General features: G+C 42.7%; 1 protein-coding gene and 1 long non-coding RNA gene across 3 annotated transcripts; one reads left to right on the forward strand and one right to left on the reverse strand.

Moving 5' to 3' along the window:
• Positions 1-20,830: 20,830 nt before the first annotated feature.
• On the forward strand, positions 20,831-179,227 carry LOC134352591 (mitogen-activated protein kinase-binding protein 1-like). Of its 2 annotated transcripts, XR_010019413.1 has the most exons (32): positions 20,831-23,657; positions 53,439-53,530; positions 56,342-56,404; positions 65,576-65,633; positions 66,545-66,715; positions 76,162-76,299; positions 77,076-77,258; positions 77,346-77,506; positions 77,597-77,786; positions 89,962-90,111; positions 90,594-90,769; positions 94,354-94,445; positions 99,259-99,384; positions 106,337-106,407; positions 107,063-107,184; positions 108,609-108,684; positions 112,997-113,108; positions 114,419-114,482; positions 115,763-115,885; positions 122,603-122,718; positions 126,576-126,640; positions 130,849-131,091; positions 136,224-136,393; positions 137,974-138,122; positions 150,410-150,577; positions 150,672-150,792; positions 152,251-152,305; positions 157,877-158,150; positions 158,295-159,182; positions 167,086-167,171; positions 169,321-171,048; positions 179,212-179,227. XR_010019413.1 is itself a non-coding variant. In XM_063059866.1 (31 exons), exons 1-31 carry the CDS (start codon positions 23,541-23,543, stop codon positions 169,561-169,563), a joined length of 4,863 nt encoding a protein of 1,620 aa, XP_062915936.1. In that variant the 5' UTR covers positions 20,831-23,540; the 3' UTR covers positions 169,564-174,699. The 2 variants fall into 2 exon arrangements, 1 of the variants encoding a protein (XP_062915936.1); XM_063059866.1 differs by lacking the exon at positions 179,212-179,227 and having other exon boundaries at positions 169,321-174,699.
• Positions 179,228-188,473: 9,246 nt separating this feature from the next.
• LOC134352593 (uncharacterized) lies at positions 188,474-204,633 on the reverse strand. The gene is made up of 5 exons (XR_010019414.1): positions 204,619-204,633; positions 204,161-204,363; positions 193,876-193,940; positions 192,843-192,908; positions 188,474-189,160 (listed from the first exon to the last, which is right to left on the reverse strand). It is a non-coding gene; the product is annotated as an uncharacterized LOC134352593 (long non-coding RNA).
• Between the last annotated feature and the right edge of the window lie 29,545 nt (positions 204,634-234,178).

Below are 234,178 nucleotides of genomic sequence, written 5' to 3' on the forward strand. Positions count from 1 at the left end.
TACAGACCCCCAAACAGTAGAAAGGATGTGGCCTACAAATGACAGTGGGAGATAGAAAATGTGTGCCAAAAGGGCAATGTTACAATAGTCATGGGGGATTTCAATATGCAGGTAGATTGGGAAAGTCAGGTTAGTGCTGGATTCCAGGAGGGGAAATTTCTAGAGTGCCTATGAGATGGCTTTTCAAAGCAGCTCGTGCTTGAGCCCACTAAGGGATCACCTATTCTGGATTGGGTGTTACACAATGAGCCAGAATTGATTAGAGAGCTTAAGGTTTAAAAAAAAAGCCCTTTAAGGGAAAGTGATCATAATATGATCAAATTCGCCCTGAAATCTGTGAAGGAGATGCTGAAATCAGATGGATCACTATTACGGTGGAGTAAAGGGAATTATAGAGGCATGAGAGAGGAGCTGGCCAAAATTGATTGGAAAAGAACACTGGCAGGGATGACAGCAGAGCAGCAATAGCTGGAATTTCTGGAAGCAATTCGGAAGGCACAGGATATATACATCCCAAAGAGGAAGAAGTACGTATTCTAAAGATTAGCTGACACAGCTGTGGCTAATGAGAAGTCAAAGCCAACATAAAAGCCAAAGAGAGGGCATATAATAGAGCAAAAATTAATAGGAAGTTAGAGGATTGGCAAGCTTTTTAAAACCCAACAGAAGGTAACTAAAACCTTACCATATAATGTAGTACATTATGTTTGCATGTGTGGGCACGTGGCCAAGTGGTTAAGGCATTGGACCAGTGACCTGAAGGTCGTGAGTTTGAGCCCCAGCCAAGGCAACGTGTTGTGTCCTTGAGCAAGCCACTTAACCACACATTGCTCGGCGACAACACTGGTGTCGTGGAGACGGGAGACTTGCAGCATGGGCAGCTGCTGGTCTTCCATACAACCTTGCCCAGGCCTGCGCCCTGGAGAGTGAAGACTTTCCAGGCGCAGATCCGTGGTCTCGCAACGGATGTTTGCATTCATTTCAAGAGGACTAAAATATAAAAGCAAGGACCCTAATGTTCAACCCTAATCTCAACGCTAATGTTGAGATTTTATAAAGCACTGGTGAGACTTCACTTGGAATATTGTGAGCAATTTTGGCCCCTTATTGTAGAAAGGATGTGCTGAAACTGGAGAGGGTTTAAAGGAGGTTCATGAAAATGATTGCTGAATTGAATGGCTTGTTATATGAGTAGTGTTTGATGGTTCTGGGCCTGTATTTACTGGAATTCAGAAGTTTGAGGAGTGACCTCATTGAAACCTATTGAATGATGAAAGGCCTTGATAGAGTGGATGTGGAGAGGATGTTTCCTCTGGTGGGAGAGTTTATGGTGAGACAGCCTCAGAATAGAAGGGTGTCCTTTTATAATGGAGATGAGGAGGAATTTCTTTAGCCAGAAAATGGTGAATCTGTGAAATTCTTTGCTAGAGGCAGCTGTGAAGGTCAAGTCTTTATGTATATTTAAGGAAGAGGTTGATAGATTCTTGATTGGTCAGGACATGAAGGGATACGGGGGATGGTAGGAGATTGGGGCTGACAGGGAAAATTGGATCAGCTATAATGAAATGGCACATAACTTATGGTCTAAATAAATTATTCCTTCCAAACCTGGCAGAGGGCTTGTTCCTACAAGACTTAACAAAAACCAACTTTCTGGCACTGTGGAACAACAGTGGGCATCTCCCTACTGAGAAATGCTTTGTTTGACATAGTGAGTTAGGAGTCCACAGGACCTGGTTTTGAATGTAACCATGCCCACCTGGTAGCTTTTTGGGCAGGAGGGTGAATGTCAATTTAAGAGATTAAGTACTGTATATTAGTGGAGTGAGGAGCAATAATTGAAACATGTAAGGTTCTAAGGGGGCATGATCAGGTCGATGCTGTAAGGGTGTTTCCCCTTGTGGGAAGGGGTGGGGTGCACGGTCTACAACAAAGGAGCACAGCCTTGGTTTCTTTAATTTGGAAATGAAGATACTTTTCTCATGAAGGATAATTGAAACTCTCTATTTTACGACTGAGAAGCCAAGTTTGATTGTAGAGGGATTGTTATACTTCAAGAGAAACCAGAGGCATTGGGAGCAAGCAGGGAAGTGGACTGAGCCCAGTATCAGATTAGCCATGAAAATCAAACCAGTAGTTGTAGACAGCGGAGGTTGGTTCCATCCATTGCCCTCTGCCACAGAGAGTGACTACCCTTCACATCAAGGCAGCTTTTCACAGAGGGTGTTATAAAGGCACCATGGTAAAACCAAACGTGGTGGGCATCAAAGCAGGAAGCCTATTGCTGGAGTGGTATCTCACACAAGAGGTGGTGGTTGTGGTCGCCCAAGGTCAATCGTCATAGCCTTAAGAGTGTACCATCTACAAAGACCACATTGTTCACAACAAGGCTTTTCCAACAATACCTCCGAAACTAAACTGCCAAAGTACAATAGGTGCGTGGAGAGCCATCAGTAGTGACCTCCTACAAGACGCACATCATTCTTAATAGTGAAATATAAGACCGCAGGGTTTTGGGGCAGAATTAGGCCATTTGGTTCATCAAGTCTGCTCCAGCATTTCACCATGGCTGTTCTATCTTCCCTCTCAGCCCCAGTCTCCAGCCTTCTCCCCGTATCCTTTCATGCCCTAAATAATCAAGAATCTGTCAACCTCTGCCTTAAATATACCTAATGACTTGGCTTCTACAATGAATTCCATAGATTCACCACTCTCTGGCTAAAGAAATTCCTCCTCATCTCTGTTCTGAAAGATTAGTCATAGTCATACTTTATTGATCCCGGGGGAAATTGGTTTTCGTTACAGTTGCACCATAAATAATTAGTAATAAAACCATAAATAATTAAATAGTAATATGTAAATTATGCCAGGAAATAAGTCCAGGACCAGCCTATTGGCTCAGGGTGTCTGACCCTCCAGGGGTGGAGTTGTAAAGTTTGATGGCCACAGGCAGGAATGACTTCCTATGATGCTCTGTGCTGCATCTCGGTGGAATGAGTCTCTGGCTGAATATACTCCTGTGCCCAACCAGTACATTATGTAGTGGATGGGAGACATTGTCCAAGATGGCATGCAACTTGGACAGCATCCTCTTTTCAGACACCATCGTCAGAGAGTCCAGTTCCATCCCCACAACATCACTGGCCTTACAAATGAGTTTGTTGATTCTGTTGGTGTCTGCTACCCTCAGCATCGTCCGACAGATGTTAAAGGACCTCAGTCTCCTCAGAAAATAGAGATGGTTCTGACCCTTCTTGTAGACAGCCTCAGTGTTCTTTGACCAGTCCAGTTTATTGTCAATTCATATCCCCAGGTATTTGTAATCCTCCACCCTCGAATGTGAGGCTGTGTCCTCTGGTCTTGGACTCCCCGACCATAAGAAACATCCTCTCCACATACAGTCTATGTAGACCTTTCAACATTCAACAGATTTCAATTACGTCACTCCTCATTCTGAATCTCAGTGAATACAGCCCCAAAGCCAACGAATGACAAGTCTTTCAATCCTGGAATTGTTATTGTGAACCTTCTTTGAACCCTCTCTAATGTCAGCACATCCTTTCTTAGATTAGGGGCCCAAAACTGCTCACAATACTCAAAGTGAGGTCTCACCGGTGCTTTATAAAGCCTCAACATTACACCCTTGCTTTTCTATTCTAGTCCTCTTGAAATGAATACTAACATTGCTTTTGCCTTCCCCACCACAGACTCAACCTGCAAGTTAACCTCTAAGGAATCCTGCATGAGGACTCCCAAGTCTCTTTGCACCTCAGATTTTTGAATTTTCTCTCCATTTAGAAAATATTCTACTCTTTTATTTCTTCTGCCAAAGTGCATGAGACTGTATTCCGTCTGCTACTTTACCCATTCTCCTAATTTGTTTATCCTTCTGTAGCCTCCCTACTTCCTTAAAACTACCCGCTCCTCCACCTATCTTCATATCATCTGCAAACTTGGCCACAAAGCCAACAATTCCAAGTCATTGACATATAACATAAAAAGCAGTCCCAACACAGACCCCTGTGGAAAATTGCTAGTAACTGGCAGCCAACCAAAAAAAGGTCCCTTTATTGCCACCCTTTGCCTACTGCCAAACAGCCAATGCTCTATCCTGCTGGTATCTTTTCCCGTAACACCATGGTTCTTAGCTTGTTAAGCAGTCTCATGTGTGATACCTTATCAAAGGCCTTCTGAAAATCCAAGTACAGGCTATCCACTGATTCTCCTTTGTTTATCCTGCTTGTTTTTTCTTCAAAGAATTCCAACAGATCTTAAGGAAACCATGCTGACTGCGGTCCATTCTATCACGTGCCTCCGAGTACCCTGAACCAACATCCTTAGCAATCGACACCAACATCTTCCCAACCACTGAGGTCAGACTAACTGGCCTGTTGTTTCCCTTCTTCTGCCTCTCTACCTTCTTGAAAAGTGGAGGATGTTTGCAATTTTTCTTTGCTCCGGAACCATACCAGAATCTACTGATTCTTGAAATAGCATTACTAATGCCCCCACAATCTCTTCAGCAACATCTTCCAGAACCCTGGGGTACACTCCATCTGGTCTAGGTGACTCATCTATCTTCAGAACTTTCCGTTTCCTAAGAACCTTCTCCCTAGTAATGGTAACTTCACACACTTCATGATCCTGGAACTGGAGCTTCCACCATACTGCTAGAGTCTTTCACGGTGAAGACTGAGGCAAAATACTTAATTCAGTTCATCCGCCATTTCATTGTCCCCCCATTACTATCTCTCCAGCATAATTTTCCAGTGGTCCAATACCTACACTCGTCTCATTTACACTTTTTACATCTGAAGAGCATTTTGGTATTCTCTTTAATATCATTGGATAGCTTACTTTTGAATTCCATCTTTAACTTTTATGTTGGCTTTGACTTGTCAGCCGCAGTTGTGTCATTCTGCCTTTAGAATACTTCTTCCTCTTTGTGATAAGCCAGCGCCTTCTGAAGTGTTCCCAGAACTTCCAGTCATTGCTGTTTTGCCATCATCCCTGCCAGTGTTCTTTTCCAATCAATTTAACTTTGGTCAGCTCCTCTCTTATGCCTCTGTAATTCCCTTTACTCCACTGTAATACTGAAGCATCTGACTTTAACTTTATCTTCTCAAATTGCAGAGTGAATTCTGTCATATTATGATCACAGTTTCCTAAGGGTTATTTACCTTAAGCTCTCTAATCAAGCTCAATTCTTGCAACCGTGATGAGTTTAAATCCTGGAATCTGCCCCACCCCAACAGCACTATGGGAAGCATTTTAGCCAGAAGTATGGCAGTGGTTCAAAATTTTGACTCGCCTTCCCAAAGGCAATAAGTCCTGGTGATATACAGAGCACAGAAAATTATATTTTTAGTGTTGTGGGTTGGGGAAGTTCGAGGCAGAAGGTCAGGCGATAGGACTTCCAGGAATACATTCAGAGCTGGCCCTGTTACTAGCTTATCAAAATAAATAACCAATACATAACAGTTTTAAACTAAACGTCACAAATATGACAGTCCAGAAACTGGATCACTCTCACTTTGTGGTTCAGTGCTGTTTGCAAACTCATACAGTCATCTGTAAGTTCTGTTTGCCTTTCTGAATTAATCACCATACTGACAGACTTTTTGTGTTTTTATGTATTTAGAATTTGGATACAAGTCTCATCACCTGTGGAAGAGAATGAAGAACTTCTCCATTTTTGTCACTGTTTTGGATGAGCTATATTTGGAAATTGAGTTGGAATCTGATTGGAACACATTCTGGCACAATTATGTTTTTGAAACATGATTCTGTCTGTTGCTAATGTGTGTTTTTATTGCTCTGCTGATATATCTGGACTTGCCAAAAAAGTCTCTCTTCCTGGGTGGGGCATGAGAGACACTGCCCTGTGAAATGCAAAATGCAACATGTCTGTAACCTCTGGGCTAGGGATTAATATTCCTCCCACAGATTTCTTCCACACATCTCCCCTCAGGAGCCTGCAAATCACACTAAAACTGAGATTAGAAACTGAAATTGTTGTCTCTGTCATCTCCCTCCTGCTCTCTTCTTTGCCTACCAGACCAAACTTTTGACAGTTGGAGAACATCTTTCTGCTTGGAGAAGAATCTCGATTTAGTGATCAGTGTTTAACAGATACAGGGAATGGCCACGTAAGAGACAGAAAGCTTTTTTTTTCTTCTCAGAGGGACATGAGTCTTTGGCATTTTCTTCTTCAAAGGGTGGTAGATGCAGAATATTGAACTAAAAGCAGGAGGCAGATAGATACTTAATAACCTTTTACCCTTTTGTTCCCATAGGTGGGGAGCAATGTAGAGTAGAGTTCACATTCCTAACACAAACACTAATGGTCTTATTAAATGGCTGAACAGACCCGAGGGCTGAGTGGCCGACTCCTGCTCCTAATTCATACGTTTGTGTGTGCCCTCCGATCTGGGATTAAACCATCCACTCATATGTTTGTGTCCCCATGCACCTTTCTCCAGTTTCTTACTTGTCTCCGCTCCCTGCAAGCTTACTTCTCGCTCCCTCAAAGCTCAAAGTCAATTTATTATCAAGTTACGTGTGTTACCATGTATTACCTTGAGATTCATTTTCGTCCATGCATAACGTAAAGAAAACAATAGATCTTTATGTACTTGGAGATAGCGTGCAGAAAAGACCCTTCCAGCCTGTTGAGCTGCACTGCTCAGCAACTCCCCACAATCCTGATTTAACCCCAATCAAGGACAAATTATACAACCAATGAACCCATCTGGTGCATCTAGACTGTGGGAGGAAACCAGAGCACCTGGAGAAAACCCCTGCATTCCACAAGGAGGATGTACAGAGGATGCTGGGATTGGACTCTGAATGCCAACGCCCTAAACTGAATTGTGTTGCGCTAACCGTGGTGCCCAATTTTATGAAAATCTATACATGAACAGACAAATAGTAACAATCAATGTGGAAAAGAAGAGAAACTGCAAATAAATAATACTGATAACAAGTTGTAAAGAGTTTTTGAAAGTGAGTCTGTAAGTTGTAGAATCAGTTCAGAGTACTGGTGAATGAAGTTATCCACAGCAGTTCAGCAGCCTGATGGTTGAAAGTTAATAACTGTTCCTGAACCTGGTGGTGTGGTACCTACCCAATGGTAGTAGTGAGAAATGAACTGGGCCTGGATGATGGTAGTCTTTGAAGATCAATGCTGCTTTCTTGTGGCAGTGCCTCAGTGGGGAGGGCTTTGCCTGTGATGGACTGGGCTGTACCCACCCCTCTCCTTTTCTATTCCTGGGCATTGGTATTTCCATACCAGGTGGATAGGGTAGTTAAGAAAGCTTATGGGGTGTTAGCTTTCATAAGTCAAGGGATAGAGTTTAAGAGTCGCGATGTAATGATGCAGCTGTATAAAACTCTGGTTAGGCCACACTTGGAGTACTGTGTCCAGTTCTGCTCGCCTCATTATAGGAAGGATGTGGAAGCATTGGAAAGGGTACAGAGGAGATTTACCTGGTTTAGAGAGTATGCATTATGATCAGAGATTAAGGGAGCTAGGGCTTTACTCTTTGGAGAGAAGGAGGATGAGAGGAGACATGATAGAGGTGTACAAGATAGGAATAGATAGAGTGGATAGCCAGCGCCTCTTCCCCAGGGCACCACTGCTCAATACAAGAGGACATGGCTTTAAGGTAAGGGGTGGGAAGTTCAAGGGGGATATTAGAGGAAGGTTTTTTACTCAGAGAGTGGTTGGTGCGTGGAATGCACTGCCTGGGTCAGTGGTGGAGGCAGATACACTAGTGAAATTTAAGAGACTGCTAGACAGGTATATGGAGAATTTAAGGTGGAGGGTTATATGGGAGGCAGGGTTTGAAGGTTGGCACAACATTGTGGGCCGAAGGGCCTGTACTGTGCTGTACTATTCTGTTCTATACCAGGTCGTGATGCAACCAGTCAGGAGACTCTCCACTGTGCATTTATAGAAGTTTGTCAAAGTTTTTGGTGACATGCTGAATCTGTGCAAACTTTCAAGACAATATACAGCACACCCACTGACCGTTCATTTCTCACCTGATGTTGTTTAAAAAAAAATTCACCAACCACAGGGTACTTCACAATCAAATCTACCATTATTAATACTGCCAACATAACCTTCTTCCCCTGTAAACCTTCTCTGAATATGCCATGGCTATCCAAGTTGGATCCCATCTTACTCAGAACTCCTTGATGGATACTTCCAATCCCTCCTGTCACTGCCACACCATCTTTACAGCTTCCTTTAAAAGTATGGTACCCTGTATAACTGTGTCATGGGTATCCATTCATCCATTCCTCCATCCCCTTTCTGTCAAGCTCTGTAGACTTTGACATTGTGCCCATGTCACCCTTCATTGCTCAGCTGGCTGGCACTTCCCTTTCTTACCTATTTACTCGCAAATAGGATATCACCCGTCATTGTTATTCTTCCACATATGCACTGTTACCACGATTCTCCTCTGCTCCCCCTCCTGTTTCTAATCCTTAGCTATAATAGTTCTCAACAGTGACAATTTCCATGTGAATATCTTGCATCCATTCTCCCTGTCTCTCTGCACTCCTCCACTATGTAAATTGTTGGTCAGTGCTTGATATTCAGAAATGTTTTCCAACTAAAGTTTGGGCCATTTGAAGCCTTCATCTCTATCAGCTGTTATAACTACCTCTCTCAGCAACCAGCTTCACCCACTGCCTGCTAACCATCTGAAACGGATCCAGACGATTCACGGTGCTGATGCCACACACAAAATGCTGGAGAAACTCTACAGGTCAGGCAGCATCTACGGAGGGGAATAAACAGTTGATGTTAACAACAGGAATTCTGCAGATGCTGGAAATTCAAGCAACACACATCAAAGTTGCTGGTGAATGCAGCAGGCCAGGCAGCATCTCTCGGAAGAGGTACAGTCGACGTTTCAGGCCGAGACCCTTCGTCAGGACTAACGGAAGGAAGAGTCAAATCTCTTACTCACTCTTCCTTTAGTTAGTCCTGACAAAGGGTCTCGGCCTGAAACGTCGACTGTACCTCTTCCTAGAGATGCTGCCTGGCCTGCTGCGTTCACCAGCAACTTTGATGTGTGTTGCTAGAAACAGTCGATGTTTCTAACCTAGACCCTTTGTCGGGTCGTTTTGGGATGAAACTTGTCATCTGGACATTCTGATTAGCATTCTCGGTCCACAATGTTGACTGTTTATTCCCCACCGTAGCCGCTGCTTGACTTGCTGAGTTTCTCCAGTATTTTGTGAGTTGCTCTGGATTTCCAGCATTTGCAGAATCTCTTGTATTTATCACAGTGCTGGTGAGCAACCTCACCCCCAAGTCAGTTATGGTCAAGTTTGTGTTTTTTTTTCACCTCAGTAACATCGATTGACTCAGCCCTGCTTTGGCCCAGCAGCAACTGGTGTTCTTCATAATGTATGATTGCAACTCTTCAGCTAGTCCATCGCTTGTTTTCTAATAAAGTCACTCATCTCAACATACTCCAACACAAAACTTCACCATCCAGGCCATGCGGAGGTGCAGGAGCCTTGGGTCCTACGCCACCAGGTTCAGGAACAGTTATTACCCCTCGACCATCAGCCTCCTGAACCAGTGTGGATAACTTCACTCACCTCAACTCTGAACTGATTTCACAACCTATGGACTCACTTTCAAAGACTCTACAACTCATGTTCTCAGTATTATTTATTTATTTTTATATATTTGCACATTTGTCTTCTTTTGCACTTTGGTTGATTTTTGGTTTTTGCTTGTGTGCAGTTTTTCATTGATTCTATTGTATTTCTTTGTTCTACTGTGATTGCCTGCATGAAAATGAATCTCCGGGTTGTATATGGTGACATGTAAGTATTTTGATAATAAATTTACTTTGAACTCAATTGCTTGTTTCCTAATGAAGCCCCTCACCTCGACATATAAATGTTCCCACTCTAAACTCTGTAGTGTCCAGCAGGAGAAGAGATCACCTGCCAGTGACCTCCAGCTTTTCTTCCAACTTGTACTTTGCAATGTGCAGTGGTGAAATCTGAGATGGGCTGAACAATGAGCTGGGAAAAGGTAAACACGATTCCACTGATCCTTTGTCACATCATTCTTGTTTTAATAGCTACTGAAATTCCTGATGTTCCCATCAACCTTCCCCTGCATTTCTGGCAGAAACTGATGAGATCTCTCAATAGACCTTGTGTGTGGCAACTGTTGTTTCCAGGAAATTTCTGATTTCCTTCATTCAGTGACTCAGGAAAAGTAACTGGTTCATCTCTTGCTGGTAGAGCAAGCTGACCCCACACTGTACGGTATAGTAGTCACACTTTATTAATCCCGGGGGAAATTGGTTTTCGTTACAGTTCAAAAACACAGAAGTAGCAGGGATGCCAATCGGTCCCTCTTGCCCTATGCAACCATTTAGTAGGATGTAACTGTTTTTTTTTAAAACCTCTGCTCTACATTCCTGCAGCGGCCACCTTTCCCTTGGACTCGGCCCACCTTACCCCTCACCTGGTTTTACCGATCACCTGCCACCCCGCTCACTTTCTCATTCTGGCTTCTGCCCCCTTCTTTCCCGGTCTTGATCCAAGGCACCAACATAGATACTGGCAGTCCAAAGAAGAAGACACAAAATGCTGGAGGAACTGAGCAGGTCAGGTCAGGGGAATGGGAAGCTGATGTTTCAGGCTGAGGCCCTTCAGCAGGACTGGAGAGGAAAGGGGCTACTTGCACAACTACTTGCCCTGTTAATTGCTCACTGTCACCACACTTAAGTTCCAGTAATTTGAATACAACCATATTTCCATCTTTAAAACCACCTTTTAATCTCTCATCATTTAAAAGAAATACCTTGCTCTCTGTTTTTTAAATCAAAGTTGATGAACCCCTGTTTTTTTAGAAATTATATCTATCTGGTATGTGAACATTCATCAATATCCCACTGAAGGTTCTCAGCACCCTCCTTATTATTCACACTGCTGTCAAGTTGCAACCTTCATCCTATTTCAGTAGATTCTTGGTTCTGTTATTACAATTGCTGAGGTCGGTTGTGAATAGCTTGGATCCAGTGCCGACCTCTGAGCCACTCCACCAGTCATAGCTTATCAAGCCAAAAGCGGCCTGTATATTCCGAATCTCCTTACCCAACCCTCAATCTGTGTTAGATCTACTTTCATTTAATTGATTAATATGTTTCCAGTATCTACAGTTGTCTTTGTTCATTTACTGAAAGGGGATTGTTTCGGATGGGGAGAGTCTGTAATGAACGGGGATTGTTTCGGATGGTGAGAATCTGTAATGAAGGAGGAATGTCTTGGATGGTGAGAGTCTGTAATGAAGGGGGACTGTCTCCGATGTTGAGAGTCTGTAATGAAGGGGGACTGTCTCCGATGTTGAGAGTCTGTAATGAAGGGGGACTGTCTCCGATGTTGAGAGTCTGTAATGAAGGGGGATTGTCTCGGATGGGGAGAGTCTGTAATGAAGGGGGAATGTCTCAGATGGTGAGAGTCTGTAATGAAGGAGGATTGTCTCGGATGGTGAGAGTCTGTAATGAAGGAGGAATGTCTCGGATGGTGAGAGTCTGTAATGAAGGGGGATTGTCTCTGATGGTGAGAGTCTGTAATGAAGGGTGATTGTCTCAGATGGGGAGAGTCTGTAATGAAGGGGAATGTCTGGGATGGGGAGAGTCTGTGATGAAGGGGGATTGCCTCCGATGGTGAGAGTCTGTAATGAAGGGGGATTGTCTCGGATGGGGAGAGTCTGTAATGAAGGGGGAATGTCTCGGATGGTGAGAGTCTGTAATGAAGATGGTATGTCTCGGATGGTGAGACTCTGTAATGAAGGGGGACTGTCTCTGATGGTGAGAGTCTGTAATGAAGGGTGATTGTCTCAGATGGGGAGAATCTGTAATGAAGGGGAATGTCTGGGATGGGGAGAGTCTGTAATGAAGGGGAATGTCCGGGATGGGGAGAGTCTGTAATGAAGGGTGATTGTCTCGGATGGTGAGAGTCTGTAATGAAGGAGGATTGTCTCGGATGGTGAGAGTCTGTAATGAAGGAGGAATGTCTTGGATGGGGAGAGTCTGTAATGAAGGGGGCATGTCTTGGATGGGGAGAGTCTGTAATGAAGGGGGAATGTCTCGGATGGTGAGAGTCTGTAATGAAGGGGAATGTCCGGGATGGGGAGAGTCTGTAATGAAGGGTGATTGTCTCGGATGGTGAGAGTCTGTAATGAAGGAGGATTGTCTCGGATGGTGAGAGTCTGTAATGAAGGAGGAATATCTCGGATGGGGAGAGTCTGTAATGAAGGGGGCATGTCTCGGATGGTGAGAGTCTGTAATGAAGGGGGGAATGTCGCGGATGGGGTGAGTCTGTAATGCAGGTGGAATGTCTTGGATGGTGAGAGTCTGTAATGAAGGAGGAATGTCTTGGATGGTGAGAGTCTGTAATGAAGGGGGAATGTCCCGGATGGTGAGAGTCTGTAATGAAGGGAGAATGTCTCAGGTGGTCAGAGTCTGTAATGAAGGGTGATTGTCTCGGATGGTGAGAGTCTGTAATGAAGGGGGGAATGTCTCGGATGGTGAGAGTCTGTAATGAAGGGAGAATGTCTCGGGTGGTCAGAGTCTGTAATGAAGGGTGATTGTCTCGGATGGTGAGAGTCTGTAATGAAGGGGGAATGTCTCGGGTGGTCAGAGTCTGTAATGAAGGTGGAATGTCTTGGATGGGAAGAGTCTGCAATTTATGGCAAATGTTTTTGGTTGGTGACAGTCCATCATGACGTAATGTCGCTGGCATGCTTTCTTTATGATTACATCATTGTGTTGGATCCAGGACATATCTTCAAAGATGACAGCACACCGGCACTGAAGCTATTTTGCTACAATGGATTTGTGTTTAAATTAAAATTATACGAGGGGTTTGTTTGTTTTGCTTTAACTTCTGGAATTCTGGAATATCGGGTTCATCTAGTTTATACAAGTGGTTACATGTCTAGGTGATTTGATCAGTGACTAATATTTTAGCTGCATAGAGCTGTGGCTTCTAACATGTCATATCAAGGTGTTGGAGCTGGAACTGGATGAGCTCCTGATCATTCGGGAGGCTTGGGGTTGATGGACAAGACATACAGGATGGTAGTTGCACCCAAGTGCAGGACGCGAATAACGGAGTGACCGTCAGGAAGGGAAAGGGGACAGGGCAGAGTACCCCTGTGGCCATTCGCCTCAACACTAGGTATTCCGCTTTGGATACTGCTGGGGGGAGATGCCTGGCAGAGGAAAGCCACAGTGGTTAGGTCTCTGGCACCGAGTCTGTCTCTGTGGCTTGGAAGGGAGAGGAAGGGAAGAAGCGAGTGATGGCGATGGGGGATTTAACGGTTAGGGGAACAAAAAGGAGGTTTGACAGATGAAAACACAATTCCTGGATAGTTTGTTGCCTCCCAGGTACCAGGGTCAGGGACATCTTGGATCTAGTACATAGCACTCTTAAGTGGGATGGAGCTAGAAGTCGTGGTTCATGTTGGTACCAATAACGTGGGTAGGAGGGGCTGACAAGGTCCTACAAGATAAGTTCAGGGAGTTGGATTGTAACTTCAGGATTGCTACCCTTGTCACATGGTAGTGGGGCCAGAAATAGGAAGGACATTCAAAGACGTGCAGCCGCCTTTGGGGCTCCACGCTGGATTTGCTGTCCGGGTTTGCTCCCATGGCCTTCGCCTCTCCCGAGGCTGCCCATAAGGCAGTGGGGCTATTTACCATTAGCTGAGGATCTGGTTCACGAGTACCAGGGCGTGTCCACACACCGGTGGGGCTGCGTGCTACGTGTGCGGGGGCCAGACCTCCTCCCCGTCCTCTGTAGCTCAGCCCGAGTCCAAACCGAGTTCAGTTTCCGTGTGTCGCCAGCGAGCAGGCCCTACGTGAGGCTTGATGTTGTGGAGAGGCTGTGTACTGGCAGGGAGGGACTTGCACATTCAGCTCTCCTTTTCGCAAGACTGCTAGCCAGCAGTGGAAGCCGAAAGTGAGAGTGACACCACCACACAAGATGCTTCACAACAACCATTTTGACACCAATTTGTATTGTGTCCTGTTTTGGTCACCTACCTACAGGAAAGATGTAAATAATATTGAAAGAGTAGAGAGAAAATTAACGACGATGATGCCAGGACTTGAGGACCTGAGATATAGGGAAAGGTAGAACAGGTTAGGACTTTAATCCCAGAACACTGAAGACTGAGGGCTTTGCTGTTGACCGACTCAAGGCTGGAGACAACTCAGCATTTAGGAGGCTGTGTGGTGCCACGTCAACAACCTCTCACTCACTGTCAGCAAGTCCAACAAGCTGAGTATTGACTTACAAAATAAAAACAAATACAGAAAATGCCGACATTTGAACACCAAACTGAATCTGTAGGAAGAGAGACTGCGCTAGACTGTTTCAGGTTGAGGAGACTTGGTTGGAACTGGAAGATCAATGAACAACACACACGAAACGATGAAAAGCTCAGCAGGCCAGGCAGCGTCTGTAGAAATGAATGAACAGTGGATGTTTTGGGCTCAAGACTTTTTGGGTAGAGAACAAAACCTTGATAAGACAGAAGGAAGTTAAGAGAGAGGAAAGTCTCTGATGGAGTGCAGGTACCAGTTCTTATCGGGGAATCAGAGGTAGAGAGGGTCAGCAGCTTTAAATTCCTTGGTGTGCATAATTTGTTACTCAATTCACAGTAGATTGTCTTTTAACTATTTACATGAAAATTCAGCTAATTGGGACAGTTGCTTAATTGGGCCAAAATGTACTGGATGTGCCCCAATTAACTGTAATTTTACATGAGGAATCTTGCAACAACATTCTGCAAGGAGCTCATCTGCAGGACCAAGAGGAAACTGATCTGCTTACTCTGCTTTGCTCCAGAACAAGAGCACTCTGCCTCTGTCACTGAGCTACAGCACAGAGACAGTGCTTGTAAAAGCTCAGAGACCGTGTTCCAGGCCATTGTCAATCTGATCACTATTTTACATGAGGATCATCTTCCAGAGCATAAACCCCTCACCAAACACTTTCATGAAAAAAAAAAGATCCTGGATAACTTTCCACATCTCTAAACTACCTCTCAGTGTTGACAGACATTGAGGATGGAATTTGACATCACCTCCAGTGTACCAGCACAGATTTTGACTGTTTAAGGCACTGAAATGAGGAGTGTGGTAGAACAAAGGGATCTGGGAATACAGGTCCATAATTCCTTTAAAGTGGATAGAGTCATAAAGAAAGCTTTGCTTTGACACAAATCAAAATACTAAGTAGAGAGTTGGGATGCTATGTTGATGTTATATAAGATGTTGGTAAGACCTAATTTGGAGTATTATGTGCATTCTGGTCAGCTAACTACAGAAAAGCTATCAATATGATAGAAGAGTACAGAGAAAATTTACAGGAATGTTTGCAGGACTTGAGGATGTGAATAATAGGGAAAGGTTGACTAGGTTAGGACATTATTCTCTGGAGCATAGGAGAATGAGGGGAGACTGAGCTATACAAAATTATGACAGGTACAGAGAGAGTAAATGCAAGCAGGCTTTTTCCATTCAGGTTGGTGAGACTAGAACTAAAGGTCACAGGGTAAGGGTGAAAGGTGAAAAGTTTGAGGGGAACATGAGGGGGAACTTCTTCGCTCAGGGAGTGGTGAGAGTGTGGAACGAGCTGCCAGCAGAAGTGGTGGATGCAGGTTTGATTTGAACATTTAAGAGAATTTTAAATAAGTACATGCATGGGGAGAATATGGAGGGCTATGATCTGGGTGCAGGTTGATGGGATTAGGCAGAATAATCCCATTGGGGAAAGAATTCAAAGTTCTGAGATGCAACGGGACTTGGGAGTCCTCGTACAGGATACCCTTAAGATTAACCTCCAGGTTGAGTCGGTAGTGAAGAAGGCGAATGCAATGTTGGCATTCATTTCTAGAGGAGTAGAGTATAGGAGCAGGGATGTGTGTTGAGGCTCTATAAGGCGCTGGTCAGACCTCACTTGGAGTACTGTGGGCAGTTTTGGTCTCCTTATTTAAGAAAGGATGTGCTGACATTGGAGAGGGTACAGACAAAATTCACTAGAATGATTCTGGGAATGAGAGGGTTAACATATGAGGAACGTTTGTCCGCTCTTGGACTGTATTCCTTGGAGTTTAGAAGAATGAGGGGAGACCTCATAGAAACATTTCGAATGTTTAAAGGCATGGACAGAGTGGATGTGGCAAAGTTATTTCCCATGATGGGGGAGTCTAGTACAAGAGGGCATGACTTAAGGATTGAAGGGCGCCCATTCAGAACAGAAATACGAAGAAATATTTTTAGCCAGAGGGTGCTGAATCTGTGGAATTTGTTGCCATGGGCGGCAGTGGAGGCCAAGTCATTGGGTGTATTTAAGGCAGAGATTGATAAGTATCTGAGTAGCCAGGGCATCAAAGGTTATAGTGAGAAGGCGGGGGAGTGGGACTAAATGGGAGAATGGATCAGCTCATGATAAAATGGCACAGCAGACTCGATGGGCCAAATGGCCGACTTCTGCTCCTTTGTCTTATGGTTCTTATGGTAATAACAGTTGTAGCATTTGTAAGATTTGTAAATGATGGTGACATTCAAGGAATTTTTTTCTGTTGCAAAGAGCTGCCTGAAACAAGCAAAGACAAGATATATTGAATGTTTTGTCTTCATATCCGGAAACAGTTTTATCTTGGAGGAACGGTGTTGACATTTATACGGGTGGTACCCCATCCATGAGAGGTTTTGTTACTCTCGTTCAAAACAAAATCCTGATGTTGTCACAACACGCTGCTTTCTTCACAGATTGGTGCTGATATCAAAAACTCTTGGAGATGAAATGAAAAAGGTTCTGGATTATGCTACAAAAATAGTTAACTTTACTAAACAAAGGTCAGTTCACTGGAGAATTTTTTTAAAAAGCTGTGTGAAAAGGTGAACAAACAGTACACCAATCTCCTGCTACATACAGAAATTTGGTGGCTCAGCAGAGGAAGAATTCTCAACAGGGTGTTTGAGCCAAAAGGTAAGTCGCAGGAGTACTTTCAAGAAAATAGTAGGTCAGATTCTGCTGAGTGCTTTGAAGATGAAGAATGGCTGCAGAAACTAGCCTACCTGGCAGACATTTTTCATCATATGAATCAGTCGAACAAGTCTCTGCAAGGCCCTGGAGAAAATGGTTTGACTTCAAGTGAAAAGGAAATTGAACCTTTGGAAAAATCAGGACCTACGTCAGGATGCTGTTCATCGACTATAGCTCAGCATTTAATACCATCATTCCCACAATTCTGATTGAGAAGTTGCAGAACCTGGGCCTCTGTACCTCCCTCTGCAATTGGATCCTCGACTTCTAACTGGAAGACCACAATCTGTGCAGACTGGTGATAACATATCCTCCTCGCTAACGATCAACTCTGGCACACTTAGGGGTGTGTGCTTAGCCCACTGCTCTACTCTCTCTATACACATGACTGTGTGACTAGGCAGAGCTCAAATACCATCTATAAATTTGCTGATGATACAACCATTGTTGGTAGAATCTCAGATGGAAACGAGAGGTCGTACAGGAGCAGATATACCAACTAGTGGAGTGGTGTCGCAGCAACAACCTGGCACTCAACGTCAGTAAGACAAAAGAGCTGATTGTGGACTTCAGGAAGGGCAAAACGAAGGAACACATACCAATCCTCAGAGAGGGATCAGAAGTGGAGAGAGTGAGCAGTTTCAAGTTCCTGAGGATCTAACCTGGTCCCAACATATTGATATAGTTAAAAAGATGGCAAGACAGGGGCTATACTTCATTAGGAGTTTGAAGAGATCTATTATGTCAACAAATACACTGAAAAACTTCTATGGGTGTACCATGGAGAGCATTCTGACAGGCTGCATCACTGTCTGGTATGGGGGTGGGGGGAAGCTACTGCATAGGACCAAAAGAAGCTGCAAAGGGTTGTAAATCTAGTCAAAGAAGATAGAAAACCTACAACACAATACAGACCCTTCGGCCCACAAAGCTGTGCCGAACATGTCCTTACCGTAGAACTACCTAGGCTTACCCATAGCCCTCTATTCTAAGCTCCATGTACCTATCCAGGAGCCTCTTAGAACACCCTATCGTTTCTGTCTCCACCACCGCCACTGGCAGCCCTTCCACCCACTCACCACTCTCTGCGTAAAAAAAAATTACCCCAACATCTCCTTTGTACCTACTTCCAAGCACCTTAAAACTATGCCCTCTCGTGCTAGCCATTTCAACCCTGAGAAAAAGTCTCTGACTATCCACAGGATCAATGCCTCTCATTATCCTGTACACCTCTATCAGGTCACCTCTCATCCTCTATCACTCCAAGGAGAAAAGGTCGAGTTCACTCAATCTATTCTCATAAGACATGCTCCCCAATCCAGGTAACATCCTTGTAAATCTCCTCTGCACCCTTTCTATGGTTTCCACAGCCTTCCTGTAGTGAGGCGACCATAACTGAGCACAGTACTCCAGGTGGGGTCTGACCAGGGTCCTATATAGCTGCAACATTACCTCTCAGATCTTAAACTCAATCCCACGGTTGATGAAGGTCAATGCACCCTATGCCTTCTTCCTCATCCAGGTCATTTATAAAAATCACAAAGAGTAGGGGTCTCAGAACAGATCCCTGAGGCACACCATTGGTCACCGACCTCCATGCAGAATATGACCCATCTACAATCACTCTTTGCCTCTGCGGTCAAGCCAGTTCTGGATCCACAAAGCAATGTCCCCTTGGATCCCAGGCCTCCTTACTTTCTCAATAAGCCTTACATGGGGTACCTTATCAAACACCTTGCTGAAATCCATATACACTACATCTAAGACTCTACCTTCATCAGTGTGTTTAGTCACATCCTCACATTCAGTCAGCTCCATCTTGGGTACTAGCCTACAAAGTACCCAGGACAGCTTTCGGGAGCAGTGTCTCAGAAAGGCAGCATCCATTCCCTTTTCTCACTGTTACCATCAGGATGGAGGTACAGAAGCCTGAAGGCACACACTCAGCTATTCAGGAACAGCTTTTTACCCTCTACCATCCAATTCCTAAATGGACACTACCTCACTTTTTTTAATACACAGTATTTCTGTTTTTTGCACGTTTTTAAATCTATTCAATATATGTGTACTGTAATTGATTTACTTATTTATTCTTCTCTTCTATATTATGTATTGCATTGAACTGCAGCTGCTAAGTTAACAAATTTCACGTCACATGCCAGTGATAATAAATCTAATTCTGATTCTAATTCCAAAAGAAATCTTAGTGTTTCCACTGCTGCTTGAGCTTGAGAGTGGGGAAGAATATGAGAAAGTCTCAAGTCTTATTGAAAACTATCTGGAAGAAATGCAGAACAAAATTGAACAGTAATGTTCCTCCCTTTCAATACAAGTGTATGACTGGGTGAGGGATTCTTTCTCTGAATCTTCTGCTCAGCCTGAGAACTTGACTGTGAGAAATTTGTGAGTTGCAGTCTGATCATGCACTCAAGGTGAGATTTACTGACCTGCCCCAGGACAAGTTCAGGGATTTCTGTGAGAGAAGAGTATCCTGCCATTCATAGGAAAGCAATGAACATTTTGCCACAGTTTTCAACTTCTAACATGTGTGAGCAAGTTTTTTTCTTGTTTAATGAGCATCAAGAGCAACGATAGAAATACTCTCATTTCAGTTGAAGATGAAATCCGTGTGTGCTTATCTCAAATTTGACCCAGTATTGAGTAGTTGTGCAGCAAAAAACAAACACAGGTTTCACATGCTAGGCCTATATTTGAATCTGATTATGTCACTTAGTAAAAATGTTTTTCAAAGTATTGTATAAAATTGTGTCTTGGGCTATATTTTTTACTCAAATTAGATTTTGGCTTATGGTTTTTAGTGACTTTACTCTTTAACATTGTCAATAAATTTTCATGCTGTAAGTAGCATTAATTAAAATCAATTTACAACTTTTATTTAAATTAAATCCAGGAGCCTACCTATTGAAAAATTAAACCCCATGTTGGCTTAAGCCAGTTATTTAACAGAAATTTATTATGTTTTCTTTATGAATTTTTAAAATTTATGAAAGGGGAAGGAAGAGATTAATTTCAAGAAAGGCAAGCTAAGCTTAACTACCTGTTGTTTTTCAAGAAAGGTTGGCTGAAACTTAATCTTTACTCAAAAGATCATTGACAATTGTTTTTGGATTATTATATCTACAATTTACTGGTCACACTAAGTTACCGTGAGCTGAAGATATAATAATTTTTACACAGAGGTTCCTCCAGGGCAAAAAGGTTGAGAATGGCTGCCCTACAGGGTTCACTGCAGCAACTCACCAAGACTCCAGAGACAGCACCTTCCAAATCCACGACGTCAGTCAGCTGGAGAAGGAGGTGTAGCATAAGCGTGGGGAACTCCACCAACTGGGAGCTGCCCTTCGACCCACACACCATCTTGACTTGGAAATGTATGGCCATTCCTTCATAGAACTACCTGAATGGTAGGAACTCTCTCCCTAACTCCCCAGTACCCTCACCTCAAGGACTTCTGAGATTTAACCATGCAGCTAGCCACTACCACCTTCTTGATAACAACTGGGGGTGGCGAATTCTCCGGTTATCTGCTGCTGATTGAGCTTGAATTGGGTCCTGATTCGGGGATTCCACTGGAAACCAACAAATCCTCTCATAAACTCAAGAGATTCTGCAAATGTGGGAAATCTAAACGAACAAATACAAAATGCTGGAGGAACTCGGCAAGTCAGATCCTTGGAATGAAGGCGTTTGGGTTCAAAAAGTCAACTCTTTATTAAAAGCACAGATAGCGAGCAGTCAGACTGTCAGGAAGGGCAGACTGATGATAGGACAAAATTGCAGCAGCCAGGTGAGTACCAGTGCATTAGGAATGCAAATTCAAAAAGGGTAGCAAATACAGTACTCTAAGTGTTATATCTCAATGCACAGAGTATAAGAAATAAGGTGGATGATCTTGTTGCACTATTACAGATTGTCGGGTATGATGTTGTGGCCATCACTGAATTGTGGCTGAAGGATGGTTGTATTTGGGAACTGAATGTCCAAGGTTACACATTATATTGGAGGGATTGGGAGGTAGGCAGAGGGGGTGGCATGGTTCTGCTGGTAAAGAATGGCATCAAATCAGTAGAAAGGATTGGAAGATGTTGAATCTTTGTGGGTTGAATAAGAAACTGCAAGGTTAAAAGGACCCTGATGGCAGTTATATACTGGCCTCCCAGTAGTAGCTGGATTGTGGACCACAGATTACAATGGAAAAAATGGAAAAGGCACGTCAAAAGAGATTTCAACATGCAGGTCAATTGGGAAAATCAGGTTGGAAATGGATCTCAAGAGAGTGAGTTTGTTGAATGCCTACGAGATGACTTTTTAGAGCAGCTTGTCATTGAGCCTACTAGGGGATCAGCTATACTGGATTGGGTGTTATGTAATGAACCGGAGTCATGGTTAGAGCATTGGCGGATTGGTAGGAGGCAGTGAGTGGGAATAAAAGGGTCCTTTCTGGTTGGCTGTCAGTGACCAGTGGTGGTCCACAGGGGTCGGTGTTGGGACCACTTCTTTTTATGATGGATATCAATGATTTAGATGATGGAATAGCTTACTTTGTTGCCAGGTTTGCAGATGATACAAAGACTGGTGGAGGGGCAGGTAGTGTTAAGGAAACAGGTAGGCTGCAGAATGACTTGAGACAGATTAGGAGATTGGGCAAGAGAGTGGCAAATGAGATACAATGTTGGAAAATGCATGGTCATGCACTTTGGTAGTAGAAATACATGTGTGGACTATTCTAAACGGGGAGAAAATCCAAAAATCTGAGACACAAAGGGACTTGGGAGTCCTTGTACAGAACACCCTAAAGTTAACTTTGAGGTTGAGTCAGTGGTGAGGAATGCAAATGTAATGTTAGCATTCATTTCAAGAGGTCTAGAATATAAGAGCAGGGATGTGATGCTGAGGCTTTATGAGGCACTGGTGAGGCCTCACCTTGAGTATTGTGAACAGTTTTGGGCCCCTCATCTTAGAAAAGATGTGCTGGCATTGGAGGGGGTCCAGAGGAAGTTCACACGGATGATTCTGGGAACGAAAGGGTTATCACACGGGAACATTTGATAGCTCTGGGTCTTTACTTATTGGAATTTAGTAGGATGAAGGATTCTCATTGAAACCTTTCAAATGTTGAGAGGCCTAGACAGAGTAGATGTGGAAAGGATGTTTCTTATGGTGGGGGAGTCTTGGACAAAAGGGCTCAGTAAAACAGATGCTAAGGAATTTCTTTCATCAAAGGGTGGTGAATTTATGGAATTTATTACCACAGGCAGCTGTGGAAGCAGGTCACTGGGCAGATTTAAGGCAGAACTTGATTGGAGACAGCATCAAAGGTTACGGGGAGAAGGCTAGGGAGTGGGGCTGTGGAGAGTTAACAAGGATCAGCCAAATCGCCTAATTCTGCTCCTATGTCTTATGTTCTTGTAATTGTGTGTGTGTTACTAATAATTCCTCTTCCACCCCCGCCCAGATTGCTCCAGATTCCAGCAATCGCGTTAGGATCTGTCTCCTCATGAACAAACTACATGTTTCAACCCGCGAAGCCCACGTCGCTTCGAAGAATAAGAAAATCATCTGGCCACCTCATCGAGCATCAGCTGTCCTGTGTGTGACAGAGTTTACAAATCACTCACCCCGGAACTCGAGTAAAGGTGAAAACATCTGCCGAGCATCAATGCTTAATTTAAATTAAATAAAATAACGCGCGTCCTTTCTGCCGTTTGTACTTCCCCCAAACACAGAAGCAGAATTATTACTGCATTGGCACATGTTGTATGTAAAGATTCCCACACAAAGACTGACCAAGCAAGAGGGTCAAAAATATAACTGTAAGAAGATAGCCGGTTTAAAGAATGTGAAATATAAGCTGCAAAATTTCATGAGTTTTGGATGTCGGCAGCGTTGATTGGCTCAATGTTCTGCCAATCATTTTAGCTTTATCCAATGACTGGAGCAAAAAGGCTGATCCGAATAGTTCAGCGAGTCGATCCGTACTTCAGAAAGTCGGGTGAAGAAGGCAGGGTCTTAAAGTTTCTTTCTGAGGTTTATTGGTTAAGAAGGTTGCCAATCCCTATTCAATCCAATCACCAGGCGAAACCGTATCCCCGGTGAAGAGGATCTCGAGGGGATTGGGCAGGCCGCCACTCAATCACTCTCGGTGATCCAATCGCCTGCCGCCGATTGAGTTTGAATCGGGTCCACGCGCTGTGCCGCGAGCGAGGATAGCCGTTGGAGACTGGAATTTAAATCTCGGTTCGTGAGTGTGAGGCGGTCTTCCGAGTAAATAAACAGCAGACAGCGGCGAGAGTCCTCGAGCCAGTCCAGTCAGAGCGGCGCCCGGAGACGGGCAGCTTCTGAGGTGTTCGTTTTACTGTCGTTCGGAAGTTCTGCCAAGCGAGGCCTCCGGAGCCAGTGGGCTTTGCCAGATGGCGACGGCCGGGGAGAGTAGTAGTATCACCAGCCGCATCAGGAACCTGTTGCGCTCGCCGCCGGCCCTCAACCTCAGGAGGTCCCGTCCGGCCGCCAGGGATGTCTCGGAGCGGGTAAGGGGTGTAAGGCCGGACTGGGTGGTCGGGGAGTGCGCACTCCTGGTGTTGTGGCTGTGAGCTTTGGGAAACACTGGCAGTTGGGCTAAGGAGGTGGTGTTTTTGCTCGTGCCGCGCGATTTGTTCGTGCACTGCGTGTGTGCGCGCGTGTCTGCGCTACCTGCGCGTGTGCATATGCTGACTGCGTGCGCGCGCAAACAATATCGAGCTGGATAGAAGCAACACACATCAAAGTTGCTGGTGAACGCAGCAGGCCAAGCAGCATCTCTAGGAAGAGTTTCGGGCCGAGACCCTTCGTCAGGACTGGATAGAAAAAACTTTTTCAAGTACATAAAAGATGATAGAGAGATGAGAGTGGACATAGGACCGCTAGAAATAATAACGGGGGACAAGGACATGGCAGATGAACTAAATCAGTCTTCATTGTGGAAGGCACTAGCAGTGTTCCAGATGTTGAAGGGAAGAGGACTGGGTGCAGTTACTATTACAAGGGGGAAGATGCCTGAAAAGCTGAAGGAAGTAGCAGTAGTGATTGTGGAGGCATTAGTAATGATCTTTCAAAAATCACTGGACTTTGGCATTGTGCCAGAGGACTGCAAAATTGCAAATGTCAGTCCACTCTTTAAGAAAGTAGGGAAGCAGCAGAAATGAAATTATAGACCAGTTAGCCTGACCTCAGTGGTTGGGAAGATGTTGGAGTCAGTTGTTAAGGATGAGGTTGTGGAGTACTGGTGATAAAGGGCAACATAGGACAAAGTCAGTATGATTTCCTTGAGGGAAAATTGTCCCTGATGAACCTGTTCGAATTATTTGAGGAGAGTACAAGTAGGATAGATAAAGGGGATGCAGTAGATGTTGTATATTTGGATTTTGTGAAGGCCGTTGACAAGGTGAGGCGGCTTACCAAGTTATGGGCCTGTGGTGTGACAGGAAAGTTACTGGCGTGGTTAGAGCATTGGCTGATTGTGAGGAGGTAGCGAGTAGGCTGCCAGTGACTAGTGGTGTTCTGCAGGGGTCGATGTTAGGACCGTTTCTTTTTGTGCTGTATATAAATGATTTAGATGATGGCTTTGTTACCAAGTTTGCAGATTGGTGGAGGGACAGGAAGTGTTGGGGAAACAGGAAGGCTGCGGAAGGACTTAAACAGATTAGGAGAATGGGTAAGAAAGTGGCAAGTGAAATACAATGTTGGAAAATGCATGCTCATGCACTTTAGTAGAAGAAATACATGTGCAGACTATTTTCTAAACAGAATATCCAAAAATCTGAGTTCTTGTGTAGAACACTCTAAAGGTTATCTTGCAGGTTGAATTGGTGGTGAGAAAGGCAAGTGCAATGTTAGCATTCATTTCAAGAGGTCTAGAGTATAAGAACAGGGATGTGATGCTGAGGCTTTACAAGACACTGGTGGTGCCTCACCTTGAGCATTGTGAACAGTTTTGGGCACTTTTAAAAAAAAAAGTGCTGGTATTGGAGAGGGTTTAAAGAGTTTCACAAGGATGATTCTGGGAATGAAAGGGTTATTATATGAGGAACGTATGATCGCTCTGGATCTGTACTCGCTGGAATTTAGAAGGATGAGGGAGGATCTCATTGAAACCTTTCAAATGTTTGCGGATAATATGAGGGTGGTGGAAGGGCAGGTAGTGTTGAGGAAACTGAGTCTGCAGAAGAACTTAGATTTGATTGAATTAACTTTACTTACATCCATATATATGAGGAAAAATATTTAAGTCATGTCTCTATTTAAATGTGTGATGTGCAATTTGTAGTAATTTGTAATAAATAGTATGTACAACAGGACAGTCAATATAACTTAGAAATACAGTTGTGTCAGCATGAGTTAAGCAGTCTGATGGCCTGGTGGAAGAAGCTGTCCCAAAGCCTGTTGGTCCTGGCTTTAATGCTGTGGTACTGTTTCCCGGATGGTAGCAGCTGGAACAGTTTGTGGTTGGGGTGACTCGGGTCCCCAGTGATCCTTCTGGCCCTTGTTACACAGTTGTCTCTGTAAATGTCCTGAATAGTGGGAAGTTCACCTCTACAGATGTGATGGGCTGTCCGGACCACTCCCTGCGGAGTCCTGCGATTGAGGGAAGTACAGTTCCCATATCAAGCAGTGATGCAGCTGGTCAGGATGTATTCAATTGTGCCCCTGTAGAAAGTTCTTGCGATTTGGTGGGGCCACACCAAACTTCTTCAACCGTCTATGGTGAAAGAGGTGCTGTTGTGCTTTTTTTCACCACGCAGCTGGTATGTACAGACCACATGAGATCCTTGGTGATGTGTATGCCAAGGAACTTGAAGCTGTTCACCCTCTTAACCCCAGATCCATTGATGTCAATAGGGATGAGCCTGACTCCATTCCTCCTGTAGTCACAACCAGCTCCTTTGTTTTTGTGATATTGAGGGAGAGGTTGTTTTCTTGACACCACCGTGTCAGGGTGATGACTTCTTTGTAGGCTGCCTTGTTATTATTTGAGATAAGGCCAATCAATGTAGTAGCGTCAGCAAATTTATTTAGCAGATTGGAGCTGTGGGTGGTGAGACAGCTCCAACGAGGTTGAGGAGGAGAATGGACAAAGAAATGGCAGAATCCATGTGGAAAGGATGTTGCCCATGGTGGAAGTTGAGGACAAGAGTGTACAGCCTCAGGATAGATAGCCATCTGTTTGAAATAGAGATTTCTTTAGCCAGAGGATGGTGAATTTGTTACCCAGGCAGCTGTGGAGGTCAGGTCGATGGGTGTATTTAAGGCGGAGATTGATAGGTTCCTGATTGGACACAACATCAAAGGTTATGGGGAGAAGGCTGGGGAGTGGGACTGAGGAGGGGTAAAAAAGAATCGGCCATGATTGAATGGTAGAGCAGACTATATGGGCCAGATGGCCTAATTCGGCTCCTATGTTTTATGGTATTTTTAGATACTTTCCTTAATGATATTGGCCCATGGCATACTGGGGAGGCACAGTAGCATAGTGGTTAGTGCTAGTGATAACCAATGGGTGTTCGATTCCTGCCACTGTCTGTAAGGAGTTAGTGTGTTCTCCCGGTAACTGAGTGATCTTCCTCCAGGTTTACACCTTGTATTACTTATGCCAAAAATGCATGACCATACACTTCCCTATATTCCATCTGCCACTTCTTTGCCTATTCCCCTAGTCTAAGTTCTTCTGCAGACTCCCTGTTTCCTCAACACTACCTGCTCTTCCACCTATCTTCATATCATCTGCAAACTTGGCCACAAAGCCATCGATTCTGTCATCCAAATAATTGACATATTGCATGAAAAGATGTGGTTCCAATCTCGAGTACTGTGGGACACCACTAGTTACCAGAATAGACCCATTTTGTTCCCAGTCTTTGCCTCCTGCCAGTCAGCCAAACATCAATCCATGCTAGTATCTTTGCTGTAATGCCATGGGCTTTTATCTTGTTAAGCAGTGTCAAGTGCGGCACCTTGTCAAAGGCTCTATGAAAATCCACTGACTCTCTTTTCTGGCCTGCATTTCTATACCTCCTTATCCCAATGTTTAATACTCTTTTTTCTTTAATTATAACATCATTATCTACCTCTTCCAAAGACAACTACAAAGTATATATTAAGAATGTTCATACATAGAGGAACAGGACCTGACATCTTGTTTCTCTCTCCACACATGTTGCCTGACCAACCAGTTATTTCTAGCATATTATGATTTTTATTAGCTTTTTGGTCCCTGGTTGGCCTTACATTTTCCATATTCTCTTGCTCTTTATATATTCTGTCTTCTGGATATGCTTTTCATATCTGCTGTTTGCTTTCCTAATTTGCCTTTTTGATGTCACTTTAAACTTTGTTCTTCTAGTCTTTTTGGGGATATTTAATTGTTGGCATCAGACCAAACTTCCTATTCATCTTGTCAACCAGAGACTCTGACTTGTGGGAATATGATTACTTTAAACCCCTTGAATCTCTTTGAATGTTTCTGATGTAGCTTCAGGTTGTTATTTCCAGTCCGCTTCTCGTCAGGCAGTCATAGGGCATGGAAACAGCTCCTTTGGTTCATTGTTTGTGCCAACCATTGAGCACTGACTGCACTAATACCATTTTATTCTCCCCATGTTCCCATCAACTTCTGAACCAAATTTAAAGCTCTCATCCACACAGTAGGATGTGAGAGGATTTGGAACATCCAGATAAAATCAATGTAGAACATGGAAGGTTTAGTCAGAGTCCCTGAAAATGAGGCAAATAAAGTTTGGAATGAGTGTGGGCGCTTCCCCAATTTTCATCTTGATTTGCGTTTTATCTTTGCCTTTTCCCATAAATATTATTTATTCTGACCACCGCCACAGAAATGCTCTCGTGATGATCCTGTCACCCACCTAATTTCATTCTCTTGCACCAAGGAAGAGTGAGGAGGTCCCGGAGAGTGAGTATAGAGAGCTTGGTAGGAAGTTGAAAAGCAGGACCTCGAGGGTGGTAATCTCAGGATTGCTACCTGTGCTACGTGCCAGTGAGGGTAAGAATAGGATGCTCTGAAGAATGAACAAATGGCTAAGGAACTGGTGTAGGGGGCAGGGTTTCAGATTTCAGGATCATTGGGACCTCTTCTGGGGCAGGTGGGACCTGTACAAGAGAGACGGGTTACACTAGAACTACAAGGGGACCAATATTCTTTCAGGGAGGTTTGTTAGTGCTATTGGGGAGGCTTTAAACTAGATTTGCAGGGGGATGGGAACCACGGTGCCAGAGCTGACAGTGTGGCTGGGGTAAAAATAAATGATGTTAAAAGTTCAAGCAAAGCCGCAAATAGAAAGATTGTGAGTGGTGGTAAAAATCTTCTGAGGTGTATATATTTCAATGCTAGGAGTATTGCGGGGAAGGCAGACGAGTTGAGGGCGTGGACTGACACGTTGAATTATGACGATATAGCAATTAGTGAAACTTGGCTACAGGAGAGGCAGGACTGGCAGCTTAGTATTCCAGGGTTCTGATGTTTCAGATGTGATAGAGGCAGAGGAATGAAAGGTGGGGCGGGTAGCATTACTTGTCAGGGAAAATGTTACAGCAGTGCTCAGGCAGGACAGATTAGAGGGCTTGTCTACTGAGTCCTTATGGGTGGAGCTGAGAAACAGGAAAGGTATGGCCACTTTAGTGGGGTTGTATTATAGACCACTCAATAGTCAGCGAGAATTGGAGGAGCAAATCTGCAGAGAGATAGCAGGCAACTGCAGGAAACATAAAGTTGTGGCGGTAGGGGATTTTAATTTTCCACATATAGATTGGGACTTCCATACTGTTAAGGGTCTAGATGGTTTAGAGTTTGTAAAATGTGTTCAGGAAAGTTTTCTAAATCAATATATAGAGGTACCAACTAGAGGGGATGCAATTGGATCTCCCATTGGGAAACGAGTTAGGACAGGTGACGGAAGTGTGTGTAGGGGAGCACTTTGGTTCCAGTGATCATAACACCATTAGTTTCAATTTGATCATGGACAAGGATAGATCTGGTCCTAGGGTTGAGGTTCTGAACTGGAAGAAGGCCAAATTTGAAGAAATGAGAAAAGATCTAAAAAGCGCGGATTGGGACAGGTTGTTCTCTGGCAAGGATGTGATTGGTAAGTGGGAAGCCTTCAAGGGAGAAATTTTGAGAGTGCAGAGCTTGTATGTTCCTCAGACAACAGGAATTCTGCAGATGCTGGAAATTCAAGCAACATACATCAAAGTTGCTGGTGAACGCAGCAGGCCAAGCAGCATCTATAGGAAGAGGTGCAGTCGACGTTTCAGGCCGAGACCCTTTGTCAGGACTAACTGAAGGAAGAGTGAGTAAGGGCTTTGAAAGTTGGAGGGGGAGGGGGAGATCCAAAATGATAGGAGAAGACAGGAGGGGGAGGGATAGAGCCGAGAGCTGGACAGGTGATAGGCAAAAGGGGATACGAGAGGATCATGGGACAGGAGGTCCGGGAAGAAAGACAAGGAGGGAGGGGGTGACCCAGAGGATGGGCAAGAGGTATATTCAGAGGGACAGAGGGAGAAAAAGGAGAGTGAGAGAAAGAATGTGTGCATAAAAATGAGTAACAGATGGGGTACGAGGGAGAGGTGGGGCCTTAGCGGAAGTTAGAGAAGTCGATGTTCATGCCATCAGGTTGGAGGCTACCCAGACGGAATATAAAGTGTTGTTCCTCCAACCTGAGTGTGGCTTCATCTTTACAGTAGAGGAGGCCGTGGATAGACATGTCAGAATGGGAATGGGATGTGGAATTAAAATGTGTGGCCACTGGGAGATCCTGCTTTCTCTGGCGGACAGAGCGTAGATGTTCAGCAAAGCGGTCTCCCAGTCTGCGTCGGGTCTCACCAATATATAAAAGGCCACATCGGGAGCACCGGTGTCTTCTCACCCTGTCTCTTGCAAAAACGCCATCCCCTTCTTGCAATTCCTCCATCTCCGCTGCATCTGCTCTCAGGATGAGGCTTTTCATTCTAGGACGAGGGAGATGTCTTCCTTTTTTAAAGAAAGGGGCTTCCCTTCCTCCACTATCAACTCTGCTCTTAAACGCATCTCCCCCATTTCACGTACATCTGCTCTCAGTCCATCCTCCCACCACCCCACTAGGAATAGGGTTCCCCTGGTCCTCACCTACCACCCCACCAGCCTCCGGGTCCAACATATTATTCTCCGTAACTTCCGCCACCTCCAACGGGATCCCACCACTAAGCACATCTTTCCCTCCCCCCCCTCTCTGCATTCCGCAGGGATCGCTCCCTACGCGACTCCCTTGTCCATTCGTCCCCCCCCATCCCTCCCCACTGATCTCCCTCCTGGCACTTATCCGTGTAAGCGGAACAAGTGCTACACATGCCCTTACACTTCCTCCCTTACCACCATTCAGGGCCCCAAACAGTCCTTCCAGGTGAGGCATCACTTCACCTGTGAGTCGACTGGGGTGATATACTGCGTCCGGTGCTCCCGATGTGGCCTTTTATATATTGGTGAGACCCGACGCAGACTGGGAGACTGCTTTGCTGAACATCTACGCTCTGTCCGCCAGAGAAAGCAGGATCTCCCAGTGGCCACACATTTTAATTCCACATCCCATTCCCATTCTGACATGTCTATCCACGGCCTCCTCTACTGTAAAGATGAAGCCACACTCAGGTTGGAGGAACAACACCTTATATTCCGTTTGGGTAGCCTCCAACCTGATGGCATGAACATCGACTTCTCTAACTTCAGCCAAGGCCCCACCTCCCCCTCGTACCCCATCTGTTACTCATTTTTATGCACACATTCTTTCTCTCACTCTCCTTTTTCTCCCTCTGTCCCTCTGAATATACCTCTTGCCCATCCTCTGGGTCACCCCCTCCCTCCTTGTCTTTCTTCCCGGACCTCCTGTCCCATGATCCTCTCGTATCCCCTTTTGCCTATCACCTGTCCAGCTCTCGGCTCTATCCCTCCCCCTCCTGTCTTCTCCTATCATTTTGGATCTCCCCCTCCCCCTCCAACTTTCAAAGCCCTTACTCACTCTTCCTTCAGTTAGTCCTGACGAAGGGTCTCGGCCTGAAATGTCGACTGCACCTCTTCCTATAGATGCTGCTTGGCCTGCTGCGTTCACCAGCAACTTTGATGTATGTTGCTTGTATGTTCCTGTCAGGATTAATGGCAAAATGAATAGGAATAAGGAACCTTGGTTCTCAAGGGATATTTCAACTCTGATAAAGAAGTGGAGAGAGTTGAATGACATGTATGGGAAACAGGGAGTAAATAAGGTGCTTGAGGAGTATAAGAAGTGCAAGAAAATACTTAAGAAGCAAATCAGGAGTGCTGAAGGAAGACATGAGGTTGCCTTGGCAGTCAAAGTGAAGGATAATCCAAAGAGCCTTTACAGGTATATTAAGAGTAAAAGGATTGTAAGGGATAAAATTGGTCCTCTTGAAGATCAGAATGGTCGGTTACGTGCGGAACCAAAAGAAATAGGGGAGATCTTAAATGTTTTTTTTGCGTCGGTATTTATTACTAGGGAAACTGGCATGAAGTCTATGGAATTAAGGGAAACAAGTAGTGAGATCATGGAAGCCATACAGATTGAAAAGGAGGAGGTGCTTGCTATCTTGAGGCAAATTAAAGTGGATAAATCCCCAGGACCTGACAGGGTATTCCCTCGGACCTTGAAGGAGACTAGTGTTGAAATTGCAGGGGCCCTGGCAGATATATTTAAAATGTCGGTGTCTTCGGGTGAGGTGCTGGAGGATTGGAGAATGGCTCATGTTGTTCCGTTGTTTAAAAAAGGATCCAAAAGTAATCCAGTAAAATTATAGGCCGGTAAATTTGACGTCGGTAGCGGGTAAGTTATTGGAGGGAGTACTGAGAGACAGAATCTACAAGCATTTGGATAGACAAGGACTTATTAGGGAGAGCCAACATAGCTTTGTGGGTGGTAGATCATGTTTGACCAATCTATTGGAGTTTTTCGAGGAGGTTACCAGGAAAGTGGATGAAAGGAAGGCAGTGGATGGTGTCTACATGGACTTCAGTAAGGCCTTTGACAAGGTCCCACATGGGAGGTTAGTTAGGAAAATTCAGTCACTAGTTATACATGGAGAGGTGGTAAATTGGATTAGACATTGGCTCAATGGAAGAAGCCAAAGAGTGGTAGTAGAGGATTGCTTCTCAGAGTGGATGCCTGTGACTAGTGGTGTGCCACAGGGATCAGTGCTGGGTCCATTGTTATTTGTCATCTATATCAATGATCTGGATGATAATGTGGTAAATTGGATCAGCAAATTTGCTGATGATACGAAGATTGGAGGTGTAGTGGACAGTGAGAAAGGTTTTCAAAGCTTGCAGAGGGATTTGGACCAGCTTAAAAAAATGGGCTGAAAAATGGCAGATGGAGTTTAATACAGACAAGTGTGAGGTATTGCACTTTGGAAGGACATACCAAGGTAGAACGTACAGGGTACTGAGGGATCTGGGAATACAGATACAAAATTCCCTAAAAGTGGCGTCACGGGTAGATAGAGCCGTAAAGACAGCTTTTGGTACATTGGCCTTTATTAATCAGAGTATTGAGTATAAGAGTTGGAATGTTATGGTGAGGTTGCATAAGGCATTGGTGAGGCCGAATCTGGAGTATTGTGTTCAGTTTTGGTCACCAAATTACAGGAAGGATATTAATAAGGTTGAAAGAATGCAGAGAAGGTTTACAAGGATGTTGCCGGGACTTGAGAAACTGAGTTACAGAGAAAGGTTGAATAGGTTAGGACTTTATTCCCTGGAGCGTAGAAGAATGAGGTGAGATTTGATAGAGGTATATAAAATTATGATGGGTATAGATAGAGTGAATGCAAGCAGGCTTTTTCCACTGAGGCAAGGGGAGAAAAAAACCAGAGGACATGGGTTAAGGGTGAGGGGGGAAAAGTTTAAAGGGAACATTAGAGGGGGCTTCTTCACACAGAGAGTGGTGGGAGTATGGAATGAGCTGCCAGACAAGGTGATAAATGCGGGTTCTTTTTCAACATTTAAGAATAAATTGGACAGATACATGGATGGGAGGGGTATGGAGGGATATGGTCCGTGTGCAGGTCAGTGGGACTAGGCAAAAAATGGTTCGGCACAGCCAAGAAGGGCCAAAAGGCCTGTTTCTGTGCTGTAGTTTTTCTATGGTTTCTATGGTTTTCTAAATTTCCATGAATCTAAAAGTCTCCCTCCAGCACCTCCACAGCCTCACATTCATCTGCACTGTTGGGTGGTACTGGATATTATCACCATTCGGCATTGGCTTGATTTTTCTTGTCCTCAGCGGCATCGCATTCCTGTTTCTTTCTGTACTGTTGGTCTTGCAGTGAACCATGAGCCTTTAGCTGTTCACTCTCTATCCGGAATGATCAGTGGCTGCTCAATGATATTCTTTGACTTGGATGGTATTTTACTGGGAGGTAAAATACCATCATGCAATCATTTATGTGACCACAGAACCACCTATTTACTCCCTTAACTATTGAATCCTCCATCATTATATTGACCTTTCTGAGTTGGATAATCCACACCAAGGGTGTGTGAAAAGAGTTACTTTTTAATCAGGACAGCGATAGAGATTTTGAAGACAGAGTTTCGCTGCAGTTTTTCTGAATTGAGCAACCAGTCAAACACAGGGTTAGAAAGGGCCAATAAGAATAATTCAAGTGCAAGTGGAGTGGTGATTCATTTTCAGTGTGTCAGTCTTTAGAGTGGCTTTGGCTCATTGAGCTTAGACAAGATCAGCTTTTGGTGAGGTACATGGTCTTGCAAGTTACTCTGTTCCTGTCCTTGTTCATTTCTCATCTGTTAGGGCATAGTAAGTTAGTGAGAATGGCTCCAGGGGCAGTGTTCTGTACTGTGTGGGATGTGGGAAGTCTGAGAGACCTTCAGTCTCCCAGATAAACAGATCTACACCAGGCTGCAGCTCCTGAGAGAATGTATTTAGGAACTGGATCTGCAACTAGATGACCTTCGACATACAGGAGAATGTGGAGGTGATAGACAAGAGCTACAGGGAGGTAGTCACTCCTAGGTTGCAAGAGACAGGGTGACTGTCAGGAGGAGGGGAAATGCACAGCAAGTGCAGTGTACACCTGTGGCCATTCATCTCAAGTATATAACTAGATACTAATGAAGGGGATGACCTACTGGAGAAGCCACAGCGACTGGGTCTCTAGCACTGAGTGTGGTGCTAGAGGTGAAGAGAACTGCAGTTTTGATAGGAGATTCCTTAGTCAGAAGAACAGAGACGAAGTTCTGTGGACCCATAGAAACATTCAGGTGGTATGTTGCCTCCCTGGTGCCAGGATCAGGAATGTCTCAGATCAGGTGCATGGCATTCTCGAGGACAAGGCTGAGCGTCAGAAGTCTTGGTGCATATTGGAACCAATGATATAGGTAGCCAAGGTGAGGAAGTCCTGAAGAGAGATTTTAGACAGCTAGGTAGAAAGCTGAGAAATGGGACCTCCAGGGTAGAAATCTCTGGATTGCTGCCTGTGCCATGTGATAGTAAGGGTAAGAATGGAATGACTTAGCAGGTAAATGCATGGCTGAGCAACTGGTGCAGGGGATAGGGTTTCAGATTTATGGATTGTTGGGATCTCTTGTCAAGTCAAGTTTATTGTCATTTCGACCACAAGCTGCTGGTATAGTACACAGTAAAAACGAAACAACGTTCCTCCAGGACTCTGGTGTTACATGAAATGACACAAGCTATACTAGACTATGTGAGACAGCACAAGGCTACACTGGACTACGTAAAACAACATAAGAACTGCACTAGACTACAGATCTGCACAGGACTACATAAAGTGCACAAAACAATGCAAGGCACTGTTTTCTGAGGAATATATACATTCCGAGGAATGTATGACCTTTAGAAATGGGATGGGATGCACCTGAATCAGAGGAGTCCAATATCCTTGCTGGCAATGATGTGAGTTGCAACATAAAAGATGGACAAAATAGAAAAGCGTGAATACAGGTCTGAAGACAGTGGACGGAATATGTAATATAGTAGATGAACTTGTAATACAGTTGCACATTGGCATGTATGATGTTGTAGGCATCACTGAATCCTGGCTGAAAAAAGATTATAACTGGGAGCTCAGTGTCTAAGAATACACATTGAAAGGCAGAAGAGGTGGCATTGCTGTGTTGGTTTTTAAAAAAAAAATGAAATCAAATCATTAGAAACAGAGGGTGTTGAATCATTGTGGATAGAGTGAAGGAACTGCAAATGTAAAAAGACCCTGATGGGAGTTTTATACAGACCCCCAAACAGTAATAAAGATATGGTCTATAAATTACATGATGAAAAATGAATGCCAAAAAGGCAATGTAACAATAGACATGGGATTTCAATATGCAGGTAGATTGGAAAAATTAGATTGGTGGTAGATTCCAAAAAGGGGTAATTTCTAGAATGCCTAAGAGATGGCTTTTTCATGCAGCTCGTGGTTGAGCCCACAAGGGGATAAACTGTTCTGGATTGGGTGTTGTGCAATGATCTGGAAATGATTAAGGAGCTTAAGGTAAAAGAACTCTTGGGGGAAAGTGATCATAATATGATAGCATTCACCCTGAATTTTGAGAAGGAGAAGACAAAGTCAAATGAGTATTACAATGGAGTAACAGGAATCACAGTGGCATGAGAGAGGAGTTGGTCAGAATTAATTGGGAAAGAACATTGGCAGGAATGATGGCAGAGCAACAATAGCTGAAATTTCTGCAAGGCAATTCGGAAGGTGCAGGATATATACGTCCCGAAGAAGTAGTATTCGAAAGGCAAGATGACACAGCCATGGCTAACAAGATAAAGCCAACATAAAAGCCAAAGAGAGGGCATATAATAGAATAAAAATTAGAAGTTTGAGGACTGGGAAGTTTTCAAATAACAACAAAATGCAACTAAAAAGTCATTAAGAAGGTAAAGGTGGAATATGAAACTGTACAAAGTACTCCCAAGTACTAATAACTTGTATAACTGCAACATAATGTCCCTACTCCTGAACTCAGTGCTGTGACTGCAGGTCAGCATGCAAAATGCCTTTTACACCACCTTTTCTACTTGCATGGCATTTTCAGCCATCTGTGCACTTGTACTCCCAGGCCCCTCTGTTCCACAATGCTCAACACATTCCTACTATTCATCAAGTAGGTTCTACCCTGGTTTAAATGTCCAAAATAAGACATTCTTGCAGAATTTGGGCCATTTGGCCAATTGAGTCTGTTCTGTCATTCCATCACAGCTGATTAATTATCTCTCTCAACCCCATTCACCTGCTTTTACCCTGTAACCTTTGATGTCCAGACTAATCAAGAAGCTATCAAACTCCAGTTTAAGTATACCCAGTGACTTGGCCACCACAGTCACCTATGGCAATGAATACCCCAGATTCACTACCCTCTGGTTAAAGAAATTCCTCCTCATGTCCCTCTAGTCTGAGGCTGCACCCTCTGGTACTAGACTCACCCACTGTAGGAAACATTCTCTGTACATCTACTCTTTCCAGTTCTTTCAATATTTGATAGATTTCAATGAGATCCCCTCTCATTAGAGTCATAGAAAAGTAGGGCACAGAAACAGGCCCCTTGGCCCATCTTGTCCATACTGAACTATTTAAACTGCCTAGTCCATTGACCAGGACCCAGACCATAACCATCCGTACTTCTACTGTCCATATATAGGTTTCCCTCGCCATCCGAAGGTAGAGCGTTCCTATGAAATGGTTTGTAAGCCGAAATGTTGTAAAGCAAAGAAGCAATTCCCATTTATTTACATGGGAAAATTTTGTGAGCGTTCGCAAATCCAAAAATAACCTACCAAATCATGCCAAGTAACACAAAACCTAAAATAACAGTAGCATATAGTAAAAGCAGGAATGATATGATAAATACACAGCCTATATAAAGTAGAAATACTTTTCCACAATCATTGCCGGCACTGTTCTCCGTAGCGAAAATCTCACTTACAGGAATTGGGAAAACAGCTTGCCGAGCGCACTGATGACGGTGTGTTAGATTGAGTCGTCAGAGTTTGGGTGGTGCAGTGGCCCCCACCCTCCAGGCCGCCGACCGATACCGATCTGCAAAGCATGCAGGGGTACAGTGGTAGCCGGGGAGCACACAGCACATCTTTAAGAAAAAAGCTGAAATAAACATTCTAATTAATTAGGTGCCACCCAGCACGTAAATGTTAGCCCAGATCAGGGGCGACTCAATCGGCAATCGCCTCTGATCTGGGCTGACAATTACGTGCCGGGCAGCACCTAATTAATTAGCATGTTTATTTCTGCTTTTTTCTTAAAGATTTGTTGGGTGCCTCCCGGCTACCGCTGCATTCTCTGCGAATCGGTATCTTTCTGCGGCCTGGGGGTTGGGGTGGTGGGACACTGAGGTGTCATCTCATAGTCATCTGTTTCCATTAGGGCAGGCAGCTCATCTTCTCCTATGACTGCCTGCCTCGATGTCGAAGGTCGAGGTTCATCGTCTGCTGTGGCTTGCTTGACTGCTTAGCCTCGTGCATTTTTCTATCATACAGTTCTTTGTAAGCATTCAAACCATCTTGCAAATATGCCCTAAACCGACGTACCCTTTCAAAATTAAAGTCGTACTTTATCATTGCAGCGAAAATCTCATGCAGTTGCTTCGTGTTCAGTTCCTGGACGACTTCACTTTCGCTACTGAATTCAGTTTTGATTGCTATCTTTTCCTCTTCCAGTTGCGTCAGCTCTTCATCTATCAGTTCTTGGTCATGGAATGCCAAAACCTCTTCAACATCATCTTTGTCAGCTTCCATAAGCCAAACTCACTTTGTCCTTACTTCGTTCGCCACGATCGAAACGCTTAATTATGTCTAGTTTTACGCTAAGTGTTACACCCTTACGAGCTCTTTCAGGCTTTTCCGATACCTTAGAACTCATCTTGCAAACGGCTGCTCACAGGCGTGTGTTTAAGCAATGCCGGCGAGAATACCGTTCCGAATCCGGGGAGAGCAGCTGCTCGGGACGTGCGCTGCCTTTCTTCGTAACAGTGAAAACACCTTCTGTTAGTGAAAACAGGTAACTAATGTAGGTCTCTCGTAACAGTGAGGTTTTATAAAGCGTTCGAAAAGCAGGGGACACCTGTACCTATCCACACGTCCCTTAAACTTTGAAATTAAGCTCACTTGCACTGGCAGCTTGGTCCACACACACACAATTCTGAATGAAGAAGTTTTCGTGGTCCCCTTAAACTTCACCTTTCACCCTTAACCCATGACCTCTAGTAGTTCCATCCAACCTCAGTGGAAAAAAACCTGCTTGCATTTAACCTATTTCTACCCCTCATAATTTTGTATACTTCTATCAAATCTCCCCTCAATCTTCTAAGTTCCAAGAGATAAAGTCCTAACCTATTCAATCTTTCCTTTTAACTCAGGTCCTCCAGACCTGGCAACATCCTTGTAAATTTTATTTGTATTCTTTCATAAGAATATAAGAAATAGGAGTTGGCTCATTGAACCTGCTCCACCATTCAATGAGATCATGGCTGATCTGGCCATGGACTCATCTCTGCCTATCTGCTTTTTCCCCATAACCCTTAATTCCCCTACTATTTATACAAAAATCTATCCAACCTTGTCTTAAATATATTTACTGAAGTAGCCTCCACTGTTTCATTGAGCAGAGAATTCCCCAGATTCACCACCTTCTGGGAAAAGCAGTTCACCTTCAACTCCATCCTAAATCTACTTCCACAAATCTTGAGGTTATGTCCCCTAGTTCTAGTTTCACCTACCAGTGGAAACAACTTTCCTGCCTGTATCTTATGTATCCCTTTCATATTTTTATGTTTCTACAAGATCTCCTCTCATTCTTCTGAATTTCAGCGCGTTTAGTCCAAGGCGACTCAATCTCTCCTCATAGTCTAACCCCCTCATCTCTGAAATCGACCTAGTGAAACTTCTCTGCACCGCCTCCAAAGTCAGTATATTCTTCCTCACGCAAGGAGACCAGAACAAGTAGTCTGCCAGAGTGCATGATCATACATTTCCCTACACTATATTCCACCTGCCACTTCTTTGTTCATTCTTCCAATCTGTCTGTCCTTCTCCAGGCACCTTGCTTCCTCAGTACTACTTGCCCCTTCATCTTTCTTTGTGTCATCTGCAAAATTGGCCACAAACCCATCAATTTCATTATCCAAATCTTTCAAATCTAACTTGAACGGAAAGTGTTCTAAGAATGACCCATGGAACACCACTAATCACTGGCAGCAAACCAGAATAGGCCACTTTAGTTCCCACACCTTGCTTCCTGCCAGTCAGCAAATCTTCTACCCATGTTATAATACCATGTGCTCTAAATTTATTTAGCAGTCTCATGTGCAGCTTCTTGTCAAAGGCCTTCTGAAAATCAAGTGAACAACATCCACTCACTGACTCTTTATCTATCTTGCTTGCTATTTCCTCTTGAGGGAAACCTTGCCGACTTTGGTCTATTTTATCATGTGGCTCCAAGTACCCCAAACCTCATTCTTAATAATGGACTTCAACATTTTTCCATTCACTGAAGTCAGGCTGACTGGTCTTTATTTTCCGTTATTCTGCCTCCCTCCCTCCTTAAAGAGTGGAGTAACATTTGCAATTTTCCCATCCTTCAGAACCATTCCAGAATGCCCCGCCTCCTCACCTTATCACCTCCCTTTGGTTCTCCTCCCCCTTCTTTCTTCCATGGCCTCTGTCTCTTTCACCAATCAACTTCCAAGCTCTTTATTTCATCCGTTCCCCTGCAGGTTTCACCTCTCACTTTGTGTGGTTCTCTGTCCTTCTCCCCCCTTCCCCCCCACACCTTTTAGATCTACTCCTCTGCTTTTTTTCTCCAGTTCTGCTGAAAGGTCTGCTGACTGTACTCTTCCTAGATACTGCACGACCTGCTGAGTTCCTCCAGCATTTTGTGTGTGTTGCTGGGATTTCCAGCATCTGCATATTTTCTCTTGTTTATTCCAACATTGCATTTGCCTTCTTTATCATAGACTCAACCTGTAAATTGACCTTCTGGGAGTCTTGCATGAGAACTTCTAAGCCTTTTTGCACTTCCGATGTTTGAACCTTCTACCCATTTAGATAATAGTCAGCGCTATTGTTCCTTTTACGGAAATGTATTATCATATATTTCCCAACACTATTCTATTTGTCATTTTTTTTTGCCCATTCTTCCAATCTGTCCAAGTCCTGTTGTAATCGTATTGCTTCCTCAGCACTACCTACCTCTCCACCCATCTTCGGATCATCCGTGAACTTAGCCACAAAGCCTTCAATTACATTACCTAAATCATTGACAAACAATGTGAAAAGTAGCAGTCCCAATACTGACTCCTGAGGAACACCACTAGTCACCAGCAGCCAACCAGAAAAGGCCCCCTTTATTCCCACTCACTGCCTCCTGCCTGTCAGCAATTTTTCTATCTATGCCAGTATCTTTCCTGTAACTCCATAGGATTTTATCTTGTTAAGCAGCTTCGTGTGTGGTATCTTATTAAATGACTTCTGAAAATTCAAGTAAATGACATTCACTGCCTCTGCTTTGTCCACCCTGCTTGTTTCCTCAAAGAACTCTAACAGATTTGTCAGGCAAGATTTCCCTTTACAGAAACCTTGCTGACTTTGACTTACTTTATCATTAATCTCCAAGTACCCTGAAACCTGATCCTTAACAATAGACTCCAACACTTTCCTATCAATTGAGGTTAGGCTATCTGACCTGTAATTTCTTTTCTTTTGCCTTCCTTACTTAAGAGTAGAATGATATTTGCAATTTTCTATTCCTCTGGGGCCCTGCCAGAATCAAGTGATTCTTGAAAGACCATGACTAATGCATCCATTATCTCTTCAGCAATCCCTCTCAGGACTCTGGGATGTAGTGCATCTGGTCCATGTGACTTACCCACCTTAATACCTTTGAGTTTGCCTGGCACTTTTCCTTTGTAATAGCAATGACACTCCTGCTCCCTGACACTCATGGACCTCTGGCATATAGCTAGTGTCTTCCACAGTAAAGACTAAAGCAAAGTACTTTTAACTTCATCTGCCATTTCTTTGTCCCCCATTACTGCCTCAGCAGCATCATTTTCCAGTGGTCCAATATCAACCCTCACCTCCCTTTTACTCTTTATATAACTGCAAAAACTGTTTAGCATCCTGCTTTATATTATTGGCTAGTTTGCCCTCATATTTCATCTTCTCCCTTCTTGTAGCTTTTTAGTTGCCTTTTGGATTTTAAAAGCTTCCCAATCATCCAGCTTCCTGCTCACTTTTGCAACCTTATATGCCCTTTCCCTGGCTTTTATGCAGTCCTTAACTTCCTTTGTCAGCCACGGTTGCCTAACCCTGCCATTTGAGAACTACTTCTGTGTGACGTATCTATCCTGTGCCTCTGGGACTTGTGTCTATAGAGGACATGAAGATACTGGTCAAGGCCCCAGCAATCTCATCTCTTGTTTGCACATCCCCCCCCATAACCTGGGGTAAATCTCTTGGTCCTCCATGTCCTTTTCCTTGTTAAATACTAAAGCAGATGCTACCTCACTACCTTTTTTATTTCTATTTTCACGCTACTTAATTTATTCAATATATGTAATATTTTTACTGTAATTCTGTTTTCTTTCTGTTGAATCACTGCTGCAAAGACCACAAATTTCACGACATATGCTGGTGTTACTAAACCTGATTCTAATTACCTCACTCACATTCTCCACATCCAAGCAAATGCTCCCCTTTTTATTCTTGAGTAGTCCTACCCTCTCCCCAGTTATCCTCTTGTTCTACTAGACATAATGCTGTATTCTGCTGTAGATTAATTAATAACTTAATTCAGGTGTGAATTGCAATGAACTCTGTTAAAGTTTATTTGGTCTAAAATATTAAGTACTTGCTAAAATATGAAGAAAGGGAAGAGAATTGTTTCTGCAGCGGAAGAAGCTTCTTAGTAAAAATCTGAGTGCTTGTATTTCATTTTTTTTTAAAGACGTCATGTCGTAAATTTGCTTTGGATTGCATAACTTGAATAGCAACAGTAAACTTTGGCTTTAGTGATGGAAGATCTGAGATCTGACAGGGAAAAGTTAAACAGCACAGTAAAACTTGGCTTTAGTGATGGAAGATGTGAGATTTAACGTGGAAAGGTTGCATAAATAACTGATTTCAAGCCTAAAATTTTATTAGGATTTTTTAAAAATAGTTTCCAATTGCTACGGTTGTGTTAAAATTTGAAAGTGTTGTGTCACATTTGCTGAAGTGGAGCAGAGTGGTTTCTTGACCCTAAATCTGGTGACATTCAGAATTTAAAAACATTTTTTTCCCCTGCATTCTATCAAAATCTCTGTTGTTTGTATGGTCTGTTATATTTTTCACTGTTGAAAGAGTGAAAATGGAACTTATTATTTACATTAAGTTGTTTGAAACTTTCCTGAATATCTCATCACTATCAAAAACTTTCAAGGGCAGTTGCTCAACTACAGTAGCTGGGCAGATGGGAGAGGAAATCCAAGACTTTGAGGAAAGAGCAGAAAGGCGGAGCTAATTAGCAAGGGCTTTTAAAGAGCCAGCATAGACATGATACACCAGATGCCTTGCTTTCTAAACTGCAGAATTCTGATTTCAGAGGTAAAAATGAGTGCTTATTTAATGTAGTGTTGATTGAAGAAGGACCAATCCAAGATTGTAGCTCACCTGTGTATTCATCCTGGCTCATTACTCATCTGGACCCTTGTAGAACAAAGAACACCAAACAAAATGAAGCCTTGGTTTAATCTCATCATTTAAGTAAAAAAGCTCCTCTTAAAATTCACCAGATTTGTAAATACTGACTGAAAATGTTGTGGACTTATTAAAGCTTCTAGTGTTTGGCTAGAAACCACGTGATTCTAATCCTAAACCAATAAGTTATTAGCTGTGTCAGGAATACCTTAGAATTCATCTCCACTCCAGGAGCATTGCACCACAATGCACCATAATTATTTTGTCATAATTAATTTACTGCAGTTGTAACTTCACTAGAGACTAAGTTTGAACTTTTGTTTTTAATTAAATTTGTGAAAGTGGCTGATTTGTGGTTGACAACTCTGGTATAAATAACCCATTAAAACTATATTTAAACATTTTCAAATAATTTAAAAGTAAATTCATATGACATCAAGATTTATGTTGCACTCTGATATTTTGTGAAAGCAGTGAGAGCAGACGGTTGTTGATGACATTTTAAAAGGGCAGGATTTCAGTGTAATGTTTTTCACGGTTTAATGGAAAGTGCCTAAGATATCTACATCACTGAATCTCTTTTGATATGGTCTAATGTCCTTAATTGTACACAGAAAGGAAACTTTATCTTTTGTGGGCAATTTAAAAATGATTCTTGTCCAGCATTTCAAGGCCATTGTTGTACTTGGTATTTAAACCATTCTCTCACGTACACGCAAATAAAAATATATTTGTTCTCTGCATTTACAATTCTAGCTTAGTATATTATTTATTGTATTATTAATATGATTCAAGGTCAATGCTTAAATCAGCTCAGGAACACTTTAAATCTGCTAGAACATTTTGAAATTGTTCCTCTACGGTCCAGTTGGTTTTATGCTCAACTAGGGCTTCCAAGCCAAATGGCCTCTGACAACCAAGTCCAGTTCTTGGCCTTCACGTGTGGCTTAGCTAGTAAGCCTGGTGGAGCTGTTTCTACTGACAGGAGAAGGGGCAAAGGCGGGTTACTGGCACCTTAAAACTAGTTGCTTCAGGCAGATGGGACTCATCAGCCGTGGTTGGCAGCTCATCTAGGAGAAGAAAAACTCTGATCTCAAACTTCTGCTGCCTTGCGGCTATACCCATTCATGGGGAAAGCTTGAGGAGTAAACCCAAAGGGAAAAATCCGGAGCTGGAGTCCCTGACGCAGTCCTACATTGAGTTCAATGCAGACTGGCAACTCTAGCGCTGCTGGTACTAAACTGTATGGGTCTGTGCTGTTCCTTTGGGTTCATCAGATACATGGAGAGGGGAAGGTTGCTTCATGGGTAACAGCTTGCTCTCCATATCGTACTGCCCAGGCTTGTGTATCTAGACAGCTAGAACGCAATATCCATAGTCAACCCTGACTGACGGAGGCCTCAGAATCAGAGGGCTTCCAGGTCCTTCACTAACTTTTCTATGACTAACTAGCAGGGACTAAAGAGCCCCTACGGTGGTTTACTTTCAGTTCTTCAGTGGTGTACTTCAAATTCCACTTGGTTACCTGGTGTACTGGGATTTTGCCATGATTTTGCATATGTTACTTTTTTTAATGTGGGTTATTTCTGTTTTTGCAACAATGTATCGCAACATAATTAATTTGAGGATGATGCAACTAGCATAGTATCTTTGACTTTGCTTAATTTCTTTTGACTTTTTAATAGGTGGCAAAGAGTACATGATATTTTGTAGCTGTCCCTAATGGTGTAATTTCTATTTCCAGTGAGTAACCCTCATTGGATGTGTTACTTTCCTTCAAAGTTCCCTTGAGCAAACATACACAGTTCTAATCACCACCACATTATAGCAGCACCGTGGTCACTTTGCGTTGATCTTTTGTTGTAATTGTCATCTTCCTGGTAAATTTTGTAGAATTTGTGTTAATTTGTTTGTCTTGTAAGTGTTGAGTATCTGATGCTATCTGCCTGTGATGCTGTTGCAAGTATGCTTTTGTTGTACGTGCATATAAGAACATGAGAAATAGGAGCAGGAGTCGGCCATCTGACCCAACAGGCCTGCTCCGCCATTCAATAAGATAATGGCTGATCTGGCCATGGACTCATCTCCACCCACCTACCTTTTCCCCATAACCCTTAATTCCTCTACTATGCAAACATCTATCCAACCTTGTCTTAAATATATTTTCTGAGGTAGCTTCCGCTGCTTCTTTGGGCAGAGAATTCCACAGATTCATAATTCTCTGGGAAAAGCAGTTCCTCCTCAACTCCATTCTAAATCTACTCCCATGAATCTTCAGGCTATGTCCCCTAGTTCTAGTCTCACCTACCCGTGGAAACAACTTTCCTGCCTCTATCTTAACTATCCCTTTCATAATTCCATATGTTTTGGTGAGATCTTCTCTCATTCTTCTGAATTCCAGCGAGTATAGTTCCAGGACACTCAATCTCTCCTCATAGTTTAACCCCCTCATTTCTGGAATCAACCTGGTGAACCTCCTCTGCACCATTTCCAAACCCAGTATATCCTTCCTCAAGTAAGGAGACCAGAGCTGCACGCAGTCCTCCAGGTGCAGCCCCACCTGTACCCTGTACAGTTGCAGCATAACCTCCCTGCTCTTAAATTCAGTCCCTCTAGCAATGAAGGCCAACATTCCATTTGCCACCTTGATAGCCTGCTGCACCTGCAAACCAACCTTTGGTGATTCATGCACAAGCACTTCCAAGTCCCTCTGCACAACAGCATGCTGCAATTTTCTTACCATTTAAATAGATTATGAAGAGACGTAGTCCCCTTTTATTGTCATTTAGTAATGCATGCATTAAGAAATGATACATTATTTCCTCCGGTGTGATATCACAAAACGCAGGACAAACCAAGACTGAAAAAACTGACAAAACCACATAATTATACATATAGTTACAACAGTGCACAATACCATAACTTGATGAAGAAAGTCCATGAGCACAGTAAAGTTCAAAGTTTCTCAAATGTCCCACATCTCACGCAGATGGGAGAGGGAAGAAAAACTCTCCCTGCCATGCCGACCACAGTCCATAGTCAGTCATACTTTATTAATCCCTGGGGAAATTGGTTGGATCCGACTCTGAGTCATCCGAAAACTTCGAGCCCTGATCAGCTCTCTGACACCAAGTACTGAGCGGCATCTCTGCCGAAAGATTCAACCTCCTTCTCTGTCGCCAAAAGCAGGCAAGGCTGGGGATTTTGAGGCCTACCCTCCGAAAGATTCCCGACCGCACAGTAACGACAGCAGCGAACGGGCGTTTCAGAAATTTCTCTAGATGTTCCTCCGATTTCACGTCCATCCTCCATCAAATCAGAATTGTCTACGGCCCCTATTTAACAGATATGACATCATTTTTCACCGGAGAGCTGTGCACGCACGGTGCGTTGCCATCTTCTCCTCCCGCCGAAGTTCTTCCAATCTGCTCTTCCATTTTTCCTTCCAAAGTGGATGACCTTGCATTTACCAACATTGTATTCCATCTGCCAGACCCTTGCCCATTCTTTTAACCTATCTATATCTCTCTGCAGACTCTCCGTATCTTCGCACAATTTGCTTTTCCACTGAATTTAGTATTGTCAGCAAGCTTAGATACTCTACACTCGGCCCCCTCTTCCACATTGTTAATGTATATCATGAACATTTGCAGGCCTAGCACCAGCCCCTGTGACACACCACTCACCACTGATTGCCAACCAGAGAAACATTCGTGTATCCCAACTCTCTGCTTTCTATTAATTATACAATCCTCTATCCATGCTAATACATCACCCCCAGCTCTGTGCATCCTTATCATATGAATAAGTTTTTTTTATGTGACACTTTATTGAATACCTTCTGGAAATCCAAGTAAGTAACATCCATCTGTTCCCCTCCATCCACTGGGCTCGTTATATCCTCAAAGAACTCCAGTAAGTTTGTCAAACAGGACCTGCCTTTGCTGAATTTATGCTGCGTCTGCTTGACGGATCCATTTCTCTCCAGATGCCTCATGATTTCTTCTTTAATGATAGTTTCAAGCATTTTCAAAGGTTCAATGATCCAATTTAATGTCAGAGAAATGTATGCAATATACATCCTAAAATGCTTTTTCTTCGCAAGTATCCTCAAAGACAGAGAGGTGCCCCCAAAGAATGAATGACAGTTAAACATAGAACCCCGAAGTCCTCCCCGGCTCCCCTCCCTCGCGCGTGTAAGCGGCAGTGAGCAACAATCCCTCCTCCTCCCCCCCCCCCACCACCACCGGCAAAAAAAAGCAAGCATCAGCACCGCCACCGAACACTCAAATGAGTAAAGCAATAGCAAATACGCAGACTTGCAGTTACCCCAAAGACTTCGTGTTTCACCTGGCATTCGACATACGATAGGTTCTTTCTCCCTAATAAGGGAGGAGGAGGCCTCTCCATTTTTTCAGCAAGAGGGGAGACATAACAAACAACTTGCTGGTTTACAATGCTAAAAGTCCATTACGTTGCGTTCTTGGAGCTCTGTGCCTGAAGATCACAAGGATCCTGGGTCTTCGGGCACACAGCAGTAGATTTTCCGACTCCCCTGACAACACGCAAGTCTTCTACAGTGACACCAACCCCCGATCGCCCGTCTCCACAGCCCTGAGATCTTGGGCTTTCAAATCCAAGCCAGACTCTCAGGCCGAACCCTTGGTGTGCTGAACAATGGCCAGTCCTGAAACCCTGAGAACATGTCCCATTCCTGCAAAGAACTGGAGTCAGCGTTTAACTCCAGGTCAAGTTCTTCAAAAGAACCCTGAAAGAGAAAAATAAAGATATTAAAGATGGAAATAGATCTATTTCTGAGGATGCAAGCAGAGGAGTCGCAGTTCAGCGCTATCTTAACTTTGCCTCGCCTCCCTTTTTCTCAACTACAAATGTTAAACTAACTGGCCTATAGTTACCTACCTTTTGCCTGCATCCTTTTTTTGAACAGTGGCATGATATTCACTGTCTTACAATCTGCCAGGCCCTGCCCAGAGTCCAGAGAATTTTGGTAAATTATCACCAAAGCCTCTACTATAACATGCCATTTCTTTCATTATCCTGGGATACGTTCCATCAGGACCATGGGATTTGTCTACCTTCAGGCCCACAAGTTTGCTCAGCGCTACCTCTTTAGTGATAGCTATTGTATCGTGATCCTCACCTCCCATCGCTTTCATAATATTTCTCTTTGGCATGTTAGACGTGTCTTCCACCGTGAAGATCGACACAAAATAGTCATTATTTTTTATTATAGGTGTCCCCCGCTTTTCGAACATTCACTTTACGAAACCTCACTGTTACAAAAGACCTACATTCGTTGCCTGTATTCGCTAACAGAAGCTGTTTTCACTGTAACGAAAAAAGGCAGTGCGCAAAAAAAAAGGAGGTAGCGTGCGCCCTGAGCAGCCGCTCTCCCCCGGATTCAGAACTGCATTCTAGCCGGCATTGCTTAAACACATCCTGTGAGCAGCCGTTTGCAAGATGAGGTCTAAGGTATTGGAAAAGCCTAAAAGAGCTCATAAGGGTGTTACACTTAGCGTAAAACTAGACATAATTAAGCGTTTTGATTGTGGTGAATGGAGTAAGGACAAAGTGAGTTTGGCTTGTGGAAGTTGACGAAGATGATGTTGAACAGGTTTTGGCATCCCATGAGCAAGAACTGATAGATGAAGAGCTGATGCAATTGGAAGAGGAAAGGGTAACAATTGAAACCGAATGCAGTAGTAAACGGACCAAAAGTGAAGTCGTCCAGGAACTGAACGTGAAACAACTGTGTGAGATTTTCGCTGCAATGATAAAGTATGACTTTAATTTTGAAAGGGTACGTTGGTTTAGGGCATATTTGCAAGATGGTTTGAGTGCTTACAAATAACTGTATGATAGAAAAATGCACGAGGCTAAGCAGTCAAGCGTACTGTCATTTTTCAAATCAGCCACAGCAGATAATGAATCTCAACCTTCGACATCGAGGCAGGCAGACATAGAAGAAGATGACCTGGCTGTCCATGGAAACAGAGGACGATGAGATGACACCCCAGTGTCCCACCACCCCAACCCCCGGGCCGCGGACAGATACATTGCCGCGGAGAATGCAGCAGTAGCCGGGACGCACCCAACACATTTAAAGAAAAAAAGCTGAAATAAACAAACTAATTAATTAGGTGCCGCACAGCACGTAAATGTCAGCCTAGATCAGAGGCGATTGCCGATTGCGTCGCCTCTGATCTGGGCCGACATTTATGTGCCGGGGGGGCACCTAATTAATTAGCTTGTTTATTTCGGCTTTTTTCGTAAAGATGTGCTGGGTGCGTCCTGCTACAGCTGTACTCCTGCATGCTTTGGATTGGTATTGGTCGGCAGCCTGGAGGGTGGGGCCCACTGCACCTCCCAACCCCCGACAACTCAGCCTAACACACCATCCATCATCAGTGTGCTCGGCGCTGTCTTCCCGATTCCAGTAAGTGATACTACATTGTACGTCCATTATTTCTACTTTATATAGGCTGTGTATTTTTATGCGTTATTTGGTATGATTTGGCAGCTTCATAGCTTAAAGGTTACTGGAGAGTGTTTTTGCCGAGAGCGCTTGCGTGAGATTTTCGCTATGGAGAACAGTGCGGCAATGATTGTAGAGAAGTATTTCTACTTTATATAGGCTGTGCATTTATCATATCATTCCTGCTTTTACTATAGGTTACTGTTATTTTAGGTTTTATGTGTTATTTGGCATGATTTGGTAGGTTATTTTTGGGTCTGCGAACGCTCACAAATTTTTCCCATATAAATAAATGGTAATTCTTTGCTTTATGACATTCCGGTTTACGAACCGTTTCATAGGAGCGCTCTACCTTTGGATGGCGGTGAAACCTGTACTTTATTTTCGCCAAACAATTGATACTAAAGCGTACAATCATCACAGCGATATTTGATTCTGCGCTTTGCGTTTCACCTGGAGTACAAATCAATAGTAAATATAATAAAAATTTAAATTATAAATCGTAAATAGAAAATAGAAAAGGGAAAGTAAGGTAGTGGGAAAAAACTGAGAGGTCGATCCGGATATTTGGAGGCTACGGCCCAGATCTGGGTCGGGATCCGTTCAGCAAACTTATCACAGTTGAAAAGAAGCTGTTCCCAAATCTGGCCGTATGAGTCTTCAAGCTCCTGAGCCTCCTCCCGGAGGGAAGAAGGATGAAAAGTATTTTGGCTGGGTAGGTCTTGTCCTTGATTATTCTGGCAGCACTACTCCAACAACGTGCAGTGTAAAGTGAGTCCAAGGACGGAAGATTGGTTTGTGTGATGTGCTGGACTGTGTTCACGATCTTCTGCAGCTTCTTCTAGTCTTGGACAGGGCAACTTCCATACCAGGTTGTGATGCACCCTAGAAGAATGTTTTCTATGGTGCATCTATAAAAATTAGTGAGGGTTTTAGGGGACTGGCCAAATTTCTTTAGCTTTCTCAGGAAGTAAAGGCACTGATGGGCCTTGGCAATGGACTCTGCTTGGTTGGACCAAGTCAGGTCATTTGTGATATTGACCACGAGGAACTTAAAGTTTCTGACCTGTTCCACCTGCGCACCACCAATGTAGATGGGGTCGTGTGGGCCGCTACTCCTTCTGAAGTCAACAACCAATTCCTTCATCTTGCTGACATTGAGGGATAGGTTATTGTCTTTGCACCATGCCACCAGGTTCTTGATTTCCTCTCTGTACTCAAACTCATCATTACCAGAGATACGGCCTACAACTGTGGTGTCATCAGCAAACTTATATATTGAGTTCGATGGAAACTTGGCTATACAATCATGGGTGTACAATGAGTACAGCAGGAGGCTAAATACACAGCCTTGTGGGGCACCGGTGGTCAGAGTGATTGTAGAGGAGAGCTTCTCCCCTGTTTTTACAACCTGGGTCCTGTCTGTGAGGAAGTTGAAGATCCAGCTGCAGATCTGAGTGCTAAGGCCCAGGTTCCAGAGCTTAGGAATCAGTTTATTTGGAGTGATGGTATTAAAGGCAGAGCTGTAGTCAATGAAAAGGAGCCTTACATATGCCTCTTTATTCTCCAGGTGTTCTAAGGAGGAATGTAGGGCCAGAGAGATGGCATCTGTCATTGACTTGTTGCTCCGGTAGGCGAACTGCAAAGCGTCGAGGTTGACCGGTAGGCTGCGGTCGATGTGTGGCATAACCAATCGCTTGAAGCACTTCATAGCAATTGATGTCAGAGCCTCTGTCATTTCCTCATTGCCCAATATCAATTTTCCCTTAGGGGCCTGTGTTCACTTTAGCCACCCTTTTTTATTTTATGTAATTATAAAAAGTTTTTACTATTTGTCTTTATATTTTGTGTTGGTTTATTTTTATAATCTATCTGTTGCTTTTTAAAATCTTCCCAATCTTCCAGTTTCCCACTACTCTTGGTGACTTTGTACGCATGAGCTTTTAGTTTGATTTATGTAGCTTCTTCTTGTGTTCCATCCTATTTCTCCCTTTTCTTTCCCCCCACCAACAATACTTACTTCCATTAATAGCCTAAAAACTATAATTTTATAAGCAACTGTTATTTCAAATGTTAATTAAGAGTTAAATGTCCACTGGGAATGTATAAAGGTTGCTCTCCACGGGAGGCCACATTGGGCCAGAGGTTGCTCCCCACGGGAGAGCAAGTTGGGGTGGTAATAGGGAAACCATTTCTCAGCAGATGAAGATACCATGGAAGGACTGAGTTCAAGCAGTTGCTGTCTTTGATGCTGACTAAGAAATGGGATTATCAATGTGGATCGTAGTTTGTATTGATCTCCTTAAGTTTTTCTGTGTTTTCTTTCTTGTTACTGATTGGCAGGTGGGTGATATGTTACTTTTTTGGGTGAGAGAGGGTTTGGGTGTTTGATGTTATTGTTGATGTGGTTTTTTTTGTGTGTAAGGAGCTTGGGGTTAGGGGTTTGATGTTTTAACTGCTGTGTCCGTGTGGGTGATCTGTTAGTTTTTGTGCGAGGGAGAGATTGGGAGGTTTGAGGTTATGAGTATTGTTTGTTCCTTCTTGTGTGTGTGGCGGGGGGGGGGGGAGCCTCAACGACTTCCATGGTTTTTCTGTATTTTATGGCTATCTGGAAAAGACGAATTCTACATTGTATTCTACGTACATCGATAATAAAAATGAACCTTTGAAATGATTGGTTTCACTGTACACGAAGTTAAACATTTAGGAAGTCATATTGTTTGTGGGTCATTAAACTTCTTGAGTTCAGATTATCTTGCAATCTTTCTCCATTTATGTAGAGCTCTCGTGAGACTGTCTTTGTAGTCTACAAGTCTAATTTTGCTGCCTAAAATAATGTTTGGGAGAGAGGGTGTAGACAAATTTTAGCATTGGTTGCTGGAATGTTGGCTTGGTTAGATAAAGAGAAAGTAAGCAAAATGTATTTGTACTTCTGAATTTTAAAGAGCAAGAATTGAGATGTTCAAAATGCTTACCAGCTTTGAAGGGCTGTAAGGGAACAGTAGGGAAATAGAACTGAGAGGTTGATGTCCTGAGATAATCCAAAGCAAAGTAGCAATGTGGGCTCTGAGAAAGATAGAGATCATTCAGCGGGCTGAGTGGACTACAGACTGGCAGTAAACTCCTTGTATACTATCACCTAAAGTACCTATAGCAGTATCAGTACTGTCTGTTCAAATCTGACAAATTTTCTAGAAGGATAAGCAAACCAATATTGGAATCCTTGAGATACCTATTGTTGCCATTAGTTGCTTTCAGTTGACTACATTTACAGGGTGTATTATTTGCATGCTGACATCAGACTTCTGAAATAAGACACTTTCAAATTCGCTCATGGAAAGAGATTACAGGCAGACAAAGGGAATGCTTCAAGGATGTTCTCAAAGCCACAAATGTAAATCTCACTGTCTCTTGAAAATCTCTGACAAGTGACTGTTCAAAGTGCAGCTGAGCCATTCAGAATGGTATTGTGAACCTTGGTGAGACAAAGATAAGCCGGGCATCGCTTACCCACTCACTTGTCCTTTCAGTTATCCTTTTGCTCATTGCCTTATCAGACATTTTGGAATCCACAAAGTGAAGTCATCTTTAATCCATTCTCGGACTAGGGGGAGAGTACATTCAATTTGCTAAGTGACGTTGAGCCTGGTAACAGTTCCATCATGGTTACTAATGAACTCTTTCTTCCCTGTCATCTCTTCTGTATTTGCATAGTGTGTATTATAGCAACAATGCAATCAATTTTAATATTCTAAGCAAGTATATTTTGTCTCATCTATTGAATGAGGCTATTCAAATCTGTTTATTTTTCACCTTGCTACCTTCAGATTGGCAACCATTGTAATTCCAGTCCTATAACCTGGTGTGCCTTTTTTTTTAAGGAAAGAATAAATATTTAGAATTGCATCCTGGATTATAAGTATGATGCAGTGGATTTGTGTGCTTGCTTTTAACATTCAGGTTTCTCTTTGCTTTGTTGAAGTACAATTTCTGATCATGCAAAGTAATCTGGATGTGTTTTTTAAAAAAATTGTATTTTTCAGATTACACTAGACAAAGTTCTTGGGATTACAGCATCCAGCAGCAGTAGTTTAGCCTGTGATTTAACCACAGGACTAGTGGCGTATCCAGCAGGGTAAGTGGCAAAGTAGACCCACGATTTGTGGGGAAATGCACGAATGGCCATTAAGGCAGTTGATGGTTAATGAGATTAATTTTAAGATGTTTCTCAGGAATTGGACAATTCAGTCTTCATACTTGTTTATCTTTGTCTTTATTTTCTTGGTAGCATTATATTTTTATTGTATAGTTTATAGTAGGGGTCGCCAACCCGTCGATCGCGATCAACCGGTCGATCTTTGAGACTTTCCCAGTAGATCCCGAAAAAAATCAAAAATAAATACACAAATACTGTTGTAATGTGAGCATTATAAAAGTAAGTAATACTTATTAGGATAATAGTAATATAGCAATATTTTCGCTACAAAGCTGTTTGTAAAGAGAGATTGTTTCTGGGTTGCGGGGTTTTAGTTCTGTTCTTTCTGCCCAGTGCGCATGTGTGTAGTTCCCCCGCTATGCACCGTGTTTTCAGCATAGCTTGTGCTGCATCAAAGTGACCAATCAGATTAGATAAGAGTACAGGTTATCGCAAACATCAATATACGGCAGTGGTCCCCAACCACTGGGCCGCGAAGAATGCAGTGGTGCAGCGGTAGTCAGGATGCACACAGCACATTTTAAGAAAAAAACACGAAATAGACAAGATAATTAGGTGCCGCCCGGCACGTAAATGTCGGCCCAGATCACTGGCGACGCAATCGGCAATCGCTCGTGATATCCTGATAGTGTGGCGGAGGCTGCACGAAAGAAGGCGAAAACGTACAAATTCCATCCAGAATGGGAAGAAGAATTTCTACTTACCTTGGTGAAAGACAGGTTTGGTGCCACCAAACACAAGTACTGACTAAAAGAGGGAATCTGGAGTGGCACAACAACACCAACCACCAGGAATTTAAAGACGCCTACCCCCCAAAGAGCGCAATTCATGCCTGGAAAGTTGAGGAGCTGAAATCGGGGTTGAAGGCTCAGCAATCATTTTCCACAAAACATGCTGCTGAAAATAAGGCTGCTATTGAAGCATCATTTCGTGTAAGTCACCTTTTGGCTAAACACAAGAAGCCTTTTACAGATTTATTCAAAGAAGCAATGGCCATTACCGCAGAGACGGTTTTTAATGACTTTAAAAACAAAAATGGCATCACAACCGCAACACATAATATACCGCTTGGCTCTGCAACAGTGAGAAGGAGGGCAGAGTCATTCTCCGAGGGCGTGGATATTTTTTCACTACAGTTCGATGAATCCCTGGATGTAATGCAAACAGCTCAGCTTGTTGTATTTGTCAGAATGGCTTTCCAGGATTTTACAACAAAGGAGGACTTCCTCACTCTTTTGCAATTAAAGGAGAGAACGAGAGGTGAGGATATTTATAATGAGTTTAAAAAATATGTCCGTGAAAATGACATCCCCATTCATAAGCTGGTGGCAATTACTATTGATGGGGCCCCAGCAATGCGCAGTGTATGCGTTAGTTTTATAGCACTAAAAGTCAGTGCCTACTTCAGGTCAACTTATCTATGTGAAATTGCATTTTCACAGATGAAAATTATTAAATCTAAGTACAGGAGCTGACTTACTGACAGACACTAGGGTTGCCAACTTTCTCACTCCCAAATAAGGGACAAAGGTAGCAGTCAAATCCCAGGACATTTGTGTTTATCCCGAGAAAGACTACCATGCCCATGAAGCTTTGCGCGGGCACCTGTGTGCGCGTGCACGTATGTGCTGATTTTGTTTTAACCCCACGAATCAGTTTTGGCTTAATCTTCATTATTTCTACTTTATATAGGCGGTGTATTTATCATATCATTACTGCTTTTACTATATGTTAGTGCTATTTTAGGTTTTATTTGTTATTTGGTAGGTTTTTTTTGGGTCTGGGAACACTGAGAATCTTTTTCCATATAAATTAATGGTAATTGCTCCTTCGGCGTAAAGCACTTCAGCACAAAAGGTTTCATAGGAACGCTCTACCTTAGCAGGGGAAATACAGGACAGTTGGCAACCCTACACCTCACAGACTGTCTCAGACTGGCTGTAGTTATGAGCCAAATTTTAGGGAACTCGCAGAAAGTTTTCAGTCCCAGTCCACTGAGTGCAACAGTCAATTTTTATTCATTTATTTTTCGTGTTGAAATAAAATTAAATAATAAAACTTAGAATTAAAGGTGTGAAGTATTGTAATATTCTTAAAGAAAGACAGCTATGGCCTGTTTGATATGCTAATTACAGTGTTTTCTTGTTTGAATTAATTTGTAAGTTTGACAAAAGTAGTTTGTGGAATTCAAATACAATTAGCCCAAATAATTGAGTGAAAGTGATGTTTCTACAAAGTTAAAGTTGACTGGATAAAGTGAGATTTATTTGAAAATAGGTAAACAAGCAAGAATAACAAAAGCAAACACGAGGAATTCTGCAGATGCTGGAAATTCAAGCAACACACATCAAAGTTGCTGGTGAACGCAGCAGGTCAGGCAGCATCTCTAGGAAGAGGTACAGTCGACATTTCAGGCCGAGACCCTTCGTCAGGACTAACGAGACCCTTCGTCCTGACCGTTAGTCCTGACGAAGGGTCTCGGCCTGAAATGTCGACTGTACCTCTTCCTAGAGATGCTGCCTGACCTGCTGCATTCACCAGCAACTTTGAAGAATAACAAAAGGTTTGTTCATTGCACGTCATCACTATTTCATTGTAATTTTGGTGTGGAATTGTTTTTGATGAACTTAAGGATTACTTTAACATTGAAATTGTTCTCAAATAATATAACTGTAATTCAATTTGTTTTGACTGTGTAACAAAAATTGAATTCTAATTTTCTATTTCAAGGTGTGTGGTGGTCCTCTGTGACCCAAAGAAGAATAAGCAGACTCACATTCTCAATGCTTCCAGGTAAGGGGAATCCAAAAAAACAGTTAAACATCTTCAGCAAAGCAGTTGATCAGTAATATTGCTTGAGGGCTTTGACTTTTCATACCATGTATTTTGTTTTAGATCCACACTCAAATTCAACAGTTGGGGTTTTTATCCTCTACATTTCCTTTCCTGTGCAAAAGGTTCGCACAAAGTAATGAAGGGCTATTTAAATAAAAAGTAAATTTTATTTTTTCTTGCCTGATCTTAAATTCTTCCTACTATTCATGAATTAAATCATGAATCAAAATACTTATTACCCTAAACCTTGAAAGTATTACTGCCAATTATGATATTCCAGGAGTTAGTTAATTTTGCACTCATCAAAGGCTTGAAACTAGTAACCTTGAGTTCAGTCGTGCTGTAACTTATCATTAAAAGAATTTATGAAATGCAAAACTGATAATTTTTCAAATTCCAGTCCAATTTTAAAACCATTAAGTAGGCTTTAAATGTAGATAGATGCAATTATTTTTAGTTTGGTCCCAATTAGCCACCCTGTTTAGTAGTTCCTAGTTATGATTGCTTGAATAAATGGGTTAAATATCAGTAGACCAGAGTAGAAAAGATCGAGTAAAAGAATTTGTACCATCTCTTTCAATATTTTTATTAGTTTCTACATAGAAGAATACAGAGTACAAGAAAGTATATATAAAAGATCGAAAACGATAAGAAAAAACTATCAATTACATTCTATCTATTCATAATAACAATCTCATTACCCCGTATTCATAGTCAGTCATACTTCATTGATCCCGAGGGAAATTGGTTTTCGTTACAGTTGCACCATAAATAATTAAATAGTAATATGTAAATTATGCCAGGAAATAAGTCCAGGACCAGCCTATTGGCTCAGGGTGTCTGACCCTCCAAGGTAGGAGTTGTAAGGTTTGATGGCCACAGGCAGGAATGACTTCCTATGACGCTCAGTGGAATGAGTCTCTGGCTGAATGTACTCCTGTGCCCAACCAGTACATTATGTAGTGGATGTGAGACATTGTCCAAGATGGCATGCAACCTGGACAGCATCCTCTTTTAGAGGGTCCTCTGTCAGAGGGTCCAGTTCCATCCCCACAATATCACTGGCCTTACGAATGAATTTGTTGATTCTGTTGGTGTCTGCTACCCCCAGCCTGCTGCCCCAGCACACAACAGCAAACATGATAGCACTGGCCACCACTGACTCGTAGAACATCCTCAGCATCGTCCGACAGATGTTAAAGGACCTCAGTCTCCTCAGAAAATAGAGACGGCTCTGACCCTTCTTGTAGACAGCCTCAGTGTTCTTTGACCAGTCCAGTTTATTGTCAATTCGTATCCCCAGGTATTTGTAATCCTCCATCACGTCCACACTGACCCCCTGGATGGAAACAGGTGTCACCGGTGCCTTAGCCCTCCTTAGGTCTACCACCAGCTCTTTAATCTTTCTCACATTAAGCTGCAGGTAATTCTGCTCACACTATGTGACAAAGTTTCCCACCGTAGCCCTGTACTCAGCCTCATCTCCCTTGCTGATGCATCCAACTATGGCAGAGTCATCAGAAAACTTCTGAAGATGACAAGACTCTGTGCAGTAGTTGAAGTCCGAGGTGTAAATGGTGAAGAGAAAGGGAGACAAGACAGTCCCCTGTGGAGCCCCAGTGCTGCTGGTCACTCTGTCGGACACACAGTGTTGCACGCACTCGTGCTGTGGTCTGCCAGTCACGTAATCAAGAATCCATGACACCAGGAAAGCATCCACCTGCATCGCTGTCAGCTTCTCTCCCAGCAGAGAGGGCGGATGTAGGTTAGTCAATAGTTATACTGAAATATACTAATTTATTACAAAAGAAGAGTCTAACCCCTACCAAGACCGAAGCCGTTTATTAAGGAAAAAAAAGGCAAAATACCTTCTCATATAATAAAAATAATAGCCAACATCTAAATTTAAAAAACAAATTGAGGGTTTTGAAAGTTTTGAAAATAATTCAGAAAGGGGCCCCACAATGTTTGAAAGTCGTGACGAGATTCAGGAATTGAACAACAAATCTTCTCTAAGTCTAAGCATGACATAACATTGCATAACCATTGAGCATGAGTAGGAGGAAAAACATCTTTCTATTTAAGCAAAAGCGCCCTCCTAGCTATAAGAGAGCTATAGGCCAAAATGCGTAAATCAGATGTCTTCAGCTTGATATCTTGTCCTGCAACAATACCGAATAGGGCCATCAGAGGATTAGGCTTAAAATTAACTTTGAAAAGTAAAGAAAAAGTTTGAAAAACTTCCTTGCAATATTTTTCAAGACATAGACAAGTCCAAAACATATGAATTAATGAAGCTTCTCCATTATTTCATCTGTCACAGTAGGGAGATATATCCGAATAAAAGCAAGATAGCTTGTCTTTAGTCATATGGGCTCTATGTACCATCTTAACTTGTATGAGGAAATGGCGAGCATATAGCGATGAATTGTTAACCAGTTTAAAAATTTCATTCCAAGTTTCCTCAGATATTGATGTCTGTAAATCTTGTTCCCTGAGATTCTTAATTTTGTCTAAAGGAACATTCCTCATCTCCAGTAACATACCATAAATATTAGATATTGAACCTTTATGAAAAGGTGTCATATTAAAAATTACATCTAGTAAGTTCTTATCTGAGCTTATAGGAAATGTGCATAATTGAGATCTTTGTAAGTCTCTGATTGGTAGATATCTAAAAAAGTGCGTTTTGGGTAAGCTATATTTAGCTGACAATTGCTCAAATGAAAAAAGATTTCCTCCAACAAACAGATCCCAAAAACATTTAACACCCAACCTGTCCCATTCTTTAAAAACTAAATCAGTCATGGAGGGTTTAAAAAAAAAATTAGAATAAATGGGACTAGAAAGGGAAAATACCAATAAACCAAAATGTTTTTTAAATTGAATCCAGATCTTCATTTTAACTACTAAATTATCAGTTAGTTTACTTACAAATAAAGGATGTGAGGATCCAAGAAGAGAAATAATAGAAAATTTATTAACACTGTTAGCTTCTAAAGAAACCCATATTGGACGGTCTACACGATTAATATAATATAGCCAAAATGCAAGATAACGTATATTAACTGCCCAGTAATAGAACCTAAAATTAGGTAAGGCTAAATAAACCTCCAGACTTTTTAGGTTTTTGAAGATGAACTTTATTTAAACGAGGACGTTAATTTTTCCATATATAGGAGGATAAAATCGATTCAAGAGAATCAAAAAAGGATTTGGGAATAAAGATGGTTAAGGCTTGAAAAAGATATATAAATTTGGGTAGAATATTCATTTTAATAGAATTAATTCGTCCAATCAACGATATTGAGAGGTGACCAATTTAATGATACCTTTTTTATATAGTTCAATAAAGTAAGAAAGTTTTCTTTAAACAGGTGTTTGTAATTCTCAGTGACTGTTACACCCAGATAAGTAAATTGATTCCTTACAATTTTAAAAGGGAGATTAGTATTAATTGATACCAAATTATTTAAAGGAAATAATTCACTCTTATGTGGGTTCAATTTATATCCTGAAAACTGGCTAAAACGGGAGAGTAAAGAAAGTATGCAAGGTAATGAGGTCTCAACATTAGAGATAAAAAGCAATATATCATCAGCATAAAGCGAGATTTTACCACAGGGCCATAAGACAAAGGAGCAGAAGTCGGCCATTCGGCCCATCGAGTCTGCTCCGCCATTTTATCATGAGCTGATCCGTTCCCCCATTTAGTCCCACTCCCCTGCCTTTTCACCATAACCTTTGATGCCCTGGCTACTCAGATACCTATCAGTCTCTGCCTTGGCAATGACTTGGCCTCCACTGCTGCCCGTGGCAACAAATTCCATAGCTTCACCACCCTCTGGCTAAAAAAATTTCTTTGCATTTCTGTTCTGAATGGGCGCCCTTCAATTCTTAAGTCATGCCCGCTCGTACTAGAATCCCCCATCATGGGAAACAACTTTGCCACATCCACTCTGTCCATGCCTTTCAACATTCGAAATGATTCTATGAGGTCTCCCCTCATTCTTCTAAACTCCAAGGAATACAATCCAAGAGCGGACAGACGTTCCTCATATGTTAACCCTCTCATTCCCGGAATCATTCTAGTGAATCTTCTCTGTACCCTCTCCAACGCCAGCACATCCTTCCTTAAATAAGGAGACCAAAACTGCCCATAGTACTCCAAGTGAGGTCTCACCAGCGCCTTATAATGCCTCAACATCACATCCCTGCTCCTATACTCTATTCCTCTAGAAATGAATGCCAACATTGCATTTGCCTTCTTCACTACCAACTCAACCTGGAGGTTAATCTTAAGGGTATCCTGTACAAGGATTCGCAAGTCCCGTTGCATCTCAGAACTTTGAATTCTTTCCCCATTTAAATAATAGTCTGCCCGTTTATTACTTCTGCCAAAGTGCATAACCATACACTTTCCAACATTGTACTTCATTTGCCACTTCTTTGCCCATTCTTCCAATCTATCCAAGTCTCTCTGCAGACTCTCTGTTTCCTCAGCACTGCCGGCCCCTCCACCTATCTTCGTATCATCAGCAAACTTAGCCACAAAGCCATCTATTCCATAATCCAAATCGTTGATGTACAATGTAAAATGAAGCAGCCCCAACACGGACCCCTGTGGAACACCACTGATAACCGGCAGCCAACCAGAATAGGATCCCTTTATTCCCACACTCTGTTTCCTGCCAATCAGCCAATGCTCTATCCACGTATGTAACTTTCCCGTAATTCCATGGGGTCTTATCTTGATAAGTAGCCTCATGTGTGGCACCTTGTCAAAGGCCTTCTGAAAATCCAAATATACAACACCCACTGCATCTCCCTTGTCTAGCCTACTGGTAATTTCCTCAAAAAATTGTAATAGGTTTGTCAGGCAGGATTTTCCTTTAAGGAATCCATGCTGAGTTCTGCCTATCTTATCATATGCCTCCAGGTACTCTGTAACCTCATCCTTGACAATCGACTCCAACAACTTCCCAACCACTGATGTCAAGTTAACAGGTCTATAATTTCCTTTTTGCTTCCTTGCCCCCTTCTTAAATAGCGGAGTGACATTTGCAATCTTCCAGTCCTCCAGAACCATGCCAGAATCTATCGACTTTTGAAAGATCATTGCTGATGCCTCCGCAATCTCCACAGCTACTTCTTTCAACACACGCGGGTGCATTCCATCTGGTCTGGGTGACTTATTTACCTTTAGACTATTCAGCTTCCTGAGTACTTTCTCTGTCGTAATTGTGACTGCGCACACTTCTCTTCCCTGCCGCCCTTGAGTGTCCAGTATACTGCTGATGTCTTCCTCAGTGAAGACTGATGCAAAATACCCGTTCAGTTCCTCTGCCATCTCCTTATCTCCCATTACAATTTCTCCAGCATCATTTTCTATTGGTCCTATATCTACTCTCACCTGTCTTTTACTCTTTATATCCTTGAAAAAGCTTTTAGTATCCTCTTTGTGGGTGATACCGCTCCTTAAAATACCACAGATATCATTAGATTCTCAAAAAGCAATGGCAAGGGGTCCTAAAGCTAGATCAAACAGCAAAGGACTCAACGGACAACCTTATCTAGTTCTGCGGTGAAGTTTAAATGGTTTGGAATTTTGAAAATTATAGTAAGAACCCGAGCAGAAGGACATAAATAAAGTAATTTAATCCATTGAATAAAATCTGGTCCAAAATTAAATTTTTCTAAGATTTTAAATAAGTAATTCCATTCAACCCGATCGAAGGCCTTCTCAGCATTTAAGGATATCACACATTCCGATATCTCCTGAGAAGGAGAGTAAGTAACATTTAATACACGGCATATATTAAAATGGGAAAATCGGTTTTTAATAATTCCAGTCTGATCATCAGAAATAATAGAAGGTAAAATATTTTTAATCCTATGAGCCAGAACTTTAGAAAGAATTTTAGTATCAACATTGAGTAATGAAATTGGCCTATATGAAGAGCATTCAGTTGGATCCTTGTTCTTTTTTAGGATAAGCGGAATAGAAACTTCATAAAAAGATTGAGGCAAACTACCCAATTTGAAAGAATCCAAAAAGACTAAGTGTAACTACAGTATAATTAATAAAGAAAAAGCCTTATAAAATTCTCTAGAAAATCTATCTGGACCCGGAGCCTTCCCTGAGTGTAATGAACGTATAGCCTCGGCAATTTCCTCATAAGAAATAGGTTGATCCATCTGTTTGCAGTTATCTGCAGAAAGTGCAGGGATACTTAATTGATCTAGAAAATTATTCATTGCAGTATTATCTTTAGGGGAATCAGAACTATAAAGTTTAGAATAGAATTCTCTAAAGGTATCATTTATTTCAGAGTAACCAGTTGTCCAATCACCATTAGTTTTGCAAATTTCTTTAATTTGTCATTTAACTACAGAAGTTTTTAATTGATTGGCCAATACTTTGCCTGATTTATCTTCGTGAATGTAAAATTGAGCTTTATCTTTAAGAAGTTGAGTTTCAATTGGATATGTTAACAGAAGATCATATTTAGTTTTAACTTCAACACGTCTTTTATATAAAACAGGATCTGCAGCTATAGCATATTTTTGATCCAATTGTTTCAATTGATTGTCTAATTCAATTCTTTCTTTATTAGCTTTACTCTTATACTCGCAGTACAAGAAATAATTCGTCCTCTAATATGGGCCTTGAAAGTATCCCATACAATAAGATTAGAAGTCTCTTCCTTTTTATTCTCTTCAAAAAACAAAATAATATGCTTCTCTAGAAATTTTAAAAATTCCTTATCAGATAACAAAGTTGTATTAAAACACCAAAATCTGTTGGTTTGAGGAAGAGCAGAGAGTTTGAAAGATAGAAATATAGGAGCATGATCTGAAACAGCAATCTCTTTATATTCACAGGAACAAACTGATGAAATCATTTGACTATCGATTAAAAATAAATAGATAAATAAATAAATAAACAGACAATCCTAGAATATGTATGATGAACATGGAGAAAAAACAAATGTTCCCTATCTAAAGGATGTTAAAAAAATGCCAAACATCAACTGTACCACACTTCAATAGAAAGGATAGAATAAACAAAGCTGATTTATTAAGAGATGCTGGTCTAGAAGATGATCGGTCTAAAATTGGATCTAGCCAACAGTTAAAATCTTCTCCCATCACCAAAGAATAAAGATTCAGATCTGGTTTAAAAAAAAAAAGAAAAAAAAATGCTCAAAGAATCCTGGATCATCTACATTTGGGGCATACACATTGGCAAATACTATTAATTTATTATCTAGTTTTCCTAAAACTATAACAAAACGGTCATTAGTATCAGACACTACTTTATGTTGGACAAAAGAAAGTGTATTATCTCTAAGAATTGAAACTCCTCTAGATTTGGCTTGAAAAGAAGAGTGAAAACAAAGTCTGTTCCAACAGCTAAAAAAACGTAGATTATCACATTTGTGTATGTGAGTTTCTTGTATATATTTTTTAAAAAAAAGCACCTTAAATTTCTTAATATAAGCGAAAATCTTATTACGTTTAACAAGGTGATTTAACCCTTTCACGTTAAAACTAAGTAAATTAATAGTTTGGTCCATTTTTAATTTTATTTAAAGGAAGGGTTAAAATGTAAGTTAAAAACCAAGCCATAAACCTTGAGAAATGGTAACCAAGCAACAAGTTGGCTAAAAATTCGAAAACAGCTTCTGTGGGGGAAACCATATCCCCGCCCACCTCTCAAAGGAAGAAAACCCACGAATAGAAAGTCAGCATCTAAAACTACGGACAGCCTCCCAAAAAACCTGATGATTACTCCAATTAGTTTCAAGGTTATTTATATCGTAACCTAGGCTAAACAATATCCAAACAAGAAATTCAATTCTCCTATATCAAGAATTACAGTATTAAAAAATACTTGTTACTTTATACTTTTATTGTCACCAAAGAATTGATACTAGAACGTACAATCATCACAGCGATATTTGATTCTGCGCTTTCCACTCCCTGGATTACAAATATTAAAAATAGTAAAAATTAGTGAATATTAAAAATTTAAATTATAAATCATAAACAGAAAATAGAAAAATGGAAAGTAAGGTAGTGCAAAAAAAAACGAGAGGCAGATCCGGATCAGGATCCGTTCAGCAGTCTTATCACAGTTAGAAAGAAGCTGTTCCCAAATCTGGCCGTACGATACGAAAGGAATACGAAAGGAAAAAATGCGAAAGGAAATTAGTTACAAAGGTTTACCAAAAGTAAAAGATACTATGGAAAAACAGACTAAGCAGTTAGCTTTCAAATTAAAAAATCTTTGTGCTTCAACATTCAAACAAAACCATTCGAACCATCCATCTTAATGAGATTCTCAGTCAAACTGGGTAGCCAAGGGTTGGGTTAAAACCCTTATCAAAAAAAAATTCCAACAGAGCTTGTTTAAACTTAGCACATTCCTGCATAACCTCAAGCGAATAATCTTCGGGAATCTTAATATTCCACCCTGTCACCAATCATGCACCTTCGACAGGATTTGCGAATTAAAAGTTTAATCTTGTGTCTTCATGTAAGGAGAAACTAAACAGCTAGCCTTCGGATTTTAAAAACTTTTGTGCTTCAAAAGACATGCGGAACCATTCGAAAGAAACTTTTAAGTGTGATTCTGAGTTGGGCTGGGTAGCGAAGGGAAGGCTTGAAACCCTTATTAAAAAGCTCGGACATAACTTCTTTGAACTTAACGCGTTCCTGCATAACCTCAGGCGAATAATCTTCGACAGTTCTAATCTTGCGACCATTATAGTCAATCATGCCTCTTCGACAAGATTCGCAAATTAAGACAGGTTGGAAATAGTAAGATAATTAAAGTTGGAGCAACAGCAGAATGCTGTTACTCCATCAGCCACCACCAGGAAATTTACCATCTAAATTAGCCATGGATTCTTTAATTCTAGTTGGAAGTTGGGTTGGGGAGAACTCTTTTAACCTTAGTCCTTTGTCCTAGGGAAAAGGTTTTGGAGAGCTTGTGCAAATTGCACATTATGTTGAGTTCTGGTAGCTGAGAAAGTTGTAAGACTCTCTGGTGTGCAAATGGCATTTAAAATGAATAATGGTGCTTCAATTCAATTATTGACATGACGTTTTGTCCTAATTTAGAAAAGCAATCTGTTCTTTGGCATTCTCACCAGATGGAAAATACTTGGTTACTGGGGAGGTGAGTATGTTTTTAAAATGACAGGAATAGTTTGCAAGTTGTTTTGTTTTATTTACTGTCATATGTATCCAGTAGAAAAACTTAGTTTTGTAAATCATCCATACAGATCATTTCAAAATATAACATGGAATGTCATTGTTCTGTGTTATGGCAATCCTCACTTAACTATATAAGTGTAAAGAAACAAAATTTGTGTCAATTTATGAATCAGTTGTCTTTACAATGTTTTTGTTTGAACATAGTTATTTTGATAGGCTTTTAGTTTGCTCTTTATCCCACTAAATGCTCTAAATATGGTACATTGGGCATTGAAACAAACTTAACTGTCCCCTTAACTTTTTTTACTCTTCACCTAAATATATTAGAGACATTACGAGTGCAAATTGCCATGTCTTAGTGGGAATTTCTGCTAAACTGTGGATAAGGTTTGAAAATTCTTGCTGCAGCCTAATAGTAACGTAAGCTTTCATATGGTGCTTGTGACCAAGGGCTTGCACCAGTAAATCGGAGAAATTTGTTCGTTGTGCTAAAATAATAATTGGAAATGACTATAAATTGTCTTTATGATTCCTTGATCTACTTGAAGGGGAAAATAGGAACATAACATCCAGATTGGTAATAACAGGGGAGAACTCACCGGAAAATGCAGGGATACAAAAGTTAATATTTTGTGGATGGATAGATGAGTTGGAGTTTTATACTTTCTATAAAATAAATCAATAGGGGATTCAAAGTTAATGGGAGGAAGATTTTTTTAAAAAGAGTTAGGTATACTATAAATTAAGTAGATATTGCTATTGCTATAGCACAAAGAATAAATGCAAAGTATTGAAATTCAGTAATTGATACTTATTGATCCCTATTGTATGCTGTATAAATGTGCTGATGTGATTTTAATTTTTTTAATGCAGAGTGGACATATGCCTGCGGTGCGGGTCTGGGATGTGGCTGAAACGACCCAGGTGGCGGAATTACAGTGCCACAAATATGGAGTATCATGTGTATCTTTCTCTCCCAATATGAAGTATATTGTTTCAGTGGGTTACCAGCATGATAAACTTGTGAATGTCTGGGACTGGAAGGTAGGATGTCAAATAGATTAGAAAATAGTAGCATATGTATTTTTTGTTGTAGATATAATTAAAACTGAAGCAAGTGTGTTGGAAGTGCATGTGCTAAATTCATTAGAGTCTGGAAAACTGAAGAAAAGGGGGAGACAAAAGAGGGAGCCAGCCGGTCTGACTTCAGTGCTTGGCAAAATGTTGGAGTCCAGTGTTAAGGATGAAGTTTTGGGGCACTTGGAGGTACTGAATAGGCCAAAGTAATGCCTGACAAATCTGCTGGAATTCTTTGAGGAAATAATAGGAAGTTTAGACAATGGAGAGTCAGTGGATGTTGATTAATTGCATTTTCAGAAGGCCTTTGGTAAGATTCTACTGCTAAGCAAAGTAAGAGCTCATGGTATTGCAGGAAAGATACCAGCATGGGCAGAAGATGGAAGATGGGCCGACTGACTGGAGGCAAAGGGTAGGAATAAATGTTGCCTTTTCTAGTTGCCTGCCAGTGACTAGTGATGTTCCGTGAGGTCTGTGTTGGAACTGCTTTTCACCTTATATGTCAGTGATCTGGATGATGGAATTGATAGCGTTGTTGCCAAATTTGTGGATGATACAAAGATAGGTAGAGGAGCAGGTAGTTTTGAGGAAGTAGGGAGTCTGCAGAAAGACCTGGACAGATTAGGAAAATGGGTAAAGAAGTGGCAGATGGACTACAGTGTAGGGAAGTACAGTATTTGGTCATGCATTTTCATATACGGAATAATGGTATAGACTATTTTGTAAACGGGGAGCAGATTCAGAAATCAGAAGTGCAAAGGGATTTTGGAGTCCTCATGCAGGATTCCCTAAACGTTAACTTACAGGTTGAGTTGGTGGTAAGGAAGGCAAGTGTAATGTTTGTTTTCACAGGAGTCATCATACACTCCAACACAGAAACAAGCCCTTGAGCCCATCTAGACTATGCTGAACCATTGCCTAGTTGCATCGACCTGCACCTGGACTATAGCCCTCCATGCACTATCCAAACTTCTCTTAAGTGTTGAAATCAATTCCGTATCCACTACTTGCGCTGGCAGCATGTTCCACGCTCTTGCCACCCTCTGAGTGAAGAAATTCACCCTCATGTTCCCCTTAAACTTCTCACCTTTCACCATAAACCTTTGAGCTCTGGTTGTGGTCTTACCCAAACTCAGTGGAAAAAGCCTGTTTGCATTTACCTTATCTAAAAAGGTAATTTTGTATACCTCTATTAAATCTCCCCTCATTCTCCTATACTCCAGGGAATAAAGTTCAAACCTATTCAACCTTTCCCTATAACTCAGGTCCTTGAGTCCCGGAAAACTCCTTATAAATTTTCTCTGTACTATTTCAATTGTATTTACATCTTTCCTGTAGGTCGGTAAGCAAAATTGCATGCAATACTCCAAATTAGGCCTCACCATCGTTTTATAACTTCAACATAATATCCCAGCTCCTGGGTTCAGTGCATTGATTTATGAAGGCTAATGTGCCAAAAGCTTTCTTTACAATCCTACCTACCTGTGATACCACTTTCAAGGAATTATAGGTGTGTATTCCCAGATTCCTCTATTCTAGCACATTCCTCAGTGCCCTACAGTTCACTGTGTAAGACCTACCCTGGTTGGTCCTCCCAAAGTGCAACACCTCACACTTATGTGCATTAAATTCAATGTGCCAATTTTTTAGCCCAGCTTTCCAGCTGGTCCAGATCCCACTCTGAAGCTCTGACGGTCTTCCTTGCTATGCACTACATCTCCATTCTTGGTGTTCATTCACAAATTTGCTCATCCAGTTAAATATTATTATCCCGATTGTTGATATATGACAAACAACAAAGGACTCAGCACCCATCCCCGCGCCACATCGCTTGTCACAAGCCTCCTACAATCACTCTTTGGCTTCTTCCACGCAGCCGGTGTCTAATCTAATTTACTACCTGATTGAATGCCAAGCAACTGAACTTTCTTGACTGACCTCCCATGTGGGACGTTGTATATAATGTCCATTGGCTTGCCTTCATCAAATTTCCTGATAATTTCCTGAAAGCTGTCTTAAGATTGGTTAGATGCGACCAACCACACACAAAGCCAAGTTGACTATCCCTAATCGGTCCCTGTCTATCTAAATACTTGTACTGTATATCTGGTCCCATAGAATACCATCCAATATCTTGCCCACTACTGATGTCAGGCTCTGCAGCCTATAATTTCCTGGCTTATTCTTAGCACCTTTCTTTTTAAATCTTTTTATTGAATAAGTATACAAAAAGGTAAGCCATATAGGCACTAATACACTGTTAGAATATAATAAAATTACAGAAGATATTAATACAAAAAAAAATACTACAATGTAATTTAAACATAACGTACCAAGGTAACATAATAGTATACTAATTTTTATATATATATCAATAGAGAAAAGGGAAAAAAAAAACCCCAAAAAAAACCCACCGTGCAACTAACTAAAAGCAAAGCAAAGCAAAGCAATGGGCTAACTTGAAACCAAACAGAGTTAAAAAACTTAAAATCACGTCCTCAATCCCGACCTCCATTAAAAACAGTAAAAAAAAACAAGAAGGGTATATATTACATTAAATGAAAATATTGAATAAAATATCTCCAGGTCTGTTCAAATTTAAATGAGGAGTCATAAAGATTGCTTCTAATTTTCTCCAAATTCAAGCATAATATCGTCTGAGAAAACCAAAAAAAGGTAGATGGAGCATTGAGCTCTTTCCAATGTTGTAAGATACATCTTTTCGCCATTAAAGTAAGAAATGCAATCATTCTACGGGCTGAAGGGGAAAGATTACTGGAAATTTTAGGTAGTCCAAAGATAACAGTAATAGGATGAGGAGAGATATCTATATTCAATACCTTGGAAATAATAATAAAAATGTCTCTCCAAAATGTTTCCAGAGTAGGGCAAGACCAAAACATATGAGTTAAAGAGGCTATCTGCCCCGGACATCTATCACAAAAAGGATTAATATGAGAATAAAAGCGCGCTAATTTATCTTTGGACATATGTGCTCTATGAACAACTTTAAATTGAATTAGGGAATGTTTAGCACAGATAGAGGAAGTATTGACTAATTGTAAAATCTGCCCCCAGTCATCCACAGAAATGATAAACCCCAATTCCTGTTCCCAATCTACCCTAACCTTATCAAATGGAACTTTCCTAAGTTTCATAATAATATTATAAATCATAGCCGATGCACCTTCCTGACATGGATTAAGGTTAGTTATAGTACTAAAATGTATGTAGGAGGAAGCATCGGAAAGGAAGAAAGTATAGTACTTAGGAAATTTCTAACTTGTAAATATCTAAAAAAATGTATTCTTGATAAGTTATATTTATTAGATAATTGTTCAAAAGACATAAGGGAACCATCTAAAAATAAATCCAAAAACCGTGAAATACCCTTAGTCTTCCAAATTTGAAAAGCACGATCCGTAAAAGAGGGAGGAAAAAATATGTTACCTAAGATAGGAATCGCTAACCCAAATTGATTAAGATCAAAAAACTTTCTGAATTGAAACCAAATACGTAAGGTATATTTAACTATCGGGTTAGACACCTGTTTAAGGCGTTTCAAATCAAAAGGAAGAGAGGAACCTAAAATAGAGCCAAGTGTATAACCTTGAACAGATTGTAATTCCAATGCTACCCATTTAGGAATGGATAGTATATCCTGGTCAAGTAACCAGAATTTCATATGTGGAATATTAATTGCTCAATAATAAAATCTAAAATTAGGTAATGCTAAGCCTCCATCTTTCTTAGCTTTCTGTAAATGTATTTTACCCAGTCTCGGGTTTTATTTTGCCAAATAAATGTAGAAATTTTAGAGTCGACTTCGTCAAAAAAAGATTTTGGAACAAAGATTGGTAATGCTTGAAATATATATAAAAATTTTGGCAAAAAAACATCTTAACTGCATTAATACGACCAATCAAAGTTAAATATAAAGGAAACCATTTAGATGAAAGTTGAATAATATGGTCTATTAATGGTAAAAAGTTAATCTTAAATAAATCTTTGTATTTACAAGTAATTTTAATCCCAAGATATGAAAAATAATTATTAATCAATTTAAATGGAAAGTTATGATATAAGGGAAGTTGTTTATTAATCGGAAAAAGTTCACTCTTACTAAGATTTAATTTATAACCAGAAAAGAAACTAAATTGTGCTAATAACTCTAAAACAGCCAGGATGGATTTTTGGGGGTTAGAAATATATAAAAGTAAGTCATCAGCATAGAGTGATATTTTATGGGACTTTAAGCCCCGAGTTATCCCAGTAATATTTGGAGATTCTCGAATGGCAATTGCAAGAGGTTCTAATGCAATATCAAATAATAAAGGACTAAGAGGACAACCTTGTCGAGTACCTCGAAAAAGAGGGAAAAAAGGTGAACTTAAAGAGTTAGTACGGACCGAGGCCACCGGAGAATGATATAACAGTTTAATCCAGGATATAAATTTCGAACTAAAATTAAACATTTCAAGCACCTTAAATAAATAAGGCCATTCTACTCTATCAAAAGCTTTCTCAGCATCTAAAGAGATAACACACTCAGGAACATTTTGTGAGGGAGTATAAACAATATTTAACAGTGTGCGAATATTATAAAAAGAGTAACGACCTTTAATAAAACCCGTTTGGTCTTCCGAAATAATAGAAGGAAGTACTTTTTCTAACCTATTTGCTAATAACTTAGAAAAAACTTTAGAATCAACATTTAATAAAGATATTGGCCTATAAGATGCACATTGAGCAGGATCTTTATCCTTCTTTAATATTAGAGAGATTGACGCTCTATTGAAAGATTCGGGAAGTTTACCAAGTTTTAATGAAGCCTTAAAAACCCTACAGAACCAAGGGATTAATGAAGGTGCAAAACATTTATAAAATTCTACGGTAAACCCATCAGGGCCAGGAGCTTTCCCCAAATTCATAGAGAAAATAACATTCTTAATCTCATCCGTGGTAATGGGAGTATCTAACATAGAAGACATATCCTGCGAAATCTCAGGGAAATCTAGATTATCTAAAAAATCATTCATATATTTAGAATCTTGAGGAGACTCTGATTGATATAAGGAAGAATAAAAATCACAGAAGGTTTGATTAATCCCCACATGATCAAGTATCAATCGGTCATTTTGATTATAAATCTGATTAATTTGAGATTTAGCATAATTAAACTTCAGTTGATTAGCCAACAGTTTGCCAATTTTGTCACTGTGTACATAAAATTCACTTCTTGTTTTCTTTATTTGGTTTACAATCGAGGACGAAAGTAATAAACTGTGTTCCATTTGAAGTTCAGTTCTTTGTTTATATAACTCCTCAGAAGGAGCTATAACATATTTCTTATCAATTTCCTTAATCTTGTCCACAATTACCAACTCCTCCTGCTTCAACTTCTTCCTCAAAGCAGCAGAATACGAGATAATCTGACCACGAATATAAGCTTTAAAAGTATCCCAAAGAATGTTCACAGAAATATCCTCTGTATAGTTAATTGTAAAAAAAAGATCAATCTGTTCATTCATAAAGTTAACAAAGTCCGAGTCCTGAAGCAACAGCGAATTAAAACGCCATTGTCTATTATTTTGTATATTGGCCAGAATTTTAATAGAAAGCTCAAGTGGAGCATGATCCGAAATGGTTATAGAGTCATAATCACATTTAATCACTGAAGAAATAAGACGAGAATCAATAAAGAAATAATCAATTCTTGAATAGGAATGGTGAACATGTGAAAAAAAGGAAAAATCTTTTTCCTGAGGATGCAAAAAACGCCAAATGTCCGTCGACCCAGAATCAGAAAGGAATGAATTAATCAAAGTTGCAGATTTATTAGGTAAGGTCCGTAGAGGAGCCGAACGGTCCAAAGCTGGAGATAAACAGGTATTAAGATCTCCACCCCAGATCAATGAAAACTCATTCAAATTCGGGAACTGATTAAATAATGATTTATAAAATTCCGGACAGTCCATATTAGGAGCATAGACATTAACCAAAACTACCTTTTTATTAAATAATAGACCACTAACCAATAGAAATCTACCATTCGGATCAGAAATAATATCATGTTGTATAAAAGTAACTGAGCAGTCTATAAAAATAGAGACGCCTCGAATCTTAGCATTGGAGTTCGAATGAAACTGTTGTTCCTTCCAGAATTTAAAAAAACGTAGTCTGTCCCCCCTCCGCACATGGGTCTCTTGTAAAAATAAAATTTGTGCTTTAAGTCTCCGGAACACTTTAAAAACTTTTTTCCTTTTAATAGGATGATTAAGACCATTAGTATTCCAGGAGACAAAATTAATAATAGACTCCATAAACCCTAAAGTCAACCCACAACAAGGAGGATTGACGATAGGCTTGACCCACGAACCCGGAAAGGGAACAGAACATACAAGAGATACCGGGAAGAAGAATGCAACCGATACTTCAATAATGTACATAGCCCAAGAAGAAAGAAACTAAAACGTGAAGCCCCACCCCCCACCCTGTGGCCCCAAGGCTAAATCTAACACAGACCAGCCCGAAAGAAGCAAGCACTAAAACTACCCCCATGACTTCCGGTATACGCTCCCTAAAAAAAGTGTAAATATAAAAAAGATCAGCTGATTATAAAACAGTAAAAGAGTAGAAAAAAAGATAACTCAATTAAAAGCACCTTTCTTAAACAACATTAACTATTCTCCAAGCCTCTGGCACCTTACCATGGTTAAGGATGTTTTAACTATATTTACTAGGATCTAGCCTTCCACAGAGTCTGAGGGAACATGCTGTCAGGCCCTGGGGATTTATCCACCCTAATTTGCCTCGACAGCAAACTCCTCCTCCTCCTGAAATCTGAAAGGAGTCCATGACCTCGCTGCTCCATTGCCTGTCATCTATAGACAATTTCCATCAATACAGATGCAAAAAAACAATTTAAGATATTCCTCTATCTCTTTTGGCTCCTCACATAGATTACCACTCTGATCTTTCAGAGGACCATTTTTGTCCCTTGCTATCCTTTTGCTCTTAATATATCTGTAGAAGCCGTTAGGCTCCTAGAGCAACCTCATGTTTTGTTTTAGCCCTCTTGATTTCCTGAAGTGTTCTCTTGCGTTTCTTGTATTCCTCAAGTACCTCATTTGTTCCTGTCTACCTATACCTGCTATGCACCTTTCTTTTTCTTAACCAGGGCCTCAATATCTCTCGAAAACCAAGGTCTCCTAAGCCTGTTATTCTTGCCTTTTATGCAGAGAGGAACATACAAACCCTGTACTCTCAACTTCATTTTGAAGGCCTCCCATTTACCAAGTACACCTTTGCTAGAAAACAGTCTGTACCAATCCATACTTGCCAGATCCTTTCTGATAACATCAAAATTGAAATGGCCTTTCTCCAGTTTAGAACCTGAACCCAAGGAGCAGCCTTATGCTTATCCTTATCCATAATTGAAGCTAATGGCATTAAAAGTTTCCCTACACAAGCTTCTGTCACATGCCCTGCCTCATTCCATAATACGAGATCTAGTATCATACTCTGTAATTGGGACATTTTTTTCCCCCATCCTTTGACCTTTCCTACCCACCTGCTTCACCTTCTACCTTTCAGCTATCCTCCTCCTTCCACCCCTCAGCTCAACTTTTTATTCTGGTGTCTTTCCCCTTCTCAGTCCTGAAGAAGGGTCTCAGCCTGAAACGTCAACTATTTATTCATTTCTAAAGATGCTGCCTGACTTGCTGAGTTCCTCCAGCATTTTGTGTTGTCTTGTACATGCTACCTTGGAGTATGTTTCTACATCGGGTATCCCACCTTTTTTATGCAATAGAGCCTTACCATTAACCGAGAGGTCTGTGGACCCCAAGTTGGAAACCCCTGTTTTTCATGAAAGTAGTATTCTGCTCATACCTGCTGTCACATTTATCACCAGAACAGAAACCTCAAATGAGTAAAGGATACAACTATAAATCACTGTATGACTAGAAGAGTGGGAGGAGATTTGACAGAGGTATATAAAATTAGAGGGTTATAGATAGGGTAAATACAAGCAGGCTTTTCCCACTGAGGTTGAATAGGCCTACAACCAGAGGTCATGGGTTAAGAGTGACAGGTGTAAAATTTAAGGGGAACATGGTGCATGCGAGCTCTATTTCAACATTTAGGAGAAGTTTGGATAGGTACATGGATGGCAGGGGTATGGAGGGCTATGGTCTTGGTGCAGGTCAATGGAAGTAGGCAGTTTAAATGATTTCAGTATGGTCTAGATGGGCCAAAGGGCCTGTTTCTATGCTGTACTTTTCTATGGCTATATACTGATTAAGGAAATTTCCCTAAAAGCGTTTGACAAGCTCTATCCCATCTAGTCCTTTTACGATATGGGAGTCGCAGTCAATGTGTAGAAAGTTGCAATCACCTAGTATTACAACTTTGTTTATTGCAACAATCTGCAACTTCTCTACAAATTTGCTCCTCTAAATCCCACAGACTATTGGGTGGTCTGCAATATAATCCCATTAACGTGGTCATACCCTTATTCCTATGCTCTACAATGACGTAATGCTCTACAATGGTGTGTGTTTTTTTTTAAAATGTTTCAGAACCCCTGGTCTAAAGGAAGTTCAAGAGAATGATCCCAGCAATGAAAGGGTTAATGTATGAGAAGTGTTTAATGGCTGTGGGCCTGAACTTGCTGGAGTTCAGAAGAACATTAAACCCTACCAAATATTGAAAGGGCTAGATAATGGATGTGGAGAGGATGTTTCAAATGGAAGATTCTTGAACCAGAGGGTACAGCCTCAGAATACAAGTTCATCCGTTTAGAAAAGATGAGGACTTTCTTTAGCCGGAGGGTGGTGAATTCTGTGGAGGCCAAGTCATTGAGTATAGTTAATGCAGAAATTGTTGGATTCTTGACTGGTACAGGGAGAAGGCACAAGAATGAAGTTGAGAAGGATAATAAACCAGCCATGATGGAGCAGAATAAATGGCTGAATGGCCTAATTCTGCTCCTATATTTTATGGTGTTATTCTAAGGGTTAAAATCCAAGGGGAATAACATCTGGAATGAAAACCAACAGATCTTCATTCTAGTTTGAATTCCAAATGTAGTAATGCAAGTGGTACCTAGCAGCCAGTAGTAATGAAATTTAAGAAAATTCATTTGTATCTTGCTATCCCCTCATGATCTATATTGCATTATGTAACTCCTACCCAGGGAGCCAACTTCATCCAAGATCCACTTCCACTCTGCTCAAACAAAAACACCAGTCTACTTCTGAATTCCCATACTTTTTATCTTTTGAAATATTATAGGCCTTATTTTACCTTCTCCTCCAAAATGATATTGTAGTAAAAAATTATCCTAAGCTAACATGGTAAAGAGTTTAGTTTTGTACATTGGTACTTACAGAAATACTTTCGTTTGACAGAAAAACTCCATTGTAGCATCTAATAAAGTTTCCAGTAAGGTCTCAGCTGTTTCGTTCTCTGAAGACAGCAGTTACTTTGTCACAGCTGGCAACCGACATGTTAAGTTCTGGTACTTAAACGACTCCAAAACCTGCAAGGTAATTTATTCTTATTGTCTATGAGCATCTTCTAACTGTAACCTGCCTAGAAATGCTCATCACTTTAATGAAAGTTGCTTTGGACTTGACAATTATGCAGTTATGAGATAAGTAGTTTTATTTCAAGATCCTGTGTTTTTATCTTTTATAAGCATTGTTCTGCTGTAATGCGGATGAGTATTTTATGATGAGTTATAGTTCAGTTTGTGCGCTATTTTCTTTCTTGGATTTTGTTTGAAGTTACGTAAGCCATGAAATTCAATGTCTTGTGTATTTTGTTTGTAGCCACAAAAAATCTACAGATGTTTGATTCCTGCTTGATTCATGACTCGGACAGTTTTGATAGAATGTAAGACGAGGCTAACTATTAATGGCAGTCACATCATTTGACTTTTCTTTGCCCAAGGTCAGCTGTTAGAAACTGGTGTTGGGGCTAATCACTTGGAGGTTTGATTCCACATCGCAATGAAGATGTGATGCCTGCCATAGTTGTTTCCTTTATAGAACCATAACATTTAAAATGTCTACCAAACTGAAATGAATTTAAATATTATACAATTTCTAGTTTGGATCTTAAATCATTTGCATATCAATGTGATTAAGTATCCGGCATAGCCAAGAAATTTTGTTTTGTAGAATGACGTGGAGATGAAATTTTATGATAAACTAATTGTTTTTAGCCTAGATTTTGGGCAATCTGAATGGTAGTATCCTTGTGTAACTTGTCATTCTTTCACTCACTGCTAATCTGAATACTTGTATGTTTTCCTATCCAGGCAAATATTACTGTTCCCTTAATAGGGCGATCTGGATTGCTGGGTGAGCTCCACAATAATTTTTTCTCTGGAGTGGCATGTGGTAAGGGGAAGATGGCAAGAAGTACGTTTTGCATCACCAGTTCTGGTCTCCTTTGCCAGTTCAATGGGAAAAGAGTGCTTGATAAATGGTTGGATTTGAAGGTATGCTGATCTCTGCTTTCTCTAATACAAATGAATAAGTAAAATTCCCTTTTGGTAAATTAAGTACGTTTTCTTTGTACCCTTTAGACCTCTGCAGCAAACTGTATCTCCGCAACCCAGGACTTCATCTTTTGTGGTTGTTCCAATGGAACACTGAAGTTATTTAACTCTTTAAATCTCCGCTTTATTACCAATCTGCCGAAACCACACTATCTGGGAGTGAATGTGGCAGCAGGAATTGAACCAAGGTAAAAATAAATGTTACACTAAGTTTTTATTTTAAAGTCTAATACAAGATGTAAAATGCAAAGTTACTAACTTTTGGTGTGTTTCCACAGCCGTTTATTCAATAAGAAGACAGATGCCGTGTATCCTGACATCGTTGGTGTGGCTTTTGACCCTTCCAATCAATGGTTGTCATGTGTATACAGTGATCATAGTCTCTATGTGTGGGACACGAAAGACATTAAGAAAATTGGGAAGGTTTACTCTGCGTTGTATCATAGTTCCAGCATATGGAATGTAGAGGTACGATGTTACTTTGTACACAATGTCTTGTTCATTTCTCTTGAACAGGATTGCCATTGATGTGTGTTGGCATTTTTAGTAAATGTGTAAAATGATCCTGTTTTACGGTTTTAGAACATAGAACAGTTCGCACAGTACAGGCCCTTCATCTGACGGTGTACTAACCATTTAACTATTCAAAGATCAATCTAATGCTTCCCTCCTGCATAATCCTTTTTTCTTTCATCTTGTGCCTATCCAAGAGTCTCTTTTATGTCTCTAATGCACCTGCCTATTCCACCACCCTTGGCAGTTACCCCTAAACATTCCCTCCCCATACAATTTCAATCGCCTTAAAATTGTGCCTTGCATATTAGTCATTTCCAACATGGGGCTGTCCATTCTATCAATGCCTCTTAGCATTTTATACATCTCTGTCAAGTTGCATGTCATCCTCTTTCACTCCAAAGATAAGTCCTACCTCACTCAACCTTTCCTCATAAGCCATGCTCTTTAATCTAGGCTGTGTCCTAGTCAATCTCCTCTGCACCTTCTCTAAAGATTCCATGTCCTTCCTATAATGAGGCAACCAGAACTGACCACAACACTCCCAAGTATGGTGTAACCAGGGTTTTGTAGAATTGCAACATTGCCTTGAGACTCCTGATCAATGAAGGTGAACACACCAACTTGCCAACCTATCAATCCTGCCAATTAACCCTGTATTCTGCCTTCAAGTTCGACCTTCTAAAGTGTAACACTTCATACTTTTTCCAATTGTGCGCCACTGCCACTTTTCAATCTAGCTCTGCATCTAATTAATGTCCTGCTGTAACCGATGACAACATTCTACACTATCCATAACACTGCCAACTTTTGTGACATCTGCAAACTTAATAACCCACCATTCCACATCCTTAGCTAAATAATTTATAAAACTCTCCAAGGGCAGGGATCCCAAAACGGATCCCTGTGGAACACCACTGACCTCTAGGAAGAATACATTCCATCTACTGTCACCCTCTGCCTTTTGTGGGCAAGCCGATTTTAATACGACATAGCCAAGTTTTCCTGTAAGACATGTTTCCTGACATCTTGAATAAGTTTACCATGGGAAGCCTTGACAAAACCTTACTAAAATCCATATACATCACATCCACTGCTTGACGCCGGCCCCCTAGGCCTGAGTCGACATAGTAGTAGTAGCTCTACATTCATCAATTTGTTTTGCTACTTCCTTAAATTCAGTTTGGTTCCTGTGTCACAATCTGCCCCTCACAAAGCTGTGCTGACTAAACCTAATCAGGCTATGCTTCTCCAAATGCTTATAAATCTTCACCTGTCTATAATTCCCTGGATTATCCCCATTACCTTTCTTGAACAAAGGATTAAAGTTTACCATTCTCCAATCTTCTGGTACTACTATAGCCAGTGAGGATGCAAAGATCCTTGTGAACAATCTCTTCCATCACTGCATAAAGTAACCTGGGGTATATCTCATCCAGCTCCAGAGACCTATTTATTGTAATCCTTTTCAAAATCATCAACATGTTCTGGCATATTAACCTGTTCTACACTGACCTCACATTTGTCGAGGTTCCTCTCACTAGTGAATGCTGAAGCAAATTTCTATAATTACTTATTTACTTATTTTACTTAGCATTGCAATTCTTAGTGCGCCCTTTGAGCCATGCCATCCAAGCAATCCCACAACCCCAATTTTACCCTAACCTAATCATGAAGCAGCTTACGATGACCAATTAATGTAACTGGAGCACCCAAGGGAAACCCTTGCATTCCATGAGGAGGCTCCTTACAGCAGAGCGGAGGACTTTAACACTGGAACAACTCAAGCTGTAGTAGCATTGTGCCAACTGCTACTCTACCATGGTGCCCAGGACCTCTCTTCCTCTGACCCAAAGAATGTTTCCTCTTTTACCCCTGATCCTCACTCATTCTAGTCACATTGTTTCAGTGACTTAGATAATGGAATTCAAGGCTTTGTGGCAAAGTTTGCAGATGATAACAAAGATAGATGGAGGGGTAGGTAGTGCTGAGGAAGCAATACAATAGCAGCAAGACCGGGTCAAATTGGAAGAAAAGGTAAAAAAGTGACAGATGCAATACAGTGTTTGGAAATGTAAGATGATGTAGCGATGTGCTACACACAGCGCTAGAATAACCACACGGAGTCGGTGAGTTAGAGTTGCGATGAAGGAGATTTATTCAAACTTCGCGACCCGCTTTAAAGCCTTCCCGTTCCCGCCCTCCCTGGGCGGGACTACTGTGGGGAATGCATATTCCCAGACCCTTTCCGCGCGGGATTTTCCCCCTGCTGGTGAAGATGGCCTGGCGCCCTTTTTGCTGCCGGCCCTCTGCCTGTGCGCGCTGTTTCGTGAGCCGGTTCGTGGGTGCCAGAAAGTGGGTCGCCACATAACCCCCCCCCCCCCCCCCCAGAACCGGCGATACCTCCCCCAATGTCCACAGTCTGGATCGTCTCTGTTTGGGAGGTCTGCCCCTGCGCCGCGGTGCCTGAGCCTGGACCGGTTGCGCCAAGTCCACATGGGCCGGTTTGAGTCGGTCCACCGTGAAAACCTCCTCTCTCCCCCCAATGTCCAGCACAAACGTGGACCCGTTGTTCCTGATCACCTTAAACGGCCCCTCGTAGGGCCGCTGTAGCGGTGCCCGGTGTCCGCCCCGTCGTACAAAAAGAAACTTACAGTTCTGCAGGTCTTTGGGTACGCAGGTCGGGCTCTGTCCGTGCTGTGAACTGGGTATGGGGGCCAGGTTACCGAGCCTCTCCCGTAGTCTGTCCAGGACTGCTGTGGGTTCTTCCTCTTGCCCCCTTGGGGCTGGTATGAACTCTCCTGGGACGACCAGGGGCGCGCCGTACACCAACTCGGCCGACGAGGTGTGTAGATCCTCTTTGGGCGCCGTGCGGATTCCGAGCAGGACCCAGGGAAGTTCGTCCACCCAGTTAGGCCCCTCCAGTCGGGCCATGAGAGCCGATTTCCGGTGACGGTGGAAGCACTCCACTAGTCCGTTCGACTGTGGGTGGTAGGCAGTTGTGTGGTGTAGCTGTGTTCCTAAAAGTCTGGCCATAGCCGACCACAGGCTGGAGGTGAACTGGGCGCCTCTGTCGGAGGTAATGTGGGCCGGTACCCCAAAGCGTGCTACCCAGGTTGCGATCAGTGCTCGGGCGCAGGATTCGGAGGTGGTGTCGCTGAGCGGGACTGCCTCTGGCCATCTGGTGAACCGGTCTATCATAGTTAGGAGGTACCGCGCTCCTCGTGACACTGGCAGGGGCCCCACGATATCCACATGGATGTGGTCGAACCTCCGGCAGGTGGGTTCGAACCGCTGCGGTGGAGCCTTGGTGTGCCGCTGCACCTTGGCCGTTTGGCACTGCATACACGTTTTGGCCCATTCACTGACCTGTTTACGAAGTCCATGCCACACGAACCTGTTGGAGACCAGCCGGACAGTTGTCCTGATGGAGGGGTGCGCTAAGTTGTGAATGGATTCGAACACCCGCCAGCGCCAGACTGCTGGGACGACGGGGCGGGGTTGGCCAGTAGCTACGTCACATAGTAGGGTCCTCTCACCTGGGCCTACGGGGAGGTCTTGGAGCTGCAAACCGGAGACTGCAGTCCTGTAACTGGGGATCTCAGCGTCTGCCTGCTGTGCCTCTGCCAGCGCTGCATAGTCCACCCCCTGGGACAGGGCCTGTATGGTAGGTCTGGAAAGTGCGTCTGCCACGACATTGTTCTTTCCAGAGACATGCCGGATGTCCGTCGTGTACTCAGAGATGTAGGACAGATGTCGCTGCTGGCGGGACGACCAGGGGTCGGACACCTTAGTGAACGCAAAGGTAAGCGGTTTGTGGTCTGTGAACGCGGTGAAGGGCCTACCTTCTAAGAAGTACCTGAAATGCCGGATTGCCAGGTATAGTGCCAATAGCTCCCGGTCGAAAACACTGTATGTGAGTTCGGGTGGTCGTAGGTGTTTGCTGAAGAACGCCAGGGGTTGCCAGCGACCCTCGATGAGTTGTTCCAGCACTCCACCGACTGCTGTGTTGGATGCGTCCACCGTGAGGGCAGTAGGAACGTCCGTTCTGGGGTGCACTAGCATCGCGGCGTTTGCCAAGGCTTCTTTGGTTTTAACGAAAGCGGTTGCGGCCTCTTCGTTCCAGGTAATGTCCTTGCCCTTACCCGACATTAGAGTGAACAAGGGGCGCATGGTTCAGGCTGCTGAGGGGAGGAAACGGTGGTAGAAATTCACCATGCCCACGAATTCCTGCAAGCCTTTGATTGTGTTGGGTTGGGGGAAGTGGCGGACCGCGTCTACCTTGGCGGGCAGCGGGGTTGCCCCGTCTTTAGTAATCCTGTGGCCCAGGAAGTCGATGGTGTCGAGTCCGAACTGGCATTTGGCTGGATTGATTGTAAGGCCGAATTCACTCAGGCGGGAGTAGAGCTGGCGGAGGTGGGACAGATGCTCCTGCCGACTACTGCTGGCTATGAGGATGTCGTCCAAATAGATGAATGCGAAGTCCAGGTCGCGTCCCACCGCGTCCATTAGCCGCTGGAAAGTCTGTGTGGCATTCTTTAGACCAAACGGCATTCGGAGGAATTCAAAAAGTCCGAACGGGGTGATAAGTGCTGTTTTGGGGATGTCGTCCGGATGTACAGGGATTTGATGGTATCCCCGGACGAGGTCTACCTTGGAAAAGATCCTTGCGCCGTGTAGGTTTGCTGCGAAGTCTTGAATGTGCGGCACAGGGTAGCGGTCTGGCGTTGTAGCCTCGTTCAGTCTGCGGTAGTCACCGCATGGTCTCCAGCCCCCCGTTGCCTTGGGCACCATGTGAAGGGGGGAGGCCCATGGGCTGTCGGACCGTCGTATGATCCCTAATTCCTCCATCTTCTTGAACTCCTCCTTCGCCAGTCGGAGCTTGTCCGGGGGAAGCCTTTGAGCACGGGCGTGGAGGGGTGGTCCCTGGGTCGGGATGTGGTGCTGTACTCCGTGTCTGGGCATGGCTGCCGTGAACTGCGGTGTCAGTACTGATGGGAAATCCTCCAGGACCCTGGTGAATTCATCGTCGGACAGCGTGATGGAGTCCAGGTGTGGGGCTGGCAACTGTGCTTCACCCAGGGAGAATGTTTGAAAAGTCTTGGCGTGGACTAATCGCTTCCCTTGCAAGTCGACCAGCAGGCTGTGGGCTCGTAGAAAATCTGCCCCCAGCAGTGGTTGGGCCACGGCGGCCAGTGTGAAGTCCCACGTGAACCGGCTGGAGCTGAACTGTAGCCTCACCGTGCGGGTGCCGTAGGTTCGTATTGTGCTGCCATTAGTGGCCCTCAGGGTGGGGTCCCGGTTCTCTGTTGCGGGTGTCGTAACTCGTTGGAGGTAAGACGCTGATCTCCGCTCCGGTGTCGACCAAAAAGCGGTGTCCCGACTGCTTGTCCCAGACGTACAGGAGGCTGTCCTGATGGCCAGCCGCCGTAGCCATCAGCGGCGGCTGGCCCTGGCGTTTCCCGGGAATTTGCAGGGCGGTCTGCAGCGTCGGGCCTCCGTGCCCCACCGCTGGTGGTAGAAACACCATTGTTCGTTGGGCTCGCGGCTTGGTGATCTGTGCGACGGATGCCCCTCTCTCTTTCCTGGCATTCCACAGCACATCTGCTCGGGCCACCACCTCCCGGGGTTTGCTGAAATCTGCGTCGGACAGCAGCAGGCATATGTCCTCGGGCAGTTGCTCTAGGAACGCCTGCTCAAACATGAGGCAGGGTTTGTGTCCTTCAGCCAGGGCCAGCATCTCGTTCATTAATGCTGACGGCGGCCTGTCTCCCAAACCATCCAGGTGCATTAAGCGGCGTGCTCGTTCGCGCCGTGAGAGTCCGAAAGTCCTTATGAGCAGGGCTTTGAATGCTGTGTATTTGCCGTCCTCCGGGGGCGACTGTATAAACTCCTCAACTTGTGCAGCAGTCTCCTGGTTGAGGGAGCTCAGCACATAGTAGTAGCGAGTGGACTCCGAGGTTATCTGCCGAATGTGGAATTGTGCTTCTGCTTGTTCGAACCATAAATGGGGTCGCAGCGTCCAGAAGCTTGGCAGTTTTAACGAAACTGCGTGAACAGATGCAGCATCGGTCATCTCTGGTCCAAATATCGTTTGGGCCGTCGGGGTCACCAATTGTAGCGATGTGCTACACACAGCGCTAGAATAACCACACGGAGTCGGTGAGTTAGAGTTGCGATGAAAGAGATTTATTCAAACTTCGCGGCCCGCTTTAAAGCCTTCCCGTTCCCGCCCTCCCTGGGTGGGACTACTGTGGGGAATGCATATTCCCAGACCCTTTCCGCACGGGATTTTCCCCCTGCTGGTGAAGATGGCCTGGCGCCCTTTTTGCTGCCGGCCCTCTGCCTGCGCGCGCTGTTTCGTGAGCCGGTTCGTGGGTGCCAGAAAGTGGGTCGCCACAATGATGTATTTTGGTAAAAGGAGCAATAGTGTAAACTATTATCTAACTGGGGAGAAGGTTCAAACATCTGAGATGCAGAGGGAATTGGGAGTCCTCATGCAAGACTCCCAGAATGTTAATTCACAGGTTGAGTCTGTGATAAAGAAGGCAAATGCAATGTTGACATTTATTTCAAGAAGAATAGAATATAAAAGCAAGAAGATAATGCTGGCCTTTATAAGACACTTCAGGCCACACTTAGAGTATTGTCAACAGGTTTGTGCCCAATATCTCAAAGGATGTATTGTCATTGAAGAGAGTCCAGAGGAGGTTCGTGGCGATGATTCTGGGAATGAAGGGGTTAACATATGAGAAGCGATTGGCAGCCTGTACTCACTGGAGTTTAGAAGAATGTGGGGAGGCTCTCACTGAACCCTACTGATTGTTGAAAGGATTAGATGTGGTGGATGTGGAGAGAATGTTTCCTCTGATGGGGGTATCCAGAGCTAGATGGCACAGCCTCAAACTTGAGGGGTGACCTTTTAGAACAGAGGTAAGGAGGAATTTTTTTTTTAGCCAGAGTAGTAAATCTGTGCAATACTGTGCCACAGACTGTGGTGGAGGCCAAGTCCATGTTTATATTTAAGACGGAAGTTGATTATTTCCTCATCAATCAGCGCAGCAAATGATACGGCGAGAAGGCAAGTATATGGGGTTGAGTAGGATCCGGGATCAGCCTTGATGGAATGATGAGGATCCGGGATCAGCCATCATGGAATGGTGAAGCAAACTTGATGGGCTGAAGGGCCTGATTTTGCTCCTATGTCTTGTAGTCATCCTAGTCTTTTTCACATACATGTAGAACACCATGGGGGTTTTCCATAGAACCATAGAACATTACAGCCCTTGGCTGTGCCAAACCATTTTTCTGCCTAATTCCACTGACCTGCACCTAGACCATATCCCTCCATACACCTCTCATCCATGTACCTGTCCAAGTTTTTCTTAAATGTTAGAAGTGAGCCCGCATTTACCACTTCATCTGGCAGCTTATTCCACACTCCTACCACTCTCTGTGAAGAAGCTCCCCCCCCCATGTTCCTTTTAAACTTTTCCCCTTTCACCCTTAACCCATGTCCTAGAACCATAGAAACTACAGCACAGAAACAGGCCTTTTGGCTCTTCTTGGCTGTGCCGAACCATTTTCTGCCTAGTCCCACTGACCTGCACAGAGACCATATCTCTCCATACACCTCCCATCCATGTATCTGTCCAATTTATTCTTAAATGTTAAAAAAGAACCCGCATTTACCACCTCGTCTGGCAGCTCATTCCATACTCGCACCACTCTCTGTGTGAAAAAGCCCCCACTAATGTTCCCTTTAAACTTTTCCCCCCCTCACCCTTAACCCATGTCCTCTGGTTTTTTTTTCTCCCCTTGCCTCAGTGGAAAAAGCCTGCTTGCATTCACTCTATCTATACCCATCATAATTTTATATACCTCTATCAAGTCTCCCCTCATTCTTCTACGCTCCAGGGAATAAAGTCCTAACCTATTCAACCTTTCTCTGTAACTCAGTTTCTCAAGTCCCGGCAACATCCTTGTAAACTTCTCTGCACTCATTCAACCTTATTTATATCCTTCCTGTAATTTGGTGACCAAAACTGAACACAATACTCCAGATTCTGCCTCACCAATGCCTTATACAACCTCATCATAACATTCCAGCTCTTATACTCAATACTTCGATTAATAAAGGCCAATGTACCAAAAGCTCTCTTTATGACCCTATCTACCTGTGATGCCACTTTTAGGGAACTTTGTATCTGTATTCCCAGATCCCTCTGTTCCACTGCACTCCTCAGTGCCTTACCATTTACCCTGTATGTTCTACCTTGGTTTGTCCTTCCAACGTGCAATACCTCACACTTGTCTGTAGTAAACTCCATCTGCCATTTTTCAGCCCATTTTTCCAGCTGGTCCAAGTCCCTCTGCAGGCTCTGAAAACCTTACTCAGTGTCTACTACACCTCCAATCTTTGTATAATGGTCCTCTGGTTTTTTTTCTCCCCTAGCGTCAGTGGAAAAAGCCTGCTTGCATTCACTCTATCTATACCCATCATAAACCCTCACTAATTTTTTATAGATGCACCGCAGAAAGCATTCTTCTAGGGTGCATCACAACCTGGTATGGAAGTTGTCCTGTCCAAGACCGAAAGAAGCTGCAGAAGATCGTGAACATGGCGCAGCACATCACACAAACCAATCTTCCGTCTGTGGACTCACTTTACACCGCACGCTGTTGGAGCAGTGCTGCCAGGATAATCAAGGACATGACCCACTCGGCTAACACACTTTTCGTCCCTCTTCCCTCCAGGAGAAGGCTCAGGAGCTTGAAGACTCGTACGGCCATATTTGGGAACAGCTTCTTTCCAACTGTGATAAGACTGCTGAACAGATCCTGACCCGGATCTGGGCCGTATACTCCAAATATCCGGACCTGCCTCTTGGTTTTTTTGCACTACCTTACTTTCCATTTTTCTATTTTCAATTTATGACTTATAATTTTAAATTTTTAATATTTACTAATTTTTACTATTTTTAATATTTAATATTTGTAATCCAGAGAGTGGGAAGCACAGAATCAAATATCGCTGTGATGATTGTATGTTCTAGTACCAATTGTTTGGCGACTATAAAGTATAATTTTATATACCTCTATCAAACCTCCCCTCATTCTTCTACGCTTCAGGGAATAAAGTCCTAACGTATTCAACCTTTCTCTGTAACTCAGTTTCTCAAGTCCTGGCAACATCCTTGTAAACCTTCTCTGCACTCTTTCAACCTTATTAATATTCTTCCTGTAATTTGGTGACCAAAACTGCACACAATACTCCAAATTTTGCCTCACCAATGCCTTGTACAACCTCACCATAATATTCCAACTCTTGTACAGAGTACTTTGATTTATAAAGGCCAATATACCAAAAGCTCTCTTTACGACCTTATCTACCTGTGACGCCACTTTTAGGGAATTTTGTATCTGTTTTCCCAGATCCCTCTGTTCTACTGCACTCCTCAGTGCCCTACCATTTACCTTGTATGTTCTACTTTGGTTTGTCCTTCCAAAGTGCAATACCTCACACTTGTTTGTATTAAACTCCATCTGCCATTTTTCAGCCCATTTTTCCAGCTGGTTCAAATCCCTCTGCAAGCTTTGAAAGCCTTTCTCACTGTCCACTACACCTCCAGTCTTTGTATCATCAGCAAATTTGCTGATCCAATTTACCACGCTATCATCCAGATCATTGATATAGATGACAAATAACAATGGACCCAGCACTGATCCCTGTGGCACACCACTAGTCACAGGCCTCCACTCGGGGAAGCAATCCTCCATTACCACTCTCTGGCTTCTTCCATTGAGCCAATGTCTAATCCAATTTACTACCTCTCCATGTATACCTAGCGACTGAATCTTCCTAACTAACCTCCCAAGTGGGACCTTGTCAAAGGCCTTACTGAAGTCCATGTAGATAATATTCACTGCCTTCACTTCATCCACTTTCCTGGTAACCTCCTCGAAAAACTCCAATAGATTGGTCAAACATGACCTACCACGCACAAAGCTATGTTGACTCTCCCTAATAAGTCCCTGTCTATCCAAATACTTGTAGATCTTATCTCTTAGTACTCTTTCCAATAATTTACGTACTACCGACATCAAACTTACCAGCCTGAAGTTTCCCGGATTACTTTTAGAGCCTTTTTTAAACAACGGAACAACATGAGCTATCCTCCAATCCTCCGGCACCTCACCGTAGATACCGACATTTTAAATATATCTGCCAGGCCCCTGCAATTTCAACACTAGTCTCCTTCAAGGTCCGAGGGAATACCCTGTCAGGTCCTGGGGATTTATCTACTATGATTTGCCTCAAGATAGCAAGCACCTCCTCCTCTTCAATCTGTATAGGTTCCATGACCTCACTACTTGGTTGCCTTATTTCCATTGACTCCATGCCAGTTTCCTTAGTTAATACAGACGCAAAAAACCCATTTAAGATCTCCCCCATTGCTTTTGGTTCCATACATAGCGACTGCTCTGAACTTCAAGAGGACCAATTTTATCCCTTACTGTTCTTTTGCTCTTAATATACCTGTAGAAGCTCTTTAGATCATCCTTCACCTTGACTGCCAAAGCAACTTAATGTCTTTTAGCCCTCCTGATTTCTTGTGTTTTTTTTTGCACTTTATATTCTCAAGCACCTTATTTGCTCTGTTTCCTATACGTGTCATACATCTCTCTCCTTCTTTATCAGAGTTCCAATATCCCTTGAGAACTTAATCTTACTTGCCAATGCCTTCTCATGTTCTCTTCTAGCTCCGAGACCCTTCTTAAGCTCCTTCCCAGTTAACTAGTAACTCTCCACAGCCCTGTCTGACCCTTGCTTCCTAAATCTTAAATATGTTTTTTTTTCCCCCTTCCTCTTGACTAAATGTTCCATATCTCTTATCATTCATAGTTCCTTCACCCTATCCTTTCTTTGCCTCAATGGAACAAACTTATCTAGAGCCCCATGCAAGTGCTCCCTAAATAGCTTCCACACCTCTGTTGTGCATTTCCCTGAATACATCTGTTCTCAATTTATGCTCCCAAGTTCCTGCCATTAGCCTTCTAATTTGCTCTCCCCCCAATAAATTTGTTTCCAGGCTTTCTGCTTTTATTTCTGTACAAGGCTATGGTAAAGATCAGTGAGTTATGGTTACTGTCTCTAAAACGCTTACCCATTGATAGATCTGTCAACTAACAGGTTCATTGCCTAATGCTACATCCAGTGTGGTCTCTCCTCTAGTAAGTCTGTTTGCATATTGTGTAAGGAATTCTGCCTTGACACACTTAACAAATGATGTCACATCTAAACCTTTTACCATTAAGGAGTTGCCATCAATATTAGGGAAGTTGGAGTCACCCATGACAACAATCCCGTTATTTTTGCACCTTTCTTAAAATCTGCCTCTTGGTCAGTTCCTCAGTGTCTCTGTTGTCCATAGAATGTTCCCAGTAGAGTGACTGCTCCCTTCCTATTTCCACTTCCGCCCACACTGACTCAGCAGATGATCTCTCCATGATGTCCTCACTTTCTGCAGCTGTGATACTTTCCCTGATTAACAATGCCTCTCCCCCACATCTTTTCCCTCTCTCCCTACTCCTTTCTAAATTCTAGAAAATTCGGCAGCTCTGTTCCTGCACTTGTGACAACCGAGTCTATGTAATGGCTACAATGTCATTGTTCTATGTACTGACCCATGCTCTAAGTTCATCACCCTTGCTCTTGATGCTTCTTGGATTAAAACAGATAAATTTCAACCCATCCAAGTGACCTTAGTCCTCACTGTCTCTCTATACTTAAACTAATAGCTTCATCTTCTGATTCATCACTCTGGATCCCATCCCAACCAAGGTTAAACCCTCCCCAATAGTTCTAACACACCTTCCTGCAAGGATATTGGTCCTCCTTGTTTAGGTGTAACCCAACCCTTTTGTGCAGATTATACCATCCCCAGAAGAGAACCAAATGATCTACAAATCTGAAACTCTTTTGTTCGCTATCTCTCTGCAATTGCCTTTGTGATTCTCATTCTCCAGTCTGTGGATGAGAACTTGAATAATAGTGTTCACTTTAACTTTAGTCACTTCTTTATTTAAAAGCCCAGTGTATTAATTTGGTTTTTCCTTGCCTTTGCAGGTTTATCCAGAGTTGGAAAATGGTAATCTAGCTTGTCTGCCACCTGCATCTTTTCTAACTTGTTCATCAGACAATACTATACGATTGTGGAATCCTGGTGATGCTCCTGAATTTCAATTCACGTCATTCCGTAAAAATATTTATAGCACAGTGAGTTTCAACTTCCACTCTAACCTTATCGAAAACATTCAATTTTATTTTAGTTACCAGAATTAGTAATGAAAACAGCATTTTATGTCATTTTTCAATTCAGGATGTTTGATGGGTTTTAATAAGGTGTCACTGCTCAGGATGTATGTCAGAAGAGAGACTTACAATGAAGAGAATGAATTCCCTGCAGAGTGCTTAAATAAATATAGCTAATTGAAATTTAGAATCTTAGTGATGGACAAGGGAACTGCAAATTAACACTACCTCTTAAAGAGGTAATGTGGGTAATATCCTGAGAAACAAAAAAAAATCAGAATAGCGATTAAATGTGGCTATCTTGGACAGACTGAGGGTGTCATTTTAAAGAGTTTATACAGGTATTTTACACCTGTCTTTACATTAGAAAGCAAAACATGGAATTCAGTGAGCGAGAAATCTGACTCTTGTTTTTTTTTTTACCTTACCCCCCCCCCCCGCCCCAGGACTTGATCAAAATTGTGTATGTTGGTGACAATATTCAGTATCTCCACGATGCTAGTAACAATCCTGACCGAACTGAAAATGGAGGAAATTCTGAGATAAAATCAGGAATTCGGGTCATAACCATCAGCCCTGATGGGCAACACCTGGCATCTGGGGATAGGATGGGGACTCTGAGGTACAAATAATTGATAATGAAGATTTCTTCAACAGTCTAATATCAATGTTGACTTTGGGACAAAATATGTGAGGATTTATTCTTTTACTTTGCCATTTAAATGATTGTGAAAGGATCTTTGTAGAATCTAAGTGTTATTATGCAATTAAGCTAACTGTTTTACATACTGGTTCAAAAGGCAGCAAGATAATCATTGGACAGTTATAAATGGTTTTAGCACATGAAAGAGGAATTTTAAATAAAAATCATTATCTTTCTGAATTCATGTGACTCAATGGATGATTATCACTAACCTGTCCATGAAAAGCCCACAGACTCCCACAGCTATTTTGCTGGAAATCTATTCTGTTCTGAGTTCCTCAATCTCCACTTTAACTGTCTGGTCCATGAATTTTCCCATAGATGCCTCTGAAACATCTTCCTTCCTGAGCGGTGACTACATCTCTACTATAGTTGGTACAGCTCTTGACCACATTCCCTGTACCTGTACATAACCTTGCAGATAGAGTTATAACCTTTCCTGTACAGATAGAGTTCCCTTAGTTATATTTTATACCCTCCCAGCCTGTGCCTTCAGAATTTATAGTTTAGCAGTTTCTGCTGCCTTCGGTAAGATTTCATCATCGCACACATCAACCTGTCCCCTTTCAGCATGCTGAGGATGCTTTTCCATCTCTGTCAACCACTCTTTTCTTACTATACTTTCTCATATAACAGCAGGGAGTGCAGCAGTTGTCCTTTTACCTCTTCATTTCTGATCGTCCAGGCACTTGAACAGTCTTTACAAGTGAAGCAGTAATTCACTTTAACCTCAAGTATAGAATCCTGCAGTTGTTCACCCATCGCTTGACTGAGGAAAAAGCAAAAGCAAGTTTCATCCCTGCTTTGTGGGAGATGCACATTCTATTTGTGGTGTCAACCCTGGGCTTTGCTCCCCAATCAGGGTCAATTGAAGCCATGGGAGCAGGTGGCGGATGGTCATATGAGCAGCTGGTGCATATTATAAGTCCTGGTTATGCAACTACTAACACTAGGCAGACAACATCTGAAAAGTATTGATAATGGCTAGGATCACCTGTCTTGTAAGCACTGCCCAGAGGAAGGCAATGGCAAACCACTTCTGTAGAAAACTCTGCCAAGAACAATCATGGTCATGATAGATGGAAGACCATGTTTGTCTATGTCACATGACACTGCACATAATGATGATGATGATCCTAATCCACTCTGACCATCTGTGGTTTTGCACCCTGTGCTAATGGAGCCTCGTACTAGTGTCTATCATATTCAATAGTTTTGTGTATTTTAGCCTTTGTTTTCCAGAATTGGTCAGTTCTGCTGTATATTATCTATAAGTCAGTTTTTCTCTCTCCATGAACTGTGCCTGAACTGCTGGGTGTTTCCAAACCGCTTGGCCTTCATTTCACAGCCATTGTAATATACTTTTGAAAATGCTTTTTAATCATTAAGTTCTGGAAATTCTAAACCTACAGGGGTATGGATAAGTTTATTCAAGGAATAAGTTCAAGGAGTAACAGGAATTCATTGAAGAAGATTGGGGGAGCAAAATGCTGAAATCTGTCATGATCTTATCAAGTGCGTGTGACCTATTCTTTTTCCTGATCCTTATGCTTAAATAAAAGCAAAATTTCCTCAGCATCATTATTTCCACAGATGCTGCCTGGCCTCATGAACAATTTCATCTTCCTCTGTTTTAATTTAAATTTCATAATATTTATTGAACAATCAATAGTACATTGAACATTGCTTGTTTCCCTATCTCTATTTGTAGTCCTGACTGGCAAATGTTGCTTCTCCCAGTTATACTTGGAAAAATAGAGGGCTGGGGGCTGATGGGTATTTAAGTGCAACTGTGTTATGTAACACAGTTACATAAGTGGTGTTAGGTAAATTGAAGGGATTGAAGGCAGATAAATTCCCAGGGCCAGATGGTCTGCATCCTAGAGTGCTTAAGGAAGTAGCCCAAGAAATAGTGGATGCATTAGTGATAATTTTTCAAAACTCGTTAGATTCTGGACTAGTTCCTGAGGATTGGAGGGTGGCTAATGTAACCCCAATTTTTAAAAAAGGAGGGAGAGAGAAACCGGGGAATTATAGACCGGTTAGCCTAACATCGGTGGTGGGGAAACTGCTGGAGTCAGTTATCAAAGATGTGATAACAGCACATTTGGAAAGCGGAGAAATGATCGGACAAAGTCAGCATGGATTTGTGAAAGGAAAATCATGTCTGACGAATCTCATAGAATTTTTTGAGTATGTAACTAGTAGAGTGGATAGGGGAGAACCAGTGGATGTGGTATATTTGGATTTTCAAAAGGCTTTTGACAAGGTCCCACACAGGAGATTAGTGTGCAAACTTAAAGCTCACGGTATTGGGGGTAAGGTATTGGTGTGGGTGGAGAATTGGTTGGCGGACAGGGGGCAGAGAGTGGGAATAAACGGGACCTTTTCAGAATGGCAGGCGGTGACTAGTGGGGTACCGCAAGGCTCAGTGCTGGGACCCCAGTTGTTTACAATATATATTAATGACTTGGATGAGGGAATTAAATGCAGCATCTCCAAGTTTGCGGATGACACGAAGCTGGGCGGCAGTGTTAGCAGTGAGGAGGATGCTAAGAGGATGCAGGGTGACTTGGATAGGTTGGGTGAGTGGGCAAACTCATGGCAGATGCAATTTAATGTGGATAAATGTGAAGTTATCCACTTTGGTGGCAAAAATGGGAAAACAGATTATTATCTGAATGGTGGCCGATTAGGAAAAGGGGAGGTGCAACGAGACCTGGGTGTCATTATACACCAGTCATTGAAAGTGGGCATGCAGGTACAGCAGGCGGTGAAAAAGGCGAATGGTATGCTGGCATTTATAGCGAGAGGATTCGAGTACAGGAGCAGGGAGGTACTACTGCAGTTGTACAAGGCCTTGGTGAGACCACACCTGGAGTATTGTGTGCAGTTTTGGTCCCCTAATCTGAGGAAAGACATCTTTGCCATAGAGGGAGTACAAAGAAGGTTCACCAGATTGATTCCTGGGATGGCAGGACTTTCATATGAAGAAAGACTGGATGAACTGGGCTTGTACTCGTTGGAATTTAGAAGATTGAGGGGGGATCTGATTGAAACGTATAAGATCCTAAAGGGATTGGACAGGCTAGATGCAGGAAGATTGTTCCCGATGTTGGGGAAGTCCAGAACGAGGGGTCACAGTTTGAAGATAGAGGGGAAGCCTTTTAGGACTGAGATTAGGAAAAACTTCTTCACACAGAGGGTGGTGAATCTGTGGAATTCTCTGCCACAGCAAACTGTTGAGGCCAGTTCATTGGCTATGTTTAAGAGGGAGTTAGATATGGCCCTTGTGGCTACAGGGGTCAGGGGGTATGGAGGGAAGGCTGGGGCGGGGTTCTGAGTTGGATGATCAGCCATGATCATAATAAATGGCGGTGCAGGCTCGAAGGGCCGAATGGCCTACTCCTGCACCTATTTTCTATGTTTCTATGTAACCAGTAGAGTTTTATATTAAACACAATAGTCTGGAACATGGTAAAGTGTTTTTCTTTTGTTTTCAGAATTTTTGATCTGCAGTTCTTGGATGAACTAATGAAAGTTGAAGCTCATGATTCTGAGATTCTCTGTCTTGAGTACTCAAAACCTGAAACTGGTGAGTAATTGTACAATTTACTTTCAACTGCCTACTGATTATTGAGTTTGCAAATGCTTAGTCTTTTTGTTTGAAGGCAGCTGCTATTTGTTTCTCCCACTGTCTGTAGGGAAAGGGCCTAGGGACTGAAGATGAGTAGCTGTCACTCCCAAATAAGCATAATTGATTTAAAAAAAAATCCTCCAAACTCTGTATACATACCTTAAAACTCTTATGATGCATCTTGAATGTCTTAAAGCTACTGTGACGCGTCATTGTCTGAGACATCAACAAAATCATGGCAACATAATTTAAGAAATGTTTACTTATTAAATGTTTCATGGAAATGAATTTTTATGGAAGCTAAGCTGACTTTGAGCATTCCTAATTACTGCCATCTTTTACTTGTTTTGTAACAGCATGTAAACCAAGGTATTAACCAGAATGTATCTAACTAAACTAATCTTATTGAAGACTAATCACTGTGCACTTTTAGTCTTCTCTTTGCAATGTTCACCTCCTTAAAATGTCTTCATGTGTGAGCAGAACTAATCTTCAGATCCAAAAGAAGGCTATTCAACAGTTCAGCAGATGAAAGCCATTGATCAAGCTGCTCACGTATTTGATCTTGTGCATGTCCTGAGGCCAAGTTCCTTTATGTCATTAACTTGTTCAACAATGCATGTGGGAAGATGAGCCTTGAACTTGATATATGCAATGCAGAGGTCATTTGTCAGCCTACCCCATTTATGTCTCACTATCCATTGGCGGTAAATAGAGAAGCCCTGAAAATGTGGACAACTATCAATATTCTGGCATTCATCTTCAATTATGTGAAGGACAAAAGGAAGATAGGAGTGAAGGTAGGACTGATTAGAGATAAAGGTGGGAAGATGTGCCTGGAGGCTGTGGAAGTGAGCGAGGTCCTCAATGAATACTTCTCTTTGGTATTCACCAATGAGAGGGAACTTGATGATGGTGAGGACAATAAGAGTGAGGTTGATGTTCTGGAGCATATTGATATTGAGGGAGAGGAGGTGTTAGAGTTGTTAAAACACATTAGGACGGACAAGTCCCCGGGGCCTGACAGAATATTCCCCAGGCTGCTCTACGAGGCGAGGGAAAAGATTACTGAGCCTCTGGCTAGGATCTTTATGTCCTCATTGTCCACAGGAATGGTACCGGAGGATTGGAGGGAGGCGAATGTTGTCCCCTTGTTCAAAAAAGGTAGTAGGGATAGTCCGGGTAATTATAGACCAGTGAGCGTTACGTCTGTGGTGGGAAAGCTGTTAGAGATTCTTAGAGATAGGATCTGTGGGCATTTAGAGAATCATGGTCTGATCAGGGACAGTCAGCATGGCTTTGTGAAGGGCAGATCGTGTCTAACATACCTGACAGTTCTTTGAGGAGATGACCAGGCATATAGATGAGGGTAGTGCAGTGGATGTGATCTACATGGATTTTAGTAAGGCATTTGACAAGGTTCCACACAGTAGGCTTATTCAGAAAGTCAGAAGGCATGGGATCCAGGGAAGTTTGGCCAGGTGGATTCAGAATAGGCTTGCCTGCAGAAGGCAAAGGGTCGTGGTGGAAGGAGTACATTCAGATTGGAGGGTTGTGACTAGTGGTGTCCCACAAGGATCAGTTCTGGGACCTCTACTTTTCGTGATTTTTATTAATGACCTGGATATGGGGGTAGAAGGGTGATTTGGCAAGTTTGTAGATGACACAAAGGTTGGTGTGTTGTAGATAGTATAGAGGATTGTCGAAGGTTGCAGAGAGACATTGATAGGATGCAGAAGTGGGCTGAGAAGTGGCAGATGGAGTTCAACCTGGAGAATTGTGAGGTGGTACACTTTGGAAGGACAAACTCCAAGACAGAGTACAAAATAAATGGCAGGATACTTGGTAGTGTGGAGGAGCAGAGGGATCTGAGGGTACATGTCCACAGATCCCTGAAAGTTGCCTGACAGGTAGATAGGGTAGTTAAGAAAGCTTATGGGGTGTTAGCTTTCATAAGTCGAAGGATAGAGTTTAAGAGTCGCAAGGTAATGATGCAGCTGTATAAAACTCTGGTTAGGCCACACTTGGAGTACTGTGTCTAGTTCTGGTCACCTCACTATAGGAAGGATGTGGAAGCATTGGGAAGAGTACAGAGGAGATTTACCAGGATGCTGCCTGCTTTAGAGAGTATGGATTATGATCAGAGATTAAGGGAGCTAGGGCTTTACTCTTTGGAGAGAAGGACGATGAGAGGAGACATGATAGAGGTGTACAAGATAATAAGAGGAATAGATAGAGTGGACAGCCAGCACCTCTTCCCCAGGGCACGACTGTTCAATACAAGAGGACATGGCTTTAAGGTAAGGAGTGGGAAGTTCAAGGGGGATATTAGAGGAAGGTTTTTTACTCAGAGAGTGGTTGGTGCGTGGAATGCACTGCCTGAGTCAGTGGTGGAGGCAGATACACTGGTGAAGTTTAAGAGACTACTAGACAGGTATATGGAGGAATTTTAGGAGGGGGATTACATGGGAGGCAGGGTTTGAGGGTCGGCATAACATTGTGGGCCAAAGGGCCTGTACCGTGTTGTACTATTCTATGTTCTATCTCTCAGTCAAGACAGACGTTCATAAAGTTCAACAGTTTTAAGCGAGGAATGGAGTATTCAACTTCAGACCTGGCCACGAAAAGAAAATCAGTCTGCCGAGCAGCTGAGACTCTTTCCCTTCCATGTGCTTCTGAGGCATGGACCAACTACAGTCGACATCTCAAGGCACTAGAAAATACCACAAAAATCTGTTACATTGCTGGAAACATAAGCAAGCAAGCCAATACCAATGTCCTTTCCTCAGATCAACATCTCTAGCATCGAGGCCCTGGTTACTCGATCAGATGATACAGAAGAAGTTTTGCTTTTATTTAAACATAAGGATTAAGGAAAGAGTAGGCCACAAGCAGATGATAAGATCATGACAGATGTCAACAGCATTTTGATTCACCATTCTCATTGTAACATTAGCTGAACACTCAATTTCACAGGGAAGTAACAACGCAATCAATTACTGAGGAAACTGATTGTAGAAGTCTGCTGTTTTTATTCTGGGTAATTGATCCTTGAGAATGCAGGAGACCACACCTGTGGTGTGGTGTCCAAAGCCACGCTTGGCCATTCGTGTGATCCTGCTCAAATCTCTGTGATTTATACAGAAGCAGCTCTTCATAATACTTGAACAGACTTCCAAAGTGCGAAATCCAGCAATGGAAATCCAATTTTGATATGTGCTCTTGTGTTCTTGACCCAAAGTTGGTGGAAGAGAGTGATTTTTTTTTTATTTTGTCATTTTGTCAACTATTAATGAGAGGAAACCTCAAGGATAGTTTTTATTTCCCAATGGCTAATTATTTCTGCTGTTCCATGTCTAATTACTCTTTGAACAAATCACCAATTAGGTTTGTATTTAACCTTGCCTTAAATGTTGTTTTTCAACAGCCTGCTGCCATTTCTCATGTTGCATGTAGTGTAAATCAGTAACTTTTACAAATGTATTTTTCAATGTACAGAGGATTCCCCTGACATATTGGGACCAGTACATTTCCACCCAATTAAGTGGATGCCCCAATTAGCTGAAGTTTCATGGAAATAGTTAAAAAGGTATTAAAAGGACAAACTAGAGTTTAACTGAGTAACAAATTATGTAACATAGAAACATAGAAAACCTACAGCAGAATACAGGCCCTTTGGCCCACAATGCTGTGCCAAACAGGTACGTACTTTAGAACTTACCTAGGGTTACCCATGTATTTAAATGAAATAGAGAATAAATTGGAACACTACCAATACAACTGTTTGTTTTCTAGTGTATTAGACCAGGAGAGTTTTTGAAGTGGAAAAGCTATTGCATGGGGCAGTTACACTCAGCCTCGGAAGTGGTTTGTGTAGTTGTCTCAGCTGGAGTCTTCCTTGGTTGGAATGAATGACCATGTCTTCTGCATCTCATCATGCCCTTCGCTCTCCATGAGCATTGCAGATCTGCCTTCCTGGCAGTTGGATCTCACTGTAGATCTCATTTGCCCAGTCCACCAGAGTCAACTTTGCATCCTTGGACAGGCATGTCCCTTCCTCAGCAAAGTATGAGACCCACAGGCTACTCTTACCTGGTTTAGCCCCCTTGTCGAAGTGATGTACCGAGGTGTGGCCACTGTCACATACAAGCAGCTACTTGGAGCCACAGGTGAGAGCTGAGCGTCTGGTAGGGACTAAAGGAAACATTTAAGCTTATTTTCAGTACCTTCAAATTATTCATAGTTCTTAACTTGTTGAAGTGGTGAAATAATTTCATTTTCACTCTCAGCTGTTTCTGGTATCTCCAAGCCTGAATGCTTGAAACTGCAGTGAGCAAAACAATTCTGAGTTGTCTTGCTGCTTATTTCTCACCAACTATCAGCAGAAAAAAATCACTGCTTCTTGAACTTATACACACATGCAACTGACACTAAAAATGTTTTGCTGTAAATCCGGTGTAGTGTCTAATGGCCACACAAGCACACGTGTCTGACATTAGTGAGAAATTGTTTGGTAACAGCTTCATGTCCCAGTTAAGCAGCATAGTGTCTCAAATAAATGAAGAAAATCCTAGTTATTTTCACGATTAGGTTCTTGTAATTTGAGTTGTCTCAAATGGCTGTGCTGATTAACCAATGACCCAATTGACTGGAATCCACTATTTGATATTAATATTTAATACCAAATAATTTTAATGTTTTGTCATTATTTTTCCCTAATAATTTTCAATCCCTTGTTACTATTTTAACACATTTATTAAATTTTATTAAGGATTGAAGTTGTTGGCAACAGCAAGCAGAGACCGCCTAATCCATATATTAAATGTGGACAAACAGTATAGCCTGGCACAGACACTAGATGACCATTCCTCTTCAATTACTGCTGTGAAGTTTGCAGGTACTTTAAGCAATATTTCTGCTTCATTATATTGATTGAACTTAATTCCTTGTTCAGCACTTTAAAAGATGTATATGTTCATTCCTTCACTTCTGTTCTGCTGGTTTTAACCTATTAGTAAGGTGTCATAGTGACTTTTATTATTTCTTAGACCTGGGTTATTAAACCAAGTAGTGTATTGCTCGTCTGGATCTTTGCTTAAAGGAAAGAAATTAAATAGCAAGAATATGCCATAGATCCGTTAAACCTGTTGTAGATTTTAGTGAAATCATGGCTGATATTCTACATACAGTTCTTTCTAACTTCACTCAGTTTCCTTATTACAACAGAATTGCTTTATAAGTAGCTAGTTGAGCAACTATAATAGTTTGGTGGGAGAATTCAAAAAGATCCTTGCTCCTCATTAGTCCCATTTTGTGGCCATGAGCCCAGAAAACCTATTTCAAATGTGTTTTTATAATTGGCCCATGAAGCTCTATACAGAAAAGTGTAAGGTGATGCATTTTGGAAGGTAGGTCTTGAAGGTAGAGTCCAAGGTTAATGGCAGAATTCTTAGTCTTGAGAGGATTATGGATCTACACCTGAAGATTCTTCTGTTCCTCCACAAAGTTGCCACACAAGTTGATAGGATGGTTAAGAAGACACGTGGTGTGCTGGCCTTCATTAGTTGGGAGCTTGAGTTCAAGAGCTGCGGGTAATGTGGCAGCTCTAGAAAACTGGTTAGACCATATTTGGAGTATTGTGTACAGTTATGGTCACCTCATTATAGGAAGAATGTAGAAACATAGAAAACCTACAGCACAATACAGGCCCTTTGGCTCACGATGCTGTGCCAAACATGTACTTATTTTAGAAATTACCTAGGGTTACCCATAGCCCTCTTTATCTTTCTAAGCTCCATGTACCTATCCAGAAGTCTCTGAAAAGACTCTATCGTATCCACCTCCACCACCATCGCTGGTAGCCCATTCCATGCACTCACCACTCTCTACGTAAAAGACTTACCCCTGACACTTTCTCTGTACCTACTTCCAAGCACCTTAAAACTGTGCCCTCTCGTGTTGGCCATTTCAGCCCTGGGGAAAAAGCCTCTGACTATCCACACGATCAATGCCTCTCATCTTACACCTCTATCAGGTCACCTGTCATCCTCTGTCGCTCCAAGGAGAAAAGGCAGAGTTCACTCATCGTATTTTCATAAGACGTGCTCCCCAATCCAGGCAACATCCTTGTAAATCTCCTCTGTACCCTTTATAGTTTCCACATCCTTCCTGTAGTGAGGTCACTAGAACTGAGCACAGGACTCCAAGTGGAGTCTGACCAGGGTGCTATATAGCTGTGACATTACCTCTCGGCTCCTAAACTCAATCCCACAGTTGATGAAGGCCAATGCACCGTGTGCCTTCTAAGCCACAGAGTCAACCTGCTTTGAGTGTCCTATGGACTCGGACCCCAAGATCCCTCTGATCCTCCACACTGCCAAGAGTCTTACCATTAATACTACATTCTACCATCATATTTGACCTACCAAAATGAACCACTTCACACTTATCTGGGTTGAACTCCATCTGCCACTTCTCAGCCCAGTTTTGCATCCTATCAATGTCCTGCTCTAACCTCTGACAACCCTCCACACTATCTGTAACATCCTCAACCTTTTGCTCATCAGCAAACTTACTAAACCATCCCTCCACTTCCTCAGCCAGGTCATTTATAAAAATCACAAAAAGTAGGGGTCCCAGAACAGATCCCTGAGGCACACCACTGGTCATCGGCCTTCAAGCAGAATATGACCCATCCACAACCATCCCATGCCTCCTTACTTTCTCAATAAGCCTTGCATGGGGTACCTTATCAAATGCCTTACTGCAATTCATATACACTGCATCTTCTGCACTACCTTCATCAATGTGTTTAGTCACATCCTTTTTATGAAAAAAAAATGATTCAATCAGGCTCGTAAGGCACTACCTGCCTTTGACAAAGCCATGCTGACTATTCCTAATCATATTATGTCTCTCCAAATGTTCATAAATCCTGCCTCTCAGGATCTTCTCCATCAATTTACCAGCCACTGAAGGATGTGGAAGGTTTATAAAAATGCAGAGACTTGCAGGATGCTGCCTGGGTTGGAGACGTGATGTATGAGGAAAGGTTGCAACACAACTAAGGGAGTATTTTGCAATTTTACAGCATGTTGGTGAGGTCACATTATTCTCTGCATGGTCTCTGTCCAGTAAATTTAATGGAAGTCCAAAAGTCATTCACAAAGGTAATTTGTGGGCTGGGAGAGCTGTCCTCTCACTAGCGGCTAAAAAAGTGATCTGTATTCTCTGGAGCTTGGAATGAAGGGTGATCTTAATGTAGTATAAGATTCTAAGGAAGCATGACAGTGTAGGTCTTGGACTGTTTCCACTAGTGGGAAAGTCTCAAACGAGCCATTCCTACAAAGTAAGGAGATGATCATTTAACCTGGGCTGGAGGTTTTCATAGAGGGTGGTGAATGTCTGGGTTTTTGGGGCTTGGGTTTACCAAGGCACTTAGTTCTGGAGTTACCTTGCTGTAATATTTCACCTCTATTTCTTGTAACTTCCATGGTCCTAACTGACCTTTCCATGGTTTGATGTATTTTTATGTTACTGCTGTTGAATGTTGAATATTTTTATATAGGATTTTTAATGAACTTAGAGGAATTTAGAGGACTCATTACATATTGTTTTGAAATATGCTTTTATAATCTATTAAATCAGGTACTGTATTGTTCAGTTATATGAGATGTCAGTTATGGGTTCATTGTGTATTTTTGTAATCCATACTGAGAACAAAATGTATATAATATGACCTACAAAATTATGAGGTGTATAGATAGGGAAAATACATGTAGGGCTTTTCTACTGAGGTTGGGTGAGACTACAGCTGGAGGTCATGGGTTAGTGGGGGCCAAGGTGAAATTAAGGGAACCTGAAAGGGAACTACTTAACTCAGGGTGGTGAGTGTGTGGACCGAGCTGCCAGCGTAAGTGATGGATGTGGGATTGATCTCAACATTTCAAAGAAATTTGGATAGGTGGAGGGGAAAGATATAGAAGACTATGGTCCAGGTGCAGCCTGACAAGACTAGGCAGAGTAATTGTTTAGTATGGTCTAGTTGAGCTGAAGTCCCAGTCACTCCACGTATTATGAGCAACACACATCAAAGTTGCTGGTGAACGCAGCAGGCCAGGCAGCATCTATAGGAAGAGGCGCAGTCGACGTTTCAGGCCGAGACCCTTCGTCAGGACTAACTGAAGGAAGAGTGAGTAAGGGATTTGAAAGCTGGAGGGGGAGGGGGAGATGCAAAATGATAGGAGAAGACAAGAGGGGGAGGGATGGAGCCGAGAGCTGGACAGGTGATAGGCCGAAGGGGATACGAGAGGATCATGGGACAGGAGGTCTGGGAAGAAAGACGGTGGGGGGGGGGGTGACCCAGAGGATGAGCAAGAGGTATATTCAGAGGGACAGAGGGAGAAAAAGGAGAGTGAGAGAAAGAATGTGTGCATAAAAAAGAGTAACAGATGGGGTACGAGGGGGAGGTGGGGCCTAGCGGAAGTTAGAGAAGTCAATGTTCATGCCATCAGGTTGGAGGCTACCCATACGGAATATAAGGTGTTGTTCCTCCAACCTGAGTGTGGCTTCATCTTTACAGTAGAGGAGGCCGTGGATAGACATGTCAGAATGGGAATGGGATGTGGAATTAAAATGTGTGGCCACTGGGAGATCCTGCTTTCTCTGGCGGACAGAGCGTAGATGTTCAGCAAAGTGGTCTCCCAGTCTGCGTCGGGTCTCACCAATATATAAAAGGCCACATCGGGAGCACCGGACGCAGTATATCACCCCAGTCGACTCACAGGTGAAGTGATGCCTCACCTGGAAGGACTGTTTGGGGCCCTGAATGGTGGTAAGGGAGGAAGTGTAAGGGCATGTGTAGCACTTGTTCCGCTTACACGGATAAGTGCCAGGAGGGAGATCAGTGGGGTGGGTTGGGGGGGACGAATGGACAAGGGAGTTGTGTAGGGAGCGATCCCTGCGGAATGCAGAGAGAGGGGGGGAGGGAAAGATATGCTTAGTGGTGGGATCCCGTTGGAGGTGGCGGAAGTTACGGAGAATAATATGTTGCACCCAGAGGCTGGTGGGGTGGTAGGTGAGGACCAGGGGAACCCTATTCCTAGTGGGGTGGTGGGAGGATGGAGTGAGAGCAGATGTACGTGAAATGGGGGAGATGCGTTTAAGAGCAGAGTTGATAGTGGAGGAAGGGAAGCCCCTTTCTTTAAAAAATGAAGACATCTCCCTCGTCCTAGAATGAAAAGCCTCATCCTGAGAGCAGATGCGGCGGAGACGGAGGAATTGCGAGAAGGGGACGGCGTTTTTGCAAGAGACAGGGTGAGAAGAGGAATAGTCCAGATAGCTGTGAGAGTCAGTAGGCTTATAGTAGACATCAGTGGATAAGCTGTCTCCAGAGACAGAGACAGAAAGATCTCGAAAGGGGAGGGAGGTGTCGGAAATGGACCAGGTAAACTTGAGGGCAGGGTGAAAGTTGGAGGCAAAGTTAATAAAGTCAACGAGTTCTGCATGCGTGCAGGAAGCAGCGCCAATGCAGTCGTCGATGTAGCGAAGGAAAAGTGGGGGACAGATACCAGAATAGGCACGGAACATAGATTGTTCCACAAACCCAACAAAAAGGCAGGCATAGCTAGGACCCATACGGGTGCCCATAGCTACACCTTTAGTTTGGAGGAAATGGGAGGAGCAAAAGGAGAAATTATTAAGAGTAAGGACTAATTCTGCTAGACGGAGCAGAGTGGTGGTAGAGGGGAACTGATTAGGTCTGGAATCCAAAAAGAAGCGTAGAGCTTTGAGACCTTCCTGATGGGGGATGGAAGTATATAGGGACTGGACATCCATGGTGAAAATAAAGCGGTGGGGGCCAGGGAACTTAAAATCATCGAAAAGTTTAAGAGCGTGAGAAGTGTCACGAACATAGGTCGGAAGGGATTGAACAAGGGGTGATAAAACAGTGTCGAGGTATGCAGAAACGAGTTCGGTGGGGCAGGAGCAAGCTGAGACAATAGGTCGGCTAGGACAGGCAGGTTTGTGGATCTTGGGTAGGAGGTAGAAACGGGAAGTGCGGGGTGTGGGAACTATAAGGTTGGTAGCAGTGGATGGGAGATCCCCTGAGCGGATAAAGTCGTTGATAGTGTGGGAGACAATGGCCTGGTGCTCCTTAGTGGGGTCACGATCGAGGGGTAAATAAGAGGAGGTATCCGCGAGTTGTTGCTGTGCCTCGGCAAGGTAGAGGTCAGTACGCCAGACTACAACAGCACCCCCTTTATCAGTGGGTTTAATAATAATGTTAGGATTAGTGCGGAGGGAGTGGAGAGCAGAGCGTTCCGAAGGAGTGAGGTTGGAATGGGGACAAGGTGCGGTGAAGTCGAGACGGTTGATGTCCCGTCGGCAGTTGGCAATAAAGAGATCCAGAGCAGGCAGAAGACCAGAGCGGGGTGTCCATGAAGAAGAGGAGGGTTGAAGACGGGAGAAGGGGTCATCGGTGGGGGTGGAAGAGTCCTTGCCGAAGAAGTAGGCTCGGAGACGGAGACGGCGGAAGAAAAGTTCCGCATCATGGCGAACACGGAACTCGCTGAGGTGTGGGCGAAGGGGGACAAACGTGAGGCCCTTACTGAGAACAGAGCGTTCTGCCTCCGACAGTTGAAGGTCGGAGGGGATGGTAAAGACCCGGCACGGATGAGAGCTGGGATCAGAGGGGGGAGGGGGGAGGCTGGGGGTGTCAATGGAGAGGGGAGGGTTGGGGTGAGAGGAAGATGGAGCTTCTGAGGGCCCAGGAGTTGACGGTGGGATCTGAGGAAGACGGGGCTGCAGAGTGGTGGTGGGGGAAGGGGAGACGGGAGTCACAACAGCAGCACATAAAGACTCGGCCTGGAGTTCAAGGCTGGAGTCGCAGTTGGTGGTTGCGCGATCGCTTTGAATGTCTCCATGGTCGTTGCTGGAGTCTGGGTTTTGAATATGTCCTGAGGTGTTGGAGCCGCCGAGATCAATGGCAGGAGCCTCAATTGAAAGTTCATGCCTGCTAGCGTCGGGGCCAGCAGGCTCTGGAGTCCGTAGATGTAAGATCTTGCGATCTTTGCCTAACATGACAAAGTCAAAAAAATGGCGATTGCAGGCGTGGATCCGACGGAGGATGAAATAGCGGGTAGGACCATTACAGACGGCGAAGAAAGTGTCCCGAAGGTGTGGAAGGGTCTGGGATAGGGACACCAAGTACTTCCTCATGGCGGAGAGCGTCGCCTTCAGAGCTTGACGGGAGAAGCGGCGAGAGGCAGAGTCAATGAAATGTGAGTACCTGGGATCCTCAGAAGGTCCAAATTGAGAGGCTTGGAAACGAATCCTAAAGCCAACTGGAGTAAGCTGGCGACGGAGGCACGTTCCAAGAAAGGATACATGGCTGTGATAGCGAGTTTGAGTCAAAGTCTGGTCGAAAAGTTGAAGAGCCGAAGAAATCACAGATGGGGAGCAGTGAGAGATGGTTTCACTGAACTCCCGTCGAAGAGAGGATCTAAACTTCTTCGGTGTAGGCATCACCGGAAGAGGCTTCGCAGTAGTGAATTTAAACGCAAACAACAGGAATTCTGCAGATGCTGGAAATTCAAGCAACACACATCAAAGTTACTGGTGAACGCAGCAGGCCAGGCAGCATCTATAGGAAGAGGCGCAGTCGACGTTTCAGGCCGAGACCCTTCGTCAGGACTAACTGAAGGAAGAGTGAGTAAGGGATTTGAAAGCTGGAGGGGGAGGGGGAGATGCAAAATGATAGGAGAAGACAAGAGGGGGAGGGATGGAGCCGCGTATTATGATACAGATTGTTGATAACCTTATTGTGTTTTGTTTATTCTCTCCTGCAGCCAGTAACGATATTGTTAAAATGGTTAGTTGTGGAGCTGATAAAAGTATCTACTTTCGAACTGCACACAAGGTAAACCTTGTTAGTTTATTTTCTTTTCTTCATCATTTCCTCTATAGTTAATGCATGCTTTCTCTGGTGGCTTGCCATTATATTCAGTTTGGTTACAATGCTATTGGAAAGATGCCATCAAACTGGAAAGAATGCAGAGAATATTTATGAGGATGTTCCTCGGACATGAAGGACTATGTTATGGAGAGAGGTTGAACAGGTTGGGAATTTTTTTCATTGGAGCATAGGAGAATGAGGGATGATCTTATGGAAGTGTATAAATTCATGGAGATTCGATAGAATGAGGGATGATCTTATGGAGGTGTATAAATTCATGGAGATTCAATAGGAGAATGAGGGATGATCTTATGGAGGTGTATAAACTCATGGAGGTTCAATAGGAGAATGAGGGATGATCTTATGGAGGTGTATAAATTCATGGAGATTCAATAGGAGGATGAGGGATGACCTTATGGAGATGTTTAAAATAATGGACATTCAATAGGAGAATGGGAAATGATCACAGAGGTGTAAAACTCCTTATTGATCAACACATGAATTACTTGACTTTCTGGGAGACATGCCCTTTTCCTCTTTTTAATGTTTGTATCCATCAATATGTTAATGTTGTTTTGCTGAGTGTGGGTAGTATTTTCTTTAAATTTTCTTTTGACAGTCTGTGGATGGAGTTCTGTTTACAAGAACTCATCATGTTGTTGGAAAGACAACACTGTATGACATGGATGTTGATATCTCTCGGAAATATGCAACTATAGGCTGCCAGGACAGAAATATTAGGTAAGTTTCTTTCTTTCAGAGGGAATGGTCTTAATTTTTTTGTATGCTATTACATCAGGGTTCCCAATTCAGATGCTATAATTTAAATTCTCTTGAGAAGGTAAGGTTATAAAATGCATGTCATAGAAAGAGGTCATTTGTTTATTATGTCCATGTTGATCAAAAGTAGGTGCTATCCAACTTGTACCAACTGTCCAGATCTCGATCTGCAGGACATTAGGACATTCCTGTTCAAATACATCTAATATTAATGAAGGCTTCTGCCTCTGTCCCTCATCCAAGCAGTGAGTACAACACTGGCGAAAAGTATTTTCATTTCCTCGATCATTTGACAATCACTTTTAAATTTATGTTCCTTGGTTTTTGATCATTCAGCTAATTGGCATAGACCCTTCCTAATTCCCTTTTTGAGACCTCTCATTATCTTATTTGCCTCATGTTAAGTCTCCGTTTGGCTTCCATTATTGCAGACAAATACAGCTATTTTTCCTTGTAACCAGTCCAGACAACACCTTTGTAAATTTTCTGTGTACCTCTCCAGTGAAGTCACAATTCTTTTTTACCGCTGTACTCTTACTGTGACCTAACTAGCATGATAATTGTATTATCAACTCCTAGCGTTTATATTCTGGGATTGACTTACAAAAGAAAGCATCTTGTATGCTTTTATTGGCCACCTTAGTTTGCTTGTAATGCTTTTTAAGGATCTGTAGATGTATATTCCAAAGTCTGTCTGTTGCCAATATTGAATACCCTTGCCCTGTTGCACCTTCCCTGATGCATTACTCATACTTGTGTGCTAAAAATTTTATTTCCCACTTTGGCCAGCTGACCAAGTGATTTATAAGACCGTAAGACATAGGAGCCGAGTTAGGGCATTTGGCCTATCAAAACCACTGTGCTATTTAGTCATGGCTGAGTTATTTTCACTTTCAATTCCATACTCCTGCTTTCTCTGTGTAACTTTTGATACCCTGACTAATCAAGAACCTATTAACCTCCACTTTAAATATACCTAATGACTTGTCCTCCATAGCCATCTGTGGCAATGAATTCTACAGATTCACCACCTTCTGACTAAAGCAAATCCTTCTTTATTGTCAACCAAAAGATGAGCTTTGGTATCATTTGCAATCTTTATTATGCACTGTGTGCTACCTACAGGTAGGAAGGCAGAGATCTGCTGTCACATCCCAACTGAGCTTCCAGAAATCAATTCATTTTAGTATCTGAGCTGTGTACACCTTAAATTACCAGATATGTTAGTTCATTTTAACTAGGGTATTACTGTTACCAACATTCAAGCTCTCGAGCCATAGACTGTACCGGAAATACTGAGAATTAGGCTGATCTATGAGAGGAGAAAAGTAAGGAGGTACAAGAAAATTCATTTGTTTTTTTCCCTCTTCTTTTCAATTTTGCAGAATATATAACATCAGCAATGGAAAGCAAAAAAGATGCTTCAAAGGTTCACAGAGTGAAGATGGGATCCTTCTCAAAGTAATCTAAAATCATTTTCAGAATTTCTTCTATTATCAATGGGGAGCTGACTCTCCTGTGCATGGTTAATATGAGATGACAAAACCTCATACATGTCCTGACTTTGACATCTCACCAACAAAAGTTGAGACCAGGGAAAGGAGAGAACGTGGGACATGGAGCAGAGTTAGGCCTATCCCTGTACATCAAGTCTGCTGTGACATTCCATCATGGCTCATTATCCCTCTGAATCCCATTCTCCTGTTTTCTCCCTGTAACTTTTGATGCCCTGACTAATCAAGAACCTATCGAACTCCACTTTAAATATACTCAATAACTTGTCTTCCACAGCCATCTGTAGCAATGAATTCCATAGATTCATTACCCTGCGGCTAAAAAAAAATTCTCCTCATCTCTATTACAAATGGACGTCCCTGTATTCTGAGACTGTGACCTCTGGTGGTTGTAGGCTCATACACTAATGGAATCCAGACCTTTCAATATTGAATAGGTTTCAATGATTCATTTCTCTCCTCTCTCTCCTCCCCCCCCCCAAAAAAATTCTTCTAAACTCCAACAGGTACAGGCCCAGAGCCATCAAACACACCTCATGTTAACCCAGAATCATTCTCGTGAAGCTCTTCTAGACCTTTTACAATGCCAGCATACCTTTTAGATAAGGGGACCAAAACTGCTCACAATACTCCAATTATGGTCTGTGCAATGCCTTATAAACCCTCAGCATTACATACTTTCTCTTATTTTCTAATCCCCTCAAAATAAATGCTAACGTTGTATTTGCCTTCCTTACTACTGGCAGGATCATCTTTGGGAATCCTGCACAAGGACTCCCAAGTCTATTGGTTTTTAAAACTTCCTAATTTTCTACCTTCCCACTAATTTTTGCAATATTTTGCTTTTGTGCTGTCTCTGACTTCCCTTGTCGGCCACAGTTGCTTCATCCTCTCTTTAGAATTCCTTCATCTTTGGGATACATCTCTCCTGCGCCTTCCAAAGTGCTCCTAGAAACTCTAGCAGGGATGTCGTCATCCCTGCTAGTATCCCCTTCCAATCAACTTTGGCCTGCTCATCTCATGACTCTGTAATTCCCCTAACTCCATTTTAATACTAATACATCCATTTATATTAATACTAATACTTTATTGTCGCCAAACAATTGATACTAGAGTGTACAATCATCACAGCGATATTTGATTCTGTACTTCCTGCTCCCTGGATTACAAATCGATAGTAAATATTAAAAATTTAAATTATAAATCATAAATAGAAAATATGTTTATCTTCTCCCTATCAAACTGCAGGGTGAATTCTATCATATCATGATCACTGCCTCCCAAACTCCCTAATCAAATCTGATTCTTTACACCATGCCCAATCTAGACTTGCCTTTCCCCTACTGGGCTTAATGACAAGCTGGTCTAAAAAGCCACCTTGTAGGCACTTTACAAATTCCCTCTCTTAGGATGCACCACCAACCTGATTTTCTCTATTTACCTGCATAATGAAATCCCCCGTGACTATCATAACATTACCCTTTTTCTCTCTCCTGTTGTAATTTATAGCCCACTTCTTGGCTGATGTTTGGAGGCCTGTACATATCTCCCATCAGGGACTTTTTAACCCTTACAGTTTCTTAACTTTACCCACAAGGATTCTACACCTTTTGATCTTATGCCATCATTTTCTAAGGACTTGATTTGATTTTTCTTTTACCTACAGTCACCCCACCCCCTCTGCCTACCTGCCTGTCCTTTCGATACTGTCTGTATTCTTGGATTTTAGGCTTCCAGCTATGATCATCTTTTAGCAAGGTCTCAGTGATGTCCACAACGTCATGCCTATCAATCTCTAACTGCACTGCAAGATCATCTACTTGATTCCGTATACTGTGTGCATTCAAATGTATCACCTTCATTCCTGCATTCATCACCCTTTTTTGATTTTGCCCCCATGTTACATTTCAACTCATACACTGACTGCAATTTTGTCCAATCATCTGCCTGTCCTTCCTCACAAACTTACTACACTCTGCATATATTGTATACCAACTGCCCCATCCGAAGCCCCATCATTCTGTTCCCATCTCCCTGCCAAATCAGTTAAACCCTCCCCAACAGCTTTAGCAAACTTTCTTGCAAGGATATTGGTCCCCGTCAGGTTAAGGTGTAACCTGTTCTTTTTGTACAGGTCATACCACCCCAGAAGAGATCCCAATGACAAAGAAATCTGAAACCCTGCCCTTTGCACCAATCCTTCAGCCACGCATTCATCTGCCCAATTGTTCTATACCTACTGGTATGTGGTACAGACAGCAATCCAGAGTTTACTATTCTGGAGGTCCTTCTTTTCAGCTTTTTACCTAGTTCCCTAAATTCTCTCTTTAGGACCACCCCAATTTCTGTCCTATGGCGTTATACCAATATGTACCAAGACCTCAGGCTCCTCATCCTCCCCCTTACCCCCCCCCCCCAAAACAGTATCCAAAGCAGTTTACTTATTTTTGAGGGAATAACCACAGGGGTACTCTGCACCGGCTGCCTATTTCCTTTCCCTTTCCTGACACTTACACAGGTACTTGTGTCCTGCAACTTGGGGATGACTACCTCCCTGTAGTTCCTATCGAACACTTCCTCATTCTCCGATATGATCTGAAGGTCATCGAACTGCGGCTCCAGCTCCTTAACATGCTTGGTGCATTACGCACAGGTACATCATCAGGGAAAGTGGAAGTCTCCCAGACCTCCCACAAGACCCAATGCCCTGGATTTTGCATTCAGTGAAAGATGTTAATGGTTCCTTGCTTTCAGAATAAATAGAAATTAGCCTAGTTGGAAGTTGAGGGTATTGTTGAGAAGCATCAGTCACACTTAATCACAGCACCTTTGTAGATCTGCTGTCAATAAATGTGAGAGAAGATGGAAGAGCAAGGATGCTGACAGTCACGTTTGACAGATGTTCGTATTTAAAAGACCATTGCAAATACTAGAATATAAAAACAAGGATGTAAGGTTGAGGCCTCACTTGGAGTATTGTGAGCAGTTTTGGGCCCCTTATCTTAGAAAGGATGTGCTGACTCCGGGGAGGTTCTGAAGGAGGTTCACGAAAATGATTCCAGGATTGTCATATGTCTTGTTTGTCATATGAAGAGTGTTTGATGGCTCTGGGGCTGTATTCACTAGGATTCAGAAGAATGAGGAGTGACCTAATTGAAATCTAATGAATGGTGAAAAGGCCTTGATAGAGTGGATGTAGAGAAGATGTTTCCCATGCTGGGAGACTCTACGAACAGTAGACACAACCTCAAAGTAGAGGGGTATCCTTTTAGAACGGATAAGGAAGAATTTCTTTAGCCAGCGAGTGGTGAATCTGAAATTCTTTGCCACAGGCATCTGTGGAGGCCAAGGCTTTATGTATATTTAAGACCGAGGTTGATAGATTCTTGATTGGTCAGGACATGAAAGGGATACGGGGAGAAGGCAGGAGATTGAGGCTGAGAGGAAAAATGGATCCACCATGATGAAATGGTGGAGCAGACTTAATGGGCAAATTGCCTAATTATGCTTCTATCTTATGATCTTGTGGATTGTTCATTTTCTGCAGGAATGAGAGGAAAAGCCTGGGAATGTGGCTAACTAAATAATTTCCCAGAAAAACTTACGGTTTGGTGAAGGGGCACATATGCTTTCCTTTGTTTATATACATACTATCATATGATCCTTTCTCAATTATATGCGAGAAAACAACAAAGCAAAGTTTAGAAGAGCACAGATATTTTAAAGACCACCAAAGTTGTTCCTATGGTGTTTTGTGTATCCCAATGCTTTGCACTTCAATATATGATGTTGCTTGTCATCTTCAGAAATTTGCTTGTATTCCTGGGGTTCGAGATATTCCGTCATCTGGTTCCATGAACTACAGTTCTGTTCCTTGCCTCCATTCCCATCTATTTCAAAATAGAAAGTATGCTGAAGCAAGTGGACAACCCTTAAACCAAAGGGTGATATGGGCTGCCCTCTGCTGCCAGAATAATGAAAGCACTTGAATATAAGGGAATGAATAGAATGCTTATTGTTTTAGCAGCTTTAGAAAGATTTAAAATGAGCATTAAAAATAAACACGCAATTTCTTGATCAACAGCTAGGAAAATGGATTCAAGTCCCAGATTGTGCTGAATGATTGCTTCCTATGCAGTGAATTACTCATTTCTGTGATTTTTTTTTTCATACTATCTGCATTGTTACCAGTGACTCTTGAATTAATTTATTTGGTCTATGGTCTATTTTCCTAGAAGATTGTCTGTTTTCAATTTTAGGTTCAGATGGATCCTTCTGGAACATTCGTAGCAACTAGTTGTTCTGACAAGAATATTTCTATCTTTGACTTCTACACTGGAGAATGTGTAGCCAGTATGTTTGGACATTCAGGTAGTTAAGCTTATAAGCAGTTGACAACTTGTATTCTGTCGTACTAAATTTGCTTTCATTCCTTGAGCCACATATTTTGTTTTTTTCCTCTTGTGAGATATCTGGTGATCTTGTGCATTCTTGTTTGAATTGTTTGAGGTTTGAGTACACAGAGCAAGTCTAAGCTGAACTTGTCAATTGGAAATTATTTCCATTTACTCAGCTGTATCTTTTTTGTAAATATGGATTTTTTAAAAAACATATGGGATTGTATAATGTCTCAATGAAAAGAATTTATGATTTAAAAGAATAAATGTGACTAAATTTGACTGGTACAAATGTAAACAATTGCAATCAAAATTTTTAGCATGGAATTTTTACAACAAATACAAAACCACCAAAAAAAAACATGGTTATGTGGTCCCACAAGCCTACTCTGTCATTCAATATGAGCATGGCTACCCCAGTTCCTGTGTCCTCCTACAATTAGTGAAAACCCATCTCAATCTCTGTCCTGTAATCTCTCTTTCGCATCTTGTGTTTCAATAATATAAAATTACTTGTCATTGTAAATGGCAAAGAATACAGATCCATCTACTTTAACGGTCAATTAACTCAGGTTTTTCTGTCTAAGCTGCTGACTGTGTTCAGCATTCTCTTTCCAGGTTTCCAGCAACCTGTCGTGTTCTGTATCGCCAGCATTACTTTCTTTTCACTAATGTTCCCTTTTATTTCTCTCGGTTTACGTTTCTAGACAGATCAGCTGCGATTCAGCATTCCTTCACATCACCCCACCTTCATTTTGCTCAGTTGACAGTACCAAGATTCATATCATTCAGTTAGTTTCTATCTAGTCACAAAACCCTTTTGTCTTATTGATCCCTCCCCTTCTCTGCAACTTCAAACCTTCTTTTTGCTTTATCTTGGATGTGATGAAAAGTTACCAGTCTAAACTGTTGATTGTTTCATTGAACCCAGATGTTGCCTGATCCCCTGGGTATTTATTTTTCAAATTTCTAGTACCTGCATTATTTTTATTTTTTTTTTTTTTGTTCTTTGCTTTTTAGCTGCTGAAACATACCAGAATTTCAAAGCTGTGATGGAATTTAGTTTCTATCCTTATTGCATGTTCATCTGGAGAGTAGGGGAGGGGGGCATAGGTGTTTAGAGTTGACAGGTAACTAGTTTTGTGCTGAAATTCACATCAAGTATTTTGCCTTCCCTGAAAACAGTTTTATTGCCTTGAATTGTACATTCCCCAGTTACAGAATATTGCATATAGCTTGCAAATCACACAATATTTCAAATTAACTTTTATCCTTCTGTTTTAGAAATTGTAACTGGCATGAAATTTACTCATGATTGCAAATATCTGATAACAGTATCAGGAGACAGGTAAATACTTTCTGCCAAATCTGCTCATTGTGATGTAAATAGAATTATTGAAAGGCCTTATTTTGTAAGCCAGCACCATACGTGTAACTAATTGTCACTAAAAAGACTGTCATGTTGTACTTTTTTGATTATGAAACATTGCCCCATCTATTTATTGATTAAATCTGTGTATCGCATTATATTGTAAATATAAGTGGTGGTAGAGAATTGCTTCTCTGAGTGGAGGCCTGTGACTAGTGGTGTGCCACAAGGGTCAGTGCTGGGTCCATTGTTATTTGTCATCTATATCAATGATCTGGATGATAATGTGGTAAATTGGATCAGCAAGTTTGCTGATGATACAAAGACTGGAGGTGTAGTAGACAGTGAGGAAGGTTTTCAGAGCCTGCAGAGGGACTTGGACCAGCTGGAAAAATGGGCTGAAAAATGGCAGATGGAGTTTAATACTGACAAGTGTGAGGTATTGCACGTTGGAAGGACAAACCAACGTAGAACATACAGGGTTAATGGTAAGGCACTGAGGAGTGCAGTGGAACAGAGGGATCTGGGAATACAGATACAAAATTCCCTAAAAGTGTCGTCACAGGTAGATAGGGTCGTATAAAAAGAGCTTTTGGTACATTGGCCTTTATTAATCGAAGTATGGAATGTTATGATGAGGTTGTATAAGGCATTGGTGAGGCCGAATCTGGAGTATTGTGTTCAGTTTTGGTTACCAAATTACAGGAAGGATATAAATAAGGTTGAAAGAGTGCAGAGAAGGTTTACAAGGATGTTGCCGGGACTTGAGAAACTGAGTTACAGAGAAAGGTTGAATAGGTTAGGACTTTATTCCCTGGAGCGTAGAAGAATGAGGGGAGATTTGATAGAGGTATATAAAATTCTGATGGGTATAGATAGAGTGAATGCAGCAGGCTTTTTCCACTGAGGCAAGAGGAGAAAAAAAACCAGAGGACATGGGTTAAGGGTGAGGGGGGGATAAGTTTAAAGGGAACATTAGAGGGGACTTCTTCACGCAGAGAGTGGTGGGAGTATGGAATGAGCTGCCAGACGAGGTGGTAAATGCGGGTTCTTTTTTAACATTTAAGAATAAATTGGACAGATACATGGATGGCAGGTGTATGGAGAGATATGGTCCGTGTGCAGGTCAGTGGGACTAGGCAGAAAATGGTTCGGCACAGGCAAGAAGGGCCAAAGGGCCTGTTTCTGTGCTGTAGTTTCTATGGTTCTATGGTTCTAAATATATTTTCAGAATTCTAAACTTTATTTAAAATCCACAGTTGCATTTTCATATGGCACTTGGACCCTGAGTTGACAGCATGCATGAGGCGTCGTCTATTTCAAATTAAACAGATTGCTAAAAAGGACAAGACAGTTGGGACCAAGTTTCCTGCACCTATAAGGTATGTTCAAAATTAAAACTGTAAGCTTGCAAAGTGCTTCAGAAAGTCAGATGGATTTCAAGTATTTTTATTCTTGGAGATTGCAAAATTTGATCAAATACTTGTGTGTGGATGGCAATATAGTATTGTGCTAATACTATATTGAACATTAATTTAAATGCACAACATTAGGCCCCTGTAATTTGTAACTTTTAGTCTCTCGTGGTGACGTACAGGAACAGGCCCTTTGGAACACAATGTACAGAGAAAATTTACCAGGATGTTGTTGGGACTAGTGGATCAAAGTTGTAAGAGTAGGTTAGAACTTTATTCCCCAGAATGTAAAAGGTTGAGAGGACGTTTGATAAGACATCTACGAAATTGAGGGGTATAGATAAGAGTAAATGCAAGCAGGCTTTTTCCACTGTGGTTGGGTGAGACTGCAATTAGAGGTCATGGGTTTAGGGAGAAAGGTAAAATATTTAAAGGGAACATGAGAGGAAACTTCTTCGCTCAGAGTGTGGAACAAGCTACCGGCACAAGTGATGGATGCAGGGTCGATTTCAACATTTAGGTGAAGTTTGGGTAGGTACATGGATGGGAGGGTTATGGAGGGCTATGGTGCAGGTCGATGGGACAGGCAGTTTAAGTGGTTCTGTATGGACTAGATGGACCGGGAGGCCCGTTTCTGTGCTGTAGTTTTCTATGACTCTAATAATGTGCTGAACTAAGTAAATTAGTAACTAAACTAATCCCTTATGCCTACACAATATCCATATCCTTCCATTTTCCTTACTTTCTTGAAAGTACCTAATGTTTCCACCTCTACCACCACCCCAGGCATCACATTCCAGGCACCCACCACTCTGTTTTAAAAAAAAAACAACACACTTGCCCCTCACATCTCCTTTGAAATTGCCTCCTCACCTTAAATGCATCCCTCTGGTATTAGACAATTCAACCCTGGGAAAAGATACTGTCTTGTCTGCTCTACCTATGCCTCTCATAATCTTATAAACTTCTATCAGATCTCATCTCAGCCTCTGTCACTCTAGAGAAAGTAACCCAATTGTGTCCAACCTCTCATTATAGTCAATGCCTTCTAATCCATACAGCATCCTGATAAACCTCTTCTGCACCCTCTTCAAAGCCACAACATCCTTCCTCTAATGGGTGACCTGAACTGTATGCAATACTCCAAATACAGGCGAACTAGTATTTTATAAAGTTGCAACATAACTTCCTGACTTTTGAACTCAGTGCCCAGACTAATAAAGATGAACATGCCTTATGCTGCCCTAACCACCTTTCCATCTTCTGTAGCTGCTGTTAGGGAGCTATGAACTTGAACCCCAAGATCCATAAGACATCGGAGCAGAATTAGGCCATTTGGTCCATCGAGTGTGCTCCGCCATTCAGTCATGGCTAAAAATCCCTTCTCCCCCCAGCCCCAGCTCCTGGCCTTCTCCCCGTAATGTTTGATGCCATGTCCAATCAAGAACCTATCAAGAATCTCTCCCTTAAATACACCCAATGAACTGGCCTCCACAGCTGCATGTGGCAACAAGTTCCACAAACTTGCCACCCTTTGGCTATAAAGAAATTTCTCCACATCGCCCTTTCAAAACAGAGCTCCTCTATCCTGAGGCTGTGCCCCCTTGTCCTAGACTCTCCCCTTCTCTGTCTAGGCCTATCAACATTCAAAAGGTTTCAGTGAGATCCCCGCCTCATCCTTCTGACCCCTAAATGAGGAGTGATGTGTGTTCTTATGTCTTCCCCTTCCTGAAATCCACAATTAAGTTGATGGCCATGTACTGTGAAATAAAATTGGTGTTACTTATGAAACCTTTGGAGTTGTGGACCTTTCCACAAATTCCTTCAGTGATGCTAACTCTAGCTTGGGGAGATGACATAAGAAATGGGACCAGAACCAGACTATTTGGCCTATTGAATCTGCTCCACCATTTCATCATGACTGATCCATTTTTCCTCTCGGCCCCAATCCCTTGCTTCCCATCCTCTCTCTCCCCCCCCCCCCATATCCTTTCATGCCCCCAACCAATCGAGAATCTACCAACCTCTGCCTTAAATATACATAAAGACTTGGTCTCCACAACTTCCTGTGGTAACAATTTCCACAGATTTACCACTCTCTGGTTAAAGAAATTCCTCCATCTCCATTCTAAAAGGATACCCCTCTAATTTGAGGCTGTGTCCTCTGGTCATAGACTCTCCCACCATAGGAACCATCCCTTCCACATTCGCCTGTCAAGGCCTTTCATCATCCAACACACATAAAAGTTGCTGGTGAATGCAGCAGGTAAGGCAGCATCTATAGGAAGACGTTTCGGGCCGAGACCCTTCATCAGGACTAACTGAAAGAGGAGCTAGTAAGAGATTTGAAAGTGGGAGGGGGAGGGGGAGATCCAAAATGATAGAAGACAAGAGGGGGAGGGATGGAGCCAACAGCTGGACAATTGATTGGCAAAAGGGATATGAGAGGATCATGGGACAGGAGGCATAGGGAGAAAGAAAGGTAGGGGGGAGCCCAGAGGATGGGCAAGGAGTATAGTGAGAGGGACAGAGGGAGAAAAAGAAATATATAATAAATGAATAACAGATGGGGTACGAGGGGGAGGTGGGCATTAACGGAAGTTAGAGAAGTCAATGTTCATGTCATCAGGTTGGAGGCTACCCAGACAGAATATAAGGTGTTGTTCCTCCAACCTGAGTGTGGCTTCATCTTTACAGTAGAGGAAAGACTACTGTGGATAGACATATCAGAATGGGAATGGGACATGGAATTAAAATGTGTGGCCACTAGGAGATCCTGCTTTCTCTGGCAGACAGAGCATAGGCGTTCAGCAAAACGGACTCCCAGTCTGTGTCGGGTCTCGCCAATATATAGGAGGCTGCAGCAGGAGCACCAGACACAATATATCACCCCAGCGGACTCACAGGTGAAGTGTCGCCTCACCTGGAAGGACTGTCTGGGGCCCTGAATGGTGGTGAGGGAGGAAGTGTAAGGGCATGTGTCGCACCTGTTCTGCTTACAAGGGTAAGTGCCAGGAGGGAGATCAGTGGGGAGGGATGGGGGGGACGAATGGACAGGGGAGTCGCGTAGGGAGCAATCCCTGTGGAAAGCAGAGGGGGTGGGGGAGGGAAAGATGTGCTTAGTGGTGGGATCCCGTTGGAGGTGGTGGAAGTTACGGAGAATTATATGTGGGACCCAGAGGCTGGTGGGGTGGTAGGTGAGGACAAGGGGAATCCTATTCCTAGTGGGGTGGCGGGAGGATGTGTCCGGTGCTCCCAATGCGGCCCCGTATATATTAGTGAGACCCGACGCAGACTGGGAGACCATTTTGCTGAACACCTACGCTCTGTCCGCCAGAGAAAGCAAGATTTCCCAGGGGCCACACATTTTAATTCCACGTCCCATTCCCATTCTGATATGTCTATTCACGGCCTCCTCTACTATAAAGATGAAGCCACACTCAGGTTGGAGGAACAACACCTTATATTCTGTCTGGGTAGCCTCCAACCTGATGGCATGGACATCGACGACTCTAACTTCTGCTAATGCCCCACCTCCCCCTCATACCCCATCCGTTATTTATTTATTTATTTATTTATTTATTATTTTATGTAATCTTTTTCTCTCTCTCCTTTTTCTCCCTCTGTCCTTCTCACTATACTCCTGGCCCATCCTCTGGGCTTCACCTCCCCCACTTTCTTTCTCCCTAGGCCTCCCGTCCTATGATCCTCTCATGTCCCTTTGTCAAACAACTGTCCAGCTCTTGGCTCCATCCCTCCCCCTCCTGTCTTCTCCTATCATTTTGGATCTACCCCTCCCCCTCCCACTTTCAAATCTCTTACTAGCTCCTCTTTCAGTTAGTCCTGACGAAGGGTCTTGGCCTGAAACATCGACTGTACCTCTTCCTAGAGATGCTGCCTGGCCTGCTGCGTTCACCAGCAACTTTTATGTGTGTTGCTTGAAATTCCAGCATCTGCGGATTTCCTCGTGTTTGCCTTTTCATCATTCAATAGGTTTCAATTAGGTCACCCCTAATTCTTCTGAATCCTAGTGAATACAGGCCCAGGGCCATTTCATATGACAAACAGTTTGATCCTGGAGTAATTTTTGTGAACCCTCTATGGTTTCAACACATCCTTTCTAAGATGAGGGACCCAAATCTGCTCTCAACACCAGTTGAGAACTCACCAGTGCTTTATAAAGTCTCAGCATTACATACTTGCTTTTATATTCTAGTCCTCTTGAAATGAGTGATGACGTTGCATTTGCCTTCCTCATCACAGATTTGACTTGCAAATTAACCTTCAGGGAATCCTGCACAATGACTTCCAAATCCCTTTGCACCTCAGATATTTGTATTTTCTGTCCACTTAGAAAATAACCCTTTCATTTCTTCTACCAAAGTGCATGACCATACACTTTCCAACACTGTATTCCATCTGCCACTTCTTTGCCCATTCTCCTAATCTGTCCAAGACCTTCTGTACTCTATTTCCTCAAAATTACCTGCTCTTCTACCTATCTTTGTATCGTCTGCAAACTTTTCCATCATCCAAATCATTGATTGTATAATGTAAAAAGTTTTGGTCCCAACACAGACCCCTGTAGAAGACCGCTAAACACCAGCAGCCAACCAGAAAAGGCTCCCTCTACTCCCGCTCTGCCTCCTGCCAATCAGCCATATCCATGCTAGAATCTTTCCTGTAATACCATTGGCTTTAGCTTGTTAAGCAGCCTCATATGTGGTACTTTGTCAAAGGCATTCTGAAAATCCAAGTACACAACATCAACCAAATCTCCTTTATCTGTTCTGCTTGTTAATTCTTCAAAGAATTCCAACAGATCTGTCAGGCAAAATTCTCTCTTATGGAAACCATGCTGACTATGGCCTATTTTATCATGTGCTTCCAAGTACTCCAAAACCACATCCTTAGCAATTGACTCCAACATCATTCCAACTTCTAAGGTCAGTCTAACTGGCCTACAATTTACTTTCTTCTGCCTCCCTTCCTTCTTGAAGAGTAGTGACATTTACAATTTTCCAGTCTTCTGGAACCATTCCAGAATCTAGTGATTCTTGAAAGATCATTATTAATGCCCCCACAATCTCTTCAGCCACCTCTTTCAGAACTCTGGGGTGAACACCATTTGGTCTAGGTGACTTATCCACCTTCAGACCTTTCAGTTTCTCAAGAACTTTCTCTCTAGTAATGAGAGCTTCACACACTTCATGCCCCCTGACTTCTGGAACTTCCACCATGCTGCATGTGGCTTCTGCAGTGAAGACTAATGCAAAATACCTAACCAGTTTGTTCACCATTTCCTTCTCCCCTATTACTACCTCTCCAGTGGTCCAATATCCACTCTCACCTCTCTTTTATACTTTATATATCTGAAGAAACTTCAGGTATCCGGCTTAATATTATTGGCTAGCTTACTTTCATAATCCATCTTTACCACCTTAACGACCATTTAGTTGCCTTCTGTTGGTTTTTAAAAGCTTACCAATCCTCTAAATTGCCACTAATTTTTTTTGCTCTATTATATGCCCTCTCTTTGACTTTTTATGTTGGCTTTTACTTCTCTTGTTAGTCACGGTTGTGTCATCTTTCCTTTAGAATACTTCCTTCTCTTTGGGATATCCTCTGCCTTCTGAATTGCTTCCAGAAATTCCATCCATTGCTGCTCTGCCTTCATTCCTGCCAGTGTTCTTTTCCAATCAATTCTGACCAACTCCTCTCTCGTGCCTCTGTAATTTCCTTTACTCCACTAGAATACCGATACATCTGACTTTAGCTTCTCTTTCTCAAATTTCAGGGTGAATTTGAATTGAATTGACTTTATTTGTTACATCCTTCACGTACATGAGGAGTAAAAATTATTAAGTTATATCTCCGTCTGAATGTGCAAATTATTGTAATTTGTAATAGTATGTACAGTAAGATGCGCAACAGAACAGTCAATGTAGCTTAGAAACACAATTGTGTCAGCATGAATTAATCAGTTTGATGGCCTGGTGGAAGGTTTGATCATTTGCACCTAAGGGTTCTTTTACATCAATCTCTCTATAATCAGTTCTGGTTCATTGCACAACACCGTATCCAGATTAGCTGGTTCCCTAGTGAGCTCAACCACAAGCTGCTCTTAAAAGCCATCTCATAGGCATTCTAGAAATTCTCAGTCTTGGAATCCTGCACCAACCTGATTTTCCCAGTCTACCTGCATATTGACATCCCCCATGACAACTGTAACATTGCCCTTTTGGCATGCATTTTCTATCTCCCTTTGTAACTTGTAGACCACATCCTTGCCACTGTTTGGGGGTCTGTATACAACTCCCTTCAGGGACTATTTACCCTTGTAGTTCCTTAGCTCTCTCCACAACGATTCAACACCTATGTCACCACTTTCTAATAATTTAATTTCATTATTTACCAACAGAGCTATACTACCCCGCCTGCCTTCCAGCCTATCCTTTTAATGTATACTTTCGGATATTAAGCTCTCAGCTATAATCTTCTTTCAGCTACAAGTTCATTGACCTAATTCCATATTTTGTGTGCATTTAAACATAACACCTTTAAGGCTATACTCACTTTTTTCAATTTTATCCGCTTTTGCATTGCAACTTGTCTTCAATATTTGTTCAATAAGGTGAAAAAATTTCACCTTCAATATTTGTTAACTCTTCTGCATTAATTTAGAAGGGAGACCTTCATGGTACAAAAGTTAACTTCAGGTGATCAAGAGGATGATATGAGTGAGGAAGATGGAGATGACGGGTCATTCCAAACTCCTGTGAAAGACCACGTGGACAGAGGTAGGAAGAGATTTGTGTGTACTGTGAAGTGTATTAAAAATGAATACAAGGCCTCCCTGGGTAAGAGTGTTCCATTACTGAGGAATATGTGTAAATTGAACTGTTTGTAAGTCAGCACTGAACTGTGTGGGAGAGGCTGCTCAGCGGTCTCAACTCTGCTTGGTTCGATGCAGCTCTCAATTGTTGTGGCTTGGTGGGAGACAGAGAGAAGCTGTGTGGAACTGCTCCAGCAGCAGATGCCTGAAACTCTACAGCAACTGGCAAATCCATTCTACCAGTCTCCCTAAAGCTCCTTCTTATGTACAGGGTGTGCATAAATTGGGTGATTGTAACCTGAAGAGGACTTGTATGGAGATGAATTTTAAAAAAAAAATATGGTGTCTGTCTTTACTACAAAGCTTATCCAGAAATACCGTGAACCATGGGTGCAGTGCAGGTGAATGTTAACAAAGAAACTTGTATTATTGTGGGGGGGGGGGAAATACTGGAAACTATATGATATCCATGTGATATCAAGACACCAATGAAGAGAGTGAACCCTCACAAGGCAGAAGGTCCCGATGGAGTACCTGGTAAGGCTCTGAAAACCTGTGCCAACTAACTAGTGGAAGTATTCAAGGACACTTTCAACCTCTCACTGCTATGGGTGGACGTTCCCACTTGCTTCAAAAAGGCAATAGTTATACCAGTGCCTAAGAAGAAGAATAAAGTGGGCTGCCTTAATGACTATTGCCTGGTAGCACTCACATCAACAGGGATGAACTGCTTTGAGAGGTTGGTAATGACTAGTCTGAACTCCTGTCTCAGCAAGGACTTGGACCCATTGCAATTTGCCTATTGCCACAATTGGTCAATGGCAGACGCAATCACAATGGTTCTCCACACAGCTTTAGACCACCTGGACAACACAAAAACCTATGTCAGGATGCTGTTCATCGACTATAGCTCAGCATTTAATACCATCATTGCCACAATCCTGATTGAGAAGTTGCAGAACCTGGGCCTCTACCTCCCTGTGCAATTGGATCCTCAACTTCCTAACCGGAAGCCACAATCTGTGCAGATTGGTGACAAGGTATCCTTGCTGACGATCAACCCTGGTGCACCTCAGTGGTGTGTGCTTAGCCCACTGCTCTACTCTCTATATACACATGACTGTGTGGCTAGGCATAGCTCAAATACCATCTATAAATTTGCTGACAATACATCCATTATTGGTAGAATCTCAGGTGGTGATGAGAGGGCGTACAGGAGTGAGATATGCCAACTAGTGGAGTGGTGCCGCAGCAACAACCTGGCACTCACCGTCAGTAAGATGAAAGAGCTGATTGTGGACTTCAGGAAGGGTAAGACGAAGGAACACATTCCAATCCTCATAGAGGGACCAGAAGTAGAGAGTGAGCAGCTTCAAGTTCCTGGGTGTCAAGAACTCTGAAGATCCAACCTGGTCCCAAAATATTGATGTAGTTATAAAGAAGGCAAGACAGCAGCTATACTTTATTAGGAGTTTGAAGAGATTTATATGTCAACAAATACACTCAAAAACTTCTATAGTTGTACTATGGAGAGCATTCTGACAGGCTACATCACTGTCTGGTATGGAGGGGCAACTGCACAGGACCGAAAGAAGCCGCAGAAAGTTGTAAGTCTAGTCAGCTCCATGTTGGGTACTAGCCTACAAAGTGAGAGCGGTGTCTCAGAAAGACAGCGTCCATTATTAAGGACCTCTAGCATCCAGGGCATGTCCTTTTCTCACAGTTACCATCAGGTAGGAGATACAGAAGCCTGTAGGCTCACACTTAGCAATTCAGGAACAGCTTCTTCCCCTTTGCCATTGGATTCCTAAATGGACATTAAATCTTTAGACACTTCCTCACTTTTTTTAATATACAGTATTGCTATTTTTTGCACGTTTTAAATTATTCAATTTACATAATAGATTTGCTTTTTTTTTCTCTCTGCTAGATTACGTATTGAACTGCTTCTGCTGAGTTAACAAATTTCACGTCACATACCGGTGATAATAAACCTGATTCTGATTCTGACCAATTAATTCTGCTCATATTTACAAGAAGAAAAATCATGTTTAACCAATCTATTGGAGTACTTTGAGAAGGTACTTTGCTGAGAGGGAACCAGTAGATGTGATCTGTTTGGATTTTCAGAAGGCTTTCAGTGAGTTTGCATAGAGCTGATTGAATAATATTCGAGCATATACAGCACGTAACTCAGTGGCTTGAGTGGTTAGGAATAAATGGGTCCTCTTTGGTTGACATGTCTTGTGATGAGAAACTGTATTGGTTGGTTTTCTCATCCCAGCAGATATGGGAATCAAATTTAATACATTTTCAGTTCACTAATGACAAAGCAATGTGGGAAATCAAGTAGTGATGAGAATGTAGAGGCTTCAAGCAGATAAACCTAGTAAGTAGACAACCATGTTGATTGAGTACTATTTAGGAAAATTAGGTAATCTTTTTTCAGTGGAGAAATGAAAAAGCTGACTTTTTCTAAAATGGTGAAGGGGTGCGGGGATAATGTTGAAGGAGGTGTGGGAATATTTGTAAATAGGTTACTAAGAACTAATGTGTGGGTGTAGCAAGCAATTTGAGATGAAGTACAATTTTGGTTTTCTGCCCTGCACAGCAGTACGATTTGAGTACAATAGTAAAGATATTTTCCTACGATTATACAGTGCTCAGAAAAGGCTATGCCTGAGGTACTACAATCTTGGTCTATTTATAAAAATATATATATAGTTGCCAAAGGAAGGTTGAAGTTCAGATTCATTAGGCTGGTGCCTGAGGTGGTGAGTTTGTCATACAAGCAGCATATTAGTAGGTTAGTCCTTTATTATTCTCCAGAATTTAGAAGAATAATTTGTGATCTCACTAAAATATCAAAAATATGTATATAGATTTTGAATATGGGGAGGATGTAAATGTAGAAACAGCTCTGAACTGAGGAAACAAAATTCTTTGTTCCAATACGTGGCCTTTGGAATTCTCTACTCCAGAAAGCAATGAAGATTCAATCATTGGTTTCATTCGGAAGAAAGATCAAAATGTGGCACAAATAAATGATATGAGAATAGTCGTGTTGACTCATTGAATGGCAGAGTTGACTTGAAGGACTGAATGTTTTACTCTTGGACCGACCTTTTTTTGATCCTGCCAAGGTATCAAATAGGCCTTAAGTTGAGCTTACGCTTTTGTTAGTGTACTGTTGCAACACTTTTTTTTAAAGTGTGGATTTTGTTTAAGTTAAACTGTGTTATTTGCTCCTTTCATAAAATTTCCCAAAATCAACTAGCAATCTTTTTCATAAATATGGTATAAAAGAAAATGTGTTGCCAAATAAGTTTGCTTACTGACTTGCTACCCATTACACTGCTGGTGTTAGGGCAGCGATGATGGTCATCCTTCTCTGTCTGTACATGTCCACACTCGGATGTAGATGGATTCTTCATTGCTAGTTACATAACAATTTTGTTTGACCAGTTAGAGTTGTTAGCCCTGAGCTGAATCCCTGAACCTGGAGGACCAGAGGACCACACTTGGTCTGGCCTCTACCCTTTGATCTGTTTGGCATGGGTGACACTACCAAGATCCAAATCATAAAACTCTGACTCTAGCTAGAATAGCTCTCTGGATCATTGAGACACGCAAGCTTCCAAACCCCGATAAGGCTGGAGGCAGTTAAGTTTAGGAAAGATATTAACTTGAGCTTGCACAAAATGCATTTTATTCTCATTCTGTACAAAATCTTAAGGAAAGAATCCAGGAAATTATTATTTTTCATTTTGTGGAACAAACAGAACTAATCTTATCTCTCTACACAAACCTTTAATATTGCAGGTAAGGCTGAAGGTGATGTATTCCTGTTGACTAATGGGAAACTTCCAATGTGGGCAAAGAGATTGGTGAGTATTTTGGGAGGAATAGAATACTTTGTTGTGAAAACAATTTCTAAATTTAACTGTGAAATGTCATTTTATAATATCTTCATTGTTACTTTGCCCTTCTCTATAGATAGTTGTTCTGTATATAAATCTGCAGGTGGCATTCATCATGTTCAAGTTCGGGGTGAGATAATAAATGGGATTAGACATTGTCTTTGCAGGAAAAGCCAGAGATAGATGGTAGTAGATGGTTGCTTCTGTGACTGGAGGCCTGACTAGAGGAGTGCAGCAGGGACTGGTGCTGGGTCTGCTGTTGTTTATCATCCAGCTTGTTGATATAAAGTTCAAAGTACATTTATTATCAAAGTATGTATACATCATTCAGCCTTGAGATTCATCTCCTTACAGGCAACCACAAAAGAAAAAGCCCCCAAAAAAAACCCATAGAAAAGACTCAAACACCCAATGTGCAGAGAGAGAAAAAAGAAACACATTGTGCAGAGAGAAAAAAGAAACACATTGTGCAAACAATAAAAGTAAGCAAATAGCATTTAGAATGAAAGTGAGTCCTCAGACATGAAGCCTGGAGCAGGCTTACAGGCTGAACCTCATTCAGCGCAGAGCAGAGTAAGTATCACGGAGCCCGCAGTCACGATGCTTGGGGCAGGCCTCAGCATCAGTGCAGCACAGAGCAGGGTCAGTGTCATGGAGCAGTGAGCTTCTGGTCCCAACACCCTGGCTTTTCAATCCATCTAGCCCAGCATTTAAAATGTCCAAACATTGGGTTGTTCCTTATTCTAAGACCTGATCCTGATAGAGATAACAATGTGGTGAATTGGATCAGCAAGATGACACCAGGATTCAGGATGTAGTGGACAGTGAGGAAGGCTATCAAAACTTGCAGCAGGATCTGGACCAGCAGGCAAATTGGGCTGAAAAATGGCAGGTGGAATTTAATTCAGACAAGTGAGAGGTGTTGCACTTTAGGAGGACCAACCAGGGTAGGACTTGTACAGTGAGTAGTAGGGCATTGAGGAGTGAGATAGAATAGAGGGATCTGAGAATACAGATTTATAATTCCTTAAGTGGTGTCACAGGTAGATGGGATCATAAAAAGAGCTTGTGGCATATTGGCCTTCATAAATCAAAGTATTGAGTGCAGGACAAGGGATGTTATGTTGAAGTTGTACAAGATATTGATGAGACCTAATTTGGAGTATTATCTGCAGTTTTGGTCACCTACCTAGGGAAAGATATCAATAGGATTGAAAGTGCAGAGGAAATTTACAAGAAGGACCTGAGTTATACAGAAAGATTGAATAGGTTAGGACTTTATTCCTTAGAGCATAGAAGAATAAGGGGAGATTTGATACAGGTATACAGAATTTTGAGGGGTATAGATAGCAGGCGTTGTCTACGGAAGTTGGCTGAGACTAGAATTGGAGATTATGGGTAAAGGGTGAAATGTTTCAGGAGAACGAGGGGGAACTTCTTCAATCAGAAGGTGGTGAGAGTGTGTATGAAACAAGATGCCATGCAAGTGGTGGATTGCAACATTTTAGAGAAATTTGGATAGGTACATGGATGGAAGGATATGGAGGGCTATGGTCCGTATGCCGGTGGGTGGGACGAGGTAGATTAATAGTTTAGCACAGTCTAGATGGATGGAAGGGTCAGTTTCTGTTCTATAGTTTTATGACTAAATGAAGTTTATATTTTGTTAATATTTTGAGAATTTTAAATGCAAGTGTATTTAAAATGGTAAAATGTTGCCTGCCAGTATCAATTAGTTAAGTAATGCACTAGCTATATCGGACCCTGGTCAGACCCCACTTGGAGTACTGTGCTCAGTTCTGGTCGCCTCACTACAGGAAGGATGTGTAAGCCATAGAAAGGGTGCAGAGGAGATTTACAAGGATGTTGCCTGGGTGTGGGAGCATGCCTTATGAGAATAGGCTGAGTGAACTCAGCCTTTTCTTCTTGGAGTGGTGGAGGATGAGAGGTGATGTGATAGAGGTGTATAAGATAATGAGAGGTATTGATCGTGTGGATCGTCAGAGGCTTTTTCCTTGGGCTGAAATGGATAACACAAGAGGGCACAGTTTTAAGGTGCTTGGAAGTAGGTACAGAGGAGATGAGAGGGGTGAGTTTTTTTTACACAGAGTGGTGAGTGTGTGGAATGGGCTACCAGCGACAGCGGTGGAGGTGGATACGATAGGGTCTTTTAAGAGACTTCTGGATAGGTACATGGAGCTTAGAAAAATAGAGGGCTATGGGTAATCCTAGGTAATTTCTAAAATAAGTACATGTTTGGCACAGCATTGTGGGCCGTAGGGCTTGTATTATGCTGTAGGTTTTCTATGTCTCTAACTGGTTTGGAATTTTGATCTTGAATTTCAGAATATTTACAGTGGTGGTAGGAAGTTTATGAACTCTGTAGAAATTTCTTCATTTCTGCATAAATATGACCTAAAATGTGATCAGATCTTCATGCAAGTTCTAAAACTAGATAAGGAGAACTCAATTAAATAAATAACACAAAAAAATTATACTTTTTCATTTATTTATTGAGAAAAATGATCTGATATTACATATATTTGTTGGAAAAAGTATGTGAATCTTTTGTTTTCAGTAACTGGTGTGACCCCCTTGTACAGCATTAACTTCAACCAAACATTTACGATAACTGTTGATCAGTCTTGCACATAAGCTTGGAAGAATTTTAGACCATTCCTTCTTTCAAAACTGCTTCGACTCTGGGATGTTGGTGAGCTTTCTTGCATGAACTGCTTGTTTCAGGTTCTTTCGCAACATTTCTATAGGAGTTCAGTAGTCTCACGGCCTGGGGACAAAGCTGTTTCACATCTTAACAATCTTTGTCCTAATGCTACGGTACCTCCTGCCTGATGGTAGGGGGTCAACAAAGATTGAGAGATGGATGGGAGGGATCCTTGATAATGCTAAGGGCCCTGCACTACTTTTTTTTTTACATGCCCCTATTATTTGTTCTGGAGTTTTAGAAAAACACTTGGAGGAACTCAGCAGTGACATCTGTGGAGGGAGATAAACAGGTGACTTATGAGTTGTAATCTTTCATCTGGATTCCAGATGTTTCTGCACCTTAATACACAGTTGTTCCTCATTTTTCCAGCTGTGACATAGTAAAGCTGCTGCTTCCTTTACAGGTGCTACCCAACCTGAATATTTCCAACATTTTCCATTTCTGATTTCAGTTGGTCAATAAAGAGCTGAAGGAAATTGGCATGAATATATTAAAACGTATTCAAAAATTTAATAAAGCTAGATTCCAGCAAACCCCTGGAAATTAACGTGAACCCTAAGGTTTGGAAAGAGAGTGATGGCAGTTAACACTTTGCAAAATGTATAACTTTAAAGCATTCCGAAATGAAGACATCAAAGGTTTCAAAGGTATATTTAATGTCAGAGAAATGTATACAACATACATCCTGAAATGCTTTTTCTTTGCAACCATCCGCAAAAAGAGGAGTGCCCCAAAGAATGGACGACAGTTAAATGTTAGAATCCCAAAGTTCCCCCACCCCACCAGCTCCCTCCCTCCCATTTTAATGACGTTAAAAGTCTGTTACAATGCTTTTTCTTTTCAAGCTCTATGCCCAAAGATCTCGGGTCTCTGGGTACACAGCTGTATATATTCCGACTCCCCTGACGACACACAGATCTTCTGCAGTGACACCAACCTTCGATCCACCTGTCTCCTGAGCCCTGAGATTCTAGGCCTCCAAAGTCTAGTCGAACTCTTGGGCTGACCCCTTGATGTGCTGAGCAATGGCCAGTTGTGAAACCCGAGAGCAGGTCCCATTCCTGCAAAGAACTGCAGACAGCGTGTAACTCTAGGTCAGGGCCTTCAAAAGGGAAAAATAGATATATTAAAGATGGAAATAGAGCTGTTTCCAAAGATGCAAGCAAAGGAGTCGCCATTTGCTCCACTCCTCGAAGATTGAAACAATGGATAAGGTTTTGCAAAATGTCTGAAGTGGCCACATTCCAGTCATTCTAAAATGGGTGAAACTGAAGAAAGAGATATTGTTTCTCTTAGACCTAGTCAGTTAATTAGTCAGATGTGAGGGTTGTTAACTCAAATGTGCAGATAGCCATTTATATCTGAGTTAATGTGCATTGATTTTTATCACACGATAAATTCAGTACGAAGATTTTCCAGAAGAATTTGTTTTACTGTGTATTCGCAGGAGGCAGGTGATAGCAGTGTGGACGATCGAGCAGAACGTAACTCTGAGACATCTCATCCACGAGGAAGATGGGCTGAAAGGATGGACAAAGATCTTATTCACTCCATTCTAGGAAGGAGGCAGCTGGAGGAGTACTGTACAACCCCAACTCCAGGTAGAATGTCAGTAGCCCAAGGGAAGTCCAACAACTGCTTAGAACAAGACAATTTCGAACCACGCAATTTGGATAACTTCCTTAAGATGGTTAGTATGCTTCTGAGCAAGTAACTTATTTGAATTGGTAATACCCATCAATAAAGGGAAGAAGTTGTAATGCTCCATTTTTTTTCCCTTTGGTAACAGCTTTTACTGAAGAATCTAGTCATAATAGAGTCCCATACTAAAAGTTTTGCTCACAATTGATATCTGTAAGAGGCAGATTTGTTGATCGTTTTCCCTTGCGTGGAGAATGAATAGGAGGCGCAACTTGATTTAGTGACATGATCATAAAACTGAAATTCTAAACTTTTATAACCATAAGACATAGCAGCAGAATCAGGCTATTCATCCCACTGAGTGTGCTCTGCATCTGGGCAGTCACAGTTTGAAATTGCTCTTTGAAGAGATGTTCATGTGTATTGACGTTTATTCATTCTGTTGACAACCACAGCTGATCCACATTCTAACTTGTTGGATTATGTCATATCTGCAGGATATTGTCATTTTAATATCTCTTGGATTAATAAATTGGAAGATATCACATTGCAGACTTTTTAAAAATATAAACTACATGCAATGTTGATTTTTTTTTAAACATTTATTCAAAACTGCTGAAAAAAATGGGTTGTTTGTGAGAAAATAGATGGCTATAATTTAGGGTGTCTTCTGGAGTGGGGAAATAGTGCGGCATTTATGGAGCAGGCTATAAATAGTGATATTATATCCAGCTTATGAACAAGAGTGGTGCTTTTGATATGGGATTGTTAACCATTGCTTAAAGACATGACTTTAGCCAAACAACACTGTAGAAATCTGTTGTTGAGGATGAAGCTTTACTTGAAAGGGTGAATATAACAGCAATGAGAAATGAACTGAATGGCTGTGAATTTGCAGGGGCAAGGCTCAGTCATCGGTCATCACTGAGAGCAATTTATTTTATGTACAAATGTAAGACTATAACTTGCTATCAATAATTCGATGCTCAGGGTATGTTATTGACATTCTTCAGTACTTCATGAACGGATGTGCTCTTTAAATATTCAAACAATCTTTGCTGTTATAATCCTTCAATGTTATGCTTTGCTGAAGGTGCAAGTGATTTTTTTTTTACATATACTAATTCATAATTACTGTTTCCTATTGTTCAAGATTTTTATATTAAGTTCAACCTTAATCTCATTTGTAACTTATAATCATTAGAGATAGAGGGATGTGAGATAAAGGCAGGAACTGGTAATTGAAAATTGATCATTTATTATCCACCTTCATTCTGAATAGTGGGGGTGTAGCCAAAACAGCTTACTCCTGCTCCTGGCAAAGTGTCTCTGACCTGAAACACTCCCTGTCTCTCTCCGCACCATAATTGTGGCCTGGCCTGCAAACGTTTCTGTTTCACTCTTCGTTTCTATATTTTTATTGCTGTTTGAATGGGGTTTTTAAATATTTTTAAACATTATTGACAGCTTAATCTATATAATAATGAAGCTGGTGGAAGCTAAAACTTGCCTTTGTAATGACTATCTGATGCCAGCTGATATTAGGAAAGGAGAAGTTCATGCCACAGAAATAAGAACTCACCTAAGACATCAATCAATGTCAAAATCTCCAATGCATTAGGGTTAAAATTTGCACATGCACAATACTTGGGATGTTTTACTGAAAATATCTTCTTTATAATATCTGGTTTTATGATTTAAATGAAAATTTTAAAAAGTATATTTATACTGCATGGCTCCTCTTTGCAGTCATGAGATCTGTTAAAATAGACAGGAACATTTCTGCAACTTTATAATTATTCATATTGAAGCAAGTCAATACTACCTTTTGTCATGCAAGAATACAAAAAATGTATTTATTTACACCCATGTGTTTGAACAAGCTGCAAAAATAGAGGATTAGGTCAACCTGAGCAAAGTTGAAAATGGTGAGTAGGCTCGCTTGCTCACTCACCTTGGAAGTTTTCGTGTTTCATTGTTTTACAACATAGAGTCACAGTGGGTTTAATTTGGCTTTTTTTAAACACTGATCAACAGAAAAAGACTCTTTTGTGTCAAAGTGAAAGCAGATCTCTACGAAGTGATCTAAATTAATTACAAATATAAAACACAAAATCAATTGCATAAGCATTCACCACCTTCAAGTAAATATTTAGTAGAAGCACCTTTGGCAGCAAATACAGCCTTAAGTGTGTGTGCATAGGTCTCCATCAACTTTGCACATCTGGACACTGCAACTTTTCCCCATTCTTCTTTACAAAACTGCTCAAGCTCTGTCAGGTTGCATGGAGATCATGAGCGAACAGCCCTTTTCAAGTCCAGCCACAAATTCTCAATTAGATTGAGGTCTAGACTCCGACTTGGCCACTCCAGAACATAACTTTATTGTTTTTAAGCCACTCTTGTGTAACTTTGGCTTTGTGCTTGGGGTCATTATCTTGCTGGAAAACAAATCTTCTCCTGTTGCAGTTCTCTTGCAGGCTGCATCAGGTTATCCTCCAGGATTTCTCTATATTTTGCTGCATTCATTTTACCCTCTAACTTCACAAGCCTTCCAGGGCCTGCTGCAGTGAAGCATCACCAGAGCATGATGCAGCCACCACCATGCTTCATGGTAGTGATGGTGTATTACTGGTGCTGTGTGGTGTTTGGCTTATGCCAAACATAGTGTTTAGTCTGATGGCCAAAAAGTTCAATTTTGGTTTAATTGGACCACAGAACCTTCAAGCTGACTTCAGAATCTCCAACATGCCTTCTGGCAAACTTTAACCGAGATTTCATTTGAGGTTTTTTTTTAATAGCGGCCTTCTTTTTGCCACTCTCCCATAAAGCTGCGACTGGTGGAGCACTCAGACACCAGTTGCTGTATGTGCAGTCTCTCCCATCTCAGCCACTGAAGCTTTTAACTCCTCCAGAGTTGTCATAAGTCTCTTGTTGGCCTCCCTCACTTGTCCCCTTCTTGCATGGTCACTCAGTTTTTGAGCAGATTTACAGCTGTGCCATATTCTTTCCATTTCTTGATGATTGACTTAACTGTACTCCAAAGGATATTAAGTGACTTCGAAATTTTCCTATATCCATCTCCTGACTTGAGCTTTTCAATAATCTTTTTGCGGAGTTGCCTGGAGTGTTCATTTGTCTTCATGGTGTAGGTTTTGCTAGGATTTAGAATTAGAATTTATTTACATCTTACATCCATCCCACAACGTGAGGGAGTAAAAATCTTTGCGCTATGACTCCGTTGCAATGTACAGACATGAATTTGAAAGTCTAATGGCTTATAGAAAGAAGCTGTCCCTTAGCCTGTTGATCCTGGCTTTAATGCTGCGGTAGAGTTTGCCAGACAGAAGCAGCTGAAACAGTTTATGGTTGGGGTGACTGGTGTCCCTGATCATCGTTCAGGCCTTCTTTCTGCACCTGCTGCTACAAATATCCTCAATGGAGGGAAGTTCACATCCACAGATGGGCTGGGCTGTCCGTACCACTCTCTGCAGTGCCCAGCAATCAAGGTTGGTGTAGTTCCCGTACCAGGTGGTGATACAGCCATTTAGGATGCTCTCAACTGGTGTCCCTGTAGAAGGTGTTGAGGATTTGGGGGTCCTTCTGCAGTTGCCTGAGGTGGAAGAGTCGCTGTTGTGCTATTTTTTTGCCACACAGCTGGTGTGTACAGTCCAGGTGAGATCATCAGTGATGCATATACTAAGGAACTTGAAACGACTCACCCTCTCAACCTGCAGACCCATTGATGTTGATCAGGCCGAGCCTATCTCTGTTCCTTCTGCAGTCCACAATCAGCTCTTTTGGACGCTGACTCACCAGCAGTTGGACCTTTCAGGTTTTACTGCAGTCAATTGAAACACCTTGACTGCACACGGTGATCTCCATTTAACTAATTATGTGATTTCTAAAACCAATTGGATGCATCAGTGATGATTTGGTGTGTCATATTAAAGGCGGTGAATACTTATGCAATCAGTTATTGTGTTTTATATTTGTAATTAATTTAGATCACTTTGTAGAAATCTGTTTTCACTTTGACATCAAAAAGTATTTTTCTGTTGATCAGTGTCAAAAAAAGCTAAATTAAATCCACTGTGGTTCAATGTTGTAAAACAATAAGATAAGAAAACTTCCAAGGGGTGTGAATACTTTTTATCAGCACTGCATTTAAGGACTTCTCAGAAGTGTGTCTGAAGAGCTGTATTCACTCCATTGTCTTCCACTTTGAAGAAATAGTCTCAAAACCAAAATATCAGCAATCCTGACTGTCTGACGTCAGTCACTAATTGATATGTAATCTATGAATTACGATGTTGCAGACTTTGTATTCCTTACAAACTGAGTGGGATTTAGCAGTGGTATAACTGTGATTGCACTTTGTAAGCAAGCTGAAGAGAATTCTAGTGTCCCATGTCATAATGATCATTTCATTTATACCATAAAGTAGTGAAATAGGCGTATGCATGTGTTTTCATGATGGATTGCAGAACTGTATAAATGGCAAGTTATATACATGTTAATAGTTGGTTCAAGTGTCTACTTGGCCAAATGATTTCAGATCAACTTCTGTCAGAAGATACCAGTATTGTTTAGATATTGGCTTTCACTTTCAGCATTTTCTACTGAAAATTGGCTTTCTTTTGAAACTTTAGACTGTTTGATTAATTTATTTTTCAATGTGTGGAAAAAAATGTTTAATTCCAGAAGCCCTAAGAAACTTAACTAATGAAATATTTTGGAATTATGGAATCTTGATATGCTTTTATACTCCAGAAATTTTAAGTTTGATGAAATGCAAAGACTCTGCAGTTGGAAAAGGTTGCTTGCTTTTTGTTTTCTCCCTATGGTCTATGTTTTGTTTTTACATTTTCTGTAAAGATTCATTGCATCTTTGTATGTTCACAAGCTTACTAAGGTTCACACTTGACATAATTGTATATTTAAATGAATGATTGAACCAGCAGAGTGATGGTTTGAACATGAGGTAGAAATCTATGCTCTTAGTCCAAATGTCATTCCTATCTTCAATTTTTATGGGGAGCTAGAGTTTATGCATTGATGGTCAATGTGGAGAGGGGTCTTGAAGGAATTATGGTATATTATATATTCTTCATCACAGCAGATTAATTATGCTCAGTTTTATCCTACGTTACCAAAAAATAAATAAATCTTTTTTTTAAGATGGAAATTTCCCCTGGTCTTTTGTCAAGAAATTCTGTTGGAAGGCCAAGTTCTATTTGCCCAGAAGATGCAGATAATACTTTGTCCCAGAGGATGGATGTGTTGGAAACTGAAACAAGCACGCTGACGTTTTATCCTTTGAATGATAATCATTCTACCAGTACAGCAAAGTGGGTATTCTGAGCGTTGTTAAATGTTGAATTCTAAAATTACCTCATACCAATTATCCGGAATTTATCATCTGCACTGCAGGTACGTAGGTGGGTTTCTTTAGAATAGCTTGGGCAGCAAAGTGGCACAGCAGATCCAGGCACGAGGCTTCAATACTGTTGTCCTGTTCTTAGTGAGGTCTGTATGTTACATGGGTCTCTTCCCATGTCCCGAAGACACAGTGACAGGTTACTGGCTATTGTAAATTATCTCTTAATGGCAAAAAGGATTAGTGGGGATGGGGGGTGATGGGCACGTGTAAGAAATTGCAGGTATGCGAGGAAATAAGGAGATGTGGAATTAGACCAGTGAAGTTGCTGTCATGATCCAGATGGGCTGAATAAGCGACTTGGGTGGTGTGGATAGTCTGGGGGGGTTGTCAGAGGTTACAGCACAACATTGATAGGATGCGGAAATGGGCTGAGAAGAGGCAGATGGAGCCCAACCCAGATAAGTGTGAAGTGGTTCATTTTAGTAGGTCAAATTTGAAGACAAAATATAATAATGGTAAGACTCTTGGCAGTGTGGAGGATCAGTGAGATCTTGGGGTCCTCAAAGCTGCTGCACAGGTTGACAATGTTGTTAAGAAGGCGTATGGTGTGTTGGCCTTCATCAACCATGGGACTGAGTTCAAGAGCTGTGAGGTAATGTTACAGCTATACAAGACCTTAGTTAGACCCCACTTGGAGTACTGTGTTCAATTCCAGTCACCTCACTTCGGGAAGAATGTGGATACTATAGAGAGAATGCAGAGATTTACAAGGATGTTGCCTGGATGCCTTATAAGAATAAGTTGAGTGAACTTGGGCTTTTCTCCTTGGAGCAACAAAGGATGAGGGGTGACCTGATCGAGGTGTATAAGATGATGAGAGGCATTGATGGTGTGGATAGCCAGAGGCTTTTTCCCAGGCTCAAATGGCTAACACAAGGGGGCATAGTTTTAAGGTGTTTAGAAGTAGGTACAAAGGGGGATGTCAGAGGTAGGTTTTTCACACAAAGTGGTGGGTGTGTGGAATGCACTGCCGGTGATGGTGGTGGAGGTGGAGACAACAGGATCTTTTAAGAGACTCTTAGATAGCTACATTGGGCTTAGAATAGAGGGCTATGTGGTAAGGAAATTCTGGACAGTTTCTAGAGTAGGTTACATGGTTGACACAATATTGTGGGCTGAAGGGCCTGCAATGTGCTGTAGATTTCTGTGTTTCTATGACACTTTTTTGTCAACAAGAAAAAAATATTTTAAGTAGACTATCACGGCAGAAAAATTTGGAGTTTGTCAACAACTTATCAATATGGATAGCCCATTAACAAGAGAACTGAAATAGAATGCAAACTTTATTTCTTTAGCAGTAAAGTTGAGGGTGAGCAAGCATCTGATCATGAAAGGCTTTCTTTCAGTGGGATGTGAAAAGAAAATATTTACACTTACAAAATGTGTTTAATGCTCTTTAGTAAGATTTTGTATTGTGTAGTTTGAGTATTCATTAATTCTTCTGCTGTAGCTTTAGTTGTGCATTTACTATACCATCTCCCATGACAGCGATTTTCAAGTAGAAGAACAACCAAAGAAACTACAAGAAGGTGATTCTGATTGGCCAGTTGTGCATTCAGTGGAGAACAGTCCTGACAGTGCCTACTCTTTGGATTCAGGAAGCAGTCACACTACCAGTCATGAACAACAACAGGATGGTGAGTGATCCTGACAGGAAACTAGCAACAATTTTGATTTTTACTAATAGATCAAGATTTGAAATTTGTGGGGAGAAAGTTAATGCCATTGAATGTGCTGAATCCAATAGCATATCTTAAATATGCTGAGAATTGAAGAGAAAGGGTGGTAACTCATTTCGGGTTAATAATCAGACTCTTACAGCTCAAACCCACAAACTCTTACAGCTACCTGGACTATACCTCCTCCCACCCTGATACTTGCAAAAAATGTCATCCCCTTCTCTCAGGATGAGGCTTTTCATTCCAGAACGAAGGAGATGTCCCCCTTCAAAGAAAGGGGCTTCCCTTCCTCCCCCATCAACACCGCCCTCAACCACATCGCTTGCATTTCGCACATGTCTGCTCCCACCCCATCCTCCTGCCACCCCACCAAGGATAGGGTTCCTCTTGCCCTCACTACCACCCCACCAGCCTCTGAGTTCAGCACATAATTTACCGGAACTTCCACCATCTCCAATGGGATCCCACCTCCAAGCATGTCCCTCTTTCTTTTCTCCCCACCCCTCCCCCACTTTCTGCTACTCGCAGGGATTACTCCTTACGCGATTCCCTTGTCCATTCGTTCCTCCTGCACTTATCCTTACAAGTAGAACAAGTGCTGCACTGCCCCTCCCTCACTACCATTCAGGGCCCTAAACAGTCCTTCCAGGTGAGATGACACATCACCTGTGAGTCTGTTGGGATCATGTACTGTGTCTTGTGGTACCGGTGTGGCCTCCTGTATATTGGTGAGACCCGATGTGGATTGGGAGACTGCTTTGCCGAGCATTTATGCTCCATCCGCCAGAAGAAGCGGGATCTCCCAGTGGCCACCCATTTTAATTTCACTTCCCATTCCCATTTCCATATGTTAATCCATGGTCACCTCCTCTGTAATGAGGTCACACTCGGTTTGGAGGAACAACTCATTATATTCCGACTGGGTAGCTTCCAACCTGATGGCATGAACATCGATTTTTTTTCAAACTTTGGTAATGCCCCCTTCTCCTTCACCATTCCCCATTCCCTTTCCTCTCTCTCATCTTATCTCCTTGTCTGCCCATTGCTTCCCTCTGGTTCTGTTTCTGTTCTTTCTTCCATGGCCTTTCTGTCCTCTCCTACCAGACTCCCCCTTCTCCAGACTTGTATCTCTTTCACCAATCATCTTCCCAGTTCTTTACTTCACCTCTTCCCCCTCCCGGTTTCACCTATCACCTTGTTTCTCCCTCCCCTCCCTTCCCCCTACTTTAAACTTTTCTTTCTCTCTCCAGTCCTGCTGAAGGGTCTCAGCCCGAAACGTCTACTGTTCTCTTTTCTATAGGTGCTGCTTGGCCTGCTGAGTTCCTCCGGCATTTGTGTGTGTTGCTTGGATTTCCAGCATCTGCAGATTTTCTCTTGTCTTTTTTTTAATTGTCATTTAGCCATTTGCTTATGTTTTTAAAATTCTTGTGTCCATCGGAACTCGATACTTTAAAGTAATTGTAATTTAATTAATGTTGAGTATAATCTCTGGGTTATAGCCTGTACAGCAATTTTTACTGTGATCTTCTAACACAAAACTGAAGGTATTAATTTACAAAGCTGTTTTGCTTTCTCCAGAGTTGGTATGTTATTGACCTGCAGTATTGGATTTATTTACAAAGTGAAAATTTGTGTACACATGTCATGAGGCAATCTGGGGACAAGGAGTAGAGGCCCAGAGGCAGTTGGTCCTGCTGTTTGGGGTGTGAGTGAGTGTGTGGGAGGGATGGGAAAGAGGCTTGTTTTGTTCTGGTGTTGCTACCGCTGTTTGTGTTTTACAGAATATTGTGAGCATGCTCTGATGGTGCAGAGTGTGTGCTGATGCGTGCGGGTTACCCCCACCGTATCCCTGGGTGTGCTAGTTGTTAACATAAAATGTACACGTAATAAATACATCTGGTCTGGCTGTGTTCTTGAAAATGTATTGTGAATTTGCTGTTACTAAAAACGCTGTTTTGCTTAAATTCACTCACAAGGTAGTGCCTTCTACCTTGGAGACATTTCAACCTGGATTTTCAGGACTTTGCTTTGGCACACTGACCCTACAGATAGCTATAATTTAATAATGTAATAGCAATGTGGTCTTTCTGAGAAAATAAAGAAACTTTAGCTGAAAATTAATTGAAGTTGAGGAGTTTAAAGTTTATTTTTCTGCAAATCAGAAAAGCAGGAGCTGAATATTCAAGCAACACACATCAAAGTTGCTGGTGAATGCAGCAGGCCAGGCAGCATCTCTAGGAAGAGCTGCAGTCGACGTTTCAGGCCGAGACCCTTCGTTAGGACTAACTGAAGAAAGAGTGAGTAAGAGATTTGAAAGTTGGAGGGGGAGATCCAAAATGATAGGAGAAGACAGGAGGGGGAGGGATGGAGCCAAGAGCTGGACAGGTGATAGGCAAAAGGGATACGAGAAGATCATGGGACAGGAGGTCCAGGAAGAAAGATGGGGGGGGAGGGGACGACCCAGAGGATGGGCAAGGGGTATATTCAGAGGGACAGAAGGAGGAAAAGGAGAGTGAGAGAAAGAATGTGTGTATAAAAATAAGTAACAGATGGGGTACGAGGGGGAGGTGGGGCATTAGCGGAAATTAGAGAAGTCGATGTTCATGCCATCAGGTTGGAGGCTACCCAGACGGAATATAAGGTGTTGTTCCTCCAACCTGAGTGTGGCTTCATCTTTACAGTAGAGGAGGCCATGGATAGACATGTCAGAATGGGAATGTCTATTCACGGCCTCCTCTACTGTAAAGATGAAGCCACACTCAGGTTGGAGGAACAACACCTCATATTCCGTCTGGGTAGCCTCCAACCTGATGGCATGAACATCGACTTCTGTAATTTCCGCTAATGCCCCACCTCCCCCTCGTACCCCATCTGTTACTTACTTTTATACACACATTCTTTCTCTCACTCTCCTTTTTCTCCCTCTGTCCCTCTGAATATACCTCTTGCCCATCACCTGTCCAGCTCTTGGCTCCATTCCTCCCCCTCCTGTCTTCTCCTATCATTTTGGATCTCCCCCTTCCCCTCCAACTTTCAAATCCCTTACTCACTCTTCCTTCAGTTAGTCCTGACGAAGGGTCTCGGCCTGAAACGTCGACTGCACCTCTTCCTAGAGATGCTGCCTGGCCTGCTGCGTTCACCAGCAACTTTGATGTGTGTTGCTTGAATTTCCAGCATCTGCAGAATTCCTGTTGTTTAGGAGCTGAATATTGTTAGTCCTCAACTGTTAAGAAAATAGAAGGAAAAAAACAGAATTCTGAAAGTACCCTAGAGGCATAGAGAATTCAATTTTATTACTTAAGACAGATATCATAAAGTGTGAAGGGTGACCAAGAACAAACAAAATGGCACTAGAACATAGTGATTTAAAAAGAAGACAAGTGTAATAAAACAGGAAAATATACAGATGGAAATCCTAACTGAGATTCAGAAGCAATCCTTGGCAGAGATGGATTGGTATAGGCTGTTGTCAAGCAAAGAGGTGTGTGGTAGGCTTTCAGAAGGAAAACCATAAGAGTGTAGAATTTGCATATTCCATTTAGAATAAAAGGTAAAGCTAACAGTTTAGGGAAGAATATCAAAGTATGCTGAGGTCCAGGTAAAGGGAGCAGTTGCATATCAGGTATAGGCAGTTAAGGATCAAATGAGATGCTCGCTGAGTATGAGAAATGCTAGAAAACACATGAGAGAAATCAGGAGAGCTGGAAGGGACAGGATGCTGCTCTGGCAGACAAACCCAAGGGTTTCTTTCGGTATAATAAGAGCAAAAGGATAACCAGACTAAACTGGTCCACTTGAAGATCCAAGTAGTCATCTATGCATAAAACAGAAAGATATGGAAGAGAGCAACACACACAAAATGCTGGAGGAACTCGGCAGGCCGGGCAGCATCTGTGGAACAGAGTACAGTTGATATTTTGGGCCAAGACCCTGTATCACAGCTAGAGATAAAAAGATGAAGAGTCAGAGTAAGAAGGTGGGGGTGGGGGGGAAGAAACACAAGTAGGTGAAACTGGGAGGGGAGGTGTGAAATTAAAGAACAGGGAAGTTGGTGAAAGAGGTACAGGACTGGAGAAGGGGGAATCTGATAGGAGTGGACAGAAGGCCATGGAAGAAAGAAAAGGGGAAGGAGCACCAGAGGGAGGTGATGGGCAGGCAAGAAGATAAGGTGAGAGAGGGAAATGGGAATGGTAAAGAAGGTGGGGGGGGGGCAGGCGGGAAGCATTGTCGGAAGGTTTGAGAAATCTGTATTCATGTCATCAGGTTGGAGGCTACCCAGACAGAATATAAGGTTTTGCTCTTCTAACCCGGGTGTGGCCTCATTGTGACATAGAGGAGGCCATGGACTGGCATGTCAGAATGGGAATGGGAAGTGAAATTAAAATGGGTGGCCACTGGAAGATCCCTCTTTTTCTGGATGGCAGAGCACAGGTGAGATTTTCCCTTGTTTGAGATATGAAGGTAATTTTTATTTTTGGCATTTGAATTCTTCAGGAGGCAGACATAGAATTTGAGCAAAAGAGTAATGAGGTCATGGACCATATTCAGAGATTGGTGCAGGAGGGAGGGCTTCAGATTTATAAATAATTGGGCAGTTTTTCAGGGAAGGTGGGACCTTTCGCGGCGAGATGGTCTACATCTGAACTGGAGGGGGACAAATATTCTTACAGGTGGGTTTGCTAGAGAGGCTCCGGTGGATTTAAACTACATTTGTAGATACGAGGGAGATGGGGAACCAGAGTGTTTCAAATCCCTTACTCACTCTTCCTTCAGTTAGTCCTGACGAAGGGTCTCGGCCTGAAACGTCGACTGCGCCTCTTCCTATAGATGCTGCCTGGCCTGCTGCGTTCACCAGCAACTTTGATGTATGTTGCTTGAATTTCCAGCATCTGCAGAATTCCTGTTGTTTTTGTAGGAACATATGTAGGGAGGAAGGAGGAAAAAGAAAATAGTAAAGTTGTTTGCACCGTTAGTGATAAACAGAGTAGGAGGTGGAAAATTTCTTAAATGCATTTATTTTAATGCTAGGATCATTATAAGAAAGATGGATGAGCTTAAAGTATGAATTGATACCTGGAAGTATGATGTGGTAGTTATTAGTGAAACATAGTTACAGGAGGGGTGTGATTGGCAACTAAATATTCCTGGATTTAATTGCTTTAGGTGTGATAGAATCAGAGGGACAAGAGGGAGAGGTGTTGCATAGCTTGTCAGAGAAAATATTACAGCGGTGCACTGGCAAGATAGATTAGAGGGCTCGTCCAGGGAGGCTGTTTGGGTGGAATTGAGGAATGGGAAAGGTATAGTAACTCTAATGGGGGTCTATTATAGACCACCAAATGAGTGAGAATTGGAGGAGCAAATTTGTAAGGAAATAGCAGATATTTGTAGTAAGCACAAGGTTGTGATTAGAGAATAGACAATAGGTGCAGGAGTAGGCCATTCTGCCCTTCGAGCCAGCACCGCCATTCACTGTGATCATGGCTGATCATCCACAATCAGTATCCAGTTTCTGCCTTATTCCCATAACCTTTGATTCTGCTATCTTTAAGAGCGCTATCCGTCTCTTTCTTGAAAGCATCCAGAGGCTTGGCCTCCACAGCCTTCTGGGGCAGAGCATTCCATATATCCACCACTCTCTGGGTGAAAAAGTTTTTCCTCAACTCTGTTCTAAATGGCCTACCCCTTATTCTTAAACGTGGCCTCTGGTTCTGGACTTACCCATCAGCGGGAACATGCTGTGGGAGATTTTAATTTTTCACACATAGACTGCGAAGCCCATATTGTAAAAGGGCTGGATGGTTTGGAGTTTGTAAAATGTGTGCAGGATAGTGTTTTGCAGCAATACATAGAGGTACCAACGAGAGAAGGGGCAGTGTTGGATCTCCTGTAGGGGAATGAGGTAGGTCAGGTGACGGAGGTTTATGTTGAGGAGCACTTTGGGACCAGTGATCACAATGCTATTAGTTTCAATATAATTATGGAGAAGGATAAGTCTGGACCCAGAAGGCTAACTTTGAGGAGATGCGAAAGGATTTAGAAGGAGTAGATTGGGATAATTTGTTTTATGGGAAGAATGTAATAGAGAAATGGAGGTCATTTAAAGCTGAAATTTTGAGAGTACAGAATCTTTATGTTTCTGTTAGGTTGAAAAGAAAGGTTAAAAGTTTGAGAGAGCCATGGTTTTCAAGGGGTATTGGAAACTTGGTTCAGAAAAAGAGGGATATCTACAATAAATATAGGCAGCATGGAGTAAATGAGGTGCTCGAGGAATATAAAGAATGTAAAAAAAATCTTAAGAAAGAAATTAGAAAAGCTAAAAGATGTGAGGTTGCTTTGTGCAAGTAAGGTGAAAATATATCCCAAGGGTTTCTACCGTTATATTAATAGCAAAAGGATAGTGAGGGATAAAATTGGTCCCTTAGAGAATCTGAGTGGACAGCTATGTGTGGAACCAAAAGAGATGGGGGAGATTCTGAACAATTTCTTTTCTTCAGTATTCACTAAGGAGAAGGATACTGAATTGTGTAAGATAAGGGAAACAGGTAGGGAAGTTATAGAAACTATGATGATTAAAGAAGAGGAAGTACTGGAGCTTTTAAGGAATATAAAAGTGGCTAAGTCTCCAGGTCCTGACAGGATATTCCCTAGGACCTTGAGGGAAGTTAGTGTGGAAATAGCAGGAGCTCTGACAGAAATATTTCAAATGTTGTTAGAAATGGGGATGGTGCCGGAGGATTGGCGTATTGCTCATGTTGTTCCATTGTTTAAAAAGGGTTCTAAGAGTAAACCTAGCAATTATCGGCCTGTGAGTTTGACATCAGTGGTGGGTAAATTGATGGAAAGTATTCTTAAAGATGGTGTGTATATATATATATAATTAACTGGATAGACAGGGTCTGATTAGGAATAGTCAACACGGATTTGTGCATGGAAGGTCATGTTTGACAAATCTTATTGAATTTTTTGAAGAGGTTATTAAGAATGTTGATGAGGGTAAAGCAGTGGATGTTGTCTATATTGACTTCAGTAAGGCCTCTGACAAGGTCCCACACGGAAGGTTGGTGAGGAAGGTTCAATCGTTAGGTATTAATATTGAAGTCGTAAAATGGATTCAGCAGTGGCTGGATGGGAGATGCCAGAGAGTGGTGGTGGATAACTGTTTGTCAGGTTGACAAGTGACAAGTGGTGTGCCTCAGGGATCTGTACTGGGTCCAATGTTATTTGTCATGTACATTAATGATCTGGATGATGGGGTGGTAAATTGGATGAGTAAGTATGCAGATGATACCAAGATAGGTGGAGTTGTGGATAATGAAGTAGGTTTTCAAAGCTTGCAAAGAGATTTAGGCCAGTTAGAAGAATGCGCTGAAAGATGGCAGATGGAGTTTAATGCCGATAAATGTGAGGTGCTACATTTTGGTAGGACTAGTCAAAATAGGACATACATGGTAAATGGTAGGGCATTGAAGAATGCAGTAGAACAGAGGGATCTGGGAATAATAGTGCATAGTTCCTTGAAGGTGGAATCTCATGTGGATAGGGTGGTGAAGAAAGCTTTTGGTATGCTGGCCTTTATAAATCAGAGCATTGAGTATAGGAATTGGGATGTAATGTTGAAATTGTACAAGGCGTTGGTGAGGCCAAATTTGGAGTATTGTGTACAATTTTGGTCACTGAATTATAGGAAGGATGTCAACAAAATAGAGTACAAAGAAGATTTACGAGAATGTTACCTGGGTTTCATCACCTAAGTTACAGAGAAAGGTTGAACAAGTTGGGTCTTTATTCTTTGGAGTGTAGAAGGTTGAGGGGGGACTTGATAGAGGTATTTAAAATTATGAGGGGGATAAAAAGAGTTGACGTGGATAGGCTTTTTCCATTGAGAGTAGGGGAGATTCAAACAAGAGGACATGAGTTGAGAGTTAGGGGGCAAAAGTTTAGGGGTAACATGAGGGGGAACTTCTTTACTCAGAGAGTGGTAGCTGTGTGGAACGAGCTTCCAGCAGAAGTGGTAGAGGCAGGTTCGATGTTGTCATTTAAAGTTAAATTGGGTCGGTATATGGACAGGAAGGGAATGGAGAGTTATGGGCTGAGTGCAGGTCGGTGGGACTAGATGAAAGTAAGAGTTCGGCACGGACTAGAAAGGTCAAGATGGCCTGTTTCCGTGCTGTAATTGTTATATGGTTATGGTTACAGAAGAGGTGGTGCTGGCTGTCTTGAGGTGAATTGGAGTGGATAAATCCACAGGATCTGGTAAGCTGTCCCCACAGACATTGTGGGAAGCTAGTGTAGAAATTGCTCAAGCAAAGGTATTTGAATGTCCTTAGCTATGGCTGAGGTATAGGAGGATAACTAATGTTGTTCCATTGTTTGAGAAAGGCTCTGGAATAAACTAGGAAATTGTAGGCCAGGGAGCCTCTCATCAGTTGTGAATAAATATAGGATGCATCCATTAATAGGAGAGTAGATTCTGAGGATATAGCCTCAGAATAAAACAAATGAGCAATTCCTGCAGCCAGAGGGCCATGAATCTGTGGAATTTGTTGTCATTCAAGGCCAAGTCATTGTGTCTTATTAAGGCAAAGGTTGATTGGTTTGTAGGTTCTTGATTGGTTAAGGGAGTGGGAGAATGGTGTTGGAAAAAATGTGCCATGAATTTAGCACATTTAACGGGCTATATAGCCTAATTTTGCCACTAATATCTTATGATCTTAAGCTCGTTGTCTAAATTATTGAAAGGTAATCTGAGGGATGGGGTATTTAAGTATCTAGATAGACAACCTGATTAGGGATAGTCAATATGGTTTTGTGCGTGGTAGGTCATATTTAACCAATCTTGGATAGTTTCCTTAGGCATTTACCAAGAAGGTTGATGACAGAAAGGTGGTAGATATTGTCTACATGAATGTTAGCAAGGCCTTTAAGTCCCAAATGGGAGACTAGTGAAGTTGTTTGACATTCAACATGAAGTAGCTAATTGGATTCAACATTAGCTTAGTGAGAGAAGTCAGAGAATGGTACTAAATTATCATCTCTCTGACTGACGGTGGTGTATTGCAGTGATCAGTACTAAGTCCATTGTTGTTTATCATCTATGTCAACAATCTGGATAATGTTATGGTAAATTGGATCAGCAGATTTGCAGATGACACCAAGATTGGGGAGAGGTGCATTTTACAGAAAGGAAGGCTAACAAAGCCTAAAGTGGGATCTTGGAAAATGGCAGATGGAATTTATAGACAATAGACATTTGGCCCTTCGAGCCAGCACCGCCATTCACTGTGATCATGGCTGATCATCCACAATCAGTATCCAGTTCCTGCCTTATCCCCATAACCTTTGATTCCACTATCTTTAAGAGCTCTATCCATCTCTTTCTTGAAAGCATCCAGAGAGTTGGCCTCCACTGCCTGCTGGGGCAGAGCATTCCACATATCCACCACTCTCTGGGTGAAAAAGTTTTTCCTCAACTCCGTTCTAAATGGCCTACCCCTTATTCTTAAACTGTGGCCTCTGGTTCTGGACTCGCCCATCAGCGGGAACATGCTTCCTGCCTCCAGTGTGACCAATCCCTTAATAATCTTATATGTATCAATAGGATCCCCTCTCATCCTTCTAAATTCCAGTGTGTACAAGCCCAGTCGCTCCAATCTTTCAACATATGACAGTCCCGCCATCCCAGGAATTAACCTCGTGAACCTACGCTGCACTCCTCAATAGCAAGAATGTCCTTCCTCAAATTTGGAACCCAAAACTGCACACAATACTCCAGGTGTGGTCTCACCAGGGCCCTGTACAGCTGCAGAAGGACCTCTTTGCTCTTATACTCAATTCCCCTTGTTATGAAGGCCAGCATGCCATTAGCTTTCTTCACTGCCTGCTGTACCTGCATGCTTGCTTTCAGTGACTGATGTACAAGAACAGCTAGATCTTGTTGTACTTCCCCTTTTCCTAACCTGACACCATTTAGATAATAATCTACCTTCCCATTCTTACCACCAAAGTGGATAACCTCACATTTATCCACATTAAACTGCATCTGCCATGCATCTGCCGAGCCTGTCCAAGTCACCCAGCATTCTCATAACATCCTCCTCACATTTCACACTGCCACCCAGCTTTGTGTCATCTGCAAATTTGCTAATGTTACTTTTAATCCCTTCATCTAAATCATTCATGCATATTGTAAACAGCTGCATTCCCAGCACTGAACCCTGAAGTACCCCACTGGTTACCACCTGCCATTCTGAAAGGGACCGGTTAATCGTTACTCTTTGTTTCCTGTCAGCCAGCCAATTTTCAGTCCATGTCAGTACTCTGCCCCCAATACCATGTGCCCTAATTTTGCTCACTAATCTCCTATGTGGGACTTCAGTGCAGACAAACATAGAAACATAGAAAATAGGTGCAGGAGTAGGCCATTCAGCCCTTCGAGCCTGCACCGCCATTTATTATGATCATGGCTGATCATCCAACTCAGAACCCCGCCCCAGCCTTCCCTCCATACCCCCTGACCCCCGTAGCCACAAGGGTGAGGTGTTGCATTTTGGGAGGACAAACAGGGTAAGGCTTGCACAGTGATTGGTAAGAGCACTGAGGTACATGGCAGAACAAAGGACAGATCCATAATTCCTTGAAAGTGGTGTCACAGTACTGTATTTGTTAGTGTGGAGCAGAAAGAATTTATAAATCTGGCAGGAGCAAAGGATGTTGGGAATGGCAGGGGTGGAGCACAGAGGGAGCAGTGTAGTGCGTGGGGGGAGGGTTGACACGAGTGCAGACACACGCACCCCTCAGACTTCAAGCATGGTCATTTGATTCCAAACAATTAGTTTATTGATCATTATATAATGTCCCCTGTGCTTCCTGCTCTCTCCTCTTTCTCTTTCCCTTCCCCTTTTCCCAAATATGATTCCTGTCTCACTGCCCTCTTACTCCACAATTGAAGTTGCAGAAGATGTTGGTGATGCCTAGAGTATTGTTTCTGGCTCTGGTCACGTACCTACCTTGGCTTGAAAGAGTACAGAGAAAATGTACAGGATGATCTGGGACTTGAGGTCCTGAGTTATAGGCAAAATTTAAATAGTTAGGTCTTTATTTCCTGGACTGCAGGAGAATAATGGGAGATCTTGGAGTTATATGAAACTGGGGGGGTATAGATAGGGTGAATGCTTACAGGGTCCCCCCCCCCCTCAAATTGGGTGAGCCTAGAACTAGAGATGATAGGTTTAGGGTGGAAAGAGAAATTTTTGAGGAGAAGCTTCTTCACGTAAGGTGGTGCAAGTGAAGAATGAACTGCCAGAAGAAATGGTGGATGTGAGTTCAGCTGTAATATTTAAGAGATGTATGGATAGGTACACAGATGGGAAGGAGTTGGAGGGATATGGTTTGGGTGCAGATAGACAGTACTAGACTGAAGATCGGGTTGGCATGGACTAGATAGCCAGAATGCTGGAAATATTTAACGTTGGGCAGTATCTATAGACTGGATCACTGGGGCTGAGAAATAGGTTATGAGAGTTACCGATTGACGGGGCTGGGAAATGGGTTGAGTGAATGACTGATCGCTGGGGTTGGGAAATTGGTCACGTGAGTGACTAATTGCTGGTGCAGTAAGTGACCTATCGCCAGGGCTTAGAAATTGGTTGCATGGTTGACTGACTGCCTGGGCTGAAAAATTGCTCGCATGAAGCCAGGAAGATTAAATTACTGAAGGATCAATGGAGCCAGGAACCAAAGAGTCTTTAACTAGTGAAAGATTTGCACTGATTTAATAACTATACAAAATTAGCTTCAAAATTATTTCTTGTTTGATTTTGAAATAGTTAGCTGCAAGACATGCTCTATTGTTTCTTCTAGAACATAGAACATACAACTTAGTACATTACAGGGACAGGTCATTTGTCCCACAATTTTGTGCCAAACCAGCTTAAAAAAAAAATAAATCAAAATCACCCAAACACTGATCCCTCCCTCCCTACACCATGTCCATATCCCTCCATCTTCCTTCCATCCATGTGCCTATCTCTTAAAAGTCTCTAATAGATTTGCTTCTACCACTATACCAGACTACGCATGCTAGGCATCCACAACTCACTCACATTCCCCCTTGAACCTACTTCCTCTCCCCTTCTGATTTTTTTGATTGAGCAAATGTAGCAGAGGTCTTGGTGCAATGAAGCAAATGATTGAACCTGGTTCAATGGGTGAATTACAATACTAACTATATTGTCACACCCTAGATTCTGACTCTGTTGGTCAGCTCAGTTCCGATGGTCATTCTTCAGGATTAGAAGAGGAGGACGAACAGAGCAGCACAGTACCTCAGGAGTTACATGCAGCAAAAACACCAGACCAAGAAAAATTCCTCAAACACAACTTTGAAGCTCTAGCTAATGAGTTTTCTAATGGTAATAATGTGGAGAAAATGTATTTTTTCTTTACCTATCTTTTCCAAACTAGTGATCACATGCACATGAATAAAATTGGTTTGTTAATTTACAGAGAAATTTGACAATTCATTGAAAGATCTCCAGCAAAATGCAGAAAATGAGAACAACTTCTTCCTGAATCCACGCTTGAGTATTTCTGCTCGATTTCTGTCCCGCTGCCAGAAAAGTAGTAGGTTTGTATTAAACAGTTGTGAAGGTTGAGTGTAATATTCTAGTTTTGTGAACCGTGTCATATTTTTGATTACACTTTAGCCGCCTTTCAGTATTAAGGCTAATCTGGAGCTTTTCAAGTGACTAATGTTATTGTATTGGAGAATGACTGAGAACTGGTGCACCTCTCAACTAAATCCCTCATCGAAAGCTTGTCTGTTGTCTAAAGCTGTCCACATATATCAAATTTCTTCCATGTACACCTTGGAGGATCAAAATTAATCAGTTTAATTGCAAAACTTCACTCGTAAACGTTGAATGCTTTGCTGTAGGCATCTAATATGGCACATTATATTTTGACCGAGATTATACAGAAAAGACTCGGGTACAAGTTATTTTCAGGAGCTTGCCCTTAAGGAATCTTTTCCCACAACATTCTCCAACATTTGTCATAAATAAACACTCCCTCATACTTGGCTTATGTATTCATCACCCGACTGACCAGAATATGTGAAGCAGTCCTTGGTAGTTACTTTGCCCTGATTGTCTGTATTGTCCTCTAGCTTCCACTACAGTAAATACCACTTCTATATATCACTAGAGCAGAGAATGAGGGTTATAAAGGATCTTTATTTATTTTGGCAGTGTCTGGCATCACCTTGCTCCTTGTTGGTGGAAACTGCAGATCCTATATTCTGTCTCTTCTCCTGTTGGAGATGGTAAAAGCTGCTGTCTTTGTTTTGTTTGGCTTCACAGCTTTTCTCCAGTCTAATGACTTGTATATTTCATTCGGCTTGTTGCCATCCACCGTGCAGGGGATGTGAGTCCTTGGCAATGGTCTTCATTCATTGTGCTGGTCAGGACTCTGCTCTGAGCCTCACAGTTGCACTGCTTGGCCAAGCCGTGCTTTCAGGCGGTCTCAACACCACCAGCTTGTGGCCGATTCATTGTTGGGAGGGCACCAGTAGAAAATTGGAGGTTTGTGCAGGTTCCCAATATAGTAGCAACACGCAGGCCAAGCAGATGTCTTCAAATTGGAGGGCCAAGTTTGCTATAACAAGTAGGTACTCTGGTGAGTATCTATGCAAGGAGTAATATCTTTTCTCTCCCTCTAAAGCAGGGGTTCCCAACCTTTTTTTTTTACACCATGGACCATACCATTAACCAAGGGGTCTGTGGACCCCAGGATGGGAACCTCTGCTCTGAAGTGATCAAGTACAGTAAGCTAATCACAGTGCAATGCAGCACCAACTAGTAATAAAGTCTGGGACCTTCCTTGCTTGCATGCTAATGGACAAACTTGATCATGTTTTTGTATGCAATTCTTGGAGCTGAAGATCAAAATCTTTGGTTACAGATTAATTTGATACTGTTTTTAAGATGTATTTCATTCAGATGGTTTAAAAATACGCACTGTGTAATATCAACTACATGAAGTGCCACGTGTATCAAAATATTGTGTTTTCTGTTTTACCCTGCAGGATCACAGCAGCTTTCCCCCACAACTTCCAACAGCAGAGCAAATATTTGCAAGATGTAAGTTAACTAAGTTTGGCATAGTTATATCTTAAAACCTTTCTCAAATGAGATTAAATAACTTGTGAGCTACTTCACCAATACGCAAAATGCTGAAGGAACTCGGCAGTTACTTGGTGTTTCCCACTTTCAACTCAATTTTCAGTGGAGGTTGGAGTACAGTTATATTAAGTCTATGTATAATTTGGGTAAGTTTGTGATTCGAAGCTGCCAGTTGGATAACAGACAGATAAATTTATTTCTTGATGAGGAAACAAACCTGATGGATGCAAGTTGGAGAGGATTATATTACTAATGCCCAACCCTTCAATCATACTTTGCTTCAGAAGAATAGCTTATGGAAATCCATCTGACAATTTGCATTGAAGAATTTCAGCAAATATTGTCACCTTTGTAAACCCGACAGACTACCCGATAAATTTAGGTGCTTTCCTCGGAGTGACGGAGGATGAGAGGTGACCTGATAGAGGTGTACAAGATGCTGAGAGGCATTGATCGCATGGATAGTCAGAGGCTTTTTCCCAGGGCTGAAATAGCTATCATGAGAGGGCATAGCTTTAAGGTGCTTGAAAGTAGGTACAGAGGAGATGTCAGGGGTAAGTTTTTTACGCAGAGAGTGATGTGTGCGACTGTGGTGGAGGCGGATATGATAGGGTCTTTTAAGAGACTCCTGGACAGGTATATGGAGCTCAGAAAAATAGAGGACTATGGGTAACTGTTGGTAATTTCTCAGGACAGCACAACTTTGTGGGTTGAAGGGCGTATTGTGCTGTTGGTTTTCTTTGTTCCTAAGAGTATTGAATCCTGCGAATCACTTTAAGTTAATGGCTTAATCATGTTTTAAAGTATGTGTTTCTGGAAATATAATTAGTGAATTGAATGTTCTGTGTAATTTTCCCCTAGAAAATTTGTTAGAGTAGCTCCCCGATTTCAATTCAGATTGGTTTGCATGGTAAGTTTTGTTTTACAGGAATGGCCAATTTCTCCCAAATATAGAAACTTATTAGATGAGTTTTGCTTTATTCTTTGGTAAGTAATTATGCCACCCAAGGGTGAGGAATGTTGCACTTCAACTCAATCCTGATATTTATTTTTACTTTTTTGGTCTTGGAAGTTGCTTGCATGGCCATAATGTACAGTACTAACCATTTGGAAATTACCTGAGTTGGCAGTGCTGTTAGATAGGGAGTTACAGGATCTTGACCTATTGATGATAAAAGAATAGCAAAGTATTTCAGGGTGATGTGTGACTTGGAACAGCATATGCAAGTAGTGTTATCCATTTGTATTAGCAGCCCTAGTTTTTCTTGGTGGTAGGAGTCATGAGTTCCCGAAGTATGTGCATGCATTTCACCAAAGTTCAAAGTAAATTTATTATCAAAGTACTTAACAGAATCAGGTTTAATATCACCTACCTATGTCGTGAAATTCATAAATTTGTAACAGTACAATGCAGTACATGATAGATAAAAGAAAACTGAATTACAGTAAATATGTGTATAGTTATATTAAATAAGTGCAAAAAAAAGTAATGAGGAACAGTAGTATTCATGGGTTCATTGTCCATTCAGAAATCAGATGGCAGAAGGGAAGAAGCTGTTCCTGAATCACTGAGTGTGTGCCTTTATACTTCTGTTCCTCCTTCCTGATAGGAGGAATGAGAAGGCATAACCTGGATGATGCTGCTTTCCTGTGATAGCGCTCCGTGTGGATGTGCTCAGTGTTGGGGAGGGCTTTGCGTATGATGGGCTGGGCTGTATCCACATTTTGTAGGATTTTCCATTCAAGGATTCAAGGACATTGGTGTTTCCATACCAGGCTGTGATGCAGCCAGTCAATATGCTCAAGGGTTTACTGGATGGCTTTCAGAGGCTTTTCCTAATCCAGAGATGTATCATTTCTCTTTCACATTAGAATAACATTAATCATCAGATCTTTTGTTCTTTTCTTTTTAAATCTTTTTATTAAATAATTATACAAAAAGGTAAGCCATATAGACACTAATACACTGTTAGAATATAATAAAATTATGGAAGATATTAATACAAAAAAAATACTACAAACAATGTAATTTAAACATAACATACCAAGGTAACATAATAGTATACTAATTTTATATATATATCAATAGAGAAAAGGAAAAAAAAACCCCAAAAAAAACCCACCGTGCAACTAACTAAAAGCAAAGCAAAGCAATGGGCTAACTTGAAACCAAACAGAGTTAAACTTAAAATCACGTCCTCAATCCCGACCTCCATTAAAAACAGTAAAAAAAACAAGGGTATATATTACATTAAATGAAAATATTGAATAAAAGATCTCCAAGTCTGTTCAAATTTAAATGAGGAGTCATAAAGATTGCTTCTAATTTTCTCCAGATTCAAGCATAATATCGTCTGAGAAAACCAAAAAAAGGTAGTTGGAGCATTAAGCTCTTTCCAATGTTGTAAGATACATCTTTTCGCCATTAAAGTAAGAAATGCAATCATTCTACGGGCTGAAGGGGAGAGATTACTGGAAATTTTAGGTAGTCCAAAGATAGCAGTAATAGGGTGAGGAGAGATATCTATAATCAATACCTTAGAGATAATATTAAAAATGTCTCTCCAAAAAGTTTCCAAAGTAGGGCAAGACCAAAACATATGAGTTAAAGAGGCTATCAGATCTTTTGAACTCTAATGTACTGCTACCTTCACTATGCTGTCATGAGGAGATTTCCTGTTTGAGTTGTATAATCTTAATAATATTTCCAATATTTGTTTATCATTTGCTAAAAGGCTACCAAAACTAAACTACCCCAAACACACTTCAATCTTTCCACTATATTTCTTCTTCCTAAGCCCATCATGTTTACTGAGGCATAGGCTGCCAATAGCAACTGGCCATTGTCCTCTGTCCTGGGCCAGTCTTTTGTTTTGACTGTAGGTGTCGGTCATCTTTGAAGATCCTTCCTGCCCCAGGGATGAGGTTTTTGAAGTTTCTGATGGCATTTCAGGAACTCTGTTTTTTACGGGGTGGTGTTGCCAGCTCCATACCCTATGCCCATCCTTTCACGGCAGGGCCTGGGACCGTCCGTGGTGAAGTTGTGCTATATTTGTTGTAGCAATAAATTGTCATTTGCTCTCACTGGTGTTCTGTCAAGAATAATTAAACATAATTTCTATTAAACCTTATTTTGAGTAGTTGTTAACAGTTGGAAGATCATTGAAGACTCACTGGATTCAAATTGTATCTAAATTCTTGGATTCATCACTGGATCCAAGTGAAGCCAGTTCACCTTCAGAAATGAATTACTTACTGCTTTTAGAAAAGTAAGAAATCTTGAACAATCAAGTCTAAATTAATTAGACTTCCCACCAGATATTTGTCATGCTCTGTAGACTTTCAGTTGAGTTAGAGAAAATTCAGTTTTAAACAGTTTAGAAGTGCATATGAATGCAATTATTGAAACTTTACCCAGGATAGTCTGTAAATGCATGCTCCTTTCTTTTTAGAAATTGATTTGCATTGAACAACATATAATGGTAATAAGAGTTCCTATCAGTATCTGATGAGAAGTTGCTGTTGAAAACCCTTCAGTGTTTGCATTTCTCTGATCAGATATTACTGTGCATTTCTAAATTTTTAATTTTGCATTTCTGCAATCGCAAACCTGTTTCTCCACCTCTTTTTCAGGATAAAATATAAGATATAGGAGCAGAATTGGGCCATTTGGCACATCGTGTCTGTTCTGCCATGTTATCATGGCAGATCCATTTTCCCCCTCAGCCCCAACCTCCTGCCTCCTCCCAGTAACCCTTCATACCCTGACTTTTCAAGTATGTCAAACTCTGCCTTGAATGTACCCAGTTACTTGACCTTCACAGCCGCTTGTGACAACAATTCCACAGACAGATTCCTCATTTTCTGCTCAACCTCCTCATCTCCATTATAAATGCATGTCCCTCTATTCTGAGGCTGTGTCCTCTGGTCTTAAACACTCTCACCATATCCACTTTTTTGAGGCCTTTTAACATTCAATAGGTTTCAATGAAATTTCCCTCAATATTCGGAGTTGCAGTGAGTACAGGCACAGAGCCATCAAACGCTCTCCATATGACAAGCCTTTTGATCCCGTAATTATTTTTGTAAACCATCTTTTAACCCTTTCCAATGTCAGCGCATCCTTTCTTGGATAAGGGGCCCATAACTGCACACAATATTCCAAATGAGATCTCACCAATGCTTTATAAATTCTCAACATTACATCCTTGTTTTTATATTCTAGTCCTCTTGAAAATAATACTAACATTGAGTTTACCTTCCTCACCACAGACTCGGTCTGCAAATTAACTTCCAGGGAAACCTGCATAAGGACACCCAAGTCCCTTTGCACCTCAGGTTGATGAATTTTCTCTCCATTTAGAAAACGTCTGTGCTTTTATTTCTTCTACTAAAGTGCGTGATCATATACTTCCTGATATTGTATTCCATCCGCCACTTCTTTCCCCAGTCTCCTAATCTAAGTTCTTCAGTAGCCTCTCTACTTCCACAACACTACCTGCCCTTCAACCTGTCTTTGTATTGTCAGCAAACTTGGCCACAAAGCCATCAATTCCTTCATCGAAATCATTGACACAATGTAAAAAGAAGCAGACCCAGCACAGACCCTTGTGGAACACCACTAGTCACGGGCAGCCAACCAGGAAAAACTCCCTTTATTCCCACTCGCTGCCTCCTGCCAATCAGCCAGTGCCAGTATCGATTCTAGTGTCTTTCCTGTAATACCATGTAGCTTGTTAAGCAGCCTAATTTATGGCACCTTGTCAGAGCCTTTTGAAAATCCAAGTACACAACCTCAACCAATTCTCCTTTGTCTATCCTGCTTGTTATTTCTTCCAAGAATTCCAACAGATCTGTCAGGCAACATTTTCCCTCGAGGAAACACTACTGATCATGGCCTGTTTTATCATGTGCCTCCAAGTACTCTGAGACCAATCCTGCAGCTGCGGTTCCTCAGCATGTTCTGAGGAGGTGCAGCTGGTGCAGATGTTTATACGGGAGACTGAATTCCCACACTTCACACACAGAATAGTCCCTGGAGCAGTTCTCATTGAAGGTACTGTGCCCTAACAGGTGAGGAATGTAGAGAAAAGAAGAAGAAATCTACCCAATACTTACTTTGTCCAAGCTTGATCTCGCCAGAGCCTGATGAGCCAAAGCCATGCCAGCACTTTCCCACTCATAATAGCAGCTCTGCTTGCCCGTCTTATTTTTTTCACCCTTTCTAATGAATCCCTTCACTGATGGGGTGCAGTCCAACTCCAAAAACTGCCACAAACTGCTGCAGTTTTTAATCTTCAGCCACAGATCTAAATGAAATTGCTACTTCTCATGCTGCTGCTCACTGGTTGGCTGCAGTCTAATAATATGTTTGTTATTAGCACCTAGCGCACCACTTAATGTTGAGATTGAGGGAGAAAGGTAGCTCTAGGTGATGGAATGCATTTCCTGTGTACACAATTTATTAATTAACAATGAGATTGAATGAAAGCTGTATTTGGAAAAAAATATTAATGATTTTCTCACCAGGCATCTCTCAAGTCTACACAGTCAAATCCTGAAGAGGAAACTTCGCAAGCTAATGGGTCACAGTTTCAGTCGTCCTTCAGTGGGATAGAAATTCATGGAGTTGTAAAGGGAAATGGGGTTGAGAAAGTGACAAGTGGAAATGAACAGGAAGCACGGTTGATGTTTACGAGTGCTGGCATTCCCCCTGTATTGCCTGGGGTGAAAGAACGAAGAAAGAATGAAAGCAGTCAAATGGGCAGAAGATCAGCCTCTGTCAAGGACCTGGTACAAATGGGTAAGATTTGACCTGGGTTGACTTACTTTCAATTAGACATATCTCTACAAATCATTGTTTCCAATAGTAAAATTGTCAGTTCATACTTTTTGCTTTTAAGGCAAGTACACTATATTAAATATTTCTTATTTTGCTTTCAATCAGAAGGTGATAATTCGTTGTCATCTTCATTCATGTCAGCTGCTCAATCGAGCAACAATGATATGCAAGTGAATGAGGAGACAGCAGCGAGACCGTCACTTAATGGCAAAATGACCTTATTTGCTGATTCAGTTACATCGAAAAACAAATCAGGCAGAGCCAGGTCATACATGGATCCAACTGCCAGCTTCAGAGCCAAGATATCTCGTAGTGCATCACTGGGGGAGAACCTGAATCTGAAAACCTTAGGACAATCAGTGAGTTTACCCAATTCCAAAGCATCATCTACTGCAGACTTAACAGAGGCAGTGACAGGATCCACTCCAAGTGAAGTCTGTTCAACTGAAGATTCTAAAGAAAAGATGTTGCCAAAACAATCTTCACAAGTTTATGGGAACCATCAAGCCCGAGCCAATTTAACCCTGAATCTTTCCAAAATTCATACAGATAGATTGTTGATGCCTCCTCCATTAGTTAATGGTGTTGCCGTTTCAAAGGTTAAACAAAAGCTAAGAGCTGGTCAAGATTCCACACGGCTGTCATCCTCTGCAGTCACATGCATGCAACCAATATGTTTAGTGAAAAAGGATAAAGCTATCTGTGACCGTGAGGAAAATGGGCACAATCCAAATGTGAATTCAGTGGAAGTCGTAAAGAGAGAGAGTGGATATTCAGAGAAGTGCAACACTTCAGAAGATGTAGTAGAGCACACTTTGGATGAATATTCATCTTTGGACTCATTCACCACTGTACCACAGCACAACTGTGTCAGTTCCAATGAGGATAGAATGAGTAGTAATTCCATGACTGTCTCAGAAGGAAACAGTTTCATGATCCCCAAGTCACCTGAGGAAACCCAGGAAGTTGAAGAGCAGCCTACCAGTGAAGCAGGTATAATTTTTAGTGCTTATTTGCATAACTTTTTCCTAAAGATTATTATTTTTAGAGAAAATTGTGCTTATTTGTTACAAATTTCATTATATTTAATATCCTCTCCAAAGTTGTGATAGTCTGCTATTTCGTGTGCTTGAACTTTAATGCTTTTTGTCCAGCAGCTGACAGGACCTTCTGCTACCTGTGTAGTTAAAATGGTCATGTGTAAAACATTAATAAATATTTAAATTGAAGCTGTTTCCTCATACTTTAGCTGCGGCAGTGTAATGGTTAGACTGATGAATGTTTCTGGACATCTGAGTTGCAGAGTCCAGATACAACAGTTGAAAATGCACTTACTTACGGGTAGCTGGGAAATTCAGATTTTTATTTTACTCTTGTAGTAAAATGCTTGTCTTAATAATGGTCATAAAACTATCTGAATGTCACAGAAGGAAATCTGTCTTAAACGTGATTTCTGATCACCAATGTGACAATAGACAATAGGTGCAGGAGTAGGCCATTCAGCCCTTCAAGCCAGCACTGCCATTCACTGTGATCATGGCTGATCATCCACAATCAGGACCCTGTTCCTGCCTTCTCCCCATATCCCTTGACTCCGCTATTTTTAAGAGCTCTATCTAACTCTTTCTTGAAAGAATCCAGAGAATTGGCCTCCACTGCCTTCTGGGGCAGAGCATTCCACAGAACCACGAACCCTCTGTGTGGATAAGTTTTTCCTCAAGTCCGTTCTAAATTGTCTACCTGTGGCCTCTGGTTCTAAACTCCCCCAACATCGGGAACATGTTTCCTGCCTCTAGCGTGTCCAATCCCTTAATAATCTTGTATGTTTCAATCAGATTCCCTCTCATCCTTCTAAATTCCGGTGTATATAAGCCCAGTCACTCCAATCTTTCAACAAATGACATTCCCGCCATCCCTGAAATTAACCCAGTGAACCTATGCTGCACTCCCTCCATAGCAAGAATGTCCTTCCTCAAATTTGGAGACTAAAACTGCACACAGTACTCCAGGTGGGGTCTCACCAGGGCCTTGTACAACTGCAGAAGGGCCTCTTTGCTCCTGTATTCAACTCCCCCTGTTATGAAGGCCAGCATGCCATTAGCTTTCTTCACTGCCTGCTGTACCTGTATGCTTACTTTCAGTGACTGATGAACAAAGACACCCAGATCTCATTGTACTTCCCCTTTTCTTAATTTGACACCATTCAGATAGTAATCTGCCTTTCTGTTCTTGCCACCAAAGTGGATAACCTCACATTTATCCATATTAAACTGCATCTGCCCACTCACCCAACCTGTCCAAGTCGCCCTGCATTCTCATAACATTCTCCTCACATTTCACACTGTCACCCAGCTTTGTGTCATCTGCAAATTTGCTAATGTTGCTTTTAATCCCTTCATCTAAATAATTAAAGTAAAGTAAAGGTATCCGTTAGTCTTGCGAGACCATGGATCTGCGCCTGGAAAGTCTTCACTCTCCAGGGCACAGGCCTGGGCAAGGTTGTGTGGAAGACCAGCAGTTGCCCATGCTACAAGTCTCCCCTCTCCATGACACCAATGTTGTCCAAGGGAAGGGCATTAGGACCCATACAGTGTCGTCGCAGAGCAATGTGTGATTAAGTGCCTTGCTCAAGGACACAACACGTTCCCTCAGCTGGGGCTTAAACTCACGACCTTCAGGTAGCTAATCCAATGCCTTAACCACTTGGTCACGTCCCCACATCAAATCATTAATGTATATTGTAAATAGCTGCGGTCCCAGCACCGAGCCTTGCAGTACCCCACTAGTTACTGCCTGCCATTCTGAAAAGGACCCGTTAATCCCTACTCTGTGTTTCCTGTCTGCCAACCAATTTTCTATCCGTGTCAGTACCCTACCCCCAATACCATGTGCTCTAATTTTGCCCACTAACCTCCTCCTATGTGTGACCTTATCAAAGGCCTTCTGAAGTGGTTCATCAAGCCATGTGGTTCAGGGGACAGTTAAAGATTGATAATTAATGCTGGTCTTCACAGTAATACACTGAAAATTAATGGAAAAAAATATAGAAAACCTACAGCACAATACAGGCCCTTCAGTCCACAATGCTGTGCCGAACATGTACTTACTTTAGAAATTACCTAGGGTTACCCATAGCCCTCTATTTTTCTAAGCTCCGTGTACCTACCTAGACCCTACTGTTTCTGCCTCCACCACCATTGCCAGCAGCCCATTCCACGCACTCACCACGCACTCTGCGAAAGGAAACAACAACAACAAACAAACTTACCCCTGACATCTCCTCTGTACCTACTTCCAAGCACCTTAAAACTGTGCCCCCTTGTGTTAGCAATTTCAGTCCTGGAGAAAAGCCTCTGACTATCCACACAAACAATGCCTCTCATCATCTTATACACCTCTATCAGGTCACCTCTCATCCTCCGTCGCTCCAAGGAGAAAAGGCCAAGTTCACTCAACCTATTCTCAAAAGGCATGCTTCCCAATCCAGGCAACATCCTTGTAAATCTCCTCTGCACTCTTTCGATAGTTTCCACATCCTTCCTGTAGTGAGGTGACCAGAAAGAACTGAGTGCAGTACTCCAAGTGGGGTCTGACCAGGGTCCTATATAGCTGTAACTGTATACTTTTAATCATCCCAGTATTAAAATGATTGTTCAGGCACTTCGACCTTATTGATGCAATGATTTTTTCAGATTCTTTTTTTATATTCCTGAGATTTGAGGAAAATGTTAATAATTGGAAAAGTTTTTGTTGCAAAGTTTTTGTCACATGGTGTGAGCAGAATTATCTGCAGCTTAATGTGAAAAAGACTAAGGAGCTGGTGGTGGACCTGAGGAGGGCTAAGGCACTGGTGACCCCTGTTTCCATCCAGGAGGTCAGTGTGGACATGGTGGAGGATTACAAATAGCTGGGGATACAAATTGACAATAAATTGGACTGGTCAAAGAACACTGAGGCTGTCTACAAGAAGGGTCAGAGCCGTCTCTATTTCCTGAGGAGACTGAGGTACTTTTAACATCTGTTGGATGATGCTGAGGATGTTCTACGAGTCTGTGGTGTCCAGTGCTATCATGTTTGCTGTTGTGTGCTGGGGCAGCAGGCTGAGGGTAGCAGACACCAACAGAATCAACAAACTCATCCGTAAGGCCAGTGATGTTGTGGGGATGGAACTGGACTCTCTGACGGTGGTGTCTGAAAGGAGGATGCTGTCTAAGTTGCATGCGATCTTGGACAATGTTTCCCATCCACTACATAAGAGAACATTTCGGGAGAGCAGTGTCATCAGAGAACATTTCGGGAGAGCAGTGTCATGTGCTTTACTGAGACGTGGCTGCACGAGGACATAGCTAATCAAAGCGTTTCCATAGAGGGCTTCCAGACCGTTCGAGCTGACTGGAATTGCACTGAGAGGGGTAAGCGTAAAGGAGGGGGGCTTGCGGTTCTGGTAAATAACAGATGGTGCAATCTTGGGCATATTACGATCAAGGAACGGGTCTGTAGCCCAGATATTGAACTTTTTGCTGTTGGGCTCCAGCCATATTATTTGCCAAGGGAAATCTCGCATGCAATTGTGGTTGTTGTGTACATCCCTCCCTCTGCCAACCCAACATCGGCGTGTAACACCGTCATAGCCAGATTACAAACCCAGCACCCGACTGCCCTCATTACCATCTCGGGTGACTTCAACCAGGTTACCATGGCTAGAACACTGCCCAACTTCACGCAGTATGTGAGCTGTACAACCAGAGGGGAGAGGACTCTGGATTTGATGTATGCTAACGTTAAGGCTGCATACAGCTCCTCTCCCCTCCCCCCCACTGGGAAGGTCAGATCACAACCTGGTGCATCTAAAACCCTGTTACGTGCCCCTAGTGAAGAGTAAACCTGCAACCTCGAGGACAGTGAGGAAATGGTCGGAGGAGGCTTATGAGGCGCTCCAGGGTTGTTTTGAGGTGACAGACTGACAGGCACTCTGTGAGCCACATGGAGAGGATATTGATGGGCTCACAGAATGCATCACTGATTACATCAACTTCTGTGTGGACTGCAATGTTCTGACAAGAACTGTTCTTTGTTATTCAAATAACAAGCCATGGGTGACAAAGGACATTAAGGACATCCTGAACCCTAAAAAGAGGGTGTTTAGAGATGGAAATAGGGAGGAGCTGAGGGCAATACAGAGGGACCTGAAAGCCAGGATCAGGGAGGCTAAAGACAGGTACAGGAGGAAGCTTGAGTGGAAACTCCAGCAGAACAACATGAGAGAGGTCTGGAGGGGGGATGAGGACCATCACTGGGTTTCAGCAAACTTGCAACAGAGGAGCAGTGTGGACAGGGCCAATGAACTTAAATCTGTTCTTTAACAGATTTGACATTGTGACCTCTGCCCATTCCCCACGAGTCATCTGTTGTCGGCCCCCAATCAACACATGTTCCACTCTCCCCTCCTACCCCTCCTCACAGTCCCCCACCCTGCTGTCATGACTATACCCCTCCCCCACACGAAACCACCACTGTGGGCTTCACGGCTGAACAGGTGAAAAGACAGCTGAAACATCTCAACTCAAGCAAGGCTGCAGGACCGGATGGTGTCAGTACCAGGGTGCTCAAAGCCTGTGCCCCTCAGCTATGTGGAGTACTTCGCCATGTATTCAACCTGAGCCTGAGGCTCCGGAGGGTTCCTGTACTGTGGGAAAACGTCCTGCCTCATCCTTGTGCCGAAGACGCCGCGCCCCAGCGGCCTCAATGACTACAGACCGGTGGCATTGACCTCCCACATCATGAAGACCCTGGAGAGACTTGTTCTGGAGCTGCTCTGGCCTATGGTCAGGCCGCACGTAGATCCCCTCCAGTTCACCTACCAGCCCCGACTAGGAGTTGAGGATGCCATCGTGTACCTGCTGAACTGTGTCTACGCCCACCTGGACAAGCCAGCGAGCACTGTGAGGGTCATGTTTTTTGACTTCTCCAGTGCGTTCAATACCATCCGCCCTGCTCTGCTGGGGGAGAAGCTGACAGCGATGCAGGTGGATGCTTCCCTGGTATCATGGATTCTTGATTACCTGACTGGCAGACCACAGTACGTGTGCTTGCAACACTGTGTGTCCAACAGAGTGATCAGCAGCTCTGGGGCTCCACAGGGGACTGTCTTGTCTCCCTTTCTCTTCACCTCTCCCTTTCTCTGAACACCTTGGACTTCAACTACTGCACAGAGTCTTGTCATCTTCAGAAGTTTTCGGATGACTCTGCCATAGTTGGATGCATCAGCAAGGGAGATGAGGTTGAGTACAGGGCTACTGTAGGAAACTTTGTCACATGGTGTGAGCAGAATTATCTGCAGCTTAATGTGAAAAAGACTAAGGAGCTGGTAGACCTGAGGAGAGCTAAGGTACCGGTGACCCCTGTTTCCATCCAGGGGGTCAGTGTGGACATGGTGGAGGATTACAAATACCTGGGGATACGAATTGACAATAAACTGGACTGGTCAAAGAACACTGAGGCTGTCTACAAGAAGGGTCAGAGCCGTCTCTATTTCCTGAGGAGACTGAGGTCCTTTAACATCAGCCGGATGATGCTGAGGATGTTCTACGAGTCTGTGGTGGCCAGTGCTATCATGTTTGCTGTTGTGTGCTGGGGCAGCAGGCTGAGGGTAGCAGACACCAACAGAATCAACAATCTTATTCGTAAGGCCAGTGGTGTTGTGGGGATGGAACTGGACTGTCTGACAGTGGTGTCTGAAAAGAGGATGCTGTCTAAGTTGCATGCCTTCTTGGTCAATGTCTCCCATCCACTACATAATGTACTGGTTGGGCACAGGAGTACATTCAGCCAGAGACTCATTCCTCCAAGATGCAGCACTGAGCGTCATAGGAAGTCATTCCTGCCTGTGGCCATCAAACTTTACAACTCCTCCCTTGGAGGGTCAGACACCCTGTGCCAATAGGCTGGTCCAGGACTTATTTCCATCTGGCATAATTTACATATTACTATTTAACTATTTATGGTTCTATTACTATTTACTATTTATGGTGCAACTGTAATGAAAACCAATTTCCCCCTGGGATCAATAAAGTATGACTATGACTATAATGTACTGGGTGGGCACAGGAATACATTCAGCCTGAGACTCATTCCACCGAGGTACAATACAGAGCGTCATAGGAAGTCATTCCTGCCTGTGGCCATCGAACTTTATAACTCCTCCCTTGGGGGGTCAGACACCCTGAGCCAATACGCTGGTCCTGGACTTATTTCCATCTGGCATAATTTACATATTATTTAATTACTTATGGTTTTATATTGCTATATTTATACTCTATTCTTGGTTGGTGCAACTGTAACGAAACCCAATTTCCCTCGGGATCAGTAAAGTGTGTCTGTCTGTCTATCAATGCTTTCAAGTTGAAATCCTCACTATTATTTTGACAAATAGAAATTAACTTTGGCTAATAAAAGCATAAGATTCACTGGCACCGACTTTAATTAAACTCGATATTTGCAATCCCAAGTGGGACAACATACAGAGCCAGAAGATCATTGGTCATTTCAATAAGCATGTATAATCATACATGCCTATCTCAACGGAGGGTCACTGACTGCACAGTGTCATAGCCAGTGGAATTGCTGTTTCACAGCTCTAGTGACCTGCATTCATCCTGGCCTAGGGTACTGCTTCTGTGAAGTTTGCAGGTTCACTCTGTTACCAAAGAAATGAATTGGCAGGTTAATGGGCTGCTATAAATTACTGTCAGTGTGTGGGTGAGTGGTAGAAGCTAAAGGGAATTATTGGGAAGGTGTAAATTTAGTGTGCTCTATGACCCTCTGACCCTCTTATCACCCTGAATAATGTTTGCATGAATATAGTATTAATGGTAAGACTTATAGTATTAATAGTAAGATTTATAGTGTCAATGGTAAGACTCTTGGTAGTGTGGAGGATCAGAGGGGTCTTGGGGTCCAAATCCATAGGACATACAAACCTGCTGCGTAGGTTGATTCTGTGGTTAAGAAGGCGTATGACGCATGGCCTTCATCAACTGTGGGATTGAGTTTAAGAGCCAAGAGGTAATGTTACAGCTGTATAGGACCCTGGTCAGACCCCACTTGGAGTACAGGTTTCCCCCACTATCCGAAAGTAGAGCGTTCCTATGAAACCTTTCATAAGCCGAATTACCATTAATTTATATAGAAAATTTTTGAGCGTTCCCAGACCCAAAAAATAACGTACCAAATCATACCAAATAGCACATAAACCTTAAAAAAAAAGGCACATACACACATGCGCACACACCTGCCCACGCAAGGCTTCAAGGTCATGGTAGTCTTTCTCAGGGTAAACACGAGTTTAAAGTGTAGTTTAAAGTGGGCACCTTTTTTCTATATAAAGTAGAAATAACGTACGTACAGTGTAGTTTCACTTACCAGAATCGGGAATATTTAGCCAACAACCAATTTGTGGGGGGGATAAAATCAGCACGTAGACGCAAGCGCACACACCTGCCCGCGCAAGGCTTCACGGTCATGGTAGTCTTTCTCAGGGTAAACACAAGTTTAAAGCGGGTGCCTTTTATCGTAAAAGCGAAAATCCTCTTCGGATTTCTTTTGGTTAGCAAAAACAGGTACTAATGTAGGTCTTTTGTAAAAGCGAAGTGGCGTAAAGCGAACTTTTGTAAAGTGGGGGGCACCTGTACTGTGCTCAGTTCTGGTCACCTCACTACAGGAAGGATGTGGAAACTACAGAAATTGTCTCTTGCTGCTGCATGACCCAAGTGTTCACAGCATGTTTGGCTTTGCAGTTATCTGCTGTTTTCTTTTGATCTAGTAAGTTACTTAACATAATGCACTGCATCATTGGTAGGAATTTATTTTTCTAAATTAGCTGTTAAATTTTTTGCAGATTTTGCGGTCAGTATTCAGAATTGTGAATACGTTGTAACAGAACTTCAGAACACTTTGGAAAAGGCTTTGCAACTGTATAGCAAGGTTTGTGGATGGCTTTTATAATATTTTAATTTGTTACTTTTTTGCTGTAAATGGGAGTTTTATTTGCATCATATTTGAAGGATATACTTTAGCTGTCCTTTAGGATGATTGGTCTGCCTGTGCATGAGCTTCTCTGAATATATTTATTCCATAATGTCAACCAAGGCGTGATGAACAAGATGATAACTAAAATGCATCTCAAAAAAAAACCCACTGGAAATGTAACAGTTGAGCATTGATCAGAAGCTCTGAACAATATAACATGGAGATGTACTTGATGCTTTACAAAGTCTTAGAGTCATAGAGAACTTCAGCACAGAAACAGGCCCTTTGGTCCATTTAGTCAGATCGATTTAAACTGCCTAGTTCCAAAGACCTTTATACCTCTACTATCCATGAACCTTTCCAAACCTCTTAAATGTAGAAATCGAGCTTGCATGCACCACTTGTGCAGGCAGCTCATTCCACACACTCAAGACCCTCTGAGTGAAGAGATGTCCCCTCATGTTCCCCTTAAACTTCTCACCTTTCACCCTTAACCCATGACTTCTGGTTGTAATCCTACACAACCTCAGTGGAAAAAGTGTGCTTGCATTTACTCTATTTATACCCCTCAAAATTTTGTATACCTCTGTCAAATCTCCCCTTAATCTTCTATGTTAAAGTTCTAACCTATCCAATGTTGCGTAATATCAGTGGTCCTCCAATTCTGGCAACTTCCTTGTAAATTTTCACTGTACTCTTTTGATCTTATTTACATCTTTCTTGTAGACAGGTGAGAAAAACTGCACATAATACTCCAAGTTAGGCCTCACCAACATCTTGTACAATTTCAACATAGCATCCCAACTCCTGTACTGATTTATGAAGTGCCAAAAGCTTTCTTTACGACCCTATCTACCTGTGATATCACTTTCAATGAATTATGGACCTGTACTCCCAGACCCCTTTCTTCTACCACCCTCCTTAGTACCCTACCACTCACTGGGTAAGACCTACCTTGACTGATCCTCCCAAAGTACCACACCTCACACTTGTCTGCATTAAATTCCATCTGCCATTTTTTTTATTTTCAGCAGGTCCCGATCTCACTGCAAGCTTTGATAGTCTTCCTCTCTGTCCATTACACCCCCAATCATGTTGTCATCCACAAAGTTGCTGATCCAGTTAACCACATTATCATTCAGATCGTTGATATAGACGACAAACAACAAGGGAACTTGCCCCACTCCCTGTGGTACTTCGGTCAGAGAGGCAACCATCTACTACCACTCTTTGGCTTCTCCCACAAAACCAATGTCTAATCCAATTTACTACCTCATCCTAAATGAAAGTGACAGAACCTTTTTGACCAATCCTCCGTGTGGGACCTTGTCAAATGCCTTGCTAAAATCCATATGGACAACATCCACTGCCTTGCCTTCATTAGTTTTCCTGGTAATATCCTTGAAATTCTGTAAGATTGGTTAGACATGATCTACTGTGTATAAAGCCATACTGACTATCCCTAATCAGTCCCTGTCTATCCAAATACTCTTGGTATACCTTCCAATAACTTTCCCACTACTGATGTCAGGGTCACTGGCCTATAATTTCCTGGTTTATTCTTTGAGCCCTTCTTAAACAGCAGAACAATTTGACTATCCTTCAATCCTATGGTGTGTCTCCTGTCACTCAGGATGACTTACATATCTCATCTGGAGCCCCTGCAATTTCTGCACTTGCCTCCCACAGGGTCAGAGGGAGCACCTTGTCAGGCCCTGGGAATTTGTCCACCCTGATTTTCCTCAAAACAGCAAGCACCTCTTTCTCTAATCTGTATATGGTTCACGTCTTTGCCGCCGCTTTGCCTCACTTAACCAGTGATTGTTTAGTCGTGGTTTCACCACTGTTAGTCTCACTGTCACCAAATAACTGTGGTCTAGTATGCAACTGGTATTCCACTTTTTTTTAAATAAATTTGTCGACTGTTTCTTGCTGTTTACTGCTAGTACATAATACATGATGTTTGAAAACCAAGTGTAGATGAGCTTTTCTTCTCAGCATCTAACTCATGCAAGATAACTGGCTATTGGTAACAGCTATTGCCTAAGAAACTGAGAGGGAAATGTATGTTGTTTTTAAAGATTGTCCCAATCCAATCTTACAGGTGACATCCAGTGAAGCTGCACCAGAAGTGAAGTCCCAGATGACAACTATCTTGTGCAATGCATTTTCCTCTGTGAGGAATCATTTGAACTCTGTGGCATGTTTGCCAGCCTCAGATGCTGTAGTTGGCGTGTCACTTTCCCCTTCAGAATGTCTGGAGAATGGCAAGACAGGAGCTCTGCTTGAGCGTTATTCAGAACTGTTGATAAAAATGATAGAACAGAAACTACAGTTACCGAAATAAAAGACTCCCCTGAAACCACAGAAGGAAGTTAAGTGCCTGGGTTCTTGGTGTCTTTACAGGACTCCAATAAAAGAACCATAATTCCTCAAATCATTTTGTAGTTGTACTTCTAAGCTGAAAAGTATTTCCAGATTTTCTTGTGCTATTAAGAATTAACTACTAATTCTAATCCTTCATTGACACAAGTTTGAGTATAAAATTGATAAGCAGAAAATGTTTTTTAAGCAATTCATGATTCTGCCTCCTTCCCCACAATCCCTGCCATTTTACACTCAAAAGATTAAGACTTGCCCTTGCCTTTGAGAAACACTGCTCCCAAAAATGACTGTAGCTTTGTTTTTAAAAGTTCTTAATGAGAAAGCTATCTATTTTTTTCAGGAGTTTTATTTTGGAAAATTTGCATCTTTCATAGAAAGCTATAACAGTATTAATTTGGGAAGCAATCACAAACCCGCCGAATAATTGTATCTAGAAAGACAGAACTAGCTTTATTATGGTCAGAGCTGGGAGGAAGGGGGCAGAGTCTCAAACTACAAGCAACTTCTATAATTCACGACATTTTTATAAATAGGGTGAATTATAGAAGTAATTTAAATTGAATAAAACAATGAATATAGATGACCAGATAATGAGATCCCATCTTCACATTCCTATACTGTGCCTCTATCATCTGTTTGCAATAGCAGCATTGTTGATGCATTAACATTAATCTGCATGGAGGCCATCTGATTATTCAAGGCATTGTGCATTTAAAAGTTCTCGTGAAGAGGGATTTATTTTTCTAAATTTTTTTTGATTTCCTAGCCCAAGGAATTGTAGCTGTGTTTCTTCCATTGTTGTTCCTTTACAAAAATATTTTCCTGCAGGTATTTTTAAAGCGGGTTTGAAATTTTAAAGAGACTAAATATGTGAAAGCCATTAAAAATTGTAGAATAATTCCCCAGGCCAAAACCCCGTCTGGGGCAGAAAGTACTGTTTGTCTTAATCAGGATATCTGATGGGCTGGCTTTTGTTTTAAAACTGTATTAGTTTTAAAAAATGTTGTGTGATCCATATGGATACTTTGTGTGCTGTACATACTTGTATAAAGTTAGAATTTTATAATGCAATAATGTATTACAATAAGCATGCCTTGTTTTAAAGTTGCATTATTTTTTTTGTATGTATGTCTGTGTGGATTTTGTTCTTGAATCTCTTACCTTAAATAAACAGTTTAATGTGAGCATTTGAAGGTGAGATCAAGAATTTTAATTTACATGTAATATTATGAATGTCAAAGTTTCTGTTGTTGATGAATATGAAATTAGAGTGGACGAATTCAACCCTTTGCGCAGAGAATGTCAGCACCATGGTTGTAAAAATCCTGTCACAATTCTTTTTAAATGATGTTTCCTAAACTCTCCTGTAAAGAAAATTCAATCCTGTAAAGACCTCTCAGTTTCAATTAAGCCCTCTTTCAGACTTCTAAACTACAAAAGATGAAAGGTAAATCAACAACTCAATCCTAATTATTCAAGACAAAATTCCCCTTTTCATATCAAAACTTACTAAGTTCTGCAATCATGGAAGCTGATAAGAATAGGCATATTAGCAGAGAAAGGGAAAATTATGTTTTACTAATATGCTGCAGTTCTATGAAGAAGCAACTAAAATTTATGATAGCAACTTTTAGGTAGGTTTTTGACAAGGTACCCCACAGGAGGTCAATAATCAAATTACAGGAGGTAGGGATTGGGGGTAAGGTGTGCTAATGAGTACAGAATTGGCTCAAAAACAGAAAACAATGAGTTGTTGTGAGTTTAAAAACGCAAACATGAGGAATCTCTTACTAGCTCTTCTTTCAGTGAGTCCTGACGAAGGGTCTGGCCCGAAACGTTGACTGTACCTCTTCCTCGAGATGCTGCCTGACCTGCTGCGTTCACCAGCAACTTTGATGTGAGTTGTAGTGAGGATCATTTCACACCTAGAAGATGTTAAAGTGGGGTTCCACAGGGATCAGTTTTGGATCTGCTGCTGTTTCTAATTTATGTTAATGATTTGGATAAACACATGACAAACTAGTTAAATTTGCAGATGACACAAAATTAGGGGGATGGCCGATAACATTCAGGCAACAGAATCAATAGTTAGATCCAAGCAAAATCTAGATGTGGGCAGATGAAAATTAATGTAAGTAAATATAAAATATTACATATAGGAAGTAGAAATATTAGCTATAAATATACAATGGGGGGATCTTGAGTTAAAAAGTGCACTGTATGAGAAGGATTTGGGTTACCTGGTGAACTCCTCACTATCCACATCTAGACAATGCACAGAAGCTTAATAGAATATTGGGCTGTATAATGCACTCTTTGAAGTTCAAGTCTAGAGGTGTTCTCCTTGAGCTGTATAATGCGTTTGTGAGGCCACACCTTGAGTACTGAGTACAATGTTGGTCTCCATATTGTGTGAGGGATGTGAAGGCCCTGGAGAGAGTTCAGAGAAGGGCAACTAGACTCATTGCAGGTCTGCAGGGTATGAGCTATGAAGAAAGCTTGAAAGAATTAAGTATTTTTAGCCTAAGAAGATGTAGAATGAGAGGAGACATAATAAAAGTGTTCAAAATCACTAAGGGTATAAGGTGGATGCCAGCTGCTACTTCAAGATTAAGCCATCAGCAAGGACATGGGGCCATAGGTGGAGACTAGTTAAAGGGAGTTTTCAGACTATCATCAGAAAGCATTTCTTTACACAGCAAGTTGTAGACGCATGGAACAAACTACCTAGTTGTGTAGTTGAGAGTAGTACCTTGGAGACTTTCCAACATCTTGGAACCTTTGAATCTTGGCGAAGGCAGGAGAATGGGTCAGCCATGATGGAATGCCAGAGCAGTCTCTATGGGATGTACGGCCTGATTCTGTTGCAATGTCTAATGGTCTTTACAAGCCAAATTCTGACAGCGATTTTTATACTTTATCTTGACTTGCACATCAGTATGTTATTTAATTAATCTTAAACAAAGCGCCTGTTGTGTGAAATTGGCTAGTCTATATATCTAACAACTATATTTTGTAGCATTTGATCTTGCCACATCCCACTCCAATACAAACTTTATAATGTTTTCAACCATTATTTCACACTCATTGCACATAAATCCTATTCCATGTGACTTCTCATTACTAAGCTGTCTTTGGTGCTATAGTAGACCTGTACATTTGAGGGAGAGCCTGGAGTCTGTGGTATCCTGGATCAACCGGAATGTGCAGAGAGTAGAAGACGGCAGGAAAAGCACTGAAGACAGCATAAATTATTTACTTACTTGGACTTAAACCTGACTCTGAAACAACTGTTTTGGTTTAAATTTCCCTGTTGGAGATCTAGATCTTCCATTCGATGTGAAGACAAGGTGATCATTAACTTTCTTTGGTTTATGATCTGGATTTGATGTGGCAGCATTGAACCAGAGGGGGTCCAACTCTAGCCAACTTGCGGGCAAGTGGGCTAGAGTTCCGGAGGGTTTAAACTAATTTGGTACGGAGATGGGAACCAGAGTAATAGTGCTGAAGATGAGGCAGCTGGTTTACAAATAGATGCTATGTGTAGTGAGGAGAGGCTGTTGATAAGGATAAAATTGAAGTCAACAGGATGTGTTGCAGTGTAAAAGGTGGACAAAATCAAAAACGGTGAATACAGGACTAAAGGTGTTAAATTTGCATACAGTATATGGAATAAGGTAGATGAATGTGTAAACGTAGCACAGTTACAGATTGGCATGTATGATTTTGTATGCATCACTGAATCATGGCTGAAAGAAGATTATAGCTGGGAGCTTAACTCCCAAGGATGCGCATTGTATTGAAAGGACAGGTAGGAAAGTAGAGGGAGTGGTGTAGCTCTGTTGGTGAAAAATGAAATCAAATCATTAAAAAGAGGTGATATAGGGTCAGAAGGTGTTAAGGAACTGCAAGGGTAAAAAGACCCCGATAGGAGTTGTATACAAACCCCCAGACAGTGGTAAGGATGTGATCTACAAATTACAATGGGAAACAGAAAATGCATGCCAAAAGGGCATTGTTGCAATTGTCATGGGGGATTTCAATATGCATATAGATTGGGAAAATCAGGCTGGTGCTGGATTCCATGAGGGGGTATTTCTAGATTGCCTATGAGATGGCTTTTTAGAGCAGCTCATGGTTGAGCCCTTTAGGGGGTCGGCTATTCTGGATTGGGTGTTGTGCAATGAACTGGAATTGATTAAAGAGCTTAAGGTAAAAGAACCCTTAGGGGAAAGTGATCATCATATGATCAAATTCACCCTACAATTTGAGAGAGAGAAGCTCAAGTCAGATGAATCAGTGCTACAATGGAGTAAGGGGAACTACAGAGGCATGAGAGTTGGCCAAAACACTGGCAGGGATGATGGCAGAGCAGCAATGGCTGGAATTTCTGGAAGCAATTAGGAAGGCACAGAATACATAGATCCTAAAGAGGAAGAATTATTCTAAAACCAAGATGACACAACTGTGGCTAACAAGAGAAGTCAAAACTAATATAAAAGCCAAAGAGAGGGCATAGAATAGAGCAAAAATTAGTGGAAATTTAGAGGATTGGGAAGCTTTCAAAAACCAACAAAAGGCAACTTTAAAAAAGTCATTAAGAAGGTAAACTTGGATTGTGAAAGTAAGATAGCCAATAATGTGTTAAGATTTCTACTGCTATGCTGAAGTTTTTTAAAGCAGTTTTGTGTAAAAGCTGTGTGTCCTGCTTTTAAGAGTGTTTTGGATTTGGCTAAAGATAAGGGGGTCATGTTGTCCAACTTTAGAATTTTATGTTAGCCAATCAGGAATGGGGTGACATGGAACATTCTCAAGAGCTGGGCCGAAAGAGCTTTCTAAAGGACAGTAGTCTGGTTTGATGTCTCTTGGTGGGAGGTCCGGAGAAAAGAGTACCAGGGAAGATGCCTGGAGGATTCCATCCGAAGGGGAGACCCTATTGTATGGAGTGCTTTGTGAGTCAAAGGATTCCAAAAAGGGAAGTTCCACCTGTGGTCGGTGAGGAGAATTCTGCACCATGAGTAAAGCTACTGCCAGTTACTACAGAAATGAGCTCCAATGTTTATGTGCACATTTTCATTGGTGTAACTAATTGGCCTATTTATTTATTTATTTTGCTTTATCCGCTAACTGATAAAGTTGAAATATGGTAAATATATTTCTATACTTTTATCCTGGTGTATGATCTGTCATTTCTGGGCAACCGGTAGCTCTGTATGGGCAGTATTTACACAACGTTTGCTCAAATCGGGGTTCCTTCAATCGAACATCTCAACATTCCTATTTGGTTGAACCCCAGATCTACTGACTCTACTCGTGTATTGCTTATGAAAGGTGGCCTTCGCACTTCTGAGTCACATGGCTGTCAGCAGAGTCGGCTAGCAACCCAAGTTGGTGTATGAGCCCCAATGAGAGGGTTGCAATATTAAAGAGGATACCAAAAGTTTTTACACATACATAAACTGTATGACAGAGGTGAAAGTGGATAACAGACTGCTGGAAAACAAAGTTGCAGAGGTAATAATGGGGGTCAAGGAAATGGCAGACAGACTGAATAAGTATTTTGGGTCAGTCTTCACTGTGGAAGACACCAGCTGTATGCTGGAAGTTCCAGATGTCAGGGGTCATGAAGTGTGTGAAGTTGCCATTATTAGAAGGAAGGTTCTTGGGAAACCGAAAAGTCTGAAGGTAGATACACCTGGACCAGACAGTGTACAGCCCAGGGTTCTGAAAGAGGTAGTTGAAGAGATATTGGAGGTGTTAGTAATAATCTTGCAAGAATTACTAGATTCTGAAATGGTTCCTGGAGACTGAAAAATCGCAAATGTGACACCACTCTTCAAGAAGAGAGGAAGGCAGAAGAAAGGAAATGATAAGCCAGTTGGTCTGACATCAGTGGTTGGGAAAATGGTGTCGATTATTAAAGATGAAGTCTCAGGTTACTGGGAAGCAGATGATAAAATAGGCCATAGTCAGCATGGTTTCCTCAAAGGAAAATCTTGCCTGACGAATCTATTGGAATTCTTTGAAGAAGAATTTCCATCTTTCATATCATTATTTTTCCCTTTCAGGGTTCCTTTGCAGACCCTGACCTGAAGTTACACGCTGACTACAGTTCTTTGCAGGAATGGGACCTGCTCTCGGGTTTCATAACTGTCCGTTGTTATTTGGCATGCCAAGGGCTCGGTCTAAGTGTTCGACTCAGCTTTGGAGGCCTAGAATCTTGGGGCTTTGGAGACGGGTGGATCGAAGGTTGGTGTCACGGCAGGAAACCCGTGTCATCAGGGGAGTTGGAATATCTACGGCTGTGTGCCCAGATCTTTGGGCACAGAGCTCGAAAAATGCAACGTAATGGACTTTTAACATTGCAAACCAGTGAATTGTTTATGCCTCCCACTCACTGTGAAAGCAGAAACACCTCTTTCTCCCTTATTAGGGAGGGAGTGAGAGAGCGCCTGTGATGTGTCGAATACCAGGTGAAATGCGAAGTCTTTGGAGTAACTGCAAGTCTGTGTCTTTGCTGTTGCTTTGCTCATGCTTGAGTGCTCGGTGGTGAGTGCCAATGCTTTTTTTTTGCCGGTGGGGGGAAGGGGGATTGTTTCTTGCTGCTTACACGTGGGAGGGAGGGGAGCTGGGGGAGACTTTGGGGTTCTAACATTTAACTACACGTTCATTCTTTGGGGCACTCCACTGTTTTCATGGATGGTTGCAAAGAAAAAGCATTTCAGGATGTAAATTGTATATATTTCTCTGGCATTAAATATACCTTTGAAACCTTTAAAATAACAAGCAGGATAGACAAAGGAGAATCAGTTAGTGTTATGTACTTGGATTTTCAGAAGGCCTTTAACGAGGTACCACACGTGAGGCTGCTTAATAAGGTATGAGCCCATGGTATTGCAGGAAAGATTCAAGCATTGATAAAGCAGTGGCTGATTTGCAGGAGGCAAAAAATGGGAATAAAGGGAACCTTTTCTGATTGCCAATGACTAGTAGTGTTCCACAGTGGTCTGTGCTGGGACCGATTCTTTTTGCGATATATAGTATGTCAATGATTTGGATGATGGAACACAAACACGAGGAATTCTGCAGGTGCTGGAAATTCAAGCAACACACATCAAAGTTGCTGCTGAACGCAGCAGGCTGGGCAGCATCTCTAGGAAGAGGTACAGTCGACGTTTCGGGCTGAGACAAAGGGCCTGGCCTGCTGCATTCACCAGCAACTTTGATGTGTGTTGGATGATGGAACTGATGGCTTTGTTGAAAAGTATGGAGACGATATGAAGATTGGTAGAAGGGCAAATAGTTTTGAGGAAGTGGAGAGGCTACAGAAGGACTGAGATTGGGAGAATGGGCAAAGAAGTGGCAGTTGGAATACAGTGTCAGGAAGTGTATAGTCATGCACTTTGGTAGAAGATATAAAAGGGTTGACTGTATTCTAAATTGAGAGAAAATATTTTTTTAAAAAATGAGATTCAAAGGGACTTGGAAGTCCTTGTGCAGGATTCCCTAACAGTTAATCTGCAGGTTGAGTCTGCGGTGAGGAAGGCAAATGCAACGTTAACATTCATTTCCAGATGGCTAGAATATAAAAGCAAAGATGTAATGTTGAGACTTTAAAAAGCACTGGTAAGGCCTCACATAGAGTATTATGATCAGTTTTGCCACAGTATGTATATTTAAGGCAGAAGTTTATAGATTCTTGATTGGTCAGAGCATGAAAGGATATGAGGAGAAGGCAGGAGATTGAGGCTGAGAGGAAAATGGTCTAATGCTGCTCCTAGATCTTATGGTTTTTGCCTAATGTTATCCATGGTGATAGATGGGAGGCCAGTGCCATAGTGGAAAAGACCATATTCACACAAAGACTATAACAGCCAGGTGATAGTGTGACATAGGATATAGAAATACAGAAATCATTCTTGTACAGCACAGAAACAGCCATTCAGTCCATGTCTATAGTGACCATATTATACTTTAATTCCATTTCCCAACATTTGATCTGTAACCATCTTTGGCACGGTGTTCACCTTGTATAAAAAATACTAATCACAAACAAGAGAAAATCTGCGAATGCTGGAAATCCACGCAAAGCACACAGAATGCTGGAGGAACTCAGCAGGCCAGGCAGCATCAATTGGAAGGAGTCATTATCATCATCATCAGGTGCCGTGGCCTTCTATATATTGGCAAGACCCGACATAGACTGGGAGACCCGCTTTGCTGAACACCTACGCTCTGTCCGCCAGAGAAAGCAGGATCTCCCAGTGGCCACACATTTTAATTCCACATCCCATTCCCATTCTGACATGTCTATCCATGGCCTCCTCTACTGTAAAGATGAAGCCACACTCAGGTTGGAGGAACAACACCTTATATTCCGTCTGGGTAGCCTCCAACCTGATGGCATGAACATCGACTTCTCTAACTTCCACTAATACCCCACCTCCCCCTCGTACCCCATCTGTTATTTATTTTTATACACACATTCTTTCTCTCACTCTCATTTTTCTCCCTCTGTCCCTCTGACTGTACCCCTTGCCCATCCTCTGGGTTCCCCCTTCGCCCCTTGTCTTTCTTCCCGGACCTCCTGTCCCATGATCCTCTTGTATCCCTTTTGCCAATCACCTGTCCAGCTCTTGGCTCCATCCCCCCCCCCCCCTTCTCCTATCATTTTGGATCTCCCCCTCCCCCTCCCACTTTCAAATCTCTTACTAACTTTTCCTTCAGTTTCCTGACGAAGGGTCTCGGCCTGAAACGTCGACTGTACCTCTTCCTAGAGATGCTGCCTGGCCTGCTGCGTTCACCAGCAACTTTGATGTGCGCTGCTTGAATTTCCAGCATCTGTAGAATTCCTGTTCTCTGCTGCTTCAATTCGTTTCCTCATGTTACTAGATATTGTCCAACATTCTGAGCCATATGACATAACTGGATAAACGTAACATTTCAGTGCTCTGAGGTGGGTTGTCATGCCTAATTTAGTGTTGATCAGTATACTCTTCATTCTCATAAAGGTGTCTTTTGCCATCCCTATTCTTCTTTTGATGTCCATGTCGCACCTGCCATGGTCAAACTCACAAAATGTATTGCACAACAACAGCGTCAAGAGGATCTTCAAGACAATTCTGAAGATGCTTCGCTCAGTAGGGTTGATTCTGGGCAGCAGGGGATCCCCAACCGTCATCAAGCTACTGCTCATAAAATTCAAGTAACTCAAAAGAAAATTATTGCCACTTGGAAAGAGTACAGTCAGCATTTTGGGCCAAGACCCTTCATCAGGACTGGGAAGAAATATGAGGAGTCAGAGTAAGAAAGTGGGGAGGGGGGAAGGGGTGGAGGAACCACAAGATAATAGGTAAAACCAGGAGAGGGGCAGGGGTGAAGTAAAGAATTGGGAAGTTGATTGGTGGAAGAGATACAGGGCCCTAGGAGGGGGATAGGAGATGAGGTGAGAGGGGAAGACAGATGGTCATGGAAGAAAGAAAAGGCGGCAAAGCACCAGAAGGAGGTGATAGGCAGGTAAGGAGATTAGTTGAGAGGGGAAAATGGGAATGATGGAGAGGCTGGCGGAGGCATTACCACTAGTTTGAGAAATCAATGTTCTTGTCATCAGGTTGGAGGCCATCCAGATGGAAAACAAGGTGTTGCTCCTCCAACCTTAGCGTGACAGTAGAGGAAGCCATGGACTGACATGTCGGAATGGGGAGTGGAACTAAAATGGATGGCCACTGTGAGATACCGCTTTTTCTGGTAGGTGCTTGGCGAAGCGGTCTCCCAATCTACGTCGGATATCACTGATATACAGGAGGCCACACTGGGAGCACTGGATACAGTAGATGACCCCAGCAAGTGTCACCTCACCTGGAAGGACAGTTTGGGGTTCTGAATGTTAATGAATGAGGAGATGTAGGGCCAGGTGTAGCACTTGTTCTGCTTGCAAGGATAAGTACCAGGAGGGAGATCAGCGGGGAGGGACAAATGGACAAGGGAGTTGTGTAGGGAGTGATCCCTGTGGAAAGGGAAAGAGATACCAGCCCTGTATCTCCTTCACCAATCAACTTCCCAGTTCTTCACACCTCCCCACCCTGGTTTCACTATCACCTTGTGGTTCTTCCTCCCCTCCCCCTACTTTCTTACTCTTGACTCCTCATCTTTTTCCCAGTCCTGATGAAGGGTCTCAGCCAGAACCATCGACTATATCGTTTTCCAGAGATGCTGCCTGGCCTGCTGAGTTCCTCCAGTATTCTGTGTGTGTTGCATAAGAAAGACTAATGCAAAATTACCTACCTACCTTCACCCCCTCGGAAAATTTGACGTGGATTTTGACCACCCTGTGGGTGGCAACATTCTTCCTCAGATCTGTTCTAAATATCCCACACTTTCAATCTGTGCAGTCTGGCTATTGGTCTCTGCTAAGGAAAATACTTTCACTGTCTATTCCATCTGTGTCTATCACTATGCATATCCAAATTAGATGATCCCTCGTGATATTTCTCTGCTCCAAAGATAATCTAGGCTGAATGGATTTGAGAGTGTCAGGGCAGAAGTGAGCGACGTTGTTATCACTAAGGAGAAGGTGCTTGGGAAGCTGAAAGATCTGAAGGTCAGTAAGTCACCTTGACCAGAAGGACTACACCCCGGGGTTCCGAACAAGGTAGCTGAAGATTGAGGGGAGATTTCATGGAGGTATACAAAATTAATGAGAGGTTAAGGATAGGGTAAATGCAAGCAGTCTTTTTCCACTGAGGTTGGGTGAGACTAGACCTTGAGGTCATGGGTTAAGGGTGAGAGGTAAAATGTTTAAGAGGAACAAGAAGGGAAGCTTCTCTATTCAGAGGGTGGTGAAGTGTGTGGAACAAGCTGCCAGCACAAGTGGGTGGATGTGGGGTTGATTTCAACATTTAAGGAGAATTTGGATGGTACATAGATGAGAGGGTATGCAGGGCTACGGTCTGACTGCAGGTTGTGTAACAGTTTCTTCCGCCAAGCCATTAGACTCACAGGTGGATAGGGTAGTTAAGAAAGCTTATGGGGTGTTAGCTTTCATAAGTCGAGGGACAGAGTTTAAGAGTCGCGATGTAATGATGCAGCTCTATAAAACTCTGGTTAGGCCACACTTGGAGTATTGTGTCCAGTTCTGGTCACCTCACTATAGGAAGGATGTGGAAGCATTGGAAAGGGTACAGAGGAGATTTACCAGGATGCTGTCTGGTTTAGAAAGTATGCATTATGATCAGATTACGGGAGCTAGGGCTTTACTCTTTGGAGAGAAGGAGGATGAGAGGAGACATGATAGAGGTGTACAAGATAATAAGAGGAATAGATAGAGTGGATAGCCAGCGCCTCTTCCCCAGGGCACCACTGCTCAATACAAGAGGACATGGCTTTAAGGTAAGGGGTGGGAAGTTCAAGGGGGATATTAGAGGAAGGTTTTTTACTCAGAGAGTGATTGGTGCGTGGAATGCACTGCCTGAGTCAGTGGTGTAGGCAGATACACTAGTGAAGTTTAAGAGACTACTAGACAGGTATATGGAGGAATCTAAGGTGGGGGCTTATATGGGAGGCAGGGCTTGAGGGTGGGCACAACATTGTGGGCTGAAGGGCCTGTACTGTGCTGTACTATTCTATGTTCTATGTTAATTCCCAGAGTCTAGTCTGACACCAACCTACACACACACACACACACACACACGCACGAACACCACTCCATTCCTTTTGCAACTTTCGCTCATTTCTTTCTCAATTCCTGCTAAAACATTGTTTACATTTACATTTACATCATTTATTATTATATTGTAATTTGTCCTTTACTGTGCCTATTGTCTTATTCATTACTTATTGTACTGTTTTGCACTGTTTTGTGCACTTTATGTAGTCCGTGTAGGTCTGAAGTTTAATGTAGTTTTGTGATGTTTCATGTAACACCAGGGTCCTGGAGGAACGTTGTTTCGTTTTTACTGTGTACTGTACCAGCAGCTTATGGTTGAAATGATAATAAAAGTAATTTGAACTTGATGGGACTAGGGAGGTTAATGGTTCGGCACAGACTTTATGGGCTGTAAGGCCTGCTTCTGCATGGTAGTATTCTGTGACTCACAAGATAGACAAAGGAGACTGTGTTAATGTTGTTTACTCAGATTTTCAGAAGGCCACTAAACAAAATTAGAGCCGAATGTATTATGGGAAAGATACTAGCATGGATAAAAGGTTGGCTGACTAGCAGAAGGCAAGTTGTGGGAATTAAGAGAGCCTTATCTGGTTGGTTGCTGGTGACTAATTGGGCCCACTCCTTTTCACATTATATATCAATGATTTGGATGACAGAGTTGATTGTTTTGTGGACAGTATGAAGATAGGTGGTGTTGAGAAAGCAGGGAGCCTGCAGAAGGACTTAAGACAGGTTAGGAGAATGGGCAAAGAAGTGGCAGTTAGAAAACAGTGTGCCATGAAATGTATAGTCATGCACTTTGGTAGAAGGAATGAAAGGGTTAATAATTTTCTAAATGAGAAAATTCAAAAATTGGAAGTGCAAAGGGACTTGGGAGTCCTCGTGCAGGATTCCCTAAAGGCCAACTTTTAGGTTGGGTCGGTGGTGAGGAAGGCAAATACAATGTTAGCATTCATTTCGAGAGAACTAGAATGTAACAACAAGGATGTAATGCTGAGGCTTTATAAGGCACTACTGAGGCCTCACTTGGAGTATTGTGAGCTATTTAGGGCCTCTTATCTAAGACAGGATGTGCTGATGTTGTCAAAGGACGTTCATGGAAATGATTCTGAGATTGAAGGGTTTATTGTATCTTATATGGCTCAGGGCTCAGTTTAGAAGAATGAGGGGGAATCTCATTGATTATTGAAAGGCCTGAGTAGAGTAGAGAGGAAGTTTCCAATAGTGGGGGAGTCTAGGACCAAAGGGCACCTGAGAGACGTCCATTCAGAACAGAGATGAAGAGAAATTTCTTTAGCCAGAGAGAGTGAATCTCATTGCCACAGACGGCTGTGGATGACAAGTCATTCGGTATATCTAAAGCAGAGGTTGATAGGTCTTGATTAGTAATGGCATCAAAGGTTAGAGAATATGGGGAGAAGATGGGAGAACAAGATTGGAAAAGATAATAAAGCAGCCATGATGGAATGGTCTAATTCTTCTCCCATGTCTAATGGTGTATTTGGTCTCTCTTCATAGTTTAACCACTCTATGCCAGGCAAAATCCTGGTGAATCTTCTCCAGTGCAATGTGTCCTTTCTGTGGTGTGATGAGTAGAACTGCACATCATGTTCTAGGATGTATATACTGTAGTTGTATATAATCCATTATACCTATGCTGGCTTCAGAGGTCTTTAAACATGTGGACAAAGATGCCTCTGTTTCATAGAACCATAGAACATTACAGCACAGAAACAGGCCTTTTGGCCCTTCTTGGCTGTGCTGAACCATTTTTCTGCCTAGTCCCACTGACCTGCACCTGGACCATATCCTTTCATACACCTCTCATCCATGTACCTGTCCAAGTTTTTCTTAAATGTTAAAAGTGAGCCCGCATTTACCACTTCATCTGGCAGCTCATTCCACACTCCCACTACTCTCTGTGTGAAGAAGCCCCCTCTAATGTTCCCTTTAAACTTTTCCCCCCTCACCCTTAACCCATGTCCTCTGGTCTTTTTCTCCCCTTGCCTCAGTGGAAAAAGCCTGCTTGCATTCACTCTATCTATACCCATCATAATTTTATATACCTCTATCAAATCTCCCCTCATTCTTCTACGCTCCAGGGAATAAAGTCCTAACCTATTCAACCTTTCTCTGTAACTGAGTTTCTCAAGTCCCGGCAATATCCTTGTAAACCTTCTCTGCACTCTTTCAACCTTATTAATATCCTTCCTGTAATTTGGTGACCAAAACTGCACACAATACTCCAAATTCGGCCTCACCAATGCCTTATACAACCTCATCATAACATTCCAGCTCTTATACTCAATACTTTGATTTATAAAGGCCAGTGTACCAAAAGCCCTCTTTATGGCCCTATCTACCTGTGACGCCACTTTTAGGGAATTTTGTATCTGTATTCCCAGATCACTCTGTTCTATTGCGCTCCTCAATGCCCTACGATTTACCTTGTATGTTCTACGTTGGTTTGTCCTTCCAACGTGCAATACCTCACACTTGTCTGTATTAAACTCCATCTGCCATTTTTCAGCCCATTTTTCCAGCTGGTCCAAATCCCTCTGCAAGCTTTGAAAACCTTCCTCACTGTCCACTACACCTCCAGTCTTTGTATCATCGGCAAATTTGCTGATCCAACTTACCACATTATCATCCAGATCATTGATATAGATGACAAATAACAATGGACCCAGCACTGATCCCTGTGGCACACCACTAGTCACAGGCCTCCACTCTGAGAAGCAATTCTCTACCACCACTCTTTGGCTTCTTCCATTGAGCCAATGTCTAATCCAATTTACCACCTCTCCATGTATACCTAGCGACTGAATCTTCCTAACTAACCTCCCATACGGAACCTTGTCAAAGGCCTTACTGAAGTCCATGTAGAAAACATCCACTGCCTTCCTTTCATCCACTTTCCTGGTAACCTCCTCGAAAAACTCCAATAGATTCGTCAAACATGACCTACCATGCACAAAGCCATGTTGACTCTCCCTAATAAGTCCCTGTCTATCCAAATGCTTGTAGATCCTATGTCTTAGTACTCCTTCCAATAATTTACCTACTACCAACGTCAAACTTACCGGCCTATAATCTCCAGGATTACTTTTAGAGCCTTTTTAAAACAATGGAACAACATGAGCTATCCTCCAATCCTCCAGCACCTCACCGTAGATTCCAACATTTTAAATATATGTGCCAGGGCCCCTGTAATTTCAACACTAGTCTCCTTCAAGGTCCAAGGGAATACCCTGTAAGGTCCTGGGGATTTATCTACTCTGGTTTGCCTCAAGATAGCAAGCACCTCCTCCTCTTCAATCTGTATAGGTTCCATGATCTCACTACTTGTTTGCCTTATTTCCATTGACTCCATGCCAGTTTCCTTAGTAAATACAGACGCAAAAAACCCATTTAAGATCTCCCCCATCTCTTTTGGTTCCATACATAGTTGACCACTCTGATCTTCAAGAGGACCAATTTTATCCCTTACTATCCTTTTTCTCTTAATATACCTGTAGAAGCTCTTTGGATTATCCTTCAATTCGACTGCCAAAGCAACCTCGTGTCTTCTTTTAGCCCTCCTGATATCTTTCTTAAGCATTTTTCTGCACTTTTTATACTCCTCAAGCACCTTATTTGCTATACATGTTTCCTATACATGTCATACATCTCTCTCTTCTTCTTTATCAGAGTTCCAATATCCCTTGAGAACCAAGGTTCCTTATTCTTATTCACTTTGCCTTTAATCCTGACAGGAACATACAAACTCTGCACTCTCAAAATTTCTCATTCGAAGGCCTCCCACTTACCAATCACATCTTTGCCAGAGAACAACCTGTCCCAATCCACGCTTTTTAGATCCTTTCTCATTTCTTCAATTTTGGCCTTTTTCCAGTTTAAAACCTCAACCCAAGGACCAGATCTATCTTTATCCATGATCAAGTTGAAACTAATGGTGTTATGATCACTAGAACCAAAGTGTTCCCCTACACATACTTCCGTCACCTGTCCTAACTCGTTTCCTAATAGGAGATCTAATATTGCATCTTCTCTAGTTGATACCTCTAAATATTTATTTAGAAAACTTCTCTGAACACATTTTACAAACTCTAACCCATCTAGACCTTTAACAGTATGGGAGTCCCAATCAATATGTGGAAAATTAAAGCAACACTCACAACACACTGGAGGAACTCAGCAGACCGGGCAGCATCTGTGAAAAAGATCGGTCAATGTTTCGGGCCGGAACCCTTCGTCGGGACTGTAGAGGGAAGGGGCAGAGGCCCTATAAAGAAGGTGGGGGGGGTGGGAAGGAGAAGGCTGGTAGGTTCCAGGTGAAAAACCAGTAAGTGGAAAGATAAAGGGGTGGGGGAGGGGAGGCAGGGAGGTGATAGGCAGGAAAGGTGAAGAAGGAATAGGGGAAAACACAATGGGTAGTAGAAGGAGGCGGAACCATGAGGGAGGTGATAGGCAGCTGGGGGAGGGGGCAGAGTGACATAGGGATAGAGGAAGGGAGGGGGAGGGAATTACTGGAAGTTGGAGAATTCTATGTTCATACCAAGGGGCTGGAGACTACCTAGACAGTATATGAGGTGTTGCTCCTCCAACCTGAGTTTAGCCTCATCATGGCAGTAGAGGAGGCCATGTATGGACATATCTGAATGGGAGTGGGAAGCAGAGTTGAGGTGGGTGGCTACCGGGAGATCCTGTCTATTGTGGCGGACAGAGCGGAGGTGCTCGACGAAGCTGTCCCCCAATCTGCGTCGGGTTTCACCGATGTAGAGGAGGCCGCACCGGGAGCACCGGATGCAATAGATGACCCCAACAGACTCACAAACTCAGGGTGAAGGAGTCATACATGGCCTCCTCTACTGCCATGATGAGGCTAAACTCAGGCTGAAGGAGCAACACCTCATATACCATCTAGGTAGTCTCCAGCCCCTTGGTATGAACATAGAATTCTCCAACTTCCGGTAATTCCCTCCTCCTCCCTTCCCCTATCCCTAAGTCACTCTGCCCCCTCCCCCAGCTGCCTAATACCTCCCTCATGGTTCCGCCTCCTTCTACTACTCATTGTGTTTTCCCCTATTCCTTCTTCACCTTTCCTGCCTATCACCTCCCTGCCTCCCCTCCCTCACCCCTTTATCTTTCCCCTTACTGGTTTTTCACCTGGAACCTACCAGCCTTCTCCTTCCCACCCTCCCCCCACCTTCTTTATAGGGCCTTTCCCCCTTCCCTCTACAGTCCTGACGAAGGGTTCCGGCCCGAAACGTCGACCGATCTTTTCCACGGATGCTGCCCGACCTGCTGAGCTCCTCCAGCGTGCTGTGAGTGTTGCTTTGACCCCAGCATCTGCAGATTATTTTGTGTTGTGGAAAATTAAAATCCCCTACTATCACAACTTTATGTTTCCTGCAGTTGCCTGCTGTCTCTCTGCAAATTTGATCCTCCAATTCTCGCTGACTATTGAGTGGTCTATAATACAACCCCATTAATGTGGTCATACCTTTCCTGTTTCTCAGCTCCACCCATAAGGACTCAGTAGACAAGCCCTCTAATCTGTCCTGCCTGAGCACTGCTGTAATATTTTCCCTGACTAGCAATGCCACCCACCCCCCCCCACCCACCTTTCATTCCTCTGCCTCGATCACATCGGAACCTGGAACATTAAGCTGCCAGTCCTGCCCCTCCTGTAGCCAAGTTTCACTAATTGCTATAATGTCGTAATTCCATGTGTCAATCCATGCCCTCAGCTCGTCAGCCTTCCCCACAGTACAGCTTGCTCTGAAATAGACACACCTCAGAAGATTATTACCACCATACACAACCCTTCTGTTTGTGACTTTGCATGAACTTTTAACATCATTTATTTTCACCCCCGCTCCACAATCTGCTCTGGCACTCTGGTTCCCATCCCCCTGCAAATCTAGTTTAAAGGCTCCTCAATAGCACTATCAAACGTCCCTGCAAGGAAATTGGTCCCTTTATACTTCTGAGGATCCTACCATTCTTTGTGCCAAACCTAACTTCATTTGTCCACAGAAAATATATTGCTAAAGTCAATATTCAGATGGTGCATCTGTTCAATATGGATAGATTGAAGAAATTCAGCAAAGGGACCCTTCTAGTTACTGTTCCGGTGCTTTGGGAAGTTTCTGCTGGTTAGTTACAGTAGTAGTTGAGCTGCATCTTTGCCACACTGAGGTGAAGGCAAGGAGATTGAGATCAGGGATCTTCCATCTTCTAACACTTGGCATGCGTTTATGATGAAAGCAGAATCAGTGTGCATTTCACTTCTTAAAATTGGCTGTCAATACTAATTATTGTTCCATTTTAATGTTCCTCATTTGTACTTCTACATGGTGGGGGGTAGGGGAGAAGAGGAATAGACCAAGTTCATAATGTAGCACAGCAATAACCACAAATCTTTGAAAATCCAGTGAACTTGAGTTTTGCAAATATTTCTAGAAGTAACCAACATAAATGTGGAGGAACCTGGCAGGCCAGGCAACACTTACGAAAAGGAATAGAGTCAACAGAAGTGCCATGGTTTTGATTTGTCATGTAAATTATTTTTTATCCTGGATGACCGCCTCAGGAAAACCATCTCAAACACTGGAAGTATTGCATTTATTAATCTGCTCCTGGTTATATACGGTATCTCAGGAGTTCCAGTGAATCTGAGAGCTGGAACATTGACTTCCATGATTGATTTTTTTTTCCTCTCTTGGATATTTCAATTTAGGCAAGTTTAAATAGTTTGATTGTGGACACTTTTGTTCAAATGTCACTGATATGATATTGTAATGATCATACTTCATACTGCGTTATTATGTCTACACAGGGGTATTATGAGCAAATTCCTCAGTCCAATCTACTTTTTCATCAAATGTTTTTGGATTGGAATCCATCACTTTAACTGTGGTGGTGGTGTAACTGTTCTTAGATGAACAAAACATTCAGAGATGAGTAACAAGGGCAAGAAATGCTTCAACCTATTTAACTTTCTTCCCCCAGTCAACAATTTAAGGAGCCCGGTCAAGCTGGCAATTTTCCACCTTGCCATCCTCATGCTTGCTGTGCAAGATGGAGTATTGTTTTAATATTATTGTAAATCCCAGGAACATGTGATTGCAATTCCAAAAGTAGTTGAACAAAGTTCATCCAAAAGTTAAGTTGCACTGTAAGAAACCACATCACATGCTGATTATTTTTGACTTGTAAAATTTATTGTAATAACACAGATCCAAGACAGTTTACTTTGATCTTGCATATTGAAGCAGTGACTGAAGTGGTTAATAATAATTGTTTTCTGTAAGGCATCTTTGCTATCATTTCCCACAATTTCTCCTTAAATGCCCATATTGCTCACTAATCCAAGTAGTCATTTAGTACTGTCAATTCCTGGCCTGGTCTTCTTCCAAGTGTATTATTTGCATTGACCTGGATTTAAAAAGTGAAACTAAACCAAAACACAGTTCAACCCAAAGAATTTAGAAGAATGAAATGTTAGCTTCTCTCTCAAGGCACTGGAAAAGATTACTTTGTTTTAACTTCAATCCAAAAATCTAATTCTGCCTCATCCTGCAGAGACTTTAAAAAGGACCTTCTGTTTTTAAAAGTAATTTTGTCAAGTGTTAATTTCGTTTAAGGACTCGTGCATAAAAAGAGCCTGTTTAACCACCCATTACCATCATGAAGAGTTACCCAGAAAGCTACAACAAACTATACAGAGGGATATGCTTAATGTAAAAATGAGAGGGCCCCTTGGAATCCAAGACGCACGATCAGTCAGTCGCTACCAACAGCTTGGCGGCCATTACTTGCAGTGTTTCTTCTCCTTCTTGTCCTTCTTCTCTTTCTTATGCTTCTTCACCTTCTTCTTCGTTCCACACTAAATGGATTTAAAAAGGCATGTCAATTTAAAAACCCACCCATTTTAAAGTGATCAGTTGTACCAGATCCTTCAAACTCGGATAATGGTTTGAGCTTTCAGCGCTCCTTAAATTTGTAAACTCCTTTCATCCATACGGACATGGCAACACTGCAACCCTTGTTAAAGTCCCCTCCCAGTTTAGAAGTTACATAACTTCTTAAAACTTTGTCATTAGGCCAGGGGTGTGTCCCTCCTCAGTGGAGCATGGTATTAGGCACTTGTCATGTCATCTTATATGAATGAGTGACTATGAAATCTTCTCACATCACAAACTATTCAGAGCTGCAGCATGGTAGCAGTCCCTTGTGACCCAAAGAGCCGGCACTGACCAATTACACCCATGTGATCAATTACCTGCTAACCTGTGTCTTTGGAATGTGAGGGAAAAGCACAGCATACAGAGGAGACCCATGTGGTCACAGAGAGAACATTGGCACTTTAATAGCATTATACAAACCAGTATACTGTCGTAGTCCAGGATTAGAGTCTGTGTGCCTTTGATGCATGCACTGCTATTGTATATTCAACTAATTCAGATATCCAATATATTACTGTACATTACAGTACCAACCAATAACTGCCTTGTGCTTTCCCTGTTCCACTTTAGCATCCATGGCAAGGCAGAGGAAGGCGACAAAACAAATGGTATTGGAAGTTCTGAACAGTAGGATTGTTGAATAAGAGTTTTGTTTTCTTTCCCCAGGAATGTCTTTTGCTCAGGATTATCTTGTGCAGAACGTTAGCTCTTCCAGAATCGGAGTACTTTTTCCTCAGAGCATCAAATGACAAGACGAAGACAGGAGTGCAGAAAAATGTCTTGCACTTCAGAATGCCCTGCCTCCTCTAGCCCCCTCTATGGCTGACCTTATACATTGTGAATCCAGTTAATGGTAGCATTCTGCATTGCTGATAGTCAGAGAATTTATCAAAGGAATTTTATAATGTTATGGAGGCAATTAAGACTTGTTAGAAGTTGTTATTGGCTAGCAGTTACTTTATATGAATACCTGCCCAAACCTTCAATGCTATTGTGTCTCCTTGTCTGAGGGCTGAGTGGAACCAATCATCGGGAATCAATAACATAAACACGAGGAATTCTGCAGATGCTGGAAATTCAAGCAACACACATCAAATTTGCTGGTGAACGCAGCAGGTCAGGCAGCATCTCTAGGAAGAGGTACAGTTGACATTTTGGGCCGAGACCCTTCGTCAGCCTGAAAAGTCGACTGTACCTCTTCCTAGAGATGCTGCCTGGCCTGCTGCGTTCACCAGCAAATTTGATATCGGGAATCAATGCTATTTATTAGATGGGAAGCTCCCTGCCAAAGCAGAACTCAGGTTGTGCCCATAATAATTAGCTCTAATAAGCACAGCCGCTCTCCTTCTGCTTGTATGATAACAGATTTCTGATTCCATTCTGCAATAATGTTGGGGACAATGATCTGTGATATATCTCAGATTGCCAATGTTACCACCCAACTTAGTTGTGAGAAGTTAAAGAGCCTCAAAGAGGATACGGGGTCTAAGCAAGAATGGTCAAAACTGGCTGAAAATACAACGTGGAACAATGTTCTTTCTTCTACCAGAGCGAATGGCCTCAGTTTCTTTATTTTAAAAAATTGTAAAGAGGTGGTGTGCTTTTACATGAGCTGGGTAATCATCATGGAATTAGAAAGGCAAACAGTCAAAACTTTGTTCGAGGTCTGGTATCCAAAGCCAACCAAAGAACGGAGAGAGTGCACAGCTGAACTCCCTGGCAGCTTGGTTACAAGCTGAAATTAAAACAACTTAGCTTGAGTTAAGGAAAAGTATGAAATGGTGTCCTTGTGACATACAGGCAAGATGATCTCCAGGCACAGAACCAATGCTCTGTGTCAAGCAGGGATAAGAAATTTCTTTACCCTGAGTGTGGCGAACCTTTGAAATTCTGTCTGTGGAGGCTGTCACTGAGTATATTCAATTTTTATAATCTTTCACCTTAATTCCACTTTTTAAAGTAGAAGAGTGGGCATGAGAAGCTGAATGGCCTAATATAATTTATCTTGGTTTTTAAAAGGTTTTCAAAGCAAATATGTTCATTATTAAGCAACACACATCAAAGTTGCTGGTGAACGCAGCAGGCCAGGCAGCATCTCTAGGAAGAGGTACAGTCGACGTTTCAGGCTGAGACCCTTCGTCAGGACTAATGACTAACGAAGGGTCTCGGCCTGAAACGTCGACTGTACTTCCTAGAGATGCTGCCTGGCCTGCTGCGTTCACCAGCAACTTTGATGTGTGTTGCTTGAATTTCCAGCATCTGCAGAATTCCTCGTGTTTGCATGTTCATTATTAGTTGATGAATCCTTTTGGACAGTATTTAACACCTGTAGCCTAGCAACCATTGCCCATAGCAAAAATAACCCTGGGTCCTTGGCTGATTGCCCAGATAATTGTGTAGGATCAGATTATCTATTCATTAGAAAAATTAAAAATAACATTTGCCTTGGGCACTTAATGGGATTGGCTAACAATGGTAATACTGATCTATTGGATAAGGATGGCAACATGCTATCACCCTCAGTAGTAAGCAGAAAAAACCTTGTCTATATGCTGTACTACAGATACACACACATTTAAAGCTCTTGGATAGAAAACAGGATGACAGAAAGAAAACTGGAGGGCTATGGGGAGGGAAGGGTTGAATTGATCTTAAGAACAGGTTAAGTGGTCAGCATGATATCACGGGCTGTAAGGAGCTGATAAGCGGGGTTCAGATCTGAGGACTCAATCTTGGTTTGGAACGTTGTTCACTTCAATTATTTGCATGTTTTTTCCCCTCTTTCTCTTGGGCACTGGGTGTTATTTTTTCTTTAATTGGGTTCTTTCAGGTTTCTTGCCTTGTGTACATGTGAGCAAACTAATCTCAAGGTTGTACAACTGTACATTCTTTGATAATAAATGTACTTTGAATCTTTGGATCTATTGCTCAATGGTTTGTTTGCTGGCAGTACGTGGGTCAAGCCATGAGAGGGATCATGTTTGTTAGGCACTGGGTCCCAATAAACAACTTCTGTCCAAGCAGTAAATTATGGTTAAAGATTAGAGTAGTACATGGTGGTCTTATTTGTGAAACAGAATGGGACCACAATTGTACTTCACCCAAAATAGGAAAATTGTATTTTTAAATTATTGTAAGATACAGGGGTTTCAAACCTGGGGGCCACTGGCCCCTTCCTTAATGGTATTGGTCCATGCCATTAAAAATGCTTGGGAATCCCTTTCATAAGGGGAAAAGTAAATGAAACTACAATGCCATCAGGTGTCAGTCTGAAGGCCTGGCAATAGAACTTTAATTCTCATGTCACAAGTGGATGGTGAGAGCCAAAAGGGCCACCTCCCATAAACTTTTAGCCAGAGAGAAGTAAATCTGTGGAACGCTCTGCAATGGACAGCGGTTGAGGCCAAGTCTGTGCATACATTTATGGCAAAAGTTGATAGTTTGCTGCTCGGTCGGGGCATTAAAGGACATGGCGAGAAGGCAGGGGTATGGGGTTGAGTGGGATCCAGGATAAACCATGATGGAATGGCAGAGCAGACTCGATGGGCTGAATGGCCTAACTCCACTCTTATGTCTGATGGTCTTTTCCCATTTGAATCCTACCTTTTCTTTCCCCTCATTCTCCGAAGAGCTGGAGCTGGAACTGGAACTCGAGCTGGAGCTACCACTCTGTAAAAAAAAAAGTTCAGTTCAAAAATGCATCAAAGCTGTTCCTTAGCCTAACCAAACACTCATTTAAACAAATGTCTGATACCAACAGAAAGACAAGAGTCTGCAAATAATGTAATCTGGAGTAACAATATAGACTGCTGGAAGAACTCTGTAAAGGGAAATGAATAGTTGTCACTTTGGGTCAAGACCCTTCATTTGAACTGGACTGACACACCCCAAACTCTTTACTGTCCATCTCAAGTTCCTACCAAAAAAAACCTGATTTAACCAAATTCAATGACACCAACAGACTGGTGTAGGGAATACTGTACAGGTGATTAAATTAAATACATTCCAAAGATAATGGGAACAAGATTGAAGGGGGGGGGGTGGAAAGAGAAACTGTTTAAAAAAAGAACAGATTTAATCACAACACTGGTTATAGAAGCACACTGTGCTTTTAAACCCCCCTTCCCCCACCCCTCCGAATAGGGATGAGAATAGAGAATTCTCAGAAGATCTCATCACCTTGTCATGGTGGGGAGGCTTGAGATCCTGTCGGGAGCTTAGCTCTTGCTAGGGTCACTGATGGGGGTAAGGTCAAGGGGGAAGGGGGGAGGTTCCAGACACTGCACTGTTGAGGTGGTTGGATTGCTGTGAGTGGAAGATGATGACAATGCAACACAGCGAAGTTGACTGATGTTTTGTATTCCACGTCACTGGACCCATGCATCAGCCTTTAAGCAAAGTCACACACAGGAGTTCTCCATTGAAGAAACCTGCCCCAAACTCCTTAGGAGAACATCATACTCTGCTTGAATGATCACACTACTACTGCCAAAGTTAAGAGTAGGGAGTGTGATTTCACAAATAACAGCACTACAAACCCTCTCGCACCTTTCACCCTGAGTGGCAGACAACCTGCAGATCAAAACAGTAATGGGGATCAAAACAATCCCCAGAGGATTGTATCAGACACTCTTACCTTTTTATCACATTTCACTTTATCACCCTTTTTTGCTGCACAAGCCTTCTTGTCCTTGTCAAAATCTGTTGGAAAAGAAATGTTTTAGAATTGGGCTGAGCCAGTTAAGAGTGCAGGTGCCAGGGTAACCAGACCAGTCTGAAACCCAGCACAACTGCTGCAAGGTATCAAGTTCAGTTAACGATACAAATCTAACAAACATTTATAGTGACCGTAAGGTTACCAGATTCTCATCGTGACTCCATCTATGTCACTAATACCAAGACACAAGAGATTGCAGATCCTGGAATCTGGGACAAAAACTTCTGCCAGAGGAACTCATCAGTCAAGCAACATCCATGAAGGGAAATGGACAGACAGTATTTTAGATCAGACCGTTCATCTGGACAGAAAGATATCCAGTACAGAGAGGCGAGGAGGGGAGATAGGGTGGGAATGGGAACATGGAGATAAATGTCAATGACACAAGAGATTCTGCAGATGCTCGACAGCCAAAAACTGGAGGAACTCAGCAGGTCAGGCAGCACCCATGGAGAGGAAAAAACAGTTGATATTTGGGCCAAGAGTGGAGAGCAATGGATAGGTTTGACTCCCAAGACAAATATGGAGAGATGGAGGGCAGAGAGATGCTGGAAATGGATGTTGACTCTTCCCTCTTCATCCATCGCATGCAGCTTGTGTTCCTTTTTCTTTCTTTTTAAATCTTTTTATTGAGTAAGTATACAAAAAGGTAAGCCATATAGGCACTAATACACTGTTAGAATATAATAAAATTACAGGAGATATTAATACTAAAAAATGATACAAACAATGTAATTTAAACATAACGTACCAAGGTAACATAATAGTATACTAATTTTTATATATATATCAATAGAGAAAAGGAAAAAAAAACCCCCAAAAAAACCCACCGTGCAACTAACTAAAAGCAAAGCAAAGCAATGGGCTAACTTGAAACCAGAGTTAAAAAATTTAAAATCACGTCCTCAATCCTGACCTCCATTAAAAACAGTAAAAAAAAACAAGGGTATATATTACATTAAATGAAAATATTGAATAAAAGATCTCCAGGTCTCTTCAAATTTAAATGAGGAATCATAAAGATTGCTTCTAATTTTCTCCAAATTCAAGCATAATATCGTCTGAGAAAACCAAAAAAAGGTAGTTGGAGCATTAAGCTCTTTCCAATGTTGTAAAATACATCTTTTCGCCATTAAAGTAAGAAATGCAATCATTCTACGGGCTGAAGGAGAAAGATTACTGGAAATTTTAGGTAGTCCAAAGATAGCAGTAAGCGGGTGAGGAGAGATATCTATATTCAATACCTTGGAGATAATATTAAAAATGTCTCTCCAAATAAGTTTCCAGAGTAGGACAAGACCAAAACATATGAGTTAAAGAGGCTATCTGCCCCAGACGTCTATCACAAAAAGGATTAATATGAGAATAAAAGCGAGCTAATTTATCTTTGGACATATGTGCTCTATGAACAACTTTAAATTGAATTAGGGAATGTTTAGCACAGATAGAGGAAGTATTGTCTAATTGTAAAACCTGCCCCCAGTCATCCACAGAAATGATAAACCCCAATTCCTGTTCCCAATCTACCCTAATCTTATCAAATGGAGCTTTCCTAAGTTTCATAATAATATTATAAATCATAGCCGATGCACCTTTCTGACATGGATTAAGGTTAATTATAGTATCTAAAATGTATGTAGGAGGAAGCATTGGAAAGGAAGAAAGTATAGTACTTAGGAAATTTCTAACTTGTAGATATCTAAAAAAATGTATTCTTGATAAATTATATTTATTAGATAATTGTTCAAAAGACATAGATCCATAAAAGAGGGAGGAAAAAATGTTACCTAAAATAGGAATCGCTAGCCCAAATTGGTTAAGATCAAAAAATTTTCAGAATCGAAACCAAATACGTAAGGTATATTTAACTATCGGGTTAGATACCTGTTTAAGGCGTTTCAAATCAAAAGGAAGAGAGGAACCTAAAATAGAGCCAAGTGTATAACCCTGAACAGATTGTAATTCCAATGCTACCCATTTAGGAATGGATAGTATATCCTGGTCAAGTAACCAAAATTTCATATGTCGAATATTAATTGCCCAATAATAAAATCTAAAGTTAGGTAATGCTAAACCTCCATCTCTCTTAGCTTTCTGTAAATGTACTTTACCCAGTCTCGGGTTTTTATTTTGCCAAATAAATGAAGAAATTTTGGAGTCAACTTTATCAAAAAAAGATTTTGGAACAAAAATTGGTAATGCTTGAAATATATATAAAAATTTTGGCAAAAAAAACATCTTAACTGCATTAATACGACCAATCAAAATTAAATATAAAGGAATCCATTTAGATGAAAGTTGAATAATATGGTCAATTAAGGGTAAAAAGTTAATCTTAAATAAATCTTTGTATTTACAAGTAATTTTAATCCCAAGATATGAAAAATAATTATTAATCAATTTAAATGGAATGTTATGATATAAGGGAAGTTGTTTATTAATCGGGAAAAGTTCACTCTTACTAAGATTTAATTTATAACCTGAAAAAAAGACCAAATTGTGCTAATAGCTCTAAAACAGCTGGGATGGATTTTTGGGGGTTAGAAATATATAAAAGTAAGTCATCAGCATAGAGTGATATTTTATGGGACTTTAAGCCCCGAGTTATCCCAGTAATATTTGGAGATTCTCGAATGGCAATTGCAAGAGGTTCTAATGCAATATCAAATAATAAAGGACTAAGAGGACAACCTTGTCGAGTACCTCGAAACAGAGGGAAAAAAGGTGAGCTTAGAGAGTTAGTAAAGACCGAGGCCACCGGAGAATGATATAACAGTTTAATCCAGGATATAAATTTCGAGCTAAAATTAAACATTTCAAGCACCTTAAATAAGTAAGGCCATTCTACTCTATCAAAAGCTTTCTCAGCATGTGTTCCACCCTTTCCTCTCTGCTTTATAACATTTATCTTCCCTCTATACTCTAGTCCAAGAGTTTCGGTCTGAAATGGCGACTGTCCATTTCCCTCACAGAAGCGGCCTGACTCGAGTTCCTCCAGCAGTTTGTTTCCTGAACCTTCAAGGTAGGAACTCTGCCATGGTTAGCCAGTCTGGCCTGGCCCGTGCTGTGACTGCAGGCCAGTGCAGAGGATTGTAAAGTCTATTCCGAAATTGCTGCTCAGTACCTGGGGGAGTAATAAGGGACATCATCTCCATATTGAAAGTCAACATTGCTGGGGGGGGGGAGGGGAAGAAATACTGACTAATTACAATCTTATAAATATTTACAAGATATCCCTAGCCTCCTATATCCAAATGAGAACAAACTCAGCCCATCCAGTCTTTCCTTGTAACTACTGCCCTCCGTTCTAGGAGACGCATTTTAAATCTCTTCTGTACTCTTAAACACCTCCACATATTTCCTGCAGTATCGCGACCAGAACTACACACAGTACTAAGGTGCAGTCCCATCGCTCTGTTGTACATTTGTAACATGATGTCCCGGTGTCTCAGCTTTGAAGCCGACCATATCAAAAGCCTTTTTCACCACCCTGTGTCACACATTTAGGGAGTGACAGATTTGTATCCCAAAGTCCCTCTGTACATAAACACACCCTGCCATTTACTCTGTATGCCCTATCCTAATTTGTAATTTCCTGCAATTTATTCCGTATGCCCTGCCCTAATTCATATCTTAAAGTCCCTCTATACATACTCTCCACCCTTTACTCCGTATGCCCTACCCTGATTTGTATCTCAAATCCATTAGCTGACATTTGTCTGACACATTTCCACACAACTTTATGCCCCACAGCATTTTTAAACCTTGTTATCTACAACTTCACCATTATTATAACATTCATAGGTCAGCAGCATACACAACTAACTGATCACCTAGTTTATAATGTTCATAGGTCAGTGACCTACACAACTAACTAACCACCTAGTTTAAAATAAGTACACATACTGTCCTTATTCAACAGAAGTGGTGTACCCACAATTAGTGGCCACTTTAATAGGTACACCTGCTCATTAATGCAAATATCTAATCAGCCAATCACGTGGCAGCAACTCAATGCATAAAGACATGCAGACATGGTCAAGAGGTTCAGTTATAGTTCAGACCAAATGTCAGAACAGGGAAGATATGTGATCTAAGTGACTTTGACTGTGGAATGATTGTTGGTGCCACGTTGGGTGGTTTGAGTATCTCAGAAACTAATCGGCTGGGATTTTCATGCACAACAGCCTCTAGAGTTTAAGAGAATGGTGCGTGAAAGAAAATAACCTCCAGTCAGTGGCAGTTGTGTGGGTGAAAATGCCTTGTTAATGAGAGAGGTCAGAGGAGAATGACCAGACTGGTTGAAGGTGACAGGAACTCAAATAACCACATGTTACAATAGTGGTGCGCAGAAGAGCATCTCTGAACGCACAACACGTCAAACCTTAAAGTGGACGGGCTACCGCAGCAGAAGATCACAGACGTACACTCAGTGGCCACTTTATTAAGTACAGGAGGTAGGTAATAAAATGGTTACTGAGTTTATGTGCGATTCAAGGCTCTGCAGGAGGGAAAGAGCAGACTTGGGGAAGAGACAGAGGTTACTCTCATATGTGGTAATTAGTGATCATTAGAATTTGCTCAAGATACAATCAATAACAATAACCATATCCTCCTCCCTCCCAGCTCATAGATAATGGAACTTGTACTGAAGTAATAACCAAGAAGAAATAATCTTATTCTGGATTTATCACCCCAATCATGTTTCGTGACTCTTACGGTGAATGGTTCCGCAAGACTTGTTTCTGAGTATGTTTCCAGGGTGCCACTCCTTGTATTCATCGTGCTTTGCTCAGCTAGGCGGGTGTGACCAGTTGCAGGTCTTTGGCTTTTGGAAGAGAGAAGGGAGCGACCAGAAACAGCAACAAATGCAAGACAGTTTGGTTTGGGAGCAGCCGTTAGTAAAATTGAATCACCACCACCCAGTTACAATGAGACACCATTCACCATCTCTACAAAACATTAACCTGATTCCTGTTCATTTAGGGTAGATTTGGCATGAAGCCTCAAATTCCACCTTTATTACCTTTTCGGGTCTTTCTGTTCAACAACTCAGTTCTTCCCCACCCCTCCCCCCGCCCCAAACCCCCGAACATCCCCAGCTCATCACCTCACATGCTTCATGGATGCCTTCCCTACCACCTCTAGTCCCACTGAGCAAACCCATTGTTTGCCTGAGTCACTCTAACAGCATTCTCTGCTAAATCACCTCCTTCCTCATCAAGACTGCAAGCCCAGTTAGTTTGTCCACAAACCTCGACCTTTTTTCCATCGAACTGTGTTCCTACAACTCCTGCTGTACCTGTGCTGGAAGATTTCTCCAGATTTCCTTCTGCATTGTTCCACAACCTCAGGACATGGTCCCTGTCAGCCACACAATGACGGAGCAAACTGGTGGAACTGCGTACCTCATGTTAGTCTCATGTGCTCAGTGGGATTGCAATTACCATTTTAGCTATTCCGTTCCAAAGTGACCATTACTCACCAACCTTCACCCACTCAATTCGCATGGCTGACCTGCTAACTCATCACAAGGCGGGGCAGCGAATGAGATTGTCCCAATTTGAGCAGGTAACCAGGCTGTTTCCGTCTCTTTACATGCGGTGACAGATCACTTGTGGGTGCCACTGTAGCTTCGCGGTTAGTGCAATGATATTACAGCTTGCGGCAGAGTTCGGAATTCAGTTCCGACGCTGCCTGCAAGTCCTCCCCATGAGACGCGCGGGTCTCCCCTGGGTGCTCCAATGTCCTTCTACAGTCCAAAGACGTACCGGTTTGTAGGTTAATTGGTCACTGTAAGTTGCCTTGTGAACAGGCTAGGGTTAAATAGGTGGGTTTCTGAGCGATGTGCGGCCCGTTTGCCAGTAAGGGTTTATCTCCAAATAAAAAAAATCTGTTCATTGCTTAGGACACATTTCAACAGAAGACCCTTATAAAAACCCCTTTGTTAAGAATTATTGTGAACAGGAAACAACAATGGCACAGCATTACTGCAACCAAAGAGCTGAACTCCAGTGCTTTGGTTTGCAGTCACAATATAGGGCAACAAGAGAGAGCAAGTGCATACTGGCTTCAATAAGCATCTCACCAGCTCAAAACCTGCAGAGCTAGAACCAAAGTGTCATCCTGGGCCAAGCAGGTGGAGATCAGCACTGAATTGTTAGTTACAAACCAGCCAAGAACACAAACCTCTCTGATTATCACACCTCACTCAGGAATGTTAGGCCAGATCTATCTTTCAACAAAGATCCCGAAGATGGTTCTTCTGTAGCCACAAATTAAGTGCAGCTTTAATTTTATAAACTCTTATTAAAATGAAAGGAACAATTAGGAGCTGAACTAATTGCAGAGTGATACTCTTTGTTTAGAAAGTAAAGATAAGTTCTGCACAAGCTGGAAATCTTCAACAACACATACAAAATAGTGCAGGAACTCAACAGCATATATGAAGGGGAAAAAAGTCAACATCAACTGTTTATTCCCATTCACTGTTGCTGCCTGACTTGCTGAGTTCCTCCAGAAGTGTAAGAATGCATGTGCTGTTTAAAAGCCATTTTAAACATTTTCTACAAGGAGAACTGGAAGGGTCACTGGAGAGAAATATTTCTATAGCGTAGGACAAGGGCCTTGAAGTTTGAAATTCCACAACCTGGGACTAGTAGAGGCAACAGTAGGGTTGCAAGCCGCTTAATATCGCTTGCTAATAAAACATCAAATTAATAACACAATTAACAAAATATATCAAGAGAGAGTTAAGTCAGCAGACATCTATAGCATGGAGAGGACAGATTCTAGGGGCAGAATGCCCTTGTCTATTAATAACAAGCCTGAAGGTTTGGAGCTACCAGACTATCAGCAGACAAGATCAAGTTTTGAATCTCACTGATTAGAACCGAGGGTATGGTTGTGTTGAACGCTGACTATAATCAATAAACAGCAGCCTGACTATGGTCCGAGGTTGAGTGGAGAGCCAGTGAGATTGCATCTGGTGTAGACCCATTGTGCCGATAGGCAGATTGCAGGAGATCCAGTCCCTTGTTTAGGCGAGAGTTGATTCTGGCCATGACCAAGCACTCAAAGTACTTCATCACAGTAGACCTGAGTGCCACCAGGCAGTAATCTGGATGCTCCAACCCTTCAACCTAGTTTGTAATAGATGGAGGCCATTCAGCCCATTGAGCCTTCCTGTACCTCCTGCTACAACTGGATAACAGCACATTTGGAAAGCGGTGAAATGATCGGACAAAGTCAGCATGGATTTGTGAAAGGAAAATCATGTCTGACGAATCTCATAGAATTTTTTGAGGATGTAACTAGTAGAGTGGATAGGGGAGAACCAGTGGATGTGGTATATTTGGATTTTCAAAAGGCTTTTGACAAGGTCCCACACAGGAGATTAGTCTGCAAACTTAAAGCACACGGTATTGGGGGTAAGGTATTGGTGTGGGTGGAGAATTGGTTAGCAGACAGGAAGCAAAGAGTGGGAACAAACAGGACCTTTTCAGAATGGCAGGCGGTGACTAGTGGGGTACAGCAAGGCTCAGTGCTGGGACCCCAGTTGTTTACAATATATATTAATGACTTGGATGAGGGAATTAAATGCAGCATCTCCAAGTTTGCGGATGACACGAAGCTGGGTGGCAGTGTTAGCAGTGAGGAGGATGCTAAGAGGATGCAGGGTGACTTGGATAGGTTGGGTGAGTGGGCAAACTCATGGCAGATGCAATTTAATGTGGATAAATGTGAAGTTATCCACTTTGGTGGCAAAAATAGGAAAACAGATTATTATCTGAATGGTGGCCGATTAGGAAAAGGGGAGGTGCAACGAGACCTGGGTGTCATTATACACCAGTCATTGAAAGTGGGCATGCAGGTACAGCAGGCGGTGAAAAAGGCGAATGGTATGCTGGCATTTATAGCGAGAGGATTCGAGTACAGGAGCAGGGAGGTACTACTGCAGTTGTACAAGGCCTTGGTGAGACCACACCTGGAGTATTGTGTGCAGTTTTGGTCCCCTAATCTGAGGAAAGACATCTTTGCCATAGAGGGAGTACAAAGAAGGTTCACCAGATTGATTCCTGGGATGGCAGGACTTTCATATGAAGAAAGACTGGATGAACCGGGCTTGTACTCGTTGGAATTTAGAAGATTGAGGGGGGATCTGATTGAAACGTATAAAATCCTAAAGGGATTGGACAGGCTAGATGCAGGAAGATTGTTCCCGATGTTGGGGAAGTCCAGAACGAGGGGTCACAGTTTGAGGGTAGAGGGGAAGCCTTTTAGGACCGAGATTAGGAAAAACTTCTTCACACAGAGAGTGGTGAATCTGTGGAATTCTCTGCCACAGGAAACTGTTGAGGCCAGTTCATTGGCTATATTTAAGAGGGAGTTAGATATGGCCCTTGTGGCTACGGGGGTCAGGGGGTATGGAGGGAAGGCTGGGGCGGGGTTCTGAGTTGGATGATCAGCCATGATCATAATAAATGGCGGTGCAGGCTCGAAGGGCCGAATGGCCTACTCCTGCACCTATTTTCTATGTTTCTATGAAACCTGACTTCCTCACTGGGGGACCAGAGTCAGCACAGACTGGAAATAACATCTGCTCCTCACCGACAGTCACACTAGCACAAGAATGTGTGCATAACTCACTGCTCTACTCGTGACTGTGTAGCTCAGTCACCATCTACAAATTCAGCAGTGACTATTGCTGGCAGTTTCAGATGGCGATGAGCCGTACTGCAGGTATATCGGCTGGCTGAGTGGTGTCACAACAACCACCTTGCGCTCAACGTCAGCAAAGCCATAGGGAAGTTTCAACGTCTAAGAAGCCATCATCAGCCACATTGATGCAATCATGCCAGCAGGTAAAACTCATCAGGAATTTGAGGAGATTTGGTATGTCGCCAAAGTTCTACAGATGTACTATGGAGAGCAGGCTGTGAGACTTCTGAACACTGTTACCACCCAGTACATACTGTTTACGACAGCACCAGTAACAGCAATACTATGTACATTTAACTATATATCATACAGTATATGCACTTCAGAATATTATCTGTTAATATTAGCCTAATTCTGCTCCTATACCTTATGGACAGTATTATTGTATTTGGGGTACATAATACACCTGTTACATTTTGCACCTTGCTCCCAGAAGTGTGTTATTTTCTTTAACTGTTATACACATGTACTGCTGAATGTCAGTAAACTTGAAGCTGAAAAGAACCAGGCAGACCATTACCTGGACAGCACAGCAGTCACTCTAAACAGGACTTCAGATTTCATAGTTGACAAGGTAAAACTCTGAAGGAGTTTTGGGAAAACTTTCCTTCAAAAGCCCATGGAGTCTGTGGGAGGCTGGTGTTGGGGAAAAGAAACCAAGAGCAAAGAGTGTGGATCAGGCTCAAAGCAACCTGCCAAAGCTGCCAATAAAGGGCAGAGAATCGCAGTAATTCAATGAGTCCTTCAAAGGAGCTGGCACAGGACGGATGGATCAATGGCCTCATCTTGTGCAGTACCGTCCTGGGTTACTTGCATCCTACATTCTAACATAGTGTTTACAGATCATACTTTACCTCCAAGCATGGTGAACAAAAGGGTAATGTTGGAATGCAGCAAGAACATATTGACCACATTTCTATATGGCTAATTCCCTTGTGCCCATCCCGTTACCACCAACATTCAGGCCGTGGTTAAGGGTTATATTTCCTGTCTCCCGTCAAAGAGGTCACAGATAAAAGTGCAGAACACCACCCTCGGGACACTACGCTCGCTCACTCTGTCCCGCTGGAATCCTTCCCCCAGGGTCGGTGCTCCTGGGGTCTGTGAACCCGTCCCACCAACAGCCCGGGTGTAAACTCGTCCCAGTCCGACCTCCCGCTGCTCTGCACACTTTGAACAACAACACACATAGAACCAAGTGCGATGGAAACGCCGGGGGACCCCAGCAGGTCGGGAAGCACCGATGGAGGGGAACAAATACCCAGCGTTTCGGGGAGAGACCCTCCGTCCCATCCATACATGCTGCCCAGCGCCCTCAGCACTTCATGTGCGTGTTACTAAACATTTTCAGCATCTGCAAACTCTGCTGTGTCTACCGTGGCGATTGGCTTTAACGCTCCGGGAACGGGCCCCGCTGCTTCACGCCACGCCCTGCATGCACATTCTCTCGCCACGAAACCCTCGCTCCTTTCATTCCACTTACCCAAACAGTCCATAGTGGCGGAAAGAGTGAGGGAGTGATCACTCCCCGACCTTTTATAACACCTTCCTCCCACTCGCAGCGTCACCCTCGGGGGCGGTGGCCCGGTGGGTGTCAACCCGACGCACCTTGAGGCCGGCCGGGGCGTGTCTGCCCAGCAACCGGGTCGTCAATTTGTTCACGGTTCTGTTAGTGGACCGCGCATTCTGCAGTTAAACATCAAGTAAATTAAACAAGAGATTAATGAAAGTGTCAGGACTTTGAGTCTCCCGAGCGCCGTGACGCGCTGGGCTGGATCCGAGCCATTGCCCTGATGTCCAGCCCGCAATTCCGTATCCTGCAGACACCCGGCGGGAGCAAGTCGGCCGGCCGGGATAGCGGGCTGGGGAGGGGACAGGAGGGGTTGGAGTGAATTGTTTTTGCTTTAGATCGGGCAGTCTCTTCACAAGTGCACTCCTTACAAATGTCCGTAACACACGAAAATGCCGGAGGAACTCAGCAGGCCAGGCAGCAGCTATGGAAGAGTACAGTCGACATTTCAGGCCGAGGCCCCTCGGTAGGACTGGTAGGAGGGCGGGAGGGGGAGAACGAAACAGGGTGATAGGTGAAACGGGGGAGGAGTGAAGGGAGATCATACGACATAGGAGCAGAATTAGGCCATTCAGCCCATCAAGTCTACTCTGCCATTCCCAAATGGCTGATCCCGGATCCCACTCAACCCCATACACCTGCCTTCTCGCCATCTCCTTTGATGCCCTGACCGATCAGGAAACGATCAACTTCAGCCTTAAATATACGCATGGCCTTGGCCTCCAACGCAGTCTGTGGCAGAGTATTCCACAGATTCACTACTCTCAGGCTAAAAAAATCCTTCCATACCTCTGTTCACCCTTCAATTTTCAGGCTGTGCTCTCTAGTTCTGGATAGCCCCACTATCAGAAGCATCCTCTCCACACCCACCCTATTCATTTCTTTCAACATTCCGTAGGTTTCAATGAGATCCCCACACAATCTTCTAAATTCAAATGAGTACAGGCCCAACGCTTCCAAACACCCGTCATATGTTAACCCCTTTATTCCCAAAATTACCCTTGTGAACCTCCTGCGGACTCCCTCCAATGACAACACATCCTTCATCCCTTCTGAGATATTGGGCTTAAAACTGTTGACAATACTCCCAAGTGCGGTCTTACTAGCTTTATAAAGCCTCAGAGTTATCTCTTTGCTTTTAAATTTTATTCCCCTTGAAATAAATGCTAACACTGCATTTGCCTTCTTTACCACAGACTCAACCTGTGAACTAACCTTCTGGGAGTCTTGCACAAGGGCCTCCAAGTCTCTCTGATGTTTGAACTTTCTCCCCATTCAGATAATAGTCTGCACTATCGTTCCTTTTACCAAAATGCATTATCATACGTTTCCCAACACTGTATACCATCTGCCACCTTTTTGTCCATTCTTCCAATTTGTCTAAGTCCTGCTGCAATCGCATTGCTTCCTCAGCACTACCTACCCCTCCACCTATTCTTGCATAAATCCGCAAAATTGGCTACAAAGTCATCAATTCCATCATCCAAATCATTGACAACAATGTGAAAAAGTAGCGGTCCCTGAGGAACACCACTAGTCACTGGCAGCCAACCAGAAAAGGCCCCTTTTCATTCCCACTCGCTGCCTCCTGCCTGTCAGCCATTCCGCTATCCATACCAGCATCTTCCCTGCAATGCCATGGGACTTTATCTTGTTAAGCAGCCTCATGTGCGGCACTTTATCAAACGCCTTCTGAAAATCCAAGTAAATGTCATCCACTGCCTCTCCTTTGTCTTCTAACAGACCTGCCAGGCAAGATTTCTCTTTACAGAAACCTTGCTGACTTTGACATTTTACTTTTAGTCTCCAATCAAGTAAATACTGGTCCCGACACCTCCTCCCTCACTACCATTCAGAGCCCCGAGCAGTCCTTCCAGGTGAGGCAACACTTCACCTGTGAGTCTGCTGGGGTCATCTACTGCATCCGGTGCTCCCGGTGTGGCCTCCTGTATATCAGTAAGACCCGATATAGATTGGGAGAACGCTTCGCTGAGCGCCTACACTCCGTCCGCCAGAAGTAGCAGGATCTCCCAGTGGCCACCCATTTCAATTCCACTTCCCATTCCCAAAATGACCAGTCAGTCCAGGACCTCCTCTACTTTCTCACTGAGGCCACACTCAGGTTGGAGGAGCAATACCTTATATTAGGAATGGTTAGTTTCCAACCCGATGGCATAATCATCGATTTCTCTAACTTTCCATAATGCCCCTCCTCCTCCTTCACTGTTCCCTATTCCCATCCCCCTCTCTCACCTTGTCTCCTTACCTGCCCATCATTTCCCTCTGGTACCCTGCCTCCTTTCTTCCATGGCCTTCTGTCCTCTCCTCTCGTGCTCCCCCTCCTCCAACCCCCATGCATCTCTTTCACCAATCAACTTCCCAGCTCTCTACTTCCTCCCTTCCCCTCCTGCTTTCATCTTCTATAACCTTGTGTTTCCTCCTTCCCTCCCCACCTTCTAACTCTGACTACTCACCTTTTTTTCTCCAGTCCTGATGGTCTCGGCCCGAATCGTCAACTGGATCGTTTTCCATGGATGCTGCCTGGCCTGCTGAGTTCCTCAGCATTTTGTGTGTGTTACTTGGATTTCCAGTATCTGCAGATTTTCTCTTGTTTGTCAAAAAAAACCTAAATCAAATCAATATTTGGTGTGACCAACTTTTGCCTTTAAAGCTGCTCTTAGGTACACTGTTGTGCACTTTTATAAGAAAATCAGCTGCCTTGCTAGATCTTCTGCAGACTTGTTTGCTTCTGTCTCTCCAGGTAATCTCAGACAGCCTCGATTATTTTGAGATCAGGGTCTGTGACGGCCATACCATGCTGCAGAACTTTGTTCTTTTTGCTGAAGATAGTTTGTTATGACCTTGGCCACGTGTTTGGGGTCACTCTCCTGCTGCAGAATGAAGTTGGGACGGATCAGACACCTCCCTGATGGTATTGCCTGATGGAGGAGAATCTGCTTGTACTTCTCACATTGAGGATTCCATTAATTCTGACCAGATCACCAACTCCATTTGCAGACACACAGCCGTAAACGTGCAGGGAATCTCCACTGTACTTCACTGTTGGCTGCAGACAACTGAATAGGTACATGGAGCTTAGAAACATAGAGGGCTATGGGTAACCCTAAGTAATTTCTAGGGTAAGGAACACACATAAAAGTTGCTGGTGAATATGTGTGTTGCTTGAATTTCCAGCATCTGCAGAATTCCTGTTGTCTAGGGTAAGGACATGTTCGGCACAGTTTTGTGGGCTGTAGGTTTTATTGCAGTGTAGGTTTTCTATGTTTCAGATACTCTCCAGCACTTCTATAGACTCCTGTTTGAGTCAAGCATTTCAATATTTGACTCACCAGTCCAGGACACTTGCTGCCATTGTTCTGCACTCAGTCCATCGAGTTTTTGTGCGTAGGTGAGTCTCTTGGCTTTGTTTCTACTTAAGAGGAATAGCTTTTTGGCAGCAACTCTTCCATGAAGAGCACTTCTGATGAGACTCCTGCAGACTGTAGAGGGGCGTGCTTGGGTTTCAGTGGTTTCTGAGAGTTCAGAGCTGATAGCTTCTTCCGATTTAGAAGGGACATCAGTTTGATAGATCTCTCGTCTACATGGCTGACCACTGCGCTCCTGGTCCTAACTTTGTTTCTTTGTGATTCTACAGAAGAGTTTAGACAGCACATCTCGAAACTCCTGTCTGCTGTGAAGTTTCTGCTTGGGAGAGAGCTTGCTGACACAGGGTGACCACCTTGTGTCTTGTTGCTCTGCTCACACTTGCCATGGTGTAAGAATCGATGATTTGGAGGTTAAACTGTCACATCTGCCACAGCCTCACCTTTTGATTGTCCTTCACCCAGCTTGATTCCTTCTACACCCGTCTCCATTTCATTTAATCAGTTTCGTTCATTCAACTCACTGTGTTATTGATCATTAGCATCTGTTTCTTCTCTTTGTTAAATCATGTACTGAGTGATACATCTACAAAGTAATCATATTTTCACTTGAAAAGTGATCTTTACCTAATATGTTTCTTTCTTTAATGAAATACAAAAAAACTCTAACTTTTTTCTGGAAAATGGAAGTTTGGAAATCTAAAATTCATTCTTTTCTACTGGCACACCAATGCATAAGACAAAAATAAATATCTAAAACAAAAATCGTTTAAAAACTCTAGGGTGCCTGAAACTTTTGCATCATACTGTACATTTGATAAATAAATAAAGCAGAAGATAGAGAACCTGCGGCATTCCCTTCCCCATTTGACAATGGATACCAAGTCACTGAATTTACACTCAGTGACCACTGTACCAGATACACATATACACCTGCTCATTAATATCTAAACAGCCAATCATGTGGCAGCCATTCAATGCATAAAAGCATGCAGACATGGTCAAGTGGTTCATTTGTTGTTCAAACCTCAGAATGGGGAAGAAATGTGATCTAAGTGACTTTGACTGTGGAATGACTGTTGGTGCCAGATGGGGTGGTTTGAGTATCTCAGAAACTGCAGGTCTCTTGGGATTTTCACGCACAACAATCTCTGGAGTTTACAGAGAATGGTGCGAAAAGCTAAAAAAAAATCAAGTGGGTGGCGGTTCTGTGGGCAAAAAATGCTTTGTTAGTGAGAGAGGTCAGAGAAGAACGGGCAGACTGGTTCAAGCTGACAGGAAGGTGACAGAAACTCAAATAACCACGTGTTATAACAGTGGTGTGCTGAAGAGCATCTCTGAATACACAACACTTCAAACCTTGAAGTGGGTGGACTACAGCAGCAGGAGACCATGAACATACACTCAGTGGCCACTTTATTAGGTACAGGAGGTGTCTACTGAGCAAATTTGAGAAGGAGGTGGACAGATTTCTAGACTCAGGAGGTGCTGAGGGGTATGGGGAGAGAGTGGGAATGTGGAACTGAGGTCATTTTGATACATGATCATGTTGAAAGGGTGAGCAGGCTTCGACGGGCCAAGAGGACTATACCCCATTCCCATTACCTGATGTTTCTAATAATTAAAATTCCATAAGTCTAAATTTAACATTGAACATAATATTCAAAATTCTATTTCCTTAACATATTGTAATAAAATTTTGAATAAGCCTCCTCCTCCCCTAAGGCATCTTACTGGTTCTACTCAGTAAAACAGATCGCTGAGTTTCTCCAGCACTTTTGTGTTTATCAAGATTTCCAGCATCTGCAAAATCTTTTGTGTTCATAACTGGTTTGACTTCCTTGGCCACTTTGTATGGTGTAGTGAAAATGTTCATAAGCACTTTTTTGGTTTGTATTTATTGTTCATCTTCCTGTTTTGGAGTTTGTTTATCGGTCACCTAGAAAGAAATTCTACTTTTGGTAAGGAAAAGTAACTTGACAGGAAAGGTGAGCCTTTGCTCAGTACAGAAAGTTGTGATGAAAAGATTGAACAGGGAATTGGAAAAAGTTTGTCATTTTGTGGGGAAAGATCCAGATGGACTGGGGGGGGGGGGTCTAATCTAAGAGCTGACCCTGAACAGAGGAGGCAAAATCTGTGTTGTCTCATTCGATAACATCACCATCCACTCGCTAGATGCCACCACCTGAAACCTCCAAACTTCAAAGTCAATTTATTATCAAAGTATCACGTACTACCCTGAGATTCGTTTCCTTGCAGGCATTTGCAGTAGAACTAAGAAATGCAATAGAATCAATGAAAAACTACACACAAAGACTGGCAAAAACCGGTGTGCAAAAGAAGACAAGCTCTGCGAATACAAAAAAAACCTAAATAATTTTCAAAATATTATTTTAATTTCCAAGTCCCCCACACACTGGCATTTCTCGTCACACATACAAACCAAGCCTCTCACCGTCTCATCAATGTTTACAACTAGTCCTTTGTGAGCTGCTCGTAAGATGTCTCTGCCTACCAGCAGCATCAAGGAGCCCTGCCACAGGAAAGCGGCATCCCCCACCGCGGACCCCCACCATCCAGCCCATGCTCTCTTCTCACTGCCGCCTCCAGTAACAGTTATTACCCCTCTACCACCAGGCTCTTGAACCAGCGAGTATAACTTCACTCACCTCAACTCCTAACTGACTACACCACCTTTCAGGAGCAGAACCAGAATCAGGCTTAATATCACTGGAAACACGAGGAATTCTGCAGACGCTGGAAATTCAAGCAACACACATCAAAGTTGCTGGAGAACGCAGCAGGCCAGGCAGCATCTCTAGGAAGAGGTACAGTCGACGTTTCAGGCCGAGACCCTTCATCAGGACTCACTGAAGGAAGAGTTAGTAAGAGATTTGAAAGTGGGAGGGGGAGGGGGAGATCCAAAATGATAGGAGAAGACAGGAGGGGGAGGGATGGAGCCAAGAGCTGGACAGGTGATTGGCAAAAGGGAAATGAGAGGATCATGAGACAGGAGGCCCAGGGAGAAAGACGGGGGGGGGGGAACCCAGAGGATGGGCAAGGGGTATAGTCGAGGGACAGAGGGAGAAAAAGGAGAGTGAGAGAAAGAATGTGTGTATAAAAATAAATAACGGATGGGGTACAAGGAGGAGGTGGGGCATTAGCGGAAGTTTGAGAAGTCAATGTTCATGCCATCAGGTTGGAGGGTACCCAGACGGAATATAAGGTGTTGTTCCTCCAACCTGAGTGTGGCTTCATCTTAATATCACTGGCATATGTTGTGAAATTTACAATATAATACATTATAATAGAAAAAACTATGAACTACAGTAAGTGTATATGTATATTAAGTAGTTAAATAAGTAGTTCAAAATGGAAATAAAAAGCAGTGAGATAGTGTTTGTGGTTTCAATATCCACTCAGAAATGGACAGCAGAGGAAAAGAAGTTGTTCCTGGATTTTTGAGTGTGTGCCCTTAGATTCTTGTACAAACCTACCGTCTGCCTGATGGTAGCAATGAGAATAAGGCATGACCTGAGTGACGGGGGTCCTTAATGATGAACGTCGCTTTTTTGAGGCATCGCTCCTTGAGGGTGTCCTGGATACTACGGAGGCTAGGCCTATGATGGAGCTGATCATGTTTACAACTTTCTGCAGCTTGCTTCGATCCTGCGCAGTAGCCCCCCCACCCCTCCAATATCAGGTGGTGATGCAACCAGTTTGAATGCTCTCCATGGCACATCTGTAGCAATTTGTGAGTGTTTTAGGTGACATACCAAACATCCCTAAACTCCTAATGAAATATAGCCGCTACTGGGCCTTCTTTGTAGCTGCATCCATATGTTGGGTCCAGAGATCCTCAGAGATCTTGACACCCAGGAACTTGAAATTCTTCACTTTTTCCACTTCTGATCCCCCAACAAGGACTGATGTGTGTTTCATCGTCTTACCCTTTCTGAAGTCCACAGTCAGTTCTTTGGCCTTACTGATATTGAGTATAAGGTTGTTTCTGTGACAAGCTGATATATCTCACTCCTGTACACCCTCTCCTCTCCATCTGATATGGTTGTATCATCAGCAAGTTTATAGTTGGTGGTTGAGCTTTGCCTGGCCACACAGTCATGGGTGTACAGAGAGTAGAGCAGAGGGCTGAGCATACATCCCCGAGGTGCGCCAGTGTTGATCGTCAGTGAGGCGGAGATGTTATTTCCGGTCCACACAGATTGTGGTCTTCTAGTTGCAGAGGGAGGTACAGAGTCCCAAGTTCTGGAGTTTTTCCAATCAGAACTGTAGGAATAATTGTGTTAAACATCGAGATGTAGTCAATAAACAGCACCCTGACAGAGGTATTTGTACTGTTCAGGTGAACCAAGGCCGCGTGGAGAGCCACTGAGGTCACATCTGCTGTAGCCCCATTGTGTTGACAGGCAAACTGCAGTGGGTCCACGTCCTTGCTGAGGGAGAAGTCATGACCAACCTCTCAAAGCACTTCATCACTGTAGACACAAAATGCTGGAGGAACTCAGCAGGCCAGACAGCATCTCTGGAAACGAGTACAGCAGGATAAAGAGCCTCAGCCCGAAACATCGACTGTGTTCTTTCCTATAGATGCTGATCGGCCTATTGAGTTCCTCCAGCATTTGGAGTGTGTTGCTTGGATTTCCAGCATCTGCAGATTTTCTCTTGTTTGTCATCACTGGGTGTGAGCGCTACTGGACAAGAGTCGTAAAGGCAGCTCACACTGCTCTTCCTGGGCACTGGTATAATTGTTGCCCTTTTGAAGCAGGTGGGAACTTCCAACCGTGGCAGTGAAGATTGAAACTGTCTTTGAACTCACTCACTGGTCGGTTGGCACAAGTTTTCAGAGCCTTACCAGGTAGTACAAGAGAGCTTGCTGCTGTGCGTGGGTTCACCCTCCTGATAGTCAGCCTGACGTCAGCCTCTGAGACGGAGATCACAGGATCACTGGAATCATTGCGGCTGTAGCTGTATCCTCTCTTTCAAAGCGAGCGTAAAAGGCGTTGAGCTTGTCTGTCAGTGAAGCATCACTGACATTCGTGATGTTGGGTTTTGCTTTGTTTGCCAGTCGTGTATAGTTTTTCAGAAATTCTATCTTTTTTTTCTGGTAAATGCCTTCAAGAAAATGAATTACAATAAACTTTGAACTATAACAAATACGAACTTTGATGATAAATTTACTTTTAGCATTGAGCATGTTACACTTCTGTAATTAAAAAGAAACTAACCACGTTTTAAATTGGATTGAATATTTTAATGATAAGCTTGACATAAATACACAGTGTGATTATGAACAGTCATGCTTCAATTCTGTGTTTTATTAACTGAGTGAAACACTAGTTCTATATCTAAGCAATCTATACTCTTGGGATAAACATTTTGCCTTTAAAATAAAATGCCCCAAAGGAACAACACCAAACAAAGAAGATGCTATAAAGCAGGAGCTGGGGTCCAAGGACTCCTCGGTTAATGGCGGGGGTCCATGGTATAAAAACGATTGCGAGCCCCTGCCTGCCATAACTGGAGAGCTTTACAAGAGGTAGTTCTAAATGTCTTAATGGAAAGGCTAGGGTAGAGATGTTTTGGGTAGGAGTCCAGGAAGGCTGAAGCCCACACAATAGTGGGTGAAAAGGAGGTGCGGGCACAGAATGCAGAGCGATGTAGAGTTGCCGGGCTGGAGGAGGAGGTTATATTGATCAGGAAGAGGAGGGGTGACTTTTATCTACATACAGAAGGCTGCAGTGATCTGGAATGTACCATCTGGAAGGACTGAAAAGTTAGCCGAACCATCCTTGGCCAGTGAACTGGATCTTCAGGGAAACGGGGACTGAGTCATTCATCTCAATGAATCTCTCCTGTCACTTGCCATCTCCACAGGTACAATATCACTGACCTCTGGTCTTCTAGACATCAGCAAGCAGGGAACCTTTACCCGGTTGGAGGACACAGGACACAGGAGCAGAGGTAGGGTAATCAGCCCGTTGGGTATGCCCTGCCATTCATTGATCTTTCCCTCTGAAGTCCCATTCTCCTGCCTTCTCCCCATAACCTTTGACACCCCTACTAATCAGAAACCTATCAACCTCCACTTTAAATACACTGAAAGACTTGGCCTCTACAGCTGTCTGTGGCAATGATTTCCACAGCTTCACCACCCTCTGGCTAAAGACATTCCTCCTCAATGGAGGCCAGGATGTCACGGACCAACAGCCTCCTCCCATCTGTCCCTCATCCCGTTCTTCTCCCTCCTTTGTGCATCATCTTTGTCTTCCTAATGCCTCCGCCCGCTGGACAGATCCATGTATGACTGGGGTCCTATTGCCACATGTTTTGGTCCCTCCCCTCCCTTGCTGGTGACAGTGAGTACAAGAATAAAACAGGTCCTTTGACCCGCGGTGTGATGTCCACCATCAACGACCTACCTCCATCGACATCATTTCATCAGAAACCCCACACTTGAAAACAATCTATGTGTTAGTCTGGAGATGGCCTGTCCTGTAGTTGAAGGAGTGTGTGTGTGTGTGTGTGTGTGTGTGTGTGTGTGTGTGTGAGTGAGTTAGTGAGAGAGAGTGTGTGACTGTGAGTGTGAGAGGGAGTGTGTGAGAGAGAGCGTGAGAGAGTGTGAGAGAGAGAGTGTGGGAGAGAGGGGGGGAGAGAGAGAGAGAGAGAGAGAGAGAGAGGGGGGGGGAGGGAGAAGAGAGAGCACACATGTGTGTACACCTGCTTTGTTGTGGAAGGGAGGAAAGGTGTTGGTTTTTGCTTGCTGTGTCCTGTGTTGTCCTGCTGAACATTGGGGACATGCTGTGTTGGAGATGGAACGTGTGTGGACACTTGCAGGCTGCCCCCAGCACGACCTTAGGATGTATTGGTTGTTAATGCAAACGACACTTTTCACTCGATGTTTCGATGGATGTGTGGTAAATAAATGAATCTGAATCTCTGAGGCCAGACAGAGAGCAGGGGACGTGGAGGAACCAAACAGGAGAATTTTACCGAACAGAATAGCGGGCAGTATGATCAAGGAACACAAGGACATCCATTCAGAACGGAGCCGAGGAGGAATTTCTTTAGCCAGAGGGAGGTGAATCTGTGGAATTTATTGCCACAGGCAGCTGTGGAGGCCAAGTCTTCGGGTATATTTGAAGTGGAGGCTGTTTGGTTACGGGGAGAAGGCAGGAGAATAGGAATGAGAGGAATAATTAATCAGCCATGATGGAATGGTGTAGCAGACTTGATGGGCCAAAAGGCCTGATTTTGCTGCTATATCTCATGGTTTAGAAAGAAGCACCCAATGGGAGAAGCAGGCTGCCTCCCATGCTTTAAGGCTGTTTGCTTACAAGAGAAAGTCATTTACAAGTGTGTACAGGAGCAAGGTTCATCTACAAATAATGATAGGATGCCTTAAACATCCAACAAGAGCAAATTCTTCACAGAATCCCCGTCAAAGGTTTTCTTAACATATGCAATTCTCGGCCTTGGTTTCAGCGCCGTCTCTCTCACTCCCACCTTTCACCTGATCCGCCTTCCCTTTCTTCACCTTTTTCTTCTTCTGCATGCATCCAGTCTGTGAAGAAGGAGAGTCATCGAATGATTGAAGGTAAACACAAGGTCACCCACCGACAGCAGCTGCGTCGAGGCATTGACAAATCTACCAGGCAGCTGTGGTATGAATTCCGCAGGCTTCCCAGACCTCAGCAGAGGAAGGCCCAAGCGAAATGGGCTGGTGCAAGGATGCCTCAGAGCTGGTGGAAAGAAAAATGAGCAGGATCCCGGCCTGTACCAACCAGAAATCTAGATTGTGGGAAGCAATTTCATCCCAAAAAAGTCCTTGATCTCAGAGACTGGTAATATTCTTCAGATGCGTCTTGGAACATAGAACAGTACAGCACCGTTCGGCTGCGATGTTGTGCTGACTTTTCAAGCTGTTCTAAGATCAATCTGACCCTTCTTTCCCATATAGCTCTCCAAGTTTTTCCCATCCATGTACCTATGTAGGATTCCTTAAATGTCCCTAATGTATCTGCCTCTATCACCACCCCGGCAGGGTGTTCCACACTCTCTGTCGAAAAGAAAATACCTCTGACATCCACCTCCTCCCCCCCGCCATACTTTCCTCTGATCACCTAAGGTTACCCCTCCTTGTATTAGTCATTTCCGCCCTGGGAAAAATTCTTTGTCCGTCCACTCAATCTGTGCCTCCTATCATCTTGTACACCTCTATCAAGTCACCCCCATCCTCCTTTGCTTCAAAGAGGAAAACCCGAGCTCGTTCAACCTATCCACATAAGACATCCTCTCTAACCCAGGCAATATCCTGGTAAATCTCCTCTGCACCCTCTCTATCCTTCCTACTATGAGGCAACCAGAACTGAACACAATACTCCAAGTGTGGTCTGACCAGGGTTTTATAGAGCTGCAACCTTACCTCCCGGCTCTTGGACTCAGTCTTGTCTCAATCTCTGCACAGAGGAACTGAATATATATCTGAATGATTAGGTCAGTACTGTGCAGTTTCATTCCTCTGGTATTATTGAAAGCAGTTCAGAGGAGGTTCACTAACATGACCTCGGGTGTAGCGGGATTGCCTTACAAGGTCACGTTAAACCAGTTGGGACTCTGTTCATTGCAGTTTAGAGGAAAGGCAGGACACAGAATGTGCTGACCCTTGAAAGAGCCCAGAGGAGATCAGAACAATGTACGGCTTAACCTATGAAGAGTGATGTCTCGGAACCCGTATTCAATGGAGTTCAGAATGATGAGGGTGATGTCATGGAAACCTACCCAATGCTGGACAAAGAGGATGTTTCCTTTAGTAGGAGAGTCTAGGATCTGTCAGCACAGCCTCAGAAGAAAGGGATAACTCTTTAAAGCTGAGACTTTACACACATTGAAACACATAGAATTATTGTGATGCTTGACAGTGTGTGTTTTCTCTCATGGGAGAGTCCAAGACCAGAGAGCCTCAGAGTGTGGGATGGGATGGGATGAGGAAGAATTTCTTCCCTCAGATGGTTGTGCATCACAGAAGCTCCTCACCACAGGCAGAGACTCTGGATATATTGCACGCTGCAACAGACAAGATTTCTAATTGGAGAGTCAATGCTTATGTCAAAAGGGCAGGAATGTGGACTTGAGGAACAGTACATCATCTGGGATCCTACTAAAATGTGGAAAAGAGCTGAGGGGCTGAATGGCCTTGCTTATATCTAATCCAACATTATCACCACCTCGATCACCTGCTGCTACAATGGACTGAGTTTCTTTTTGTTCCAATTGTGTTCTTTTTTTGTAAAAATAGCATGTATTTTACATTTTTCTTGAAATGTTTTGTGACTGTGATGTTGCTGCAAGTAAGATTTTCATTCCACACGTGCACTTGTTCATTTGACTTTGACTGCTTCACAGGAAGTTGTCAACTTTCAGGTTTTGCTTCCCCACCTGTTCAGTCAGGCTCGCCTACCATTCCACCAGCTTCCCTCGCCCTTACCAAATGCAAAATAAAACACACTGGAAACAGGCGGACACGATGGGGGATTCAGAAATGCAAGATCGAGAACCCCTCAAACTTGGAGGACTGAGGACGATGAGCAAAGTGAATGAAACGCCAACACCGCAGGCAGTTCATGGCATTTCAACACTAGAATCAATCAATCAGCTCAGGAGTCACCAGGTTAATTATGAAAGTAGATTGCATCACAAGACTTGCCTCCTCTTGCGATCCAAAGATTCCAATCTGATCCAAGTTTGGATGTGGCCCAGGTGCAGGTCGAAGGGAGTTTAAACTGTTCAGCATGGACTAGATGGGCCGAAGGGCCCATTTCTGTGTTGTACTTTTCTATGACTCTGTAAGTAAGCTTGATGGACAAATAGAAAGGGAACTTCTCAGAGTTGGCAGGACGGGGTGTGAGGGCTTTTGCACAATTAAAACAACAGTTCTGTGGTGACAAACACAAGAGATTCTGCAGAAGCTGGAAATCCAAAGCCACACACTCAAAATGCTGGAGGAAACCAGCAGGGCAGGCAGCATCTGTGGAGGGGAATGAACCAGTTGAAGTTTCAGGCCAAGACCCTTCTCCAGCACTGGAAAGGAAGGGAGAAGAAACTAGAATAAGTATTGATACTGGGAGGTACATTTTTACCAAAGGAGGTAGAGGTATGGAGAATCATCTCCTGCTGATAAGAGGTTGAGTCCATTGAAAAATCTGGTACAGATTAAAGGATTTAAGGGATAGAGAACAACGTGAATAAATCCACCCCGATCTAATGATGTTCCTTGCGATAATTTATGTCTTGCACTGTACTGCTACCGCAAAACAACAAATTCCATGACCTGTGTCAGTTATAATAAACCTGATTCTGACAACGAAATGAAAAAAAAAATCTGGAAGCACTCTCATCTTTGAACACGGGATGAAAGGGGAACATAGAGGAAAGGAAACCCACGCAGCCTCAGGGAAAACATGCAAACTCCGCACAGACAGCTCCGGAGGTCAGGATTGAACCTGCGTTGCTGGAGCGGAGTTGGCAGCTTTGCCCCTAGGTCACTGCACTGCACAGCAGGACTGTGCCGTCCATCGGTGGAGGGAACACCATCCTTACCTTCCCCTTGCCTTCACTTTCTGAGGAGCTGCTGGAACTGGAGCTGGAAGAGCGAGCAGCTTTCACCTGGAGAGAAAGAGAATGGACCGGGATCAGGGCAGAGAGCGGACCGGGATCAGGGCAGAGAGCGGACCGGGACCATGACCGGGGCGGGAGGGCGGAGGGTGGAGGGGTACAGGGACCAGGGCGGGGGGCGGAGGGGTACAGGGACCGGGGATCGGGGCGGAGGGTGGATGTTGGCTGAGTGAGTTCTAATCAGCAAAGCCTGGTTCATGAGTTCAGGAAAGATGCCCATACTGAGTTGCTTTCGGCCTCCCCTCCCACCTTTCCCCATCTCAGTAAAGCAGACAGCATAATCACCTCAGGTATTCTCTCTTCTCTCCCCTCCCATCAGGCAGAAGATGCCAAAGCATGAACGCATGGGCCGCCAGTCTCAAGGACAGCTCTGTCCCCCTCTCATGTGTACAAGAGGGCTCTTGGCCTCACAATCTATCTCATTATCATCTTGTTCTTTATCATTTACCCACAAAGTAAACTTTTTTCAGTTGATTTTACACTTCATTCTGCATTGTTATTGTCTTACCTTGTTCTAGCTCGTTCCACATACCCACCACCTTCTGGCTGAGAAAAGTTATCCCTCAGCTCCCATCTAGTCTTTCCTCTCTCACCTTAAGACTAAGCCCTCTAATTTTAGTCTCCCCTATCCTGGGAGAAAAGACCTTATCTATGGCACTGGTTAAAACCTTCATGAAGTCATCGCTCAGCCTCCCTTCAGAGGTCACAGACAATGACAAAGTGATGTCACCCTTCAATGGGAAGCTTCTGAAGGGAGAGAGAGTCTCAAATGCTTGTTGGATTTTATGATGTGGCAGCCAAGGAGCGGAGTCTTAAGTAGAGACAGATTGGGACAATGCTTACCTTATTATGTTGGGGACCACACTGGCCTTTGGTATCTCTGGCACTCTTTTTCTCACCAGTGTGGATGGTAGCATCACCCGAATTCAGCTGGGCACCTCCCTCTTTCTCCATGGCATTGCTCCCTTCAACATCTCCCTGCTTGACTTCGGGGTCACTGATTGCTGTCACGTCGCCTGCATCCCCTCCGGCTTCACCCTGCTTTACCCCGGTCTCCGCGGTGCTCTCGCTGGCATCCCCAGCATCTTGTTTGGTGTTGTACACATGCTTGGTGGCACCAGCCTCTGGCATCTGACAGCCCTTGGCAGAGGTCTTGCTGCACTCTGATTCCCAAGAAGAGGAGTACAGGATAAGTATGACATTGACGGTAGAAATCTTTGGGAGCCACTGCCCATAGCTCCAGCGACCCAGTTCAATCCCCACCTCTGATGCTGTCTGCGTGGAGTTTGCATGTTCTCCCTGTAACCAAGGGCGTTTCCCCTGCGTTCTCCAGTTTCCGCCATATCGCATGGATTTGTGTAGGTTGGTAGCTTAACGGGACTCTAAATTTCCCCTCAGTTGTAGATGAGCAGAAGATATGAGGGCAGTTGAGATGAACGCAGGGGAGAATAAAATCAGATAGCACAAACGCGCATTTGATGGTCAGCACAAACTTGTGTCAATGTAAATAGTTTCTTTACAAGAGAATCTGCTGGAAATCCAGAGCAACACATACAAAATCCTGGAGGGTTTCAGCAGGCCAGGCAGCATGTATGGAGAGGAATAAACAGTCGACGTTTCAGGCAGAGGCCATTCATCTGGACGTCTGAAGAAGAGTCTTGGTCTGATACATCAACTCTTTATTCCTCTCCACAGATACTGACTGTCCCACTGAGTTCCTCCAGCATGCTGTTACCTACAACCACCGCCAGGATTCCAAGGAAATGAAAGAGACAGAGTGGGTATGGCCCTTCCACTTCCCAGCTCTCCGGGTGTAGCACAGTTGCTTCTGACAGTAACTGTAAGCCCTTTCCTTTCGCGTCTACAGACAATGCGCCCGTATCAGGTATTTAAGCCTGCTCCGTTGGGTCTGATGACTTGTTAAGGTCGGATTTCTGAGTCAATTATACTGTTGCCAAGTAATTTTTGGCTCAAATTTGATCATGGCTCTATTTATGAAGGTTACACTTACCTGTACAAAATTCAGAGAAACACAGGAGGGGGCCACTCAAGCTCCCGAGGAAGCAACTTTTTCAGTCCCAGTCCCCCCCCCCCCACCTCGTGCAAGCAGACAGTATAGTGCAAGGCCAGGATGAACTCGCCAATCTTGTACATTCAATAGTCTATCCCCGCTGCTATCAAACAATCCCTTCGTGGGTTAAGATGGGCTCTCGGCCACACAAGCTGAGTGCACCTGATTCTCCGTAAACGTGACACTTCATTCTGTATTCTGCTTCTGAATTTCCCTTCTACAGCCTCAATGTACCGGTGTGATGAAATGAGCTGTGTGGGTGGTATGCAAAAAGGGGGGAGGAGGAGCAGGAGGGGGAGGGTAGAAGAGGGGTGTGGAAGAGAGGAGAGGAAAGGGAGAGGGGAAGAGCAGGAGGAAAAGGGGGAAGGTGAGAGGGGGAGGGGATGAGAGAGAGGGGGAGGGGATGAGGGGGGGAGGGGATGAGGGGGAGGGGATGAGAGAGGGGGGGAGGGGATGAGAGAGAGGGGAGGGGATGAGAGAGAGGGGAGGGGGATGAGAGAGGGGGAGAGGATGAGAGGAGGGGGGAGGGGATGAGAGAGGGGGAGGGGATGAGAGAGAGGAGGGGGTGAGAGAGAGGGGAGGGGGGTGAGAGAGAGGGGAAGGGAGATGTGGAGGAGGAGGGGATGAGAGAGGGAGAGGGAGATGTGCAGAGGGGGAGGGGAGATTTAAATTTTAGTTCTACTTCCCATTCCCAATCCAACATGTTATTCCACGGCCTCCTTTACTGTTGCGATGAGGCCACACTCAGGTTTGGAGGAACAACACCTTATATTCCATCTGGTAGCCTCCGACCTGATGGTATGAACATTGATTTCTCGAACTTCCAGTAATAGCACCCCCCTTCATCATTCCCCATCCCCTTTTCCCACTCTCACCTTATCTCTTTGCCTGCCCATCATCTGCCTCCGGTTCTCCTCTCCCTTTTCTTTCTTCCATGGCCTTCTGTCCTCTGCTGTCAGATTCCCCCTTCTCCAGCCCTGTATCTCTTTCACCAATCAACTTCCCAGCTCTTTATTTCAACCCTCTGGCCCCCTCCCGGTTTCACCCATCACCTTGAGTTTCTTCCTCCCCTCCCCTCACTTTCTTACTCTGTCTCCAAATCTTTTTTTCTCCAATCCCGATGAAGGGTGTCGGTCCGAAATGTTGACTGTACTCGTTTCCATGGAGGCTGCCTGGCCTGCCGAGTTGCTCGGGCTTTTTGTGTGTGTTGCTTAGAAAGCAGGGGAGTGGGGGTAAGGGCGTGAGAGTGGAGGGGTGAGGTGCAGTAAGAGAGTGAGGCAAGGGGCCCAAGAGTTTGGAGAGAGATGAGGAGAGTGGGGAGATGATCATTTACAGTATTTCCCTGTGAACTTGCATCAACTTCCCACTTCTGCCAGTGACCTCCACAGCAGAGGCAGAGACAGTTGGACATCAGTTGTTGGACATCAGGACAACCTTCCTACCCGCAGAGCCTTGACGGATCACATGGTTACAGGGAGAACGTGTGAGTTCCACAAGGTTGGGCTTCAACGCGGGTCTCTGGAGCTCTGAGCCAGTGGATCTACTATCTGTGCCTCAGTGCCTCTCTATTATTAAATGAAATGGATTATAAACACACACATGATTGACTAAAGACCATGGAATGATTCTTAGATTAGAAGATATTAAGGGTGATTTACACTCGGTGGCCACTTTATTAGGTATACCTGTACATTAATGCGACTATCTCATCAGCCAATCATGTGGCAGCAACTCAATACATAAAAGCATGCAGACATGGTCAAGAGGTTCTGTTGTTGCTCAGACCAAACATAATGGGGAAGAAGTATGATCTAAGTGACTGGCCGTGGAATGATTGTGGGTGCCAGATGGGGAGGTTTGAGTACATCAGAAACTGTTGACCTCCTGGGATTTTCACACACAGCGGTGCCCAGAGTTTACAGAGACTGGTGTGAAAAACAACACAAAAAAAGGTCCAGTGAGTGGTAGTTCTGTAGGTGAAAATAACTTGTTAATGAGAGAGGTCAGAGGAGAATGGCCAGACTGGTTCAAGCTGACAGGAGGCTAGAGTAGCTCATGTTACGGCAGTGGTGTGTAGAAGAGCATCTCTGAATGCACAACATGTCGAAGCTTGAAGTGGGCGGGCTCCAGCAGAAGTCCATGAACACACACTCGGTGGCCACTGTATTAGGTACAGGAGTTAAAGTGGCCACTGATGTAATTATAATGAAGACAACAGATGTCATTAATCAGATATTACATAATGAATGACTTGTGGTATCATTGTTGAGGATGCACTGGGATTTTATAATCTGGAATACACCACTGGACCAAAACAGGAGTATCACCAATGGTGTAGTCTTGAAGTTGGGCCCTGTAATAATCCAGGCAACGCCCCATCCAGATAGCGTGTGGGCTCTGTAAACATCAGCATCACCAGGGTGACGCTGCCTCGCCCATTCAGAAACATTCCTGTCATCTTACCTATCTCTTTCCCACCCAGTCCACCATTCATTCCGAGGCCAACCATTCAGAACCAGGAAAGAGAGATAAAATAAAGCGTTCTATCTCTCTGACAAAAGGCCATTGAGTTGAAGTGATAATCATTTCTCTTTTGACGGAAGCTGCATGACTTTCTGAACCATGGAGCAATGTAACACAGAAACAGGCCCTTCAGCCAACTCATCCATGCTGAATTTGCAGCAATTGGCCGATATTTTTCCTCTCTATGAACCTGCCTGAGTACCATTTAAATACTGTAACTGCATCCACCTTGGCCATTTCCTCTAGCAGCTCATTCCATATACCCACCATCCTCTGTGTAAAAAACTTTCCCCTCCACCTTAAACCTACATGCTCTAGTAGTGAGAAAACTAAGTGGCAAGGTGCTCCTTCCCTCCGCTAGCCTGCAGGTCACCCTTGGACAAGGTGTAGCACCTGCTTAGCCACCCAGTCAGGGTCATGTGAAGTCATGCGGGCAGGTGGTGGATGGTCGTACGAGCAGCCGGTGCAGATCACAAGTCCTGGTTATGTGACCACTGACACCAGGCAGACAATCTCTGAAGAGTATTGATAATGGCTGTGGTCACCCGTCTTGTAAAGACACTGCCCAGAAGGTGGCAATGGCAAACCACTTCTGTAGAAAAATTTGCCAAGAACAATCATGGTCATGGAAAGACCATAAATGCCCACGTCATACGATACCCTGAAATGAACAAACCCTGAGAAAGATTGAAATCTACATTTCCAGAAATTTCTGCTTTTATTTAAGATTTTCAGCATTTTCTTTTAGCTTTAAACTTTTTTTAAAAGATAAAGATTTGCTTTATTTGTCACATGTACGTCGAAACATCACACAATGAAATACGTTGTTTGCATCAGATTAAATCAGCGAGGACGATGCTGGGCAGCCTGCAAGCGTTGCCACACTTGTCTGGTGATAACGTGGCGTGTGCACATACTTAGTCGTTGGAATGCAGAAGAAAACCAGGCACCCGGAGGAAACGCGCACAGTCACAGAGAATAAATATTTGACATTTTTGGCTGAGTCTCTTCATCAGGATCCTCACAGCGTAACAGCCCAAAACACTGACTGTTTATTCAATTCCGTTGATGTTGTGTGACCTGCTGAGTTCCTCCGGCATTTGGTGTGTGCTGCTCTGTATTAATGTCCCTGGGGAGTGGAGATACTTGTCTTGCAGGTTTTTGTCAGAAGAGGCAGAGAGGTGAAAAGTTTAAAACACACTTTATATAGGGTAATCGTCCATCAACTGATATTAAAACAGCTTCTAATTAACCTTTAAATTCTGACATGTCATCAACGTGAATGTTCAATATTGTTTCTACAGGCGCTACAGCTTTTTGCTTTTCTGTTTGGAGAGTGTTACCTTTTAGGTTAAATCACACCTCTCCTTTTGGTCTAGCCGAGTACCTACACCCTCCATTCACACACGTGCACCTGCTTTTTTCTTCAGGGTGTGTGCCATCATTTCAACTCATGTTAAACGAGCCCTGAATGAGGGTGTTCACCAGATGCCAGAAAATCTCAAACCGGTCTGGGCACATTGTTCGACACGCCAGATACTCTGAGTTATTTTTTTCTCTCACTGTGCTCTTCCAAAACAGCACTCTGAGCACAATCAACCCTTCAGCCAATGCAATTAATGGTACTTAAGCAAATTTTTAAAAAGATGAATAGAAAAATGACTGCAAAGAAAAGAACACCAAAAGGTCATACTGTCTTAAGATGTAGAAGGAGAATTAGGCCTTTTAGCCCTTCGGATCTGCTTCAGCATTCATTCATGGCTGACTTTCTTGTTCAACCCTACTCTCCCACTTTCTCCCCCACCAGTCAAGAATCTATCAATCTCTGCCTTAAATACACCCAATGACTTGGCCTCCATAGCTCCTCTGTGGCAAGGAATTCCACATGTTCACCGCCACCTGGCTGAAGGTAGTCAAAGTCAGCAAAAATGTATTAGTAAGGTACAGTCAGTGGTCACTTTATGGGTACAAACAAGGAAAATCTGCAGATGCTGAAAATCCGAGCAGCTCACACAAAATGCTGGAGGAACTCAGCAGGCCAGGCAGCATCTATGGAAAAAAATTACGGTCGACGTTTTGGGCAACACAATGTATGTTTGTGGTTTTCTGCTGCGGCAGCCCATCCATTTCAAATTTTGATGTTTGTGCATTCAGAGATGCTCTTCTGCACAGCACTGCCATAATGCATGGGCTACTGTCGGCTTTCAGTCAGCTTGAACCTGTCTGGCCATTCTCCTCTGACCTTTTGGCCCACAGAGCTGCTGCTCACTGGATGTTTTCTGTTTTTCATACCATTGTCTGTAAACTCTAGAGATTGTTGTGCATGAAAATCCCAGGAGATCAGCAATTTCTGAGATAGTCAGACCACCCCATCTGGCACCATTAATCATTCTATGGTCAAAGTCACTTGGATCACATTTCTTCCCCATTGGTCTGAACAACAACTGAACTTCTTGACCACATCTGCATGCTTTTATGCATTGAGCTGCTGCCACATGATATTTGCATTAACGAGCAGGCACACCTCATAAAGTGGCCACAGAGGGTACGTATATGACACCATATACTACCTTGAGACTCATTTTCATGCAGGAATTTACAGGAAAAATACATAGAATTTATGAAAACAATACATCAATAAAGACTGACAAACAAACAATGCGCAAAAGAGGGCCAATTGTGCAAATCAAGAAAAAAATAATTAGTACTGAGAATATAAGTTTCAAGTCCTTGAAAGTGAGTCCATGGTTTGTGGAAGCAGGTCAGAGACGAGATGAGTGAAGTTATCCACTGGTTCAGGAGCCTGATCACTGTTCCTGAGCCTGGTAGGTTGGGACCTAAGCTTCCACTGAGAGCAAAGGATGGACGGTGGAAGTCCTTGATGATGGATGCTGCTTTCCCGCTAGGATGCTCCATGTAGATGTGGCCGATGGCGGGGAAGGCTTCATCTGTGTCGGATCAGGCCGTATCCACTACTTTCTGAAGGATTTTCCATTCCTGGGCAGTAGTGTTTTCCATACCAGGCCACAATGGAACACTCTCTGTACTGTGCATCTATAGAAATCTGTCAAAGATGTTGGTGACATGCCAAATCTGTGCAAACTTCTTTGGAAGTAGAGACGCTGTCATGCCTTATTCCTAATGACATTTACGTGCTGGTCCCAGGATAATGATAACCCCTAGGAATTTAAAGTGACTGACCTGCTCCACCCCGTTCCCCTGTTAAGGGCTAGTATCTTCTTCCTGCAGTTGATAATCAGGTCGTTGAAGCTGCTGTCATTGAGTGCGGGATTGTTGTGGCACCCCATCCATATCCCATCGTTATTTCATCCCCCTCTCAGTGTTACCAGGCAGCATCACTGTCTGGTATTGAGGTGGGGGTCGGGGGCTACTGCACAGGATCGAAAGAAGCTACGGGAAGTTGTAAAAGTAGTCATCTCCATCGTGGGTACTAGCCTCCGCAGTATCCAAGACAAATTCAAGAAGTGATGCCTTCGAAAGGCGGCGTCCATATTCAGGACCCCCAGCACCCAGGACATGCCCCCTCTTCACTGTCACCGACACACACTCAACGATTCAGGAACAGCTTCCGATTCCTAAATGGACATTGAACCCATGAACACTACCTCACTTTTTAAAATTATTTGTTTTTGCACTATTATCTTTAATTATTTAATATACATAAACATACTTACTGGAATTGATATATTTTTCTATTGCAATGTACCGCTGCCGCTAAGTTAACAAATTTCACATTAAACCTGGTTCTGATTCGGAGCTGCAGTGCAGGTGGGCACTAAGGTGCAAGGTCACAGCGAGATAAAATAGCCGCCTATTCCCATCAATTAATCCCATTCTCCTGCTCCTTTTCCTAAATCCTATTCCAACTTTCCCTTCACTTTTTTTTATCCACCGTTGAAGCTCCCGCGCTTCCTATTGAGCACCTCCGCCACGACCTTATTCTCTCTCCCTTCAAAGGTTTGAGCACAATTTCCTCTTCACCTTTCTGTAGGAGTTGGAAGTGTTCCCTGTTGAAAAACTCAGGGACTCGCAGTCCAGCCGGTGGTCTCACTGATTCCGGGTACGGTACTTGGTTAGTCCAGTGGGGTTGGAAGGATCAGTCACCTTCAATACCGAGGGAAGGAGACAGGGAATCTGGGGAGGACCGTCCTGGAACAGTTAAGGTCACCAGCCGTCGGCTCTGGGTTGTCGCCCCACCTCGTGTAATAAAACTAGTCGACAGATATTCAGATAAGCTTTTTAAAAACATAGACGTTTATCGCCGAGCATCCTCGCCCCAGTACAGGCGGCAAAACTGTCCCAGTCCCTGCTTCACCGGTGCGAGGGTGAATCGCTTATCTGCAACCTTAATATTTAAACGGCGGGCTTCTGCACTGTCCCGCAGAATCTCTCCTCTAGAAATCTGGACACCTCCTGCTAAAGGTCTGCGCACCGGCCGCAGTCACATTCCCGGGGTTCATAGGCAGTGAAATCCCCTACCTCCCTCCCTCACTCCCTTCCATCGCTCGCCCCTAGAGCCAGAGGCAAACGCAAACAACCCGTTGGAGAATGCATTTCAACCGGTCCGGAGTTAAAGATTCACAAGTTTGCATCCTGTTGTCGCACAGTACCCTTCAGCGAAATCCACACTGCCAGGAAAGTTTTGAAACACGATCCCTGCGTAAAATAAAATTTCCGAACCCTTCGGTCTTACCTAAAGCCATGGTGTGAAGATAGTGGGGGCCAGGGGCGCGGCTGGGTTATTTATAGACCTGGGGGCGGGTGGTGTGAGCTGGCATCGATTAATCCCAATAAAAGAAATTCCAGCTTCATTCCCACATCACTGACCCAAATACATTCAGTAAAATACTTCCATTATTCTAAATAACAACCCATCCGATCTCGGAACGCCGTTACAATTTGAGGAAAGCATATTCCCGTGGTTTACTCCTTAGAAGAAAATCTCTGCTGTTCGTTCTTCATCTTTTCATGCCCTTTGAACGCAAACTCTGAAAAAGCTGTGGTTAGCACTGTTGCCTACCAGCTCCAGCAACCCCGGTTTCGACCCTGACCTCCGGTGCCGTCAGGGCAAAATTCTCACTGAGACAGAGTAGGTTTCCGCCGGGTGCTCTGGTTTCCGAAAATCAAGCGGGTCGGGAGGTTAACTGGCCGCTGAGCATTCAGTCCGCGGTGTAAGTGAACGTTGGAATCACGAGGTTGATTGGAAGGTGGGGACAATTAAACGGTAACCATGAACTGTGTATGATGAAGGCATCATGGCCCTCCCTATCTGTCTCCGGAGAGCACGTCGGCCCTTAGAACTGGTTCACCTCCCTTTTAACAAACTTCTCAACACAGAGGAAAGATGACGGGGAACTTCTTAACTCAGAGGGTGGCGGGGAGTGTCGGCACAGATGGTGGATGTGGGTTCAATTTCAACATTTCACGGGATTTGGGTAGGTACATGGATGAATGGGAGGGTTTTGGACCAGGGGTAGCTTGATGGGTCATGGCAGATTAATGATTCAGCATTGACTAGATGGGCCAAAGGGCCTGCTTCAGTGCTGTGGTGTTCTATGACTATAGCATTCTTGAAACGTCGACTGTACTTTTTCCCCCATAGATGCTGCCTGGCCTGCTGAGTTCCACCAGCATTCTGTGCGTGTTGCTCAGATTTCCAGCATCTGCAGATCTTCTCTTGTTTGTGGTTTTAAGGTGGATAAGTCACCTGGAACAGATGGACTACATCCCAGAGTACTGAGAGAGGTTGCTGAATGGATACATTGGTAATGATCTTTCAAGAATCACTTGATTTGGAGGACTGGAAGATTGCAAATGTCACTCCACTCATTAAGAAGGGAGGAACGCAAAAGAAAGGAAATTATAGGCCATTTAGCCTAACCTCAGTGATTGGGGAAATGTTGGAGTCTATTATTAAGTACGAGGTTTCCAGGTACAGAAAAGATACTGGCATGGATAAGGGAATGGCTGACAGCCAGGAGGTAGTAAGTGGGAATAAAGGGAGCCTTTTCTGGTTGGCTGCCGGTGACTAGTTGTGTTTCTCAGGGGTCAGTACTGGGACTGCTATTTTTCACATTGTTTGTCGATGATTTGGATAATGGAATTGATGGCTTTGTGGCAAAGTTTGCAAATGATACAAAGATAGGTGAAGGGGAAGATAGTGCTGAGGAAGCAATGCAATTGGAGGAGGACTCCAGCCTATGGTTAGGCCACACGTAGATCCCCTCCAGTTCACCTACCAGCCCTGACTAGGAGTTGACGATGCCATCGTCTACCTGCTGAACCGTGTCTACGCCCACCTGGACAAGCCAGCCAGCACTGTGAGGGTCATGTTTTTTGACTTCTCCAGTGCGTTCAACACCATCCACCCTGCTCTGCTTGGGGAGAAGCTGACAGCAATGCAGGTGGATGCTTTCCTGGTGTCATGGATTCTTGATTACCTGACTGGCAGACCACAGTACGTGTGCTTGCAACACTGTGTGTCCGACAGAGTGATCAGCAGCACTGGGGCTCCACAGGGGACTGTCTCGTCTCCCTTTCTCTTCACCACTTACTCCTCGGACTTCAACTACTGCACAGAGTCTTGTCATCTTCAGAAGTTTACTGATGACTCTGCCATAGTTGGATGCATCAGCAAGGGAGATGAGGCTGAGTACAGGGAGTTCTACGAGTTCTACGAGTCTCTGGTGGCCAGGTAGGAAACTTTGTCACATAGTGTGAGCAGAATTATCTGCAGCTTAATGTGAAAAAGACTAGAGCTGGTGGTAGACCTGAGGAGGGCTAAGGCACCGGTGACCCCTGTTTCCATCCAGGGGGTCAGTGTGGATAAGATGGAGAATTACAAATACCTGGGGATACAAATTGACAATAAACTGGACTGGTCAAAGAACACTGAGGCTGTCTAAAAGAAGGGTCAGAGCCGGCTCTATTTCCCGAGGAGACTGAAGTCCTTTAACATCTGTCAGATGATGCTGAGGATGTTCTACGAGTCTCTGGTGGCCAGTGCGATCATGTTTGCTGTTGTGTGTTGGGGCAGCAGGCTGAGGGTAGTAGACACCAACAGAATCAACAAACTCATTAGTAAGGCCAGTGATGTTGTGGGGATGGAACTGGACTCTCTCACGGTGGTGCCTGAAAGGAGGATGCTGTCCAAGTTGCATGCCATCTTGGACAATGTCTCCCATCCACTACATAATGTACTGGTTGGGCACAGGAGTACATTCAGCCAGAGACTCATTCCGCCGAGATGCAACACAGAGCGTCATAGGAAATCATTCCCGCCTGTGGCCATCAAACTTTACAACTCCTCCCTTGGAGGGTCAGACACCCTGAGCCAATAGGCTAGTCCTGGACTTATTTCCTGGCATAATCTACATATTACTATTTAATTATTGATGGTGCAACTGTAATGAAAACCAATTTCCCCTGGGATCAATGACTATGACTATGACTTAGACAAATTGGAAGAATGGGCAAAAAAGTAGCAGATGAGATACAATATTGGGAAATGTATGATAATACATTTTGGTAAAAGGAACAATAGTGCAGTCTATTATCTAAATGGGGAGAAAGATCAAATATCAGAGGTGCAGATGGACTTAGGAGTCCTCGTGCAAGACTCCCAAAAGGTTAATTTACAGGTCAGGTCTATAGTAAAGAAGGCAAATGCAATGTTGGCATTTATTTCCAGGGGAATAGAATATAAAAACAAGGAGATAATGCTGAGGCTTTAATAGACACTAGTCAGGCCACACTTGGAGTACTGTCATCAGTTTTGGGCCCCATATCTCAGAAAGGATCTGTTGTCATTGGTGACAGCCCAGAGGAGGTTCATAAGGATGATTCCAGGAATGAAGGGGTAAACAGTTGAGGACCGTTTGGCAACTTTGGGCCCATACTCACTGGAATTTAGAAGAATGTGGGGGGTGGGTGGAAAGAGTCATTGAATGTTGAAAGGACTAGATAAGGTGGATATGGAGAGGATGTTTCCTATGTTAGGGGTATCCAGACCTAGATGGCAGCAGCCTTGAAATTGAGGGACAACCTTTTAAAACAGAGGTAAGGAGGATTTTTTTTAGCCAGAGAGTAGCGAATCTGTGGAATGCTCTGCCACAGACTGTGGTGGAGGTCAAGTCTGTGGGTATATTTATAGCAGAAGTTGATAGTTTCCTGGCACATACTCAGTGGCCACTTTAATATGTATCCCTGCTCATTACTGCAAATATATAATCAGCCAATCGTGCCAGCAACTGAATGAATAAAAGCATGCAGGCATGGTGAAGGGGGTTCAATGGTTGTTCAAGCCAAACATCAGAATGGGGAAGAAATGTGATCTAAGTGCCTTTGACCGTGGAATGATTGTTGGTGCCAGACGGGGTGGTTTGATGATCTCAGAAACTGTTTGTCTCCTTGGATTTTCGGAAACAATAATCTCCAGAGTTTACAGAGAATGGTGTGAAAAATGAAAAAAAAATCTGTCAGTGGCAGTTAGGACCATATGATATAGGAACAGAAGTAGGCCATTCAGCCCATCGAGTCTGCTCTGCCACTCAATCATGGACTGATCCAATTCTTCCAGTCATCCCCACTCCCCTGCCTTCTCCCCATACCCTTTGATGTCCTGGCTAATCAAGAACCTATCTATCTCTGCCTTAAATACACCCAATGACTTGGTTTCCACAGGAGCTCGTGGCAACAAATTCCACAGATTTACCACCCTCTGACTAATTTCTCTGAATCCCTGTTCTAAATGGATGTACTTCAATCCTGAGGTCATGCCCTCTTGACCTGGACTCCCCTACCATGGGAAATAACTTTGCCATATATAATCTGTTCAGGTCTTTTAACATTCGGAATGTTTCTGAGATCCCCCCCCCCCCCCCATTCTCCTGAACTCCAGGGAATACAGCCCAAGAGCTGCCAGATGTTCCTCATATGGTAACCCCTTCATTCCTGGAATAATTCTCGTGAACCTTCTCTGAACCCTCGCCAGTGTCAGTATATCCTTTCTAAATAAGGAGCCCAAAACTGTACACAATACTCCAAATGTGGTCTCACGAGTGCCTTATAGAGCCTCAACATCACATCGCTGCTCTTATATTCTATACCTCTAGAAATGAATGCCAACATTGCATTTGGCTTCTTCACCACCGATTCAACCTGGAGGTTAACCTTTAGGGTATCCTGCACAAGACTCCCAAGTCCCTTGGCATCTCTGCATTTTGAATTCTCTCCCTATCTAAATAATAGTCTGCCCGTTTATTTCTTCCACTGAAGGGCATGACCATACACTTTCCAACATTATATTTCATTTGCCACTTCTCTGTCCAATCCCCTAAACTAAGTCTCTCTGCAGGCTGTTTCCTCAACACTGCCCACTCCTCCGTCTATCTTTGTATCATCGGCAAATTTAGCCACAATTCCATTAATCCCATAGTCCAAATCATTGACATACATTGTAAAAAGCAGTGGTCCCAACACCGACCCCTGTAGAGCTCCACTGGTAACCAGCAGCCAGCCAGAATAAGATCCCTTTATTCTCACTCTCTGTTTCCTGCTCCACCCGTGCTAGTAATTTACCTGTAATTCCATGGGCTCTTATCTTGCTAAGCAGCCTCCAGTGCGGCACCTTGTCAAAGCACTTCTGAAAATCCAAATACACCACATCTACTGCATCTTCTTTGTCTACCCTGTTTGTAATTTCCTCAAACAATTACAGTAGGTTAGTCAGGCAGGATTTTCCTTTCAGGAAACCATGTTGGTTTTGGCTTATCTTGTCATGTGCCTCCAGGTACTCCGTAATCTCATCCTTAACAATCAATTCCAACAACTTTCCCAACCACTGATGTCAGCCTAACAGGTCTATAGTTTCCTTTCTGCTGCCTCCCACCCTTCTTAAATAGCAGAGTAACATTTGCAATTTTCCAGTCATCTGGTACAATGCCAGAATCTTATCGATTCTTGAAATATCACTGTTAATGCCTCCACAATTTCTCCAGCTACTTCCTTCAGAACCTGTGGGTGCATTCCATCAGGTCCAGCAGATGTATCCACCCTCAGACCATTAAGCTTCCTGAGCACCTTCTCAGTTGTAATTTTCACTGCACAAATTTCACTCCCTTGACACCCTTGAATGTCCGGTACACTGCAGATGTCTTCCACCATGAAGACTGATGCAAAATACACATTCACTTACTCTGCCATCTCTGCATCTCTCATTACAATACCTCCAGCATCATTTTCTATTTGTCCTATAGCTACCCTCAACTTTCTTTTACCCTTTATGTACTTTAAAAAGCTTTTAGTATCTTCCTTGATATTAGTCGCCAGCTTCCTTTCATAATTCATCTTTTCCTTCCTAATGACCTTCTTAGTTTCCTTCTGCAAGTTTTTAAAAGCTTCCCAATCCTCCATTTTCCCACTAGTTTTGGCCTCCTTGTATGCCCTCTCTTTTGCATTTACTTTGGCTCTGACTTCACTTGTCAGCCACAGTAGTATCCTTCTTCCATTCAAAAATTTCTTCTTATTTGGAATATATCTGCCTTGCACTTCTTTGGAGCAGGGCTGAGGGTGACACCCCCTTGGAGTGGGGCTGAAGGCGACAGTTCTTTGGAGTGGTGGTGAGGGGATCGATGTTGATGAACAGAAGTTTCCTTATTTTGTGAATGTTGTTATGGAGCTTGGTAAATGAACATCAGAAATTGCACTACCAGCACAAATATTTTTTTATTAAATCTTCAGCCTCAACATCCTGAAATATCGCCTTTGGAAAACTTTCAGAAGCAGTTCTAAACATGGATTTACAAGCTGGCCCATCCAACAATAACCAGACACAGGGGCACTTCATATCCATTCAGTGCTCCCTCTATTCATAGCTTGTTTTCTCTTAACAGTTGAAAATAAAACTCCCTTAAACACAAACACACCAAGTACAGGCCATGCAAATTATAATTAGCATCTGTGGCTCTCTCACACAAGAGGAAAGAACACCTCCCCTCCGTTCAGATGTGCCTGCATGGTTGTGAATCCAAGTGTGTGGTAGACCAAGGGGATGCCAGTGCTATTGAGACAAGGATTGTTCTATATTCTCTTTCCCTTGCTCCCACCTCACTTCAACAAATAAAGTCTCCTCGGATATTCCCTTTCTGCTGTTCTTTGTGGAAGCCTGGAGCAACACACAAAATGCTGGAGGAACAGGCTGCATCTAAGGAAATGAATAAATAATCGACATTTCAGGCCAAG

Source organism: Mobula hypostoma, chromosome 10 (assembly GCF_963921235.1).
Source record: "Mobula hypostoma chromosome 10, sMobHyp1.1, whole genome shotgun sequence".
Classification (NCBI taxonomy): domain Eukaryota; kingdom Metazoa; phylum Chordata; class Chondrichthyes; order Myliobatiformes; family Myliobatidae; genus Mobula; species Mobula hypostoma.

What these genes read in the sequence shown, in the direction of transcription:
- LOC134352591 (XM_063059866.1), top strand. Translation starts at nt 23,541, where the DNA reads ATGGCGACGGCCGGGGAGAGTAGTAGTATCACCAGCCGCATCAGGAAC. An exon ending in TACTGCTGTGAAGTTTGCAG is followed by an intron (nt 99,385 to 106,336) that starts GTACTTTAAGCA and finishes TCTCTCCTGCAG; the next exon opens with CCAGTAACGATATTGTTAAA. An exon ending in TGGATAACTTCCTTAAGATG is followed by an intron (nt 131,092 to 136,223) that starts GTTAGTATGCTT and finishes CTTTTTTTTAAG; the next exon opens with ATGGAAATTTCCCCTGGTCT.